Source organism: Ursus americanus, chromosome 12 (assembly GCF_024610735.1).
Source record: "Ursus americanus isolate L20-20 chromosome 12, mUrsAme1.1.p, whole genome shotgun sequence".
NCBI classification, from domain to species: Eukaryota; Metazoa; Chordata; class Mammalia; order Carnivora; family Ursidae; genus Ursus; species Ursus americanus.
In genome coordinates, this window is record NC_142138.1 from 23230 (window position 1) to 307698 (window position 284469).

General features: G+C 50.7%; 4 protein-coding genes and 1 long non-coding RNA gene across 13 annotated transcripts; 3 read left to right on the forward strand and 2 right to left on the reverse strand.

Annotated features, from left to right (window-relative positions):
- Positions 1-28043: 28043 nt before the first annotated feature.
- RIMS3 (regulating synaptic membrane exocytosis 3) lies at positions 28044-67228 on the reverse strand. Its single transcript, XM_045799867.2, has 8 exons — positions 66934-67228; positions 51308-51484; positions 46258-46505; positions 40735-40876; positions 38296-38408; positions 36095-36196; positions 35617-35756; positions 28044-34105 (listed from the first exon to the last, which is right to left on the reverse strand). Exons 3-8 carry the CDS (start codon positions 46472-46474, stop codon positions 33893-33895), a joined length of 927 nt encoding a protein of 308 aa, XP_045655823.1. The 5' UTR covers positions 46475-46505; positions 51308-51484; positions 66934-67228; the 3' UTR covers positions 28044-33892.
- Positions 67229-86243: 19015 nt separating this feature from the next.
- On the forward strand, positions 86244-150345 carry NFYC (nuclear transcription factor Y subunit gamma). 9 transcript variants are annotated; one of them, XM_045799864.2, is made up of 11 exons: positions 86244-86430; positions 98772-98830; positions 122454-122566; positions 130156-130227; positions 131656-131769; positions 135426-135521; positions 140507-140680; positions 142338-142496; positions 145640-145747; positions 148122-148181; positions 149144-150345. In XM_045799864.2, the coding sequence occupies exons 3-11, from the start codon at positions 122462-122464 to the stop codon at positions 149570-149572; spliced, it is 1317 nt and encodes a 438-aa protein (XP_045655820.1). In that variant the 5' UTR covers positions 86244-86430; positions 98772-98830; positions 122454-122461; the 3' UTR covers positions 149573-150345. The 9 variants fall into 9 exon arrangements, with proteins under 9 accessions (XP_045655820.1, XP_045655819.1, XP_087721903.1 ...); XM_045799863.2 differs by lacking the exon at positions 98772-98830 and having other exon boundaries at positions 86245-86430; XM_087865777.1 differs by lacking the exons at positions 86244-86430; positions 98772-98830 and adding an exon at positions 101202-101402.
- Positions 150346-156705: 6360 nt separating this feature from the next.
- On the forward strand, positions 156706-214669 carry KCNQ4 (potassium voltage-gated channel subfamily Q member 4). Its single transcript, XM_087866304.1, has 17 exons — positions 156706-156824; positions 156919-157035; positions 161591-162010; positions 191423-191513; positions 192133-192259; positions 192454-192629; positions 193201-193326; positions 193685-193795; positions 193995-194090; positions 196932-197020; positions 198678-198839; positions 199212-199256; positions 205690-205910; positions 206869-206968; positions 209450-209581; positions 211798-211927; positions 212487-214669. Exons 1-17 carry the CDS (start codon positions 156706-156708, stop codon positions 212697-212699), a joined length of 2475 nt encoding a protein of 824 aa, XP_087722430.1. The 3' UTR covers positions 212700-214669.
- Positions 214670-231864: 17195 nt separating this feature from the next.
- On the reverse strand, positions 231865-233259 carry CITED4 (Cbp/p300 interacting transactivator with ED-rich tail 4). Its single transcript, XM_045799477.2, has one exon. It carries the CDS (start codon positions 232968-232970, stop codon positions 232416-232418), a length of 555 nt encoding a protein of 184 aa, XP_045655433.1. The 5' UTR covers positions 232971-233259; the 3' UTR covers positions 231865-232415.
- Positions 233260-260435: 27176 nt separating this feature from the next.
- On the forward strand, positions 260436-265012 carry LOC148109123 (uncharacterized). Its single transcript, XR_015726192.1, has 4 exons — positions 260436-260973; positions 261801-261844; positions 262303-262422; positions 263398-265012. It is a non-coding gene; the product is annotated as an uncharacterized LOC148109123 (long non-coding RNA).
- The last annotated feature ends 19457 nt before the right edge of the window (positions 265013-284469 follow it).

The following is a 284469-nucleotide window of genomic DNA, read 5'->3' on the forward strand; positions in this document are numbered from 1 at the left end:
TCAGGAAGACTTGGTTCCAGAGCCATGCTCTTAATTATTCTTCTGTACTTCCTTTGCAGTATAAGAACATGAAAGAAAAATTGGTATTGTTAGTATTTCTTATATACCAATATATATTCTTATATATAGTATTTCATATATGTATATATATATACATATATCTTACATACTTATATGTCATTGTGTAATATATTTTATAATGAAAACCATTTATCAACCTCATTATATCCCTAGTCACAGAATCAGGTTGCTATTCCTGTTTCACTGAAAAAGAAAAACAAGGTACAGAGATTTCATACCATGTTCCACATTATACTGTAAAAAGTGATGGTTTCAGAATTTGAACCCAGGCCTATCTAAAAGAATCCTGTCTCCCTATTCTGAAATACTAAACTCTGGGGGATGAAGGGTTGGGAGAGCAAGGAAAGGACCTTACATGTCCCCACTGTGTCTCACAGAAGACTGGAATTAACACTGTCTAGGAAATCTTCAAATAAAGTAAGTCTAGGAAACTTTACAGATAGAGATTTCGTGTCAGCAAGTCTAGGGAAAGGTGATCATCTAAAAACTGAGAGTCACAACTACATTATGACTCTTCAAGGGGAGGATTTTAGTGACATGGAACAAAATCTTGCCCCCATAATAGATGTTAAGGAGAACTTACAGATGCAAGAACATGAAGTTAGTCTTCAAGAGGCTGATTCTAAGAACCTAGAAAACCAAGAATACCCACCTTGAGAAATAGAAATCTGCCCACTCAGAGCCTTGTGTAAAATCCTATGTGAGTGAAGACAGATTTATTCTCCAGGCAGCAAAGATTACTTTGGGACCCAGAAAAAATGTTGAAGTAAAATGGGGTAAAGAACATCTCCCATAGAACATCATTCAGAGAAGCTCCAAGGTCAACTGTTGCCTGACCTTATAGAGAAAGACTCCCCATTTCCTAACGACTACATAACCTCATTCAGCCCTATGTATGAAGAGCTAAGAACAATTATAACTGAAAATCATAATTTGTCATAAATAGGCACCAAAGAACTCACTCAGAAGAGAAGCCCTAAATTTGTAATAACCATGAGGAAATTCTTTATAATACCACAAACTTAGAAAGATATAAAATTATTCAGAGAAATCATTACATATCCATGAATTGTATGTAATTATATTAATTATAATAATATGAATGAATGGCTTGGATATAGCCAAGTCCGTTAGTACATATCTTCAAACTCAGACACTCCACAAATGAGGAAAACACTGCAAATGTTTGAGCGTGGTAAGGGCTTCAGCTGGAGCATGGATCTTTGATTACATCAGAAGATCCATACAGAGGAGATACTATATATTTGAGAAGAATGTGTTAAGTACTTCAGCAGAATTTATGTTGGAGTTCACACAGTAGAAGAGCCTTACAAATGTGACAAGTGGGTTGTAGGTGTCAGAAGCATAATAATATTTACAAATGTGAAAGTGTCCATTGGCTCACTGGGTAAAATGGCAGAATAGGAGGACCCTGATCTCCCCCTGTACCACAGACACACTTGGGCAACATCTACAGCTATGCAACTAACTCTGTAAATGACCAGATCTTCCATAGCTAGTTGTCGAGGGAAGACCACATGAAAAAGGGTAGAAGCAGCAGAGATGTGGTAGGGAACAAAGCCCCCATCCCAGATAGCTGTAAATGGGAAGGACATCACAAACACAGAAACAAGGGGATCAGACTGTACACCAGAAAGCCCTAGCCCTGGGAACCTACACCAAGATGAGTCCCCATCACGTCTGGCTTTGGAAATTAGCAGGGCTTAACTCCAGGGGCTTTGGAAATCAGTGGAGATTAACTCTGGGAGAGCAGGAGGGTAACAGGAAAAAAAGCCCCCACCTTTAAAGACCCAGCAAGATAAAGAACTCAGCCTGAGATACAGCACAGAAATGGAGGTTTGAAAAGTGCATGGGATATAGGTGAAGGAGATTTATTGACTCATCTTAGAATGTGTGCCAGAGAGTCAGGGTCTGCAGATTTCTCCAGAAACAAAAGTGCAGACAGTTACAATTTCTTCTGCCCTCCCCCAGCCTAGATAGATGGATGCTTACGTAAATCAGGTCCAACACTCTCCATCCACTGCTACATTGTTAGCACTGCACGCCCTGCCCTAGCATTCCCCTGCATACCCACCCCACCCAACCCACCCAACTGGGCAAGCATTCTTGCACACCTAGCCAGGACCAGCACCAGTGACTGCCCTGGGGAAGGGGGGAGATAACCCCATACACCAGTGTGTCTGTAGTTCCTGCCTTTCCATAAACCTTCAGGTGTGGGAGAGAAGCTAATTGCAGACAACTAGGTGAGTGCTTACACCCACCCACCAAAGGGCCCATGGTAGCAGCAGCTGGGCCTGTCAACAGCAAGGTGAGTGAACCCTGCTTGGTACACCCATAGCAGACAAAGTTGGTCATTGCCACCAGGTAGGCTGAAGACAATCATGGCTTAGCCACAACAGGAAGATACATGCAGCCCACACAGGCTACACCCCTGGAGTTCTTGGTTCTGGTGACCAGGGGATTATGTTACAGGGCACCACAGGAACTCTTCTATACAAGGGCTCTACTTTTGAAACCAAGAGCTGACCTACCTAATATGTAGAAACAAACAGTGTCAGACAAAATGAGACAGAGGAATATGTCTCAAATGAAATAACATGACAAAAATCACAGAAAAAGTGCTAAGTGAAACAGAGATCAACAATATACCTGATAAAGAGTTCAAAGTAATGGTCAAAAAGGTACTCACTGGACTTGAGAAAAGAGTAGATAGAAAATATAAAAAAGAACCAGACAGAGCTGAAGAATAAAATAACTGAAATGAAAAATACACTAGAGGGAATCAACAGCAGATTAAGGGATGCAGAAGAATGGATCAATGATCTAGAAGACAGGGTAATGGAAAGCAACAAAGCCAAACAGCAAAAATGAAAAATGAGAATAGGTGAAGGGAACTCTGACATCATCAAGCATAATAAAATTCACACTATAAGAATCCCAGGAGGAGAAGAGAAAGACAATGGTGCAGATTTGAAGAAATAATAGCTGAAGACTTCCCTTGTTTGGGGAAGGGAATAGACATCTAGATCCAGGAAACACAGAGAGACCCTAATAAGAAGCCAAGGAAGTCCACAGCAAGACACATAATGATTAAGATGGCAGAAAGTAGTGATGAAAAGAGATTCTTAAAAGCAGCAAGAAAAAGAAAACAGTTACATATAAGGGAAACCCCATAAGGCTGTCAGCTGGTTTTTCCACCAGGAACTTTGTAGGCCAGAAGGGGTTGGTAGGATATATTCAAAGTGCTTAAAAGGAAAAAATCCGCAACCAAGAATACTCTACACAACAAGGTTATCATTCAGAATTGAAGGAGAGATAAAGAGCTTCCCCACACAAAAATTAAAGGAGTTAATCATTGCCAAACTAGCCCTACAAGAAATTTTGAAGGCATGAGTTTAAGTGAAAAGAAAAAGTCATAACTAGAAAAATTATGAAAGGAAAAATGTTCATAAGTAAAAGCAAACATATTGTAAAGGTAGTAGATTCATCACTTAAAAGCCAGTGTGAAGGTCAAAACACAAAAGTACTAAATCAATTACATCTACAAAAATTGGTCAAGGGATACACAAAATAAAAAGATGTAAAATATGACATACATAAAATATGGACGGGAGTAAAATTTTGTGCTTTTAGGATGTTGTGCAAACTTAAGTGACCATCAATTTCACATAGACTGCTATGTACATGGGGAGCTATATGTGAACCCAAGGGTAACCACCAATCAAAACCTAAAACATATACACCAAAAATACACAAAAAATAAAGAGAAAGGAAATCAAGTATAATACTAAAGAAAGCTATCAAATCACAAGGGAAGAGAGCAAGAGGAGAGGAACAGAAAAGAACTACAAAAACAACCAGAAAAAAATTAACAAAGTTGAAGTACATACTTATCTATAATTACTGTAAATGTAAATGGATTACACACACACAAATAATGTTTCAAAAAATCACATTAAAAACATTTTTTAGAATGTAAGTGGACTAAATGCTCCAATCAAAAGACATAGGATAACTGAAAGAATAAAAGCACAAGACCCATAGATATGCTGCCTACAAGAGACTCACTTCAGACCTACAAACACATACAGACTGAAAGTGCAGGGAGGGTAAAAGATATCCCATACAAAAGGGCGGGGGTGGGGAGAAGCCAGGGTAGCAATACTTACATCAGACAAAATAGATTTTAAAGAGTGTAGCAAGAAACAAATAAGGGCATTACATAATAATAAAGGGAACAATTGAGCAAGAGGATACAGCAAATGAAAATATCCTAATACAGGAGCACCTAAATACATAAAGTAAATATTAACAGAGATAACAGCAGAAAATTACAGTAATACAGTAGTAGTAGGGGACTTTAACACCCCCACTTACATCAATGGATATATCATTCAGACAGAAAATCAATAAGGAAACAGTGGCTTTGAAAGACACATTAGACCAAATAAAACCTTAAAGATAAATACAGAACATTCCATTGAAAAACAGCAGCATACTCTTTTCAAGTGCACATGGAACATTCTCCACGGTAGATCACATATTAGGTCACAAAATAAGTCTCAATAAATTTAAAGAAGATTGAAATCATATCAAGCATCTTTTCTGACTACAACGATATGAAACTAAAAAACAATTACAAGAAAAAAACTGGAAAAACACAAACACATGGAGGCTAGACAGCATGCTACTAAACAACCAATGGGTCGATGAAAAAATCAAAGAGGAAATTTTTTAAAAGTACCTGGAGACACATTAAAAATGAAAATACAGTGGTCCAAAATCTTTGGAACATAGCAAGAGCAGTTCTAAGAGGGAAAGTTATAGTAATGCTGCCCTACCTAAAGAAACAAGGGAAATCTCAAATAAACAATCCAACCTTACACTTAAAGGAACTAGAAAAGAAGAAACAAAACCGAAGTTAGTAGAAAGAAGGAAATAATAAAGATTAGAGTGGAGATAAATGAAATAGAGACTAAAAAAATTAGAAAAGATCAAAGAAACCAAGAACTGGTTCTTTGAAAAGCTAATCAAAATTGATAAACCTTTAGCCAGACGCATCAAGACTAGAAGAGAGAGAACTCCAATAAAATCAGAAATGGAGAAATAACAACTGACACCACAAAAATACAAATAATGACACTATTATAAAATTATATATAAAAAATTGGACATCTTAGAAGAATGGATAAATGCCTAGAAACATATAATCTTCCAAAACTGAATCAGGAAGAAATAGAAAATTTTGAACAGATTACTAGTAACAAAATTGAACTGGTAATCAAAACACTCCCAACCAATAAAAGTCAAGGACCAAATGGCTTCACAGGTGAATTCTACTAAACATTTAAAGAACAGTTAATACCCCTTCTCAAACTATTCCAAAATATAGAAGAGAAAGGAAAGCCTCCAAATTCCTTCTATGAGGCCAGCATTACCCCGATACCAAAACCAGACAAAGACACTGCAAAAACGAAAACTACAGGCCAATATCCCTGATGAACATAGATACAAAAATCCTCAACAAAATATTAGCAAATCAAATTCAAAAATACATTAAAAGGGAGCGCCTGGGTGGCTCGGTCGTTAAGCGTCTGCCTTTGGCCCAGGGATCGAACCTCACATCGGGCTCCCTGCTCCGCTGGAAGCCTGCTTCTTCCTCTCCCACTCCCCCTGTCTGTGTTCCCTCTCTCACTGGCTGTCTCTCTCTCTGTCAAACAAATAAATAAAATCTTTTAAAAAAAATACATTAAAAGGATCATTCACCACAACCATTTAGGATTTATTCCAGGGATGAAAGGTGGTTCAATTTTTGCAAAATCAATGTGATACATCACATTAACAAGAGGAAGGGTAAAAACCACATGATTATCTCAATACATGCAGGAAAAACATTTGACAAAATATAAAATCCATTTGTGATAAAAGCTGTTAACAAAGTGGATTTAGAGGGAACATACCTCAGCATAATAAAGACCATATATGATAAACCTACAGCCAACATCATAATCAGTGGTGAAAAACTGAAAACATTTCCCCTAAGATCATGAACAAGACAAGGATGTCCACTCCCAACACTTTTATTTAACATGGTACTGGAAGCTCTAGCTGCAGCAATCAGACAAGAAAAAGAAATAAACAGCATCCAAGTTGGTAAGGAAGAAGTAAATCTGTCACTATTTGTAGATGACGTGATACTATATATAGAAAATCCTAAAAACTCCACCAAAAAAAGCTATTAGAACTGATAAATGAGGGGCGCCTGGGTGGCACAGCAGTTAAGCGTCTGCCTTTGGCTCAGGGCGTGATCCCGGTGTTATGGGATCAAGCCCCACATCAGGCTCTTCTGCTATGAGCCTGCTTCTTCCTCTCCCACTCCCCCTGCTTGTGTTCCCTCTCTCACTGGCTGTCTCTCTCTCTGTCGAATAAATAAATAAAATCTTAAAAAAAAAAAAAAAGAAAGAAATGTCAAGTCCTTTAAAAAAAAAAAGAACTGATAAATGAATTCAATAAAGTTGCAGTTTACAAATTTAATATACAGAAATCTGTTGCATTTCTATACACCAATAACAAAGTATCAGAAAGAGAAATTAAGAGAACAGTCTCATTTCCAATTGCACTAAAGAGTAAAATACATAGGAATAAGCTTAACCAAGGAAGTAAAAGACATATATTCTGAAAACTATAAGACATTGATCAGAGAAATTGAAGACAACACAAATAAATAGAAAGAGCAGGCTCATTAAGTGGGAGAACAAGTATTGCTAAAATGTTCATACTATCCAAAGCAATTTACAGATTCAGTGCAATTCCTATCAAAAGCTTCTGCACAGCCAAGGAAACAGTCAAAAAAAAATAAGAGGCAGCCCACGGAATGGGAGAATATATTTGCAAATGATACTAAAGATAAAAGACTGGTATCCAGGGGTGCCTGGGTGGCGCAGTCGTTAAGCGTCTGGGCGTGATCCCAGCATTCTGGGATCGAGTCCCACATCAGGCTCCTCCACTGGGAGCCTGCTTCTTTCTCTCCCACTCCCCCTGCTTGTGTTCCCTCTCTCGCTGGCTGTCTCTCTCTGTCACATAAATAAATAAATAATCTTAAAAAAAAAAAAGACTGGTATCCAAGATCTACAAAGAACTTCTCAAACTAAATACATAAGAAACAAATAAACAAATCATAAAATGGGCAGAAGATATGAACAGACACTTTTCCAAGGATGACATACAAATGGCTAACAGACACATGAAAAAGTGTTCCAAATCATTAACCATCAGGGAAATTCAAACCAAAACCACACTAAGACACCACCTTATGCCAGTTAGAATGGCAAAAATTGACAAGGCAAGAAACAACAATTGCTGGAGAGGATGTGGAGAAAGGGGATCCCTCCTACATTGTTGGTGGGAATGCAAGTTGGTACAGCCACTCTGGAAAACAGTGTGGGGGTCCCTTAAAAAGTTAAAAATTGAGCTACCCTATGATCCAGCCATTGCACTCCTGGGTGTTTACCCCAAAGATACAGACATAGTAAAGAGAAGAGCCATATGCACCCCAATGTTCATAGCAGCAATGTCCACAATAGCTAAATCGTGGAAGGAGCCGAGATGCCCTTCAACAGATGACTGGATTAAGAAGCTGTGGTCCATATATACAATGGAATATTACTCAGCTATCAGAAAGAACGAGTTCTCAACATTTGCTGCAACATGGACGGCACTGGAGGAGATAATGCTAAGTGAAATAAGTCAAGCAGAGAAAGACAACTATCATATGATTTCTCTCATCTATGGAACAAAAGAACTAGGATGATCAGTAGGGGAAGAAAGGAATAAAGAAAGGGGGGGTAATCAGAAGGGGGAATGAAACATGAGAGACTATGGACTATGAGAAACAAACTGAGGGCTTCAGAGGGGAGGGGGTTGGGGGAATGGGATAGGCCGGTGATGGGTAGTAAGGAGGGCACATATTGCATGGTGCACTGGGTGTTATACGCAACTAATGAATTATCGAGCCTTACATCGGAAACCGGGGATGTACTGTATGGTGACTAACATAATATAATAAAAAATCATTTTAAAAAAATTGAGATACCCTATGACCCAGCCATTGCACTACTGGGTATTTACCCCAAAGATACAGACGTAGTGAAGAGAAGGGCCATATGCACCCCAATGTTCATAGCAGCATTGTCCACAATAGCTAAATCGTGGAAGGAACCAAGATGCCCTTCAACAGATGACTGGATTAAGAAGTTGTGGTCCATATATACAGTGGAATATTACTCAGCTATCAGAAAGAACGAGTTCTCAACATTTGCTGCAACATGGACGGCACTGGAAGAGATAATGCTAAGTGAAATAAGTCAAGCAGAGAAAGACAATTATCATATGGTTTCTCTCATCTATGGAACATAAGAGCTAGGAAGATCGGTAGGGGAAGAAAGGGATAAAGAAAGGGGGTAATCAGAAGGGGGAATGAAGCATGAGAGACTATGGACTCTGAGAAACAAACTGAGGGCTTCGGAGGGGAGGGGGTGGGGGAATGGGATAGGCTGGTGATGGGTAGTAAGGAGGGCACGTATTGCATGATGCACTGGGGGTTATACACAACTAATGAGTCATCGAACTTTACATCAAAAACCAGGGATGTACTGTATGGTGACTAACATAATATAATAAAAAAAAACATTAAAAAAAACCACCAATAGCATTTTTCACAGAACTAGAACAAAGAATCCTAAAAATTCATATGGAACCACAAAATGCTGAATAGCCAAAGCAATCTTGAGAAAGAAGAATAAAGCTGGGGGTGTATCACAATCCCAGATTTCATGATATACTACAAGGCTACAGTAATCAATACAGTATGTTACTTCTTGAAATTAGACACATCGATCAATGGAACAGGATAGAGAGCCCATAAATAAACCCATGCCTATATGGTCAATTAATCTAAGACAAAGGAGACAAGACTACACAATGGGGAAAAGATGGTCTTTCCAATAATAAAATGGCATTGGGAAAACTGGACAGCTACATACAAAATAAAGAAACTTGACCACTTTCTTACACCAAGCATAAAAGTACACTCAAAATGGATTTAAGATCTATGTAGACCTATGTGAGATCTGAAACCATAAAACTCCTAAAGGAAAATATAGGCAATAATCTTAGACATCAGCCTTAGCAACAGATTTATGAATATGTTTCTGTGGGTAAGGGAAACAAAAAAAAAATGAGCTATTGGAACGATGCCAAAATAAAAAACTTTTGCTTAGGAAAACATATATAAAACTTCTACCACTCAACACCAATAAAACAAACAATCCAGTTAAAAAAATGGACAGAGGACCTGAATAGACATTTTTCCAAAGAAGATGTACAGATGGCCAACAGACACATGAAAAGATGCTCAACATCACTCATCATCAGGGAAATGCAAGTCAAAACTACAATAAGATGTCATCTCACACTAGTCAGAATGGCTAGCATCAAACAGACAAGAAATAACAAGTGTTGTTGAGGATGTGGAGAAGAAAGACTCTTCATATGCTGCTGGTGAGACTGTGTTTTGGTGCAACCACTGTGGAAAACAGTATGGAGGTTCCTCAAAAAATTAAAAATAGAAATACCATATGACCCAGCAATTCCACTACTGTGTACTTACCTAAAGAAAACAAAAACAGTAATTCAAAAAGATATATGCATCCCTATGTTTATTGCAACATTAGTTTCAATTATGATATGTTAGTCACCATACAGTACATCATCAGTTTTTGATGTATGGTTCCATGATTCATTGTTTGCTTATAACACCGAGTGCTCCATGCAATTCGTGCCCTCCTTAATACCCATCACCAGGCTAGCCCATCCCCCCACCCCCCCCTCCCCGCTAAAACCCTCAGTTTGTTTCCCGGAGTCCATAGTCTCTCGTGGTTCATTTCCCCCTCTGTTTGCCCCCCTTCACTTTTCCCTTCCTTCTTCTAATGATCTCCCTGCTATTCCTTATGTTCCACAAATGAGTGAAACCATACGATAATTGTCTTTCTCTGCTTGACTTATTTCACTTAGCATAATCTTTTCCAGTCCTGTCCATGTTGATGCAAATGTTGGGTAATCGTTCTTTCTGATGGCTGAGTAATATTCCATTGTATATATGGACTGCATCTTCTTTATCCATTCATCTGTTGAAGGGCATCTCGGCTCTTTCCACAGTTTGGCTGTTGTGGACATTGCTGCTGTGAACATTGGCAGCATTATTTACAATAGCTAAGATATGGAAGCAACCCAATTGCCCATGAATAGATGAGCAGATAAAGATGTGGTATGTATATGTGGGTGTGCACACACACACACACACACACACACATAATGGAATATTATTCAGCCATAAAATAGAATAAAATCTTATTCATATCAACATGAATGGACTTAGATGGTATTATGCTAAATGAAATACATCTGAGAAAGACAAATACCATATGATTTCACTTATCTGTGGAATCTAAAGACTAAAACAACCACCACCAACAAAACTCCCCGAAGACTCCTAATTACAGAGAACACACCGGTGGTCAGCAGAGGGGAGGTGGGCGGGAAGATGGGTAAAGTTGGTGAAGGGAATTAAAAGATTCAAACTGCCAGTTATAAAATAAATAAGCCATAAAGATGACAACTAAGGCACAGGGAATATGGTCAATAATCTTATGACAATATTATACGGTGACTACACTTGTCATGAGAGCACTGAGTAGCGTATAGACTTGTTGAATCACTATGTTGTACACTTGAAACTAATATAACTTTGTGTGCCAACTAAACTTCAAAAAAAAAAAAGATCACTATGGGATCTCCTAGACCCATGAGAAAAAAACCTCATGAAGAGTTGGGTTCAGACCACCGCCCATCCTGTGGTACAAGATTCTGCCAAGAAAGTATGTGATCATGAAGGTAGGTCCACCGTGCTACCTCTCTCAGGTAACGCGGTCCTATGCATTGCATAAAATCTTGTCTTGAGATGTATGAAATTTTCCACTTTAACATCTCTTATGTGAGTATTCTTATTTCTCAAAATGTCATTTGCAGATCACCTATATCAGAATTACTCAAGGTGAGTCCCAGAGTGTAAATACTTTATTATTCAGTGCACAAAACATCAGTATACATAATTATCCAGGAGTCTTGGAAAAATTCAGATTCCTGGGCCTCACCCCAGTATCTCTACTTAACCAGTCTGTAGGGGTGGGGACCAAGGATTCGCATCTGTAAAAGCTCCCCTTGCCCTCGAGGCTGGTTGTCATGTGCACCAAAGTTGGAGAATCACTGTGCTTTGGGACCTTTGGATAAAGTTAAGAAGCAAAATCTTAGGCAGCACTTTTGTTTGTGTGCTGAATCCACTAGCTGCAGAAATTTTTACCAGTAGATTGATTGAAGTTGGGAAGTAAAATTCAGGAGCCTGGAAAATGCACATCAGCTAGCCCAAGGAAATGTGACAGCCCCACCAACAAAAGCTAATGGGGACGATCTGTCACAACTTGTCTTTTAAATGAGGTTCTTTCTTTCTTTCTTTCTTTCTTTCTTTCTTTCTTCTTCTTCTTCTTCTTCTTCTTCTTCTTCTTCTTCTTCTTCTTCTTTTTTTAAGATTTTATTATTTGTTTGACAGAGAGAGCGAGTGAGCACAAGCAGGGGGAGGGGCAGAGGGAGAAGCAGACTCCCCGCTGAGCAGGGAGCCCAAGGTGAGAGTCGATCCCAGGACCCTGGGATCATGACTTGAGCTGAAGGCAGACAATTTACCCAACTGAGCCATTCAGGCGTCGTTTTTTGTTTTTTGTGGTTTTTTGAGAGAGAGCACGCATGGGCACAAGCGGATGTTATTTTGAAAGCCTCAAACAACATTAAACATACTTTGGGGTGGGAATGCACATCTTGATAAGGGGGATCTGGTAGGAGACTATTATATATGAGAAATAAAACACAGATGGAGAAATTCCTATAGTAGAGTGGGATAATGATGAAATCATCCTTAGCGCAGCAATGATTAAATCAGAAACATCAGCATAAATCCAATCTGTAACTGAAATAATCAGCCTAGTGACTGCAAATAGTCCTAAGGAATGGCGTCAACATGCAATCTGTACCCCTATCTGAGTCTGTATCCATGGCTCCCAGATGTGACAGGGCATTGGAATCAACTCCATAGCTTGTTAAAAATATAGTTTCTTTTAAAAAATTATATTTATATAGATATGTAGTTGATCTTGGGTCCCACAGCACTTCTGTGAGAAGGCCTCCAAAACATCTCCGTTCCAGGTTGGGGAGCCCCTGTTTAATACTCCTTTTCTAAATGGAACTGGGGCTTCCTAGAAGCTGGTCCTTCAGAATCTTGGTCATGGCAATTAAGATGGGGCCTGGGACATCCTGTTAAAGTACTGATGCTTGCAGAGTCTGCAGGGGTGGTAATTACGGGAAGTAAAGCGCTAGATGAGATGAGGGCTTCCACCTGTGAGCACAGCAGGCAACCACGAGCGGAAGTCGCTAGTGCAGTCTCCTGTCACCCAGCCACAGGGCCCGCAAATGTATTCCCCAGCACTGCTTATAAAGAGCATAAAAATAATTGTGCACTTGTCAGCAATTCCTCCCTGAAAAGGATTTCTGGTACTGGAACATTTTGCTCTCCAAGTAAGAAGCTGTTGGTCCTGGGATGAATAAGACCTGCTTTTCTTGACATAGAGCCAGAGGACGAGTGAACCAATAGATTCCAAGCGCCGCTCCAGCCCCTCTATGGAAACCTTAAGAGGGAGCTCTGATACTTTTTCAAAGACACTCAAAAGAAATAGAGAAGAAACGGGTGTCTGCTTCTGAGAACAGGCTGTGGAGAGGCAGAGAGATCACAGGGATTGAGCAGTTGTCAAGGGCAGGGCTACTGTGGTGTCTGTCCTGCTTTGATGACACTTTAAGACATTGAACACCTTGGCTTTTCTGAGACCAGCAAAGAGCGAAGGGTGAGGTCCCTTCAGGAGACCAGCCAGAGTCAGGAGACACCTCCTTATCAAGGGCACTTGTCTGAGACTAAGGGTGGGAAATTTGGGGGTGAGGTTAAAGACATTACCATTTTGGAAGGTCCATGGATCCCCGAAAATAAGCCTTTAAAAGTCTATGAAGCAACTAAATTGATCAGTCCACACAGGTAGGTTATGGAGGATAGGGACAAACGCTCCTTGGTACCAGGAGGGACAGACAAATTCTTTCCTGATTCTCCTGCTAACCTGGCCATCCAGAGCACTGAAGCGTGCTTGGCAAACTCGCCCGTGAGCAGCTGAGGCAACTTTATCAAGACGTTCTCCCAACTTAAAATTTCCTCTTCAACAGGAAAGAGTTATTTTTGTTATTTTTTAAATCTTGGTTTGTATTAAACCACAGCAAATGAATGCCTAAACCCAGGAACAGCTCTTGGGCATTAGGGAGTGACTTCTCTCCTCTGTCCCTACTTCCGGAATCCTGGAAAGGTTACCCTTCAGTGACTATGATCGTTAGCTTTACTCTTGATCTCTTTCTCACCGGCTCTTTGCCTGCATGTTGGTCTTCAGAACTGGCAAAGAGTGACAGCTCTCAGGCCAGGGCTAGCCTGTTCCTCAATGGTTTCTAAGTATGTAGCTCCTGGTAATCCTTGGTGAGATTCTGGTCCCTTCACCATCCAGAATTCTGTTTGTAAGCTCTTTCACTCGGAGGTCAAGGACAGCCATGGCTTATTTCAAACACTCTCAGTGGAGAAAATAATAAGCATTGACTACATTCATATTTTAAATGGTATTGGTGGAGGGAAATGGTGCACAGAACGCAGCTTTGGTAACGCCAGGGAGCTGGCCCTCTCTCCCAGCCTCTCCATCTCCCTCTTCACCAGTTCGGAACACAACTTTGTCACATCTCTACATTTGGGATACTGACCCAAGCTTTGCTTAATTCAGTCATCTTATTCTAGTTAAATGAATTGCAACCTTCAAAACGAATTTGTGTAATCCTGATATTCATTTAATTCCAAATATTGTTAACCTTCCAGCCATAAAGTCCTCGGAGCCACTTTACTCACTTGCTCTTAAAATTTCCAGAACCCATTCAAATTGCCTTAAATTCAACCATGAATTGTCCTTGACAATCTCCTTGGATGGATATATTTAGTAAATGCTCCTGCATTGAAAGCCATTCACTCATTTAAGAGGCATTCACTGAGCGCCCGTCCTGCGCCAGGCAATCTGATGTGTAAAGCCCAGCCTACTCATTCCTCCTTCATGAGCTCTTCTGTGTGGTCTGGAAATGCCTGTCCTCTCTGTGAGTTAGCTAAGGTTGGCCAGTATGAGGTAGGTCACTTGGAACATTCTAGAATTTCAATAAAAATTGTCATGTTTGCAGATATCAATGAGGTCACTTAAAGCAGGATTCCCTTTATTCATCTTTTATGACTGACTGGAACTCAGATCATGGAAGGCTCTCACTATATACAGCAGGATAAAGTATGGATGGCCTAGAAAATTAGGTAGAGGTCTGTGACTTTCAGCAGCGAATAAGGAACCACTTAAGGTTTGTTTGTTTGTTTTTTTTAAGATTTTTTTATTTATCTATGTGACAGAGAGACAGCCAGCGAGAGAGGGAACACAACAGGGGAGAGGGAGAGGAAGAAGCAGGCTCCCAGCCGAGGAGCCCGATGTGGGACTCAATCCCGGAACGCCAGGATCACGCCCTGAGCCGAAGGCAGACGCTTAACGACTGCGCTACCCAGGCGCCCCATCCACTTAAGGTTTTTATACCAGGTGCAGAATAAATAAAATTGGATGTTCCAGGTAAAAAATCTGGCAGAGGCGTTACAATTACTTAGAAAGTATGTGACACTCTAGCTCCATGCATGTTGCTGCACATGGCGAGAGGTCGTTCTTTTTGATGGCTAAATAATCCCAGTGTGTGTGTGTGTGTATGTGTATGTATGTGTGTGTGTGTGTGTGTGTGTGTGTGTGTGTGTGTGTGTGTGTGTGTATCTCCCATCTTCGTTATCCATTCATCAGTTGATGGACATTCGGGCTCTCTCCATAGTTTGGCTATTTGTTGATGGATGGAGTTAGAGTGTATGTTGCTGAAATAAGTCAGTCAGAGAAAGACAAATACCACAGGATCTCACGCATATGTGGAATTTGAGAAAGAAAACAGATGAACATAAGGGAAGGGGGAAAAGAAAAAAAGGAAAGAGGGAAACAAACCATAAAAGACTCTTAATGATAGAGAACAAACTGAGGGTTGATGGAGGGATGTGGGTGGGGGATGGGCCAGATTGGGGATGTGTAGGCAAGAGGGCCCTTGTTGTGGTGAGCTCTGGGTGTTGTGATGAATCCCTGAATTCTACTCCAGAAACCAATATTGCACTATAGGTTAACTAACAAAATTTAAGTTAAAAAAAAAAAAAAGGAAAGTGTGTGGCAGCAGAAAATGCTCACAAGGAATTTCATATTTCAGTCGTGGAGTGGTGGAGACCCAGCTCAGCAGTGTACAACAGGAAAGGTATTTCCTGAAGTATTTCCCTAGAAAAACTGTAGAAACAAGGAGAAAATTTGTGGTAGAAAATAGAGTATTTATTAGGGCTGACACTATGTTTTCTAGAAGAGAATGCCATGAAGATGAAAAGTTAGATTTATTCCAAGTTTTCTGAACAGCACAGAGACAATGAACTGGAGTTTGGAATGACCAGTCTGCTGTCAGTGTACCCACTCCCCCTCTTGGTGGCTCAATGACTTTACAGAAGTTACGTAACCCCACTGACCTCCACCTCCTGTCTTTCCAGTTTGGGTTCTCTGGTACCCACATTCTCATAATTCTTCAACCTCACTGGGACCTCGATGTGGTTGCCCACAGCTTTCCACTAATTATCCTTCCCCTCCTGTCTCCACTTTTCACTTTTCCTGGCATAGATTCCACTGTCCATCATTTTGGATCTTTTAAAAAGAGTTCAACCCTCTCTCCCCTCTCCACCCATTACACTAATCTAGGAAACCCCCAACCCTCAATAAACCCAACTCTGACTTCAGGCCCAGTACTAAAGCAGCTGATTGTCGCAGGAGGCGGTCCACACAACACCGACTGCCTTCACCTTAACTCCCTGACTACAGACAGATATGGTGAGGAAGTACCCCTCATGACAGAATTAAACGGCTTGGTCTCTTACCATCCCTTTAAGACTTATTTAGTGGGGGGTCATCTCCTTCCCTGGAAGAATCCAGCAGACCTGTGACTTTTCTTCTCCTAACAAACAGTCCTACACTCACTTTTGGTCCCAAACCCACTCTGGGTACAATGACCAGAATGTCCAGAGAGGACTTAGTGTTGAGGCTTCCCACCTGCCCCAGGTGGGAACTGTGTTTGGTAGGAAGCTTGCAGTGGGAAAGGGGCTTCCTCACTGTGCTCCCTCCTCTCTTCCTGCTTCCCCCCTCCCCTACTCGTTAAGCATTGTTGGGGACTCACCAGAGTGTAAGGACAGAGGAGGAGAAGGTATGATAGTACATGAAATCTGGTTTCAAGCCCTTGGGTGCACCCCATCTCGTTGGGTCTGGTAGATGAAGAAAGACAACGCTCTCATGGTGCTTTGACGGTTATTCAGAGGTTCCACATTACAGACACATCTCTCCTTGGGTGAGCTTGACTCAGGAATGCCCCTCTGTTTGAGGTGGCTGCTGAGGATTCCTTCCTCAGCCCTGGCACCAAGCACCACTTCTCAGCCTCTGTCCACCAAGGTCTCCTCAACCCTCCAGACAGCCCTGTTGGTGGGACCCTGTTGGTGGGACACCACCACCTGCTCCACTCAAGCTTCTGGCCCACAGGAAACATTTGTATCCCCTTGCCATGGCACATTCAGGCACGAGATCTGTCCCAGTAGCAAGACACCCTGACCAACACCATCAGACAGACTTCCTCCAGCCCTCCAGATTTCCATGGCCACGGCCACTGCTTCATTCCCAAGCATCATCCCTCAGCTTCTCTGCTCCTGGCTCAGGAGCACAATTCTCAGTTGTCCTGGTGGGCCACTGAAAGCCCCCTTCAGGAGGCCGAGGTTCCAGAATAGCGTCCTCCCTCCCCACCGCCAAAGTGGAGGGAGGACCCTCAGCCTGGAGTCCGCAACATTGCCCCATAGAAGGCCCTTCACTCCTCTGCTCTCTGCCCCCTTTGTCTGGCAGAAGGTTTGAGGAGTTCTGGGAGAGATCCTGAGGTCATTTTCTTTGCAGGTCCCCATGGAGTGATCAGGGCCCCCAACCCTGGGATCTCACAGGTCTGGCATCTCATCTCACATCGACTAGCTCTTGTTGCCAAGTCAAAACTTCAATGTCAACCACTTGGTTCCCTCTGCAGAGTACTCAGTACCACCCAGGAACTCTGCAGCTCCCCAGCAGCCGCAGCCGGCTCTAAGACAACTCAAGAGGTAGGACAATGGTGTCTGCAGGTGAGAGCTCTCTCTGCCCACTGAGCCCCAGGGTAACCTCAGGCAAGTTATTTAACTTCTCTGTGTCTTATTTCCGCCTCTGCAGGATGGGCTCAACCACTTCTCAGGGCTGTGATGAGGATTAAATGCGCGGATGCCAGCCAAGAGCGGAGAAGAGCACGTGAAGTCTAGTGAGCCCTAAGTTCACGTCCGCTGTTCCTACTCTCTCCCCTCCCGCCAGCCAGCAGCAGCTCATCCCCGGCACAGGGTGGCTTCCCTCATTTTACTGGAAGAACAGAGCCACCAGAAAGGGAAGCCCTCCTCTTCCTGCCGTCGAATCTACCAGCATGCCTGTGTCTGTGAGGACGGATGTCCTTTCTGGGCTCTCCCCATTAAAAATACCCTCACCAACACCCCCCAACCCCAACCTGGGCTCAAGACCCCGTCCCGTCTCCCTTCAGGGACTTGACTTCCCCGGCTGACAGCATGCAGACAACTTTTAGAAGAAGAGCAAAAAACACCCCAAGCCCTTCCTCAAACCTGCTCCCCCGGCAGCCTCTGCCGAATGGGGCGGGAAAGCCCCGGCCCCCGTGGGCACCCTGAGAGAAGGACCTCAAACCATGTCAAGGGCTAAACGCAGCACCTTGCTGACGGCAAGCACAGACACCTCAGCTGCTAGCACTCGTGCTGCTCTCCTTGCGGCAGCAATTTTCGTTTCAGAGGCTGCTGCCAGGGTGGCATCTCTTCAAAAGACATTTTAGACAACAATGACATTTTCCGATCCAAACTTGAGCTTCACGTCATGCAGCTCATTTCAATATTTCCCTCTCTTCTAGCCTATTCCCACTTGATCCATCAGCCACCACCGTCTTCTGCCTGCCAGCTGGCAAGTGTTCACTCGCTCACGCTCTTCATCTTAGTACTTTTATCATCCATGTGTCTGCCACTTTCTCTGCCCTGACAAGGAGAAAACGCTTTGGCACAAAGTAAGAGGCGCCGTGGGCCTTGGCTTGGGGACAAGTCTTCCCTCTGGGTTGGGGCTGCCCTCCCTGCCCTCCAGGCCGAGCACCGGGAGAGTCCCAGCGACCTGGGGTGCTCTGCCCTCAACCCCAACTGTGTTGGCAGAGGCATCGAGGCTCCCAAGGTGAGGGGGTTCCAGACCTCTATTTTGGGGGGCAGCCCGCAGGCTTCTGCTGCAATCCTGCCTCCAGGCCCCTAAAGCCAGCGGAGGAACAGCCCCTCCCCCACCAGCTCCAACACGGAGCTGCCATATTTTTTCAGGCCTCAGTGGAGAAACTTTACGGTGCACTTCAATTCACGTCCAAATCCATTCAAACCAGAAGAAGCTGAGAAATTCTTTCTGAAGATAAGCGTTCCGGGTGCCCTCTCCTGCCTAAGGCAAAGAGCAAATCTGTGCAGAGTGAGCATAATTCTACAAAAGGAAGCATTGGAGGAAAGGCCCTCCCTCCAGGCCAACACTCACCGCGCGCTCGCAGGGCGGTCTCCGCTGAGCGGGGGCGAGGGCTCCGAGCTGCCTCCCTTAAAATAAGCCCGCGCTCTGTGGGGCACAGCTGTCTTCCTTGCCAGCTATAGGGAGTTCCTTGATTGGATTGGGTTACCGCCCTCCTGATAATTCAATCACCTTGATTCAATTACAGGTGATGTTCCCTTAGATTACCCATGAGGGTGGTAGCTCAGTGGGCTCTTTGATCCACTGGACTGATTTTCTTTGAATGTCCAGTGCAGGGTGGGTCCGAGCAAAAGGCAGTGTGCCTTGGCCCTCTTAGTAAGGCCACGAGATGCGGGTACTCTGAGCAGTTATTAGCCATGTCACTCCTGGCCCCTGACCAGCCCCTTCCACGACCCGCTGAGGCTGCTCACCGTCCTCTGTGTAAAAGCAGAAAGTCCTTATTTTACCTCTGATTATTCCCTTCATCTGAAAACACTGTCTTGCCTGGGCTTCCAAGACACCCCACACTCCCAGGTTTCCTCCTGCCCCTTGGGCTGCTCATCTCCAGTCCAGTTTGTAGGCTCCTCAGTCTGTCTGGGGCCATAAATGCTGTTCCTGGGTCCTGGGTGCTGTCCCTTCTCCCTTTGTACACCTTTGCGGAGTGTATTTCTGCAGACGCCTCTCACGCGGCACGCCTCCCTCAGATCTCCTGAGCTGCCCGCAGAGCACGCAAAGGCCCGCGGATGTCCTCCAGCGCACTTGAATCTTAGTAGCTCAAAACCAGGACCGTAGCCTTCCCGTGCTCTCTCCCATCAGACACACCCGCTCTGCTAATACCCCAGCACCCTGTGTCCTAAATCAGAAACCTGGGCGCTGAGCTGACTTCTCCTGGTATCCCACTCCCAACGAGTCAGTGAGTCCTGCCCCTTCTTCCTCCTTCATCTGTCTCAGATTGGCCCCTCCCTCCGCCTCCCTGACCTGGGAGAGGCCACTGGCCACCGTCCGTCTCCAGATTCGGTACAATCCTCCCTAACCGCTCTCCTCGCTTCCTTCTTCGCTGGAGCCCACGCGGGATCCGAGGAGTGTTTCTAAAACATGATTCCAACCGTGTCTTTCTCCCTCTCAAAAGCTTTCAAGCCTCCCACCTTCCGTAGGCACAGTCCATTCCCTTGAAGGTGGGTCGCAAAGCCCTTCAGGAGAGAAGGCAGCCCAGCTGTTGAGGAGCGCTCTTGCAGAAACACCCCGAAACTCCCCACGCGCTGAGCTCGGCCTTGCGGGGAGACTCCTGCGCGCTCTCTCCACGCTGGGCTTCTCGGCTTCTCCGGGGTTCTTTCTTTTCCCTGGACGTTGCTGCCATAGCAACCCCACCCCTTTCGTTCTGCTAATTCTCCCCCCAACCCACCCACCTTCTTACTTTAGGGGCCTGGGTGAGGCCTCCGGACGTGCTCGTGGTGGCTCCGGGCTCCACCCCAGCCACGAGCCCCGAGCTCCCACTCCCCTTACAGTGTCCCCTGAGCAGTCTCTGTCTCTCTCCTGAGCCACCCAGCCTGGCTCAGCACCTCCTGTGAGCTTCCGCCGCACCCTGGGCCTCCCCTAGCAGCCCTTGTCACACGCTCTCTGATGACCTTTTGCTTGTGTCCCATTAGATGGCAACCGGTTTGTGCCAACAGAGGGTTCTCGTCCTATTGGTCCTGTTGCTCTGGAGAACCATGACTAATACAGGGTATGAAGAGTCCAGGGAAGGGGGGCGTCTGGGTGGCTCCCTTGGTCAAGTGTCGGACTCTTGGTTTTAGCCCAGGTCATGATCTCAGGGGTTATGGGATGGAGCCCTGCACTGGGCTCCTCACTCAGCAGGGAGTCTGCTTGAAAGCTTCTCTCCCTCCGCCTCTCCCCCCTCCCCCATCCCTCATGCTCGGCTCTCTCTCTAAAAATAAATAAATCAGTCTTTAAAAAAAAACAAAAGAGTTCATGGAAGGGGCAGGTGCACACATACACACACACACACAGTAATAGAACGGGGCTCACTGATAAAGCAGAGGTTCTGGTCCAAGGTGGGAGGCTTAGTAACCCTATGAGATCCTGCTTCTGCGCCAAATCAGAGAAATGAAAAATACATATATTTTAATAAATCCATTTTAATGCTGAGAACCAGGAAGGGATTTCCTCAGTGGACCAGAAACAATCAGGAAACCCTGAAAGCCAGAACTAGATCGGCCCATGGGGACACATCAGTGACCAGTGAGTATGTGAGAACCCCCAACATTGGAGGAATTCTACGATCAGAAAAGACAGAGCACAACAGAGACAGAAGGGGGGGTTGTGGCTGCTGTCATTACATCCATGTCCCCTTACATGCCTGTCCCCTTTCCCCATGTAGTCATTTAACGAAAAGAACACAGAACCAGGTGCCTGGTTTCTGGTTCTGCTATCATTTCAAGGCTGTGTGGCTCTGGGCAACTGTCTACCCCTACCTGGGCACACTTTCTTCTTCCTTAACACGGAGGTAACACCCGGCCTGTGACATTCTACTGGGACAGAGTGAGACAGGTGTGTGGACATCTAAGGCAATGACCAGAGGGAAGCTCTAAACTCCCTCAACTCCTGTTCCAGGGCCTTCTTCCCCTGACCTCCATACCCAGGCCTGGAGGTGAGCTCAACTGTTGCTCAGTGAGTGGTCAGTTTTGCTGTTCCCTTCCTGTTGTCTCTCTCCCGGGCATATGCAGCGGGCTTTCCCGTGGCAGGGAGATAAGGGGCTTATTGTAAATTCTGGCAATGGCTGGACAGGGATAGCAGGTGCCTTTCTAATCTCCTTACAGGATGACAGAGAGTGGCCACCTCCCTCACCTCTATCTAAGGCAGACCCGAATGGCCAGAGGGGCCCCCGCCACTCCCTGGAGAGCCCTACACTTTGACCCACTGCCAGTCAGCCTGGGATTTGTTTTGGTTGTTTGTTTCTGAGATTTATTTATTTGAGGGGGGGGCAGGGAGCAAGAATCCCAAGCAGATTGCGTGCAGAGCATGGAGTCCTCCTTCCCGCCCCCGATGCAGGGCTGGATCTCCCGACCCCGAGATCAAGACCTGAGTTGAAACCAAAAGCCAGATACCTAACCAACTGCACCACCCAGGCACCCCGGGATTGTTTTTATGAGCTCTGGATTGGGTTCTGTGCAAACTGTGTCCTTAACAGACTGTTGGGTGATTTTGAACAACCCTCTGGGCCTTTGTTTCTTAATTTACAAGATGGAGAAAGCTGAACTCGAGGCTCTCAAGAGTATCTTCCGAGTCAAAAGTTTGTAGAATCTTGGTCTCTGTGTTAACGAATCAGAGTCATAATGGAATCAAGCAAAGAAAGAATGCAGAACAGTGGACCCATCACACAGACCCTCATTTCTCCCCTGAGAGCCATGCAGAAGAGGCTGCCGGCCTCACTCGGGCTCCACGTCCTCTTCACCATACCTCTCTGGCCCCCTCCCTGCCTCCTGTCCTGCCTCGTCCCTATGACTTCCCTGTCCCTCCTCCCTGTGCCTGACTCAGTCGCCAGTTACCCAGACCCACCTGGTCTTCCCACCCCATGCCCAGACCACCTGCCTCCTCTAACCGGTTTCACCCCTTCCCACCTCCCTGCCTGGGGCCCCTCCACCCTTGCCTTCCCCCCTTCTCCTCCCACCACCACCTGCTTTCCCCCTTCCCCTCTCCCCTGCATCTGCCGCCCCTTCCGACTTGCCCCTCTCTTCTCCCACACCTCTCCCTTTACCCCAGCCCCTCCTCCTCACCCTGCTTCTTCCCCCACCTGCATGGGCCTTGGGCCCAGATAGGCCTCCCCTGCTCCTGCTAGGACATCTGCCCCAGCCAGCCCTCACCATGTCTGATGATTCCCACGTGCCATCGTGGGGGCCTCGCGTCCCTCCCAGTGGGGCCCCTGGCCCAGCCCAGAATTCCTGGGAAGGCAGTACCCAGCATCCTGGTGACCCGGTTTGATGGGGGCCTCTGAGCAGCAGGCATACAACCAGAAGGGGCCTCTCCCTCAGGTAAGGGTCTCTTTCCCAAGTTGGGGTGCTCAGCTACCCCCATGTCCTGGCGATCTGGCTGCCTGAGAATAGTTTCCATTCCTTATATCATAGATAAATGGAGATCTTTTTATTTTACATACGAGATGCCACAGGGAATACAGCTCAGGGCAAATGGCTGCATCCTGATGGTCCTTGTTCATCTCAACGCCTAAGTCAGGGTCACGGATACACACACGGACACACGCCATGTGCATCAGCAGGCCCGGGTCACCATAACCCTGCATGGAGCGCGAGGCAGCTTTGGCCTGATGAGGGTGTGAACGGAATGTTCTGAGATGCTGTTTTCCGGCCCTTTTATGCCATCCGAAAAACTTGGTTCCAAGCTCTCAGTTAGTTTCTCTATCACGTTGATCAGCTGAGGTCCATGTGGCCATAGAACACATTTCCCATGGGATGAGGACCCTTTTTTTTTTTAACATCAGGATCAGAGCATGAGTTAATCATGCTTTTATCATTGACCTGAGTGAGGCCCCTCTCTTGTTCTATTTATTCCCTTTTATGCCCATTTCTCACTTCTCCTCACCTCATGGAAACACTACTCAAAATATTTTGACATGTATGTGTATGTCTTCTCACAAAATCTGTGGTGTTATTTTGTGAGCTCTATTTTTAATTTTCATACATGAGATTACGTGCTAGGCTTTGTTCTGTTTGCTACCGTTCACCCAGCCCTCTCTTTTCAAGATGTGCCTCCGTGCGTGTGTCACCTCTGCTTCTAATTTCCACACTGTGTCCTGCCGAGCATCTCCTCCAGATTACACTCAGCCATTTCCCCAGGGACAGCCACACACCTAGACCCTCTGACTTTCCATCACAGTAGACGCTGCCAAACCAACCATCCTGCTACATCCTTATGACACTATGGGAGAGTTCCTGGGGACAGGTGCCCAGCACCGGGAGCACTGAGTTAGAGGGTCTAATCTCCCCTCATTCACATGCCAATGTTCTTGTTGGGGTGAGCAACTGTTCATTAAATATGTCCCTAAGGTGAGTTCAGCGAGCTCCCTCTGGGCCATTCTACGCCCAAGACCTAGGAAGCAATAGTTTTACGAAACCTTTTATAACCAGCCTATATCTTACAAATTTTCCTGGATCTCAGTGGTGGTTCTTTATAGTTTCTGGAGTTTTGAGGTAAGTACACATGCCTATGAATCAAGACTGTAGCCTCTCTTCCTGACAGCCTGCACCAGCCAACAGCAGCGAATGAGTCAACATCTATTGTCAGGCTTTATTTATAAAGGGGCTGCATGTTGGACATCCTCTGCAACCTCTTTGCAATTTGTGGTTATAATCATTAATTAGTATTACTAATTACTATTAGTAGTTACTATTCTATGTCAGCCCACAAAGCCTCACACTTTCAGAAGCTACTGGGATCTTTAGGAAGTTCCTTTCCCTTCAGCAGGCTTCTCTTCCTGTGTCCCTTCTCCCTGTCTTGTTGGTTGGTCAGTCTTGAAGTTCACCCCCTTTTGTAATTGTCCTCTTATACTACCTGGGCCTCTGGCTAAACCATGAAGATGCAGGACTGGTGATGGCTGAGCTGGGGAAGAATGCAGGGCCCTACCCTCAGAGAGACCATGGCTGGAGTTTCCTGGGTAACTTCCTTCCAGGTGCACCATCTCATCTGTATCCCAGCAACACCCAGAATAATTCTCTCTGACCACCAAGGCCTCCTCACTCTGAGAATGCACTTCTTGCAGGAAGAAGGAAGGTTTCCAGTGTTCTTATCAAAGCTGTGATCTTCTTAGATGGCCCTTACCCTGGAATTTACAAAGTAGCGTTGCTGAATGTGTATGCCCACGTAACCACGGCCACATCCAGATATGGACCACATTCATCATCACCCCAAATTTCTCTGTGATCCTTTGCAGTCAGTACCACGCACCCCAAATCCTCAGGAAACAGGCTTTTTGTCCCTATAGCTTATTCTTGTATGGGCTAGAATTTCATATGATGGTATTTACCCTCTCGTGTCTGATTTCTTTCATTCAGTTGCTGTTTCTGCCATCCGTCCATGTTGTTTTGTGTATCAGTAGTTCATTCTATTTAGTGTTGAGTGGGATCCCATTATATTAATATACCAAATTGTTTTTCCATTGCACTTGTTGCTAGGTATGACAGTTATCAACCTGATGTCTCTCAGCTCCAAATCGGCCCTTCATTACCTGCTCTGCAATAGGACGCTAGCCCCTTGAAGCAATATTCCTTTGCAATGAGAACAATACCGAGCCGTGTCAGTAGATGGCGCTGGAGGGACACTGCAAGAGGAAGGCTCTTCCCTCCCCTCTCCCAGGGTGCTTCTGCTTGCTTCTCCTTTGATTGAGACTGCTGCCGGAGATGCATGCATGGGGACATCCATTGCACTGCCCCAGCTATGCATCCAGAGCAAACAATGCCTGTGAGCTTACAGCCTCCGCCTAGCCCAGTGCCCACCTTGCTACAGCCCTCCCTTCATGGACCCTGCAAACCTCCAGGGTCACACGCCCTGCTTGTGAGCAGGACACTGAATCCCCTCTGTCACCAGCTCCCTGCAGGAGTGTTTCCGGTGGCCCTCCAGACACGGGCACATGCATCCCAGGCCTTCGCCACTCTGCCTGCAAGTAGGTTCCCGGCTGGGACTCTCCCAGAGCACTCCCTGCTAGCCTCTGCCACCAGCACCCCAGAGGGACATTTGCTACTGACCTGGAGACCATAGGCCAAGCATGACACATTTTTCAACAAGGTTTGAGTCCCAGCTTGAAGGAGAGGTCCCCTTCCAATTTGTTCCCTCCTTGGATACTCTCCTTCTGCCTTGGAATATACTGTGTAGAGTTCTCTTAGGGTTACTCCACTGCTGAGGTAATAATTTTAAAAATTACATTCTCCTTGTTGAAATTACTGTGTTATTTCCGTATTCGGATGGGCTGCTGAGAGGTATGTAAGACACTTGTATTGTTTCAAAGTTTTGGCTAGTATGAATAAAGCTGCCATCAACATTTTTGTCTTTGGATGGCCATGTGTTGTCATTTTTCCTGATAAACACCTAGAGCTGGAATTGCTGGGTTACATGGTAAGTGTATAAGAAATTTAAAAGAAATTGCCAAACTGTCTTCCAGAGTGGTTGTACCATTTTATATTTCCAGGAAAGATGCTGCTCCCATCCTGCCAGCACTTCACATCCTCAGTCTTTGATCTGAGCTGTTCTAGTGGGTATGCAGCTCCCTGATGAATAATGGTGATGAGTGTCTCTTCATATGCCAGTTGGCAATTTGTGTATCTTCTTTTGTACTGTATCCGGCCCGACCTTTTGCCCATTTTTCCTGTGGTTCTCTTATTTAGTTGTCATCTTATTAGGAATCTTAATGGTATCTTTCAGAGATTTTAGTTTGCATGAAATCCAATTTATCTTTTTATTTCAGGGTTAGTGCTTTGTATGTTCTAAGAAACCACTGCCTACCATAAAGTTGTGAGGATTTTTTCCCCTACATTTTCTTCTAGGAGTTTCATAATTTCAACTTTTATATTTAGATCTATGACCCACTTTGAGTTAGTTTTGTGTATAATGTGAAGTAAGGGTCAAGGTTTGTATTTTTCCATTCAAATATTCAGTTGTTGCAGCACCATTTGTTGAAAAGATTATTGAATTACTTTGGCACCTTTGCCAAAAGTCAATTGGCTGAGCATAAGTCTGTTTCTCCATACTGTTTTGTTCCACTGGTCTACAGGTCCATTCTTATACTAAGACCACTGTTACTTTATAGTTAGTCTTACAGTCAGGTGACAGAACTCTTCCAACTTGGTTCTTCTTTTTCAGAATTTCTTTAGCTATTCAAGGTCTTTGGCATTTCCAAATAAATTTTAGCATCAGCATGTCAATTTCTCCAGAAAGCCTGTTGGGATTTTTACTGAAAGTGCAATGAATCTAATGATAAATATGGGGAGAATTGACAATCTCCACAATATTGTGTCTTTCAATCCATGAACATGGTATGACTTACTCTCTGTATATTTAGTCTAATTTCTCTCACACTGCCCCTCTCTGACCAATCTTCTGCAATCATACCTCGCTTTGACGACAGCCAGGAAAAGTTTTCTACCTTTAAAGACCCAAGTCATTAGACTGGGCCCACCCAGATAACCCAGAGAGCAGAAGTGGAAAAGAAGTGAATGACAGAAACCCGGGAAGCACTGGAGCTCATAGAGTGAGCCTGGTTTCATGAGCCTTCCCTCAAGAGAGGGTGCCCCTGCATTGCAAGGCCAAGGGCCAGAGCCCAAGCACTGGAGGTCATGCTGGAGGACCCCTGAGGAAGAGGATGCCAGACTTTCCCCTGGCAAGCATGTGACATTAGGACACTTCCTTCATCTATCTTCTGTCCCCACAGACCCAGCCCTAGGAAGACAAAAGCACTGCCTAGAAGTGATTAAATGTCAACATACCTTTCTGTCCCTCCCTGAGGCAGGGAGGAGAAGGGGTGCCCTAGGGGTCAATGATTACTGTCGTCCACAACACTGGAGGTCAACTGCATGTTTACTGCTTGTATCAAGTGTGCGTGAAGTAAACAAGACCACCCCAGCCATATGCCTGAGCAGAGCTCCTAGACCCGAGAGCTCAGAAAGAAACGGGGTCAAAAGCAGTGGCTTTAGCTCCATCTTACCTTCCCCCCTACTTGACTCTGCGCATCCTTTGTGGAGTCTGTGGGAACAGAAGGCTTTGAGGGCTTGTAAGCAGGAACCGTGGGACAGCTGGGAAGCCGCCTGGCCCCATCAGATTCCATGGCCTATAGACATCAGTGTGGCAACAGAGTTCCCACACAGGAGTCGGAGGCCCTGGTCAGACCTTGGAGGCCTTTTCCCAAGATGTCCTGCCCTCTCCTGCCTCTCCACCTTGGCGTCGTCCTCCTCGTTTTGGTCACCCGGAACTCTGTTTTCTCTCTCCTAGAATTAAGAACCGTCTTCAGAAAGCAACACAAGAAACCATTTTCAAACTGACTTTAATTTTTTTTTTTTTTTTTTTTTTGCTGCCCAAATATTGTACATGCAGAAGCCATGTGAAGAATTTTCTCCTCGAGAGAATTGGCAAGAATGTTGTCGGAAACAGCCGGCGGTCCTCCCCAGCCGTCCACCTGCCACCTAGGAGCCACAGCAAGTTTGGAAAGATGCTGCACATAGAAAATGTATAGGGCACAGATATAAAAGGCTAATTGCTTCTTATCTAAACAGTGTGCTTGTCAGTCCCTATCAGCTATCTCTTTCTTTGCAGGATGCATTTGGAAATTCTAAAAAAGGGGTTCCTGCCTCCTGTGAATTTACATTCTAAAGGAGTGGATAGAATAATCAGGCCAACTTTTCCTAAGGAAGCAGCCACTCTGCTCGCTGAGGTGATGTCTGCTGAGAGATTCTGGAGAGAGAGGTGGTTTCAAGAAGCAAAATACTTTGATGGGGAATAAGGGCCCTCTCTCCTCCCATCAGAGAGCATTGCCTTTAACATTCTCAGGTGTTCGACTATCCCACGGATGTCATTCTAGAAGCAGAGATGAGGACTGACCCAGTCTCATCTGCCAGTGGGGGTACTGACCTACGCAGGATGCAGCTGAGGTGGTCACATCACATCAGCACCTTGAAAATTGTCCATTGTAGACAACCCTTGAGTATTTCCGGTCATTACACAAGAAGAAAAGAGGAAGAACAAACCACAAAGAGGTGGAAGCTGAGTCTGTTAGGATTCCCAGAGTTCTTGTCAGAAGCAACATCTGGGCGTGGACAGATGAGGACCTGCCCCCAATCAGGGTGCCAGGGGCTGGACGAAACCAGCCCGAGGACCCAGGTGCACCAGGCTGGAAACCCTCCTCAGCTCCAGATCAGACTTCTAGAACCTGGAGGGAACCATGGAGCAACTAGCAAATGCTCTGATTTTGCAGATGAGGAAGCTGAGGCCCAGACAAGTAAGGAGTCTTGCACAAGGTCACGGTTTTGGACAAAACTGTATAGAACAGCCGATTCCCTGTAGCCAGCTGTCCAGGCCATCAACCTGTGGGGCGGATACTCTGTGGCCCCTGGATTCCCAGGGCCTGTTTCTTTAGCCAAACTCTCTGAACCCAGTCCCAGGGATCCTTCCTGACATCGGTGTGAACTCCCTGGGTGGGGGGGGGTGGCCAAGGCCCCTGGCCTTACTGGCTAAGTTTCCAACTAGAGCCCTGGGAGGTTTCCCCAAAGCAGTAACGCACTTTTCTCAACAAGCACTCGCCCCAAGCTAGTCTAGGCCCCTGACAGAATTCAGCTTCTCTTCCTGGTGTGGTTTTCCTCACAGGCACAGCCATGCTGGGCCCACAAAAGCCCAAGCTTGGGGTTGAGGGAGAAGGAGTTGCTTTGCTACATGGAAAGATTCAGCCCTTTGTCAGAGAACAAGGTCCCACCGTCAGGCATGCCAACACCCGAAGCCACATTTCTGCAGCCTCACCGGCGGAGCTGGCGCCCAGGGAGACCAAGTTGCTGTCTTTGGCATCACCGACACGGCTCCGAGATGCTCAGGCACTCTCAAAATCAGCCTTTCCCAGCCAGCGCAGGCCCCGCCAGGCACCCTCAGGCCGCGCCTGACCGGGCGGGGCTCCCCTGCCTTCAGTCGTGAGTGTTCGGTTTTGCCCCATCCTCTTCTGACCTGAGTGAAAAGCAGACTTGAGGAAGAAGGCAGGGAAGAGTCTACATGCCCATCTCCTGCCTCTTCATTCGATGAAAGAGAATCCAGTACAGGAAGCAGCATTTTCACGAGCCTCTTTCCGTATCAGGAGCAGGGAGAAGAAAACGCCCCGGAGAGGAACATAAAGGGAGGAGCCGGCAGGGAGGCAGGGAGGCAGGCCTCTTCTTTTCCATCTCCTTGCAGACGCCCGCAGAAATGCAGCTGGACCACCTGGGCCTGCACGGCACCCCCTCTCCCCAGCCGGGTGGAGGGCACCTCGTCTGCATCAAGCAAAGGCAGCTGTTTCTTGCACAGAGTTTGCACAGTGCAGGAAGCAATCAGAGACACAGAAGAGCGGCCTTCCTGAAGCTCTGCTGCTTTCCGGGCCGAGGAAGAGAGGGAATCGGAGGCACCGGGAGCCCTGGGGCCCCAGCGGGGGAGGAGCTCAGAGGCCCCCTGGGCAGCACGGTGTGGAGCGAGAACCCTGCTTGCACGGCAGGGTTCCTGGTCACGCAGTCGAAGATTGTGCTACATTTCGTTTCCAGAGACGTACCTTTGGAGGTCTCTATGGTCTCTAAGGTGGGGAGGGGTCTGCTCTCCTCGAGGCTGGCAGTAAAGAAGAGCGTGGGCAAGCTTGCCCTGGTAGGCGTCGCGCCCCTGGGAGAGCCGGCGATCCCGGGGACCTCCTTCCGGAGCCCCTGGGCTCTGCCTCACCCCCACCCCTGGAACGCTGGCATGCCAGGGAGAGCCTCCTAAGCCCTCCGCTCCTTTCCTGGGAGAACTGGGAGGTGGAAGAGACGGGATGGAGAGGAGTTTCGGAGCTGGTTCTTCCCTGAAGGATCAAATCCCCCTTGTCAAACCTAGACTTGGCCCCATTTACTGGAACCTGATTCATACCAAAGGCCCTCTGACGTCCCTGGAGGGAAGGAGTCTATGAAGGAAGTGGGACACGTTGAACAGAGCAGAAACGTGAAGACAGATGCTCTGAGTCATCCGTCACGGTTCCTGCCCACAGCCCAGCACTGCCGCAGGGCCACCCCCGTCTCTGTCGCATCCTCCATGGACCTGCCCGAGCAGAGGATGGGGAAGGACAAAGAGCCCCATCCCGTCCTCAGCTCTGGGTCTCACCTGGGGGAAGCAGGCCTGCAGAGCCAGGATGCGGTACCTGGCAGTGCCATCCGGCCCCGGTTAGGGAGCCCTCTGGGGGAGAACGTGCTCCCTCCTTCCCCCACCATCCCCTCTTCAAAGGTGCTCCCCACCCCAGGGAAGGCCAGGTGGCACACTGCGACCCCTCCTCTCCCGGGACAGGCTAACTCCCAAACGGCTTCTCAGACAAGCCCCTGTATCGAGGAGGATGAGAAACAGACCCTGAAACCCAGCCATTCACCATCACACACGCGTAAGCCTCACGTGACCTCACCATCTTGGGGGGAAAATCCAGGGGGGGATTAGTAACTGATTTGGTGCAGAGGTTGAAAGAGGATAATTCCTTAAGGTCAACCTGGGGAGAATTACTTCCCATAAGAGAGGTGGGATAGGAGCAGCCCAGCTCCTGGGCGGTTTTGGCGTCTGGGGACTGGAGGCGAGTCAGCGCAAGTTACCAACAGGCCAGGCCCCAGCTCCAGCGAGACCTTTCTGCTGTTCTAACCAACCTGCCCCCAAAGGCGAGGGGACCACGGCCTACAGCCACCCAGAGGCTGGCTCTCTGCTGGCAGCCCTCGACCTTCTCTGTCTTCCCAGGTCCCTCGTGGAGTGAGAGTGAGCTCCCTCCCTGATATCCCCCATTCCCTGGGAGGTACTGCATGGTCTCAGGCTCAGTAGCAGCACTCCAGCTACATCAGCAAATGTCTACAGCATCCTAGGAATCCTTACTAATCCCACCGTTCCGAAAGCGTAGAGAATGTTCACGGCATCCGGAGGGTGACTGTTCGGGAGAGGTGAATACACCACAGACAGGACATAAAATGCCCTTTTGTGAGTGAGTTTCCTCCCTCTCCCACCCTAGGGTCAAAGAGTACAGAGCCCTTTGCCGTATTTTTAGAAACATGAGAAATGCGCGCATTACCCAATCCCGACAACGGGAGAGAATTTCTGCCGAAAGAGAAAACTCGACCCAGCTGCCTCCTCCTCCCTCCGCCCACAACAGTCCTCATCCGTGATAAGACAAGAATGGAGGCTCTGGCAGGAGCCAGGAGCCCCTTTGGTTCATTTCTTACCGCCCTTGCCCACTTTCCGTCTGTGGGCAGGACCGATGGGGTTTTCCTGGGAGGGGGGCTACCAGGCTCTGGCTTCAACCAGATGTGGTCCCTACCAGGAAAGGAGGCCCTTTGGGTGGAGAAGCCTTCACCTGAGAGCCGCCTCCTCCACCTGCCCTCAGAATCCGCCTGTATGCCCATCTGTCTGGCTTTGGTTACGAATGGAGTCCAAGCACTCAGGCCCCGAGACCTCCACTGCCCGGCTGGGTAGCTCCCCTCCACCTAGAGCCTGTGGGTCGGAGTCACCGCAGCACTTGGGGCCGACGTCTGGGGAGGAGGCAGAGGGATGGTCTTCTCCATGCCTTGACCCCTCCTGTCGCCTCTTTCCTCCCTACCAGACATGGACCCAAGGGCTACTGTGTCCACCCCCTGGGCAACCTCTCGCCTTTGGCCCTAGACCTGAGGAGGGAGAGGACAGATGTGAGCCTTCCTAGCAGACATCTCACGGGTCCAAGCCCTGGTACCCTCCCCGACACAGGGCCCAGCTGTCACGTGAAGTCAGGGTTTGAGTGGCTTTGGGAAGCTCCAACCAGACAAGGGTGGAAAGAAAACAGAGGCAGGCGAGGTGCCGAGAGCAGGCCAGGCCACTCTGCAGAGGGCAGCCGCGGAGCGCAAGGAGGCAGGGAGGCGGAGAGGGGAAAGTATTGCTTGTACAGAGCTGGTGACTGTGGCAGTCTAGCTGAGTCCAGAGCCAGGCTGTCCGTGAGGCCAGGAAGCTGGAGCCCAAGTGAGTCTGAGCTCCCAGACAGGGACCCTGGTCTGGAAATGAGCAAACAAAGAGAGACCCAAATGATCGACCTCATGCAGCTAATCCCCAAAAGTTAGACAGGGTTCTCAACAGTGGCACAGAGCAGGTCAGCCCCAGCCTTCCTCACTCCCGTAAACAGCTCCACCCTGAGCGCTTCCTCCACAAGCCAGGCCCCACCACGATGCACCCCGAGGGGGACAGGGCCACCCCCAGGGGCTGGAGAGCACACAGGAGCCTCCAGGGACCATCTGCTTTGGCAGAGAACATCCCCTCCAAGGCCAGCCTCTGGGGTGTCAAGACCCCCCAAGTCCACACCTCCTGGGGTCCACTGGGAGAGCTCCTTTGGCATGTTGGAGGCTCGGAGGAAGACAGGAGGTGGAGAACAACGCTAAGGGAGGTGCCCGCACTTCCCTCTAAGGGGCCTGGCCAGCCACCCTGGGAACTAAGTCTTCCTAGTGTTTTGCTTATAGAAAGGAGGCGGCTCCTGCCAAAGGAGGAGGCCATCTCCAAGCCCTCGGCTTCCCAGGCACGTTCTGCTCGCCCGTTCCCCAGCCAGGGCCCCCAGTGAGCATGCTCCATGCTGCAGGTGCATTCGATGGGAGGAGGGTGGCGGGTCCCCGAGGGGCCTCCGTGTGCCCAGCTGCAGTGGGTGCTACATTCCTCAAAATAGAGCAGCAGTGCTGGGAGAAGCACAGGTGGGACAAAGGACGAGACAGAAAACGAAGCTGGGACCACCAAGAGGCGGCCCCGACAGGGACACGTGAGTTCCTCCCTGGGCACAGGACCAGGCAGGGTGGATCGGTGGCCACACGTCCCCGGCTTCCGCCCCTGGACTGGGGGATCCGCGCCCATACAACACTCCTTTGGGTTTCTTTTCAACGAGACACAGAGAGATGTGGATTATAGCTCATGTAGTCACCAAGACTGACTAAACCAGACATGTGAACGGATAGAACAGGGTCACACACAGTACAGACAGACAGACACACACACACACACGCACACACGCACTACGGTCTCCACTGCCAGCTGGGATGGGCCCAGTAGCCGACAGGCATGCAGCAGGGCAAGGGGTCCAGAAAGACACAAAGACTATATACAGGGGAGGGGGGGGCCACAAGGCACCCCTTCCCACACTACATGCCGGCCTCTTCCGGAGGTCCTTAGGAGCACGAAGGGCTGGTGGCACTCTCCAGGGAGGACTGGGACAGGCGCCTGGTGAGGGATCCAAGCGTAGAGTCTGCCACTGAGGACGTGGGGAAGAGTTTGTACCAGCCAGTGACCGCGGCAGTCAGGTCCAGCTCGTCCAGCATGATCTGGGCCATGCCCATGAAGCACTTGTGGTCCATGCGGCCGTAGTCTCCCCAGACAATCACCTGCCGGTGGGGGGGGGGGGGCAGGAGACGGGGGCGCTGAGCCAACTCCCCAACTCCGGGGCTCAGTAGTGGGCCCAGGAAACTACAAATCTCGCCAGAGCCCAGATGAAACAGAGAGAGCAGGAACTAAGACTGATTTGGGGGTAAAAATTCCTCTCCATTATCTCAACCGTTACAACCGTCTAAGTAAAGGTGCTGTGTATCATCATTTCAACAAAGAGGAAATGACAGCTCAGAGAGACTAATTAACTAGCCCAAAGATGCACAGTAATTGGTGGCAGAACTGGGCTCAGAACGTGGATCTGACCTCCAGAGTTTCGCAGCATCCCAGATGACAGCCTTCCCCATTAAGGAGCAGACTGAGAGTCTGGGACCTGAGTCACAGCTCCTAGTCTGCTGCTGGCTCACGGCGGAGTTTAGGGGAGACCCCTGGCCCTCACTGGCCCTGTGTTCCCATCCAGAAAACTGGAAGAGGGGAAGAGATTAGCTTGGTGATTTTCAAACATATTTTTATCAGTGGATCCTTTTCTCAAAATGGAATCCTAATATACACATACATGAAAACAGACACCGAGAATCCCCCCCAGCCCCACAGAACCCTAGGGTTCTACAATCCTGGCCATTTGTGACCCCAAGGGCTCTTGCCACACAACCACCTCAGCCCGGAGGAACAGCCCTAGGTGAGCAATCACACAGCCCAGGCAGCCCCTGGCTCAGGCCTCTTCCTCTGCCACCCACGTGTCCTCAGGCAAGGCCATCAGCCACAACCACCACTGCTAATACTCAAGAGCAGCTGTCTGTGGGCCAGCCACTCAGTGAGGCCCTCCGTGTGCGTCTCTCTTTGACGCTTCACAATACAATCCCCACAGTCCATGATGGAGCTGGAACTTGAACCCAGGACTGAACCCAGAGACCAGCCCCCACTCAGCCTCTTGCGTACCACTCCGGTGCTTCATCTGTGAATGGGCGTGATGATCCCCCCTCCCCCCCCCCCGGGACTGTTGTGAAGGGCACTGCACTCCCTTGGAGTTGGGGTGGGGTCACCTTGGCCTGGGTCACCTTGGTTCCGCAAGTCACTAGCTGACACCTTAAGTGAGTCACTTCACCTTTCTGAGACTGCAAGATGGGGAAAATCATACCTACTTTCCAGCATCGTCTGGAGGATGAAAGGAGGTCAGGATTGGAAAGTACTTTGCCCAGAGCCTGGCACGGAGCTGATGGGCAATAAAGCATTAGCACCAGGCGGAAAGAGAAGGCAGCGGTCAGACGCTGCTTCTACCTCCAGCTGAGCAAACTGGGGAGGCAGGGGACTTAACCCCCCGAACTCTGGCTTCTTTATGAATCAGCCAGGGGCAGTAACCCCTCACTGGGCTGTGAAAACAAACGGGTCGAGTGCATTAATGCATCTGGGATGGTGCCTGGGCACAGGACACATCAAATGTGAAAGAGATTTTAAATTACAACTAGAAGTTTTTGGGAGTCGCCCTGCCCCAGGGACCCATCACACTCACCTGCAGCACCTTGCCCTGGGGCCCCTCATCAAAGAGCAGCGCCTGCTGGTACAGGGGGTCACAGGTCTTCTTGGCCACCTTTGTCTTCTTTTTGGCCAAGCAGGCCCCGTTCTCAAGCAGGTAAACCTTGATATAGGTGGCTGAGGGATGGGAGAGAGCATGCTGGGGAGGGGCCCAGGAGAGACTGCTATGGCCTGCTCCATCCCCTAACTTCCAGCTGGTCCTGGAGGTGAGCAAGGTGAGTGGGATGAGCTGACCAGTGGACAGCAGTAGAAAAGACAGACTCAAACACTGACTCGTCCTTCCCCCTCCCCCAACCCTGCCCACTGGCCTTCCAGACAAGCCATGACTCCAGGGTTGAGAATACTGATCTAGGCCAAGGGGCAGCTGAGAACACACTAAACCCGGAGCTCAGCTGCATACCCCTGCCTCGTAGGACCCCATATCCAAAACCCCTCTCCCCACTGCTCCGCCTCACCTGGGAGGGATTTGGAGCCTGGTTTTGGGGTCAGGCCCCGAGCCTCAATCACTTCCACCTCCAGCTGGCCACTCCGGTCCATGATGGCAATGTGCACGTCCCCTGCAAGGGAGAAGAGGGACAGTCCAGGCAGAGGCAGACCCAGGGGCGGGCCGGCTAGTTGCTGTGCAGAGAACAGTCTGCAGAGGGCGCTACAGGGTTGGAAAGGACAGAACATGCCAAAGACTGCTGGCGCCAGACTTGCTCTTAAGAGGCCTGTTGAAAGCAGCTGAGAAATACTTTGATAGGCCCCCCGGGGCAAGGGTGAGGGCATGACCCTCAGGGGTACGCTTGGGTAGCAAGGAATGGCTGCCAAACTCCCAGGTAAGTCTGGTTAACTTGGGGGGAGCAGAAGAGCAGCCCTCGACCACTCCCCTAAATACACATCAAACAAATATTTACAGCGTCTCAGTTTGAAGAGATGCCGAGATAGCAGCCTGAGTGGGACAGGAGGCACTGCCTGGGAACGAGGGCCAGCTCGCACCCTGGCGGAGGACGCAGGGAAGGCCAGATTTCCTGGGAACAGAGAACCGAGAACTCCTCACTGCACTCCCACAAACGATTACCTTGCTGAGGCAAGTTCTGTAGCAAGTCATGTCAGTTATTTCTAGAACTCTTAGCTTTGTTCATCGTCGGTTCGCGGAATTTGAAATTATGCATTAGTCACTGGGAGCACCCTTCAAAGGAGTGCAGAATCCTAAGCCTCATGCAGAGGAATTAAAATTGGCCAGACTTTGGGTTCAGCCACCCATTTTAGATCCTCTGAGCTATCATGCAATTGTTTTATTTGCATACTTGGGAAGATGGGGATTTATTACTTTCAGGAAACATCCTGGAAGTCCTCGCCCTCCCTCTATCTATTTCTGACCTCGCCCTGGGGGAGGGAAGGGGGAGGTCTCACTGTAACATCCCTAAGGAGAGGAGCAAAGGCAAGCCTGTCCTTCCCATGTCTCGACACCAGGAGGCACCACACACAAGTGTTCTAGGCTGGGAAGGCACAAAAGCCTTGTGGAGGTGGCTGGCTCCTCTCACTGCCTCCCAGCCTGTGGCCGGGCCTAGGGTTGGGAAAAGCAGACTCCCCAGGCCCTTAAGAGCCTGTGAGTCAGGTCTGAGAATTAGCCAAACCCGACCCCAGGGCGAGAGGAGAGCTGGTGCTCACTCTCTGAGGGTCTCTGCAGACCATGGCTCCTGTGGTTCCTGTGGCAGCCCGTCTGAGGAAAACGGAGCAGTGCCTGGGAAGAGGACTGCCCTGGGAGAGAAAGCCAGCTCCACTGCATGGCTCACAGCAGGGCACTGTCTGAGCCCCGCTTCCTCATGCGCTGTGAGGTCAAAGGTCAAACGCTGTTCCAATGAGGACTGAGTCCAGATGCCTGGGGCAGACTGCTCAGGTCAGACTGATGGGGAAGGGAGAGAGGCAAGGGGGCATCTCTGGGGAAGCGAGTTCCTGGGAGGAGCCCCCTAAAGCCAACACAGCCAGTATCTAAGACAGAGGGAGAGAGGGAGGGAGGTGGGAGGCAGCCAGAGTGCAGCTCAGAGGACCAAGTAGAGACTCCGGGAAATAGGTCCCAGCTGCAGGGAAGGGGGATGAGAAAATTATTTAAAAGGCTTTTAGGTGCCAGGCAGGTAGAAGTAACAAGTCCAATAAGACACAGTTCCTCAGGAGTAAATGAAACACTTCATTCAAAGCATCGAATAGGACTAAGGCAGGGATTCTTATTCCCATTTTACAGATGAGGAAATGGAGGCTCAAAGAAGGGGAGTGACTTGCCCAAGGTCACACAAAGCACCAGGGGTAGCACAGACTCACTGAACATCAGTGCTGTGACGACTTTGGTTCAGCATTTTACACGGAGCAGACACTCGGTGCTGCCAGGCGCGCAGCTGGCGGTGGGAGGGTGGGGGGGCGGGTGTGTGGTGAGGCAAGGGCGGAACGTGCTGTAAAGCCGCTGCGGGGGTAGCCGGCAGAGCAAAGCTGGAACCCCTGCCCTCTCTGATGAGGGAGGGACTGCGGAGGGCCCAGCTGACGCCTTCTCCCTGCTGCAAAAGCCAGACTGAGGGCTCCTCTCTGCAGCTAGCATTGCATGGGGGGGCCCCCCCGGAGCTCCCCCCTTCTGCGGCGTGGCCGCCATCACCCCACTCACTCGGCTCTCGGGAAGACTCACCCATCGGTGGCGTCGCCAATGTCTGTCGCCCCACAATCTGGGCCGGCCCCAGCCCATCCAGGAAATCACTGAACTGGCTTTCAGCCCCAAGCCGGGTAGTGGGGAAAATGAACCTGGAGGAAGACGCAGAGGGGTACATGAGGTGGTCTGGATGGTGAGATGCAGTGGCTCTGCCCCACGGACACTGGGCCATGCCCCTCTGTGCCTCAGTTTCCCCTCTCCATAGCATCAGTGCACTGCTTTAGCTGGGGACAAACAGAACTCTTCATCTGTTCACGTTAAAGAAAAATACTCTGATGTCCCTTGAGAAATAATAAACATAATAATGTTATCTAATCCTCAAGCACCAGGATTTTCTAAGGTGACCCGTAAAGGGTAGGGCTTGCTGGACACCTGTGTCCTCCCCAGGGGATAGAACCAGAAACATAGGCCAGAAATGGCAAAGCCTGGAGCAAGTTCCAAGAACTGAGGTTCAGTTGACCATATGTTTGAAATGCAAGTCAATAACGTGAGGTGGTGCCCAAAACAGCAACCGAGACCAAAATAACACAATTACAGGGTTGAGATAAAAGGCGAGGGATGGTGGGTGGTCCCTGGTTGTGGGGGCCTGGAAAGAGTAGCGAGTGACACTGACAGGGCTCGAGAGCTGGCCCGGCGCCAGCAGGGCACTAAACGCGCGGCTCGCGTCATGTTCATTTCATCCACGCGGCCATCCTGTGCGACAGCGGCTCTGCTTCAGTTTTACAGATGAGAAGACAGAGGCTCCGAGACATGAGAGACTTGCCTTGACTGCAAAACAGAGACGATGCCCAACTCCCAGGGTTATGGTGGGGATTGGGCCATGAGAGTTTCCAGACAAGCAGGAAACAATAAAATGGTAGTTATGACGTTGCTGCTGTGAACATCGAGGGAAGGGCCCCTCCTCGTGCACTCAAGGCCAGATGTTCTGGGGCTGGCCAGCAGAGAAAGGACCAGTGAGGGAGGGCTGACCTGGGTCTGCTCAGGGGCTACAATGGACCAAAGTTCTAAGAACTCCTAGAACAGCCCGAGCGTCTGGCCTGGAGATGGGACTGTCCTAGAACGACTCCCTGTTGGAAAGTTTGGCTGTGAGTCTTCCTTGGCCAGTGACAGGCAGGGAGAAAGACGGGTGGCATATGCTTGTCAAAGAGAGCCTGAATTTCCCCAACCAGGCTGGCCTCTACTTTGTGGGAAGGGGCGTCGAGGCCCACCCACTCTTACTGGCCATTAGCAATAGCCTCAGCCTGCACTCTGAGGAAAACCTGAGGTTAAATAAGGTCACCGACTCTCAAGGTCACAGAATTTTGGGAGCTTGGTCTAGAGAGTGTAGAGGTTGTGAACAAAGGTGGTGGAGTCAAATGGCCTTAATTCAAACCCTGACTCCACCACTGAACAGCTATGACCTTGGGTAGGGTACCTCACCCTCCTTCTGGGCCTCAGTCTCCCCACTCGGAACACGGAGATCATGGTAGTGCCGACATCCCTCTGTGTTAAATGAGACACTATTTTTGGTCTGATGGTGGCTGGCAGATGCCGGAGTTAGAAGCACCTGTCTGAAGTACCCAGGGACGTCCTGCATACGGTAGGACACAGTAAATGCCAATGGCCGTCTGCATTCATGGAGCTGAGCACGGTAGTGAGACGCAAGATCACAGAACCCTAAATAATACAGCCACAAGGCCCAGCAACCAATGGGCCTTGATGAAGCCAAACCAGAAAATCTTAGTCGTATAACAGGCTTCATAGATTTGGGAGGGACTGAGCGATTATCTAACCCAGTGACTTTAAAAATTTTGACTGCAACCCCCATGCAATGGAAAAAATACATGTAACATCATAGACCTCTGTGCATCCATACATTAAAAAACCAAAACAGAAATTCACAAGGTAACTCATCCTCACGCCACAGGATATGTTTGAAATTTCTATTTCTTTCCCTGATGCTGGTTTTGACCCACTAAACTGATTTTACTTCCTGCCTGAGTCACCAACCACAGTTTGAAAAACACCAATCCAGTCCAACCTCCTTCTCTAAGCTCCATGCAAGACCACTTGTGAAAACTCCATTCACCTAAGCCTTAATAATGGTTTCAGATTGAAAAGGATTTGGGGTCCACATTTTCCTCTGGAACCCTCTCATCTGGAGCAGGGCAGTGTGTAGGTGCCTGAGGGTGGGAGGCCTGAAACGTAGACGGGATGCCCTGCCCCCGGGGCCACTGGGGTATTTGGATGGGAAACAGCAGCCTGGAGCAAGAAGACTGGGGTGCAGGCAGCAGATGTGCATGGAAGGCAGGGATGCAGAGGAACCCAGACATCCAGCCCCAAAACCCAGACTGAAGATTCCCCCGCCCTGCCCCCAACTCTGGGACTAGGGGACCACGCAGGAGGGTGGGGACCACAGGGGGCGTGGGCTGCACGCACGTGCCCTCGGAGCTGTTGCTGTTGGTGCTCCCATCCGTGGACTCCCGGCTGCCCTGGCGCGTGACCCGACTCCGCATCTCCACCGCGATGCCCGTCTCTGTGCTCCGCCGGATGTTGCTACGCAGCTTCTTGGTGGCCCCTTCTGGGACCCCCGAAAACAGAGAAAGGGAACAAGGTCAGGTCACTGATGAGGCTTCTGTGCCAGTGCTGCCAAGGTCACCTCATGGGAGGGGGCAGGCCGGGCAGGGCTCGGACTGGAGGCAGGGGCACTGCTGAGCCCGTCTGCACAGTGACAGGGACAAAGACTAGAAAGATGGCTGGAGTCAGGACAGTGGGAGTCATCAGGTGGAGCCCAGCCCTGCAGCGCTCACCCTCATCCCTGCCAGGCTCCCTGATGACCACCTTCCCAACTCAATTCCAACCCTTGCCCCAAATGATGAAGTGTTCCTTTCCCTTCTGGAGAGGTTGCCTTCTCTGGCATTCCCAGATTTGCTTTCCCTCTTCCAGGTACCCTCATGAACCCTATCACACCCGGACCGCACGCTCCACCTCTGTGATACATCACTTCATAGGCCCAATAAGAAACCCCCATGGGAAGCCTGGCCACTCTCAAGCTAACCCGCATTCTCAAGTGGGTCTAAATGTAGGGGGGTGGAGAGGCCGTTAGGGAAGCAAGACTGAGAGGGACCACTGGGTGGACCTGAACTGACCTTGGCTTTGAGAGAGAGGTCTGCAGAAGAACCCAGAAGCCACATGGTGAGAGCTCACTCCGTGTCTCTGTACCTCTTGTTTGGAGGGCCCTCTACCTCACCCCAGCCTCCTGCTGGAGCCTTGCAGGGAACATGGGGCACTTTGCCTCTCCTAGCAGCTGCACCATCCTGCCTGCGTTTCCATGGCAACCTCCTCAGCATTGCAGCAAGGTCCCCCTAGACACCCTCTCCTCCTGGGGGTGGGGGGAGCAGAAGACGGGTTGAATTGAAGGTTTGTGGGGCCTTCCCCTGGTGAAGCTTCACTGACTGAAGAGCTTGATAGGGAGGGAAGTGGCATCACATAAGGACTGTGCCAAAGGAGCCACTGGTTAGAGGCCTGGGCAAATTAAGAGTGGAGTTGCCAACGGGGCTGGGGAGGCTAGGAGTGGGGTGGGCAGCGCAGCCTCCAAGAGCAGTGGGAAGGGGGGCGTTGGTTATGCTGGCAACCCCCTCTCCAGGCCACACCCGATGGTGGGTTGGGGAGTTGTTCAAATGCCAGCCTGAGAAAAGGGGGCCTTTAGTCTCCCTGCTTCGTTCTACTTATGTTTCAGGAAGTCCCACCAGGGGAGGGAAGGCTGAGAGGGCTGGTATCACCAGTGGATGGGATGGGCGGGGGGGACTGGGAGTGGGGATGGGCTGGTGGTGAGGAGGAATGTCTTCTCTGAAACCAGCCCAGCTTCTGGGGTATTAGAATAGCTGCTATCCAGTGGTCAATGAGACCAGTGATATGTCTGTCAGTCTGTTTCTCTCTGTCTCTGTCTCTCTCTCACACACACACAGTCACTTCAGCTGATACATATTTCTTTCACACAGGCATAAGCAGCTACACATGAGTGCTAACCATCACATGTATGAGTACAGTCATCCCCACACCTGCTCACGCATGTTCATATAACGAGCACATGGTCACAAAGACCTGCCAGGTCTTAGTCATACATACACATGACATGCTCTGCCACATACGTGTGACCGTCATACCATAACACCTGATTGAACCCATCCGCTTGATCACACAAACTCAGACACGGTGTGTGACCCACCACACAGAGGACTGGGCAATGACAGTGAGTGTCGGGGGCTCGTCCCGTCCCTGGCTCCTAAATGTCACCTTCCCTCAAACCAGTTAGGAGACAGATAGGCCTGTGGGAGCTACACTTTACCCTCTCCCCATACCCACCCCCCCAACAACACACACCCTGAGCTGAAGCCAGAGCCTCACCACCCCATGGCCCCAACCCTCTTCTTCTAGACACACTTGGGAACAAATTTACCTTCTTTGACCTACCCAACCCACTGCCAGCCCCTGGGTAGGGGTGTCAGAGAATCCTGAAGTATTAGAGACGCCTTGCTAGCCCCCCCACTGCCATTTCACAGATGGGGAACCTGAGGTGCACGTGCTCACACAGCTGGGGCCAGACCCCAGGCCCACACTCTTCTGATCTGTTGACGGCCTACTTTTCACTCGTCTCCATCAAGTCCACATTGGTTTGAGAGGTGATTCAGCAGAGATTAAGTTCCATATCTTCTGGGTGGGGAGAAAGTTCTTCCAGCCTCAGAGAAAATTCATCTACTAGTTTCATGCTTGTCCAGTCTGAACTCTGTCGATCTGGGAGTAACCTTATGTAGGCTCTTGCTCTCTAGAGAACTGGGCCAAGTTGCTTGCAATAATTCTGTAGTGCCTGGAGACTGAAAGACTCCACGAACCATCCCATCTGTCCCACCACATACAAGGGAGAGGCAGAGCCTTCGGCAGCACTCTCCATGGCGTCTCCGGGAATGGTCCTGAGCCCTCTCCCCAGAGCCCAGAGCCCAGAGCCCAGAGCCCAGAGCCCAGAGCTCAGGTGGGAAGAGCTGCTGTCCCTGGTACTGAAAAGAAGAGCTCCATTTGGGCAGAGGCCGGAATGGTCCACCCTAAGGCCAGGCCAGAACCCACCTACGTTCTGGGACCCCAAAGCTCTGACCCTACCCTCATCATTGCTCCCACAACTTAGAGAATGTTAGCTCTAGAAGGAAGCTGGGAGATGGTCTTTATGGCTCCATTTTACAGAAGAGGAAATTGAGACCCAGTGGGAATGTGACTTTCCCAGGGTCTCAAGGGTAGTTACAGAGCCAGAACTAAACTTTAAAGTTTCAGGGTGCATTTCTGGAAGGCCACTTGAGTTAAATGTGAGGAATAAACTGGAAGGGGCAGGCATGAGGCAGGGGAACTAGAGAGGAGGCTGGGGCAATAGTCCAGGCTGGATATCACAGGGCCTGAACTAGGACAGAGGCTTTGAAACAAAGAGGAGGAGATGGGTGGGGCTGGAGCCAATAGAGAGTATGGACAGACCAGGAGGAGGGAAGCCCCTAGAGGGGCAGAAATAGAGCTCAAAAGATTGGGTCCCGACTTCACACAGCCCAGCCCTGCAGGGATCCTAGCAGGAACAGAGCCGTTTCCCAGGCCAGTGCCCATGGTGAGTCAGCCCATACATCCCTCTGGGGCCAGGATGGGACTCCAAGCTGGGACACTGGCAACCTCAAGGCTGGGGGGGAAATGGGAGAAAGAATTATAGACGGAAGAGGAGTATGCTACAAGCACCGGGCAGAGCTGTGGGGGCTAGGGAACTCACTTCTTATTTGGTCCTACTGTGTGACCATGGCCAACAATAACACTGACAATTTACCAAGTATGTACTATGTGCCAAGCACGAGGCTGGGTGCCTTTGCATACCCTGTCTCATGTAATTCCCTGGACAACTCCGCAAGGCAAGTATCACTGTCCATATTCCACAATCAAGGAAGCAGGCTCAAAGAAGTGAAGTAACTTGCCTGAGTCACCCAAGTAACAAATGACAGTGTGTGGCTCGAGAGGCCAACTTGAAGTTGTTCTCCAGGAAAGTGCCTTCTCCTCTCCAGGCTCAGATGCCTCATCGATAAAATGAGTATATCGGACTAGATGACCCCAAGGGGCCCTCCCTGCTCTCACATTCAGAGACTGGATGATTCACAGAGACTTTCAGTTAAAAGGGCATCCGGGCTGTTCCCCTGGCTCAGGCCCCAGGCCTTCCACTGTTACCTTGCATACTACGGACACAAGTGACCCTGAAGCCCTATTGTCATTCATCTGCCCTTGAGGCTTGAGGTCTTCTTGGGGTCTACTCCAATCCCTGCCTGCTGACTGTGGCGTCTGGGTAGGTGGACAGTCCCAGGCCGACCGCCGGGATGTCTCCCTGCGACTCAGACCTCGGCCCTGGTCTTGGAAGACTGTCTGTCCAAATCTCCTGGGCATGAAGAAGCCTTTGGGTCTGAAGCTGAATCGGCTGGATTCAGCTGGAGATCAATAGGGCTGGGTCTCCTGAAGCCACACTCCTGGGGTCCAATACCTCTTCAACACAATCTTAATCCCCTAAACTTAATCCCACCCCTTGGTCCTGCACCAGCCCAACTCCTGGATCCATATCTCTTTGACTCCCTAGTGCCAGGCCTAAATTGCATACTTACGGAGGCCATGCCCATTCTGAGGCACGGATAACCTCCAGCCCCCTCCCCATCCAGCGTTACCCTGAGCCAGAAACCGCATCGCAGCTTGATTGCTGGAAAAGACCATCCCACGTGCTCCTGTGAAGGGCTTTGTAAAAATCTATTTTAAGGCCTGGAAAAGTCTCCCACCCTCAGCCCCAACTGGGAGTCTTGATGAGCATTCTCTCTGGATCCTCCGGCGCCCCCGCCCCCTCACCGCCCCCATCCAGCTGCCCTATTTGAAGGTTTCCTGGGGAAGTTGTTACTCTGAACAAAATAAGCAGGAAGAGATTTTAAAACAAAACCAGCTGGTGTCTGGGCTGATGCCACAAAGTGAGGAGGTCTTGGCGGGGTGGGGTAGGGCTGGCTCCTCTGTGATGTGGGGTCCAGTGTGACTGTGTGTGACAAAGTGGGTCACCCACCAGTCTGAGCATAACTGGCATTCCAAAACTAGGTGTCTGAGAAAATACGTTTTTCCAGATGTAGCTTTGAAGATGTGTGTGAACCTGGGTTCACGAGGTATGTGCAGAGAGGGGCGCACCGTGCTTCTGTGACCAGGGGCCGTTGTGTGTGCATGTGCGTAACTATGCTTCTGTCATCTGGGTCTGTGCGTTAGCTCTCAGAGGGCTGTGCTTGTGTGATTTGCATGGCTGCCTTTGTTGTGACCACGAACAGCGTGAATGGCTGTAATGTGCTTTCGTGGCAGTAGGGGCGGCTTACCTGAGCAACGGAGCACACTATTTATAGGACAACGCAAGGTGCGTGCGTCTCTCTTGTGACTTGTAACGTATATGCGGCACTGTCACTACATTCGTGTGGCTGTTTGCACTTGGGAAACTCAGAGAACACAGGTGAGACTGAATCCTGTGGATGTGTGTCTGTGAAGTTGTGTCACTTAGCACAGCACCAGGAAAGCGACGGTTGGTTAATGAAGAATCCATGATGAATGTATAACGTAAGTCTGTGCACGGAGGCAGCAGAGTGTAAAGCCTGGGAGCATGAACCCAGAGCCCGGCTGCTGGGGTTTGAATTCAGGTTCCGGCAACCCACTAGCTATGTAGTTTGCGGCATCTTACTCCCCCTTCTCTGTGCTTCAGTATCTGCCTCACGGACTTTGTGGGGATTCCATGAGGCAGGACGGGGACCGGACCCGGAACAGCACGTGGTATATGGTACATGCTACAGGAATATTGGTGGCTGTGAGGACATTCCCTGGGTGTCCTGTCATTGCAAGGTGCCCCAACCCAGCCCCTCCCAGTGTCCCACGCCCTCTCACCAGACTGGGGCAGCTGGAGCGTGCTCTTGCTCCACTGCGTCAGGCCCACGATGGCCACCATCTTGGCCCCAAGGCTGCTGCGCCGCTTCTTGGCTGTGGTGGTCCCGGTCCCCCCGCCAGGCTGCTGGGAGCCGCAGATTTCACCACTGATGCTGGAGCTCCGAACCACATTCCTGGAGGCCGCAGCCGAGGCCGGACCCGGCTCCCCGTTAAACATGGTCTGAGGGGCGGCAAGGCCTCAGGCAACCCTGGGGGGGAAGGCAGGAGACAAAGGGGTCCCACGTCAGGCCCTGGAGCCACTCTCCTGCAGCCTGCCACTCCCTAGCTGTGTGACCTTGGGTCGGTCACTTGGCCTCTCTGAGGCTTTGAGGATTCACTGAATAAATAAAAGTCAAGAGTGTACACAGGGTCTGGCTCAATGAATGGTACTGTTCTCATTAGCACTTGGCTGTCCCGGCAAGTGACCTGGTTTGGCAGTAAAGGCAGAGGCTGTGGAGTCTTTCAGCCCACTCTTGAACTCCAAAGGCCTCTCCGCACTGGCTGTGGGATCTTGTGACCAAGCACCTTGGGGTTTCAGTGAACACCTCAGCAAAATGAGAAAGAGAAACACTTACCTCATCGGACTGTCGTAAGGATTAAATTAGAGCACGTGGAGGCGCCCAGAGCAGTGTCAGGCACGGAGTAAGTATCAGTAGCTGTGATTACTTTCATAGCCAATAATAAGAACGAGGAGAGCAAAAGTGGCCCCAGCCTGGGGGGACGACGGAAGGGGACCTCCTGCTAATGGGCACAGCACAGAGACGTATAAAGGAGCGGGTACAAGTCTCCGTTAAGCACACTGCAGAGTGGCAGCCGCTGGAGCTGTTTTAACCTGATTCCCTCCCAGGGTCTTTCCTATGCATTTTAAAAGATAATTGAGCTCATACTGCAAATACAATTTTACATCCTGGTATTTTTTCATTTGACACCAGATCACAAGCATCTCCCAATGTCATTAGCATGTTTTAATACGTGATATACCTGTTTTAATACCACGCTAATATTCCATTGTATAGAGGTAACATAATTGACTTAGCGATTTCAATACAGTGACCTCTCAGATCAGGTCCGGCTTCTTTCCCTCTCTCCTGCCTTTTAAACATCTCTGCAATAAACATCTTTCTATACCGCTTTGATCTGCTTATTTCCTTAGGATTGATTCCCACAAACAGAGTGACTGGCCTGGGTGCAGAGACTGCTGGGAGCCTCCCCACATCCGCTCTCCCTTCCTGCTTCCTGACAGAGCGTTGCTTTGGTCAGGCACCACCCATCCCTTTAGTTCAAGCCCATCCTGGAGTGGTACTCCCCTTGGTAACTAGCACTGCTCTGAGGGCAGGCCTATGACTCCGTTGGCCTGATCTGACTTAAGGGGAAGATTTGGATTTCATGCTTATCGGAGAGGTGGGGTTCTCCCTCCCCCCTTCTTCCAAGACCCTTCCCCCTAGAGAGGGCCCGGTCCCAGGAGGAAGCCAGTGTCTCTGCCGCAGAGCAATAGGAAGGACCTCAGGCCACCCTGGAGCCTGTCTTTCTCTGGCCGATCCAGTTATGGGAGATAATGTGCTTATGCAAGTTGGAATCAGTGATCTCCATTACACCCAAAAGTATCCCACCTGATACTGAGCACAGAAACATTTCTTTGATTCTTGGAAAATATCGCCAAATTCCTTTCCAAAGCTGCATTCAACAAATAGTTAAGCACCCCAAATTCCGAGGCCTAGGCTGAGTGCCAAGGATACGGCAGTGAGCCAGGCTGACGTGGTCCTGCCCTCCTAGAGCCTCCAGCCCAGGAGGAGAGACAGACGGTAAGTCACTGACTGTGTAATTCAAAATTAAATCTGATGAGTGTGAGGGAAGACAGAGGGCACTGGGAGCCACTCTAGGGGAGTGAGGGGGGCCAGGAAGCAGGCGTCTATGGCTCGGTTTTGCACAGAGATGGGATCTCCAGCTGTCGGCCTCTACAACTTGGCTGAAAGTCCAATGCAGCAGCGGGTGTCCTGTGCTCAGAGTATAGGAAAAGCGGTGCTCCGGCAGGCTCAAGGGCCTACAGCCCTTCCTAGCTCTGTCCCCAGGTACAGAGCTCTTCCCAGGGCAGCTCCCCATCCCAGGTCTCTGATCACTCTGCTTGCCCCTCTGCCCTCAGGCCTGTCACCCTGAGGGAATCTGACTTTTCAAAAGGGCAGAGTTGAAGTATGTGGGTGGGTGGAGGAGAAAGAGGGAGAAGGGAAGGGGCCACTCTAGAGGATTTAGTCCCCAGATAGCTGCTAATGGTAGCTGCTTGGCCTCCTGGTCAGAGCGGCTCCTGCCAACCAGGCAAATTGGGGCAGACAGTGGGGATGAGTCAAAGCTGTGTTCTCCCTCCTTTGTGGTTGTCTGGGCTGTTTTTGCTCACCCTGTGACATGTGCAGAGTTCCGGATTATATTTCTCCATCCATCCCCCATTAACCTTGCAGCCAATGGAAAGTCCCCCTGGACTTGGGCCTATGATGATCTCTTCTCTTTAGTTTCCAATTCTAGTGCCAGTCTCTGTGCTGTTTTGGGTACCTGCATGGTCTTTTGGTGGCTAGTGGGAGAGGGCTTACAATGTAAATCTAATTTACTCGTTAATTTCTGTTAGGTGTGTGGTAATCTCCACGTCACCGATGAGAAACTTGAGTCTCCAAAACGTCAGGGCTTTGCCCATCCTACTCAGCTAAGAAATGGCAACATCTTGACTCGAACCCAGGTCTCCTTTTCCCACAAAGAGGCAGACATAGGGGCACCTGGGTGGCTCAGTCAGTTAAGTGTCCTACTCTGGGTTTTGCCTCAGGTTATGATCTCAGCGTTGTGGGACTGAGCCCCCTGTTCCCCGGCTCCTAGCTCGGCAGGGAGTCTGCTTGAGATTCTCTCTTTTTCTCTGCTTCTACCCCCCCCTTTCTCTCTCAAAATAAATAAAATATCAAATAAATAAAATCTTTTAAAAATCTTTTATTTATTTATTTGTCAGAGAGAGAAAGAGAGCAAGCAAGAGAGCACAAGCAGGGGGAGTGGCAGGCAGAGGCAGAGGGAGAAGCAGGCCCAATGCGGGACTTGATCCCAGGACCCTGGGATCATGACCTGAGTGGAAGGCAGATGCTTAAGCGGCTGAGCCACCCAGGCGTCCCTCAAAATAAATAAAATCTTAAAAAAAAAAAAAAAAAGATGCAGACACACTCGGCAGCTCCTGTTCCTCCAACCCAGAGCTCACCCAAAGGTGTGGGCCCATCCCTCCCATTCAGCCTTCGCCCTGGGTCTCTGGCTTTTTGAAAACCCTTCAAAAAAAAAAAAAAGATCTCTGATGAGAAAAAGCTCTCTGGGCCAGGTTTCACAGCTGGCATGAGCACGTGAGGGGCAGGAGAAACCCATCCAGACCATAGCGGGAGAAGCAAGTGCTTCCCCAGCACAGTCTCCAGGAAGCTCAAGTATCCCCTCCCAGGGGCTGAGAAGGGAGGAAGGTATGGGACAAAATTCCTGACCCCACCAACCCAGGGGCTCATGTCTCCTCATGAATAATGAATGACATTGACAAGCAGATGGTTTGACATCCAGGACTCAGCACCATCTGGAACTACTTCCTCATCTTTAACCACCCAGGGATCACCCAGGGGGCCTGGAGGGCTGATGAATGCTTCAGAGGGCCCCGCCAGACAGGCCACCCTCAAGGGGACAGGAGGAGCCAAGGTTACAGGAGCGCTGGGTTGGGCGGCCTGGGAGAAGGAAGCATCAGAAAGTGGGATTAGAACGTATACAGAGTCCTTGTGTCGCTTTCTCTGGGCCTTGGTTTCCTCATCTGTGCGTAAAACGCGGTGGCTGGACTAGGTGATCTCCAGAAGCTGTTTTAGCTAGAGAGCAGATCCTGTGAACACAGGCTGCATTGGCAGGCCCAGAACTGGGGCTCCCGGTGCTTCTCGGACAGCTGGTCTAGCTCAAGAGCAGTGAGACAAGGAGACAGAGCTGGTCACCTGGCCTCTATGAGGAGGAAGTCCTCCTCACAGTGACACCACAGGGCCCAGTTATGGCCCTGAGCCATGACACTACAGGGAAAGAGGCAGCAGGCAGAGATGGGGGTAGAATGGTGAGGGGCCGGCAAGGCACAGAACACAGCACTCCCCCATACTGGTAGTTGTGAAAGATTGCTAAATGAACTACATCCTTCCTACAAAAGTCACTTCAACAATTCCCTGCCTCTGAGCTGACTGTCCCTTTCCCAGCCCAGTTCATGGCTCCCCAAGGAAGGGAACCCTTCCCTACCAGGTCACGGGCCCTCGCCCTGGAGTTCTCTCTGCTGACTCCACAACTACCACAGCAGCACCTGCTACTAGGGCTCGGATTTCCATCCAGCGACAAGGACTACCGTTCCCACTCCTGCCAAAGCTCCATGCCAGCACAGACCTTCCAAGCCCCTCAAGGAAGGAGGCTAGTGTTTTCTTTCCAGCCGTGGCTATTTGGCTTTCGCCCTGGAGTCTCAGTACCCTAAGGGCTCTCCAAACCATCTCTTGAATCCTGACCACAGGGGTCTCAGGGCTCTGCCAGGCTACCCAGCCCCTTGGTCCCTTTGACCATGTGTCTAACCAGATCAGCCTTTTTTGAGCGTCAGTGAGGCCATCTGAAAGCCCAGGATAAACCCAGCTACCCACCCTTTCAATAGGAGAGAGCAAGGAATCTGTCACAGGGTGATGGACTGGTAGATCGACCCACAACAGATATCCCTGATCCATCTCTCTCCCATCAAGGCCAGATTTAACCTCAGAATTCCTCTCAACCAGTTGGTGGAGAACTGGCTCATGATTTAAAATAGTGTTGCCATCCCTATTCCAGCCTGAGTCTTTCATCTTGCAGAGTGGGACCTCAAGACCCAGGATGGGAAAGAGACACACCCAGGGTCACATAGAACGTTGGTGACAAAACCAGAGCTCTGACTCAAGTCTCCTAACTCTCAGGTCCCACATCACCTGGCAGGTGCTTCCTCCCCACTTTGAAGAAAACCCAAACTCACCAAACTTATGAGTCTGAGCGTGGTGTTCCACATCACAGGGGGCTGTGCCCCTCCCAACAGCACACCCCTAGGGCATTTACACGAGGCTTCAGTTAACTTCCGCCCAGACACCCGTTTTCAGGAAAGCAGGTGAAGGCAATCAGGGTAGCTCCCAGGAGGAGATGATGTGATAAGAGTCTGGAAGGAAAGAGGGGCATTTAGAGGAAGGGCATCGAAAACATCTGTCCTTAAAAGCTTCCTGTTGCTTGTGGTGTAAAAAGACAGACTTCACAGATAGCTGTGTGATGTTGAGCAGATCATTCAAACTCTCTGATTCTGTCTCCTACTTTGTAAAACCATCCCAACTCCTGGGTCTCCTAATCTGCCTTTTGGCACTTTAATGTCAAACGGCTGTTACTGAACTCCACCCACAACGTTAAAACTTTTAACACATGAGGGACACACAGAGGTGCAACTGCTAAGGAGCTCTAGACCCCATTCTTCCTTCTTCCGTCCTCCCCCTGACTGATAGGGTCCGCCTCCCTCCCCAGACTCAGTGATGTGCCCAGCAGGGTGGGGGTGGGGGGCACTCCTGGGTCCACCCCCAGCCATGGGACCCTGAGCAAGTCATTCAGCTTCTCTGAACTTCCGTCTCCTCTTCTATGTGATGAGTCCACTTGCCACCTGGACCCAGCCCCACTCTCCAGGTGGACTGGGTGTCAGGTGGGTATAACGAGGAGCAGGAAAACACTGTGATTAAAAACACAGGCTTGAGGGGCGCCTGGGTGGTTCAGTCAGTTAAGCGTCTGCCTTCGGGTCGGGTCAAGTCGTGATCTCAGGGTCCTGGAATTGAGCCCTGCCTCATCTCTTGAGTGATAATAATGCCTGACTCAGGGTTAATAGAGATGTTGCAAAACAAAGGTTGGTGACCGGCTAAATGCTCAGCTGGGCAACTACACTGTTACTACTCATAATGGTGCCTTTGCCAACAGTGAAGGACTGTATGGGTGTCCGTGTTTATTGGTCTGGATTGCACATCAGACGCAACCATGGAAGGCTCAGAGACCGCCAGGATCACCTCTCCGTCCGGCCCGGGCTGCTTCCACCCAGAGCCCAGGATAGCGTGGGATCCGGGTCCCTGTGCCTCAGTTGAGGTGGGAGCCGGCACATGAGACTGTCCTCTTCTCTGCCAGCATCTCAACTCCTGGCCCCTCACTGGATGCTGGGTCTGGCATTTGAGACCCCTGAATCAACTTAACCCAGCACCGGGGCTGCCCACCACACCTCCCATCCCAATCCGTACCCGTGTCAGAGGCCCATGTCTGCATTCAGAGAAGGGGAAAGGGGTGCTCTTTTTTCTGGCCTCTCCTTTCCCCTCTCAGGAAAAGATGGGCAGGTGACAGGGCTGGCACCTGGTGGGAGAGGTAGGCTGGGCTGAGGGCGCACACCCAGCTTGCATGGAGAGCACCATGCCAGCTCCCCTCCTGATTATGTGACCCCCAGCTAGACACACACACAACGCTACACACACAGGGAGAGACATAAGGCACTCAATCTCAAATGTGTGATCACACACCCTACAGACCCAGACAGATGACATACACGTAAAGACATAATCACACACGTACACAGCACCCCCAAGACAAAGGCACACGGAAGCCGCCACACGGACAGCCACAGGCGTTTGCAGACTCACATATGTGTACCCACCCACGCACACCCACACACACACACCCCTCCTTGGCCCTTGCCCAGCCCGGAGAGGCGGGAAGAGCCCAGCCCTTCAGTGGGCAGGGAAGCGGGAAGTGTCTTACCTGGATCTTGGGTTCTGTTGGCTGGGGCACACACACCAGGTCTGAGCAGGTGCTTGTGTGAGCTTGAGTACACACACACTCATACCCCCTCCAGCCCCCAGTACCACCCTCCCGGCCCCCATCCCTGAGGGTCAGACAAAAGAGCTCCTCGGTGAGGTTTGTGGTGAGGAGATGAGAAGGCTGGCAGGGAGCAGTGGCTGTCACCATGGCTACGGAGCTGACCCACTTCTCCTCCACCCAGCCTGGCCCACCCAGCCCAGGCAAGGGAGGACAAGCAGCCTGGGGCAGGGGGGCCCTCCCCTTCACACACAGTAAAGAGGTGGCCCTCTGAGGGTGTGGTAAGGGATGGATTGAGCACCAGGCTGGTTCCTGAATAGAAAGGCAATAGCCTGACATTCTTGGAGGGGAAGCAAGGTAGTAAGAAGATGGTCCCTGCTAAACCTAGCCCCTGGCCTCCCTCAGCATCCACACCTCTGGCCTCAGGGACCTCCATGGGTCATGTGCTTGCTCTGGACCCATTCTTGGACACAGGCCTCATGGCAGGGCACAAGGTGGGGTGGCCAGGCTCAAATCTGTGTCCCCAGCTCCAAGGACTCAGGACACCGAAGGGCAAGAGAGACCCAGAGCTGGTTGAACCCTGTGTCCTGCTCAGATCAAGGTTGCGGAGGGCAGGGCTTGTTCTCCCGACTTGGCCTGGGGGCTGCTGGAGGCATGGCCAGGCCTTCATTCCTCAGCCCGGGCTGCCATGTGTCTTCTCTCAGCCAGGGGGCTCCTGAGGACATGGCCATGTGTCTTCCCTCAGAACGGGGGATAGAGAGGAACCACACAGCTTCAGACAGCTCAGTTTCGTGAGGAGATAGCTCACAAAGCAGAATGAATCACTCCTGCATGACAGCTTCCCATAGTTCCCCACTTCCTTCAGGATAAAGTAAAAACCCCTCACACCAAGTCCCATAAGCCCAGTGACCCAGCTCATCCCATGCTCTTGCCCCTCTTCTGTATTCCAACTGGATTCGCCTTCACCCCATTCCTCAAAAGCACCCTGTGTCTCTCTTGTCTGCCTGGAGTGCTCTTCTCCAGCCTCCCCACCCTCATGTCCTGAGGCCCTGTCTTTATCTGCTGTGCCCCGTTTGCCTGGCCCATCCCTACTCATTGCTCGGCCCCAGGTGCAATGTAATTTTCTAGAAGAGTCTTCCCAGACAAAGTGAGTCCCCTGTCATGCTCTCCCAGACTCTGTACTGTCCCTGCCTATTATGTGAATTGTGCCCCCCCCCCAAAAGATATGTTGAGGTAGTAACCCCAGTACCTCAGAATATGACCTTGTTTGGAAGAGGGTCATTGCAGACGTGATTCGTTGAGGCCATGCTGGAGTAAGGTGGCCCCTAATCTAACATGACTGGTGTCCTTATAAGAATACAGCTATGTGAAGACACAGACACACAGGGAGAATGCCATGGGACGATGGAGGCAGAGTTTGGAGTGAGCGGCAACAGATTAAAGAATGCCAAGGATTGCCAGCTGTCACCAGAAGCTAGGAGAGAGCCATGGAACAGCATCTCCGTCAGAAGGAACCGAGCCTGCTCACACTTTGGTCTCCAACTTTTAGCCTCCAGAAAGTGAAAGGATAAGTTTCTGTTGTTTTCGGCAACCAGGTCTGTGGTACTTTGTTATAGCTGCCCTAGGAAACTCATATACTGCTATTCCCAATTTGGTCTCCCACACCCCAGCCCCTCGCTGTGAGCTGCCTAAACACAGACACCATGTCTTCACCCTGAACCTCCAGGGCCTGGCATAGGTCTGCCCCATAGTAGGGCTCTGTAAAAATGTGTTGAATGAATGAATGATGATCTCAAACAAATATTAAATTAACAGTATTTATAGTTGGATAGTAGACTTGTGAGTCATCTTTATTTTCTTCATGCAACATATTGTGTTTTTCTAAGTTTCCACTTTAGAAACTATATTGATGTTATCCCAAAGAAAAACTAAAATACATATTTTTCTTTTCAAAACATACGTTAAAATAACAGTCATTTCCACCAATGTGTGTTTTGTGAAGAGGAAGGAGTTCTGCTATCTGCTTGATAACTAGTTTTTCATGGATTAATTGATTCCTCCTTGTGTTGCTAGAGTGCTTTCTGGAGTCAGATTTACAGAGCTTGAGCTCTGGGGCCTTGGGGGGAATAGATTCCAGGTGGGAGGGGTCCAGACAAAGTACGCATGCTTCTCAACCATCTCAACCATTCATCCTTTCCCGTAGCTCATGGGATCTGGCCAGATGTGGCACCTGTCACCTGGTGGGGGCTGCCAGACTTGGCACTTGAGAACACCACCAGTCCTGGCTGAAGGCCATTCCCAAACAGAAGCAAAATCCTACCCTTCATGAATGCACCCTCAAACTTGAATAGTCACACCAATCACTTGGGGATCTTGTTGAAATACAGACCTCAGTGCAATGGGTCCCAGGCGGAACCTGAGATACTGCATTTCTAACAAGGTCTCAGGTGATAATCCATGTTGCTAGTCTATGGACCACCGAAGGCACTGAAAGTTAAAGATAAAATATTCTGGTTGTTCTGCAAGATTGAATGCTTCGGGATAGGGAGATCAGAAAAGACACATTGGGAAGAACATTGCAGAGTACTTCAAAAAGACAGGTGGGATTTGGAGAGGTAGAGCTGGCAGGAAAGAGGTGGGAACTACCTGGGAAGTTCTAGAGAGAAAGTGCCATGTTCGCAGGATGGTGAATAGAGCTAGAACAGGAGGTAAGTACAATTGTGGCAGGGAAGGCAGAAAGGTAGGCTGGGAACAGCCAATGAAGGGCTCTGAATGCAGGGCTAAGAAGCTTGGCTTTAATCCCATAGGGAGTGAAATCTGACATGACTTAGATGTAATGTTTTACAGAGATCAATCTGACACCGAGTGCAGACTCAGAAGAAAGTCTGACAGAAGGAAGAAGAGTCAAAAGGCAGATAAGAAGGCTGTACTGCTTCAGATAATGCAGACAGGAAAAGGAAAGGGGTGGCCGGCCAGGAGTCATGAGAAGTCTTCAGGTTGCCTAGAGTTACTGATGGAACACAGTTGGGGAGAAGAAAAAACAGAATCCAAAGTGATTTACAGGAAGGGTGGAGACTGAGAAGCACCATCAGCAAAGCTTGAGGTCCCAGAGGAAAACACTGGCTTAAGGGGAAGATGAGTCCCATCTTAGATGCGATGAGTCTGACATAATACTCCAATTCCCACATAGAGGCGTTGGGCAGGTAAGCAGATTCAGTGGAGCCCAGGAGAGCAATGTGAGTGGGCAAGATTTTTATGTGTACCCTGAAGGGAAAAATGGGGTACAGAAAGGAAAGAGAATGCCCAGAGGGGAGTACACAGTGAGCAAAGGGTGAGAAGTAATACCCACAGCTAGGGGTAGGAGGAAAATAGAATCTACTGAAGAAGGGAGAATCAGCAGAGAGGTCAGAGAAGCTACCATAAGTATACACATGGCCAACCTGGAGGCCCTACCATACTGTGACATCAAAACCAAGGAAAGGCCTGCCCAGCCAAGGCTGTAGGAGGGCAAGGGAAGCCCAGGCTTGAAAAAGAGCACTGTTTGAATGGAAAGCAGGATTTGAATTGGTGGAGAAGAGGACTGGATTCCCTGGAGTAGGTCTGGGCTTCAGCAGGATCCCAAGGGGCCTGGGGCTCCCAAACACTTATTCCAGATCAGCCTAGCACAGGAAGGACAATCCCTTATCCTGCAAACACACATACATGACGTGCACACCCCAGAACATACCAAACCCCCAGGACAGAGCAGAGAAATGGGGAGAAGAGGTCTTTGGAGCAAAACCCTATGGCTGGGAAGCGCATAATTTATCATCCAACTAGGACTCTTTTGAGAGTGAGCAGAGATACTACCAACAATCACACCACAGGTGTGCAGTAAGACTGTCCCCAACCCTATCGTTACCCTAGCCCTAGGGGATACTGGATCCCCCCAAAATGCCCGTTTGTTCCCTATTTCCCCTTTCTAGATGGGGTGGCAGAATTGAGTCACAAGCGGTAGGAACAGGTAAGCTCATACTCTGGGGCAGGGGCCCCAGCGGAGGATGTTGGTGGATGGGGAGATCTGGCTTCCCCCCTCCCCGCAGCACCATGGACAGCGACCGGCCCAGCTCGCTCCCCATCCTCTGGCCCGGGTTTCGCCAGGGCCGCCGCGAGGCTCGATCAATATTTCATGGGGGAAGGGGCTCGGGTGACCAGCCCCGCGCCTAACCGGAAGGCGCCGCCCGCCCTGGGGACCCTCCCCGGGAACCCAGCACACCCGGCGGCCCCGGCTCAGACAGACACCGCCCTCAGGCGCGCTCCTCATTCCGGGCACACCGCTCCGCCCCCGGACCCTTCCCGGGGCACAAAGACCCGCGCACACGCCACACAGCTTCCCGCCGCCACTCAGACGCACCACACAGCCAGACGCGCGCTGTACAAAGACGGCAACTGCACAGAACAACAGGCACACACCACACCCAGCAGCAGGCCACCTAGACACACAGCACACACACAATACGCCTCGCAGACACACACCGCCACAGACCCCCTGCACATCACACAGGCACTCTGCCACACGTACACAAACTCACATGCTGCACAAAAACTCCCTCCCAGAGAAGCTCAGACACATTTCCTACAGACACACACAGTGTGCCTCCGCGGAGTCCCTCAGACATACGGCCCCGGAGCGACTCTGTCACACTCACACACACACACACACACACACACACACACACACACACACAGAGTATGCCTTCACAGAGACCCTAAGACATTCACCACACTACCCAGGCCCTCCACCCTCCTGGAGCCCAGGCCTGCCCTCCTGCTGTGGACACGGGACTGGGGAAGAGACAGGCAGTACTTCTGTCCCTCCTGCCTGGCCCTGGTGTTGAATCCTGCGGATAAGTTCTCGGTGTACTCTGAGGCCTCCGGGGGGTTGCTGCCCAATCCCCCAGGGCAGACAGGCAGCAGCACAAAGAGGTGGGAAGGGGGTAAGCAGGGGAAAGGGGACCTTTGAGACCCCAAAGCCTTCCCGGCCTCCCTGTCCCCAGGCCCCAAGCTCTGGGGCATGAGGCTCCAGGGATGGCCTTGCCCTCACCTGCATCTCCCACAGCCTCTGTGCTCCCTGGGACTCCACTCTCTGGGAGGCCCTGAGGTTTGTGTTGTGCACGGGGACCAGGAGGACTATGGAGTCTGCAACTTCTGCTCCCCCAGGAGTGCCCAAGTAACGCCTCAGAGATGAGGGCACATGCTATGCCCATCCAGACACCCCAACTCCAAGAGCCTCCCCCCCCCCAGCAGGGGAGGGAAGGATGGCACAAATTCTCCTGTCTGCAGAATAATCATGGAAGGATTTTCTGAAAGAACCCCAAGACAGGGCATGAGGTGAAGAGAGGGAAGCAGGCTGGCAGAACAGAAGGAGACCCCCAAATTTTCCAGGCAGTTGGAAAGGACCTTCAAGATTATCTAGGCCAATAGGCCATGTCTCTGACGTCCCCATACCACTTCCCAATTTTGCATTATCCACACAACACTGTGTGCCCCCTCAACAATTTCTGCCAAATCTCCATACTCTTGTACTGTTCCTTATTTGTGGTCTTGAAATTGACACTTTTAACTTACGTGCATTTACTGTAAATAGAAACTTTCTGTTACTACTATAAATGCAAAGGCTATTGTTGCTTTTAAAAAATAGAAAATGATGGTAAAATAAATATAGTAAAAGCAAACTGTATTATTAAATGTTAGCTACATCGAGTTGCCTGTCAAGGCCTCTTTGTTAAAAAGGGAAGGGCAGCAGTGTGGGAACGTTGTTAAAGACACACTGACACTTTCTCCCTGGGACAACCTTGGACTTGACAGAGTTGAAAGGGAACCGGCTTTCTCACTACGTGAGCCAATGCTATGTAATGACAAGTCCACAAGCCACTGAAGGCCACCTCAGGTCTTGCTGAAGGTGCTACTCCCCACAGTGGGAAGCTCTAGGCTTGCCCGCTTCCTGTAGGGGCGTGGGCACAGTGACTAGCTGGAGCCTTGGTGCCATGGTCCATTCCGGTAATTATAATCCTTAGAAATTGCTCAGGTCTTTCCTTTTTTTTTTTTTTTTTTAAGATTTTATTTATTTATTTGACAGAGAGAGAGACAGCCAGCGAGAGAGGGAACACAAGCAGGGGGAGCGGGAGAGGAAGAAGCAGGCTCCCAGGGGAGAAGGGAGCCTGATGCAGGGCTCGATCCCTGGACCCTGGGATCATTCCCTGAGCTGAAGGCAGAGGCTAAACGACTGAGCCACCCAGGCGCCCCCAGTTCAGTTCTTTCCTATTTACAAATTGTCCCTACAGCCACCAACTAGTATGAGCTGCACAGTAGGAATTATTACTCCCATTTCTGAATGAGAAAACAGAGGCTCTGAAAGATTAAGATTTGTTCAGAGTCACATAGCTAAACAGGGTAGATCCTCACCTCCCACCCCTCTTTTCTACTCTACCTGCCTCCATCTGTCCCATCTTTGGGAGCCCTTGATCTAGGCTGACCCCTTCCCGGGCAGGAAGGAGTAGCGGGAAAATGGTAACCTTGCATCTGCCTATGAGACCCTCACAATCCCAAAGGCAAACAGGCAAGTGAGTAAGTAGAACTTTCACTCTTGGGTCAAACTGCTGTGTGTCCCTAGCTGAATAATGGCACCTCTCCAGACCTCAGATTCCTTATCTGTAAAATGGGATAATAATAGTACCTATCTTATAGGGTGTGAGGATTCAATGAAATAATGCACGCGCATAGAGTCTGGCACAAAGTGAAGACTGAAAAATATTTATTACTAGGGAAGTAAAAGGAATAATTAATTCAGGTAAAAAAAATGGCTGCTGGGGGTGGGTAGGCATGGCATGGTTCTTCACTACAGAGAGGAAATGAGTTCTGTCTTAGAGAATGAATATGATTTTGGTAGAGAGAACTATTCTGTCTGCTCATGCCCTCCTCTTCCTTCTCTGCCCACTCCAAAGAGAAGTGACAAAATTTAGGGTCTCATCTTCCTATTTTCTGCTCTGGCCTTTGAATGACAACTGACAGACTCTTCAGAGCCTGCCGGTGGCATAGCTGCCCCAGGAAAAGACTTCCCTTTAAGTCAGAATGCCTGGGCTGTTTTCTCCAGGTCCTATCCAGATGGAAGGTTGGGGGCCAGGCACACCCTGGCACTCTAAGGATTCCAGCAGATGTCTTTTAATGTACTTGCTCAGACAACAAAGACCCTCCCTACCACCCCCTTTCTCCAAGGGGGTCAAGAGCGATGACTGCCTGTGTGACTTTGAGAGCCTTCCCAGCAGGCTGCAGTTGATTGGACCTGGGTGGGCACCTGACCCACTCAGAGCCAATCAGATCCTCTCATACAAGTTCGGACTTGGATCGGCCAAACCCGGGTTCTCTGAATGAGGCTGGAAGGAAAGACACACTACAGCAATTACAGGTTGCCCAGGGTCTGGTAAAGCAGAGAAAACCCAGTCTGTGGAGAAAGAAAGGTATAAAGGCGGCCAGCAAGGTGCAGAGAACGGCTGCTTCCATTTCTCCTGGCCTACAGGTCCCGCCTCCCAGAAGCTAACGATTTTTCTGCCCCTCTGTTCTCAGGAATCCCTTGTGTCCTGGTAATAAACCCTTCTTTATTACTGAAGCTGGCTTGAGTGGGTTTCTATATACAAGCAAAGACCTAATTAAGAAAGGGGAGAAGCTGGGGAGCTAGAGGCACAAAGATGAACAATCCTGGGCCGGGGGAGAGGGATCAGTGTGTCTGCACTGGATGAGCTCAGCTTAACGGGAGACAAGGAAGTAGGGATGTAGGCTCTGTACAGATGTGGCCGAAGGAGGGTGAGTTAACACCGTCCAGGAAGGGCTGGGAGGGTCCTCGGAGGCTTCGCAGCAAAGGTGGTGGCTGAGCCGGTTTTGAAGAGTGAAGGACATTCTCCAGGGAGACAAAGCAGGGGTGCGGGAGGCCTTACAGGCAGCGAGAACAGCAAGTGCAGAGGAACAGAGGCACAAAACAGCCTGACGTGTTAGAGGAACTGCCAGAAGTTCAAAGTGTTGGGAGGGGGGAGGGGGGAAGAGCAGGGAAGATGAAGCTGGGAGGCAGTCCAGTGCTGATCACAAAGGGCTTTGAATTCCATGCTAAGAAGTTGAGGCCTTTCTTGTCAGCAATAGGAAGCTATTGAAGTATTTTAAGTAGCAGGGGGGTGACAGGGTCAGTTCTGTGCTTTAGAAAGATGGCTTTGGGGCCATGCGAAGAAAGGACTGGAGAAGGCAGGCCTGAAGGCAGGGAGGCCAGTTAGGAGGCTGCAGCGATGATGATTCATCTGTTCCTTTCATCCACTGAACAGCTCACTGTGTACCTACTGTGTGCTGGGGCTAGGCAAAACAGGATTCCTGACCCCACGGAGTTCACAGGCTAGCCAGAAAGAGAAACAAGGAAGAAGCAATTCAAGTGTGATGAGTGGCATGACGAAGTACGAGGTCCTCCTCTTGGGGGGGGGGGCAGTGTTTAATTTCTGGTTTTTAGGCTTCACCGGGGAAACAATGTTTGAGCTGGTATCTCTCTGAAAGCTAAGTAGGAGTTAACAAGGCAGCAGGAGGAGGAGTGCATTCCAGGATGGAGGACCATGTGCGAAAGTCCTGCTGCTCAGGGAGAGGGAGAATGGTACCAGATGATAGAAAAAGGTAGGCAAGGACCAGATCACACAGGGCCTTGGAGCCTGCGTCAGAGTCTGGCTTTGGTTCCAAGAAGTCTTGGAAGGGTCTTACACAGAGAGATGATACAATCAAACGTGTATCTTTCGAAGGGCACTCTGGCTGCGGTGTGAAAAATGAAACGAAGTGGGGTAAGAACAGACACAGAAGAAACCAACTCTAGGAGGCTGTCACTGTGGTCCAGGTGGGAGCTGATGGTAGTCTGGAATGGGGCGGCGGGCAGGGAGAGAGATACCAGAGAGCTAACACGACTTGCTGAGGACGGCTGTGGGATGTGGGGGTGAGGGAGAGGGAGGTGTCCAGGAGAACTTCCAGCTTTCCAGCTTGAGCAAGTGGGTGGATGGTGGCAGCAGAGATGAGCTGGTGATGCTGGAGGCAGAGCAGGTGCCAGCAGGCGGAGCTGGGGACCTGGGGACCTGGGTTTGGACCCTATGTGGATTGTGAGACATCTAAATGTGGCCCAGGAAGCAGTTAGACTTGCAAGGCCCGAGCCCAGAAGAGACCACTCAGGTCCAGAGGGTAATGAGGTTACCTGGCAGTGGAGGAGGCGTGGGCAGTACGGAGAGAGGGATGAAGGGAGGCAGCTGGGGAGGTGGAATCCTGGTGGCAGCAGGGCCTGGGGGCAGAGTGACCAGAAGCCCTGAGCTCAGCAAATCAGAACCGTGAAATCCAAAGGTTAATTCCCTCAGCCCCAGGAGGCATCAGGCTTTGGCTCCACCTCCCCTGGCCAAGCCTCAGGCCTCAGCACAGACACTTTTCCAGCTGAGACAGCCCTCCCTCCCCCACAGCACCTCTTCCTCCTCCAAGGACACAGCTCAGGGGGCCCCTCCTCCTAGGGAAGACTTCCCCCAGTCCCGGCATGCACTCTGCTGTCCAACAACCTGGGTTCGAATCCCAGTTCTGCTACTTGATAGCTATGTCTTGGGCCAAGAAATTGAACCTCACTTCCCTCATCTGTATCACGGAAATAATAATGGTACCTACCTCGCAGGGCTGTTTGAGGGTGAGTGTGTAAAGTACTTAGCAGAGAACCTAGCACACAGTAAGCACTAAATAAATATTACTATTATTAACATCCTACCCACCTTGGGACAGTTAGTCATGCCCTCCACCTTGTATCTCCTCCATGTGGGAACTTTTTCCAGGTCTGTGTCTCTCCCTGCCTCTTCTTACCCCTACCCAATTTGTGGGGCTACATAATATGCAGGGCCCAGTGCTAAATGAAAATGTGGGACCCTTGGTCAAGATGAAGAATTTCAAGATGGTGATCGCAGAACACTAAACCGAGTGTGAGGTCCTGCTAACCTAGGGCTCCGTGCAGCCATGCACTCATGAAACCAGCCCTGTCTCCACCCCCACCCAGCCCCGGGCCTGGCCTGGAGTAGGTGTCGGCCCCATGCAACAGAGTAAAAATGCCAACAGACATCAAGATAGGGTTTTGTAATTTCCATCTGGAATTTCATTTTCTCCCTCCCACAGAAATAACATCGACTCTGTGTTACAGTTGACGACGCTGAGGTTTAGAGATGCTGTGTGTCTTGCCAGAAGTCACCGCCTCATGAACTATGGAGCTGGGATGTGAACATAGGTCAGCCTGGTGCCAAAGCCCTGCCTCCTGCCCTCTGGCTCCCTGGGGAGGTGGGGAGAACGTGGCCCCAAGGGGCGAACTTTGTCAACAAGGCCGAGAGAGAGGGAGCTGGAGGGACTGGGACCGGCCCCCTCCCTCCTGGGGCAAGCCACATAAACAACCCGCTCCCTGGGCACCCGGGCTGCTACCCAGGGAAGGGGGTGTGAAAGGGCAAAAGGTCACTCCCAAGAAGGCTCTGCCTGAGGGCCACAGACCCTAGCCCATGCTCTCTGGAAATGAAACCCTGCCTTCTCGGCTTAAAGCCCTTTAGGGACTGCTGTTGGCCTCAGGAGAGCTCCTGAGCCTTTAGCATCCTACTGACCAGGAAGGTCTGGTCTGCCACCTGCACACTCTCTACCCTCTCTCCCCCACTGCTGCCCTCCCCCACCACACCAGGCCCCTCCCACCATCACCCAGGCCTGCTCCCTCTCCTTATCCCTGCTTCTTTGCCTCCTCAACTCCTTGTCACCCTACGCTCCCTGAATCGTTCCTTTCAACACACTGACACAAGTGTCATTAGCTGCCGTGGGCCACCCTAGCTGGAATGCAGGCTCTAGGGAGGCAGGGCTGTGTGGCTCACAGAGCTTGTCCGTCGGGTGTCTGAAGGCAGCCCCCTGCAACAGAGGCAGGAGGGTCCTGCACACCTTCTCCCCTTCTCTCCACTCCCCCCTCATCTTCTTCATCTTGTTCAGGTATCTAGAACTCAAAGCGGGAGAAGCCCAAGCTTGCAAAAGGAAGAGAATCGTCCTATAGTATGCACCCTGCACCTGCCAGCCCTGGGTTGGGGGCTGTACATCCAGTCACTGCATCTAATCCCCAAGCACCTTCCTGATGGGGGTGGGGCAGTATGAGTGTCAATTATTCCAATTTTCCAGAGGAGTCTGAGACCAGTTGCCTGAAGTGGTAACAGAGCCTGGAAATGGAGAATGCAGGATTTGAACCCAGGTCTGTCTGATGCTCAAATACCCGGTGTCCTCTCTGCCCCTGTGACTGTTCCCAGCCAGCTCACTTCCAACCAAGGAGCAATAGTTTCTCACCCATGCCTTCAATTCACACACACCCAAAGCAGCTCAGTTCCACTGTCAGGTCAGCAAAACCCCAGTGCAGAAGGCAGCTCCTCGGACAGTGAGAGGCCAGCGTAGAAATCACCCCTCCCCTGGGTCAACAAAATGCCAGTGTAGGAGAAATACACTCCCCCTCCATCAGCCAAACACTAATGGGGGAGACACCCCCATTGTCAGTAAAATGCTGGTACAGGAGGTATACCCTGCGCCCCAAGTCAGCAAAAAGCCCGTGCGAGAGACACTTCCCCACCCCTCTCTGCCCAGGGTCCAAGACATGAGCTGGGGGTGCACAGAGTCCTCCAAGGTAGAGCTCTTGGGTGGGGTAGGGGGAAGCAGTGGGGCTGGGGCTGCCGCTGCCTGGTGGAGGAGGCTGCAGCTGGGGAGCGGGCAGACTCGGGTGAGAGTTCTCACATGGCACTAATGAAATCAACCACCAGCCGGCCCCCCTTTCCCCAGGGACCCTCCAGGCTCCAGCTGATGCAATGCCCAGGCCAGATAATTGTTTTCTTCCCTCCTTAAAGGGCCAGCTGCTGTTGCAGCTGCAGACATCGCCCAGACCCCTGAGAGACCCCACAGAGCTTAGCACCTGGTTAGGGATAGGGGGAGCCCAGAAAGTAGCAGCTTGGCCCCAGGCTCTGCAGAGGAAAATCCAATTAATGTCCGAGACCAGAAATGTCTGTGAGCAAGGGGGGAGGGCGACATGAGAGTTAAGACAGAGACAGCGCCTGGCCCACAACCACATGCCCCGGGGGAAGGGAACCTGGTCCCTGGCTGCGACCTCAGCACCTGGCTTCTGCCTGCCTGTCCCGTCAAGCCCTTGGCACAAGGGTTGCTAGTGAGTTCATTAGTGCCAGGCACTGTGCGAAGCAGCTAAGATCCACCATTTCAATCACTTCTCCCAGCAGAACGGGAAGGTGGGTCTATTTCACCGAAGGAGGCTCCTAGAGGGGAAGTGATTCCCTCAATAGCACACAGCCAGAAAGTGGCAGAGCCCGGGTTTGAAGTCAAGTTTGCCTGACTCTGGGCTTCATTCCCTGCAGAGGGTTGAGTAGGTGTCAAACCCCAGGGCTGGAGGTCCCTAAGGCAGGCAGCCCAGACACTGAGGGCAGGAAGGGGGTCTGTGGGCCCTAAACAGGTTCAGAAGGGCATAGTGCTTGGTTTAAGCACAGATTTCATGGACCCCTTCCCCAATTCCATACCCCCACACACCCCCAACCAGAGAATGTCCCATTAGGCTACCCACATGCCCCCAGGGACAGTTGGCAGCTGCCTGATTACAGACTAATTGGTGGCTGGCAGCAACGGGGGGCGGGGTTTGCCGGCTAGTTAACCCTTGGTGACCAGGCCTAGCCCAGAAAGGCCCTCTCCCTGCCACTTCAGGCCCCAAACCCAAGGACCATAGACTTAAAAAGGCATCACAGGCAGAAGACAGGACCAAAGGGGCATCAGCCTTCCTCTCCACACCCAGACAACACCACTGGGGCTACGGGTGGACACTGACATTCACCCAGGCTCCCCAGCCCCAAAATGGCAGTGCCAGCCCAGCACCCCTTCTTCTCTGGCATCTGATATGGCATTGCCCACTCCATTCAAGACCACAGGAGCTATGGGCCCTCCCTGGGTTTCCAGGCCCAGGATACTGGGAAGGAACCTACTCCTCTGGGCTGGGTTGTCCAGAGAAGGGGATGTGAGCATGGGTCCAGGCAGCCTGGAGGCCAGCCAGTGAAGCTACCCACCCCATGAATGAAAGGGTGTCCAGGTTGCCTACCAAGAGTCCTGCCAAGCCTCCCTGAACCTTCGACTCCCCACCGTGGACTGACCAATTGCCTTCCCCAGCTTCCCAAAAGCCCCCTCTTCCTACCCTAGGGCTGGAGTGAGAACCACCCCTTTCCTTTCGTGGGCTGGGTGGGGGGTGTCCTGTGGGCACCACGATGGTGTTTCACTGGGAGGAAAGAGTGCCTGCTTCTCAACCAGGGCACAGGCAGGAGGGAGAAAGCAGGCTGCCTTCCAGCTCCCTTTCCAGGAGAGATTTTAAGCACTTTCCAAAAATGCCATGCGAGGCAATGCTGTTGAAGACCAGGGCCCCAGGTGCTCTGAGAATCAGGAAAGAACTCAAGACTCTGGGGTCCCCTACCCCATTTTCCAGGCTTCCTCAAACACCCCACGTTCCCCTCTCATACCTTAGCCCCCACCCCCGAGCCATCACATACACTCTGCTCATCCTCTGAGCCGCCGCCCCCCCTCCCGACCCTGCACACTCACATCCCTACATGGCGCCTCACGGCCAGAACCCCCTCCCCCCCGGTGGTCCCGCAGACCTCGGCAGCCCCCTCCCCACGTCCACTCCCAGGCGAGCAAGGCCTACTGACTTACCCGGAGGTGGGGCCAGGGTCCAGACAGGGAGGGGTCTCCGCTGGGCGAGGCTGCTCCACAAGGCGGGGCAGGTGCTGCCCCGGGACCCCGCCCCGCGGACCCGGCGGCGGGCGCGGCCCGGTCCCAGGCGGGCGGCGGACTCCGAGGGGGTAGGGGCGCGGGGCGGGGAGGGGCGGCGAAAGAGGCTCACGGGGGCATCGCCCGCCACCGGGCCGGGCAGCTCCGCTCCGCCCGCCTGCGCTGCTGGCTCCGCAGCCGCCACGGTTCTCAGCCGCCGCCGGGTGCAAACCCCAAGCCCCGGCCGGCGGGAGGCGAAGAGGGAGGCGGGGCCTGATGGGGGCGGGGCCTCTGCCAGGCGGGTGGGGCCATTGGGGGCGGGGCCACTGGGGGCAGGGCCTTTGGTGGTGGGCGGACCTAGGGGAATGGGGAGAGTCTGGGTTTGCCTGGTTGCAGGCGACCCAGGCTAACAAGACCTCGAAGGGTTGGGGTCTAGAAGACGCCTCAAGCTTCTCCACGTCTCTAGGACACTCCTGCTCATGACTGCTTCCCCCTCCACCACCATTTCTGTCTGTACTTTTTCATCCTTCCTCTTCTTTGGGGCACCTCGCAGGACATCTCTGACACCATGGTACCCCTACTCCATCCTGGACCAGATCCAGGAAAGTCAGATGGTGGGAAATAGGGGAAATGACTTACAAACTCAAATTCAACTTAGGGGTGGAAAAATTGACGCCGAGAGAGGAGAAAAGACTTGCCCAAGTTCCTGCTGTGAAGAAAAAGACTTTATGAGACCCTAAAATGTGGAGAGCCTGAAGCTGGGTCTCACAGCTGGCCAGACGTGGAGCCGGGACTCAATTTTATTCAACTATTAATTAAACTTTTGTTATCACCTAATCTACATCAGGCCTAGAACTAGGCCTGTGTCATAGAATGATTATTCTGGAGCAGCAAGGGGGATTAGATTAGAGGGACAAGATGGAGGGCAGGGAAATAGCTGCAACAATGGAGGTGAGGGATGGGGAGAGCAGAACCTGTAAGGGTGTGGGAAAGGGGGAAGGAATCAAGAGTCCCTTGTGCTCTTCCCATGCACCCTATCACAGAGACATGGAATTCGGGGGCTCCCTTTGGAATCATGGTCCCTTTGCACATTTGGTGAAAACTTGGGCCTTCTCTCTGGACAAATGTGCAAATATACACTTTGCATATAATTTCAGGGACTCCAGGAAAAAAGGATTGGGTGGAGGGTTGATTCTTAAGTGGATATAAGAAGAATAAACACGCAGGAATAAAAAAAAAATCTAGAGAAAAAGGAACGGAAAGAGATTCTGCCTTACCTGACATGAAAACATAAAGTCAATGTATTTAAAGCAACATGGTATTGAAGCAGGACTACACGAATCAGTGGAACAGATTGGAAAAGAGAAATGGTTCCAACCACACAAAGGAATTCGGTGTATGATAAAGATGGCACTTCAGGTAAATGGGTGAAATAACTGGCAAGTCATTTGAAGAAATGAGAGAAAACTGTGTCCTTACACCAAAATAAACTCCAGGTGACGAGCACATTTATATATTTTATGTGCCAGCAGAAAGCATAAGTGAATGTTTTAATAATCCTGGAGATGGCAAAGACTTTCCTAGGCATGATGAAACCTAGAAGCCAAAGGAAAAACATCGATAAATTGGACTATAAAAACTTCTATAGAGAAGAAATTATCATACTCGAGTTTGAAAGACATACGACAAACTGGAGAGGATGGATCCCAGCAGTCCCCTACTCTAGCCGCCCGTCCCTCCCCCAAGGCGTGAAAGGGGCGAGCAGGAGGGACGGCCGTGGTTGTGAGAGGGCAGAGCACACCGTGGAGACTCCTCCCACAGCGCCCCGGCCAGCGCCCACCTGTTCAGGGGCCGGGAAGCCCCGGGAATCCCAGCCCAGCCATCTGGGTCCTCAGCAGGTGCCTCGGCACGGCAGAGCCAGTCTGCCCTGAGGCTGCTCACCACTCCCCTCCTATGGCCATCCTGGGAACTGAAATCCTCCGTTCCAATTCGTGCCGCTTCTGGATCTGAAGGCGGCAATTTTTTTTTTTTTTAAGATTTTATTTTTATTTTTTTTAAGATTTTATTTATTTATTTGACAGAGATAGAGACAGCCAGCGAGAGAGGGAACACAAGCAGGGGGAGTGGGAGAGGAAGATGCAGGGTCATAGCGGAGGAGCCTGATGTGGGGCTCGATCCCAGAATGCCGGGATCATGCCCTGAGCCGAAGGCAGACGCTCAACGACTGAGCCACCCAGGCGCCCCTAAGATTTTATTTTTAAGTAATCTCTACATCTAGCGTGGGGCTGGAAACGACAACCCGGAGATCAAGAGTCTCCCGCTCCAACCGACTGAGGCAGCCAGGCGCCCCATGGGAATGTTTTTCTTAAAATAAATAACATCTAAATTTTTGAGGGCGCTAACAATGTTCCAGGCATTGTACTGAACACTTAAACATACGGCATTTCATTTAATGCCCAAAGCCGCTCTTCTGGGTAGGTCTACGTTATGATCGGCTCCATTTGACAGATGAGGAAGTAGGGTTAGAGAGAAGTGACCTGGCCAGATTGTGCGTGGCCGCATTAGGATTCAGCGTCTGACTCCTGGCCCCGCTCTTGATATAAGAAAGCCAAAGTCTGGGAAGAATTCAGTAAAACAAAGTTTTTTGAAGTTAACCTTGATCCGGGCTTTGTCCCAGGTGCTGGGGATTCGAAATTGAGAAAAACAGTCATTAGGGGAGACAGAAGAGAAACATTTCTGGCACAGCGAATCCTGGAAACAGCCAAGGACATGTTAGCCACAAGAAGAGGTATGGGGAGAGAGGAAGGGTGTGGGAGAAGATGTCTTTGAAATGAGTCTTGCGGAGTTGAAGGGAGGGGTGAAGGAGTAGGGCAACATTTACAAGTCTGGGTGAGGAAGAACGGAGCTTGGGGGAGGAGAAGTGGTCTACATGCCCTGAGTCTAGGGTTGGTTAGAGATAATGCTGGACAAGTATACCAGGGCCAAGCTAGAGTTTGGGCACAGAGGAGTTTGGGCACAAAGATTTTGAGAACTTTTCCCTGGTTCAGTTGACTTGGTCTAAGGGGCACCTGCTCTGCCAGCCCAACCTGCCTCTTTCTTCCCAAAAGGTCCCCACCTGAGTTCAAGCTACCGGTTGCTTAAGCCAGAAACCTAAGAGTCACCTTTGACTCCTCCCTTGTCCTCGCCTCCAACCAGTTAATTGTCAAGGCCTGCCCAATCTACCTCTTAAACATTCCCCAGGTTCATTTACTGCTATCCATTCCCATGGCCACTCCCCTCATCCACACTGCCTTCCTCTCACTCTTGAATCCAGCTGGGGGCAGTGACTTGATTTGGACATCTCCAAACTTTCACCCAAGAGAAATCCTTCTAAAACGAATCTGCCCACACCTACTCTCCTACTGAAATTCCTTTTCATTGATTCATTCAACAAATATGGAGCAAGTGTTTGTTACCTGTTAAATACTGAGGAGACAACAACGAGCAAAACAGAATTTAAAGTCTGTTGGAGGGGGTGCCTGGGTGGCTCAGTCAGTTAAGCATCCGACTCTTGATTTCGGCTCAGGTCATGATCTCAGGGCTGTGAGATTGAGCCCCACGTTGGGCTCAGTGCTGAGCGGGAGCCTGCTTAAGTTTCTCTCTCTCTCTCTCTCTCCCTCTGCCCCTCCCCCCACTCCCTCTAAAGAAATAAATAGAGTCTATTGGGATGGCAGACATCAATCAAATGACCACCACACCAAAATAATACATAATTACAAACTAGAATATGTGCCATATGAGGTCGTGCTGGAACGTTCTTCAAGGTCAGCCAGATCAGAGTCAATGGGAGGGTAAAAGCCTATGCAAAAAAGCCCAAAAGGTGCTTCTGAGTCTCAGTTTTCTCATCTGTATCATGGGAATATTCATAGTTGTGAGGATTAAATGAATTAATATATATAAAGTCCTTAGAATGGGTTTTAGGACATAATAAATTTTCCATAAGTGTTAGCTATAATAACAATAACTATTATCTAATTTTCTTTAAAGTAGAGAGCCTTTGAAGGTTTATCGGCAAAGTTGTTAAATCATAAAGAAGCACTTTTTTTTTTTAAAGTATGGAGTCCAAGGCAGGGCCTGAACTCATGGCTCTGAGATCAAGATCCTAAGATCAAGACCTGAGCTGAGGTCAAGTGTTGGATGCTCAAACGACGGAGCCACCCACATGCCCCACAAAGAAGCATTTTTTAAAGGTCACTCGCACTGCAGTGAGGAGCGTGGTTTGGAACAAGGAAAGAGCAGATTCGGGGAATTAATGAGGGTACTTTGCGGGGGCTCATTGAGTAACTGTGGGGCATTTAAACCAAGGAACAGGAGAGATTTGGAGACATTTTGTGATTTGGGTGGGGGAAACGACTGGCCTTGGTGTTTGGTTGGTGGTGGGAGGCTGTGGGAGGTGGCAGGAGGCTCCCAACATCTTGGCCCCAGCAGCAGGGTAGATGGTGATGTTCTTGACCAGGTTGGGGAAGCCTGGGGGAGGACCGGGCCTGGGGGTGGTGCTCAGGCCAGTTGTGGACGGGTTCAGGCACTGTGGGGAGTCCTGGATGCAGGGATGCAGAAGCAGCTGCTTGGTTCTGGAGTTCAGGGGGGAAATTGTGGCCGAAGACATAAAATTGAGATTGAAGGCAAATACCTGAAAATGGGACCTCAATCATCCCATCTGTAAAATGGTAGGAGGAAGGAGATAGCTAGATGATTTTTAAGGTTTCTCCTACATGTGTAAGATGCCAGTTGTTGAGGTTGGTAGGCCCACAGAGACAGGAAGAAAAAAATCCATGTGGCCTGAAAGATTGGGCCGAGGCCCCTTGGAGGCTACTTGTTATTCTTTAATCTGTCTTTTACTGAGCAGCTACTATGAGCCAAAGGCTCTACCAGGGATGGAAGGGTGAGTAGGACCCAGCCCTTGCCCTCAGGGAATTCAGTCTGGTGCAGAGACAGGCAAAGCGGAGGACAATTATTAAAAAAGTAACCCAAGTGCCTAAAGGCAAGCTTGGGAGACCAAGGAAGCCTTTAGAGGAGCTGACATCCAGGAGGAGACCTGAAAGTCAGGCAGAAGAAGAAAGCTGTGTGGGGAATCTGGGCTGGAGAAGATTGGGTTTATTGTTCTTGTTTTGTTTTTTTCAGGGGGGGAGGGGCAGAGGGCTAGAGGAAGGGGGAGAGAGAATCCCAAGTAGGCTCCATGCCCATCACAGAGCCTGCAGCAGGGCTCGATCTCACAACCCCAAGATCATGACCTGAGCAAAAATCAAGCGTCAGACGCTCAACTGACTGAGCCACCCAGGCGCCCCTGCAGAAGATTGTTTATGTGGTTAAAGATTTTCATCCCTCTTGAATTTTTTGCTTCAGATTCAACCCATGTGCCCTGAGAGTCTATTTCAGGTACAAAGGCCCCAATACTGGTAGTTGCATTTCATAGCCTGTGTTGAATTTGTCTTCTTCTTCTTCTCAATGCTCCACGTGGCCTCAACTCCCCATGCTTTCCCAGTGCTTGGATGAAGGCAGGGCAAGAGAGGCACCTAGGACACAAATTTAGGGAGGCACTCACTCTCAGGGATATGCAACGTGCTCCTGGCCCGGCTCCCTGCTTACACCCCCACTCCAGCCCTTCTGGTGCTCACATCTTGTTGTCTACACACATGGCCCACCCCCACTGGCCTGGTGAAAGCTCACTCCTGCTCCAAGGCTCAGCTCCTTCTGGAAGTCTACTGCTCTCCCCACCCATCCCTGCCTCCTCCCATGGCCAAGGTGGTCCTCTGCGCTCTAACAGCACAGTTAAGGCTGCATCGCACTGACAGACTTTGGCATCAGAGCCCTGCTGTGCTATTTATCATCTGTGAACCGCTTTCTGAGACGGTTTCCACTTGTGTAAAATGTGGGGCTGACTTCACAGGGGAGTTGTAAAGATTAAATAAGAAAATGTATGTAAAGTGATCAGCAGCGATTGGTACAGGGTACTCAGTAAGTGGTAGATATTATTAGTCTGTTTACACTCCTTCTAAAGCACTCATGTATTCTAATGAGTCTCCTGCCTTTATCTTCACTATACCATAAGTTCCTTGAGTCAGGGAAGAGGAGGAGAGGAAGGAGGAGGGAGAGCTTTATGAATGACATTGAACAGGCACTAAGACATGCCTGCTGCATAAATAAGGGAAAGAAATGACAAATTCTATGGAAAAAGGTCTGGGCAGGAAACCTGGAGCCTTGGGCTCTAGTCACATGGTCCCAGTGACGGCACAGTGCCTGCCCAACTTACATTCAGTTGGAAGAAGAGCTGCCCAGACCACAAACCCTTTTGGGCTCCTGCTTTAGACCACTTGGCCCTTTCAGCTTCTAGACTTGAACAAATGGGGCCAGCACAACAGCCAAGGGTTACCATTTCATATATTAGCTGGTGACCTTTAACTAATGGCCTACCACAACAATCCAAGACAGGCCAATTAGAGGCTGTCTTGAACCACGGAACAGAAAGAAACTGTCAGGTAGCAGAGAGGGTAGCAGTAGGGAGGTCAGAGAAAGTGAGCCTTGGCCAGTAGAGCCATGTGTGAGCCAAGATAAAAGGGAGCAGAGACCAAGAAGCAGTAGAAGCTGGTTGGTATGTGGAGGCGAAAGGAGCAGCCCTGTGCAGAGATGGGGGAGGGTGTCAGGAGAGGGAGAATGAATAGAACAGTGAGTCCTAGAGCTGCCTTGTTCATGCTGGCATTTCAGTTCCAGTCTTTACAAGAAAATCCTTTATATTTGACCTAGATTGGGTAGATTTCTCTACCTTGCAGCAAAATGAGCCTGATTCTACTTGTTATCTTGGTCAGTCTCTGCCCCTTTCTGCGTCTCAGTTTGACTAGACCATCTCTATGGTCTTCTCCAAATCAATGTTTGCTTTGAACACCATGTAGAGAGAATGGATTTTAGGTTGTTGGCAACAGAGTTCAGTATTAGTTACAGACTGCCATGACATCCTGGCTCCCAAAATAGCTTGGAAACTGGTTAAGGAGCCTGTGGAAGGATTCAACATACATCTGACTTTGAACCTGAGTCCAGCTGATACAGTCCACCTCCAGTGCCCCTGCGCCCCCCCCCCCAATTCACTGCATCCTTTGTTGGATCATAAAGGAACGGAGAAACCAGGGATGGTGTTTCTCCAGTGTCTTTGGCTGCTAAATGCCCTACCTACCCCCTCAACACTTTCCTGGACCCACTTCAGCATTTCAGAGGAGTCCACTGCCAGGTCTGCTCCAAAGAAAGTGCCACTCCAGGAAGATTTTGAACAAAGAAAGTTTCCTTCTTTGGTGTTAAGATTTCCTGCCTTCCAGCTGTTTGGCTCTCAGCCTGGGCCCTGTCTCCATCTTTCTAAGCCAACAGCTCTGTTGGTAATAATATTTCCTTGCTTCTGTGTGGTGCTTTGTACTTTTCAGAGCATTTTCATGCATGCCTTATTTGATACTCATGGACATCCAGGGAGGATGGGCAAGAAGGAGAGTGTAGAGGATAATACCTCTCTCCCATCCCATCCAACCCCTTAAAATTATTTATTTTAAAAGAACTTAACATAGATGAAAATACTGAGACTGAGCTTGATTAAGTGACTTGCCCAAGATCACAGAGCAGGTAAATGGCTGAGCTGGATCTAGAAAGTTCCTAATCGTAGATCACACTGAAGCAGGACTTGCCTAACACTGCCCTGCAGAACACTGCTGGCCATGTCAAGGGACCCCTGAGAGAAGTGGTGTTCTTGGCGCTGCTGCCCTTCCATGAATCATTCACAATCTTATCCCCCCAGTCTCTACGGAGACTTGCCTACCCCACGGTGGTTTGGGTAGCACCAGGAGCCCACAGAGGGTTAGATGTAAGCATTTAGTAGCAGTGCCCTATGTACTGGCAAAAGTGAATGCTAATGGAAGTCAGTTTTCTTGGTTTGATTACAGAGCGCTTCATGGAAGGTAAGACAGGAAAGGTTGAGAACCATGGGTCCACCCTTCTACCATCACCTCTGAAAAAGAGGAAGCAGAGGTAATCATTCCTGCCCACCCCCCCCCTTCCTAAACTCTTGTCTGCAGCAAGGACACCCTGTCCTGGCCCCTCTGTTTTGGGCCCCTTGCCAACTGCATTCATTGCTGCACTCCCACCTAATCAAGATGGGCCCATCCCTCCCAATCACAACATGAACTCAAGTTGTCCTGGGAGACAGCAGTAAGTTCTAATAGTTAGGGGCAGGTGAGGAAGCAATGGGAGTAGGAAGCTTCATCTGGGCTTTCTCCAGGGTCTGCCCTTGCTCCTTCCCTAGTGCCCCCTGGAGAGCATAGTGTGCTTTAGTTGTGGCAACCACCCAGCCCGGCAACTCCAAACAGCACAACTGGGAAATTAGTCAAGGAAGTGGGCCTATCCAATGGCCCGGACAACAATATGTCCGCTGAGGTGAGGACAAGAAACCAGGAAGTGTGCTTGGAATTTCAAACAGAGGGAATTTATTCCAGAGAACTGGTTAGAAACCTGTTGGCTTGAAGGAGCAGAAGGGTAAGGTGAGGCAGAGTAGAGATCACTACCTGCAGGAAGCTTCTACCACCCCTAGGCTTGGAAGATCAAGTGGAAGGGTGTTACTGGGTCCGGAAGTGCATTTGCTGCTGACACTGTGGGAGCTTAGGTTTTCTTCTTTTAAAGATTTATTGATTTATTTGAGAGAGAGAGAGACAGACAGAATGAACCAAGCAGGGGGAAGAAACAGAGGGAGAGGGAGAAGCAGACTCTCCACTGAGCAGGGAGCCCGATGTGGGGTTCGATCCCAGGACCCCGAGATCATGACCTGAGCCAAAGACAGACACTTAACCCAGTGAGCCACCCAGGCGCCCCAGGAGCTTAGTTTTTGAAATGATGCTGCTGGCAGAACTGCCAGAGGTCACTGGGGCCCGCAGGCACCCACTGCTGTCCTTCCAGTACCACTGACACTGCTGGAGCCTGAGGCAGTAACCCACCACTGCTGGAAACGCTGAGTGCAGCCCGTCACCACCAGCTGCTGCCAGAGTCTCCAGTGGATGCAGAGAGAAAATGATTTGCCTGTGCTGCTGCCGGGCCATCTCCAGCTTGCGATTTCTCACCTGTACTTCCCATTCACTGAATCTGACAGGAAGCCAGCTGGCAAAGGGAGTCTGGGAAATGTAGTTTTCAGGGCCCAGCACTCTCCAGTACAAAGCAGAGCCTGGAAAGGCTGGAGCAACAGGCAAATGACCAGCATAAATGCTACTGAAACTTACAGCTCATTTCAGCACGTTAGGGCCATATGTATTGGACATTAGTTGATTACCTCATTACTTTCCAGGATTCATGTGTTTCTAGGAAGCCAACTCCATGGGAGTAGAGCAGGGCTGAGCCAGTCAATGGTGAGAATGGTTGGTTCAGAGTGGTCATATGAATCAGCCAATCCAATCACAGGGAATCTCAGGATTTTTGCTGAGAAGGCTGGTATGCGGACTGTCTCTTCCTTGCTAACCATGAATGAGGAAGCAGGCAGGCCTTGGCAGTCATCTTGGGGCAATAGGGGAGCAGAAACCAGGAAGAAAGAGTAGCCCTGATGACTAGGAGATCAATTTTGGGGGGGGTACATATGCAACCTACATGTGTGTCCACTACTTAGGAAGCTCTGGCATAGTTGATCAGTCTCTTGCCCTTTACGTTGTCTATTATCAGCCACAAAGCAAGGCCAATTTATGAGTATCATGGAAAAATCTGGAAGAGAAAGAAAGTTCTAGGAATCAGCCACTACTCCCACGGTCACATCGTGAACCAGTGGCTTTTAAACATTTTTTATTGTACCCTCAATAAGAAATCAATCGTACAGTGTGACCAGTACACATGTAGCTGTATAAATAACTGAAATAAAGTTTCACAACAGTTTCCATGGTATTTACCCTGCAAAGTGCAATTAATTCAAATTTACAATTCTATTCCATTTTAAAAAAATAGTTTACTTATTTATTTGAGAGAGAGAGGGAGAGAGGGCACAAGCAGACAGAGGGGCAGAGGGAGAGGGAGAAACAGACTCACTGCTGGGCGGGGAGCCCGACTTGGGGCTTAATCCCAGGACCCTGGGATCATGACCTGAGCCGAAAGCAGATGCTTAACCGACTGAGCCACCCAGGTGCCCCTCTATTCCATTTCTAAATATAGCTGGTCACAAACTTTTAAATGATTTCATGACCTATTAATGGATTATGACCTGCAATTTGAAAAACATTGCCCTATACCATGCCACCATCAATTGCTGTAAAACTTAACTCTTGATTTTTAAGCATCCTAACCTTTACTAACTTTCCTGCTTTTGTACACATATTCCCTGTCTTCCTTTGCTATGAAGGAATGTCAAGGTGTCCCAGGTCTTAGAGGCCAACCTCTCCCCAACCTGATGTAAGGACACCAAGAACTTATCTCTGTAGATATTCTCTTTTGCATTGCCGATTTCTGCCTGTCTACTGGAATGTTTAGTTTATAAAATGGCTCGAGTCTCTCTTCTTAAAATCAAAACCAAACCAAAAAATAAAAAGCCCCCTTTGACTTCATTTCAACTGCCACTTCCTTAGGTCAACCCAGAGTAGATATGGTTGAATGGGATAGGAATTGGAAGGATGGCTTAGAGGTAAACTCAGAAGGGATGAGGACCCTGTCAAGAAGGCAAGTAGTGGGTGTGGAAGGGAGAAGAACGCATCATAACTTATGTGAACAGATAGAAATCAGAAGTGAATTTTGACCCAAGAACCGCCTTCCTTAAACTCCTCTTTTGAGAATCCTGCTCCCTGGCTCCCTTGTTGGTGGAGCCTGGAGTATGGAGTCATATAAACTCAGGTTCAATACCAGCTCTGCCATTTCTGAGCTAGCTAACTTTGGATAAATTACATCTCTAAGTTTTCTCGTCTGTAAAATTAGTCTAATAAAACCTACCTTATCAAGTCGGCTTAAGGATTAAATGAGATCAATACATTTTAGCTCTTATTAAGGCCTTCTCCCATCCTTTATCAAAACCTTACCTCCCCCCAACAATTCTCATTAGCATAGTGACACTTGTTGAGCAACTCCTCTATGCTAGGCAATATGCTAAGGACCTTACCACTAGTTTCCAAGCCAAGAAGGATTCCCTGGCACCTTCTTACTGCAGTTTTTTCTCTCTGATGATGTAATTAATATTTCTAGAGTGTCCACAATGCATCAGTGAACTGGCTTACTTGCATCCATTCATTTTATAGAAGTTAGTTAAGTACCATCTATGGTGCCAGGAACTTACTAGGTGTTGGAGATACCAAGGTGAACAAGACCCCGAACCTTGAAGGACTCACAATCTAGTCACACAGTAAGTGTTATGTAACGAGGAGATGTATATGACATGTTCATTCCCTGTGGCTTCCTTGGTCTAGGCAACTCCATCTTTGGGTCCAGACCTAATGACTGATAATGTTTGATCCTGTTTTTCTGGCTTGACTGTGGAGCCCTACTTTTAGAACATGCCTTTCAGTTCTCAGCTCCCTACAAGCCACCAGGATTAAGAAAAATGTTTGTGCTCCTTATCTCTCGCTGCCTGGGATCCCCCTCCAGGGGAAAGAAAAATAGCAGATGTGCAAAAGACAGGTACATTGCTGGTCTGGCTTTCACCCCATCACACTTTTAACACTTTTCTGTCTTAATCCACGCAGTCTCCTAATGGCTAAATTCAACTGACTCTTTGTGCCTTTGCAGATCTTTTGCCCCTTTCTCTTTTTCTAGTACCACATATCATTTTCTGTTCTTTGTACCTTACACCTCTACACCTCAGAGGGGTTAAGTAACCTGTTCAATTTATACCGCTAAGAAGTAGAGTTGGGACTTGAACCCAGAGTAGGCTGACTCCAAAGCACATGCTTTAGCCAACATTCCATACTGTCTTCCCAAGCAGACCAGTAGTCTAGATCTGTGCTGTCCAATATGGAGTTATTAAATGCATATAGCTATTTAAATTGAAATTAAAATAAAGTAAAATAAAAATTCAGCTTCTTAGTTGCACTACCTGTCTTCAAGTGCTAAACAGCTACATGTGACTGGTGCCCACTATACTGAACAGCATAAATATAAAACATTTCTAGGTTGCCTGGGTGGCTCAGTCAGTTAAGTGTCCGACTCAGGATTTCGGCTCAGGTCATGATCTCAGGGTTGTGAGATCAAACCCCACGCTGGGCTCTGTGCTTAGCAAGGAGTCTGCTTGAGAGTCTCTCTCTCCCTCTGTGCCTCCCCCCACTCTCACGCTCTCTCTCTAAAATAAATAAACAAATCTTAAAAAAAACACACACATTTCCATCACTGCATAAAGTTATATGGAATAGTGTTGGTTTAGAAAAAGTGTAGGGTAGTATTGGGTTAGACTGCATTCTGCCCTCCGACTTCTCTTTACCTTCTGTCCCCTTATTTATTCTCAGGGAGTGGGCAGCCATTCTTTTGTCTTCCCAACTCTCTCTTCCCACTTTTCTGGGACGCGTTATTCTGTCCTGCACCTTGCTACCACACCATTATCCACAGAGTCACAGTGAATACAGCCATGTTTATACATGACCCTGCACCCCTCTCCACAATGTTGATAGCTTCAGGGGTGGACACCTGGCCAAAGGTAGCCTATGCAGTAGCTCTTCTCCCAGAAATTTGAAATGGAACCTAAAAGTTTAGTCGCCTGGCTGATCTCTAGAATGGAGGTGACTTGGGATCCACTGGTGACCATGTTTTGATCTGGACTGGGAAAACTGGTCTTCAGAGAGATCAAGAAATGACAAAACAGCTACACCTATTGGGGAGAGTTGGATCTAGGAGCTCAAAGGATGTTAGAGCTCTTCTCTCTGAGCTCTGCCTTCCTCTGTGATGCCTTCATGCTCAGGCAGGCTCTCTTTATGAAGCAGAAATGGTGGCCACCCCCAGATTCATATGGCTCAAGACCTCCAGAAGAAACGTCCTGTCTTTCCTGGATCTATATGTCACATCTTCCAGAGGGCTTTGCTTAGCTTAGGTTGGGTCACGTGCTCATCTGTTAAAAAACTGTGACCTGTCTCAGCAAGGGTTCCTAGAAAACGAAGTCTGAAGAAGGGATTGAGTGCTGAAGTGCTGAAGGTTTTTGTGGGATGTACATTTCTAGGGTAATGAGAATGAAAGAAGGGATAGGGGAAGCAGGGAAAGATGGGAAGCAATGCAAGGAAATGTTTGCTACTTCACAATGAGCTGTGAAGAGACACAGCTGGTCTCTTGAGAGGTCCACCCACTTGGCCATGTGGAATGTCTCTAGATAGGTTGTATAGAGAAATTATACCTTGAAACAGTCCATCAGAGAAAGGAAAAGAGACTGGATTGTTCTATCCTGCTGCTTCCTGTCTCCTGTCTCCCATTGACTACTTCGCCCTATGGGTAGTTAAACCTCCTGTACTTCTAGGTTGCTTCATTGGCCCCTTCAGCGGCTCGCTCAGGAAGCCGGAGCTCATGCTCTGTGAGGAGGTGTGTCATCAGGGTCTGGAAGTTTCAGGAGCCTTAGAATCCACGTTTTCAATTAGTTGGCCTCAGGCAGAACTGCCAGGCCTCACTTGAGTTGGTCACCCATGCCTATGGGTGAGGTGGACCAAATAACTAATGGTCTGAGAGTGAAATGACGTTGAGAGACTGTGAGGAGGCACTGGGCCAAGATGCGGGGATCATTATGATCAGTAAGACTAGGTCATATGCCTACCCCTACAGCTGATGGGATATGGAAGATCTGCTGTGGAAGGAAATATCCCATCTTCCTTCCCTCATGCCAGTTCAGATCCTCAGAAAATGAGATACCAAGACAGGATTAAATGCAAGGAATTTATGATGAAAAACACCGGTGAGAGAAAATGGGGCAGGAGCTGAGAGACTGAGGACCATCAGACAATGAGGCAGATCTGACCCTAAGCGAAGGAGAGAGAAGGAAGGAGTTCTAGGTGGAAGGGTCTTAGACTGCAGTGTAGTTCTAAGGAAAGTTTGGCAAGGCCATTGAGGGTTGAGCCAAAGTGGTCCATCAGAAGTGTATCATTTATCCTGGAAAAAAGCCTGTCCTAAAATTCCTGCAGGGCTATCGGTGGCTAGGACCAGCCCGGGGGAGGGGAGGCCTGGGAGTGAGGGGTGATGGATTTCAGAGCTCAGCACCTGGGCTGCTGATAAATCACACTTCTCCCAGCTGGAGATCTGAAAAGCGCAGTCTCATGGCCACATATGTTCTCAGCCCAGCACTACATGCTGATGAAAGAGGAGGGTTCTACAATACAAAAGGAAGAAAAAAAAATTAGGGTGCCACTACCAGTTGAAGGGGCAAAGGTGTTGAGCAGGCAAGACAACAATGTCCACATCACGGCTTACAATGTCTCATTTATAATTCAAACTCTACATGTTCCAATCTGAACTCGTGACTTCTCTATGCTCTGGAAAAGTCCAGAAGTCTTCATCTGGAGACTACCATCCTCTGTGAAATATGAAAGTCATATTAAACACCTCTTGATTCCCTCTCCCCTTGCCCCCAAAATAGCCAGCCAATAGTCAAGTCCTTCCAATCCTACCTTGGCAATATCACTTCTGCATTTGTTTTTTTGTTTTTTTTAAAGATTTTCATTTATTTATTTGATGGCGAGAGAGCTAGCCAGCGAGAGAGGGAACACAAGCAGGAGGAGTGGGAGAGGAAGAAGCAGGCTTCCAGTGGAGGAGCCTGATGTGGGGCTCGATCCCAGGACTCCGGGATCACTCCCTGAGCTGAAGGCAGATGCTTAACGACTGAGCCACGCAGGCGCCCCACACTTCTGCATTTGTACCTCTTCCCTCCATTCTCATTGCTGATGTGTTCAGGAGCTCACTGCGTCCTGCCTGAACTACTGTGGAAGTCTCCAGTGGACCTTTTGCAATCCAATTCCATCTTATCATCTCTGCCAGATTGTCTTTAACTACAGTTTTCACCATGTCAATCCCTTTGTAAAAACTTCTGTCACTGGGAATGTAAAATGGTATAGCCACGGCGGGAAGCAGTACAGCGGTTCCTCAAAAATTTATTATTATTTTTTAAAGATTTTATTTATTTATTCGACAGAGATAGAGACAGCCAGCGAGAGAGGGAACACAAGCAGGGGGAGTGGGAGAGGAAGCAGCAGGCTCATAGCGGAGGAGCCTGATGTGGGGCTCGATCCCATAACGCCGGGATCACGCCCTGAGCCGAAGGCAGACGCTTAACCGCTGTGCCACCCAGGCGCCCCTCCTCAAAAAATTAAACACAGAATCACCATATGATCCAGCAATTTCACTTCTAGGTATATACCCCAAGAATTGAAAGCAAGGACTCAGATATTTGTACACCAATATTCATAGCCAGCATTATTCACAGTACCCAAAGGATGGAAAAAAAACCCAAATGTCCATTGATGGATAAATGGATAAACAAAATATGTTATATACACGTAACAAAATACTAATATTCAGCCATAAAAAGAAATGAAATTCTGGCATGACATGGATGAACCTTGAATATATGATGCTAAGTGAAATAAGCCAGACACAAAAGGACAAATATTGAATGATTCCACTTACGTGAGATACCTCAATAGTCAAATTTCAAACAGACAGAAAACAGAACAGTTGTTATCAGGAGCTGGGGGAGGGGAGGATTGCGTATTATTGTTTAATGGGTACAGTTTCTGTAGGGGACCATGAAACAATTCTGGAGATGGAGAGTGCCGATAGACACACAACAACGTGAATGTACTTAATGCCAACAAACTACATACTTAAAAATGGCTAAAGTGGTAAAACAAGCAAAACCAAAAAAACTTCCATACTAACTCTCCTTAGCAGAAAATAAAACCTAAGAGCCTTAGCCTGATCATATGTAACTTTCCAGATGATTCTTCTTTCTTTTCCTGTTACTCCATATTTCCTTAGTTGATCTTCTGCTTCTTATATTTGCTCCATTGGCTACCTACACATGGCATGCTCTTTCCCTAGTTCTACTCATTTTTTTCAAGATCCAAAGGTCACATGCTTGCCAATCTTTCTCCTCCCACTATTCCATACTAAGTGGAAGTAATTGCTCCCCTTTTTGAACTCCCAGAGCTTGTGAATTATGTCTGTCTTTAACACTTACAGCTTTTCTTTTAGATCAAAGAAGGTCCACAAAGAGATAGAGAGGTATAGCTGAGGGTAGTCTAGTCAGCCCTCTAGACTGGTCCCTCTACTACAGTGCTATAACCTTAGGGAATTTACCAACATCCTGGAGCTGGTCTTTAGCCTTGTAATTTCAGAAGCCTGATTTTAATAGTAAGCAGAGTGGAACCATCTCTAGTATCCATTAAGTTCACAGAAACTGATGGTTATATAAGCCAGAATCCAATAGGCTGATTTACAATGAAAAATGTAATTATCAAAAGAATCGGGACCCTCTAGGTGGCAGATCACTAATTCCGTCCCCAAAGGTAAGTCATTTGCTGGATGAGTGTAGAATCACACCAGGGAAGCACGTTGATCTTGAGAAGCATTTCTTAGCTGAGGCAGCCTGAGATAGTCTCACCCACTGTAGGGATGACGTGGACAAGGAAATACTAACGCTCAGGTCAGTTTGACTAAGGCAGGACTTAGAAGGGCGATGCTAATGCTTGCCTCTGTGACTGCCCTGTTTTCGGCTGTCATGTCTGATTAAGCCCTTTGGTTCACAGAATCTCTCTCCAAATAAGATACAGAATGACTGGTTGATAAGACTGATTAGACATCTGTTTATTAATTACAATCACATCTGCCTTCTTGAGATTTCTCTTGTATGCCTGAATCAGAGGGTTTTTTTCTTTTTTTAATCATGTTTGTAGATAAACTCTAGGCTTACCACCACAGGTAGCTAATTTTAAGGTTGTATTAGTCAGGTTAGCTAGGTTATGTGGCAGTAACAAACAACTAAATCAATTTCAGTGGCTTACAATAACAAAGGTTTATTTCTTACTCACCTTACATTACATGTCATGTACATCAGCTGTGGCTCTGCACATCTTCATTCTGGGACCAATGCTGGAGAAGCAGTTCTATTTGGGACATGTGGCTTTCACGGCAGATGAAAAATAATATGGTGGAATCATTAGATTGCCCATACATTTCTGCTCAGAACTGGCTCATGCCATTTTTACTTACATTTCATTGACCAAAACAATGCCTAGCTTGATGACATTAGGGTGAGAATTATAATCTCCAAGGGACAGACTAGATAGGCTGTGTTTTAGAAAAGCAGGGCCAGAGAGTATTGGTAATAGTCTACAACAAGGATTAATAGTCTGTGTGTACTGGAATAGTTTCATACCAGCTGATAAATACCTGCTTTCCCCCGTCTCCTGACAACTCCCCTCCTCTGGGAGCCCTTGGGACCTACTCTTCACACGTTAGCTAGTAAAGGGTTAATACCTAGCACAGAAAGGTATCTCCACAACTTTAGGGACTTCAAATCTGCTACATAAATGCTTGAGCACTACTTGTTAAATATGTTTATGATCACCTTTGGCTGATTTTCTCCATGTAAATTCTTACTAGTTTAATTCTGAAGGCAATCTGATTCCAGGCTCTTAGAGGGAAACTGACTGCAGCCCCTATGTGCTGTCGATACTTAATCATAACAGTAATATCTAATAATATTAATTTATGCTGATTCCTACACATTTTTACATCTTTTGTAACAAAATATATGCAATAATTAACGCAATATTTTAGAGAGACTCACTTAGCTTATTCCCATTAGCTAAGCTCATCTTTCTACTATATTAACATACTATTTGAGTCTGTTTTGAATTTTTTATGCCATTTTTCATGTCTGAAAATGTCATCATTTTCATTAACTTATTTGACACTTTTGCAATTTCCAAAGCACTCTCCTTTACACTATTTCAATCTCCCCAGTACTCCCAGGAGGTAGGAATTAGATCATTTTACAGATGAAGAAATTGAGACTCAGTGAAGTCAGGTGTCTTATAGCTAGTTAGGTTTTGTTCATTCATTCATCAAATATTTAGTGAGTGCCTGGGGGTGCCTGGGTAGCGCAGTCATTAAGCGTCTGCCTTCGGCTCAGGGGTCATCCCGGCATTGCGGGATTGAGTCCCACATCGGGCTCCTTCGCTGGGAGCCTGCTTCTTCCTCTCCCTCTCCCCAGCTGTGCTCCCTCTCTCGCTGGCTGTCTCTCTGTCACATAGATAAATAAAAAAAATCTTAAAAAAAAAATTTATTGAGTGCCTGAAGTGAGATTTATTCAGGTTGGATTCGGAAACAATTTTCCTGAATTCATGTCAAGGGCTATTCCAGTATTCTTAACACCTTTATCACCAGAGTCATACATTCAAAGGAAAGAAAGAATAATAATGTTGATTATATTGTTGAAGACTCCTGCAACCCAAGTGCAACCCAAGTCTCAAAAAGGCTCCAAGGTCATTTATAAAATTCAAGGTAACCGCAAGAGCAGTTTCATTTCTCTCCGTGCTTACACTTAACTCATTGGCTCATTGTAGACAATTCATCTACAGGTTTTGGAGCTACTCAAATTGAGTTTGGACACTTGCTAGCTGTGGGACTTTGATCGAGTTACTTAACCCTTCTGAGCATCAGTTTTATCTGTAAAACAGAAAATATTAATGCCTCGGGACCAGCTGGTTGTGGAGATTAAAGAGATAAGGTATCAAAAAGATGTAATCCTCATGGAGTTTTCAATTGTCTTGATGGCAGTTTTAAACTGCATTCAAATGAGAAAAGCAGTGTCTATGTACGACGTAGGGTTACACGCTAATAATTCTTGGGAGGTGCTGTTCTTTACTCTGGAGTATATCATTTTACAGTTTTGGTCGTAAGTCCCCTTTTATGGTACTGGTAGCTATCTTCTTTAGCGGCGCACGTAATCGAGCATCCCCATGTCGTCCTTCGTCCCCCAGCTCTCCTTCCTCCCAAATTTAAAAAAAAAACCCAAACCCAAAAACCGTATTTCTTAATATTCAAGTGTGCGCGCCACATCAAAGGCCCACAAGCGAAGAACGCCCTGTGGAGGTCACCAGGCAACGCCTCCGGATCCCCTAGAAGTGGGTGGGGTCAGAAGGCTCTCTGACCTCATTCCGCCTCCCCGGGACGTCGCCTCTTCCTAATTCTCGCGAGACTTCAAACAACTCAGCTTCTGCGCATTACAAGATACAGGGAGTCCAGGCGCCAAGGGAGGGGGAGGGGAAGGGAGCAGACGGTGCAAACGGCGTGGCCGCCATCTTGTTTGTGCCCCCGCTTCGCGCGCGCGCTCCGTTCTCCGTGACGCACGCTTCCCCCTCCCCTCCGCCGTGCCCAGGCCTCTGCATTGCCCGACTCCGCAGGAGCGCGGGGGCGGCTCCTGCTCTTCCCTGGACTCCTGAGCAGAGGCGTGTGAGTGTGCGGGAGCGTCTGTGGGAGGGAGGGTGAGAGACGAGCGGCGGCGGCGGGGGGAGGGGCAGCGCTTCCCGCCTTCGGCGGAGACCTCACTTCCCTCTCGTGGCCGCTGCTGTAGTTCGGTCCGGCCTGCCCGCCGCCATGTTGTGTTCTCGCCGGACCCGCCGCTGCCGCCGCCGTCGCGCTCCTGGGGTCCGTGCGCCTCGTCGGCCCGGCCCGCGGGCTTTCTCCCATTGGCGGAAGGCGACTGCGGGGGGGCTCGCTCGTGATTGGTCGGTGGCGGGGAGGCCGCGGACCTGGCACCTTATTGGTCGCGCTGGCTCCGGCCTGGGGGGTGATGGAGTCGGCGGCTGCAGGGGTGCGCGCGTCTCGGGCTTGGGCAGCAGGGTGGTGACCCCCTTCGGTGCAGGCATGGGATGGAGGCTGGGGGCGAACTTAGAGACCTTAAGGGGGAAGACAGGGTGATGGTCTGGCAGGTACTTCGGGGATAGCCTGTGCACGGCCCGGAGTGGGTGGCGCTCCTAACTCCAGAGGTACCCTCCATGGAACATGCGTGGCCCAGTATAAGGGCGTATAAGCCCCAAGGGTGCCAAACTTGGAAACCCTGAAACCTGACTTAGGGGCTGAGAGGGTCTTCGAGAGCCGAGAGAGCTAGACTTGGAGGGTTTTTGTTTGTTTTGTTTTGCTTTTTTTTCCTTTTTGTGCAACATACAGTGTTACTTTAGTTTCAGGTGTACAATGTAGTGACTCAACAATTCCATACATCGCCTAGTGCTCATCGCGACAAGTGTATTCCTTCATCCCCATCACCTACTTCACCCATCCCCTGACCTGCCTCCTCTCTGATAACCATCAGTTTGTTTTCTATAGTTAAGATAGACGGGAGTGTAACACAGTTTGTGAGTGACCTCGATGTCCACGGATGCCACGTCTGAGGGCATGGTATAGGAAGAAGGGCCATGAGGGCGTTAGGGACCTATCTAAGCGATAGGATCAGATCGGGATTTTGCTGGAGAGTGCCAGCATTGAAACCGAGGTTCCAGTTACCAGATCTGGGATGTGATATCAGGAGAAAGTAAACAACAAGCCTGAGAGGGATCCTATTGGATCTGTGTACCGGGTCTTAAGAACTGAATGCCAAGCCTAAGAGGCACAGCATTAAGCAGTGACCTGTCTGTAGGAATGAGGAAGTGTGAAGCATTGTGTGGAACATTTTCAGACTTGGGAATTATAGTAAGGGAGCAGTTATAGACTATTGGGTCTCAGGACCATGCAGCTAACTTTGAGACGTTATGTATGAAATTTTCCTGCATTAGGAAGGATACAGTATCGTTGGGGCTGAGTTTCTAAAGCTACATTTGCTAGCAGATATTAGATGCTTGGCATTTATTTGTTGAATGGATATTGTTAGGTTCCTCGTTAGTGGAAAAGAGCTTAACAGAGATTCTGGACCTGGCTTATTTGTTTTCTTTTATATATGCCTAAAAAGTACACCCACCCTCATGTGCACTTAAATTATTATTATTTTTTTAAATAAGAAGCTTGGAAGGAGAATAAACTAGTGCATAGTTTCTTGCATCTTGTCAATAGTTACAGAACTTGTCAACACTTTCTGGTTTTATTTCAAAAACCTTTTGTTCTAGTCAAGAGTTGTTAAGAGTCAGCTTGGGATATTTTATCACTTTCCATTTTATTTTAATGAATTGTTCTACATTTGCTCTTCCCAAGGTTTGGGGATCATAGAAACATATTTGTGTTAAACCTCTGTGTTTCCTAATTTGTTTTTCATTTTCTATATTAGGTGGTCCTTTCTAGCTTTAGATAGGTGTTATACATCTGTTTTCATACCAGTTTCCAGAAACTTCTCCAGTTTTCAAATTTGGTCAGTTTTACGTGAATGCAACAAAATTTTCAAGAGCGAAAAGGAAAGTAGTAGAGGAAGGGAATTGATATTTTGAGGTACATTTACTACCCCATTCTTGTTAGGTAGGCATTATCATTCCCATATTGGAGATGAGAAAATTGAGGATCACAGAGGTTGTAACTTGTCCAGTGTCACTCAGTGGTTGAACTGGGATTCAAATCCAAGTTGTCTGATGCCACAGCCTGTAGTTTTAACTGCTATGTCATGCTATCAGTATAAACCTGACTACTCAAACTTCCAGCTAGTGTTATAGTACAAAGTGGGTCATCTTTCTTTTGATTGCTGGGTGTCAGGAGTGTATTGAGTGGGGTGAATATAATTTAAAAGAATTTGTTGTACTGTTTCAAAAATTCAGATCACAGGATAGAATATAGGTTCTTCAACGAGGTATTTAAATCATATCTCTTGTTTCCTATTGTGTACTGAAAGATTTACAAAGTAAACTGTTGGAGTTTTTCTGAAGCCAGGTAGATAATAGGGAAAAAATATGTTCAGAAAGTTTAAGAATCTCATTCTTTAAAATCAGACTTAAGAAAATTGATGACATAGTCTCTCTCTCTATGGCAGTGATTAATGCCAAGGAGCGAGGGGCTACCAAATGTATAAAAACTCATTTGGGAGCTTTTTCATATATCATTACTTATTTAAGATGTTTTTCTCCAAACACTGGGACCTATGCAGAAGCCTAATGCTTTCTTCAAACCATGGGATATTGAGTCTAGTATATGCTTATCCTAAATGATGTGTAAAATTAACACTGGATACAAAAAATTATTTGCAGTTCTAGTATTTGCTTGGAAATCTTTAAATAACTCTGGTTTCAAGGGGAGACCAGTGAATTAGAAGTCTGAGTTGCTTTATGACTTGATACAATTAGGTGAGGGTCTCCTCCCTTTTATTTGCAGTTACATTGCAGTGTGGAAGATAGAGTCAAAAGAACAAGGGGAAATAGGGCTTGCCATGCATTTTGTACATTGGTCATCTAACCTTTGTTTGACTCAATCATTAAGTTAGCCGAATATGAGGAATGTTATGGCATCCATAACTTAGTTTCTTTTTAGTAAATCTAGACAAGGTTGCAAAAACAAGCTGCACATATTTGCGACTATCTGTTCTTCCACACCGGTGATCACCTTCATTCCCATTAGCTCCTTACACCCATGGCCGGTTGCTGGGCCTTGTTACCATCTGGAATTGACCACCCTAGAAATCTTGAACTCCCAGGAGGTCTGCGTTTATGTTAAAAACTTGAGAACATCAACTTGGCCTTCTAAGGAGACTCATACTAATGTTTAATACTTAACAGACTGTGTCCATGTTTTGTTATCTAAATCCTTACAACAATTCTGTTATCTCATTTATACGTACATATTTTCCATTTGGTCAAAATTGATTCATTGTACTAGAAAAGATACAGGGTTTCTTATCCCCACTTACAGAGAAGTAGAGGCAAAGTGAAATGAAGAGCCGGTGCTAGTTCAGTTTTGAGGCAATTTTGAAATTCACATCTGTTTTAGTTCAGAGATACCGAACCACTAAAAATCTATGACTCAAACTCAGGAATGATATTATAGTTACTACCTTTGATTGAGTGATTTCCTTGTACCGGCTAGGTTTTAAATGTATTATGCATATTATCCGCACAGGCCACATGGTAGATCCTATTACCACCTTCATTTTTAGGTGTGAAGAAACTAAGGAGTTAACTAATTTGTTCCAGGTCACATAAGGTGGCAGAGCCCAGATTCAAGCATTGGACTATAACTCTTAATTCGTACAAAATTTGTGGAACCCTTACTCTTAATTACTGGGTTCTTTTCTTTCTTGAGAGTGAGTGAGAATGCATGAGGGAGGATGGGGGACGGAAGAGGGAGAGAGACTTTTTTTTTAAGATTTTATTTATTTAGCGACAGAGCTTGTTGGGGGGGGGGCAGAAGGAGAAGGAGAGAGAGACTCTCAAGCAGATTCCACGCTGAGTGCGTAGCTGACATGAGGCTCAGTTCCAGGACCCTGAGACCACAACTGGAGCCAGCATCAAGAGTTGGACGCTCAAAGAGAGAGATAGAATCTTCTCCACCTCACCACCCTGAGATCATGACCTGAGCTGAAATCAAGAGTTGAACACTTAACTGACTGAGCCACCCAGGTGCCCCAAACACTGTGTTCTCTCGACACCAAAAAATATTAGAAAAGAAAAATTCTTGCATCTTAGATCAGGAAGTGGCTTTTGATTTCTTTCAGGTAAGTGCTTTGTGCTGAGACCCTAAAGAGTGGGATGACCTTGACAAGGTCACTTGGCTATGCAAGGGGAGAACAAGGCCTAATCCAGATTACTGGATTCCCAGTCCAGTGCTCATTCCACTGGGCAGCATTGCATCTTCCGTGGAAACATTGACTTGATGATGGAGATGACTCTACAGCATCTTTTGTATTTTTTTTAATTATATATCAGGAAGCCTGACTTTTTATTTTAATTTTTTTTTATTTTTAAAGATTTTATTTATTTATTTGACAGAGAGCCAGCCAGCGAGAGAGGGAACATAAGCAGGGGGAGTGGGAGAGGAAGAAGCAGGCTCCCAGGGGAGGAACCTGACCTGGGGCTCCATCCCAGGACCCGGGGATCATGCCCTGAGCCGAAGGCAGACAGACGCTCAATGACTGAGCCACCCAGGCACCCCACATCTTTTGTATTTTGGCAAGTTTGCCTCATTCGTAGGAGAATGGCAGAGCCACCCAGGCACCCCACATCTTTTGTATTTTGGCAAGTTTGCCTCATTGTAGGAGAATGGCAGAGGACATTATTAAAGTCACAGATGACCTTCTTGAGGTTCATTCCAGCCTCAGGCATACAACCTAGGAGGAACATTCCTTAGCCAGCAAGTTGTTCTTTTCCATTCAGTTTCTTGTGCTCAAAGCAAACTGATTGTGAGTTATCTGATGTCTTCCAGTCTCTCTTTTCATTTTGTTTATTCAGTTTTTCATGCATGTGCTGTGACTAGTTAGGAAGGCTACAAGGTCATTTTCGTATTTTCCCAGAGACTGAAAGCACTTAACATAATTTAAGTAGATTAATTGTTGGAGGAAATGGATTTAAAATACTTTGGCCAAAAAGTGCTATTGGGAGGGGGTAGTGTAGTTGCTGACGCTGGAGTCAGACCTGGGAAAGAATTCTTCTGTGATGCATTTACTCTCTGTGTGAGCTGGAGGTCAGTTTCTTAACCTGTCTGAGCCTTAGCTTCTTCCTATGTAAAGTAGTGGTAATGACACCTGTCTTACAGAGTAGTTACGAAAAATGAATACAGTAGCAGACGGTAGGTGCCAGTCACCAAGTGGACCTTAATAAGTGGTAGGGCACATCATTTTCTTTTTAGAACAGCATAAAATCTATCCTTTCAGCCTGTTAGAGCTTCCCTAATGAGGAGGCCTTTTATAATTATCTACTCTTTTACGTATGGTAAGATTTCTGCATGGGGGAGCAACCACTTGGCATGAAAGAAATAACCTAATTTAGTTATATTGTGGTTTAGGAGCTGATTTACAGTGGACCTATATTATTATTAGTCTATATTTATGAATGTACGAAGTAGTAGGACCATTTATTTCAGGGTTAGGTTGTCTCCCGATGGCTCTGTTAATCCTCAGATGCTGAGTGGTAATGATTTTGATGAGATGAGAACTCTTCCTTATTTGCCAAATAGCAGTAATTATTGAAATCAGAACAACCAGTTTTATCCTTCAGTCCAGAAAGAGATTTGCATTATAGTCATTTAAAAATTTTTCTAATTGTAGAAATTGTCCGTTGAAGTAGGACTGTCAGTTTGGTTTCTAGTCACCTGGGTAACATTTTCTTTGAAGTAAGCAGGAAGGCAACATTGTAGAATGGTTCAGGAAAAAATCCCTGCCTGCAGAAATTTTTGCCAGGTTGCAAAATTTGCTCCACCTTTCCCACACTTCTCCATGTTTTGGCAGTGATGTACCTGATAGCAGTGAAGCAACATCTGTGCTCATTTTCAGCACAGGAGTTGTATTTCCTATTTTGGTTTAAGTCTTTATTCGTTGGGGGGTACCTGCCCGACTCAGTCAGTGGAGTGTGTGACTTTTGATCTTGGGGTTGTGGGTTCGAGCCCCATGTTGAGTGTGGAGATTGCTTAAAAAGAAAATCTTAAAAAAAAAAAAAAGTCCTTACTTGTCTGCAGACAGATTACTTCTAAATTCAGTGTACTTTTATACAACGAGAGCCTTCTAATGGATAAACTTCAGGTGCAGTTTAGAGAGAGGGACTAAGCTAACCTTTGCATTTGAATGTTTCCAGTAGAATAGGTTTAACTCAAAGGTTCAAATCTTCATGTCCAAGGTATATAAAGTGTCTTATTTAGATGAATACTCTCCATTTAAAATCAACAGTATATTGTTAGATCAGATTCAATAATTAATCTTAAATACATTCAAAGGTAGGAGCTATAAATAGTGATCTTGAGCAGTGCTTCAATAAATGGTTCAGTGACTCATAGGAAATGATATTGGAGTATAGAATATTTTGTATGATGTCATTGGCTTAAATCTATTAGAGTTACAGCAGTCCACCCATTCTTCGCAGTTTTGCTTTTTGCAGTTTCAGTTACCTCAGTCATCCGAGGTCCAGAAGCAGATGATCCTTCTGATTATCGTCAGATCAGTAGTGGCCTAACGCTGCATCGCAATGCCTGTCATTCCTCTCACTTCATCTCATCACACAGGCCTTTTATCATCTCACATCATCACAAGAAGGGTGAGTGCAGACCAGAAAGAGATTTCGAGAGAGAGAAAGACCACATTCACATAACAGTATATTGTTACAATTGTTCTCTTTTATTATTAGTTATTGTTGCTGATCTATTTACTGTGCCTAACTTACGAGTTAAACTTACATCATAGATATGTACGTATAGGAAGAAACATAGTGTATATGGGGTTCGGTACTATCCGCAGTTTCAGGCATCCACTGGGTGGGGGGGTTGGAATGTATCTCCTATATATAAGGGGGGACTACTGTACTGAAGGTTTTCACAATTTCTACTCTTGTTAACCCTGCCCTCCGAAGCTGCACATTGTCCGCTGATCTATGTGAAGTGAGTTTCTTTGCCCAGTGTTAAGAAAACATATCCCCTCACTAGTGGCATGATCGTTCAGATAAAAGTAGAAAGTGAAAGTACATGCAATCTGCACAGTTGAACATCTTTGTCATTTTTAACTGTCTTAAAAATTATTACTGTACCCTGAAGGGTAAGTAGCTTAGAATTTGCTCATTATCAGCTGACAAAGTTGTGGCCTTTTAAAAAAGCAAAGCACACTTGGTTGGCGATAATTTGGAAGGCAGAGGATTGCTATTTATGGTGATATTTAATGTCATTTTCAGTAGGACTAAATTAAAAGGGAAATGCCATAATGTGTGTAAAACCAACCATTTTAGAAGGTGGTCAGAATAGAGTTGCCTATAATCTTTTCGTTCCACTAAAATCTGTAAGGCAGCTTAAGGCGGCATTTCCTAAGCTGTTTCATTGAACATTAGTTCTCATACAATGTAATAAATGTCCTCTGGAGTTGGAAAAAGGATCCTTGACTGAAAGATGGCTAAAGTGAAATGCATTTCCTTACTGCAGAATTAGTATTCAGAGCATGTGTGTTGGTGTGCCATATGACCCTTCAAGAGAGAGGATACATAATGCAGTGTTTCTTGAACTTATTTGGCCATGGAACCCTGTTTGTGAGAACATCTAAAAGGCATTTCATGTTATGACTAGTGTGTAGTGGAGCCCAGTTGAACAGTTCTGGTGTGGAGAGTTTATGAGTAAAAAAGTGAATCTTTTTTGTATAGGACAGCTTGGCCAATAGTGGAAAAGGATTTGTCTGGGAGCATACAACATATGTCTCCAAAATCACTTAGACTCTTAGGGATAAATGTGATTTCAAAAGGTCATTCTAGGGGTCCCTGGGTGGCTCAGCCGTTAAGCATCTGCCTTTGGCTCAGGTCATGATCCCAGGGTCCTGGGATCGAGCCCTGCATTGGGCTCCCTGCTTGGCGGGAAGCCTGTTTCTCCCTCTCCCACTTCCCATGCTGGTGTTCCCTCTCTCGCTGTCTCTCTCTGTTAAATAAATAAATAAATAAAATCTTAAAAAAAAAAAAAGCTCATCTAACCCAGTTGCCTATATCAACGATAATACTAGCAGCTACCATTTTTTAGAGTACTTGCTGTTTATCCGTCACAGTGCTGTTATTCCACAGGCATTGTTAACCACTGGTCTTCATGATTTTTTATCTTCTTAATATTTCCCATTCATCTTTTCAACATCTGCACTACCACATTTTCCATTAGCTAGATGACGCAGGGTCTCGTTTGCCCTGCTGTCTGTCCACTTCTCCATACTATAGCCCAAATGTGATCTTTTCAAAGGGTAATTCTGATTGTGCCAGTCCCATGCTTAAAGCTCTTCAGTGGCTCCCTATTGTCCTCAGAATAAAGTTCTAGTATCTTAGTCTTGTCCAGCCCTGTTCACTTTTCTGGGTTAACTTCTAGTCTCTTGTCTCTGGGCTGCTGCCATATCAAACCATAGCCATTCCAGGAATGTAATGCTTTCTGTCAGCTCGAGGACTTCGCACATGCAGTTTGCTTGTCTGTCTCAGTAGGTTCCTATTCTTACAATTTAAAATCTCCCAAGAAGCCTTTGACCAGCCTGAATTGAGTTAGGCCCTGGGTTAGGGCTCTGCTTGTGTCTTATACTATGCATGGTCCTGTTGGAACTCTTGACACACAGCACTATGACTGCCTATTTTAATTTAATAGACTTTAGTCTCCTTGAGGACAGGACTGTGTATTGTTTAGGATCCCCAGATCTTAGCACAATACCAGCACATAAGTATCGATTGAATGAATGAAAGTATCCCTAATCCTTATAGCCTTGCAAGATGGTTTATAGTTTAGGAGATTGGCCTCAGTGGGGTTAAGTAACTAGTTTGAGGTTACTCAGCTAAAAAGAGGTGAGGAGGGATTAGAATCTAAATCTGTCTAACTGCAAAGACTGGGCTTTTTTTCCTTTGCTTCTCCACATGGCTGCTCTTTTTCATCTTGTCTTTACATATTCCTGTCAAGTGTTCAAACAGCCTGTGCTAACAACCCCATCCATAGCTTCTGAAGCAGCTTGTGCCATCTTTGGACAGCTATGAGAGAATAGAATAGTTTTCTAGAATAGTTTTCCATCCATTGGTTTTAATTTATGCTTTGGAGAATATAATTTATTTTTAAAAAAACAAATAATTCAGAATTTATGATCCACTTAAGGTCTCATTTATTGGTTTACTTCATTAATTTATTGGGCAGCGATTTACTGGGCACCAGCAAGCCCTGTGTTCCTTATTGTAGTGATATTGTCATTGCTCAGAATGTTTCTGGGACTTCTTTGGGGATGATCTTCAGAACTTCTGTCAGATTCTTTTGAAAATGTGTTGACATATTCTTTTAAACCTTGAAGGTGGATTTGGGAAAGAACTAATAGTTGCTCACAACCAAGTCAGGTGAAAGATATGGGTCAGAAGCAACAATCTGGCAGCCCTTAATTTTCTCTGATCTGCTTATAATTAAAAAATTCAAACCAAAATTGAAAATGGGAAGATTTAACATTAAAACAATCTGGTTTTGATGGGTTTTTGTTTTGTTTTTTATTTTTTGTTTTTTAACCAGACAAAATGATACTATTTATGAAACCATTGCTGTGGTTCTGGAAGGGATAATGAGGGTACAAGGAATGGGCATAATGGATGTTCTCTGTGATGCTATTTATAATATTTTAAAATTGAAGACATTGAGGGATTAATATCTAAAATATATGAAGACCTTATACATTTCAGTACCCCCCCAAAAAAAATCCAGTTTAAAAAATGGGCAAAGGACCTGAAAAGACATTTTTCCAAAGAAGACATACAGATGGCTGACAAACACATGAAAAGGTGCTCAACATCACTAATCATCAGGAAAATGGAAATCAAAAACACAGTGATACATCACCTTACACCTGTCAGAAAGGCTAAAATTAAAAAGACAAGAAATAAGTGTTGGCAAGGGTGTGGAGAAAAAGGAACCTTTGTATGCTGTTGGTGGAAATGTAAATTGGTACAGCCACTGTGGAAAACAGTATGGAGATTCCTCAAAAAATTAAAAATAGAAATACCATTATGATCCAGTAAATCCACTACTAGCTTTCTACCCAAAGAAAATGAAAACACTAATTCAAAAAGATATATGTACCCCTGTGTTCATTGTAGCCTTGGCATTATTTATAATAGCCAAGATGTGGAAGCAACCTCAGTGTCCATCAGTAGACTAGTGGATAGGAGGATGCGGTGTGTGTGTGTACACACACACACACACCACACACACACACACTGGAATATTACACAGCCATATAAAAGGATGAGATTATGCCATTTGTGACAACATGGATGGACCTAGAGGATATTGCGCTAACTGAAATAAGTCAGACTGAGAAAGACAGGTACTATATGATTTTACTCATATGTGGAATCTAAAAAACAAAACAAATGAACAATGAAAAAGCATAAACCTATAAATACAGAAAACATACTGATGGTTGCCCGGGGGGGGCATGGAATGGCTGAAATGGTGTGGGAGATACAGGTTTCCAGTTATGGAATGAATAAACCACAGGAATGACAGGCACAGCATAGGGAATATAGTCAGTGATACTGTAATTGTGTTGTATGGTGACAGATGGTAGCTACAGTTGTGGTGAGCATAACAACATAGAAAAGTTGAATCACTATGCTATGCACCTGAAACTAGTGTAACATGTCAGCTATACTCAAAAATTTCAAAAGGTAGGGGCGCCTGGGTGGCTCAGTCGATAAGCGTCTACCTTCGGCTCAGGGCGTGACCCCGGTGTTCTGGGATCGAGCCCCGACTCAGGCTCCTCCGCTGGGAGCCTGCTTCTTCCTCTCCCACTCCCCCTGCTTGTGTTCCCTCTCTCGCTTGCTGTCTCTCTCTCTCTGTCAAATAAATAAATCTTTAAAAAAAAAATTTCAAAAGTAAAAAAAACAATTGAAGACACTGAAGTTATTAATATAAAACAGATTGAAAATTATAGTATACCCATTCAATCAAATGTAACCCAATTATAAGTGATATAGATATATATTTGATGTGGAAAGTTCACATTTTTTAAGTGAGAAAGATTACAAAACAGTTTGCATAGTATTATCTAAGAGTGGGAGACTAACTCAGCCTTGTTTCTCATTTACATAAGCAAAATGCAGTGTTTGACTCTGAGTGGTTGCATTAAAGGGATTCTTTAAAAAAAAAAATACCCCATTCCCTTAACCTATCACGATATCAGTACAAAACTGCTATATACATCTTAATATATAATAAGTCATACAATGTATTTAATATTCAAATGAATATGACTTTTTGTTTACATCACAACATATGAAAAGTTCATTTTTCTTAAGAGGTTCTCTGATATTTCTTGGGGCTTCCGGGTTTACTTACTGTACTAAGTCCAAAGGAATCAGTTCGGGTATCATCAATAAAATGTTTGTTCAGGGCACTGAAGAGCCCAGTATCTTTGCTGCTAGTTATGCTTCTGATGTGATACAATATAGCCTCCAAGATTAGGTTATCTGGGGGACTGAGCAAGACCCTGTCCTTGACAAGAGCTGTCATGGTGGTTAAGGCCAACTTCTGCCATAACTGTTGTCCTTCAGTCATTCCTCAGGATGCCAGGTCAAGAGCTGTTCTAGCATCAACTTTTGGGGTTCAGGATCTGGCTTTTGCTTTTATTGATTCTGAAGCTTTTGCTGCAGTGGACTAGTATTTCTTCATGGCCTTTGTCAGTTGGAGCTGAACAGTGGCTGCCCCTTTAGGTGGGACATGCACTGTCCAGTTTTCCTCAATCCCCACTACTCCTTGTTACTTTGTTGACACTATGGCTAAGGTTGTGTTTGATATACACCTCTGTACTGAGTACTGGGGATATATGTAGATATAAATAAAACACAGCCACTGTCTGCAGGAAGCCCTCCTCTGGCAATAGAGACATGGTTGAAAGTAATTATAATGTGCGATAAGTGCTACAGTCAAGTATATATTTAGATATTAATTGAGTACCTACCACTTGCTAGGTATTAATGCTGAGTGCTTTACCCTGTCATTTAAGACTCAACATTCCCATGGGTTGGTGTTATTTTTTTCCATTTTATACATGAAGAAGTGAGCTCAGAGATGGTTAAGTAACTTGGCCAGGATCATAGAATTTTCTGACCAAGAGCATCAGTTCCCACCATACCTACTTTGAGAGCATTTAAGCTTGAACCACTTAATCAGAGGCCTTCATTTTGCCTCATAGTGATCTGGTTGTTTTTTAGGGCAAGACGACACAGTTGTCTCGTTGGAGGGCTGCTGAGATCCAGGACCAGGGAAGAATGTGAGTTGGAATCCCAGCGATCCCATGAGGCTTTTATCTACAGTAACAGGCTAGAGAGGGGAGAGCAATAGTAAATGAATGGGCCAGGCTGCCACATGGAAATTCTAGGATAATTTCAGTTCTTTTCCCACTAGTAGCTTGAATTATAGCAAGGTGGCTGTTGATGAGAAATAGGGGTTGAGGGGCACCTGGGTGGTGCAGTTGGTTATGTGTCTGATTCTTGGTTTCAGCTCAGGTCATGACCTCAGGGGTGTGAGATAGAGCCCCAAGTAGGGTTCCACGCTCAGTGCAGAGTTCCTGCTTAAGCTTGCTTAAGTTTCTTTCAAATAAATAAATAAAATCTTTTTTTAAAAAAAAGATTTTATTTATTTATTTAACAGAGAGAGACAGTGAGAGAGGGAACACAAGCAAGGGGAGTGTGAGAGGGAGAAGCAGGCTTCCTGCCGAGCAGGGAGTCCGATGCAGGGCTCGATCCCAGAACCCTGGGATCATGACCTTAGCCGAAGGCAGATGCTTAACGGCTGAGCCACCCAGGCGCCCCTAAATAAATAAATCTTTAAAAAAGAAAAAAATAGGGGTTGAAGTGTTTTTCTTGCAAACTTTCCAAGAACTAGTAAAAACTATGCCAGAGACCTTCACAGAGTATTAAGGGACATGTTTGGTTTAATCGGGTACATCAAACACAGAGTCAAGGATGGGGATTTGGAACAAGAACCAAATTTCAGCCTGGATTGGTGGTGAAAGGCATGGGGAAGATTTTTTGTAGCAGCTGGTAGTCCTCCCACACTGCCCTTTATGGCTCAGGAGTTGCTTTCTGCAGGGTTGCAGAGTATGCTGGAGATAGAAGAGAAGACAGTCCCTTCTAGTAGCTTTGGGGCCCTAAGGAGAGGGTGATATTTTGTCACATACTTAGCTAGGTCTCTAACCAAGAGATCAAGCTCAACATCAGTCAGATTTCTGATTTTTAAATTAATGAAGTTGGGTGTAATAGTTTATGCTGCCTCTACGTACGTGTGACCCCTAAGAATTTCCTTGGCTGTGCCCTGAGGTGCCCTGTGTCTTGGTGTCAGAATTGTGGTACAATAAAAAGAATAGCACCCTGTATGGGACCTGAGTTTGCATCCTCAATGTATGGTTAGGAGCCAGTTGTCAGACTTCTCCTTCACTCTTTCTCACATACAAAAGAGGATAGTGAGGATTAGAGGGGGATGTCTGTAACATACCTAAGCATAGAACCTGGCACTAATTGGTGGTGTTCAGAAATTATTATTTCAATGTGAGAAATGAGTGGAATATGTGTAGAAGTTAATATGGCAAAGCAATTGGGAGGACCACCTTGCTTCTGTTTCAGGGCGCTGCCAGATCTCTGCATATGCCCATGATGATCTCACATGTAAGGTCAGCCGAGGTATTTCTAGAGGTCTCCTTCTGCTAGCAAAACAGTTGTGTTGTTTAGTCCTGGGATACTTAGCTTTCAAGGGAGGAAGCAGATCTAAGGAGACTGTTAAAGGCCTTTGGTAATAGTGCAATGTTTCTATTTGAATATTTTGTAAAAAGAAAAGAAAAAAGACTGTTAATTCATTTTCACCATATTAGGAGGCTCCTCTTAACACCTCAGTAGTTGGGCCCAAAATCCATAAGCAAATCTTTGACCACCATGGTGTAAACCCCAGAATGTCTTCAGTAACTGCAGTACTCACAGTATCTCTCCTGAGATCATCCCTGCTACTTATTCTTGAAAATGTGGCAGAAAAGTTTATTCTCTATGATATCAAAACTGTAATATTAAAAGCTAATCAACATTTTTTTATGACCAACCTAAATTAATTAATCCATCAAACTGTAATGAGCTTTAAACTATAGTCACTGGTGTTCTATCTCTGCCAGTTCCTCCCCATCCCCCTTTATCATTGTATTTCCCTCTCGGGTTCCTGGTAGACCTTTTGGAAATGCTACCATCTCTGTCACTGCCTTCTTATCATATTCAGAATTTTCCTATTTAGTTTGTGTTTCAAAATAAGGTGATTTATCCTAGTACTGATATGGGTTTTTAAAATTACCAGGGACGTAATGACAGATGCCTTTTTAGAAAGACTACAAGCTGTTGTATGGCCATTGGTATCACTATTTGTTACTGTTAAAGAGGTCACATTTTCTTTGAAGCTGTTGGATGAGCCCACCCTGTTTTCTTTTTCTTCTTCTGTTAATGCTCAACAGAAAACTGTAGATAGTTAAGTCACAACTTTCCGATCTTGTGCACATTGCTTCTCTGGTTTACTGCCATAGGATACTGTAGCAATATCTTACAGACATCTTTGATGGCCAATCAGAAGCAGTTAAATTACCTTAAATTTTTTAAATGGAACTCTGACAGCCAATAAGAAATCCTTTGGGTGGGAACTGTAACAACCCTTTCGTGGGATTTTAAGAACAATTGTAAATTTGCAGTTTCCTCTGTTTTGGAAACACAGGAGGCCCTAGTGCATCTGCTGTGTGCATTTGCCAGGCATTTCCAAGCCTTAAGTTCCCCATAGTTTGAAGTCTGGATCTGACCCCTGTTCTGCGTCTCAAGGTAACTTTAAAACAGGAAGTGTACAAAGGAGGTAACTGATGACGTGAACAGCCAATCGTGGCTTTGTGTTCTTAGCTGATAAAGCAGCTCAGCCAATGGGACCACTCTGGAGGCAAGGTTTGGTGTCAAATAGCATGCTAGATTGAATGCCTTTGACTGTTAAAGTGGAAGGAGGCTGCAGGGCTTCATTGGAGCCTCGGAGTTTTTCACTGAGGCAGGGGTCAGCTGAAAGACAAAGAAAAATGGCGAATAGTTTGCTGGGGGGTGGGGGGACAGCTGTTCGGGCTTTCACTGGAGTGGACATTCCAGACTCAGGTTTCTGCATCTCCTGCTGCCTTTTGTTTCCTCCGTCCTTTGGGGGGGAGGGCTAGGAGTGACTTAAATTCTCCCTGTCCGAGGAGATATAAATAACTACATGTAAAATTAATGCAGTTCCCGGTAAGTTTAATTCTTTGTTTTGTGTTAAAATGGTAGAAACTGTTTAGCTTCAGAGAGTGTAGACAAGTTGCACTGTTTCAGAAAATGGCCACTTTACATTCCATGCATACCTTTTGGTGCACCTAGAATACCTTGGCTCTGTTTAGATTTTGCATGCCCTTCACCAAGGATTTCTTTTCCTAGTTGAGTATTGACAAGATCAGGTACATGAAGAAAGGCTAATCATTTTTCAGGGGCACACAGAAGCAAAGCACTTTCTCTTTGCATTGGGTAAACTTAACTGTTTTCCAAATAATTTTCCTTTGTTCAAGTGCACTGAAGCTTTCCTACAGAATAAGCTGAGTTGTTGTAAGACTTTTTCTGTTTCCATGCACTCTGTTGACATCTGTGTTTTCAGTGGTGGAAGCAGCACTACTGCTTTTCTAAATTTGTGTGAAAATGTGGTTTGCACGGACGCAGGTTCTAACGGTGAAGGCCCACATGCCAATGTGGAATTCTCCCGTAACTTTCCTGATTTACCTGTCTGCTTCTATTCTAATACGTACCAGTAATTAAGCAACAATCTTTGTTTTAAAATACACATTCTAGCTTAGAATGTTGGTGAGAGACATACTTTTCCACTATATTGGCAGTGACAGGAGCAAATCTTTTTCTACCAGTTTCACACATTTTGTCAGACATTGGTTTGGTTTTTTAAAAATGGTGTGAGCAAAGTGTTTTTCATGTTCTGTATGAAATATTTTGAATCCTAATTTATCTGCAGTTTGTGAATAGGAAAGTTAAGAATACGGGTACCCTATCTTTTGCCCTTGATAATTTTCCCCCCTCTTTTAGGGATACGGAGCTAATGCTGGTTGCTTGCAGCCAGTTTTTGTGAATAGTGAACTCTTCTGTCCCATGTACTAACATCTATAATACACTTGATTTTCAAAAGCAATTCTTTGTTTTCTTCTTCTTTGCAAATACGGAATGAAGGTCATTGGAACATTTCTGCAGCAGACTCAGCGTGGAGCAGTGAGCCAGCAGTACTCAGTCTCTGGGTAGGGAAAAGGAGCAGGCCCTTGTAGAGAAGTTTGGAGGGTGTTTGATTTGCCTTCCCCTGGCTTCCCCTCGTGTAAAGGATTTACCTGAGAGGATAGGTAGAGGTTTAGATTTGGGGCTCTTCGATTTGGAGTGGTGTAGCAGTCAAAGTTGCTCGATGCAGGCCTCTGTCGTTGCTCGCAAAAGTGACCTTGAAAAACTGCCGAGGAGTTGAAAGATTGAAGGACAAAGTTTGTTTATACAGATTTAGACTGAAAAGCTCTATTTAAGATGAAAAGAGGCTGCACTTCTGATGTTCAAGTCGAGTGGTTGGTAGGAATATGTTACAGATTTAGATTAGGAGTTTTCAAGCAGTAAGACAATAGGGCTGCATTCATTCTCTCTCCCACTCTTCTCCGTTCCTTCCCCCAGCAAAAAAATTCTAAATCCTTTTGGTATGATAGTTGAGTGAACTGCCTAACAGATTCAGAATTCCTTGCACGCTACCTTGTCTTCTCTGTAATCTAGAGGGTTCTTAGTGAAGAATGGCATTTCAGGAGTTCAAAGCAGTTATGTTTGTAAAACTTCTTTGAGGGAATTGGAATGGTTATGGTAAGAAAACTGTCATTCTGGGAAGTTAAATCATAAGAGAAAGGAGTGTGTGTTAAGGATTACATTTTAACAGATAACTTAAATTTATATTTTATAAGTCATTGATTTATATGTTATCAGTTGCTCCAGGTTTATGTATGATTTAAAAAACTGATGTAGATACCGAATGACTCTTTTAGCCTGGGAAGAGGCCTGGAGCAGGGAAGGCAGAAGGTAAGTGGGGCACAGTATGAGGCCTTGATTAAAACTCTTTATTCTGAGAACTTTGTGGATTTCGCTGCTTGGAAAGATACCTAGCCATTGCCTCTAGCGTGGGTTCTTATCCTTTTCAGAGTCATGGACTCTTGAGAATCTGACCCACTACCTGGAAAAATGCACATAGGCACGCCTATGCAGAACCCCTGGTGACTAAGGTATCTTCCAGTATATGCCGGATGGTGTTTATATGATCTCCTTATTTAACACATTAGCCAGATAAATGTTTTTCCAGAAAAATGAAGAAAACTCTACTTCCATAAGGAGCATAGACCTTCCACAGCTAACTAGAACTTAGACTAGCAGTGGGTGTGTGGGGGTGGGGGCGATTTAGAAGGGGTCTTAGATTTGGGCATTTATTTATACTCTGATTACAGTATTGGAGGCAGCATGGCGCGGTAGCAAAAGCAGGCCACTTCAAGTCAGGAGACCTGTGTTCAGGTTCCATGTAGCTGTCACCAGCTTTGTGAGCTTGGGCAAGTCAGCCATTTAGTGTCAGCTTCGTCACATGTAAAAATGGGACCTAAAAATAGCACCTTCCTATTTAGTGGTGAGTCTCAAATGAGAGCATGTATGTCAAAGTGGTTTGCAAATTATGAATTGCTACATAAATACTAGTTGCTATTAATCCACACTATTGGGGGCGGGGGTTAAGTACTTGGGAGGATAGGTGAGGCGTCAAAGAAAAGAAATGCCAATATTTTAATGTTTACAAAAGAGTTTGCTTAAACCCGACACATCTCTTTTTAAACATGGTTCCACATGCCTTCACATGCATATTCCCATTTGTGCTGACATGACCCTAAGTAATTCATTTGTTGAGACCATCAGACCTTCCCTTACCAGGATTCCTGTGAAAGAATTTTAACCCCTTTGTCAAAAGTTGAGAGTGTCTCAGAATAAGATGAAATGGGAATGCTGGTTTTTTAAAAATCCTTACTAGATGTGGGAGTCTCTCAGAATAAAAACTGGGAACCTGTTCTGATTGGATACTGAGGTTTGTGTTATAATGCAGGTAAGTTCTAATAGTTGCAGATGTTTACTAAGCAGAGGTTACATTTTTAGTTTGTGCAACAAATATTTATAAAGAAACTGGAGCCATTTTTTTGTGTTTGTTTGCTTTGTGGTCATATTTTTTGGGTCAGTTTTCAAACTTGGGAGGTAGGTAGAGGTTGCCAAGTAGTAGCAAGCAAGTAAATGTTGGGATAAAGACTTGAAAAAAAATAATTGGGGTCTCATCAAAATATAAACACTGGCAGGAATTCCACATAGCTGATACATATTGTGAGATACATTTCCAAGATAAATGGTGGAAACCCATGGGGATTTCTTTCTCACCCATTTTACATGCCTGGTGTCATCTATTTTTAGGACTCTTTTTCTTCCCCTGGGGGGGGGGGTGGATATTTTGTGATCTGTTTGATTTCCTGTCCTACTAAGTCACTTCCTATCAGGCGTGGTCAGTCAGCATTGATGTCTGCCTCCTTTCTATGCATTGAGAGAATCATTCACACAGAATAGGGTTTGGCACAATTGGAATTGGCCTCAAATAAAAGTCCACTTCCTGGGATGTGTATGTTTGAAAGCAGCAGTCATGGTCACTGTGGGCTTTTTGTTCCTAAAACAAGATGAGGTCTCCTTTTAGAGAAGCTGTATACTTTCATGGAGGCTTCAGTAACCCTAAAAGTATTCTTAAAGCTAATCATTTATACATGGTCTTCTTCACGAATGGAGTTATTTTTGCATGTTCCTGGCCCCAATAATATATGCATACATAGCTTTTATAGTCTTAAGTTCGGCTGATGGAAATCATTTAGGGATCTAGTCTTTTCCCTTCTTGTAAAGTGGGGAAATTGAGGCCCAGAGAGGTTAGGTGCCCCAATCTTTCAGCTTTTTACTGATTGGCCTGTGCAGATTCAGACATTCAACTCCTGCTTAGTTCCTTCCAGGTTTCTTTTCTTCCTCCAGGTTGTTTTTAATTTTTCATATTTCTCTTCCTTTTAGTACATCCATACAGGTTTGCTATTTGAACACAGAAGGAGCAGAGAAAATGGGCCATGGAAGTGGTTCAAAAGTCTCCATGTGGAGTCTGTTGGTTAGAAAATCTGCTGTGCAGACTTACAGTCCCTTTTGGGATCTGAAGATTTCTTGCCTCAGCCAACTGGCTTATTCAGAAAGCAGAGAATCAGCTGGGAAGCTAATGGTGCCCACCTGGCTGAGGTGTCCCAGAGAGCTGGGCTACTTTTATATATTACAAGGAAGTAAACTAAGGTATACAGATACAACACCTGCATGCCAGTTGGGGTTTGGTTTTGTTTTGTGTTTTGGTGGTGGTGGTGGTTACTACACCTCAAGAACAAGTTAACTCCCAAACAAGTTCGGGCCTGGTTCTTCAAGTGAGTCCTTAAGCCAACTGGTATTTCATAAACAAAGATCCCAGGGTCATTTTAAGCATTTGACAAGACTGAAATAGAAATCATTGTCTATATACTCCCCAAATAATATTTTAACTATGTTAACTTTAATCTTTACCACCAACAAAGTAGTAGTATTGTGTATCTGCACGTGTGTGTTTGGGTAGTTGTGGGTTTGGTTTTGTTCTCATTTGCATATTCTCTGATAGACCATAATCTGCTTGAACCTTTTAAAGTTTTTTCTTATGTAGTTGGATTTCTTTTCACCACCTTCATATAGTTGAACTAAAGTTACAATTTACTGAAAGAGTGAGAGCTTGAATGATATGCATCTTAAGTGATGTGTAAGTGCTGAGGGTTACCGCGTCTGAAAAGTAGAGTAGACACAGCTGGATAGTATCGTCCTTGTGTTTGCATCTCCCAGAAACTTTGTTTTCTTTTTAACCTCTTCTCTCTGCTGCCTCAGTATTGCGCGCAGACCTTTAAAACTTGGTCAGATTCTGTCTGTATTGTCACCCTTATCTTCCCGTCTCTCCCCTGAGCATCCTGGAGCCACATCCCACTGTTCAGTACATGACCAAAAGTTTTCCTCTGTTTAGAGCATTTACTATAAATTAAGTTACAGCACTGCACTCTGTAGTGAAAAAGGGCAGTTGAAAGATAAGAAATGAAGGTAAATTCCAGTGTAAAGGCAGAACTAAGGAAAAAAAAGCCACGTAGTAAATGTTTAACTTTAAAGTGGCATAACATAGCTGGTGACCTGTGTTGCTTAGTTCAAAGGAAGAAAGGAGACAAACCACAGCAAACAGCTGTGCTGATTCACTTGGTTACTTTTTTTCTTGGAAGTACTATCATTTGGTCTGTCCTCATCATTTCATTTACATAGAAAACTAAAGCAAGACCTACTTGATTGGAAATACCCAGATAAAATGAATTTTCCTTTATCTCCCTAAGCTGTATAGTTCTTACCTCTGAGAAAATACTGAAAGTGGATGCTTTACATTTCCTTTCACTAATTCACCAGACATGCACGTCTTATATGTGGAGACTTTAAAAATGTGTGCAAATAAAATTTTACTCCAGGATCTAAGGTAGGGGAGACAGAGGATGTATATCAAGTATGTGAAACTGATATGGAAGGTACAACCAAAGGACACAGAATTCAGAGGAAGGGAGACCTTTACTTCTGACTTAGGAATGAAGGAAGGCAGTTGAACCGGGCGTTGGACTCAGGGAGGTAGGGACAAGGGCACTCCAGGCACAGGGAAAGGAGGAGCAAGGTCATGATTTAAAAAATACAGCATGTGCTGAAGAGAGCAATAAATGGCCCAGTCTGCTTAGAGCATATAAAGAGGTGAGTTAGGAACCAGAGGGAGTGGAAAAACAAGGAAATCTGGAGAAGTAAGTTGGGGTCAGCTGTGACTGCCAGGTTAAGAAATTTGAACTGTCTCTGTTGACATTGATGAACTGTTGAAGATTTTGGGTAGTAGGTTGATGTGGCATTATCAGAGGTGTGCTTTTATAAGATTTAGTAAGCATCATTATGTAGAGATAAGCAGAATTTGAGTAGAAGACACCAGAAACAGTGAACAATGCAGTGCGTTCACATACTAGGTTCACAACCCTCACAGGATTGTTTTGAGGGTGAAAAAAAGCAATGCAGAAGGCTTAGAACTGTACCTGGCACTCAGCCTTAAATGCATTAGCTGTTATCATCATTTTCGTTATTATATGGAGATGATAAGGACCTCTGAACAAAGAGTGTGACCATAAGAAGAAAAGTCAGGGGATGGACACTGTTGGACACTGTTACTACAGATTCTAGAAGTTGATTAGAATTGAGCAGCGTCCAGGATGACTCTGAGGTTTTAAGCCTCGGTGACTGGAGGATAGAAATTGAAAAGTTAGAAGGAGCAGGTTTGGGAGAAGAAGATTTTGGACACATGGAGCTTGAGTTTGAGTTCCAGGTGGCTTTCCGGTTGGAGATCCAGGTTGCAGGACTGGAGAAATAGTAGAATTGGTAATGTATATTTGGAATTTAAGCTATAGAGATTATAGCTGACCCTGGGGAATAGATGGGAGGGCATCAAGGGAGAGAGAATGGACTGAAGGACCAGAAGAATAAAGCTTCGTGTCAAAGTTGGAAACACAAGAAAGGCTGGACCCTCAAGTTGAGACATGTAGAAATGAACATGGTAGAGTCTTCTAGGTCAGTGTTCTTTTTTTTTTTTTTCCTTTTAAAGATTTTATTTATTTACTTGACAGCACAAGCGGGGGGTGGGGGTGGCAGGCAGAGGCAAAGGGAGAGGCAGGCCTCCTGTCAAACGGGGAGGCTGATGTGGGGCTTGATCCTTGGACCCCGGGATCATGACCTGAGCCGAAGACAGATGCTTAACCTCTGAGCCACCCGGGCACCCCTAGGTCAGTGTTCTGTAAGCTTTTTTGATTGTGCACCCCTATTTATTTTTTTTACCCTAAAGCTTTACTCTAAAGCTACTTATTTATTTTTTGAATGTTAGTTTAGTTAAAACTGCAGAATATCTATAACTTCCCTAATTCAGACCTGCATAACAAAGTACAGTATCACTGTTAGCCCACATTTTTTCAGCATACTTAGAGCACCATGCGTGATATATGATCTTGTGACAAGTTAAATGGAATGAGGGCATCGCTATCAGCCCATAGGTTAAGTATTCAGAAAACTAATATTAACATTTTCAATGTGTGCCTTGGTATGTAGATTAGAAATACTGCCCTAAAATCCGGTGGCCTTCACTTATGCTGAAAATGTACAAATGTTTCTGTGAAATGTTACCTGGTAGTTCCTTGAGATCAGTTATATATATATATATATATATAATATGTTTCTGTATATGTGTGTATGTACAGCCTTAAGCTTTCGTATTTAAGTATACACACACACCTCCATCCAGTGCAAAATCTAGGGTTTTTTTTCCTGAGTCGCATTGGGCTTAATCTTCACTGCGTTAGCTTTATGAAGTCTCAGACGGCAGCCTCTGCATGAAACATAAATACACATGGAGGAATGAATTTGGCAGCACTTGCTTAGCAAGTAATATATAGCCGCATGATCATGATAACACCGGTGAGCAGCATACAATATAAATTACCATGAGTAGGATAGCCTCATCTGTAGGATTTAGCAGAACTTTTAATATAAGGCATGTGTATTTAGTTACTAGCCTAGGTATGTTGTAATTATCCTCAGTCTAAAATAAAGATAATAAACTTTTCACTAGAGAAAGAGTGGTAAATTTCCAGCCACTCTACCTGATTATTTATTTATATCCTGAATTCCATGGTTATTTCTCTCCTGGTAATTGGCCAAATACCCATGAAGCTACCCTTGAAGGTAGTTAAGCAATGTAATAATGAAATAGTACTTTACAGTTAATGGAGTGATTTTATATTTATTCTCTCACTTCATATTTACGTAAGGTAGGTGGGTAGGACAGAAGATTATTATCCCCATTTTGTGGGTGAGAAAATCAGAGGCAGAGCCTAGTGACATAAGCCCTGTGTTCTTTGCACTGCACCTTGTTACTGCCTATGAAAGGCAAGCTGTAGCTATGTCTGTCTAATAGCACTAATTCTTCCTTCCGCCTCCCCTTTCCCTGTGTGTGCTGCTCTTCCCCCAAAAGGAGACACATTTTTTTCTCCCAGAATTCATACATAATCTTACATGCAGCGAGTAAACAGGTTGGTCATAAAAGGAGCAAATACATAGTCAAACTGAATTATATTTTAAGTTTTTTGTCAAACACAGCCATCTTTCTTTTCAGAACAAAGCATAGTGGAATAGATAGGTGCTAAATGAGTACCACCAATGAGTGTGGTGGGAAATTGTCTTTCCTGAACCCTAAATTCACTGAGAAAGGGTAAGTAGTTGAAGAACTTTTTCCACACAGATATGAGGTTAGATTTGTGTTAGGTGTCCTGTGGTGTTCCTTAGTTGTGCAGATACACACATTATGGTATGTATTGGGCACCCCATACATTTGTGTTCTTATCTGGAGCTGCAGAGATTGGTATTTTTAGATGAGTCATGGTATTCTTAAATAATCATTTGCTTTATATTTCCTGTCTGAGATTTATAATACTTGCCTTAGCCCTAGTGATGAGGTAGTTGGAACAAAGGAATGCTGATTTCTTGGAGTGATGACTGCATAATTAAAATAACATTGTCCCCATGTTCACAGTGTGGCAATAGCTATAATTTTGAATCACTGCATAGTATTGAGCCAGATGATTCCTCCTGTGAGTGTGCACCTATGGAAGCATCTCCAGCAAGGGGCCTAGGCTAAGGCTATTCCTCTGAACTGAGGGGAAAAGATAGAGCGACTTCTTATCACTAGGCCCCCAAGGAGTGAACTTCATCTATCAAACCTTTTCATTCTCACTTTTGGTGACCACATGGCTCCGACTCCCAGTCCTTTGGGCAGCTACAGCTTTAACAAGCTTGGAAACCTTAAGCTTTCCACTTTGACATGTGTAAGAATCTGGTACCTTGGCCTTTTGGAGCACTTTTGCCAGGAGAATGATCGGGAAAACTGAAGGTAAAATGGACTTAATGTTGTAGGTTTCGAGGAGTTATACATTCTTAAGTTTTGGGTCCCCTGTTGAGTTATTAATTCTACTGAGGGAGGAGAACATGTGGTGGAAGAGTGCAGAACGGAGACTCAGGGCATGTGGGGTTTCATTCCTGTGACCTACGGCAAGTCCTTCAGTCCACCTGGATGAAGTGTCTTTGTCAGATGGGAGTATTAGTAACTGTGCTGGGTTTGTAGTGAAGAACAAGTGAGATGGTGGAAAGAGTGCTGCTGAACGAAGTGTAAAGCACGTACAGGTGTAAAAGATGGTCGGGGCACCTGGGGAGCACAGTCGTTGGGCGTCTGCCTTCGGCTCAGGGCCTGATCCCGCGTTCCAGGATCGAGCCCCACATCGGGCTCCTCTGCTGGGAGCCTGCTTCTTCCTCTCCCGCTCCCCCTGCTTGTGTTCCCTCTCTCGCTGGCTGTCTCTTTCTCTGTCAAGTAAATAAATAAAATCTTGAAAAAAAGGTGAGCATAACCATCTCAGCCCCTGACAGCTGTATACATGCAGGTAGGTGGTGTAGTGCTTGTTTGGCTTGGAGGGTTTGTTTCTTCTCATGCTCTTCTCATTTCCTTCCTTCCTTCCAACATCTGAGGCAACCATAAAAGACAGTACACAGAGGGCAGAATTCAGTGTCTGAACCAACGGAATCCACACAGGCAAATCAGTACAACCAAGCTCCTCCTGTCGTTCTTACAACACCTACAGGTTTTTAATTGAGAACTCTTTGCCCACCCCCCTCCCAAAGTTTTTAGATGGATTAACTCAGCACAATCTCCCATTTTCCAGTGGAGTCTGGGATTAGATAATTATCTATGCTCGTGGTGCATTTTCTGAAGAAGAACAGGTTTCTCTCCTTCCCTACTCTTTTTGACTTTTCTGTTAGATAACTGCACAAAGGGTATTGCACAGCTGGGTATAGGTACTTCAGAAGGGATTTCCCCATATGAACATTTCAAAGAAAAGCCAGAGTGAGGCCAGGATACTTGGGGTCTTAAAATAGTTCTTGAGGAGCCTGTATTTGTTCTGTAGAATTGTGTTGAATTCCCACTATGAGCAAGGCGTGTTTCCCTTGAGGATGTGCCAGAAACAAAGACAATTACATAAGAACTAGGGAGAACATAAGAGCAGGGAAATTTTAGGCTTAAGAAATAACATGCCAGGGGCGCCTGGGTGGCTCACTTCGTTAAGCGTCTGCCTTCGGCTCAGGGCGTGATCCCGGCGTTCTGGGATCGAGCCCCACATCAGGCTTCTCCGCTGGGAGCCTGCTGCTTCCTCTCCCACTCCCCCTGCTTGTGTTCCCTCTCTCACTGGCTGTCTCTCTCTCTGTCAAATAAATAAATAAAATCTTTAAAAAAAAAGAAAAAAAGAAATAACATGACAAATAATAATATGTCACACAAGTCTGAAGAAAGTGAATATGTTAATTGTAGGAATAGATTTTATTGGGTGCTGAGAATGGTTTTTTGGGGAGGAAGAAAAGTTTAGTGAACACTAATTAGTGAATGTGTGTATTTAGTTTGTTACAGTTGTACTGTAAAAAGCAAGCTTCTTAACTGTGCTATTCCGAAAAAACCTTAACAAGGTTGGTTTCATTCCATGAAATAGTCTCCTGCTTTCAGAACATGTTCGCTGTACTCCAGGATTTTGGGAGAGCTCAAAACAGAATCTTTTTCTTGGGTGGTGGGGCCAGGTAAGGTGGATGCTGCCCAGACTCCGGGTCTCTTCTGTCCCCTAATGTAACAAACAAGGTTTTCTTTTGAAGGACAAAGCAGCCACACACACTCCTAGCTTACAGAAGTCTGATGTGTCCAAGGAGACATGTTCTAGGAATTTAAATGTTTTTGGATTAGTCTGGAGGGAAAACCTGCATAGCTATTGTTACTGACATTCCTGGGGATTAAAATTTGGAGCATTCCTAGTCATATCCATTTGAATTCTTTGCTTCTTGGGAAGAGTACACTCATTCTAAATTTAACAGTATAAAGGGCTTTACAATTTATTTCATGTCTATAAGAGAGATGGGAAAGGGTTTCTATGTATTTGTTTCCATTCATTGGAAGCTGGACTCTTAGAAATTACGTTAACAACAAAGTCTAAATTAGAGGAAGAAACAAGTTGGTACTCAAGGGAGATTGGTCTTTGGGCTCGGTGCTCTGCTTGAGACCATTCAGGCCAGGTTTAGATGTCTTGCCTTGCTCTCAGCAGTGAAGATGATATACCATCTGGCACTTGTATGATGCTTGGTATTTTTCGAGACTTTCTAGCATGTATCTTCCCATTCGTGTGCTGCAGCTACCCTGTGAGGTGCTTCTACAGGTGAACAGAGGCCCCAAGAAGTTAAGTGATTTGCCCAAGATCATGAACATAGCAAGTTAGTAGCCAGAGAGCCAGAACCTCCATGTCTAGTCCATTTTCTTTATGTATTTCCTGGTACTTTACTGCCCCCCACTGTTCACAGCTGAGTATTCATGGGTGCTGCTTACTGACCTGGAGACAGGCAAAGGGGAAGGATAAAATAGGAAAGAAAAAAGCGACAGAGCTTGGAAAGAAACAACAGAAACGAGAAAAGGATGTTTATATGATAGTAGATAGGAGTGCCACTAGCATTTTCTATTATTGTCACAGAGATGATGGGAGCAAGTGGATAAAAATGATCTTTTGGGTTAAGGATTTGAGTCATTGGTCCCAGCAAGACTGTTGGTCTCTCTGAACAATTTGAATATAACAACCCTTAAAACAGGGCGAAAAGGGAGAACGGACAAGCTGTAATAAGGCAAGAACAGACTTGCCCCCACCATTTACTATGTTGTGCCCTTGAGCAAATGACTTAACTAATCCTTAGCTTTCGTTTTTGTAAAATTGGAATAATATTGATATCTCTATCACTGAGCCGAGTGAAGATCAGTTGAGAGTAATGTATGTGACAAGTAGTTTGTGAACTCTACAGCTCTTCAGTTGGCATTGCAACATTCTTCAGAATCACACTTCTCACCTCTGCTGGGCACACACAAATACAGGATCCTGCCAGAAGCAGGAAGAGGTTGTTCTCAGGATTTCTAAATCTGAGAAGGGATCTAGTAAGCAAAATGCCTCTTTGTTTTAGGATACAGTTTAACTCAGGCTACTGGCATTATTTCTGTCTCCAGCTCCATGTCAGAATTCTCTTTCAGGTTCAGAGCCTGAAAAACAAGTAACTCACCATTCTTCCTGCAAGTATTTACTCTGGTGAGGTTGGAGAGTCAGAGATTAACAAATATTCCTTTGGGCGGAGGGGGCTGGCCCAGCTCACTCCCAATGGAGGCTGAACAGGTGAGGGAGCCGTGTGCTGTAGGGCAACTTCTCAACCTCCACTGCTCAGTTGCCCCGTCAGTAAATGAGGGATGACACTACTTCTGTCGTGGAAGGATTCAGTGAAAGAAAGCAGTTACGGTTTAGAACTGGGTTCTGAATGTTATCTGATCCTTTTTTTTGTAAAGGGCCAGATAATATTTTTGGCTTGCAAGTCCTACAGTTTATGTTGTAACTCTTCAACCCTACTGTTGTGGTGTGAGAGCAGCCTTCAACAGTGTCAATGAATGAGGATGCAGTCTTCCAATAAAACTTAATCTACAAGAACAGGGTGCAGGCCCAGTTTCGGCCTGTGGGCTCTCGTTCCCAGACTCATGCTTTAGAGTACTCCACTGAAATACTTGATTTTTTTTCCTCTGTCATACAAAATAGTGTTTTATTGCTGTCATATATGCAAAGATGGTTTAAGTTGAACATTAATAAACAAATGAGGAAGAAAGTATGCGAAGTAAGATGTTTACATACCATTTTCTCTTCCACAGAAACAGATCTTACACTGTTCTGTTCATGCCTTCCTATCAGTTTCATTATGCTTATACCAGTTGCTATGCCTTCATTTTTTTCCAGTTATAACTGTATTATGATCTGGCCCTTGTTTAAAAGATTATGTTGTAGTAGATAGGAAACAGAAACATGTTTTTGTTTCTGAAGGAAAAGTGTTTCTGCTGCCAATTTAAAAATGTGTCCTTGTGAACAGATCTTTAGGGAGAATAATGTGCAGCTAGTTCCAACCCTTAGTCTTTTGGGAAGCATGGTTCTCCCAGTAGGCAGTTTGAGAAACAGCTTCATACTTAGTTTCTCGGAGCTAGAATCAGGCGTACCCTCAAACATTGAACTTGGCATTAATCAGGGTTGGGGAAAGAGGTCTGCAGTCAGGCTTCGATATTCATACTTACAGTGGTGGGTGCTGTGTAATAACCTGCCAGTAAGTTTGACTAGCTGGTATCCAGTTATGTAAGGGTTTAGAATTTAAGTAGTAAGGTTTTTGGCACTAAGCTTAGTGCTTTCTCGCGTGATTAAGTAGAAACCTTAGATGAGCTTAAAGATTGCTGACCCCTCTTTTCTCTCTAATCACCCTGTCGTCTTTTGTATTCATTCATTTATTGCACCCTCAATTGGTCAAGTGAAGGTCTTCCATACCAGACCACCCCTGTATGTTCAGTATACATGCTCCTGGAGTGGGTTAGTGGAATGACTGGCCCAAGGCTACCAGTTAGTAGGCAGCAGGCCAGTTAACAAACACAGGTCTTTCAGTTTCCAGAGTAGTGCTGTTTTCTTCCTGAAATTGTTGGTTTGAGATTCGCTTTATTGTAGAGAAAGTATGCCTCCTTAAGGCTTGATATGCTCTTAGCCATGATCGAAAATGGCGTATATCCTCAAGTCCATCTGTACAAACATTAGAACTGAATCGTCTGTTGGTAGAATTGTTTTGTTTAAAAAGTCTTTGTTCTCAAATTTCATTTACACTTTTCTTTGTAGCGTGGAAGAATTTCTAACATGGCAAGCACAAATAAGCTTAAATCCTACGCCTTTCTTATCCATCTAGTTATTCATGTTAATATTCTTTCTTTCTCTGCATTGCTCACTCACCATTTGAAATATAACATCCCAGCAGTTGGCTAATTCAAATAAACCTGGAACTAACTTCAGTAAATACTTGAACAGTACTGGAACATAATAAAATGCATGTGAAAGTGCTGCCAGTTGGGCAAAATAAAAAGTATGTCATCTAATGACAGGAAGACGTGATCAAAACGCAGGTCACGAAGGGAGTGAAGAAGACAGGTGCTCTGAACATAGGGAGATACAGGAATGCAGGTCACGAAGGGAGTGAAGAAGACAGGTGCTCTGAACATAGGAAGGTACACAGCAATGCAGGTCACGAAGGGAGTGAAGAAGACAGGTGCTCTGAACATAGGGAGATACACAGCAATGCAGGTCACGAAGGGAGTGAAGAAGACAGGTGCTCTGAACATAGGTACACAGCAATGCAGGTCACAAAGGGAATGAAGAAGACAGGTGCTCTGAACATAGGGAGGTACACAGCAATGTTTGGGGTTGCCTACGGCCTAAAGGCTGTAAGCTGGATTTGGGGGGGTCGTTAAGGGAAACATGGTACCAATGTTTAGATTTTTCAGTTAAAACTGGGGTGGGATATATTAGCTTGCATTTGACAATGAGAGTGTTATTTTTGGGTAACCCTGACCGCCTGGAGTGGCTCAGCTCTACTACTTTAATAGGAAGCAGTGTTGGTCAAGGGTTGGGTTTCATTTCAGGGGAGCTTTCTTTGACCTTTTTTCCTTGAACAGTTATGTGAGGGTTTTAGGTATTATCTCCCAACAACATCTATTTGATTTTAGTTATTTCAAAGACTGTATAGTGGGTTTGGGCATGTTATAAAGGACTCTCAGAGAGAGAATGAGGTATATGCCAAGGAAAGAGAGCTAGAGTCTAAAGGTACAGAATTTTAGAAACCAGGGAATATTGCAATAAAACCTTATAGTTTTTTGTATTTCATGAGGTTGATCACTTTGGTAAATCCTGTTTTATTCTGATTGTATCACTGAGGGAGGATTTGGTGAGCCATGGTACCTGGTCAAGAGCAAGAGCTTGAAAGATTTCCAAGATCTTAAAACGAGGAGCACTCTGCTTCTGAGATGTTTTGAAAACTGTTAGGTCTTTTTCTTTCTTCATCAGTGGTAAAGAGTAACTGGATATTAGCGTGACAGCTAGATTTTTCCATCCTTGAATGATCAGATTGAATCATCTTATCTCCTCTATGATTTTCTCTTTATCTTCCTGCTAAAGAATGGCCAAACAGAGGCATTTGCCCTCCTTCTACTTACCTGTTGTCATTAATTTTTTCGAACTTTACTAATCTGTCCTGGTCACTTTTCTGAAAAGTTCTGTCTTTCAAAAGATTTATACTCAGGAGTGGTATGCACCCGTGTTTCCAGGCTTCCAGTCCGCCTTGCAGCTTCAGGGTGTTGGTGAGGGGGACATTGTGGCCTTCCTACCCTGTCCTTTTATCTTAAATTCACTTCAGTAAGTCAGTTTCAGGTGGATTTCTGATTGTTGTCCTTCTTGTTTTAAAGGCCCAGAGAGAACCTCATTTATGCTGAGCTTCACAGGATAGCTTGTATAACCACTTCCTTTGGTTGTTCAGGCAATCCCATTAAGTCTATTTCAGGGCCAGCCCTTCCGAGAGACCTCTTTTTCTCAGAAAGGCCATACCCAGGAACTCTCTTGCCCCTTCATTCAGGAGTAATCTGTCAGACTGTGTGCTAGATGCTGTGAGAGATCCAGAGATGAATCATATTCAGGTCCTACCCACAAGGCGCTTGTAAACCATAAGGGGAAATATGATAAGACATACACATAAATAATGATCATAAAAGATAACATGGTGAGGGCAGAAAGAGGTGTAGATCAAGGGCTCTGAAGGTTCACAGGAAGGAGTGGTCATGTCCGGTTGGGGATGTTTAGAGAAGACTTGTGGACAGATGGCAGTTGAGTTGAGCATTGGAGAAACAGCCTTTTTGTGATGGACTTTGAGTGTCCCCTTTCTAGCTTTGGAAAGCAAACTGTTTTTAAAAGCAGATAAATTAATAGATACTGGGAGTTGAGATTATTTCTGGCAACAACCATTAGATACTTCATCTGATCCTTACATCTTTATTATAAACAGTTAAACAGACATCTTATTCAAGTATTATGAAGTAATTAATGAACATGAATGATAAATCTAAGATTAATAATGAATTAAATCTGGGAAATTCTATGCTGCATGTTGCTTTTTTTTTTTTTTTTAAGATTTATTTATTTATTTTAGAGCGAGAGCACGAGCCCCAGAGGTAGGAGGGAGAATCTTAAGCAGACTCCCTGCTGAGGTCGGAGCCTGATACAGGGCTCTATCTCATGACCCTGAAATCAGGGCCTGAGCTGAAACCAAGTGTCAGATGCTTAACTGACTGCGCCACCCAGGCGCCCCAAAAGTGACCTGTATTTGTTGTCTTTGTTGTGTTTCTTTGTTTGTTTAAGGTAGGCTCCATGCCCAGTGTGGAGCCCAGTGTGGGGCTTGAACTCACAACCCAGAGATCAAGACCTGAGCTGAGATCAAGAGTTGGATGCTTAACTGACTGAGCCGCCCAGGTGCCCCTAATGCTGCATGTTTCATGAGTGATCTAAAGCAATGCACTTGGTCTTAAGGCAGTTTTGTTGTCAACTGTATGTAACTAGCTTTATCCTGTGATAGAGATAGCAATTTAACATGGAATAAAACGGATCCTGGGGGTGCCTGGCTGGTTCATTCGGTTGAGCATCTGACTTTGGCTCAGGTCATGATCTCAGGGGTCCTGGGACTGAGCCCTAACATTGGGCTCTGGGCTCATCCTGGCGTCTGCTTTTTCCTCTCCCCCTCTCCCTCCCCCTGCTCATGTGTGCATGCATGCGCTCTTCCCTCCCTCCCTCTCTCTCTCAAAGAAAAAAAAAAAGGATCCTGAAATATTAGTCTTTCTTACTTTTAAATACATACCTTCTCATTACCCTAGAAATTGGATCTGGCACATATTCCTTGGGCTGTATATGTTATGAATAGGCTGTTTCTGTAGCAAAATCAACTTAGTTGCAATCAGTGTATTTATTTACTAAAGGGAGAAGTGATAAGATTAACTAAGGTTAGTATGTATTTTTTTAGCTTGTTGGGGTGTTTAGTGAACAAAATTTGTTACTGATTAGGTTTCGTTATTTTAATCCTGTGCCACAGTCAGAAACTATTGAGAACAGCAATTTATTTTTATAAAATCTTTTGCTTGAGATTTGGTCTAGTTTTTAAAGCCCCATTAATGACTGAATCTGCTTTGAGGAAAAAAAATTTTTTTAAGGTTTTTTAATTTATTTTAGAGAGAGAGAGAGCTGGGCAAGGAACAGAGGGAGAGAGAGAATCCACAAGCAGACTTCCTGCTGAGCGTAGAGCCCAAAGTGGGGCTCGATTCCACAACCATGAGATCATGACCTGAGCCACCCAGGCACCCCAAGGAAAACCTTTTGAACAAAAGTAGTCACCTTTTCTAGGAATTTATAGTAACAATTTACATTCTTTTAAGAGGTATTAAAAGAATTACCTACTAATCATCTCTGCAAAGACGCTAGAAATCATGTTCCTCATGAGAAGATCTTCTGTTTCTGATGAGAATAGCTTTGTTTTTGAAGTCAAGAATTTATAAAAAGAGGTTTCTGGATGGAAAAATCGTAAGGGCTGAAACTCTAAATCCAGAGCTCAAATGGAACTTTGCAAATATAACTTAATATAAAGAACAGTCAGAGCTGTCCAAAGATGGAAAATCGTACCTTACCAGTAAGCCAGTTTCCTAGAACCAGGGACGGACATGCTCATATTGAAGCTGAATACCACTTGTGATGGGTTGTGGGGGTTGGCAGAGGTTGGAATAGAGCTGTGGGTGTGTTCTTAGAGGGGTGAGCCTTGGTGGCTCTTGATGTCTTTTTTTTAAGTCCTAAACATTTATGATGCAATAAAATAAAAGGACATTATTACTGACTTGTGTATTTTGCCATTATCCATTTGTGATTTTCTAATGTAGATGGGCCTCTGAAGTTAGAAATTTAACCTTTAACACATTTCTCAGTTCCAGAAAGACTTGTTAACTTCTGTTTTATACCTCACCCTCATTCCCAACAGTGTGTGGCTCTGAGCCAGCGAGATTCATTCATGATCTGTTGACTGCACTGATGTTTGGGAACTGATCACACCAGCACATCCTTAGTTGGGATAGCTCAAAATTTAAAAGCAGACTGTCCACAGATAAAGTTTAAAGGTGCTTCTTGAATTGTGTGCCTTTGTAATGTTTGTGGGAACAGATCAGAGGACAACCAAACCTTGTTACCAGCTTTCTAAATCTCACTCAAACTGAACCTACCCATCACTAGCAGGTATACAAAGATACCACACCGGCAGTGGTGTGGTGTGCATCTTCATCCTTTGACTGTAGCAGTTTGTGTGGCCAGTTTTGCTAAGATCAGGCCTGTCCATGGATCCATACAATGAAAGGTTAGATTCTTTAAGTTTTTGATGTTTATTTTTATTTCTAGAAAGATTTTTTGTTTGCTACATTTTAAAAGGTTAAAGTCAAGGGGCGCCTGGGTTGCTCAGTCGGTTAAACGTCTGCTTTCAGCTCAGGTCATGATCCCTGAGTCCTGAGATCGAGTCCCACATGGGCTCCCTGCTCAGCGGGGAGCCTGCTTCTCCCTCTGCCCCTCACCCAGCTTGTGCTCTCTCTCTCTCTCTCAAATAAATATAAAATCTTTTAAAAAATAAAAATATTTATTTTGTTAAAAATAAAAGGTTAGAGTCTCTCTTCATTGTCATCAGTACCTTGTAAGTATCTATTAAAAATAAACTTCTTTAGATTACTTTGATTTCAGATTTCAAAGATTATTTGTTCTTAGTGTATCTAGGAGAATAGTGTATAGGCCCTGTGCATACGGTGATGAATGAAAATGTCATGGGAGTTCAGTTGAGAGGTCCATACTTGGTTATTGAGGACTGAAGATTTTATCTAGTCATTTCAACTATGATTCAACACTCTTCATTTTAATTCCCTCCAGAAACTCCAAGATCATATTGCTTCCTATTACTTAAGAGTTCCTGTTGATGTATAGGGCTGCTTGTTGGCCTCTAGCACCAGAAGTTGGCTCCAAATCTTTTCCCATTACATCATCACCCACTAATGTCATTACACCAGAGTGAAATCTGCTTTGAAGATTTTACTCTTGTTTTCTTTCCATCTCTTTCCTCTCATTATTTCCTTTAGAAGGAAAAAGAAAAATAAAAAATTAGAGACCTCTTGGACAATCCCAGGCAAACATTTAAGAGGGAATCAAACATCCTAAGTCTAAACCTAGATATATCGGTCTTCATTCCACTCTGCTGACGGAAAGGATCTGCCCAGCATGTGTCCTCATGGGGTCTGGAAAGGAACACGTTTGGTCACGCAACACCTGACTTTGGTGCTTTTCTCTCAGCCTTTCAGAATTAGTTCTTAATGATTTCCATAGCTCTCTGCCAGCATCTTGTCACTGGCGTGTTAAACCTTTTTTTTTTTTTTTTAAAGATTTTATTTATTTATTCAACAGAGATAGAGACAGCCAGCGAGAGAGGGAACACAAGCAGGGGGAGTGGGAGAGGAAGAAGCAGGCTCATAGCAGAGGAGCCTGATGTGGGGCTTGATCCCAGAACGCCAGGATCACGCCCTGAGCCGAAGGCAGACGCTTAACCGCTGTGCCACCCAGGCGCCCCCGTGTTAAACCTTTTTAAATAATTTCCCAGAATAGAAATTCTTAGGACATCACTAAGTTTCTTATTCTTTGTGTTTAATTAAACTGTTTCTTGCATTTAAGTATTTTCCACATAAGCATTTAAGCCATCTGGAGTTTTATACTTTCCCCCTGTAAATCTTACAAAACTTTACAATATTATCTACAGTTAAAACTGATTCAGGGATCCTTATTTATCTTCCTTCCCCCATCACAAAAGCAGTTGACTGCATGCGGGTTCTTACCCTTTTTTCTCTATCCTAAATTTCATTCCCTATTGTTTTTCAAATGCCTTTAAATCTTCCAATTAATGGTATGTATGCTTTGGCTTTGTTCCTAACAGAAAGGTTCAGGTAAGGAAAGAATTGGGAAGTAGTTTCAGTTCAGAGACTTGGTGCTACCCACTCAATTACTGGCCAAAACTATAGTGCTTCTGTGCCCTCTGAGACAGATTAGCTTGAGATGAGAACAAATAGTAATTAAGAGTAGCCTCAAAGAAATGGGACCACAGTGTCTAAAACAAAAGAATAAAATGGGCTCTTACTTTTAAGACTTGGGTTTACATTTCTATACAGTATCAGTCATTGGGACTGATATATATCTGCTGCAGGCTGTAGTGTGGAGTGTGGGAAACCATGGTGAACTTGAGAGGGAATGGCGTTGAAAATTATGGACCAGACTAGGGTATCAACCAAGTGCCCTTTTTGTCTCCTCCTAAGACAAGACCTTGATTCACATTAAGATTTCAGTTTGACTTTGTGGTGATTTTAGGTTTTCTAGTTAGAGCTCCTTCATAGTCTCTGTGGTATAAGTTGGATAGAAGGGGAAACTCTTTCCATATGTTTTTGCTAACATTCAAGTCTCTGTTAAGAAACCTCTTCAGCACAATTATATACCTTCTCAGATTGAAAAATTGAATGAATTAGTGAAAACAGCCATAAGGAAAGATATAAATAACCTGGACAGAAAGTCTGTCTTTATTAATTCTAATGTATCTCATGTGTGTGTTTGTTTTCAGTTGTCAAAATGTCCACAGAAGGAGGATTTGGTGGTACTAGCAGCAGTGATGCCCAGCAGAGCCTACAGTCCTTCTGGCCTCGTGTCATGGAAGAAATCCGGAATTTAACAGTGGTAAGAAAGAACGAGAAACTTGCAGAGTGTAAAGAGCTATGAGATGAATAAGCCAGTACTTAGAGTAAAACATTTTAAATCTCAAGCACATAGGCATAGTTCATTCCTGACCTCTGAGTGGGAACATGAAAATATAATTTACCTTAGGTGAGGTGACTACAAGGATTTTTTTTTTAATATCTTAGTGGCTTTCCTTGGGCATGTGGGTGGATAGTGGATGCTTTGACTCAGAGGTAGTAGCTTAATGTGAGGCATATCTTTTAGAGATGCAGAAAAGCAGAGCTCTCACCTTCCTTCAGTAGCTGCAGCTCATTTCTTCGTCCTGATTCAGTGGCCCTGCCAAATTTCTAGAATCTGGTGAATGCTCTTAGGCAATTTATTCAACAACAGATCTCTTGTACGCAGGCACTCTTTCTGGGTGTTGAAAGATACACCTAGATCAGGGTTTCTCTACAGCAGCTTTATTGGCATTTTAGGCTGGATAATTCTTTGTTGTGAGGGGCTGTCCTGTGCATCGTAGGGTGTGTAGCAGCCTCTCTGGCCTCTACTCGTTAGATGCCAGTAGCAATCCTCCTTCACTTATGACAGCCAAAAATGTCTCTGGACATTGGCAGATGTCTCCCGGGGGCTAAAATCATCTCATTGAGAACCACTGGCTTAGAAGACTCAAATATTACCCTGGCCCTTGCAGAGCTTATAGTCTAGTAATTACAGTCAGAGTCATTTATTCAGTGACCGTTTATTAAATACTTACTGAGTCAGGCACAGTGATGAGTCTGAAGCAGTAAAAAGTCAAAGTGCTCTGGGATTACAGAGGACATAGTGCTTATTCCTCCCTGGTTGAGTTAGGGAGGCTTTAAGTAAAGGGGACATGTTTTTTTGGATTTTGAAATATGAGAAGCATTCACCAGATGGAAAGGGTAGGCAAGTGTATCTTAGGCAGAGAGTATGACATTCATAAAGGCCTGGAGGCCCAGAGGGGAGGGCCTTATGTTTTGAGGACCAGCAAGAAGTTCAGCGTGGCTGGGGGTTACTATGTGGGTAGTGAGATGGGGGTAGGAGTAGAGTGGTATGGCAGTGGTAGCAGGAAGTGATACATTAGAATTAGAATATTTTCAGAGTGTAGTGTTAATTCCTTAATGAAGAATGTTCCATTTGGTGTCATTTTAGCAAATATGGAAGGATCTCTGTGTTTTAGATGTGTCATTCCTGCCTTGAAGGCATTAAGCATCCTGCCAGAGCAGACACTGGACTCCTTCCTAATGTAGAACTGATGTTGCACTTCCTTAGAGCTAGGCCTTTAAACCTCAGACATACGAGGTCAGTTTATTTGTTTACTCAACAATACTTCTTATACACCTGCTGTGGCTGTGCTGGTTACTGTGGATCCCGTAGTGAGCCCCACAGACAAGATCATTGTACTCACACAACATGCATTCCGGTGGGGGGGAGATAAACTAGAAACAGGTAATGAGTAAATAAAATAACTTCTCATTATGATAAATGCCCCCACTGACTTCAGGGATTTAAAAAAAAATCGTATTTTGATGTACTTGTGGGTCGTGTTTGTTTATCTAGGGCATTTTTAGCAACTGGACTTGCCTTGGCCTCTCTCAGAGTGGTTTGTGTTCACAGATGAATTTCCATTGAAAAGTCATTTTCTTTTCGGTGGTATAAAGGTGGTAGTTACCTACACTGTCTCAGATGTAAGAGAGAGGAGGAAAAGAAATGATTAAATAGAAAGTAGGGTATTTTGTTCATATTTTGGGTGGGTAATCTCACAGTTAAGCTTATGAGGTTTGTGTGCAGGAGTCGGCCTGGTGTAAAGCTAGTGCCCTCCCGGGCTGCCGTGGGATTAGGCCCGTGCCGCAAGTCTGCACTCCAACTTGAGCGTAGAAGCAAAAATCCAGGATCAGGCAAGTGGCCAGATAAACTCCACGGTTCCAGCTCAGCACTTAACTTTTCTGTATTTTAAGTTTTGATTTTTTAAAAATTGTGATAAAAAACATCACAAAATGTACCATCTTAACAATTTTAATTAAAATGTACAGTTCAGTAGTGTCAAGTATATTCACATTTTTGTGAAACCGATCTCCAGGACTTTTTCATCTTGCAGAACTGAAACTGTACCTCCGAAACAACAAGTATCCTTTGTCCATCTCCCCAGCCCTTGGTAGCTACCGTCTACTTTCTGTTTCTGAATTTGGCCACTCCGAGTACCTCACATAAGTGGAATCATACAATATTTGTCTTTTTGTGACGGACTTATTTCACTTAGCATAATGTCATCAAGATTCATCCGTGTTGTAGCGTGTGACAGGATTTCCTTCCCTTCTGAAGCTGACTGGTATTCCATGTATATATGTGTGCCACATGTTGTTTAGCCATTCATCTGTCAGTGGGCATTTGGGTTGCTTCCCCCTCTTGACTGTAGTGAATGATGCTGTTGTGCATATGGGTATTCAGGTATCTCTTTGAGACTCTGGGCTTTGATTTTTATTCGACTTGGTTTAATGTTGAAGTTTGATTGCCCAAAAGAGCAGATTGTGGTGTTAACCAGCTTTTATTATTTAGACAGCTAGCTAGTCCACCAGAGGTTCAAAGTGGGTTATTTTGAGGGATTCAATTTTAGTTCATGTTTTATGAATGAAGAGAAAGACCAGCAAGGAGGACAGTTGTCTTTAATGATTCTTCTATTGATGACTGCAGTTTTCTCCCCTTGACAAAGACTTCTAGACCGCTACCATGGGATCTCTTACATCAGATGCTTAGAACAAAGTTTGGCATTTAATAGGTGCACAGTAAATCTTTGAATGAATCAGACTCCTCCATCTCAGATTTCGTGTGAAGCAACATCAGTGCCAGATTTGAGTGAGAATGCAGTCTAGGAAAGTTGGGGTGCTCTTTCCCTTTTTAAGACTCTTCTTTTCCCCTCTGCCTATGGCACGTAAAGACATCTGCTTCTCTGACTGCGCCTCGGCCTGTGTAACGTGGCCAGGTATTTTAGCATTTGGTCTGTGCCTTTCCAGAACTCAACAGCACTTACAACCAGACTTCCTGAGATATGTCAGAGCCTAACAGATATGTTAGGTTGACATCTCAAAATGTCTCACAGATTTTTTAAAAATTCATATGTTCGGACTATCCAAACATAAATAAAACTTTTGAGAATATTCATAAGGTGGTGTGGTCTCTCTAAGACTGGGACAGAGATTGTTCCGAAAACAAATTGAAGTTTGCTAGATGATCTATCTCATGATGTATTGGGAACTCTGGCCTCAATCATTTTGGTCTGAGCTTTGCAAAAGCAATTCATCTTTCATCTCCGCTTTGCCAGTATGTTCTTTTCACTCTTAAAAGACGCTGTAATTGTCCATAAATCCAGGTGACGTGCAGCTGGGATTGAAGTTGGTTAAAAATCATACCAAATGATTGCGCACTAGGATGATTTTGCAAAATACTGTATTCCTGCTCTGGGAACACTAATTAACAGACTTCTTGGCATTGAGTTTTACTCCTCTGAAGACCTCTTTGAAGGTGGGGAAGAAAAAGCTAACTTTGTATTTTTGGGCACGGGTGGGGGGGCGACAATGCTGAATCTTGAAAAAAATCTCTTCCACCCCTTATTCCCTCTGTTCCTTTCAGCCTTCACTTAGCTGTAATTTGATGGCTAGATCACTTTCTTTTAATTGCCAGGTACATCTTGTCCTTCTTTGGTACCTTCAGATTGGGCAACGACATTTCTAACATTACAGACAAACCAGTTAACCATTTAAACAAGAGCTTGGGGATGAAAGTTGGTGGACTTTTAGAAAATACGTCTTGTGCTCTTTGAGCCCTTCCTGTAGAGCAGTGCTGCTTAAAGTTTATTGTCTGTATAAACCACTTGGAGATCTTGTTAGAATACAGATTCTTATTTAGTACATTTGGAGTGGAAGCTGAGATTCTGCATTTCTTTTGAGTTTCCAGGTGATGCCATTTCTGGTCTGAGGACCTCGCTTTGAGTAGCAAGGGTTTAACCCTCACTTTGGGTTGTAGTCATCAGGAGAGTTTTCAAAACATGATGCCTGAACTCCACCCCCTAGAATTCCTGGTTCAGTTACTCTGGGGTAGAGCCCAGTCCTTTTGTTTTTTAAAAGCTCCCCAGGTGTCTCTAACAGGCAGCCAAGCTTGAGAAGCACTGCTTTGGAGAGGGTTAGAATCTTGACTTTGCTAGAGTGCCTGACTGGGTAGGCCTGGAAAAGATCTCTCATCATTATTTGAAACTCCGGATATTCTTTGGTGCAGCCTGAGACCCATTGACTTTTCCTTGGCTCCAAGTTCTCATTGAGTGAATTCAGACTTCTTGAAACTCGGCAGTTTCAGATGGCAGCATTTTAAATGTAGTTCTTTGGTTGTGGTCAGGAGCACAAGAATTTTCTGAGAGAATCTCTTCTTCCACCTTGCTGATATCACTCCCAAGGGTAGGGGGAAAAAAGTATGTCACTGGGGCGCCTGGGTGGCACAGCGGTTAAGCGTCTGCCTTCGGCTCAGGGCGTGATCCCGGTGTTATGGGATCGAGCCCCACATCAGGCTCTTCTGCTATGAGCCTGCTTCTTCCTCTCCCACTCCCCCTGCTTGTGTTCCCTCTCTCACTGGCTGTCTCTCTCTCTGTCAAATAAATAAATAAAATCTTAAAAAAAAAAAAAAAGTATGTCACTTCTTCCACTTGGATCAGCGTCAGGAGAAGTTAAATGGGATTCACATCAGTTGCATGGTTGCCAATGACAAGGGGTCACTGAATTAAAAGGCAAGTAAGTGGACCTCAGCCTATGGCTGGTTGAGCGCTGCCCTCTCCAGTAAGCTTGTTGTCAGCCCTTACATGTGACTGGAAAGCTAGGATGAGATCACAGAAGACTGGGCTGTTCTCAGCGGTAATGAAGCACACATGCGTATCTGAAGATCCACTTTTCACACACTGCCTCTTGAGATCTCCAGGGTTGGGGGTCATGAGAAAGTTTCCTGAAAGAAAAGGTTTTCGAGGAGGAGACTTAGAGCAGGGTTTTTTTGGTAAATTTCTGCCTCATTTTAGACCTCTCCAAGGTGGAAACTTTTGTTGTTGCGTTTGACTGAAGAATAGTCTCATAGAAATTCTGAAAGTAATATTCTTCTCTTTTCACCTTGGGGAAGGAGGTCTTCTTATTGGCTTTGGTTAAGAAACTTTAGGGCAGGGGTGCTCGGGTGGCTCAGTCGGTTAAGTGTCTGCCTTTGGCTCAGGTTATGATTCCAGGGTCCTGGGATCGAGCCCCGCATTAGGCTCCCCCCTCAGTGGGGAGTCTGCTTCTCCCTCTGACCGGCTTCCCTCTTGTGTTCTCTCTAAAATAAATAAATAAAATCTTAAAAATATTAAAATTTTTTGTTAAAAAAATTCTACATATGAGTGAAATCATATAGTATTTGTCTTTCTGTGAGTTATTAAAAAAAAAAAGAAAGAAACTTTAGAGCAGTCGTGTGGAAATATATTAAATAACCAAGCTCAGTGAGAGTGCATGTGCAAGTGAGTTAGACCTTGTGGCCATAATCTCGTGCTGTGTGGATCGTCCTGGGAGGCCTTCCAAAGGAGTTATCCCCAGCATTCTCCTTGGCATTTCTGTTTAGCATCATCGTTTTGTGTGATCTGCCATACCAGTGATTGATTTCTGTGGTTAAACGTTTTTTTTTAATCCCTTTAGGGTCTGGCCCCAATCCAGCATTCTCTTTCCTGCTGCCTCTCTCTGTACTAAGATCATACATCTAAAACTTAAATAGGCCATGTTTTTTGTGTTGCTTCTGTCTGAATGACGTTCTCATCCTTTTCCAACAAGCAAATTTTGTAACATCCCTTAGACACAGTTCAGATGTCAGCCCTTCCATGGAGCGTTTGCCAGTTCTCTCATTCATTCCAGCCCCTCCCCCGGCCCCATCAGCAGGTTATTTCCTTTCTTGTCCCTGTGGGATTTTACACCCCCACCCTCCTATAGCATAGGGCGTTATAATATTTTTCTCTGGCAGTCTCTGACAATTAAACTGTAATCTGTTCAAAGGGAAGAATAGATTTGCATCTTTTACACAGTAGCCGGTACCATACACTCACTCTTAGTTGAGTTGCACAAATGAGTCAGTGGAAGAGGAGAAAAAAATGAGAACAAAAAGAATATATCCTGCTGTCTCTTTTGGGCGAGATTTTAGTAATTTGGACTTGTAAAGCCCTGCCACTCCAGGATTAGCTTCAGTAGAGGCTTCTTGGAAAATGTTTTACCTAAGCTGGAAAGGGAAAAGATAAAAAAATTGGTGTTGGAGGTTTATCGAGATGAGTGGTCCCAAGCTGCTTGTTGGGTTTGTGAGGAGAAATCCAGTTTTTCAGTGTGCATTTTATCATAAGACTCTTCCTTCTGTAGTCATAAAAGTGGATTCTGGGGAGGCTGGTGACCTTTTTCCAAAAAGCTCCACTGCCTTCTTTGACATATAGTTGAGGGTTTCTGCTGGTCTTGGAAAAAGAAAGTTCACTTATGCACGTTCATTATACCAAATCTCAAATAATAGCTGGTCCTTCCATAATGTGATGGTGCACATTCCCAGGTGAGCACCTTGGGCTTGTGAGTCACGTTTCGGACCACTTATAGAATCTGGCACTTGACACCAGGGCCCAGTAGGGGTTTCGCTGATTTTAGCCAATCTCTGCCTCTGCACCTTTCTCTTCGCGGCAGCTTTGAAACCCAGAATTGATTTTTATTTCTAGAATTGCGTCCATCACTGGGCATGTGTTTGAGTATCAGTAGTATCAGAATAAAAAAGGGCTTAAATCACAAATAATTGGAGTAGTGCTGGTCAAAAAGCCCTTTCCTAAGTCCTATCCACAGTAAAGTCGTGTGCTTTTCTCCCAGCCCAGTCTTGTTTGTTAAAAGAAAAAAGTGCCAGGGCTGTTCCTAAAAGGCAGCTGATAAATTCACCCTTTTTCCCCCTACTCTTCTGCTCCCATCCCCCACCCTCAAGCAAACTTTGGAGACAAGGCCTTTGCTGCTGCGATGGCCCTCCTCCCTGATTCCTGGTGTCAGGTTAGTGCAAAGGTCAGAAGTAGCCAGTGTCAGCCAGTACTGGCTGAAGACAGCTCTGGGTCCCCGTGGTCAGGTGCTGCCAGCACCTTGCCCTTGTAGTCTCAGAATAGAAGAAAGACCTGGCAACTTAAAGGAATGCCCCTGAGGCAGAAGTCTCATTTCAACCTGCATATTGCAGACTGGTAAGCTTTGGGGGAGGGGGGTTGCGGAAGAGACGCTTCTAACGCACCTCTGAATTGTGCCAGCAAAGAATCTGATACTCTTTGGGTCTGCTTTTCACGAGGGCACTGTTAGATGGCATCGTAAATTTATCCTGAAACCCTTTAATTGTTTGAATCTCTGCATGGGTTAAGAAGAATTTTGCTCCGGGACTTGGATTCTCTTCATTTAATTTGTACCTCCTCTCCTGACGTATTTTCGGAAAGGAGGGACTAGGCCAATCACAGTGTTTCATGGTGCCTGTCATACCCTGCTGATTGTCCCCACCATTTATGTCCCTCTTGTTACTCATTTCAGAAAGATTTCCGAGTACAGGAACTCCCACTGGCTCGTATTAAGAAGATTATGAAACTGGATGAAGATGTGAAGGTGAATTCATAATTCGTTTTTATTGTTCGTATTGAAGCTATAACGATGGGTAGGTTGTTGCTCATTTCTGTAGCGCTCAAAGTTTGGTTAAACAGAATGAAAATATCGTTATTGTCTCTTGCTTGTTTTATTTGGTTCCTGCCTAAAATTGTTAAGTGAGCTTAAATTGGACAGTTTTAATTATTACATGGTGCTTCTCTGGAAATTAGGGATATCCTGTTTTTCAGATGTTGATAATATGCTGAGGGTTTGCTTTTTGAATCAGCCGTCCTTTTCATTGCGCAGGGTAAACACAAATCATCAAATCAGCAGGACAGCGCCATCTCCTCAGTTAACATCTTACTGCAGTCTCTGTTGTTGCTATGAGCTCTACGCTCTAAGAAATGTTTGATAACGATATTTCTCCTGTTATGACTTTCTGTGAGTTGTTTTATGTGACCCATCGCCTGTGAGAAGGTTTCCTTGCAGGCGGCTATTTCTGATTCCTAGGAGCCCACTTCCCATTTCAACTCTCGGAGAGAGAACAACGCACTCTCCTTATCACCCAAAACTAATAGTCCCTTGTGTTTGTATAGAAAGCTAATAGTTCACAATAATTTGCCCTTTTATTAACTCTCACTTCCTTCTCATGGTGACCCTGTGAGATTCGATAGGATAGGAATTATTAGTGCCTTCATAAAGATATGGAAATAGACACAAAGAGGTTAAAAGTAACTTACCCAGAGTAGAAGATCCAAGATCCCTGTTCTTACCTCCTGCTTCCTTAACTCCGTGGCTGTGTCCTGCATGGCTATATATCCTGCACAGACCACCTCACCAAGGGCTCAGAGCCTTGTTTGACCAAGAGCTTGAACTTTGAAGTCAGACATGGCAAGGCAGTTTACATTAGTTGAGCACTTACTAAATGCCGGGCCGTGTGCTGGGTGCTTTTACATGGAGCACCTAATTTGATTCCCACAGCAACACGGGAAGGTTGTCTTCTTTTCAGTATGTGAAAAATAAAGCCCAGAAGGATGGGAAGCCTGAAATTTTACCTAAATCCATCGACTCTCAAACTCATTATCTTTCCCCCCATTGTCTCTCCTTGGATTAGAACCTAAACCCTGCCACTTACTGGCTCTGTGGCCATGGACAAGTCACATCTCCTCTCCTAAACCTTAGTTTCTTTGAAAGTCTATTATGAAAGTAAGAAAGTGCATGGTATGTCCTAGAAAAGTAAGTATTTTTCTTCCCTCTTCCTTTCTTCTACCCGCTACCTGCTTTGTCCCTGCTTGTGAATTTATTTTACCTTGGAATCTCTTGAGGCTTTCACCTTCTCATTTTCCAAACCTTGCCCCCTTGTCCATGTCAGGACATGAGGCAAGGGACAAATGGACTGGTTTGAATGACGTGCTGGTGATTGACAGGAAGGGCCTACGTCTGTTGCAGATGATCAGTGCAGAAGCCCCTGTGCTCTTTGCCAAGGCAGCCCAGATTTTTATCACAGAGTTGACTCTTCGAGCCTGGATCCACACAGAGGATAACAAGCGCCGGACTCTGCAGGTAACATTGTAGATGCATGTGGGAAAACTGGACAGGCAGCTGCCTTTGCCTTCACCTGCTTCTCTTGCGTGGTTGTTCTTCCTTAGATTTCTGTCAAGCTGATGTGTGAAATTGGCATCTTCCTCCACTGTTGTGAGGCAGACCTACCCTATAGCCATGACAGTAGTTCCCCACCAAGAATCTTCATTGCCAGTTCTTGTGGTTTTCACAGCTCAGTGACTGAATTCCTCACTTGGTGAGCCCCCACTATAAACAGGCTAATGTGATACTGATCTATTTCTAGATGTAAACAGCTTCTGGTTGGAAGCCTTGAGAGACTCCAGGAAAGGATAGTCCCAGGAAGAATCCATCTCACCTACCTCATTTGCCCTTTTTGTTTCTTGTCTGCCTTCCTGGGAATCCTTTCTTCCTCCTTTTTCATTTTCTTTTTATTTTAATCCAGAAAAATCAACATTCATATTGTGTGAAGACCCTTGGTCATTGGCTCTAGAGGCCTTTCTCTTAACAGCCAGGTCCTAGTTCTTGGAGGAAAGGTTTCCCAGACATGGAGGAAGGGTGTGACAGATAGAAGATACTGGCAGTCTTTCAGTAAAAAACCCAAGAAAATGTTTTCTCCTTTGTTTCCTTTTACTTACAAATCGAATGCATATTTATTCTGCAAATATTTATTGAACACCCACAGTGTGCCAAGCGCTGTTCTGGGCTCCGGGGATTAACACGGCATTAATACACAAAACAGACCAAAATCCCCACCCTTGGGAAACTTATATTCTAGTGCAGCTAAATATGGCGAACTACCTTATGCTGCTTTGAAGGCAGCCTGTGGCTCTAGAGAGATCCAGTTAAAGCTACCTTCAAGGTCAATTCAGATTAAAAAATAAAATGAGAAAAACACTTGGACAGGTCCTTCAAAGAAGAACATATCCTGGGACACTCAGTCAGTTAAGCATCTGACATTGACTCAGGTCATGATCTCAGGGTCCTGGGCTCAAGCTCCATGTTGGGCTCCCTGCTCAGAGGGGAGTCAGCTTGAGATTTTCTCTCCCTCTCCCTCTGCTCCTCCCCCTACACACACACTCTCTCTCTCTCAAATAAATAAATAAATAATCTTAAAAAAAAAAAAAAGATATCCAAATGACCAATATATATGTGAATAGGTGTGTGCCATCATTGTCCCCTGGGAAATAGAAATTAAAACGATGAGATATTTGTTTATACCCACTGGAATGGGACTGACAGTACCAAGTGTTGATGAGGAAGTGGAGGGACTGGAACTCCTGCAGTACCGCTGGGCAGAGTTCAAAGTGGTACAATCACTTTGGGAAACTATTTGGCACTTCCTAATAAGCTTAAACACATCCCTACTGTATGACACAGCCATCCCACTCCTAGGTATATACCCCAAAGGGTGGACTTCCTTGTATGAGAATGTTCATAACAGCCTTATTTATAATAGCCAAAGACTGGAAACAACTCAAGTGTCCACCAACATGGGGATATATAAACAAAAGGGATATGTTCACAAAATGGATTACTGCTCAACAGTAACAACAACAAAAAATGATTGATCCGTGCAACATGGGTGAATCTGAAAAATTATGTTAAGCAAAAGAAACCAGAGGAAAAAATTATATAGCCTACGATACCATATACTGTCACCATCTGTGGTGATAGAAATCAGAGTAGTGGTTGCCTCAGATTCGGGGGGAGGGCAATTGGTTGGAAAGGGATAGAAGGACACTTTTTATAATCTAATCTAGGTGATAGCTACCTGGCTGCATACATTTATTAAAATTCATCAAGCTGTGTCCTTAAGATTTCTGTGTTTTACTGAAGACGAGTATTCAGCAAAATATCACTAGCATTAAGAAAGGCAAAATAAAATGTTAAAAAGACCAACTGAAGTATATTTGTGTTTCCAAAATACTGTAGAACACTTTGGGGTATGTTTGGAGGTGCTTATTACTTTGTTCCCCACCCCTGCCTCTCCCCCAGTTTCATCCATAGACGAGCTGTTTAGATAGCTTTGAGTAGGTGACATCATCAGGAATGTGATACTATATCGTACTGATCTTAAATGAGACCTGGCAGCCTTAAGATGCTCCCTGCTTCGGTTGGAGGGTTTATTATCAAGCGGGTGGTTGGCAAGAAGGGTGGATTGGAGTTTTGCGTTTCAGTGGCTTGGGGCCGTCACAGAGACAAGGGAAGGAAAAAACAGAAAATTTCCATCCCCTTTTATCTGGTGAGTCACCTCTTTTAAGATGTGATATATAGAGATTGCTAGGGATTCCTGTTACCATGTTGACTTTCTTCCCCAACATTTTATTACAAAAACATTCAAACGTAAGCAAAATTAATAGTGAGCACCTGTATACTCACCGCCTAGATCCTGCTGTTAACAGTTTACCTGCTTCATCCTCCTGTCTGTCCCTCTGTCCATCAAGTTACCTATTTTTTTTTTAAGCGGCTCCACGCTGGGCTCCAGTGCAGGGCCCAAACTCATGACCCCGAGATCCAGACCTGAGCTGAGATCAAGGATGCTTAACTGACTGAACCACCTAGGTGCCCCCATCTATTTTTAAATGCATTTCAAAGTTTACTTTCCCCTAAAGACTTCAACACGCATATCATTCACTAGAGTTCACTACTTTTTCCTGTTTTATTTTTTTTTTTGCTTTAAAATTTTCATACAGTGAAGTAAATCTTAAGGATACGTAGTGTGTTAGTTGTTAATTTTTTTTTTTTACTTTTTAATTTTTTAAAAAATTTTAATTTTATTTAGAGAAAGGGAGTATCACTCTTAGAATTCCATTGGAACAGGGCTTGGTTTCAGAATCATTCAGTCAATTCTAGTAACTTCAGACTTCTGGTATTCATATCACATTAAACAAGATTTAAACCATGGATTTAACATTATGACTTTATTTTTTATTTGTATATTTGTTTATTTTTGAAGATTTTATTTATTTATTTGAGAGACAGCGAGAGAGAGAACACAAGTGGGGGGAGAGGGAGAAGCATGCTTCCTGCCGAGCAGGGAGCCCAATGTGGGGCTCGATCCCAGGACCCTGGGACCATGATCTGAGTCAAAGTCAGACGCTTAACAGTTGAGCCACCCAGGCGCCCCTAACATTGTGATTTTAAATTCCAAAATACAAATCATAGCCGTGTGGGAACTAACATTCTATAGATCCGGTAACTAGAAAATATTGTAATAATTTTTTAATTAGGATTTCAATAGAGATCCCAAAAGGTTATAAGATTGAGTAATAGCCTAACTTTGTAACCACCCAAAGAACAGAAACCTGCCAGTTGAGATTGCTAGATTTGTACAAACTAGCCAGAGGATGATAATTTAATAGCTGTGGGGAGGACTTGGGGTAGGATCCAGCAGAGGTGGAAGTCGTAATTGGAGGCTCAAACACCCGGTTTGTAGAGCCTGAACTACATCTGTATCTTTGTCAGTGTCTGTCCATCAAGTCTGACGTGAAGTTTTAGGAGTTCGGCTGTGTGGATTTCAGCTCTAGGCTTGGCCGTGGTTCTTGAGTTTGGTTTAGAAGTCATCGTCTTCTCTTACTTGTGATGTGGAGGGTATAAAGCCAGGTGAACTAGTTTCTCCCCAGGCTAATTTTTCACCCTGCTTTTCTTTGTTACAGAGAAATGATATCGCCATGGCAATTACAAAATTTGATCAGTTTGACTTTCTCATCGATATTGTTCCAAGAGATGAACTGAAACCTCCGAAGCGTCAGGTGAGCTGGGAAGGCCGGAGAGCGCCGCGCACGCTGGTGTCAGACACGCTCCTTTCCTCTCTCAGCTCAAGTCAGTTGCTGTTCCTTTTGCCTTTCTTTCTCTAGACCAGATCCATCCTTAACATCTCCCTCTGTTACTCATTTATGGATACTTTTAACTCAGTGCCTCGGAGGTGGTATTTCAGTGAAAGTAGACAAAATGAGAATTAAAGACAAGTTACAAACAGTAAAGTGAAGCTCTTTTCAAGGTGCCCTAGGGAGTCTCTCAGAGTTCTTAACCTGGGATGGGAGAACATGCCCAGCTAGGTACAGATTTTAGATTTCTAGGGTTTCAAGAAACCGCGTCTCTATGTGCACAGTGGTGTTTGGAGTGAATGGACTTGGGTTTTCTCTTACTCTGGATTGCGGTTCTCTGTGTAGTGCTCGGGCTATACATTAGATCACCTGCTAGGGCTTAAAAAATACTAGCGTCCAGGCTTCACCCCACACCAGCTGAATCAGAATCTGTGAGGGGGAGGCCCAGGCTGCAGTACTTCCTAAAGCTTTTCAGATGTGTTTAATGTGCAGCCAGATTTGAGAACCACCACTTAAACCGTTTTCTAAGCAATCACGGGAAAGAATGTGAATATCTGTCTTTGCCTCTCTTTTGCCTGCCCCTCTCCAAAGGTCACACTGACTTTTTTTCAGCACCTTGGGTGCATCAAGCTCTTAATTGCAATTGTAATAGACCCCTTTCCTGTATAGCTCATTGTTTGAGGCACGCAGATTGCATGACTCAGTAGGTGTGGTTAGAGACACTCGGGGAATAGTGGCAGTGTCTGGCAGGAGCAAAGCTGTGCTTTGTTCTGCTTGCTTTATCTTGTTAATAAAATTTTAAGTGTTTATAATGAATTATTTCATGATACATTATCCGTAGAACAGAGTCATTCAGTGACAACCATTCTCCTATGCTGTCTCGCACTAAGAACCAGTCAGGAAGTGTAGAAGTGGGCATCTTAAAGAACATCTGTAATCCTGACCCTGCCTGGGGGCCTTTGGATAGGCAGGCCCTCTGTCCCCTCCTTCCTAGAGCAGGGCGCCTCACTGCGGCTCCGTTCTTTCTGGGCAGTCTTTGCTACTGTAAACATCCTTGACTGGAAGCTGTAAGGTGTTCAGAGGAGCTTTCAGTCGGATGTTTACAGCGGCAGGCTGCCACGGTCGTCCCCGGCTGCGCATCACCTTTGAAACCATTGCAGGTTTGTGCCCAGGGGCTCAGTTCCTCCTCTTGGGGTGTTTCCCTCCTCTCTGAGAAGTCCCTACAACAAGAACTCAGACCACTTCCTCCAAAACAAATGCTACCACACCCCTGCTCTCCTTGTTGGAATTTGTATCAGAAGCCCCCTTTAAAAACACGGTGGTGAGCTCTGTGACAAAATCAGGCCTTGTGCTAACTCCTGCTCGCTCTCTGTGGGCTGTCTGCTAAACCAACCAGCTGGAGGGAAGGATCATGTCTTGTCCCTTCCTCAGGTTCTCAGTGCCTGGCTCTCTCCGGGTGTCCAACAGCTCCTAGTTCCATCCTAGCCTGACTCAGAATGCTGTGATCCATCTCCTTTTAAAGTGTGTCGCTGAAACAGCTCCTTGCTGCCTGGATTCAGGTCTTTGTAGGTGTTCAAGCCATTGATTGGCATCCTATTGGGGACAGCTGCTGCCTGGCCTTTGAAAGGTTGAGATTGCTGAAAGCTGGCCTGAAATTCTAAGCACTTTTAATCCTCTGTAGACGTGAAGTTTTCCCCAGTTCCAAATTGGCTGGCACCTCCTTAAGTCCTTTAAAAGCGCCTACTCTCCAAAACTCACCCTTTCTGAAGGAGGCAGCAGTTCATTTCTGGCTACTGAAGCGAATGTACTTTTTTCAGTCTGGGGCTGGCTGCACAACTCTGTAGTGATGGCCCGAGGATGGGACGCTGCTCATTTCTGACATTTGTCAGTCTCCACTTCTGAAAAGATTCCAAGAGCAAGCCCTCTGGTTGGGGAGGCCACCGTGAAAGCTGGGCAAGTGCCCCATTCTGGATTGATCCAGTCATTCCGAGATTGTTCTAGCATGGGGTAGTTTCCCACTGTTGGGGAAAGAAACTAGCCAGAAATACTGAATTGTAGATCTAAGGTCCTTGACTTCTCAGAGATGCTTGGATATTTCTCTTGTTCTTCGGGGAAGCAAGTAAAGACTATTCAGAAGCAGAGGAGAGTTGAGGCTGACTTCTACCCTACTAAAGCTGTGAGTTGAAAGTTCCTGCCCATTGAAATGTCATTTTCTCTTCACCCGTTTCTTTAAACCAAGCATAATCATTCCCTTGCTAGCTTGCCCTCCATTGGCCAGATGAGTCTTCATGATGCAGAAGAACCTTAGATGTGCCTCCTTCCATTCCAGTGATTCAAGAGCAGTCATGCCTGGTCCTCACACCACCAACCTAAGCGCTTCTACTTGGTACTTGCAGAGTGTCCTAGACACTGCCTAGTTCATAAACAACTTAAGAGGGTGTGGTAGGCAGTATAGGAGAAGCTCTTTACCTGCTGTCACAGTTTTTGGCAAGGAGTATTTTGGCTTCTGAAAGGGGTGCTTCAAGGATTTGCTTTTTGTCTGGTAGGAAGACTACTCACCTGCAGGTCGGTTGCAGGGAGAGATAACTAGAGACAGAACAATCGCAGGTCAGGGCTGGGAAATGCCAGTTCCTCCCTCCTCCCTCCTCCCTGACTCCTTCAGGTTGGTTCTGGGGGAGTCTGAATCCTCTCTACCCTCTCATTTACCCAAGAGCTTTTGTAAGTTAGGTCTAGAGTATAGTGATTGATGTTTTTTATAAAATGGGAAGGTCATTCTCAGTGGAAAATAAATACACTGAACCTATTTCAAGAGCTTTAAAAAGAGCAGTTGGCCTCTGTTTCTTGGTTAAGGGAGGGTTTGAGTATTTATCCCTGCCACAGCCGAGAGCTAGTTGACAGGCTGACCTTTATGTATAATGGTGACAAGTTGAGTTGAAATGGAGGTGCTGTTGTCACAGTTACATTGTTCTGGAAAGTGAGACCTAGATGAAAAGTAAGGGGACCTCCTTTTTCTTCTGCCTCAGCATGGTTACGTTCAGGGTTCAAACTGTTTGGGTCTGAAGCACAGAACACATTAACCTAGAAAATTCGTTCATGTTTGAGGACTAGCTTAGAAACCCAGAATGTTAAAAGGGTCTGCTGAGGCTGGGTGGGTGGCCATTAGGGAATCTTGTGATGCCAAGACCCCAGTTCCTGAAAGGCTAGATGTCAGCAGTCCTAATTCTAGTATCTGGGGCCCCCAGTCACCAGGCAAGCCTTGTTCTGCAGGGGACACAAGCTTCTCCCCACACCATGGCCACAGATTCCTAGATGTAGCAAAAGAGAGTTTAGGTACTCTTTTCTGTTGGTAACAGCTGTTGGGTTCAAGAGACTATGTCCTACCAACTTCACTTTTAAAAAAGCACTTTCTGGAGCACCTGGCTGGCTCAGTTGGGAGAACGTGCGACTCTTGATCTTGGGTTTGTGAGTTCAAGCCCCACGTTGGGTATAGAGCTTACTTTAAAAAAACAAAAAAATACTTTCCTACCTGCAGCTCTCTGCCTAACTCTCTAAATCTATCCATCATTCAGCAACCTCTTATTGAGTGCCTGCCTTACAAGGGAATGAATGGTTGGAACATCAGAGGGCAAGAGAGAGTTGGTCCTCATAGCACTTTCACTCGAGCAGGGAAGGCAGTGGATCTGACAAGCAAGTACAACAAAGTGTGGTGAGGAAGGGACCATGCAGCATAGATTGGGGCACCTAACCTAGTGAGGGTATGCGGTCAGTACCCACTGTGTCACTGTCACTTTGGGGAGCTTTCAGGCAGTCTACAGCATCTCTGTACTTTGGAGAAGTGTCTTTTCTTCTTTTCTTGAACCTGGCAAACTTAGCCCAGAACAAGGAAGTGAGTAAATTAAGCTAATTTTCTGCTCAGTCAGCCCAAGTGGTTGTATGTTTCTGTTGTTTTTGTTGTCCCAGGCAGGGGCACCGTGTGTCGCAGGGCCCTCCGGAGCAGACGCCGATCTCTGTGTCAGTGGTCAGGGGCCTATCAACCCCGGACCCTCAGGCTCTAACCATGCCGTAGTGTGTGTAAACATCCTACACTCTCAGCTGTGAGCTCAAGGTGGCTGGGAGAGGGTTGTTTACTCCTTCTGCCATGGAAAACGTCAGCTGAAGAAGGAACGGTCTCTTCACCCAGCAGATCGGACAGAATGCGACCTCCCTAGTCAGCCAAGGCAGCCCCCCCCCAGCGGACAGCTGTCCCTCAGGCCCCCTGGGTTGCGCTTCTGTGGCTAAGTACAACCAGAACCAGACATGACACTGGATAGACGTGGCCCTCAGTGACTACAGAGCTCTTGATGTACTGTGAAAAGCTGGGCACTTGCCTACTGGTGCTCTCAATCCTGACATTCAATTCCAAAGCTCTCCAGCCCAGGAAAAGCCCTGTTTCCCTTTCCCCTGCCTTGTCCCTCCAGAGCTGGCGGGCACCAGATAAGGAGAGTGCTGCTATTGGTAGATTGGGGGCCAGCCTGAGAGCTTGATGTTTGGGTAGCATCTTCCCAGTGCTCGCAATTAGCACCGTCTGCAGATCACAGGCCTTGACAGCGTTTACTGACAAGCACTGCTGGTGCGTGGTTTTTAGTTACGGTAATTATTTGCCCATTTGCAACTCATCACGCAATGGGTGATTACTCTGTGCTTCAGAAAATTGGCTGTATGTTTTGTGAAGCCTATGGAATCTGTTATTTTTAGTTTGATTTAGCACAACTGGTCTCTTCGAATTCCACTTTCCCTTGGCTTCAAATGTGGAGAGCTCAGCATTCAGCCAGCAACTGCACAGAGTCCGTTTGGGGAAAGAATGGAAATTCACTGTGGCGGCTGCTGAGTCGGTTCTTTTCCTCTTACCTGCCTCTCCTTCTACCCCACAGGAGGAGGTGCGCCAGTCCGTGACTCCTGCCGAGCCCGTCCAATACTACTTCACGCTGGCTCAGCAGCCCGCCGCCGTCCAAGTCCAGGGGCAGCAGCAGGGCCAGCAGACCAGCAGCTCCACAACCACCATCCAGCCCGGGCAGATCATCATCGCGCAGCCTCAGCAGGGCCAGGTCCGTGAGCTGCACGGGGTGCCCACCAGCAAGACCGCGCCGCTTAGGTTTGGGATGGGCAAGGCCCGGCCTGGGTGGAAAGGCAGGCCACTCATCATAGAGCACTGGAGTTGAAGTCTGGAAACTTGGGTTTCTCCCAGATTCAGCCACCCAGGTGTTGAGTCACCCTAAGCTCTGTGGGCCCTGGTTTCCTCAGGGTCAGATGAGGGGAGTGCAATGAATAAGACACCCTCCAGGACCCCACAAGCTAAGGGAAAAGGTCTGTATCGTGCCCCCATGAAGAGTAGTGACACCCCCGCAGGAGCTATTGTAAGTGGACCCCGTGTCTGCTGTCCGTGCCTACGCTGGGACTGGACTGTGTCCTACCTCTAAGGAGGCGGTGAGGCATCAGTTCCAGCTTGTGTGCCTCTCCTCCTGTTGTCCCCGTCATTTCTCTGTTGCACCACAATTGTGTCAAGTGACCTTCCCTTTTTACAGTAGCAGTCAGGATATTCTCTGTCCCCAGTGGTGGTGTTGTAAAAGCAGTAACCTCCATGTCTGTTGGGGATCATGAGAGGCTGTAGAGAACTCTCCTCGAGGTCTAAATCCAAGTTCCCTATCAAGCATTAATGTACTCACCAAGCCCTGAGTCCTATCCTATGTGCTAGAGACAAAAGCATGAATAAAACAGTCCCTGTATTTAAGAATTTTCACAATCTAGTAGGGTACAAATACTTAAAGATTATAATACCACCACATGGGAAATGCAAGAAACTCGTAGGGCTGTGTAAAGGGTTTTATGGGATCACATCAAAAGGGATATCAAACAAAAGTGAGGGAAGTGGTAGAAGCGAATGTCAGAAAAGATTCCCTGAAGGGAATAATACAAGTCTTAGGGGAACAACGGCAACGAACCAGATAAAGGGGGAAGGAAGGCTTTCCAGGAGAGAGCACAGCACAGGCAAAGGCTTGGTGGTGGGAAACTGCACGGGGAGTGGTGGGAGGTTGCAGTCAGCATGGGGGACATCTGGGCAAGTCTGAAAAGAGAGGCAGAGGACACATCCCTCATTTAGCATCCAGGTCTTAGTGGTGTTTGCCTGTCCCGTGGGAAGCCGCGCCCGATCCAGAGCGGCCAGCTGGCCAGTGTGCGCTGGAGTCATTCTGCTGCTTGGTGAAGCCAGCGTGCACTTCATTTCCTTCCCGTGTCTGGCATGCCTAGAAAGGAGTCCAAGGTCCTGAACTTAGTAAATTCATCCTGACCCCCCTCCCTTTACTTGGCTCTCCAAATTCATCTGCTCCAGACTTGACTTTGGCCATGTCTCAAGTGAACTATCACGGTTGCTTTGGATTCTTCTGTACTACATGTGCCTGTCTGTCACTGAAGAGGCTTTGGGAAGCTGCAGCGTTTGAACCATAGAGATGTTTGGGGCCTGGGAAGATATTCTGTACTATGAGCCTAAAAATCTGTGTGGCTTTTTCCCATCTTTTATTTTGGAGAGTTAACTTTAGCAGTGCTCTGGGCCCAGAGGACTCTGAGTATTGTTAATTAATGTCAAGGTGAGTTTAGGTGTCCGTGGAAGGGGTTTGTGCCTAATTAACTGCTTGTCGTTAACTCCTTGGTCAGCCTAATGACTCTGAGCTGGGCTTGAATCAGCTTTCTCATCACTGTTCTTTCTAGACCACACCCGTGACTATGCAGGTGGGAGAAGGTCAGCAGGTGCAGATTGTTCAGGCTCAGCCCCAGGGTCAAGCCCAGCAGGCCCAGAGCGGCACCGGACAGACCATGCAGGTGATGCAGCAGATCATCACGAACACAGGGGAGATCCAGCAGATCCCGGTAAGCCCTGCTCTGCCCACACGTGCAGGGCACTGTGCTCCTGTGGTAACGGGTGTGCTTACAGGTCTCACGTGCACACACAGCATGTTGCGTCTCCCCGCGTGTGTGCATGTATGCGTGCGTGTGTGTGTACATACATTGCTCTAAACCAATACCCGTTACCCCAGGCCATGACTTGCTTCGCTGTATGCTCCCCGTTTCCCTTTGGTCCAGCTCCGGTTCACCACTGGAGGGCTGCCGCTCTTGATTTCCCTGCGCTCCACCTACGCAGAGTGCTCGTAACCACTATTCCATGCCAAGACCCAAAGGCCCTGTGAGGCAGTCCTGTCTTTTGACTAGCAGAGACTAAGAGGGAGGTGTACAGGGAGGGCCATAAATACACTTGTTGCATATTCATGAGTCAGTTCCCAGTGGAGCCTGCAGCAAAGTGTATTTTCGGCTTTCATTTAACTTACCCGTCCCGTCACTGTGGACTGCCGCTTCCTGTGTGCCTTGAGGGATTTCATTTCTTGGATTTGTTGGCTTTTTTACTTGTACTTGCTCTTTTGTAAAAAAAAAAAAAAATGTCCTATCTTAACACTTGCCATCTATACATTGGTCATTTTGCCACCCAAATTTGTGGAAAGTGAGTGACATGGAGCAGTCCTTCTGTTTCCTGCCCTTTGCCCTTCCTATTATAAATGACATGTAGGCAGAGAAACTCACTTGGACTTGGTTAACCGCTTCCTCTTTGAAAAAAGCCCCATTTTTGGAACTGTTCTTATTAAGTTAACAGAGTAATAGACCAAGAGAAACCTGAAGGAAAGTGGAGTGTGTGTGTCTCTGTGTATCTTTCTGTCTCCCCTCCCACCTTCCCCCCCGTTTCTCGTAGTTTGGTGCACTCTCCCTCTGCTGGAGCTGGCTCTCTCTCTCTCATACACACATAGACACACACACACCCATCAGTTCCAGGTGCCTTGCCTCACTGTCTCAGCCACTAACCCCAAGACCTCTCTTGAATGGTTCTGTTTTACATGTGAAGGCGCCAGAACAAGTTCACTTAAGCCAGAGAAGAGTTCCCACTTTGCAGTAACTAACTCAAGTCTTTTTAAGCCTCCGGGGCACAGGCTTTAGCACACATTTGTTGCAGAATTCGCTATACTCAGATACCTTCTGCAGGAGTCTGCATTTCTAAATTTCTCAGTGCTCACCCCAATAGAGAGGACCTTCAGGAAGGAAACTTTGCTTCTCCTTTGAAAGCCCAAAGGGGAGGCTTTTTTGTCTTGTAGTTAACACCAAAAAGCTGCCAGGCTCCCCAGACCTATCCCTGTGGTAGAGGACTGAGGGCAGAGCATCACCAGATGTCTAAACCTAAGTCTAAAAGAGGAGCTTCTTGTTCTGAGAACTGCTTGGAACTATCTGGCTCATAGCTTTTCAGTCACGTCTGAGTTTCTGCAAAGAGCTCTTCCCAGCTGGGAAATGTAAAATCCCTGTGGCTGTCAGTGCACCTTCCCTGTTCTTGGGATAAGGCTTTAGGATTTCATCCTGTGTTCCTTGGCTGGAGTTCTGGTGACTCCTGGGACCAGGCACCGTGAGTCCCAGCAGATGAGGCTTCCCAAGCCTCCACCCAGCTGCCTTCATCCCCAAAAACGACTTAGTGTTGTTGCCTGGAAGCCACATTATGGGACTTAAGGGGGGCAGTCTGGGCCTGGCATCACAACTTCCCAGCAGCTCTTCTTGGCATGTTCTCAGAAAGAAGTGACCGCCCGTCACAATATCTTGCCCTGTCTCCTGTGAACCAGATTCTTAACCGGTTTAGATTTTATGTCCCTTCATTTTGCTATAAGTGGAAAGTTCTGGAATCTGGTCTACCAAGAAGTTCCAAGAACTACACTAACTACCAAGTGTTAGTCTTCTGGTGGCTCACATCCTCTTTGAGGCTGAAGTTGCAGAGAAGTGGTGTGATTTAACACTGCCTGCAGTACTACAGCTTCATTGATCCGCACTTCCCTCATGGAAGTAAACTTCCCTGCAAGGGAATTCGCTCTTGAAGGCGAGGGGAGAACTCTGCTCCAGGACAAAGAGGCATGACTTGCGTGTTCGCCTCGAGAAGCTTACCCTAGCAACAATGGCAGGCTGGGCAGCCAGGGAGGGTGGTATCTGGGCCCCCAGGTAGAGACCAGTCTGTCCTCCTGGCACCTCTTTCATCCCCCAAATCCCGAATGTGAATGTCTGCAGTGCTCTGCTGACTCTCCTCTGCTGAGCCACGTTCCTCTCCTGCAACCAGCCGCCTTGGTCTCTCCATTCCCGCCCGAGGCACTGAGACTTTATGGTACACTGGAGCGTTAAGAGCCTGAGTTAAGGCTTTTAGTGCACAATTAAATGTAGCATGTGGTATTATTGTATTATCTGAGACTTAATCTTAAGCATGAGGGACTCTAAGGGCATTTTTGTAGCTTTGGTTTCCCATGATGGGGTTTTCTGTGAAAGGTTTATTGATTCAGCTTCCCCTCGGGAGGAGTTTGGCCAGAAGCTAGTGCTGAACACCAAGGATCCTAAAAGTCCCACAGACCCCCATTGGTCCTGGCTCTTGGGGACCGAGATAGTGGAGCAGGCCAGCTTTTTCTTCCAAGATGTGCAGTATGAGGTTGGGCAGGACTAGGGCTGGGGTGCGGAGTGACAACCATCTGCTTTGGGCTCCTGGCAGATGCTGGAGGTCTTCTCAGTATTACATCAGCCATCCGAGGAGCTGGGGTGGCGGAGTTTGGAGATAGAGGGGAGAGTGGCCCACATTTAAGGTACAAAGCATTCCGATCATCTCTGACAGTCTTTGGGATAAAATCCTAAGATAAACTGAGCAGACGCCTAAGAGCCAGTGAATGTTAAGGGTGTGGCCATGCTATTCCTCACGTATGTGACCAGATCCTCTGGGAGTTTTCTCCAAAGTCCTTTAAGGGAACATACCCTCTTCTGTGTTTTGTGACTTGCCAGGTGGGGATGTTACGGTTTTGCTTGTGTTGACCTCTGTTGAAGAGAAACTTTTCAGAGGAGGCTTCTTTGGAGGGCTCAGGGGGGTAGGGGGGCCAGTCAGCACCTCTGGTCGTGGGAAGTTTGCCTGTTGAGGTCGAACTCGGTCTCCTGTACCTGCTTGTGTCCTGCTCCAGGTGCAGCTGAACGCCGGCCAGCTGCAGTACATTCGCTTAGCACAGCCTGTATCAGGCACCCAGGTCGTGCAGGGACAGATCCAGACACTTGCCACCAATGCTCAACAGGTACGTGCCCCAGAGATGCAGGGCTTGGGTAGGGGACCGGCCGAGCTGGCTTCTGGCTGGAAAGGAGGGCTCGGCAATCGCTCTCTTGCCGCCTCACCCTTCGGCAAGAGCCGCCGCCACACCCTGCACATCTGCTTACCCCAAAGGACAGACGGGGCTTATTGGAGGTTGGATTCACAGTGTGTCTCTTACTAGCTTGTTTTTGAGGAACAAAGACACGCGAAGGAGGGGAAGTCTCAAGGACTCTTGAAGAAAGCCGCATGTATGTGTGTGCATGTCTGACCAGAGGAGGCGTTCTGACAGCCTGCCTCTTCGTCAGGCTGAGTTTCCGTCTTCAGAGCCAAATAGCAGTTGTGTCCTGGCACTCCCGCGCGCTTTGGAAAGCTTGCATGGATTTTCCCTCCTTGTGCACACCTAGCCAGAGACTGCCCCCGTCATCTCCTCTCGTGCCCTAAGGGACGGAGGACTGTGAGCCACAGGTGCTGAGGGGGCAGCCCCCCGGGCTCGGGGCTTGGGGGCCATGGGCATCATCTACAGGGAATGGGGAATGCTGGTCCAGGGGAGGCATTGTTAATGGAGTCTTCTGCCTCAGACCCAAAAAAAGCAGCAATCGTTTAAGAGCTGGACCCGTCTGGCCCAGTTGCATTTCTGGTGATGTATCTATTGACAGTGGTGACAGAGCTGAATTGTAGAGCAGGTCTCCAAAGATCTCATTTGGAAAAATAGGAGGAATGAGCCAAAAGCAAGGCTTTGGAGTTCCATATAGTCTCTGGGATCATTAAAGGACCCACTCCAGACTCAGTCCTTGGTTCACATAAGGGCTTGGGCTTTTCCCTAACTTCCTTGGGGCTCACTGGCATGGAGTCACATCTCCAGACTGGTCACACCTTTACATACCCCTCTTTTTTTAAAAAATGAAAGCAAAAACAAAAACCTTATAAGATTCTAACCTGGGATCCAAAAACTTTTCATGGCATGGGGGTGGAAGGAAATGAGAAGGAAGCGTTTTTGGTTCCTCAGAGGTCAGTTCGGGGACCAGAAACTAAAGCCAGAAAGTGGGGAGAGTCAAGTTTTCAGACAGGGGCGGGGGGAAGCAAGAAGGGGACACCTGAGGGCAGTTGGAGTCTGCATTACAGCAGATCTTAATTGTGACAGCCTGGCACATAGTAGGTATTTGTATGTGTTTGTTGAATGAATAATATGTAAATGGAATTTAAAGGTAAATGCAACTTTCTTCTCAGCTCATGTGAAGGGCAGTCCTGCTGGCCACGGGGCACAGTTGACCGCATCTATGAAGAATATTTTCCATTTGTCTCAGGGTCATTCATTTATTCCGCAGACATTTTCTTGCATACTTACTGTGCACTGGGGGTTGTAAAGACAAAACGTAGAGCTTCTACCCTCCAGACTGGTAGGAGGGGAAGGACCCCAAACAAGGCACAACAGTAAGAAACCCTCCTGAAGCCCTTGCATGGGTAAGCCTGACGGGTTGTTTTTGGCTGTCGGGAGGACACTCGAGAGGACAGTCCTTGCCTGGCAGGTTGGCTGTGATGGTTCCAGGAGGTGGTACACAGAGGACGTTACTAGGCCGACGTTCCGTAGGTACACATATGCACACGAGCACGCTTCCGTCCTCCTGGTCTCCCGGGCTGTGTCGAGCAGCTGGCACGCTGTGGTGCAGTTCTGCATGTCAGCACAGTTCTCGCGCGTACTTACAATCCCCACGTGAGGTTGTAAGTACATGTGGTGAACGTTTGCTGCGCTCCACCCGCCTCCATCCCCCCCCCCCCCACCCACCCAGAGGGCTGCGCGCGGCCTGTCTCGGAAAAAGTACTTCATGGTGTGCCACAGGGGCCTCCGGGGCCAAGGCCACCTCCTTGCCAGGGTGTTTCCTATTCCAGTCAGATAATCTCGGTGATACGGGTTTGGTTTGAAGCCCACCTTCCAAGAATGAAAGGGACGACTCACCACTCTGCCCCACGTTTTGCAGTCTGCATTCACTGGCTGAGGGACTCTCGGGTTTTCTGCCTAAGCCGTGAATGTGAGGCCTTGCCATGTTAGCAACTAGGAGCTTGCAGTGAGGGGCAGGCGGGGGACAGGTGGACGTTAAGAGAGATGGTTTGGAAGTTGTATCTGTTTCACGCTCCGGGGTCGTCTGTGGTCCTGTGTGCAGTGCCAGCTCTGAGTAGCCATCAGTAGTAGGGGCTGCTTTCCTGCTACTCCTTAAGCACCTGTTCTATGCCAGGCCTATTCTGGGCACTTTATATGCGTTGTCTCGTGTGGTCTTCACCACCTACTCCTGGTTGTGGGCTGTGGGAGGGGTATACCGGACCCTGCAGCTGACCTGCCTCCTCTGCCGTCTTGATTCCTGCAGATCACGCAGACAGAGGTGCAGCAAGGACAGCAGCAGTTCAGCCAGTTCACGGATGGACAGGTAGGACACCCGGTCTGGGCAGGGGCCGAGGGTGGGGGGTTGTCAGGGGTAGCAGGTGAGATCCGTGGGTTTGGATGGTTAGGGCAATGGTCCCATTTTCTGCTAACGAGTGGGCAGAAATTGTTAAAGCAAGCACAGTCTTTAATTCGGAGTGCCAGTCCTTTAGATTTAGACTTGTGGGAGCTGAAAATAATCTTAGACATTATATAGCCGCAATCCCCATTTTACAGATGAGTAAACTGAGGCCCAGAGATGAGACGTGTCTTGTCTGTGCTCACTCAGCTCTTCATTGCAGAACCAGAATGCAGGTCTTCTGATTCCCTTTCTAGGACTTGTTTTTTTTCCAAGCTAGGCTGCTTTTTAATAGCATGGATTAGTTGAAATGCAGGGAACGTGTAACCTCTCGAGCTCTCTCGGTGCCTGGAATTCAGTAATTCTAAACTGTGAGGAAGAAATCTTTCCCTTTCCCTCCGCCTTTCCCCTCACACTAGTGGTCCCAGAGACCCCTGAGTACATGACAGGCGACGCACCCAAGCCTATGTTCTCTGCTGCCCAGAAGGGAGAGGAGCTGGCATCAGGACCCACCTCCGGCCTCTGCCCGCACCACGTTCTAGGCTCACATGCCAGGGCCCCTGTGACGGGGTCTTTTCCTGTGGGGTTTTTGGGGGGACACCTGACAAGTCAAGTGTCCATTTGGCTCTGTCCTTCCATAGCGGCTATGTGAGCTGCTTCTCAGTGCCTCACGGGCCTTGGCTTATACGTGTTAAACCCCAGGCCCCTCCTCAGCAGGGCCCAGGTAGGAAATGCAGGCTCAGTTGTAGCCTCAGCCTGAGCCAGATATTCTGAGGAGAGGAGGAGGGGGTAGCCCTCCTGCCCCTGCTAGTGAGGGTTACCAAGAGTTGGGGATCTGCGGGCTTCCAAGCTGCTGGTACAGTGGTTCGAATTGCTTGTGTTTGTCACAGAGGAACAGCGTGCAGCAAGCTCGAGGCTCTGAGCTAACGGGAGAGGCAGAGCCCAGAGAAGTGAAAGCCACAGGAAATGCAACTCCCTGCACCTCTTCCCCGCCCACCACACACACCCCCTCCCACCGGGCCGGAGCCTCCTGTGTCTGCTGCTCCCAGCCCCCGCAGAGCTCATCCCTTCCTCCCTCTGACGCCTTACAGTGGGTGGTGGTTGAGGTATCTGGGGCCCCCGACCAACTTGAGGCCCATAGGGAGCTGCATGCCCCTCTCCCAGGGGTGACCTCACTCTCTCCTCTCCACCCCTCGCAGCAGCTCTACCAGATCCAGCAAGTCACCATGCCTGCCGGCCAGGACCTCGCCCAGCCCATGTTCATCCAGTCCGCCAACCAGCCCTCGGACGGGCAGGCCCCCCAGGTGACCGGCGACTGAGGGCCTGAGCTGGCAAGGCCAAGGACACCCAACACAATTTTTGCCATACAGCCCCGGGCGATGGGCACAGCCTCCCTCCCCAGAGGACCCGGCCGACCTCCGCGCCTCCTGCAGGCTAGGACACTGGTGCACTACGCCCCACGCCTGGGGGCCGAGATTCTCCAACAGAACGATGCAATATTTTTTATTTCCTTTTTTTCCATTTTTTCTCCAAGGAATCAATATTTCAATATGTTGATCTGTGTGTCCAATGCTATGAAATGAAAATATTAAATAACATATTTATGGCATTTTCTTGAAGAGTGTGGTTGAAGAAATATTTCTTTTGTTTTCCTTTTTTTGGATTCTTACCGCCACTTCTTTTCAGGAGCAAATCTCAGGGGGCACGCTATCTCCTGACCCTTGGAACAGCTCCTGCCCCCAGGATTTGCCACCTTGTTCTGCCCTCAGATTGAGTTAGGTGACCGCATAGCTTCCTCTTCACTAGTGGTCCTGTCCCACGACCCTGCACTTGTCCCAGAGCTCTGTGTGTTTGCACCCAGAGGCCATGGAAACATTCCTTGCATTTAAGAGATGAACTCATTCGCCATGGAGAGTGGATGGGTTCATTTCCAAATCCTTCTCTCCCAGGGACCCAAGGAGACTAGAACTCTGTGCATTTGCCCACCTCTACCCCCATTTTTTATTTTTAAAATGCATCAAAAATTGTGCTAGTCTCCTTTGCTGCATGGACTTCAGACTGCATGAAATGCAATAAATCTCATTTTAGATAATTTAGAGTCTGGGTTTCTGTGTCGGGGGGCATTCACGGGGCCACTTTGCTTGGGAAGCCTTGGAAATTGGAAAGGTTTGCCCTCAGGTTGGGTGTCTGTGAGGGAGGGGGACCCTTGTGAGGAGGGACTTCCACAACTAAGGGAACTTAGGCTGCATATCTGACTCAAACGGAGGTCTTCAGCTGACTTTGAAGATGAACCGCATCAGACTCTATTTGCCGCTCGGACGTGCCTGCCTGTCTGCCTTAGACTACCACAGGTGGGCCGGATTCAGCCGTGTCCTGCTGGTTTGAGGGTCAAGAGAGCATCTCTCATGGAAGAAACTGTCTCTGTCCATCAAACAAGTCCCTTCACTTCTGCCCTGGCACCGGCCTGCGTCCTGAGCTGCCGTGGTGGGAGACCAAGCTCCTCGTCAGCCAGCAGCAGGCCAGAAGGCTTCCACAGCCAGGGCCCACTTCCTAGTAATCGAAGCAGGAAGAACAGACCATTCTACTTCTTCATTGGCTTTCACTGGCCATGGAAGCCAGCAGTGAGCCACCTTCCTAACCTTCGCCATGCCATCCTTACAACCAGAATGAGGCCTGTTGTCATGGGAAGAGCAGGGAACTGAGTGCCAGGAAAAGTAGGTATTAATTTCCTCTCTGACGGTAATATGCCATAAAATCGTGGAAAACTCCCTTTGCTTTGGATTGTCTTAGGGGTGAGATGGGGATAGGGAAGGGGCTTTGGTATTAGGCGATATTGCAAGTCTGACCCTGTTACCATGGTAATTCTCCCTCCAAATACCCACCACTGTCTGCCCTGGTCAGTCCTTGGCCATCCGTCGTCTCCTCATTTTCAGTCATTTACCTAAGTGTACCTTACTTCATTCCACAAGAAAAATTAAGATGGCTTGCATTGAAAACATACACAGTAAAATAATAAAACATGACAAATAAGAATTAGGAAAAATATAATTGAGTAGGAAATCAGGATCATAAAGCAAGAACAGAAATATTCTGGCCATAAAGACCTATATAGTTGTTAGAATTCAGTTTCACATTTGACCCTGAGCTTCCTGGCCGCCAAAGCAAAGCGAGAGATGAGACCAGGTAGGAAGGGAAGAAAAATAACATTCTCTTGCAAACGCAAAGATTTTCTTAGTTTTGAGGTTTTGGATACGTGGTGCCCTTCCAGTGACATCTTGGGAGAAGAAGCAGGTGATAACGATCACAAGAAGTCGGTGGGTCTGCCCCACAGGCTTCTTCCTGACTCCCAAGTCTAGTGCCCACCCCCGTCCTGTATCAAGTTCTCTTCATTCTCGCTTCGGACTTTTCTCTGGCCTTTGCCACTGTTGTGTACCAAGTCTCAGTGAGACGTGCACATACTCCTGAAAGCCCAGCCACACGGGAGAGACGCAAGCTTGGGGGAACCTGGCCGCAGAGGAAGGGCAGCAGCTCAGCTCTTTCATTTCCTGGCTGAGCCCCCACATTGAGGCCGCGGCACTGCCCCACCTTGCTGCTCTTCAACTCGTTCCTGAAAACCCAAGTAGTTGGATTTGCACACCTGAATCAGTGGGTCCCTGTTTCCCACAGACGTTCGTTATTTTGGAGATGTTTCGATCAGTTGTGATTGGCAAGCAGCTTTCTTACTGAGCACGTTCCCTTTAAATTTCCCCGCCAGCAGGCCCCATCTGGGTGTAAACAAACACTTTAGTGCGGCCCAAGAGAGCCCCTATCTAATCCCCAGCACGATCCCCTTACATCCGGAGCATGCTTTCAACATTTTCCCCAGCACTTGCAGCATCCGTCCCCCGATGATCTTCAGGTGACCCTGTAGGGAAGACAGGAAGAGGGATTGAGATCCTGTGTTACAGATGGAGACATGGGAGGCCCAGCAAAGTGCAGTGACTTGTCCAAGGTCACTCCATGAATTGGGGTGAAGCTGAAGCCAAAATACCGGTCTCCTGACCCCCTGTGCATACATAGTGGCTTTCTGGCTGAAGGTGGTGGGGGGTGTTTAAGAACAAGGCTTTACTAGATGTGAACCGTCCCCTTTTATTCTACCTCCCCCAGACCACTGGTCCAGGCTTGGGTATATGTGGAATAAATAAAGCAGTTGGATCTGGTGTGTGGACAGCTGGTGGTTGGGATAACTCTCGGAGGCTGATGCCGGAGACTGGAGACCCCTGGGTTTAGGAACAGACCACCTGGCCAGCCTCCTTGCTACTCGGTTCTGCTGAGGCCACAAGGGGGCAGCATGCAGCACTTCCCCAAGACTCAGGGAAGTGCCTGGTCCAAGACTTACCCAACTTGAGACAATTCTATGACCTACAGGGGGTATGACTGTCCCCTTTCTCAATGGGTCCTAGGCCCTTAGCACCCTCCCCCATAAGACCCTTAACTTTTGAAGGCAGGGGCATCCTTGGGGCAACTGAGGGCTGGAAGCACTATCCGAGTATTACATCAGGGTAGGTTCTCAGATTTTATTTTTTAAGTTACCTTTATACCCAACATGGGGCTCGAACTCATGACCCTGAGATCAAGAGTCACATGCTCCACTGACTGAGTCAGCCAGGCGCCCTGGTTCTCAGATTTTATAGGGACTTTCTGGCAGCCCAGATTCATTCAAGGCCCTTCTTTTGTTATTATTATATTATGTTAGTCACCATACAGTACATCCCTGGTTTTTGATGTAAGGCTCGATGATTCATTAGTTGCGTATAACCCCCAGTGCACCATGCAATACGTGCCCTCCTTACTACCCATCACCAGTCTATCCCATTCCCCCACCCCCCTCCCCTCTGAGGCCCTCAGTTTGTTTCTCAGAGTCCATAGTCTCTCATGCTTCATTCCCCCTTCTGATTACCCCCCTCTCCATTCAAGGCCCTTCTCATCCCCCCAGCTTTGTGTCTTTCCACTCCTCTCTCTCCTGCACTCCCTGCACACTCCGTTACTCACTGGTCCCTGAGCTCACCTCCCTATTTTCAGAATGTACTGGCCCCAATGCCTGGAATGTCCTTTTATTTCTTTTCCACTTACTGATCTATACATCCATCAAGGCCCCATTTAAATGGCCCTTGCTGAGAAACTTCTAACTCCTGGGGCAGAGTCTGCAAAGACCTCTTCCATGCTCCCATGGCAACGTCTACAGCCTCGATTATTCGTGCTCATATCCACAGTCATTCAGCAAATACTTCTTTGGCACTTCCTGTGTGTCAGAAATTGTTTTGAGCATTGAAAAAACAGCTGAAAATGAGCCAGATGAGGTTTGGGCTATCGTGGAGCTTATATTGGGTTGGGGGCTGGGGGAGAGGGCTGATGGGAATGGGAGAGAGAGAGACAATAAACACAAGACGAGTTAGGCTCTGAAGAAACCCCCTATCACTCTGTTAGAATGTTCTGGGTTTGGCTATCTTCCTCACAGATGGTCCTCCTCCAGTCCAGAGTCCTCTCTGCACCCCCAGAGCCCAGCACGGGGCCCGGCACCAGGAGGATGGCAGTGACTGATGAAGAGTGAATGCACAGAAACCCTTCTCCGAAGACAGGGCCTCCAAACCCGTGCGCATGCCCACCACTACTCCTTTGCTCTTGTGATTGTTTTTTATTCTTAACTATCTTTTAATTGAGCACTGATAATATGCTATGCAGGGGTATCAGATGGAGATTATTCTTTCAAGGAATTTCTGTGTAGGAGGGGAGCCTGGGTGGCACAGTTGGTTAAGCATCTGGCTCTTGGTTTTGGCTCAGGTCGTGATCTCGGGGTCGTGAGATGGAGCCCCACGTCGGGCTCCACGCTCAGCACGGAGTCTGCTGGAGATTCTCTCTCCTTCTCCCTCTGCTCTTCCTGCTCATGCTCCCTTGCTCTAAAATAAATAAATCTTTAAAAAAATTCTGTGCAGGAAAATATATTTAAGCTTGCTCCCTGATGGGTGACATCATTCCAGCTTCACACCCTCATAAGGTAGGTAGTTTCATTTTCTAAGTGAGAAACTGAGGCTCAGAGAGGCACCAGCTGGGTGAGTGGAGCCAGGAGCTTCAAGAATCTTCCTGTTCCAGCCAGCTCAGCCCCACTTGTCTCTTCCCCCATGTCCGTGATTCTTTTCCTAGAGAGAATGAGAGCCCCTGCACTCCCCTCCCCAGGTAGGGACCTAGCTTTCGTCCCACTGCTCCAGCTGTCCATACAGGCCTTGGGGAGGTGGCATCTGACCTCCCAGGAGGAGGGGACCCTAGAGCAGAGGTCGCACTAGCAACTTGGGTGTGGCCTCTCCGAGGCCCCTGAGCTGGGCTGGCAGTGTTACGCCCCGGCTTGGGTGCTGGGCCACTCTCATGGCCCAGGAAGTAGGGATGGGAGGACAGCAAGGCTGGCACCCAGGAGGGGAGAACCTAAGCTGGGTCCCAGCTGGGCCAGGCTGGCCTGGGTTCCTCTGGCTGCCGGGTGCTGAGGAGCCGTCCCAAACAGCCTGGCCACCCCACTGCAGCCTGGAGCCCCATCACCTCTCCAGCTCCCCAAACCTCCCCCAAGCCCCAGTGCCTCTCTTTCAAGTGAAGTTCTGAGACAGAAGCTTTCTAAGATCTTGTATGTGTCAAAATGTCTTTATTTTGCCCTTTATTTAAATGATGGTTTGGCAATGTATGGAATTCTAGGTTCAGAATTACTTGCCCTCAGCACTCTGAAGATTCTATTCCATTGTCTTTTGGCATCTGTTGTTGCTGATGAGATGCTTACAGTCAATTCAATTATTGGACCTTTGTAGATAAGCTATCTTTTTCTCTCCGGTGCCTTTTAGAATTTCCTTTTTATTCTTGATATTCTACACTTTGGCTAAAAGGTGTCTAGACGTAGTTTTGTTTTGTTTTTAAAGATATCTTACTTGGCAGACTGGGCCTTTTCAATCTAGAAATTCACATCCTATTTCTGAAAAGATCTTGGTCACTCTTTCCAGTATCTTTTTCTGGAACTAATATATGCAGGGGTTTCTCACTCAATCTTCGATGTCTCTTTTCTTTCATATGTTTAATCTCTTCATTGTTATTCTGTGTTTTGTTCTGGAGGATTTCCTTAGTTCTAGTTTCTAATTCACTAATTCTCTCTTCAGCTGCATTTACTCTACTAACCCATCTATTGATTTCTTTCTTTTTTTTTTTTAGATTTCATTTATTTATTTGACAGAGAGATAGAGAGAGCCAGAGAGCACAAGCAGGGGTTATGGCAGAGGAAAAAGGAGAAGCAGGCTCCCCGCTGAGCAGGGAGCCTGATGTGGGGCTCGATCCCAGGACCTGGGGATCATGACCTGAGTCGAAGGCGGACACTTAACCGACTGAGCCACCCAGGCGCCCCTATTGATTTCTTTTTTAATGTCAGTGATTTTAATTTTCATTTCTAGATAGTTCTGTTGATATCTGCAACATGGTTTGATATCTTTCTGTTCTTGTTTTATAGATGCTATTCCTTCCTTTATCTTTTTGAAGATTTTAACCATATTAAACTTCCTTTCAGACTGCTCCATTATCTCTAGGTCCTTAGGTATGAATTCTCCCATGAGAGAGGTGTCTCTCAAGATATTGCACTTACTGTTTCTTATATGTTGTGAAGTTCATCCTTGAGATAGTTATTTTCAGCACATTTTCCTGACTGTACCTCGAGTGCAGAGGCCACCCTAAGGGATGATTTCTCGGTTGAATCTGCCTAAGCCATGTGGATGTGCACCAGCCACAAACCCATTCTTATATTAGTGTCTTGGCTTGGGATTTTTCTACCCAAAGCCAAGACCCCGAGGCTAGCAGGCAGAGATATTTTAGTCCTGCTTATGCCAGGCAGCACTTTCCCAGACCCAACACTAGGCAGGGAGCCTGCTGTAGCCCTTGCCACTGGTGTGGTTTGCGATTATCCCTTCCATCCTGCTGGATGCCTTCTCAGAGGGACAGCTTCCACTCCTACTCACCACCAGAATTCCTTCTCATTTCTGGCCCTTAGCGATTTCTCATTCTCGCTTTTGAGTTTGGATATGTATTTTTAAGTTATCCAGCGTTTATCTTGTATATAGCTAATATTTCAGGGAAGAGAGGGACTTCAGTATGTGTTCAATCAAGTTCAACCTGGAAGTCCCACTCTCTGGGCCTCCCACCCATCATTGAGCCCCCAGTCTTCCTTATGAGCCCCCATTCTCCTCCCTGGACCCCTATCTCCCTTATCAGGTCTTACCCCTTTTCTGAAGCCCATTCTCTGCAACTCGATCTGCAGTCCCTCCCGCTAACATCATCTCCTTCTCTGAGCCCTTGTCCAAGCTTCCCCCACCAGTGGAGCAGGGATCAGGGAGACTTTCTTCCACTGCACTCTCAGCAACTCAGAAATGTCCTTCCTCCTCATCTTCCAACCAACATGGCTGTCCCAGCTGCTCTCACTGAGAACGTGGAGCCTACCAGCACACCTGCAAGTAGTCGTGGCACCTTCTGCATGGTCTTCCAGGAGTTGGGGGTCAAGGAGGAAGAATCCCAAAGGCAGAGGAGGAGCCACAAGAGAAGGGATGGTTTTGACTTTCAATTCCACACCCCCTTCTCCCTCAGTGTCTCCTCTTTGTGGGCCCCCCTCCAGCCCTGAGGATCAATGGGGGTTCACTTTCGCTGAGCTCAGTGACACCGGTCCCTCCCCACTTCCTGTGGCTCTGAGCTCACCGGCCCAGAAGGCCTGTGTGGTCTGGGCTGGGGACAGGTCAGTGGCACCTGGAGATCTGGGGGGAGAGAAACTCCTTTGGCCCCTCCAGGACCTCCCACCTGCTGGGTTGGCCTACGTCCCTTGTTCTCTCTGGCCTCACTGGGACCGGAGGCAGGCCGGATCCTTCTCTTATACTTCCTCCTCCTGCTTACAGTGGAGTGGAGCCCTAGAGGTAAATAATGCATGTGACACCACCACCCCAGGAGCACCCTGCACTCCGAACCCCTGCTCCAAGGAAGCCTTTCCAGATTGAGAAGAGCTGCTAGGACTAGGGACTTCCCACAGCACTCCCCTGTCCACCCACACCGCCCACCTATCGAAGAGCAGTAGGATGACCGGTTCACATGTGTACAGCTCCCTGCACGATCATGACTTGTTCATGCATTCAGTCTTCCTGATAGCTGGGGAAGGTGGGGCAAATGTGGAATGACTTGCCCAAGGTCACCAGCTAGTCCAGAGGAGGAGACAGGAAGCCCAAGCATGACTTGTGGTTCAGTGCTCTTTCTGCCCCTGGTACTGCCAGCCTCCCTGAATTATGACGCTTTAACTCCCCCACTCCTGAGTCCTGTCCTGCAGAGCCCCAGCCTCCGCAGCATGCCCAGGCTAAGGCCTTGGCCACACTGTTTCCTATCAGGCCAAATGGGACCCTGCGGCTTAGCATTCAAGATCCCTGGTGTCCCCCTTGCCAAGCTTACCCTTCCTCCCCCTTGCTCTATAACTTCTTCCCCATCCCCACATCCCACCTACACACACACACACACACACACACACACACACACACTACAGCACAGGGGTAGAGAGCTAGATTAGGCAAGTCTCTTCCCTAGCCTCAGTCTTCTTGTCTGGAAAATGGGGGCGTAAGCAGCAGTACATCACAGGGTTGTTAGGGTGCTGAAATAAGACAGTGCAGATAAAGCACCCTGCCCAAGGCTCAGCATTTAGCCCGGACCTCAGCCCAGGGGCTGCAGGCGTTACTGACTATACTTCTTTGCACCTCCCCGAGCCCTCCACCCCTCTGTTCCCTTCTTGGGACCTTGCCAATGGAGACTCTTCCCTCATCTGAACTCTCACAGCCCGGAGAGCTGTAAGAAAAACCCAGGGGGGTTCTGGGATGTGGAGAGGGAAAAGTAGGAGGTCTGGTGGGTGGAAACTTGACCCCTCTCCTCAACCCCAATTCAAGCAGAGCACGTCTGTTTTAATGGTTTTTACACGTTGGGCGCTACCTCACCACTCCACTGCTAAAGAAGCCTGAGAACCACTGACTTAAAACCCCCTTCCCGCTTCAAGAAAGGGATCTGCACCTTTGGTTGACTGAGGTCACCCTGGTGGCTGTTACAGTCAATGACAGGCTTGAGTCTGGCCCTGGGACCCAGGTCCCAGCCACTTCTAGGCCCGAACGCTTACAGACCTGGCAGGAGAGAGTCCTAGAGAACAAGATCGGGCCATCTGCAGTCCCCTCAGCCCCCAGCATTGATCCCAGGATCCCAGGGCACAGTAGGCAGGTGCCAGCCAGCAGGGAGGATAGGTCACAGACAGTTCTGGGGTTACCACAGGCTCTGTACCCTTCAGTGATTCCCTGTACCTCTCTGAGCCTCCGCTTCCACACATGCAAGTGGCTTCTCTCTGTCCCAGATGAGGCAGGGCCTGGCAACCAGTTGGTGCCCCGCAAATGGGAGCCCCCCCTCCCCACCCTTCTTCTCAATCAATACTTGCTCCATTGATGGATGGTGGTGACAGTGCTGAACTACAGGAGATCCTGGAGCCCTGCCCCTGCCTCTTGTACATATGGGCAAACTGAAGCCCAGAGTGGGGAAGGGCTCTGCCCGGGTGGCACAGTGAGTCTGGGCAGAGTGGAACCATTCTGGCAGGGTCACCAGGGACAGATTCAGGGGCTGGAGGGTGGGAAAGAAGCTGCTGAGGGTGGGGTGCGGGAAACAGGTGGGAGAGAGGGAGTGAGGGAGGAGGGTGGGAAACCACAACTCCCCACCCCCCACACACCCCTGCAGCAGGGAGGCAGACTGAGAGAGCCTGAGACAGCTGTTTGCTCAGAAAAGTGTCTTAGTCACTAAAGGCTGCAGTGGGGAAAGTCCGTCCTCCCAGTCATGTCCTGGGAATCCGGATGGGGCAGGAAGGCCACCGGGTGACCCTCCGAAGGGCCACCTGTCCTCTCTGAACTGGACTTTCTCCTCTGCTTCCTCCAGTCCCCGTGTGTGTGCATGCACCCCCCCCCCCATAAACTGCTTATGGGCTTCAAGGACCGTCTTCTCCATTCCCCTCACCCCTTACGAAGAGTCTCGTGTCTTTCCACTTTAAAAAGCAGTGGGCCTGTCCCTCCGCTCGTCACACACACACCTGCAGGAGAAACAGGCCTCTGGGTCCTGTGAAAGTCCTTCCTGAGATCTGACTTCCATCCCTCCAGCTGCAACCATGGTCTCCTCCCTTTTCCTGCTACCTATGAGGGGGGTAATGATGAGGGGCCCTCTCCTCATAAAGAAAGGAAGAGACTTTTTCAGTCCCCCAAATGGGAAGAGATACTAAGCGTAAGGTTCACATTTCCAAGAACAGACCCAATTTCAGATATTCTGGGTGCTGGTAAGGGAAAAGCCTCAAAAAGCCCCCAAATCCCTTACAACTGCTTTTCTTTCCCCCTACCATTCAAGTTCCCAGACCTCAATCCCACCCTCCAGGACCCCCGATTGATGAAGCCTAGACACAGTCCCACAGAGTCCGGAGGGCGGTACCCCGTCTGGGGGCTGCTGGCTTTAGCCCACAGGGAGCGGATGGGTTAACCCAGCCCAGGCACTGCATCTGTAGCTGGGCCCTGGGGTCCGGAAACCTTCCCCAGCTACCAGTGAGGTCGGGGCATAACCTGCCCAGAGGTATCAGGCTCTGGCCCTGGGCATGCCTGGAGCCTAGAGCAGCAGGAAAGATTCAGGTCTGACCCCAGAAGGCACCCCTTGTTATGCAGAGGGAAAAGGGTCGCCATCCGGGTCAGCGGGTCCCTTGGGGACCCCCCCAGGTCCCTGCACCCCCTCCCCGCCGCCCGCAGATCTGCCTCCCTCCCTCCCCCACGGGCGCTCAGCAGATCAATGCTGCCTTTGCTGACAGCTGAGAATCGAGCTCGCCTTCCCGCCCCCTGCCCCGCCCCTCCCGCTCGGCTCCGTCCCCCGAGAGACTCCCGGAGGAACGAGAAGAGTTTGCAGCGGAAGCCTTCCCCCTGGGGCAGGGCCTGCGGAGGGAGCGGCTGGTGTGGCCGAAGCTTCCCTCAGGGGAAGAGGGAAGGAGGATCGGGAAACCCAAATTACCGCTCTGTGCAGGGCCGAGAGGGCTAAAGGGAACGAAAGGGCCGCCTCCTACTGCTAGAGAGAGGAGGTCAGGCGCCAGGAACTTTCCAGCTGGAGAGGCAGTGCGTGGGAAAGAGTCTCCCGGTTTTGGGTGGGATTCTGCGGGCCTCTGGGGAGAAAGTCGTCCAGCCCGCCGCGCTGGTTCAGAGCTCACCTCCCAACACCCACGTGCCCTGACCCTGACCCTGACCCTGACCCTGACCCCGGAGGCTAGGGAGCGGTTCAGACTGAGGTGGCGCGGAGCAGGCCCCTCATTCGAAGGAGACTCTGGGGCGAGGTGGCCGGCCTGGGGGGCTCTTCCCCCAACCCGAAGAAGGCCAGCTCAGACGTGGGGGTGGGTGGGAGCAAAGAGAAAACACACCCGGGTCCACCGTGCAGCACACCGGCACAGCTCGGCGGCGCGTGGACAGCAGGCCTTGCAGGTAGCCACACGGAGCCCCGGCACGCTTACACACGCCGCCCAGCGCACTAAGGGCACGACCCGGCGTCGCGGCACACCTCCTCGCTTCCACCGCCACCACCCAGCGGGGCCTGGACCGTGCACACTCTTCACACCTATCCACACAGTGTCCACGCCACGCACCTGCACGGACTCAGTCCCGTCACCGCGCGCCCACAGCCACCCGCTCTGCACGCGCGGAGCACGCACTTCTGCAGCCACTCACACCTAAACTCCACGGGACGCGGAGTCCCGTCCACGGCCGCGGCCACAACTCCCCACCCCACTCTCCACTTTCCGCAACCCCACACGAGGCGTCCCACCCCAGCCCGGCCTTCGGGTCCCGGCAGCCCCTCGCCGCAGAGTGCGCGCCACTTGCACGCGGCCAGCCCCCGGGGGCCGCCGCCACGCGGTCGGGTCCCGGCACCGACTCGGCGGCCCGCGCGGCCGGTGCGCCCAGCCCCGCCGCCTGCTCCGCGCGCCCCCTCCGCCTCGCCGCGCCCGCCTGCTCGCTCCCTCCCGATTTGGGAAGGCGGCCGCGGGGCGGGCGGGGGCGGCGGGGGAGGGGCGGGGCGGGGGAGGATGACATGTGAGCGGCGCGCCTGAGGCAGGTGGAAAGGCGAGCGGCATGGAGCGCGTAATAAGAGAGTTGGAGTCGGAAAGAGCCGCCCCAGTCGCCGGGGAAGCGGGCGGTCAGTGCGGGCTCCGGCGGCCCCCAGGCTCCGCGCGCCCGCCCCCGGCCCCCGCGCCGCCCCGGCCCGGCCCCTAGCCCCCGCCGCCCGCGCCCGCCCCGGGCCGCCCCCGCCAGGCCCGGGTCCGAGCCATGCGCCGCTGAGCGCCCCGGCGCCCCCCCACCCCTCGCCCGGCGCCGCCCATGGCCGAGGCCCCCCCCGCGCCGTCTCGGCCTGGCCCCCCCGCCCGGGGACGCCCCCCGCGCGGAGCTGGTGGCGCTCACGGCCGTGCAGAGCGAGCGGGGCGAGGCGGGCGGGGGCGGCTCCCCGCGCCGCCTCGGCCTCCTGGGCAGCCCCCTACCGCCGGGCGCGCCCCTCCCTGGGCCGGGCTCGGGCTCGGGCTCCGCCTGCGGCCAGCGCTCCTCGGCCGCGCACAAGCGCTACCGCCGCCTGCAGAACTGGGTCTACAACGTGCTGGAGCGACCGCGCGGCTGGGCCTTCGTCTACCACGTCTTCATGTGAGTTTGCGACCCCGCGCCCCTTGCCGCGCCCCCGCGCTCGGGCCCCGGCGCCGCCCCTGCCAGAGCCTGGGCTCCCCCGCGGCCACCGGGCCGCCTTGGCTCCGCCCCCTGCCCCCCATTCCCACGGCCGACCCTCCTCTCGCCCACCCCCGGGCCTGAGCCCGATTTCTGATCCCCAGCCTGACCTTAACCCTGATCCCCGGGTCCTGACCCCTGCTTGACCTCGCTCCTAACCTCCCCACCTCAACTATTTTCATCCTGATTGCCAACCCCTACTTCTCTGTCCCAGGTACTCTCCACAGCCAGTTTCTTGTCCCCCATCCCCTCTGAAGTCCGGAGCCACTACAGTGGGGTCCCCCTTCCTCTTCCCTGCCTCCGTCTCCTTGTGCCCCAGACACAAAGGGGACCCACTGGCCCCCACACACTTTCTGTCAACATCTCCCCAACTTTGTTGCTACAGTGGGCTCCCACCTGGGCTCGCCTTGGAGATGGCCCTCTACAGGGATGGCCTCCACCCCAGTCTGGGTTGACCCCCCATTGTAGGGGTTTGGGGGTCCCCATGAGCCACCTGAGCCCTGACACTCGTGTGTGCTGTGTGACTGTCTGTCTTCACCCAGCCTCTCCTCCACCCTCTACTCGCCAGTGGCAGCAGCAGCGGGCTGCCCTGCCTGCCCTGCCTGCCCCATGGCTGGGCCCGCTAGCCTGCCCAGCTCACTGGCTGCTGCACCAGGCCTGGCTCTGGGCACCCTGGGGAAAAAGAAAGAGGAGAGCAGGTCGGTTTGGAAACACTGATGCTGCGGGCCCCCTCCTCCCCCTTACTAGGCTCCTACAACTTTCAAAAACACTGACCCCTCTTGGATGTAAAGAGTGAATTTTGGCAGCCTAGAGCTCAGTCTTGGGGGACGGCCTGGCCCAGCCAGGAACATGAGAGGCCCCGCGGATATCAGTTGAAGGGCTGGGCCTGGCTCTGGGACGCCCGGAAGGTGCCCGAGAAAGACCTCCTGTCCCTGGAAAATGTACCAATATTAATCCCTTCTTGCTGCCTTCAGAGAGGGCCCTCTGGTCTTGGGGTCTCCTGGGTGGCCCCCTTGCCTGTCCACCTGACTGTCGGAAAGTTTTTCTGCCTTGTCTGGCTGTCCCCCTGCTGGAATTTCCACCTGTGTGCGAGTTGGCCTGTCTGTTCGTCTCCCCCTCTCACTGTTCAGCGGTCCTTCTGCTTGTCTGTTTCCATTCCTCCCTGGCACAGGCATCCCTAGGTGTGCCTGTCTGTCCGTCTGTCCATCTGCCTGTCCATCTGACTGTCTTAATCTTCTACTTGTCTGTCTACCTGTCTTTTGGTCTGTCTTTCTGCCTGCCTCTGCCCCATCCTAACGGGGCCTGCAGAATTTCAGAGCTGAAGGGGAGGAAAATGCTGGCCAAAGAGCCCCCTGGCCGCAGGGAGGGTGGAGGAAGAGAACGCTCTCAGCCAGTAGGCTCCCGGGAGTGGCAGCGTTGACTCGGTGTAGAGACTCCCGCCGGGCTAGGCCGGGAGCAGAGGGGAGTTTGTCAGGACACCGGGTCAGACTTAGGGTCAGGATCAACTGTTAGGAGTAGCCCCACCCCCAGTGCCAATCGGGAGGGTCCAGGATGAATATTTTTCGCCACAGAGAGGATTGTTGGAGAGATGACAGTACAAGGGACAGCGGAGTCAGGTGAGAGCAGCAGAGGACTGATAATTAAGGGTGGCCGAGGTGCCCACATGTGGCCCCGGGTGCCCAAGGAGGCTGAGACACTTCGTGGAGAGCGGCTGTGACTTCCATGGGCTCCTCTTGGGAGATGACTCTTCCAAGGCAAGACTGGGCCCCGGGGAAAGCAGTAGGCCTCTGAGGAGGGGGTCTGTCATCCTGAGGCCTGGCTTCTCAGCCCCCACGGGGGTCACCGGAGGTGAAGGACCCGCCTTGTGTCGCCCAGCCAGCTGCTGTCTTCGCCTGCTCTGGAAGGGCCTCTCCTTCCTCTCCAGGAGCTAAATCTGCTGGTACCTTTGCCCCACATCCTGCCCTTTCCGGATGCCAGGAATGCCCTGGCCAGGGGCATGCTTGCTCTGACCACTTGTCCCCGGGAGCCCAGCGATGAGGCTTCTCAGGAGCTCTGGGGGAGGAAAAGCGGTGGGAAAACGTCCAGAGGGTTAGGATCTCGGGGAATCGATCCTCTGGCTTAGAGATCAAATGGAGTGAGGGGTCGGAAGTTCCACCTCTTGGGTGCTGTGTGATCCTGGATTGATCTCTGGGCCTCTCTGAGCTTTTAGATGTCTCGGCTGTAAAAGTGCGTGGAAACCCCAACCTTGTGGGCCTCCCTCTCAGATGAGGTAATGGGTGGGAAAGAGCTGGGTGCGCTGCAAGGGCCTGTCTGAGTGTGAAAGATGGGTGTTATTCCTGGGGCTGGCGGAGGGGGCCAGACAGGAGGCTTCTGCTGTTCTCGAGGCGCTCCAGATGTGGGGCTTCTCAGTCACTTCTGTAGGGTCTTGGCTGTTCTTGCCAGGAAGTGCTTCCTGCTGGCGGACTCCTAGCCCTCCTGCTGCACTTTGGGTCCAATCCTCTCCCACCTCCACGGCAGGTGATCAGAGGTGGCCCAGGTGCAGGGGTCCCAGGGCACACAGTTAGCCAGCACCCCCTCCCCAGAGACTCAGGCCCTAGCAGGAGAGATCCGGCAGGAAAGCCTGGAAGAGTAGGGCTCAGGAAGGAGGGAACTGGGGCGAGCTGGGTCTCTTCACCCCAGGGGACGCCAGCCTCACACCTGCCAGTGAGGTCCCTGCACAACCTGTACCTTTTCTGGTACCGACGTTTGGGGGATTGCCCAGAGGACCAGCCTGGATTCTGTCTCTCCTTCCCCGCGCAGCTGTGGGCTCTGGGAAGGGGGCACCGCCGACTCCCGTCTTCTCCTTATTGAGGTCCAGAAGGCGGGATCGCCGGCCCCTCTCTGAGCCCTCTCACCTCTCTGTGGGCCCCTGGTCATGTCACCAAACCCCAATCCCTCCTCAGCATCCCAGTCTTTGATCAAGCCCTCAACCCTTCATAGGCCCAGCTCTCTGAATTTTGAGAAATACCACACCACAGCCCATCCTGCTTCGTGAGCCCTCGGTGAGGGGGGTGGGGTGGGGGAGAAGGCTCACTTCCTGCTGCACCCTCTCAAAGCCCCCCTGCCCCCCAGCGTCCCTTTTGAAGTCCAAGGGCTGAAAGGGGCTGATACAGGGCAAGGTCATTACCCGCCATTTTCCGTGAGCCACTGTGAGACTCTGGCTGCTTCCAGCCCCCAGCTGCCCAGCACTTTCTCTGTGTGAAGGTCTACACTCTGTAAACATCCTCCTCAGCCTTGTCCCTGGGGTCAGAAGCTGTGGGAATGGGGAGGGGAGGACGTGGCGGCAGCTCCTGGGGCCTCCAGACTCCCAACCCGGGAGGCTTCCAAGCTCCCACCCTGCCCAGAGTCTGAGAAAGATGGCTCGCTGGGTTGGAAATCAACCCCGCAAAGGAGGCCCGGAGCCCTCAGGCGTCCCCACGAGGTGGGTCCTCAACATTTGGACAGCCCATTTTGCGTATAAGAAAACGAAGGCTCTGGGGACCCAAGTCACACAGTGAATCAGAAGCAGATGCGGAACCAGACCCCAAGACTCCTGACTCCCTATCTGGGACGTCCCCTCCCCCCCCCCACCCCCCACCCCGGCTCCCCGCAGCTGCCTGGGGGGCTCCTGCCCTTGGAACAGAAATCTCTGGAGCAGCAGCTGTGCACCGTGCGCGGCGCTCTCCGCAAACCACCTCCCCCAGGCAGGTGCCGCTATCCTCCTCGTTTGACAGATGGGGAGACTGAGGCTCAGGAGAGGTCCCTGAGGAGCCTCCTGAGAGCTAGGTGTGACTCAGCGCTTGGCCTCAGCCGGCGCCCCAGCCGCAGGCCCGGCAGGAGCAGCGCTCCTGTGTCATTTGTTTCTCTGTCCCCAGCACCCAGCACGCAGCACCCAGCACGCAGCACCCAGCACCCAGCACCCAGGCAGCAGGGGGTGGGCAGGGAGAAGAGTTGGTGAGATTGGACGGCAATTGCCCAGTCTCGCCCAAAGCGGTCATACTTGTGCTGTACTCGGCTTCGCACACATACACACACGTCCCTGCTGCACACTCAGCTGTCCGTCTCATGCACACACTCACTACAGCCCTGACACACGTGGCCATGGGTGTCACAGAAGCACCAGCGGCATTCATCCAGTGAAAGGAAATGTAATGCAGAGCTGCCCCCACCTTTCCACTGACTTCAGAGACTCACCCCTGGGCCTGCAGCCCCAGCCCAGACCCCTAGGACAGAAGAGAGTTGACCCCCTTCCCTGAGTTTCTTGCCTCCACCTGTCCACACCAGCAGGGCTGCCCTTAATAGGCCTATGTTGACCTGCATGTCCACCTGGAGGGCTGCCTCAGGGCCACGTGGGAGCAGGGTAGCTGGCCTCCTAGAATTCGGCTGGCCTTTGCTTTCCCTGAAGGATCCCCCTGGGACCCTTCTGCCCAGGGCTGCAGTGTGCTGCTGGGTCCACTGAGGCACGGAGAGGGGCAGATACCTGTCCCAGCTCACATCTGGCAGATCGGTGGTCCACGGTGCCAGGACCCCAGTCCTTCGGACTCCCAGGTCAGGACTTTAGGTCTGTTCTCAGCTGATGGTGAAGGCTAACACCCCAGGAACTTGGCCTTACGATGGGGAAAGTCTTGGAGTGTGACCCAGATTTTTGGTGCTTCTGTTTTCAGTGTTCATTCTTTTGTTTGGTCTGTATTGTGAGGAGGGGGCGAATGGAAAGACCATTCTGCTATGGTCGGCTATGGTCTGCTAAGAAAGCTTTCTATGCTTTCTTCTGTCCCTCTCCCTGCCCCTTAGGCCTCTTTGCGCCCTCCTGCCCGAGTTTTCCTTTGGGGTCACTGGAGCAGGTTAGACTTCTCGTTGCTACCCCCACCCCAGCTCCATAGTACATTCATTCCTTCCATTGAGGAAGCCCTGCTGAATGTCTGACTTTAGTCCCTATTGCTGCGGAAACCCATATTCTCGGAATGTTGGAGCCAGGCGTGTTTGAAGAGGTGATTACGCTTGGGCTGATGGCAGCACTTTGAGTGGGGGATTAATTTAAGGTCTCGGAGCCAGTCGCGGAGCTGAAACCTGCTGGGGAGCAGGAGAAAGGAAGGCTCTGCAGAGCGGGCAAGGCCCTGCCCCTGCCCCCCAAGGAGGCCACGCAGTGAGCTTCCCCGGACTCGGACTCTGAGCGGCTCATCGCCCTTCCTCCCCGGCACCACACCCATGGGGGTCCCAGCAGGGAATTCAGGGGCAGCCCCTCCCTAACACCCCGAGTGTGGGAGTTGTGGGGCTGGGGTGGAGAAAGAGGGGGGCACTTGTCATCCCCCCAGAGGCTGCCCCACAGCCGGTTAAGAGCATGAGATCTGAGTCTGACAGATTTGGGTTCACTTCTGGTCCCACCCTGAGCAGTTATGTGTCCTTGGGCAAGTGACTAAACCTCTCTGAGCTTCGACTTTGTTACCTGAAAGCGGGCATAGTTGGGGCGAGGGGGTTAAAGCGGGGGCGCTGTGCCGGGCACGGGCGGCAGCCACCGGCGCTGGCATGGGGTGGTTCTGTCGCTGTCACTTTCACTGTCCTCCTGCCTGGGGAGGGTCTGACCGTGTCCTGGCCGAGCGCAGAGCCCAGCGTGACTGCGGGTGGGGGGGAGCTCTCTGCGGGTCCGGCCTTGCAGTCCCTCATCTAACCCACAGCCAGTGCGGAGGGCAGGCCCCGTGTGATCCTCAGTGCACATTTGAGGAAGGTGAGGAAGGGGATGCCACCCACGTGTGCGAGGCCACACAGCTAGTGATCAGTGGTGCCAGGACTCCAATCTGGGTCCCTAGGCTGCTCTGTACCAGACCTGGGGGGCACAGGGAGACAGACCAGGCCTGCACCCCACCTGGGACTCCTTCCCGGCCCCTGGTCTCTCCTGCGTCCTCTCCCAGCCCCTGGCAGAGAGCCCTTGGGGGTGGGGGTGAGCGTGTCTATGTGGGGGGGGAGGGTGTATGTGGCAGCGTCACGGCACGGCCGGGGTGTGGGCCTCGTGGTCAAACCTGCAGCAAGCCTGGCCCCACGGTGCTCAGGGGGACAGCTGGGGACCCCTGAGAGAGGAGGGCGATACCCCACTTTCTCCCGAGCATATCATCCTGGGGAACGGGGACAGGGAATCCCAAAGGAGATGCAGAGATCTCAACACGTGCTGGGAAGGTACCCACCCACATTCCACCCCAATCCCCGAGCCTCACTCTCCCGCTCTGTAAGATGGGGCTAAATAGGAGCGTGGACCATTCAGGCTGCTGGGCACAGAGTGACTGTGAAGGAGCATAGGGAGCCCCTGTGCAGACCTTGAGTTTTGCAGGAAGGCAGTGGCGGGGTGGGCAAGGGAGTCTCCAGCACCTTCTCCCTGGGCCCTTCAGAGGACTGGGAGCACTTGGAAGGGCCCTCGGGAGGCTGCCTGCCCCCAGCTGGGGCTCTGACGGGCTAGGGAGAGGGTGCTGGTCAGACCTCTGGGACCCCCATTAAGTGCCCCTAGGACTCCAGGCTTTCTGGGCAACTCTGTCCCTAGGGCAGGATCTGTGTGCCCTGGGGGTTGGCACCTGGGGGGGAGGTGAGGAAGGAACGGGAGGGGCAGCCCCAGGCAGCAGACTAATTGGGCTGGGAATCTGTGGGCAGCGCCTGAGGGAGGGAGGCCAAGGGAGCAGGAGCTCAGCAATTCCTTCCCTCTTCCTTCCTTCTTGGAGATTGGGGAACAGTGGGTGGAGTGGGATCTCTGACCTAGGGGCCCTCCCCAATCTCTGCAGCAAAATCTGGAGGTGGGGGGGGGGAGTACTTTCTCCTGAGACTCCTCGGACATCCAGGCCAGGGAGGTGGGAAAGGGGGAAAGCTTGCTGGAGATAAATGGAGCATGATTCCCACTGAAGCATAAGGGATGAAGGTCAGACAGCAGGAAGGACTGCCCACTAAGCAGGAGGTAGAGTGAAATTCCCTGGGGTACTCTTCCCAAAACTTGGGGACCCATGTCTAGCTGAGCTGGACAAGATTTACTCTGCTCATTATCCCTGTCAAGCAACTGGCACCCCTCCTTCACAGGGGTGAGGATGGAGAGTAGATAGAGCTTGTTCCCTCTGAGCTGAGCCTGGGGGGTGGGGGAGAGGGATCAGACCAGGTACCCTTTGGCTTTAGGGGGGTGGTCACAGGCTGCCTCGCTGCCACCCTTCCTTCCCTGCCACTCCTCTCTGAGAGCCTCAGGCCTCCCCAGGTCACCGTCTTTGGGTTTATTTTTTGCTGGGCTTGGCTGTCCCCTGGGAGGGGAGGGGGCAGGGAGCAAAGGAGGGGAGAAGGAACAGCTTCGTCAGCACAATCCCGGGCGCCTCTGCTCCTGCCCTCCTTGGCCCGGCTGCCATCCTCTTCCGGAGGGACCAATCCCTGGGCATAATGGGGACCCGGACCCCTGTGCGATTTCCTCTCCTGGGGCAGAAATAGGCCTTTCTACCCTCCCTGCTGCAGAGCCTCAGAGCCAGAAAGGCCTCGGAGCTCAAGCAGAGCCGTGGTTTCTTTGCACACATGGGGAAACTGAGGCCAGAAGAAAGGACCTGATTGCCCAAGGACACAGCACACACGGGCCCCCTCAGTAGACAGGGGTTGTGTTGGAGTCGCCCGGGACCGAGGAATGCCTCCCTTGGCATTCCACCCCTGACTTCCTCACTCGTCTAATTTTCCACCTTCTGGGGATTGCTGGCAGTCTGGTGGGGGAGACAGAGGAGGGGAGGAAAGTGTGGCCCGGGGCCCAGCAGCGGGAGGGAGGTGCAGCCTGGGGGTGCGCTGGAGGCCCCCCCAGGATGTCGGCCCCCTCCCCTCTGCCCTTTATTTTCCTTGCTGTAGAAAATAAATCAGCCCTGTTTTACAGATAGGGGAATGAAGGCCCCAGGTCAACATAGCTGGTAAGGTGTAGAGGGAGGATTCAAACCCAGGACGGGGTTCCCGAGGATGCTGCCATGCTGCCCCTGAGGGTCTAAGCCCATTGGGCCTTGCCTTGACTCTCCTCAGTCGGCCTCTCTGGCTCTCTCTCTTTCTGCCCATTGACTGTTGGGGTTCCTTGGGGCTCTGTCCTGTGTCCTCCTCACTGTACAGAGTTTTTGTGTGTGTATGGGGGGGCAGGCTCATGCGCTCCTGTGACCCTGGAGGTCCCCTCTGGGATGACAGCCTGCCCTCTGCAGTTTCATCCCTGAGCTTCCTGTGAACACCTTGCCCCCTCATCCCGTGAGCACCTCAAACTCAGCCTCTCCCTCCAACCTCTGCTTCCCCAGTGCCCCGGCAGTGACTCCCATACCCCTCACTGGCCAAGTCAGGAACCCCCTCCCTCAAGCATCCTTTGTTGGTGTTTTTTAAAGGTTTTGTTTATTTATTTGAGAGAGAGAGAGACAGAGACAGAGACAGAGATAGCGAGAGAGAGCATAAGCAGGGAGGAAAGGGAGAAGCAGGCTCCTGGCTGAGCAGACAGCCTAACGTGGGGCTCGATTCCAGGACCCTGGGATCGTGACCTGAGCTGAAAGCAGCCGCTTAACCGACTGCGCCACCCAGGCACCCCTCAAGCATCTTTTGTTACCTAAGAAGCAACTTGTAGTGTCCCCAAAATGTGCTGTTTAAAGCTCTCTGTGCGTTTCCTGCGGCCTGACACTCCCTCGCCTGGCCTATCCATCATCTAGTGAACTCCTATCCATCCTTCCCTTCTCACCGGGAGCACCACCTCTTCTTGGACTCACTCCCCGCCCAACCCCACCCCAGGCCCCACTGGGGGCCCTTCCCCAGAGCCCGGCTCTCCCCGCCCTGTGCGTTCTTCTGTGCTCTCCTGCATTGGACTGTGAGGTCTGGGAGGTGGGGGTTGGGCACAGTGCTTGGCATGTGGTTGGTAATCTGTAAATGTTTGCTGAGCCAGGGAATGACGGTGGCGTTGAGGCCGGGTATAAGGATGAGAAGGGTTTTGCCAACTAGAGGGAAATTGGAGAAAGGACCCCCGGTTCTCTGTGGGCGGGCACTGAGCTGCAGGCTCTCATGATTTTTATCCCGAGCGCGCTCCACTTGGAGGCAACAGCGAGAGCAAAGGCTTTGAGCTGGAACTCTCTTCCTCTACCTACCCTGTCCTGGATCATCAAGTTATGGAGGTGGGCTTGGCCCTGTGGGCAATGGGGAGCCAGAGGCAGGGACAGGACAGGGAGGTGCCCCTGGCTGGGAGCCAGGGCCTGCCTGAGTTCTCCGCAGGAGCTAGCATTTTGCAAACACTATTATTGTTCCCATTATGCAGACCGGAAAGTGAAGCTCAGGGAGGGGAAATAACGTGCACCCAAGTACACCGCTTGTCCATGCTGGAGGCAGGATTCGGACCCATGTCTGTGTGTCTCCCAAGCCCGAGCTCTGACTGGTTCTCAGAAATGTCAGCAGACCCATGTGGTTTTCAGTGGCCTAAGGCAAAATCGAGGGAAATAAGCACAATGTGGTGACTTTTTCCTAAAGCTAAATTTATTCCATTTAAAGGACTTTTAGTCTGAGATTACGTCCTTTCTTTTATGAAATGATGGGGCTGGGAATTTTTTTTTTCCAAATGTCCTTACTTGGCAAAATAAAAAGTTGACAACCAGTCCCCAAGTATTTTTTGGAAATTTTACCGGTGCGTGAAATCCTTGAGTCTGGGCACCTCCCTGCCTCCTCCCTGGAGCTGGAGCTGCCAGAAGGGTCCAGGTGCGGATGGAAGGATTAGGGGCATGGAAAGAGCACTCAGTCTCTTTATCTACTCCTCCTGGGTCTCAGGCCCTGTCAGTCCCAGAGAGCAGTGAAGACCAGCCCATGGCTCTAGCCAAGACCGGCCCCGGGGTGGGTGGGGATAGGGTCAGCCAGAATCAGGGCTCACCCCTCAGTTAGAGGAGCACTGGAGCAGGAGTCAGCGGCTGGGGTTCAGCTCCCGCCTCTGCTCCCTAAAGGCTGTGTGACCCCAGGCAGGTGGCTCAGTCTCTCTGAGGCCCCGGCTTCGTTCTGTGTGGAATGACACTTCCTGCTACAAACTGCGAAGAACAGAGGGCTTACTGCACTCTTCGTGTTCTTACCGCCCTCTCTTGCGGGGTCCTGGGCCCCTCACCACGCTCGGGCCTGTACTGGTTTGAGCCCTGAGGGAGGGACACTGCCGAGCAAGGGGGCGGCGTACAAGCCACGCAAGAGCGCACGGACCAGAGGGCAGTTCCTCTCCTCAGCCCCCCCCCCCCACCACAGTGCACTTACCGGGAGCCAGGATCCGAGTTCTAACCGAGTTTGTCATGCGCTGAGAACATTCACGGTCTGGTCTACACCGGGGATGGTGCCAGATGTTTTCCGTATACTACTTCATTCCGTCCTTCCGAGAGCCCTGGGAGCTGGGTACTGTTATCACCGCGTGGCACAGAGGAGGACACTGACACACGTGCCTCTGTCACACAGCCCGGAGGTGCTGAGCGCCCAGGAGGGTGGCAGTTTCAGGCTGAACGTGCGAGGACTCTCGTGGGAGCAGGTCTCCAGGGCCGCAGTCAGTGTGGGGAGGGGGGGCTGCTGGGGCGAACATTTTTATGTGGGGATGTGGGTTGGGGTGGGAAGGCCGCCTTCCTGCTGTGTGGCCTCCCGTGGCCACCACCCCCAACATGCCTCAGTCTCCCTCTCCTGCTGGGGCTGTCAATGATAAGAGGGATACTAATAGCAAATGTTTCAGGAGGGCTGACCTGGCACCGGCAGCTGCTCTGAGAACTCACCGTGGCGCCTCGTACTTTTTCCCCTCAACACCCGGATGAGGGGGCTACTGCTATGCCCATTTCCCGGCTAAGGACGCTGAGGCACAGAGAGGTTGAGAAACTTGCCTGGGTGTAGGTAAAGCGCCAGGATTCAAAGCCCGGAAGTCCGGTTCTAGGGGCTATGTCCTTGCCCACCGTATTACGTGTAACTGGCCCTCACGGGCCCGCAGCCCATATGAGGACCAGTTGAGCTTTGACGTTCATGGTCCTGTCCTCCACCCTCTCTCATTCGGGAAGCCTTCACGGGAAGTGCCTTGGGGCTAGCCACTATCCCAGATGCTGGGGACAGAGCAGTGAATCAGACCCTCCCTCGGTCTCTAGGGAGATGGGCCAGGGGCTGGCAGCGGTCTGGGCAGGTGCAGAGTCCCATAGGAGCCCAGCACAGAGGCCAAACCCAGCCCCAAACTGGGCATGGCTAGGAAGGCTTCGCAGAGGAAGAGGTTTAAATGGAGACCTGCAACATGAGTAGGAGTAGGAGTCAACCAGGCAAAAAGGAGCATGGAACAGCATTCAAGGCAGAGGGACTAGCATGGGCAAAGCCCAGAGGTGAGGCTGAACATGGCATGTTGCAAAGACCTCCAAGAGGTCAGGAGAGTGGGAGCCTGGAGGGGGCAGGAGGTGTGCAGGGAACAGGCTGGGACATGAACCGAGGATGCCAGGCTAAGGAGCAGTGACTTCTTGGAGGAGACTGAGCCCAGGAAGAAACTGAAGACAGGAATACCTTGGGCAGATTGGTATTTTAGAAACACCTTTCTGGATCTCACAAGGAGAATGGTAAGGGGGAAAACTCTGGCAGGAAGCCACCGGGATGCCATCCACTTGGCCTCCTTTTCCCTCTACCTTCCCCTTCCTGGCCCAGCCCCCTGAGCGGCTCCTCTGGAGCTGCCCACTAACCCTGCCAAGGCCTGGCTGGACCTGGCCTGAAGCCCTAGGACTTTGCCTGTAGGGAAAGTTGAGCGGCTTATGCAAAGGCTGGCCTGGGGGAAGGTGTGTGTGGCTGAGCTGAGGGGGCCCTTGGAAGCAGAGGGAATGGGTGCAGGCCCTGAGGCTGTGGGCAAGGAGGTCTGGGGATACGGGCTTGGCTCTGTAGGGGTCCCCAGAATAGCAGCCTTAGAACAGGCTCGTGAGAGCGCCCAAGGATTTGGCCCAGCTAGTGGTGCGGTGCCCTGGAGAAAGGGGCTGAGCCCAGGCGGTTTGGCCTGCCCCACCTCCCTGCCCTCTCCCTGTCTTGCAGCTCAATAGAGTGTGGAAATCACTGGTCTCACCCTCTCCCGTCATGCTACTGATGGGGAACTTGAGGCCCAGAACAGGGCATGGACTAAACTTAGGTCAGTGGCAGAGCCCAGACTGGAGCGCGGCTTAGCTCAAGAATTTCAGTTGGTCCCCAGGACCGATAAATAACTGAAGAAGTTTTCTCAGAGCTGACCTGGGCTCAGGTCCCCTCTGGGTGGTCTTGGGCAGGGCCCATCACATCCCTGAGCCTCTGATCCAAACTGCTACCCTGTCACGGGAAGGATGCCCCCGCTCCCACTGGATGGTCCACAAAGCACTTGGAGCCATGCCTGGCCCACAGTGGGGCTTCATTAATGTTCGCTCACTGCATTCCACTGAGCTCTCCTAGACAACCCTAGAGGAAGATATTGTTACGCTATTTTGCACTGAGGCGCAGAAAGGAGAAGTGACTTGCCCAAGGTCATTCAGCTGGGAAGTGGCTGCCATGGGCCTAGAGCTCCGGTGTCCAGGCACCTGTCTAAGACCCCTGATAGACACAGCCCCGACCTTGAGCCTCTGCTCTCAGTGAATATCAGCTTAGTATCTCAAGCAAGACCCATCAGTCAGTTGGGCAGAGTGAGTGTGTGTCTGGTGGATTGGGCTGCCCCACAGGCTGGAACTCAGCTCATATCAACCCCTGTAACTCCATGCTCAAGCAGATCACAGCTGCTGCCCCCCCACAGGGAAGGGGACCCCCTTTCCCTCCTGCATGAGGGTTTTTTCCTGGGGAAAGGAGCTGGCCGCAGTGTGACCAACAGGGCACCTGCCTGCCCCACCCATGCTGGGGTCTGGCCATCTAATGCCCTGCACATGACAGGCATGGGATGGGCACTGGGCTGGGAAGAGGGATTTGCACTCCCCTAATCCGGGGGCTGCAGCCCTCCTCTGTCTTGGCCAGGGCCATGGGAGAGGGTTGTCTCTGCCCCCCCAACCCAGCGGCCACAGTTCAGACTCCTGGCACATACCCAGCTCTTCTGCTTGGGGCCTTCCCCTGCCATATTCACGCTCCTCACCCTCCCACGATTTGAGCAGAGTTGAGACTTCTGGGGGCAAATGCTGGGGCATTTGGGGCTAACGGAGACTCCGTGTTGTGCAGCATTTGGGGCTGAAGGGTGGGGGCAATGTCGGGGGGGATTTAGGGCCCATGTTGGGCAAAGTTAGGGGGAGGACCTCATGGGGGTGCAGAGCTGGAGTGTTTGGGGCTAATCCTGGGCCACCCCTTCCTGGGGAAATTTGGCTACAAGTCAGGGAGGCAAATGTGTGGGCTATGCCCCCCCTCGCTGGGCAGTAAACACAGCCGTAGCCCAGGAGACGGGCCCAAACATCCCGGCCCCCCACGGTTATTTATACCAGGACTCCCTTTCCTTCTCAGGCCTGGTCTGGCCTCTCAATCCACTCCTGAGCTGGGCAACCTGAGTGGAGGGTCCAGACCGCTGTCAAGGCAGGGGGCCTCAGCAGCAGGCCTGCTCAAACCCCACCAAGGGACTGGGCACTCATCACCTCCCAACAGCCTGTCCGTTGCAGGCAGTGGGTCTTGCAGGTCAGAAATGTGCTCATGGAGGCCAACGCCTGGGCAGGAGACGGGAGCCTTGGATTTGCTCTAATCCGCTACCTGACTGTGGTCACTGGCACCCCAGTGGGTTCCAGTAGGAGGGAAGGGGCTAGATTAGTGCTTTGCAAACGGTTTTAAACATTAGATCTGGCTCCTTAGATGAAATGTGACACAGGAGCACAATATATAAAACATATCAAAGCAACATCGCTCTGGGTGGACTCAAGGGTAGGGGCCCAGAATCCCGCCCACTCAGCCTGTGGCTCTGCATACCACCAACCCAGAGCCTTACACAGCCCTGCTGATTGTAGAACACATTCCAGGTAACCCTGCAGCTCCCGGCCCCCAGATCCCTGTGCTGCCTTCAGGGCTTCTACAGGCCTCTTTTCCGGCTCATCATCCCAAGGGCCAAGTATATGAGCACTTCTAGGACCAAGGGCAGCTGTTTGCAGCCAGTTGAGATGGCACCTAGAAGAGCAGGTGAGGGCAGCCACAGGAGTGTACCCCACGCCCCTCCTGCTGAGGGATGAGCCCAGTGCGGGAAGAGAAGAGGGCACACCCTGGGCTGGGGACTGGAAGGTAGCACCCCCTCCCTGCTGGATTCCAGCATGCAGCTCCAAAGAGTCCAAGATCTTAGATTCAAACCTGGCCTTCCAGATCGTTACGAAGGTGTAGGTGTCAGGAAGGGTGGAACATATTTTATCGAACAGCTTGTTAGCTTGATTTAAAACTTTTCAATATTTAGACTAATAGTCTGTGGGTCCCCATCTGTACCCTTTCCCCAGCCCTGCCAGTGTTTGGGGTGGGCTTGCAATGGCCCTCACTCCACCTACCCACCTCTGCAGCCATCCCAAGATGCCCTTACCCAGAGCCCGAAGCTTCATAGAATAGTGGCAAAATCCTGACTCACTGATGCTCAAGGCCCTGGTGACCTGGGTCTTCCTGTTCCCTCCCAGATACTGTCTGAGCATCTAATCAGCCAGCCTGGGGGATGTGGGGGAGTCACAACTGGCCTTGCCCTTGGTGGATGGATCCTAATGAGGTGGTGGTGGGTGGGGGATGGACAGAGGCAGAAACAGACTCAGCACAAGGGAGTCCAGGGCTACCCAGAAGGGCCAGGAATCCCAAGGGGCTGGGGGAGCACGGCTTCCTGTAGTAGAGCAGGGATTCTTGGGGAGGAAGGGGGTCCATCCCAAGGAGGGGAGAGAGCACAAAGTCACCAAGGTAGAAATGTACAGGGTATGGGGGTGGAGTGTGGCTGATGCTTGTGTGTTTACAGCCTCACGCTCTGGGGTGAGGAGCTTGGAGTTTAGGTGGTACACAGTAAGGAGCCACTGTAGGATTGTAAATGGGGAGAGAGCACTCAGACAGCCAGAGGGAAGTGGACTGGAGCTAGAATCATGGCAGTCAGTGAAGAAGTGGTTGGAGGGAGGGGGAAGGGGCTTAGTTCCCGGACAGACAGGAGTGGGAACTGGGAGGCTAGGAAGAAAGAGCTGATCTCCACTCTGCTCTCTGGAATCTCTTCCTGTATCTTCTCCTCCTGCTTTCTGCAACCCCCCCCCCCCGGCTTCTATGGCCCTGTGTCTCCACACTGGGGAGAAGGCCGCCTTATCCCAAACCCACCTCCCTAAGGAAGACCACCTCACACTGGTGGCGAGTGGGAGGCCACGGCTGTATAGGAGGGGACATGCTCGTTCATTCATTCACTTATTCACTCAACACATATTTATTGATGACGTAGGATGCACCAAGCCCTGTTGTAGGTGTGGGAGAGACAGTGGTGAACAGGATAGATCAAGTCACAGGGTTCATGGAGCTGACATTATGGGGGCATCAGACACCAGAAACTGTACCTTTCCCAGGCGTCCACCCTCTGGCTCAATGGTCCATGCTCCTGCATGCCTGGGAGAGGGGACTTTCTCCATTACTCACTCATTTGTTCCAGCTGCCCTAGGATCAGAACCCCGGTCTCACGACACTGACGAGGGGGGTCCAATGCCCAGGGCCCTGACCCCAGGGACCATTCATCTAAGAGGAGTCCAGGCCTGAGTGTCAGGTCTGGGCTCAGGCCCTGGTTCTTTTCACTCACGAATGACTTGGAGCCCCTTATGAGGACCTTCCTGGCCTCGGTTTCTTTATCTGTTAAGTGGGGCTTTGGGGGAGGCCCTGAGGAAATGAGGGGAGGAAAAGACCAGTCAATTCCAGTATTCCCCACTGGTGGATAGGGAGGTGAAAGGATGACAATGGCTCAAAATCATCATCATTATCCATGCAAGATGATAATGGCTGCCATCTACTGTGTTCGCTGTGGGCCAACGTCATGCATCTTCTCATTTCATTTATTCCTCACAACCAGCTCTTTATCTTCCCTCCCCATTTTCCAGATGAGGAAACTGAGTCTCTGTAAGGTGAAATGACTTGCTGGAGGCCATAGCAAACCTAGCTGACTCTGGGAGCCCTTAAGAACGGTGCTATGAGGGTGCTGCCTGGCACCTGCCCTCCTGGGCACTCAGCCTCGAGAGTAGTAACCCAGCCCTGGTGCCCCCCCCCCCTCCGCCAGCGCCTTCGGGGGCTGGCACCATCTGGACGGAGCCCGGGCACTGGGTCCTGAGACACTGGGCCAGGACAGTAGGAGGGGCTGGATCAGGCCAGGACCCGACTTAGGGGCCTTGGCATCTCTGTGCCCTGGGGCGCTCAGTGCCCACATCCGGCTTTGGTAGGTGGGCGAGCCCCGGGGCAGTCAGGGTGTCGCGCCCCCCTCTCCGCCCCCGTCCTCGGGACGCGGCGGCACCTTCACACTTTCCGCTTGGCCCGCTGCTCGCCTTTCAGGCCGCCGTGTTTTCAATTGTTAATTTGGAAACGGAAAAAGAAGCCGGCGGGGCGGGGGAGGCCGCAAGGAGGTAACCGGAGCCGCAGCACCGCCCCCGCCCCTCCTGCGCGCGGCGCCTGGTGTCGGCGAAGCTCCGCCCCTCCCGGGGACGACCCCAGGGCCCCGCCCCCTTCCGGTAAGCCCCTCCCCGCGCCGAGGAGGCGGGGCCGACCCTGCGGACCCCCGAGCGCCGAACGGCCGTGCGTCGGCCGCAAACGAAGGGGCCCCTGCGGGGGAAGCGGGTAGAGGGCCGTGCAGAGGGAGGAGACCCCCCGGAGCCCTCCTCCCAGGAGCCCCTCCCTCTCCAGAGGAGTCCCGCCTGAAGTCAGCCTCCCCTGTGTCCCTAAGTGAACCCAAGCCTTTCTGCAACCCCTCAGCGCGGGGTTCATTGGGCCGGACCCCTGCCTCCAGACTGCTGCACCAGGGATCCCTGGCGCCGTTAGACAGACGAAGAAACTGAGTCCCCGAGAGGGACAGCTCACTTGCTCAGGGTCCAGCAAGACAAGGCCGAATTCTTGAGCCTGGCAGAGGTCAGGGTCAGGGCTGAATTCAAGCCTTGCTCCTTTGGCTCTGATACTTAAAGGGTTCTGTCTTCCTCCTTTTCTCTGTGCTAGAAGAGGAGGGGGCGTCAGGACCAGAGAGTTGCAGTACGGCCCCTTCGCTGACCTCCAGCGCCCTTTGTGTGGTGAATAAGCTGTTGGAAGTTTCTCTTTGGTCTACCGTGACTCCTCCTTGCTATTATTATTCAATTATAGAGGAGTTCTGGAGATAGGCTTTCCATGCAAATGACATGTAAAAGATCCTCTCCTCCGACTCTACAAGCTCCTCAGGACTGGCAGCGGTCAGGAGCTGCTAGGGCCTCACTCGCCACTGGGGAAGCTGAAATCACCGTGGAGCGGAAAACAGGGTCCTCAGATACCCTTCCTCAGGAGTCAAGCCAGACTCAGAGACAGCTTCCCACAGCCTCCGCTGAGTGGTGGCAGAGTCAGGATGGAGAGCCCACTGACCTAGGTTCCTAGCTCTGTCCACACCCCTATACCTTGCTTTCTGCAGCCCCTAGCCCCGGCAAAGGGCAGAGAGCCACCAAGCAGGCTCCTGGCTCTTAGAGAACTCTGGATCAGCCGAAACTAGGGGCCGGGCGGCCTCTTCCATTGAAGGCAGACCTGAAGGGATGTCTGCATCCTACTTCTGGCTTCCAGCCTAGGTGAGACCCTCCGAACCACCCTTCCACCTCGGCTGTGGAACAGGCCCAGAGAAGTTGTGCTCCTGGCCCAAGGTCATACAGCAAACCTTTTCTAGCTGTCAGGGCCCACTGGCGTCGGTCTTGCTGGATTCAGTCTGGCTGGACCTGGCTTTGGGCTTCCCATGGGGAGCGAGGCTCTCAGGGCAGCTGTAACCAACTGCCCCAGGTGTGGCCCATGAGTTTGCATACTGCTTTGCTTACTGGTAGCAAAGGCATTGAAACAGCTCTCCCCACCATGCCCCCTAAGCCTCGCACTGGGTGGGATTCTCAGAGGCTGAGTCTGCAGCACTCCCAGGCTGGGCTCAACCTTGGGGCCTGTACTTCCCAGGGGGCCCGACCTTCCCTGAATCTCCTGTTCCACCCTGTCAGCTCTTGGTGCCCTCTCTGCTCCGGGAGTGCTGACAACCAAGTGTTGGGGACAAAGCTCTGCCCTGGTTTGGATTCTTCCCTCCCTCCCTCCCCCTCCCCCCTTTGCAAAGGTCTGCTGATTCAGAGGACAGAAGGCTTCTTAGGGGTGACCCTGACCCCGTCCAGGCTCAAGTAGCTGGAGGCCTGGGCCATCCTTGAACCCAGTGCCACCCTGTCACATACAGCAGGAAGGGCAGGGATAAGGCCCCAGCCCGATGCTTAGATGAGGGAATTTCTGAGGTGGGAGTGAGGGACAGGTGCCTGGGTCGTCCTACAGGAAGAGGAGAAACCAAAAGAATATTACCCGAGGAATCAGGAAATCTGGGTGCCAGGCCCAGCTCTTCCTCTCTGATCTAGGGTATCATCACAGGGTAGGTCTCTGGGACTCAGTTTCCCTGTATAAATGAGACTGATTCACTCTAAGAGATCTTTCTGCGCTAACATAGAGTCAGTATCTGCTCACCTCCTGCCACGTCCGTCCCCCTAGTACAAGTCACCCGCATCTTTTGCTTGGATCATACAGCCGGGGGGACAAATGCCATTACCCCGTCCCCATCCCCGCTCCGCACCACTGCCTGTTCTCTATTCAATAGCCCTTGCTGTTGCAGGTGCAAGTCAGACCGCATTACTCCCTGCCCAGAACTCTGCATCTCACTTGGAGTGAAAGCCAAAACCCTCACAGGAGCTGGCAGCTGATCTACTTCCCACCTCCACTGCCTCTCTGCCCTCACTGCCCACCGCTCGCCCCCTCCCTTACTCCGCCCTGGGGACACTTTCTTTCTTTTTCTTTCCTTCTCTTTCTTTCTCTCTTTCTTTCTGTCTGTCTGTCTGTCTTTCTTTCTTTCTTTAAGATTTTATTTAATTACTTGACACAGAGAGTATAAACAGGGGCAGCAGCAGTGGGAGGGGGAGAAGCAGGCTCCCTGCTGAACAGGGAGCCATTTGCGGAACTCGATCCCAGGACCCTGGGATCATGACCTGAGCCCAAGGCAGATGCTTAACCAGCTAAGCCACCCAGGTGCCCTTGGGGCACTCCTTTCTCGATGGTCTAGAACATACGAGGCACCCTCTGGCTCAGGTTTTTACACTTGCTTTTTCTCTCTGCTCAGAACCCTACTTTCCCAGACACCCGTATGGCTCACTCGCTCCTCCCCTTGGGATCTCTGCTGGAAAGTCACCATGCTGCTTTCCCCAACCGCTCTCTGTACAACAGTCTCCAGCTCCCATACCAATGTTCCCTCTCTCCTTTACCCACGTAATGTTTCTCCATCATCATCTCACAGTTTTTTTAGGTCAGCTCAACACACAATGTGGGGCTCGAACTCACCACCCTAAGATCGAGAGTTGCATGCTCCACCGACTGAGCCAGCCAGGCGCCCCAAGTAAACTTCGGGCCCAACGTGGGGCGCAGATCACATTTTGAACTTTACTTGCTTATTATCCATCTCCCCCGTGAGCGTGCACACCCCGCGAATCCCCGAGGGCCTGAGGGAAGGCCCTGGTGCTGGCCTAGGAGCCGCTGCCTGCCCTGATTCACTCTCACCCCACCTGCTGCAGGGAGGGTGGAGATGCCGGGCCAGGAGCGGCCAGCAGGGCGGCGGCGGTGGCACACTGGGGGGTGGGTGATGCCTGAGGTCCCGTGCCTAGGGGGTGCGCTCTTTCTGGGAGCTTCCGCCCGGCACCCACTCTGAGCTGGACATAGGGCATTCAAGGTGAAAAGGACAAGAACCAGCTCTTGGTCTGTGGGAGGAGGTAGTTCCGCCAACAGCTTTGCTCCAGTTGAAGTGAACGCTGCGATAATGGAGGTGGGCATGGGGAGGGGTGGGGAATGCAGGGAGCCTGAGGTGGGCTCCCCCCTGACTCAGCCACGCTGGAGGATGGGCAGACAGGGCATGAGCAAAGACTGGGAGGGAAAAGCTGCTGGCTTTTGTGGGGGAATAGAGCTGGGACAATGCAGTGTCCAGTGCGGGGTGGGGCTCTGCGAGGTGGGGAGTGAGGTGGTGGGGCGGTGAGGGCCGTCCTTGCAACCGTGCTTGGGAGCTTGGGCCTGAGCCTGTAAGTCGGTGGATTTCACACTTTTTAAAAAAGCAGCAAAGCTCTTCGTTCAAAGGAAATCTTATGCCAAGCCCAGAATGTAGAACTGAGTCACCGAATCCGCATGGAGCTGCTCAGGTGGAGGGGGGGAGGCTCCCATCGGCTCTCTTGTTGGAGCTTTCAGCAGCCAGGCTGCCTGTGTCCCACTCCTTACTTCACTTGCATCTCGCTGGCCTGCTGGGGAGCCCACGCTCCCTGTTTATTTGAGGAGTCAGCGCTGCCCGGCCAGCCCCAAACAGAGGGATGGCCCCTGCTTCCTCCTTGTGCCCACCCCTGACATGTCGCTCAGCCCCCTCACCTGGTATCCGCGCCAGGTAGTCTGGCTGGCATGGCGGGGGGAAGCAGCGTGAAGGAGTGGGAGGGTTTGGAGCTGGTCCAGGTGGGAGAGGACCAGGCTATGACTCATTAAACACCTGGTCCAGAAGACGCTGCCTTCCACATCCTAGTGGGCCTGAGACCACTCACACTAGCTCAAGACAAGCAGGCATGTGGAGGCGAAGGACCCCCTCCTGCCAGGAAAGGGAAGAACTTCGCGGCATCACCGAGGGAGGCCCGTCGGGGCTTCACGGAACGGAGGAGGGGAGATGAGATTCTGGAACGGCGGCCTCATGTCCATTTTTCTTTGCACCCTTGCCAGCTTTCCTCTGTGGTTCTTTGTTCCATTCCTGAGAAAGGCAACCTGACTGGCTGGGCCCGACCTAGAGGGGGACCTTTCTTGGGTCAGTGTCCAGCTCTAGATGAGTCAGTGGTGGCCAGGAGAGCAGCGCAGAGCCGCGTGGTACCATGTAGGGTTGGTCTTTCCGGGCTGCGGTGGCTGTCAGAGCTGTCCCCAGCGCTGCCCACGCCCTTGTACACCTCGTGCATTGTCAAGGGGCCTGGCCGAGAAGACGTCGGTGGCACTGAAATCCAGCCCTGCTTAGGGCTCGGTCAGCGCAGAACAAGGGATGCCTGTTTCTGGTGGGTCCTTCCACAGGGGTCAACTTCTTATAATTTTTCAGGCTAAAGGGAACGCCTTTTTCTAATTGGTCTTCCAAGAGAGGGCATTTTTTTCATATTTTGTACTATGTGCTGGCGACCGCTGTCCCTCCAGGGACGTCCTCAAAGAATCTGGAACTAAGCTGAAGGCTCAGCCCTCTCCCCTCCCCCCTACTCTGGAGAGTAGTGAGACTGAAGGGACTTGAGCCTTCACTGAGTGTGCCCCACCTTCCTGTTGTGGACAGGGAAACTGAGGCTCCACTGAGACCTCATCCCTAACCCTGAGCCCCCAGTATAGGCCTCTGGCCCAGAGAAGCAGCGGCCGCAGCAGCAGCCCTGGTGTGGGGCCCTGGGTCACGTGCTTTTGCTCCCTTTGCCATATTTAGAATCGCTGGATCAGGGGAAACTTCTCGTCCCAGCCCCTGAGGATTCTTGGAAAGAGCTTCACTCTGAGGCCTGGCCGACTGCCCCTCCCCTCTATCCCCCTGCAAGAGAAAGTAAGAGCCTGCTCTCCCCAGAGAAGCCTGGGGCCCTCCAGGCCACGCCGCACCCCCCTGTCAGGGGGAGCCCCTGAGGCCTAGCTGAGGTCCCTTCTTCAGTATCAACTCTGGTTTGGGGTTTCAGAAGCCCTTTTCTGCTGGAAGGTGGTGAGGTTATGGCCTCTGTCCGCCAGGAACCTTGGCTGAATGGGGACAGACTGGCCCTCGCTGTCCCCAGGGGGAAGACAGAAACTTGGCTTTGGGGTCCTGGTCTGGGTGGGGTCACACAGTCCCAAGGCCAGTTGTAGAAATGAGGGAGCCAGCTGGTGGCCAAGAAGGCGGCAGACACTGGCAGGCTGTCTGGGAGGAGGGACACTGGAGAGAAGGAGTCCCAGGAGGAAGAAGGGGCATGGCCCGGTTCTGCATTTACTGTGGCCGGGTGGGGGGCAGGGGTATCCCCTCATCCCACATGGCTGCTTTCCTCCCTCAAGGTCATCAAGCCTTAAAAACAAAACCAAAAAAGTCCCAAACCAAACCAAATAAAAAATGCATGTGTGGTGCACCTGTGATGTTCTGGATCTTTCCTCCCATCCTTACAGTAGGGTATAAAGGTCCTGTGTTCCCCAGGGCCCCTTCTAGGGCCTGGTCTGTTCCCTCCACACTGACTGTTCAAACCTCCCTTACCTCTGCTCCCGGCCTCCTCGGAGAAGGAGGCGTGACTCCTCCATCCCAGAGGAAGTCGCCGCCCCCAGGGAGCGCTCTGGCCTCCCGGTCCCCCAACTTCCTGTCCCACCTAGCCCCTCCCCCTGGCTGCCTGTCCCAAGCTGGCAGGGTCCTTTCTGCTTAGCACCAGCCCTGCCCTGCTCTGGATCCCAGCCTCCCCACTGCCCTGGGGACTTCATTCCATTGATCACTCCCTCACTCTCCCCCATCTTCAACTTCTCCCTCTCTCCTGGCTTCTTCCACTCTGGCTCTCACATCTTAAAATAAAAAACCAAAGCCCGGTCCCTGTGCTCAGCACCCTTCTCCAGCCATGGTCTGCCTCTACTCAGTGCCGGTGCGGGCAGAATTCTTCAGCTATCTGTATGCCCGCTGTTCCCTCTTTCTCACGCCCCTCCACCTCTCCATCCCCCCCCCCCCCCGGGCCTGAGCCGTCCCCCCCCCCCCCCCCGCCATGTGCTGCCCCTTGCCAAGGTGCCCAGTGACCAACCCGTCACCAAATCCAGTGGACGTTTTTCAGGTCTTATCTTGTTTGGTCTCTTGGCAGCATTTGACGCTGTCGTTCACTCCCTCCTTGAAACCCTCTTGCTTGGCGTCTCCGCCACCTCTTTGTCCTGGTTTCCCTGCCGGCTCGCGGGCAGCTCCTTCCTCGTCTGGGTGGATCATGTCTCCTCCCTCTGCGCCCCTGGGGTCCCACTGGGTCCTCCTTGAAATGCGCTGCATGTTCTCTGAACTGTCTTGGCCACCACCATGGCCTCTACCCTCCATGTGCCCCAAATCCGCATTTCTGGCTCGGTCTCCCTCTTCACACCCTTGAGTGTTTGCCTATGTGCCGTGGCCCGAAAGGAGCTCCTCACCCCCACCTGCCCCTCCAGCAGGGTCTCCCGTCTCTGCTCACTCACGGCACCTTCATCCACCCGGTGCCCACACCAGAACTGGGAGGGCCATTCTCCCTCCTTGTCCCCATTTCCAGATCATCACCAAATCCTACTCCCTGAACCCTCCATCTGTCCACTTCTCTTTGGTGCTGTCACCCTTGTCTCTCATCTGAATTATTGTGGAACTTTCTACCTGCTTTTCCCTGGTCAGTCTCACCCCCTCCCGTCCATGCTCCACACTACCCCTGAGTGGTAATCCTGAAACACCTATCACACAAGTCGTTCCTCTCCCGACACTCTTCAATGGCTCCCGGTGGCCTCAAGGATACCGTTCGTAATGCCTGGGTCCGGCCCTCTGGATTCTCCACAGAACCTTCGCTTTGGGCCCGCATCATCCAGAACTGCTGTAGACAGGCCCTCACAACCCTGGTGCCCTCCCCTGCTGGGGGCACTGGCTGTCACCTTTCCCAAGTCCTCACGGATCCCTCCGCTTTGGCTCTGTGGAAGCTGTCTTAGGGCTTCTCCCAACCCCTTGGCATCCTGTTATCCCCTCGTCCATCACATCATCGCTTTGCAGTACTTGTTCATTTCTCAGGGGGTCTGGGTTATTCATTTCTGTCTTTACAGTCAACCCGGCTGAGTGCAGATGGCAGATAACGTTTATTACATGAACGTAGCTCAGAGGTTGGGAGATAACCCCTTTCCCACTGTGCGACCCTGACTCTCATCCCTACCTCTTCAGGCGCCAAGCGTCTGTCTCTTCGGGGACATCCCCAGAGAATCTGGAACCAAGCTCGTGGCTGACGCTCTCCCTTCCACCCCTCTGCTGGAGAGTCGTAAAACTGATGTCCCCCACCTCATGTTGCAGACAGGGAAACAGAGGCCCAGAGGGGTAGTATGGCTTGCTGGTCCAGGCGGGCTTGGGTTTAGGTACCGGCCTTACGACTTCGGACGATCTAGTATACTTTTCTTTTTTTCCTTTTAAATAACAGCTTTATTGAGCTCTCAGTCACATACCATAAAATCCCCGCTTACCATTCTGTGTGTTTTAGTGTATTCACAGGGTTGTGCAGCCATCAGAGCCTGCCTCTCTGAGCCTGTGCTTTCTCATTGATAAGCCTTGGGTGATTATGGTACTGCTCACAGGGCGGTTGTGGGAAGTAATTTTAAAAAAATGCAGAGGGCTTGGCACAGTGTCTGGCCAATAGGAAGCCCTCAGCCAGCAGGAGCAGTTTGAGGGGGTCACACGGTGAATCGGGGGTGAAGCTGATGTTGGCATGAGGCCCACGTTCCCAGCAGGGCCGTCCTCGCTCCCCCTGCCCTGTGGCTGTGTCTGCAGTGATTTCGGGAAGGTGGTGGGGGCGGGGGGAGGCAATAATTGCTGTTGTTTAAAAAGCTGTGAGCTGGCTAATGATTGAATCAGCCGCAACCTCTCTTAGCAGCTGAGCCAGTGATTCTCAAAGTGTGGTTCCTGGAGGGGCACCATCCGTGTCACCAGGACCTTTGTAGACATCCCGATTCTCCGGTCCCACCTTGTACTTACATTCTAGGGGTGAGGCCCAGAAGTCAGTGGGTTAACAAGTCCTCCGGGTGGTTCTGACACCAGCGTAGTTCGAGAACCATGGAACTAAGCAAACTGTCTACCTAATCTCCTTGCCTCCTTCCTGAAGGAGCGGGGTAGTCACAGCGTGGGGGTGGGGGTGCGGAAGGGTTGTAATGAGTCTCAAGATAGGCCCAGCCGGGGAGAGTCAGCCAGGCAGCACCCACGTGTCCCAGCTCTGCCTCCTGGGTCTGGCAAGGAAGAGCGTGGGCCCCAAATTGCATCCAGACATAATGGGTAAAGATGATCGGAAAAGTGCACGTCAGTCTGACCTCTTTGTTGGGGCAATTCTGGAGAGCCCCAGCCAGCTGGCTCCTGTGTGCTCTAATTGTTGAGACAGAGACATTGAGGCTCCAGAGGGGACTAGAGACAATCCTTCGTCCTTACTTGTTGCATGAATGAAGCCATAGGCTGGTTCTGACAGACATGGCAACACCTCGGCTTCGGACTCCTCTCTGCCTCCTCTCTGCCTAAGCTCCAGACATTGCTCTCCCTTCTGCTGTCCCAAGAGTGGGTGTCTGTGTCAGGACCCCTCAGGACGACCAAGGTAGGCCAAGAGATCACACCGATTCACTGTGTGATTTGGGGCAAGTCTGTCCCTCCCTGAGCGCCATTTCTTCCTCTGGAAGATGGTGACAATTATTTAGGTGCCTGGGACACAAGATGTTCTCTATCAGAGTCAGTGTATCTGTTCCCCTGTATTGAGCATTGAGGGTGGAGAAACTCTCACCCAGCGTATGAAGGGTTAGGGGAGGTAAAGCTCGGGGGCTTGTGAAACAGCGTCTACCACATGGAGCTGGTCAAGGTCAGAGACCGGCCTTCTCTTCCCTTCTCGGAAGGATGATGGGGAGTCCAACAGGTCAGGGAGGGATGTGCTTAGAGCTTTGGGAGCCTTCTCAGTGGAGACAAACTGGGAGCTTTGGTGCCGTGGTGTTTCAACGTTTGTTTCATGTGAATTCCTGCTCTTGTTTACTCAGTCTATGACAAAATAAGTAAAGCTGAGCAAGGAAAGAGAGAGTGGGGATGGGGCCATTGTTTTGGAGAGGGGGTGGCTGGGGAAGACCTCTCCAAGGAAGTGATGTTTGAACAGAGACTTGGATGAGTAAGGGAGCAATAAATAGGCAGAGGAAGCAGCAAAACCGATGCAAAGCCTGGAGGTGGAAATAAGTCGGTGCTCCAGGAATGGCATGAAGGTCAGGATGGCTGGAGCGCACTGATGGAGGGGCGGGAGGGAGGGGATCAAGTCTGCGAGGTGGGGTGGGGGCCAGAGCTCACACGCTGAGTTTAGCTTTCGCTCTCCAGATGGGATGGGAAGTCAGGGCAGAGTTTTGAGGAGACTGATGAGTTCCAGCTTTGTAGGGAGATCACCCCAGCTGCTGAGAAGACAGTGGGTCCCCGTTGGGCCAGAGTGGAGGCGGGGAGGCCAGTCGGAGGTGAGATGGTGACGGCGTAGGCAGGGTGGTGAGCTGCGGTCCCTCCAGGGATTTATTCTGAAGGTAGAGCCGACAGAAAATGCTAAAGGACAGGAGGTGGAGGGTTAGCGAGAGGAACAGCAAAGGCACTCTTAGCTGTTTGGCCCAAGCCCCTGGGTGGCAGGTGGTGCTACTGATGGGGATGGGGACACAGGAGGGGAAGAAGATTTGAGGGCAAGTCGAGTTTGGTTTTGACATGTTCGGTTTGAGAGGCCACCAGACATCTGAGAAAGACATGCTGAGTGGCCAGTTGGACATGCGAGCTGGACTCGGGCGGGGAGAGGCCGCCACACCCAGACACCTGCGAAATGGCAAAGGCTGTTGTGGTAAAGGGGTGGGGACAGGACTAAAGGTGGCTCTGTCTCTGTATATTTAAGGAAATGCATTTTAAAATTCCTATTAGTTTGTTATTACTCCTGTTTATTTATTTTTAAAGATTTTATTTTTTTATTTGAGAAAGAGCGTGTGCAGGGAGGGGCAGAGGGAGAGAGAGAGAATCTCGAGCAGGCTCCACGTCCAGCTTGGAGCCCTGTTGCGCTGCATCCCAGGACCCTGAGATTATGACCTTAGCTGAAACCAAGAGTGGGGCGCTCAATGAACTGAGCCGAGCAGGCGCCCTACCCCAGTTTATTCTAAAAGGGAAGAGGAGGTGCAGATAAGCACAAGAGCAAAACAAGCTAAATCTCTCTTAATTTTGCCACCCAGAGATAAGCCCTGCTGATTCTTGGTATGAGTATAAAAAAAAAATCTATATTTTAGGGGCGCCTGGGAGACTCAGTCGGTTAAGCACCTGCCTTCAGCTCAAGTCGTGATCTGAGTCCTAGGATCGAGCCCTGCATGGGGCTCTCTGCTCAGCAGGGAGTCTGCTTCTCTCTCTCTCTCTCAAATAAATAAATAAAATATTTTAAAAAATTCTATATTTTAAAAATTAGGATCACCTTGCCCTTCAGATTTGATTATTTGCTTTTTTCATTTAACCCATAGTGATGTGTCCATTTTATAGATATGTAACTATTGACATGGAAAGAACAGTGTTGAGAAAAATAAATTTCTGAAAGCCCCAGCAGGAAGCCCCTCGTGTGGCCCACTTACCTGGGGGTCAGCGAGCAGTGGGGACGGCAGGATTCCTGTTCAGGGCTGGGGTGAAGGCCCATCAAGAGTTGGCTGCACCTCTTCCCAGGGGAGGGGGCTGGATGAGATGACCTCAGCGGGGGGCCCTCTGTCCCTGAGTCAGTGGCAGTCCCCCTCCCTGGGGGATGTGGCTGCTGAGTTTTTCTGTGGTTAATTATTGAACACGAGGAGCTGGTGCGCTCCGTCTTTGCTGACTCAGCTCTTGCCTGGAACTGGCCAAGGAGGCCTCCTCCTCGTTCATTCATTCAAAACCCTTTGCTGACATCTGCCACCCGCCTCCTCTCTCCAGGGGCATGTGCTGGCTTGCAGCGCTAAGCTTGCCCTCCAAGCAGGCTGGGAGCCCCTGTCCAAGGAGGGCTGTAAGTCCTTTCCATGTCTGTCCTCCCATCAGTTCCCACTGGACAGATGTGGAGGCTGGCTCAGAGAAGATAGGTGACCGTACAAGCTGGATCAGGATTTGAAGCTAAGTCTCTCTGACCCTGAGCCCATGCCTTTGCCACCGTGAAACAAGAACACAAATAAAGCCATGTGGAAAGTGACTTGGGCCACATACATGCAGGCAAGCCCTGGCAAGTGGCGTTCTGCGGAGGGACCAGGGGGGCGGAGGGCGTGCCCACGGGCTCCCCAGAGCAGAGGGTGAGCAGAGTCTCAGCAGGCCCCGAAGGCGGGGTGTTTCAGGCAGAATGCCGTGTGAGCAGTCCCAGGTGGGGAGACTCTGGGAACATCTGGGGAAGGCTGTGGGCTGGCTCACAACGGCTGTGTTTCCAGAGCAGCCCGTTCCCTCTGGAGTCTCTTCCAAGGGCACATGCATGTCCAGGACATCCCCCTCCCAAAGAGGAGCGCTTCCGGGAGTCCGACTCGGTTTCTTTCCCCGCATCTGCAGCCTGTGGCCCTCAGCCTGGCCTGCCTTGCGTATTCACAAGCTGTCTGAGGCCCCAAGGCCAGCACCTTCTCTCCTCATGCCCTTTACCCCTCTTCCCACCCCTGGGAAGTGGGGAATGCGCACTCTAATCTCACCTCTGTCCTGGACATACTGAGTGACCTTGGGTGAGTCCCTTTCCTTGTCTGGGCCTCAGTTTCCTCATGTGTGCAACTGGGGTTGAGGGAAGTGTTGGATGAGCTGGGTTATAAAGTTCTTTCCATTTCTAAACATCTCTTTCTGGCTTCCCACTGCCCTCAGAGGAGTCGCAGGCCCTGAGGCCTTAACCCCCTCCACATACCCCATCCCCCTCTGCATCCTTCCCTTCTTCCCTGTCCTCCCTAGTCTCCCTTCCTTTCATAGCTGTCTCCTTCTTTAGTTCCGTAAGAGCCCACAGAGGCAGATGTCCCCATTCTGCGAACGAAGCAATGCTCCTGCCACCTTGGCGTGTGCAGGGAGCAGGGACGCCTCCCTCGGCCGCTGGCCTTCCCTGGCCCCTCAGCTGGCCTCTGGGTTACTTTTCTTAAGACCATCTTAAAACTGAGCCAGGGACTGAGGACACCACCTGCGAGTGGCTGAGCCCGCAGGTGCTTCCTGACCGTGGGACCGTGAGCCGGTCCGTTTCCACCGCCAGCCCGGACAGACCTGCCCCCCACAGTGGCGTGGCCCCTTCTCTGAGCGGCAGGCTGCAGTGAGAGGGCAACGGAGAGGGTGGCAGGTGTCTGTGAGCTCCGCAGCCCGGAGCATGGGGGCTTCTCCCTTTGGTGTCCAGTACAGAACCACAACTCCAGGGGATTCTGACTCTGATTCTGCTTTCCAGAAAATTCTTCCCAAATCATGCCTCCCTCCTCCTGCAACTCCACAGGCCCCCGCCAGAGTCTCCTTGGCTGTCCTGTCCATGCAGCAGTCTAACCCTCTCCCTGCTGCTGTTGCAGATTTTTGCTGGTCTTCAGCTGCCTGGTGCTGTCTGTGCTGTCCACTATTCAGGAGCACCAGGAACTTGCCAACGAATGTCTCCTCATCTTGGTGAGTGCCAGAGTCTAGGTTCTGGGAGAGGCTGTGTAAGGCAGCCCCTCAGGGCTCAGGGTGGGGGGAGAGAGAGGCTTCTCCTACTGCGGCTCAGAGAGTGGCTTGTGGCGCTGTGCTGTGTTGATGGCTGCCCCTGTCTGGACTTCCTGTCCTTCCTTCTAGCCGATGTTGAGGGACCTCGTGCCGCTAAGCCAGGGCTGATGTTGGGCCCAGAGAAGAGGTGAATAAGTCCCACTCGTTCTCAGGACCCAAACTGCTAACTCAACCCCTGGTGTGATTTCTTTTTTCCTCTCAATGAAGCACCTTGGAAGTGGACAGCTGACAGAGAGCCACCCCTCATGTCACCCAGTCAGGGTGTCTGGGATAGCTGGCAGGGGGAGGGCTGGGCCAAGAGCAGAAAACCCCACACGGCTGGTGGACAGGAAGTGGAAGACAGACTTGGGCCTTCTGTCTGTGGAAGGGGCCACGTGCCTTCTGGAATCTTCCTTGGGTCCAGCCAGGTGGTCTGAGGAAATCCTGGTACCCCTAACCCAAGGACTCCGGGCTGGGCCAGTACTGTGTGACCTGGGCCCTTGCTCCTGGAGAGAGACCAGAACTCAGGCCCCTGGCCCCGCAGGAATTCGTGATGATCGTGGTGTTTGGCCTGGAGTACATCATCCGCGTCTGGTCGGCCGGATGCTGCTGCCGCTACCGAGGATGGCAGGGCCGCTTCCGCTTTGCCAGAAAACCCTTCTGTGTCATCGGTGATAAGCCCTGCCCGCCCGCGCCTGACCCCTGACCCCAAGCCCCAGGGTTGACACCCCCACCCAGACCCTGGCTGCTGACAGAGATTCTGCGGACCCTCCCGATCCTCCCACCCCCCCCCCCACGGCCCCAGGACCCCCCGCCCCCACTTCGGAGCCTGATGCAGGGCGTGACCTCGCCTCCCCGCCTGCAGACTTCATCGTGTTCGTGGCCTCGGTGGCCGTCATCGCCGCGGGCACGCAGGGCAACATCTTCGCCACGTCGGCGCTGCGCAGCATGCGCTTCCTGCAGATTCTGCGTATGGTGCGCATGGACCGCCGCGGCGGCACCTGGAAGCTGCTGGGCTCGGTGGTCTACGCGCACAGCAAGGTGCGCCCTGCGCGCCGGCGGGGGCGAGGGCAGGCGAGACCTGGACCCGCGGGGCCCCGACACAGGACCCCATCTCTGAGGCCGAGCAGGGGCTGGGTCGGGGGGCAGGTGTAGGCCAGGAGGCGGGGCCTGCGGGGTAAGGCTGGAGGGGCCCACTTGGAAGCTTCTGGGTTTCGGGGGTCTATGCGCACAGCCAAGCGGGGAGCTGGGGCGGTGTGTGTGGGGCGGCGTGGGGCGCTGGGGGCAGCGGGCCTGGGGCCTGAGGTCTGAGTGTGGAATCTGGAGGGTCAAGGGCGGGGTCGGGGGTGTACCCTTGTTTTTGTGAGGGCCTGGCCCCCTCCTGGAAGGCGGGAAGGCCAAGCAGGTGAGGAGCTGGGAAAGGAAAGAGGCAGAGCCGCTGTCCGGCAACTCCGAGAGGTGGGGAACTTTTGTCCCCCCTCCAGAACACCTCTCTCAGGTCATTGTGGGAACCTCCCCCGCCCACCTCTGGCAGGTGGGCACAGCGTACCTCCCTTCCCCATGCCCCTCCCCCTCGGCCCTCCTCATGTTCTCACCCTTGCTGCCCTCGCAGGAGCTGATCACCGCCTGGTACATCGGGTTCCTGGTGCTCATCTTCGCCTCCTTCCTGGTCTATCTGGCTGAGAAGGACGCCAACTCGGACTTCTCCTCCTACGCCGACTCGCTCTGGTGGGGGACGGTGCGTGAGGGTCTGTGCGGGTCTGGCCTTCTTCCTGAGACCCTCCCCTGGGGGACCACTGTGACTCTGACTCAGGGTTGAGCGAGCCTGTCCTCTCAGCTAGGGCCAGGACCCCCTGTGACCAGCCCCTGTGTTAGCCCCCAGCTTGCCCCAGGAGATCGGCTTGTGCTCCACAGTTCCCACACCAAGCCCCTGCGACCTTACCCCTGACCAGCACCGGGCAGGGAAGGGGAGCGGTCCATCTACGCCCCTACCCAGCTCTTGTGGACGACCATAGGGCACCCCCCCTCTTGATCAGGCTCCCACCTGCCACCCAACAAGCTCTTTAGCCCTGAGGGTAAACTCTTTGTGTCCCCAGATCACACTGACGACCATTGGCTATGGTGACAAGACACCGCACACATGGCTGGGCAGGGTCCTGGCGGCCGGCTTCGCCTTACTGGGCATCTCCTTCTTTGCCTTGCCTGCCGTGAGTTCCCCTGCACTTAGGATCTCCCAGACTGGGGGAGAGGGCCCCCGGGGGGCAGAGCCAGCTAAGCCCTTCTCCTGGATTTGCATGGATGGGGGAGGAGAGAGCTCAGAGGGGCCCAGATGAGGCCCAAAAGGGCCTTTTCCACCTTTTGTTGTCCCCCTCCACCCCTTTCTCCCAACCACGCCTCTGCCCCTAGGGCATCCTGGGCTCTGGCTTTGCCCTGAAGGTGCAGGAGCAGCACCGTCAGAAGCACTTCGAGAAGAGGAGGATGCCTGCAGCCAACCTCATCCAGGTACAAGACGCCCAGGAAGCCCCTGAGATGAACTGGTGTGTCAGCTTCTCTGTGCTGACCCAGGTGTCCCAGTTTCACAATTGTGACTCCACTTTGAAGCTCCGAGAGCAGATGTGACTTCTCTGGGGTCACATGCCAAGTCAGGGCTAGAGCTGGGGTGCTAAGTGGGACTGTCAGAAACTTCCTTTGCGTCACATGCCCAGTTCAGGCCTCATCAGAGCTGCCCCACTGTTCCGCTCCAGCCCCAGCTCTACGTGGCCGGCAGTGGAGTGGGGCCTAGGGCCTTTTGTCCTGCCACCCGAAGGCTGTGCAGTCATCAGTAAGCCCACACTGCTCCCAACACCCGTTCATTCCATAAGCACTCACAGAAATGAATGTTGTAACTATAAACTGAGACAAACACTTTGAAAGAAAGAATAGTTCTCTGAAGAGCATTTAACAAGGTCCTGGCCTGATCCGACCTGGAAGGGGAACTCTGGGATGACGACCCTGGGAAACTGATGCTTGAATTGGGAGCTGGAGGTCTGGTAGGAGTCAACTAGGTGAAGAGGTGAAGGAGGGGAGCATTCAAAGTAAGGGAACAGCACGTGCAAAGGCCCTGTGGTGGAAGGGAGCGTGGTGTGTTTGTGAACTGGAAGGCAGCTAGCGAGGCTGGGACAGAAAGCTCAAAGAGGAGTATATAGTGGAAGGGGTTGGGTAAGTGGCCGAGGCCCAGACCTGAGGGCCACAGGGAGGAGTTTAACACTATCCTAAGAGCAATGAGGAATCACTGACAGGTATGAAATAGGAGGAATGGGTGACATGATCAGATTTCAGATTTGTGTTTTGAAAAGAGGTGAATGGCTTGCAGAGTGCCCCAGGTGTGTGTGGGAGATGACAAGAGGCTCTGGCAACTGTCGGGGCAAGGCAGGGTGCTGGACTAGCATCGCAACAGTTGAGATGGGAAGAAGTGGGCCAATTCTGTATATTTAGGGGGGAAATTCGTGGCCTCAGGAGTGAGGGAGAGGGCGAGGGAGGTGCCTGGCGGGTGACTTCCAGGTTTCTGGCTTGCCCAGCTGGTGATTGATGGCCCTCCCCACTGGAGGGGGACCAGATTCGGGGCCTGAGGAATGTGAGTTTGGCTGGAGCACGGAGAGCGTGCGGGGCCTCCGTCCCGAGCGCTGAAGAGGCAGCTGCACATACGGTCTGGAGGGGAGAGGGATGTGCTGAAGCCCAGGGCACGGATGAGCTGGCCCAGGGTGGAGCAGACACCGAGACGAGGAGCGTTTAGGAACCTCAGCATTCGGCGACTGGGCGAGCAGAGTGCACCAGTCAAGGAGACAGAAAAGGAGCAACCATAGGGGTGGGAAGAAAAGCAGGAGTGTGTGGTCCCCGTTTCCTCCACTGTGCTGAGGCATTCTGATAGGGCATGGGGGGAGGGAGGCAAGGGCTCTGATTTTTGGGGGGACTCTTTGACTCGGCCCTGGCTTCTCTATAGTCAGGGTGAGCGCGAGAGCAGCCCCTGCGGGAAGTAGTTCAGGGAATACTGGCACATCCCCCTTGGCCTGGTCCCAGCATGCCACCCTCGGACTCCCCGATCCAAGTCTGACTCAGCCCCCCCCCTTATCTCTCCTCCCCAGGGTGGAGCCCCCTCCCCATCCCTGCTATCTCCAGCCACCAGCCCAGTCTTTCCTTCTCAGCGTCCCTTGGGGCACAATGGCCGTCGTCCCCTGGGAGCTGGACTTCCAAGGGGCATTGGAGGGGCAGGCGGCTGGCACTGTCCATGCCACGAGACAGCTGGTATTGTGGTGCCCGTAATTAATGAGACAGCCCTGGCAGCTGCTCCCCAGCTCAAGCCAGGGGCCTAGGCAAGCAGGAAGCAAAAATATTCCTGTCCTCGGAGGGTGCCTGGCCAGTGAGGTCAGCGGTGGGCCGTCCCTTAAGGACAAGAGACACCCAAAGAAGGGGGGCCTCCAGGGCTCAGCTAGCCTTGGTCCGTGCCGCCTGCCCTCCCTAATCACCGCACTCACAGTCCCTCCTTGGCTCTTCTTCTTACCTGGAGGGAGAGAGACAGTCCTTCCTCTTGTCCACCCCGCATCCCTCCTGCTGCAGAGAAAACCCTGCAAGTCCCTGGAGGCTGAGGGCTTGGTGAGTGATGCTCCCGCCTTCCCTCCTCAACCCCGTGGGCAGTGACAGGCAGCTGGCACAGATGAAGTGGATGTATTCGTAGCAGTAAGAATTCACTCAGTCAGTATTTATTCCCCACACCGTTGCCGAGCACCTACCATATGCCGAAGGGTACAGTGGTGACCAAGACCCAGCTTAGGGTCTAGGGAGGGAGAAGGACGACGTTCATCAAATACACGAGGCCTAGATACTTTCCAGCCGTGGTAACAGGAGGGACAAGAGTCGTGAACAGGGAAGCCTGGTATTAAGGGCCTTTGTGCCAGGCGCTGTGCTTGGCATCTAACAGACATCTGCCCTTTTTTCTTCCTGTCAGGCTGTTAGGTGAGTCGTATTTTATCCAGTTCACAGGTGAGGCAGGCGGGGCTCTGCAGCCTTACCTCATCTGCCCACGCTAATAAAGGGCAAAGCCGGGCCTAGAAACCCACGTCTGCCTGATGACAGAGCCCAGCTCTTACCTTAGACCCCTGGCTCTGATGCCGACCCGCGGGCCGCCTTGGGGAAGTCCTTTCTCTCTGGGTCCCCGTGTCTGGCCCTGCCTGGAGCTGGAACTGGCCTCTGGCTCTGGGTCTCCTTCAGCTGACCCAAGGACCGGTTCCTCTGAGGGCAGAGGGCTGGTGAGCGGTGGAGTGGCTTCGCTGATGCCTTGTCCTCCCTTCCCCTTCCCTCCTACGACAGGCTGCCTGGCGCCTGTACTCCACCGACACGAGCCGGGCCTACCTGACGGCCACCTGGTACTACTACGACAGTATCCTCCCATCCTTCAGGTAGGCCCTGCTGCAGGGGGGCATGGGCGGAGGGGGGCGGTGGTGATGTACCCTGGAGGACAAGTGACTGGGACCCGGCCCTGGAGGGTGGGAAAGGGGTGACGGCTCCCAAAGGAGTGTCTGGGGCGGGCTCTGCATATCCCGTGTAATGCAGAGCCCCGAGTGTCTTCTCTCCCAGTCCGCTCTGCCCCGTGGTGGATGCTGGGCCCGGGCCCGGGGTGGAGCCCCGCCCCCCTGCTGCACCCCGGGCTCTGGAGCGCTGGCTGTCCGCATGCTAGCCCCTAGTGCCGCCATTCAGGGCAGAGGCGCTGCCAGCTCATCTCCCCTCTGTCAGAGTCACGGGTCGGGTTAGCCCTTGCCAGCCTGCCGTACACACACATGCAAGAACGCGTGTGCCAGAGCTGGGTTCAGGGGCCCACCCCAGCACCCCTGTGTGTGAATAGGCCCCTACTTTTCCAGGCCCTAGTGCCCAGAAGTGAGTTCATCCCACTGCACCTGGGGGTGGCTGCCCACAGAAGATTATTAATAGCGATCACCAGGGTCTGTGTGGCCAGGTGGCTGGCCAGGCCCTCGGGCAGGAATGAAGACCACGGAGTGTGGCTCAGTCCTGCGGGCAGGCAGGGAATCAAGCGCGAGGCTGGGTGAGGCTGGGCGAGGCAGCTGTGCTCAGCGCTTCTGCGGGTGCCGGGTGCCTCATTCCTCATTAGTTCTCACTCACCCCTACACCTGGCTCCCTCTCCCTGCTCCCTCCCAGCTCCAGGGGCTTCCTAGGGGAAGAGGCAGGAGAGAACGGGTTGGGGGGGGCTCCCAGAATCACACGGGGTCCCCCCCATCTCCTCTTGGCAGAGGCAAGCTCCCACCTCAGAGACAGGGCGGTGGTTGGTTTGGAAGGGTCCTCCCTTTCTGGAGTGGCTCTAAGGACGCAAGGCCAGGCCTTGGGGAGTGGGGCAGGGTCTGGTTTGTTAGAAATAGGGTGTATGTGAGGGGGAGGGAAGATTTGGGGGTAGTACTGGGCCCTCTGATAAGAGGGACAGAGCTTGGATTAGAGATTCTAGGTCCACGGGCCTTCTGCTCCTCGGAGCTCAGTTTCCTTGTCCATATAATGGGAAGGCAGAGGGGAGATATCGTCCTTTGGTCATGGAAATAGAAGTGGCATGGAGAGTTAGAAAGAAGCTGAGCCCCAAAGCTAGTCTCCAAGAACCCAGTGGCAGGAGTGGATGCTGGAGGAGTGGGTAGCTGAGCTAGCTACCCAATCAAGTCTCTCTCCCGCGCCTCAGTTTCCCCCGACAATCCAGTCAGATCTGGAGGGTGAGGGTTTCAGGGCAGCCGCTGGCCTCCAGGAGGGCATAGCTCCATGTCTAGGCACTCCGCTTGACAAGCAGAGAGTAGGTTAGATTCAAGCTGCCACTTACCGCCTTCTGAGGGGGCCCTCGAGTTGTGCCCAACCTGCACAACCGTCCTCGGCAGCCCTGAGGATTTCCTAGGAGCTGAGTGCAGAAAGGGAGGGAGGAGGATTGGTCTCTCCCACCCCCCACCCTGCCGGTTCCGGCTTGGGGTGTGTGCTGAGCACCTCTGGAGGCAGAGCCTGGGGGGATCTGAGCTCTGGAGCTCGGTGCCCAGCAGCCCTGCCTGCCGCTGATGGTGCCCTCTCCTGCAGAGAGCTGGCCCTCTTGTTTGAGCACGTGCAACGGGCCCGCAACGGGGGCCTACGGCCCCTGGAGGTGCGGCGGGCGCCGGTACCTGACGGAGCGCCCTCCCGTTACCCGCCCGTTGCCACCTGCCACCGGCCGGGCAGCGCCTCCTTCTGCCCTGGGGAAAGGTAGGGGCCCCCCGGGGCCGCCACCTCCTCTCGCTTCTCCTCCTCCTCTTCCATTCTTTGTCTCACCCTCTCTCAGACTTGTGTGCAGCCACCGTGTGGGTGTCTGGGCCTGTTCTGGGGACTCCCAAGCCTTGTCACAAGGCCTGGGCAGGTGTCGTCGGACGGCCTGCCAGGTACAGACTGAGAGCCTCTCTGGAGAGGCCAGGCTGGACTCACCTGCTTGTCACCTGGGGCTCTAAGGGTCTGAGTGGGGGAGATATCCGCACCGTCCTTTCCCGGCACCTCCTCCATTCATTCCATTTGTCCTCTTTCTTTCTCTGTTTCCACGTCCCCTCACTCTTCCATCCCTGCACCCCCATCCCTCCCGGGCAGCTGGAGAGAGGAGGAGGCCGCTGGCCACAGGTGCTTACGGCTCAGGTAATCGTGGGCACCATCCTGGGACGTGAGGGCAGGGCACCCCCTCCCACAGCATGTCCCTCTAGAAGGGGCCACTGAGCTTGCTCCTCGGGGTCGAGGTACCAGCTGGAGAGAGAGCCCTGTGACTAAGAACCGCTGTCGGACCTCCGTAAACTCAGCCGATGACTAATGCTCTTGTCTTGCGCAACCCCGGTCCACAGCTTGGCTAATCCCAGAGGGTCCTCTGGGGATTCTCCCACAATGCCTTTCTTCCTTACTGAGGGACATTTTGCTTATCCTCACAGTCTCTTTCCTCTTGACCTGTCTCTCTGGGAGCTTTTGCATTTTGGAAGAAGAACAAAGAAAGAACCATGCTTACCCCACATAAATGTTCAAAGTTGTGGAATTCCAGGCATTTTTGGAGAAGGGAAGCTCACGGACTCACAGAATGAGAAAGGGGCTGCCCCCTGTAGAGGGACAGCTCTGAGGTCAAGAATTCAATCCCTCCTCATTCCTCCCCTGCCTCCTCCCCATCTCTGTTTTGTCTCATCTTCACACATCACCCCTCATCAGCCAGGTAGACATCTGGGCCTTAAGCCTCGGGTGTGATTCTGAGCCCTGGGCCCAGAACGAGGGAGTGGAGAAGAGGCCAGCCACTCGGAGATCCGAAGGAGGCGGTGTGGTGAAAGCTGGCCTCTACCACCTGACGCTGTGTGTCCTTGAGAAAGTCATCGAGTCACTCTGGGCCTCTGGGTCCTGAGCGGAACACCAGCAATGTTTAGGCTGACCGGGGCCCTGGGTTCTCTCGGCTGAAAAGGCCAGGGGAAACGGGGTGGTGGGGGGGAGTTGGTGCAGAGGATTTTGGGAGCAGCATTTCTTCCCAGTGAAGGCAGATCAGTGAGGGCATCTGTGGCCAGGGGCTGAACAGAAGCAGGGAGATGGAGGGTCGCTCCAGGTCAGGGGCTGGAGGGAGGGGACGCACGACTGGCCAGACCAGGCTGGGAGCTCCCTGGAAGAGAGTCCACGGTGTGGCTCCGGGTCGGATTCTCTGCCCCTGGCCGAAGGCCCTTCAGTGTTATCCCCACCCCCATCCAGCCGCAGCTCATAGGTAAAACTCAGAAGTTTGGGTATTTGAGCAACTCTGCCCAGGGCCTGGGCTAGTGCTTTCTGGAGCTTCCAGTTTGCGCTGGTCTCACCTGGCCTGGATAGGAAGGTTCTGGAGATGGAGACACACCTGGAGCCCAGCACCTCTCCCACCCACAACTGCTCTGGGGCTCTGGGTCCCCCAAAGCCTAGGACCAGATGACTGCCGAGGGCTTGGCATTCACTAATTCCCAGCCTTGTGTCCGTCTGTCCTGGAGTGTCTGTGTGGCCGGGGCTCGTGGTGATGGTGGTGGAGTGTCCCCTCTCCCCAGGCACCCCAGGAGGTTGAGCTGTGACTTCTAGGGCGTCAGCCACTAGGCTCAGGCCCGTATCCTTACTTTTGGCTGACTGGGCCCTATGGGGTGGGTGCTCCAGACAGGACCCCTCTTCCCCACCACCACGTACACGTACACACTTCTCCTGGTTGGCCACACCCTGAGTGGTGCTTGTGGGTAGGCCCAGGCGGAGTGCGTTCCCAGGACTACCAGAAGCAGGACTTCCTGGGGGGTGGCATTGCTGAGGCCAGCGCCTCCTCTCTTGGAGGTTTTTCAATGAGGCGCTAAGATGATGTTTCTCAAGGCATGGTCCCCTGACTTCCTGCAGCAGCGGCTGTGGGGTGTTCGCTAAAAAATGCAGATACTGGACCTCTCCCCAAGCCCACAGAATGAGAATCTCTGGAGGAGGGGCACAGAACTCTATTTCACGTGCTGCGCAGACCCTTATGCAAATGTTGAGAATCTGCATTCTGGGGATGCGGGTGGAGGGTGGCTTGGGAGGGGTTCTTCTCTCCCACCAGCCGCAGGAAGCCAGCCCCATCCTGGCCGCTCCCCACGCTCGGCCCACCTGCCCCCTTCCCACTAACCTCTGTTTGTGTCTTGTTCTCAACTTCCAGCCAGATGTTTAGTAATAAGCGGAGTTTCTTTCGGATCCACGCCAGCTGGAGACCGAGGTACCCCCTCGCCTGCTCCTCCTGCCCCCACTCCTCCTTGCCCCACCCAGTTCAGGGGCTGGAGAGGGGGACAGGATAGGCCAAGGACAAGGTGCATGTGCCTGCTGCCTGCTGTCTGCCTTGGGACCCTGACGAGCCTCTTACCTTCCTGCGGATGCCTCTGCCAGGTCGGGGGGCATGGGCCTGGTGCCCACTCTGCCAGGAGGGACATCTGTAGGGAGACTTGGAATGAGTTCTGGCTCTGCCGCTGACCCCCTGTGTGACCTGGGTCATATTGCTTCCTTTCTCTGGACCTCGGTTTCCCATCTGTAGAATGGGCAGATTGAACTAGAGGCTCTCTGAGGGTCCTTCCCACTCTGACTTTTGCTGGGCTTTGGGTTTAGCTTCCTGGCTTCCCACTGCCCCCCCTCCCCCCAGGGACCTAGCTGATGCCTGAAAGAGCTGGGGTTGGCACCTCTTTGGCTAACTCTAGAGCCGGGCTCGGATAGCCGCATCACCACCACGTTCCAGGCCCCGCACTGGGGACACAGCGGTGACTAACAGATGGCGCCCAGAGACTTGCAAAGGGCGAGTGCTGTTCAGTGTGATGAATGCAATGAAAGGAGGAAGCAGAGGGGCTCTGGAGCCAGGGTCAGGCCCTTCACCTAGAGGCCGCCCACAAAGGAGTGGACGTGAGGGAGGGCATCCCGGGCCAAAGAAACGGCATCAGTGAGGAGGCTTGAGCAGGCACAGCCGTGGGGAAGGAGCAGGCAGCCCAGCATGGCCAGATCGGAGAGTGTGGGGTCACGAGTGAGGTTGGGGCAGAGCTGGATTGCAAAGAATCCCAGAGCCCTGCATGAGCGCCATCCTGTAGGCCCTGCCTGGCAGCCTGGGCTCCTTGACCCTTGGGTTGCCCAAAAGTGCTTCTGGAGCCTTGTGGGTTGAGGAGCCCATAAGTGCCTGGGGGACCGAGCTTCTGCCTGCCCATCCAAGAGGCAGCGCTTCTTAGGAACTAGTATTCTGGATCCAACCCTGGCCACCACTCCCTAGCGAGGGGACTGTCCCCTTAAGCCCTGGGTGCCTCAGTTTCTTCAGACGTAACCTGCGGATCGTAACCGCATCTGCTCCCGTTCACAACGTGCTCGGGTCATAGGAAGTGCTATATAAATGGTCGGCCGTGCTCCATGTGGCCTGCGGAGCAGTTAGGGCTCATTTCTAAAAGTAGCTTGGAAACCATGGCTGAAGGAAATAGAGACACGCTGCAAGGGTTAAGCCAAGGAGTCTCTGGGTTAGACCTGCCCCTTTGCAAGATGACTTTAGCTGTGTGGGCAGGAAGGGCAGGAAGGGCAGGAAGGGCAATGCTGGGGCAGAGGGGCCAGCGATGGGGCTGCATCCACCGTCCTGAAGAGAGGGGATGTCCGCAGCATCAGGAGGGGTTGGCTGCCTCTTCCCCCATGCGCTCGGCCTTTGGTAGCAGATGGAACCCTTAAAGTCATTCCTTGGGAAAGCGGACACAGGGGTTGACCCAGCAGGGCAGTAGAGGGCAGCTTGTGTCCGGAGCTTGCCCTCCGCCACTGGATAGCCTCAGGCAAGCCTAGCCCATCTGTGCGCCAGGACACCAACAGACCCCTTAGACCCGTTTCTCAACCTCGGCGCCATGGAAGTCAGGTTCGGAGAATGCTTCATGGGTGGGGGCTGTCACAGGCGTTATTTAGCATTGTTAGGCAACCTTCTGGCCTCGACCCACTAGCTGCTAGGACCACCCTCCAATGGGACAACGAGAAACATCTCCAGACATTGCCACATGTCCCCTAGTGAGCAAGATTGCCCCCATTAGAGAAGCGCTGCCCTAGACGCTCTCCTGATCATTAGTTCCAGAGAAAGAACAGTGTCTGAAGTCAGAAAAAACTGGGTTCTGATCCTTGCTGCATCCACAGGGGCTCTAGGCCTTTGCGCAGGTCACTTTCCCTCCTTCCCAGTCTGCAAACTAGGGATGGTAAATGTGGAGCCCACCCCATGAAGCAGCCCAGAGAGAGCTGGAAGGGCCAAGGCGTTCAGACAGAACCGTGCGTGTGCTGAGGAGCCGGGATGGGAAGGAGCTCTTCCGATGTCCACCGTGTGCCAGGTTTCTTTCCATTTTGTTTGAGCTTTTAGGCTCCAGAGAGGCTGACATGAGCCATTTTCTGGGCCTCGCCCAAGGAGCTGGAATCCAGGGCCACCCCTGGGAAAACAGTGCCTTCTTACATTGAAGAGGAGCCCAGGGCCTCTGGCTGGCTGGAAAGTTACAGAACCCCACAAACCAGGCTAGAAGCTCCTTCAACCATCACAGAATCAGAGCTGGAAAGGGACCTTTCAAGGCCTCTAGTGCAAGCCTCCAGACCCCTTCCTCCCTAAGTCCTGCTGAGAGCAAGCTCGGTCTTGCTTGTACACTTCTCGTGACAGGGAGGTCACCCCCTTCCCCCACAATGTCATTGGAGTGATGTGCTGGGTGCAGAGATCTGGAGTTCCAGGCCCTTGGCTATGTGTCAAGGCCTTCTCCACCCCCCCCCCACACCCCTTGGAGGAGTGGAGGACAGAGGGAGGGGTTGCACGGGCCAGGAGGGTGGGGGTTGCTTGCCAGCATGAGGAGAGCCTGAAGGAATGGCTCTGCAGAGGAAAGTTTGGGAGACCCAGCCTCAAACTTTGGTTGGAATCCTTGGGATGTGTTGAGGGGATCCTGGGCCAGCAAACAGCGTGCTGGATTGTGGGGTTGCCTCGTCCTTCCCTTCTGATATCCTCAGGGCTCCAACCCATGACCTATAACCTCTCCCTTCTAGAAGAGCAGAGGCCCTACTCATAAGGATGGCCTTTCATCCTGGCTGCCTTCCTGAAGGTGCCCCTGGTTTCAAGATCTTCCTCACCTCAGCACTTTGGCTCTGTACCCTGTACCCCATGCCTAGGGCATGGGGGATCCTCACTCCCACCTAGCCCTGAAACCAGAATCTATCCTCTGGTCAACTCTTGACCTGAAAGTCCCTGATAGTAGGTGACACAGTCTCCTCCCCCAATCTGTGCCCCACCTTAGGCCTCCTCCAAGACTGGCTGGTGCTCTCCTGAGCCAGGGCCCCGGACATTTGGGGTGGAAGGGTCCCCAACCTGTCTTTAAGCCACAGCAGGGAGGCAGTGGTGACACCCCAGGACGTGGGGTGGGGGACGTTTGCATAGGTCCTACTCAGACAGTGAGAACATGGTCCTTGAAATTCTTGGGCACAGATTACTCTACCAGGTATTGGCTGACCAGGGCTTGCCTGGGTCGACCTGGGGCCTCCCTGCACCCGTCTTCCTCCAAGGTTTGGGGATGTGGTGGGGAGTCGGGGTGTGGGAAGGGAAGTCTGAGCACACGCACAGACACGCACATGTGTGTTCCCCTACACACAGACGTGTGTGGGTGTTGCTGAAATGGGGGTTCGTTAGGCAGTGGGGGTTGCAGGGCTGGGAGGGTGAACATCCATCCAGGTCGGCAGAACTCAGGCAGGGGAGACCACAGAAGAACAGGTTAAGACCTTCGCCAGGAGGGTGGGCACCAGACATGTCCGGAGTGTATATGTGGGCCCAGCAGCTAGACCCACAAGGCCAAGGCCCTCTGCAGCCAGCACATTGCACCCCTGGGTGGCCCCGTTTATGCTGAAGCCTGTGTGATGCCGACCTTTGGAGTTTTGCAATGTTCCACCTGCAAAGCTGGACCAGGTCCTAAACCCTGACCTGACCGATCAGTGTGGGATCAAGAGCTCCAGCAGGAAAAGAAGAAAATAGAAATTGACACATGTAGACACACTGGTACCTGGGTACCCACACTGTCACATGGTGTGCACACACGTGTGTGCGCACATACACACACACACACACACACACCATCGACTCCACACAGCCTGCCTCTGTGTACAGTGAGGACCTGGAGGCCTTTCTCAGTGTGTATGGCCAGGTGAGCTTCTCCATCCCCCAGCAGCCTATCTGTGCCCAAAGGGGTGGCCACTCCACCTTCACCCACCCACCTGAGCCAGGCCCAGCTCTCCCATCCTCCTGTCTGTCACTGACTCCCTTCTTGGGTCTCTCTCACTGCTTCCGCTCTGACATCTGTCTCCTGTGCACCCCCTATCTGTGTGCAATGAGGGGTGGGAGATGGGGGTAGGGAGGGGATCTGCTCAGACTGACCCTGCATCGGCTTCCTGTAGGGGTCAGGGTTCCCCTCGCCACACCCTTGTTCCATCCCAGGAAGTCTCCACTTGGTGGAGAAGCAAAACCCAGTAGCCACCCCCAAGTCCTAAGTCAGCTGCATCCCCACGCACACCCGCCCCCCAGCTCCGGCTAACTTGGCTCTCTCCCCCACCCGACCTGCCCTGCCAGCAGCCGGATGGGCATCAAGGACCGCATCCGCATGGGCGGCTCTCAGCGACGGACAGGCCCCTCCAAGCAGCACCTGGCCCCCCCGCCGATACCGACCTCCCCCAGCAGCGAGCAGGTGGGCGAGGCCGCCAGCCCCACCAAGGTGCAGAAGAGCTGGAGCTTCAACGATCGCACCCGCTTCCGGGCCTCCCTGAGACTCAAACCCCGCACCTCTGCTGAGGGTGAGCCCCCAGGACCTACCTGCTGTGGAGGGTGGGGCAGGGACAGAGTCTGGGCTGGGGGTGGAAAGATGGTTCTAGTCCCTGCTCTCTGACCATCTTTGGGCACTGGTCTTCTGGTCTGTGAACTGGGCGTCATAACACCTGCTTTGCTGGGCTCCAGACTGTTCAAGAATCAAATGAGAATGCGGAGGGTGGCACTTGGTGGTGGTTAAGAGCGCAGCCTTTGGGAGTCAGGCTGCCGGGGTTTTGAATCCTGGCTTTGCCACTTACTGGAAAGTTACAGAATCCCACGCACCAGTCTTTGGGAGGTGCTGACCTCTGGGAGTCTGGGCATGGCTGGTGCCCAGGGCCTCCTCTCCCCTGCCCAAGAAGCTGCCTGACCTTCCACCCTCTCCTGCCCCCATGGAGCAAGGATAGCATCCTGTCCTCGTGCAGGGCACCAGCCGGGGAGAAGCATTTCTCTCTCCCGGAGGCAGAAGGACTTGCTTTCAGGGCCTTCCCCCGCAGCAGAGCCGGGCATGGGAGCCAGGCCCTGGAGCGTCCTTCCCTCTTGGCTGAAGGATAAGACTGTGTGTGATTATGCGCAGAGGCCTCAGGTCCCTTGTCTCTGAGGCTCACTGTCCTGGTGGGACCAGTGGGGCTTCCTTCACGGCTGTGTGCAATTTGCCTTAGGCCAAACCAGATGTGCCCTAAAAGAACTCCCACTTACGTGGCCACCAGGCACATTCTTCCTCTGACTGGTCAGAGGGCAGACAGGCGTGCAGTAAGCCAGGATTTTCCACCCTGGCTAAGGCAGCCAGGGAAGAAGCCTGGTCTGCCTTGTGCCCCCAGGAAGGTTCTGGACCCTTTCTGAGCCTCTATCTCCTTATCGGTATCTCTAAGGCTGGTTCGGCAGGTGGTGGTAGGGGTTGGGAGTGGCCCCTTCTGCTGCCACCACCTGGACCCCCTGACTTTCCAGAGGGCCCCTCGGAGGAAGTGGCAGAAGAGAAGAGCTACCGGTGTGAGCTCACAGTGGATGACGTCATGCCTGCTGTGAAGACGGTCATCCGCTCTGTCAGGTGAGTCTAAGGCCTGAGGTGCCCCCACCCTCCACAATTCGTCTGCCACCCATTGCTGCTCCCCATCTGGGGCCTGCCCTCATGGCCAGGCCTGGCCTAGCTCCCAGGCACGCCAGCTGCTGCCCGCCTGGCACCCTCGGTGGAGCTGGCTGGCGGGGACCCTGGAGTGTGGGTGGGGTGGGAGGTGGCATATGGCTCCCAGCAGGGTTTGCTCATCCTCTTCACGTCTGGAGGGCTGGCTGGCTGGGGCGGTAAGCTTGGCCGCCCACCATAGTCCCCTCCTCCACCCGCAGTGTCCTCTCTGCGTCTCTGCCCTCCTCCCCCCTAGCTGTGCACCAGCCACTGCCTCTCCCTGCGTCTGTCCTGTATGCTTTTTCCCTCCAACTCTGTGTCTCAGTTTCATCCTCCTTTTGCTTCTGTGTCTCAAAGTTTCTCTCTCTCCTTGGGTATCTTGACCTCAGCTTGTCTGTCTCCCTCAGGGCTTCCTCTAGAGCGGTGCTTTTCAAACCACAGGTCACAATGGTTTGAAATCAACTTAGTGAAATCAATTCAGTGGGCCATGGTCAGCATAAAAAAAAAAAAGGAATAGAATAGAAAATAGCAGAGTGCATTCCCCCATAGGAAGGGCAAATAATGTTGATGAAACCTACATTTCAGTTACGTGTGTGTGTGTGTGTGTGTACTAGTTTCTGATGTAAAATGTATATATTTTTTAAGATTTATGTATTTGATAGAGAGAGAGCACAAGCAGGAGGAGGGGCAGAGGGAGAGAGAGAATCCCAAGCAGACTTCCCACTGAGTGTGGAGCCCAGAGACTGTGGGGCTGGATCCCCCAACCCTGAGATCACGACATGAGCCAAAATCAAGAGTCAGATGCTTAACCAACTGAGCCACCCCGGTGCCCCGTAAAATGTATTTCTTATGGTGGGTCTTGGTCAAACAAGTTTGAAAGCCCCTGTCCTTCTGGCTCTACTGGCTCTCTCCCTGCCTTGACAAGAGTGGGCCAGAGTCTCCTGAGCCCTTTAGCCATGGCTCTGGCCCCCAAGCTTCTTGGTGTGGAGTCCTGGCCTAGACTCCGTCTCCACCCAAACGCCCTTTACCCCCAGGCCTTCCAGGCTCACCTCCTCTCCTCTCTGGCTGATGCATCTACCCACAAGCCTCTTTGTTTTGTGTTCCTGGTAAAATCACAGTCAGCTGGGCCCCCTTCCACTCCCCGGAGAGTTTGAGGCTTCTCCCCACCCCCCCTTACACATGCTGTCTCTCCCCTCCAAGTGACCAGCTTGTGGAACACATCGCCTGAGCCACCACCTGGCCCAGGTCAGGTCTCCTTGGCCACCCCACAGACCCCTCATAGCCAGCATGCCCCAAACCTGCCCTTCCTCCCCTGTTCCCATTTCAGGCAGTGGCACCACCGTCCTGCCCGTTGTCTAAGCCATGGGAGTTATTCTGGACTCAGACTCAGAACCCTTGAAGTCCCTTTTAGTCCTGAATTGCTCCAAGCTGCCCACTCCCAGCTCAGGCCCAGCCCCGGGGTCTGGTCTTCCTGCCCAAGACTCTGCCCCTCTGGAGCATTCCCCACACAGGTGGGCAGAACCATCATGCTAAGGCAGGGGAAACCCTTCCCCACCACCCCAGCCGCCCATCAGCCAATGTCTGCCAGGGATTCAGGGCTCTTCAGAGTACGTCCTCCCCCTGCCCACCAGCCTCCTCTTCAAGGCCAGCTTCTTTCTCTGTCGTCTTATATGTCACCCCACCTCCCCAGGTGGATTGACCCCTTAGCTTCACATTCTGTCCCAGCTACTTTGAATGGACTCTCACTTACATGCCTCCATGTCTGTCTATGTCCAGAAAGCCTCTTTTCATCCCCCTCTTGCCCTTGGGAATGGAAGGTATCATTCTCAAACTTGTCCTCTGCCCTCCCCAGCTGAGACTCCCCCTTCTCATCATCCTAGACCACTGTCTCCATTCCTTGACATGGCCCTTGTCACCCCATAATTGTGTGTCCTGTCTCCCACTCCAGAACAGGGCTCCTGAAACCAGGGACTGGGTCTGATGTTTCTTTGGGTGCTCAGGGTCCAGCACAGTGGCGCTAACAAGCATCTGTGGAGTGAACGCAAAAATGTCTTGTCCCAAGCTGTCTTGATCACCAGTGGTCACAGATGCCTGCCCTGTGTCCCAGCTCGCAAGGAGAAACCAGGCCCAGTCCCTGTCCTCCCAGGCTAAGGCTACTGCAGATACAGGCACGTTAACACACACACACACACACACACACACACACACACACACACACACACACACACAAAGAGACGTCCAGGGGGTGGGGGTGGAACATGCTGGGGAGGGAGGGAGGCTGGGAGACCCAGCAGAGGCTGTTTGCAGTGACCCAAGCAGAAGGTGCCCTCGCTGGGCAAAAAGTTAGCAAAGGGATGGAGAGGGGGCTGGAGAAGAATCCCCTCCCGCTGAGACCCCCTCTCCCGACAGGATCCTGAAATTCCTGGTGGCCAAAAGGAAATTCAAGGAGACACTGCGACCATACGACGTGAAGGACGTCATCGAGCAGTACTCGGCGGGGCACCTGGACATGCTGGGCCGGATCAAGAGCCTGCAGGCTCGGTGGGTGTGCAGGCAGGCAGTGAGGCGGGGGCCCCAGCTCCAAAGCCAGGACTGCGGGCTCAAGACCCCCGCCCCCGGGCCCGGGCCCGCGCCCGCGCGAGCGCCCCCTACGGGCCTCGGCGGGAGCTGCAGTTTCTGGCCTGGGCAAGGCTTCCGGCTTGCGGCGCGCCACTGAGGCCTGACCCCGCACCTGCCTTGAGTCTGAAGAAGGACCCAGCTGCAAGTCCTCTCTGCGAACCCTACCGACCTGCACTCCCCGGGGGACGTCTTTAGAGGACTGTTTCCTAGTCCTAAAAGAATAGGATTAAAATAATTAGTGATCTCCCATCTCCCAAGGGGACTGGCAAATTGTCCTCAATGCTGCCCACCTCTTGCCTCTGGAACCCTCCTGCACCTCTTCTCTCCACCCAGCACATAGGAAGAATTCTTGCACCAAGACCCTAATCACCTACACCTTGCCTTTCTCCTCTTGCGGCCTGCATTCTCACTGCCCATCCACTCACTTGTTCTCTTAAGAAATAGTCGTCGGGCTTTTGTTACTTGCCAGGCAGTGGGGCTCTGGTGGAAAGGAAGAGTCCCTGCCCTCACAGAGCTTGTATTCTAGTGGGAGAGAACAGATGGTAAATAAGTGAGACTAGACGATGTCAGATGATGATCAAGGCTAAGGAGAAACGTAAGGGTTAGGGCATTGGGATTTGTGATTTTAAATAGGTAAGAAGATGACATTTGAGAAAAAAATAAAAGAAAGGTGGGGCAACCAGCCCGGTGGCTGTTTAAGTAAAGAGGTTTCAGAGGCAACAGCAAGAGCATAGACTTGGGCAGGTGTCTGGGGTGTTGTTTTAGGACCAGCAAGGAGCTCGGCGTGTCTGTTCTGGCCTGGCGCTTGGACTGTATAAAGTCCCGTGGGCCACTGCACACACGCTGGCATTCATCCAGGGGGAGATGCAAGCCTTGGAGAGCTTGGAGCAAAGGACTGACAAGATCTGAGCTGTATTTTAAAGGTGCACCCTAGGTGCTGTGCTGAGGGTGACCTATAAGGGATCCAGGGTGGAAGCCCGGTGACCAGTCAGGAGGCTGCTTCAGACTTGCAGGCAAGAGATGATGGGGACTTGGACCGCAGTGGCAGCAGTGAGGGTGGGGAGAAGTGTGCAGACTCCAGATAGATTTTAAAGCTGACAGGGTTTTCTGATGGGGTATAAGAGGAAAACAAAGAGAGTCAAGGCTGAAGCCCAGGGTTGTGGCTCAAGCAACAGGAGAAAGCCGCCATTTGCTGACACAGAGACGGCAACTAGAGAGAGCAGCAGATTTGGCTCAGGTGAGTCGGGGGGTGTTGGGTTATGAGGCCCATCGGACATCTTCGGGGAGTGTTGCTCTGGCAGTTAGACTGGGCAGTGTGGACTCCAGAGGAGAGGTGTGGACTGTGAGATACTGATTTGAGGTCAACAGCTTACAGAGGAATTGCAACTCTGCAGCTGAAGACGTCACCTAGTGAGCGTGCATAGAGAAAAGAGGTCCCAGGAGTTAGCCTTGGGTCCTGCAGTTTCGTGGGGGTAAAGGAGGAGGAACCAGCAAGGGAGAGTGAGAAGGAGAGGTCAGTGAGGTAGGCAGGAGGAGAACTGGGAGGTGGTGTTTGCCACCCCACATGACGGAAGCGCCAGACGAAGGGTGGCCAGATGTACCGAGTGCTACTGAAAGGTCAAGTATAACAAGGCCTGAGAGTTGATCATCAAATTTAGCAGCATGGATCTTGACAACAGTAGTTCTGGGGAGATGGTGGGAATGAAAGCCTGACTGGAGTAGATTTGAGAGAGGGAGGGAGGAGAGAAATTGGAGACGGCGCAGAGATAAGGCTTTCAAGAATCATGCTGTGAAGGAGAGCAGAAAAATAAGGTGCGACCAGCTCCAGCCTTGTCCACCTTATACCTCACATTCCCGCTCGGCTCTCTTTTGCCAGTCCACATTTCCCACCTGTCTTCCCAGGAGGCAGTTGCTTTACCTGTCATGCTTGTGTGTGTGGTCCCTCTGCTCGCTAGTTGGCAAACCCGCAAAGCAGAGGTCCGGCCCCTCTATCCAGCTCAGTCTCCATTTGTCAGGGCCAAAGGGCCCCCTCCTACCAGTGCAGGCTGTGTCTCCCCGTTCAGCAGGTAACCTAGAGCTCTTGAGGGAGGGGCGGGTGGCATGTGTCTGGGCCCTTTGACGGTTACTTTCTTCCACAGGGTGGACCAGATTGTGGGCCGGGGGCCCGGGGACCGGAAGGCCCGAGAGAAGGGAGACAAGGGGCCCTCCGACACAGAGGCGGTGGATGAGATCAGTATGATGGGACGCGTGGTCAAGGTGGAGAAGCAGGTGAGTATGGGATGGAGTTTCACTTGTATGGCGGAGCTGGTCGTCGACCAAGAGGCTCCGGAAGGCCGCGGGGACCAGCACAAGGGGAGGGTGCGCTTCTCGGAGCCGCAGCCCAGGACACCGGCCAGGGAGGCCTGAGCAGAGCCCACGCGTCCGGGGCCCCACAGACCAGCCCCGCCTCCCAGGAAGCCCGCCCACTCCTGCTAGACGACCCCCGAGAAACCCACCCTCTCCTGCCAACCCCCGCCTGCACGTGGCTGTGGTCTCCGACAAACCCGTCTAAATTTCATCTCCTGCCGTGTAACCCCGCCTCAGTTGTCTTTCTCTAGCTCCCGGACTATTCCAACCAATCACAACTAAATTTCCCTCCGGGAATGAACCCCGGCTTCCCACCTTCCCGCCCTCTTGCCAAGCTCCGCCTTTCCTGCCGCACCTCCCCCGGGAGGAGACGCGTCTCCCAGAAGCGCCCTTCCCCGGCCAAGCCCCGCCTCCTGGCCGCGCTCCTCCCCAAGCCCCGCCCCAGCCCCAAGCCCCGCCTCCAGCCCCGCCCCGCCCCCAGGTGCAGTCCATCGAGCACAAGCTGGACCTGCTGCTGGGCTTCTACTCGCGCTGCCTGCGCTCCGGCACCTCGGCCAGCCTGGGCACCGTGCAAGTGCCGCTCTTCGACCCCAACATCACCTCCGACTACCACAGTCCTGTGGACCACGAGGACATCTCCGTCTCTGCACAGACGCTCAGCATCTCCCGCTCGGTCAGCACCAACATGGACTGAGGGGCTTCTCAGGGGCGGGGCAGCACCGGCAGGCCCCTGGGCCTGGCGCTCGGACCCGCCCTCTGAGGCCTCCGGACTCCTCTCTTACTTGAACTTGCCCCCTTGCGGGGAGAGAGGCCACACGCAGTATTTGGCGGCCTGGGTAGGCGAGATACCCACCGTGGGGGTGCCAGCGACCCGCCCCACCTCAGGAGCGTGAGATGCCAGGCCGCACGGAGGGCAGCAGCAGCGGCTGCCCCGTCGCCTCTGGGCCCCCCAGTGCCCTGCCCGTTCCATCAAGGCCCGACATGGCTGGTCTATCTGGCAGGGGCACTGTCCCGGGAGTGGGAGTGGGGCGCTGGGGTCCTGAGCCCTGACCCATCTTCCAGCTATGCAAGGTGAGGTCTCTGGCCCGCCCTTCGGACAGAGCAGAGAAACCCTCCCGCCAAGTCCCCGCCCCACTTGGGGGTGGGCCCAAGGTGCCCAAAGGTACCCATAAGCATAGGACCCTGTCACAAGGCAGCTGGGCACCATATATGCAAACTATGTTAAATATGCAACTTTGGGGACCCCCATGGGGTCCCTCTGCCCCTCCCTCGTCGGGAGATGGGCCCCCAGCAATAGCTGGTCTCAGGCTGCTTGGCCATGACCCCCATCCCTGTTCTTTGGCTTATCACCTGCTCCTCACCCAGCATGGGGCCTGTTTCTCCCTTGCCTCCCCAAGGGCAGTGCTTGGGCCTTTCTTCCCATTTGCAGGTATCCCCTCCCAGGGGTGCCTTCTTCCTGCTGGATGTCCACTCCCCTCCTTGGTCCCTTAGACACCTTACAGCACAAGTTTCTGTCTTTGCCTCCAAATCTCCCATGGACAGTGCTCCCATGGTCATATGAAGTTTCCCCGAACGTGCAGAAAGTCTCTCACACTCCCTGACACACACAATCACACACACCTGGAGACGTGAGCACACAGCTGTTCAGCCTTCCTTGGGCCTCTGCAGCTGATGCCAGTGGACTGGCCTTGCAGGGTGACATCCAGTAAGAGGAAGCCTGCCACTCCGTCCGAGTAGGAGAGGGAGCTCTGAAGTGACTCCAGGCCTCTCTAGGCCTCATCTCAGAGTTTTACCAGCTCCCCTTTCTCAAGAACGTCTACTTCTCACTGGTCCAGGAGCCCTAACTGCTGCTTCTGCTGCCCGCATGGACCCTCCTCGGTGTCCCTACAGCACAACTCAGGCCTAGACCCCTGGGGCCTAGACAGCACTGGAAAGACCCCAGGCCCTCCCCAGGGTGGTTATCAGACCTGCTTCCGCTTCCTAGTCACTCTCCCTCCGTGAGAGAATAATAATGCATCTCACCTCTCCTGTTTGTCGGGCCCCAGCTGTGCACCTGGCGCTCACGGGCACCATTTCCCCTCCTTCCGCACCTCACTCTTCACTTCAGTTGGCAGCCCCCCCCCCCATACTGGCATAAGTCTCCCCCCTCCGCTCAGGCCCCCAGCACCTCTTTGGTATCCCTACCCTTCTGTCTCTCTTTTGGAAGCCAATGCAGGGAACAGGAGGATGTGTGCAGTGGACTGGTGGTGACCCTCTGGGGGTGCCAGGGAGCCAGGGGCTCAGGCCCAGTGGCCTGCATCTCATGACTGGGGAGCTGCATGCACCAGCGTCAGGGCTGGGGCTGGATCTCGCTCAGCCCCCCGGTGCCCAGCCTCTGCCCCAACATACCCTCTGCATGTGACCATCATGCCCTGGATGGAGCCTGTCCTGGCTCACCTCACCCGCACTGCACTGTCCCCAGAGAGCCACCTTCTATCCCCTCAGAGACAGAGCTGTGGAGAGGGGCAGGAGAATGAGATTACCCTGTGACCAAAGGAGATTTGGGATGAAGCCTTCCCTCCTTCCACGATTAAGGTCCCCCCCACCAACCCAGTTCTCGGATATGCAAGTACCTCACTTTGTTAACTTATTAACTTATTGGTTTCATTAAAGTTTTCAGTAGGAGGTGGTTGCTTTTGGCTGTTCAGTGGCTGGGGGGTGGGGTACCTGGTCTGGGGGTGGGGACGAAGAGATTTGGATTTGTCTGGTTGTAAACAACAAAAACCTAACCCATTATAGCTTAAGGGGAAAAAAAAGAAAAGAAAAGAAAATGGAACCTATTAGCCCGGATAACTAAACTGTCGGGAGGATAGAATGGTTTTCGGCACAGCTCGAGCTAGGTACATAACATGTCAGGGATCTGCCTTCTGTCTCAGCCTCCCTCTCAGGCAGGCTGACCTCTCATGATGACCCCTGGCACTTACACATTTACTTTCTCTTGGCTTACGGCCCCAGCGAAAAGTGAGTACCAGTTTCCTAATAGTTTGTGTCACTCAGGGTCCACTTAGGAAAACAGAAACTAGGCTAGGTTTTCAACAAAGAGAATTTACAAAAGGGGCTGGATTACACTGCTGGAGGGGGGCTCAAAGAGCAAACACACACTAAGATAACTGAGAGGAGATCTCTGCAGGAAACAGCTGCCTCTCTTAAGGCTGCAGGAATGTAGGGGAGAAGTTGGGGTTAGCAGAACCCACAGGCTTGATTGTGGGAGTCCTATAGTGCTAGGGCTCGGGAGCCTGAAGAGGGGGGCTGTCTGGCTGCTGCTAGTGCCTCCTATGGGGGATACAGGGAAGCTTGTCTGGGAGTGCAGGAGAACAGCTGAAGGCTGGTGTCAGCTGTTGGTATCAGGCAGTTGCTGATCAGGTTATAAGAAAGGAAGAAGGAAGTCTCCATTCCTCCTGAATTCCAGACTTTCCCCATGCCCCTTATTGTCAAGGCCAACCAACAAAGGTACTGTGGTTTGCAGAGTCCCAGCCCCAGGGTCACAGAGCAGAGTATGTAAGGCTGCGTTTGGAACTCCAAGACAGTAGCTTCATAACCGGCACAGTCCACCCCTTCGGGCACTCAGTAGCCACACACACCATTCCACACACAGTTGAACCCCCACAGAACAACAGTAGCTTCCACCTAGTAAGATGAAGCTACCCTGCATACGAATGAAGACACGAACCCTCTCCCCCACAAATTGGAAAAGCACAGAGTCCCACCGTCCAATAGATGCATCCGTCTCCAGGAGTTCGTCATTGAATCCATATTGGGATGATGTTAATTACTCCTCTAATTCAGTCCCAAGCCCACCTACAACTAAAGTGTAAACTGGAAAGTTAGCAATCGCTTACAATCTTTTTATGAAATAATAGGGGAGAAGGAGGAGGGAGGAGAAAACGAATTGCCTAATATATGATGTACACACACACACCAAGCAAGGAGGAAAGCACGCCTAAGTGCAGGACACCCTCTGGTAACTGGTCCCAGTGCCAGAGTTGATAGGTGTATATTTGTTAGTTAGTATATTTTGCTAATTGGGTAAATGTGTGTGTATGTATTCGTAATTCTTTTATATGTAATTGCCCTTTGCCAGGACATCAGCTAGTTGGGGTTCTTTACGTGCTAGAATGACCCATAATCAGTCCTGGAGGGTCTGAATCTTGTGTGGTCCTGCACGGTTTGGGGTGCCAAAGCATTTCGCTAATGTTTACTCTTGTCCATGGAAGTACTACGAGGGGCGCCGAAGGATCCCTGGGTTCTAGACACAGCCCTCCCCACCCTTACTGTGCCGCACTTCCCTTTGGTGAAGAGGACCGTCGGGCAGCCAGTACAGTAGCTCTTTCTTTGCCTGCTGGTTTAGTGGCGTGGGAAGTCCAAAACGGCCGGTTAGAAGTTTCAACTTCCAATACAATGAAAACTGTTTCCTCCCTTCCTTTGAGAACTAAGACCTCCAAACTAGTGGAGCCCAACACTGTGGGGACAAGAAACAAAAGTTTTGTGAGGGGGCACAGTGGGCTGGATAATCGCCACCCAAGGGCATCAGATCCTAATCTCTCGAACCTGTAAATGTTCCCTTATAAAGAAAAAGGATCTTTGCAGATGTGATTAAGTTAATGATCTTGACATGGGGAGATAATCCCGGATTATCCAGTGGGCCCTAAATGCGATCAGAGAGAGAGGCAGAGGGAAATCTCACACACCCCGAAGAGGGGGAGGCAATGTGGAGACAGAAGCAGAGATTGGAGGGTTGTGGCCACAGCAAACGTATGCCCACAACTATCGGAAGCTGGAAAGGTCAGGGAACAAGTCTCTCCTAGCGTCCGGAGGGAGCACGGCCCTCCTGACGCCTTGGCTTAGGCCCAGGGAAGCTGATGGTGAATTTCTGGCCTCCACAACTGTGAGGCAATACATTCCCCCAGTTTATGGTAATTTGTATGGCAACTACAAGAACCTCATCCTGGGGTTATTTGGTGTAACGGAGAGAGAAGCTGTTGATTCCTAGAACTGTCTAGTTCACTGTGTTCATGAGGATAAGTCGCTGTGCCCTCTGTGATGGGAAGGACCCAGGGAATCAACCTGGCACCGGGTGGTGAGATGAATCCCTGCGAAATGGCCATATGCTGGCTATTCAACGTTCGTCCCCACTGCTGGCAGATTGGACGTACGGCAGTGGCATTAACCAGGTCAGCTTTGGTGGGGCAAATCCTTATTGTCAGACCTGTAAACGGTCCCCATTCTTGTCACCATGACCACACTGTGCAGGAGCATGTTGGGCAAACACGGGAGGAGTGCAGAAAGAGGCCAACTGGCGTCCCTGGGATGTGCCATCTTAGCCATCTGGTTATCAAGAGCGTCCGCTGCCACGGATGCTGTTTGGGGAGATTTCACTTGGGACAGAAGTACCTTTACACTCTGTGGCCATTTCTGAAAGTCCATCTAAATACCTCATCCCAAGTCCTCTGGTTCTGCGCTAAATTGTTGACCATGCAGCCAAACCATTAGCCACTGCCCGGAAACCAGAGTTGATCCAGCACCAAACGTGCTGAAGGGTGAGCAGGATTCAGCCAGGCTTGGAAACCGGGAGGTGGTGGTGAATGTTCCAGCCAGAGAGTGTGGTACAAAGGAACAGAAAGAAGTCCCCGTGGAGGGTCCAGAGAGCAAAGGAGAAAGTGATGCAAGATGGGGCTTAGGAATTAGACAGATGTCAAGGCCTGCAGGTTTATGATTTCATAAATCATTCCAAAGAGATAGGACTTAACCGTGAGGACATTTGGGAGCCGACGAAAGATGTTGACCAAGGGTAAAGCCAGGACAGATTTCCATTTTAGAAAGTTTTCTTCCTCGGATGGAAGATGGTTTGAGGGAGCAAGCCTGGGTGCCCCCCGTTGGAGACTGCTGCAGTAATCCGAGCAGGAGAGGTGGTTAAGCTAGACAAGTCCCACAGCATGTCGCCAATTGAGCGCATGTCTACGGAGCACCTGCTGTATGTCAGGTCCTGGCTCAGCACAGTACACAGGATGAACAGACGCAGGAGGCCCAGTTCTGGCCCTGAGGTCGTCCGGCCCCCGGGGGAAACAGATGCACAATTACCCAACGCACACGCTGCTCCTTGTCTTCTACGTTTGTCTGGCTCAGCAAGGAGGGTTTGCAGGTGGCTACGGGAGTCCCCAAACAGTCATCAAATATGGCCTCGGGAGCAGATATGATTTGCTTGGTGTGTCATTTATCTATTGCTATGTAACAACTCACCTTACACCTTAATAGCTTAAAACAGCAACCATTTTATCTGCTCTTGATTCCGTGGGTCGGCAATGTGAGCTGGACTCAGTGGAGCGGTTCTGCCGGTCTCACCTGGGGTCACCGAGGTGGGTGCATCTTGACTGCGGCTGGATGGTCGAAGATGACCTCACTCACGGGCTGTCAGCACCCTGGTTGGTCCATGGACAGGATGGCTTGTCTTTGCTCCATGTGGCTTATATCCTCCAGTAGATGGGGCCGGGCTTCTTCTCGGGCCGAGAGGGCAGAAACAGAAGCGGAGGGCCTCTTAAAGGCTCTGGCCCAGGGGCACCTGGGTGGCTCGGTCGTTAAGTGTCTGCCTTCGGCTCAGGACATGATCCCGGCGTTCTGGGATCGAGCCCCACATCAGGATCCTCCGCTATGAGCCTACTTCTTCCTCTCCCACTCCCACTGCTTGTGTTCCCTCTCTCGCTGGCTGTCTCTCTCTATCAAATAATAAATAAAATCTTAAAAAATACAATACAATACAATACAATACAATACAATACAATACAATACAATAAAATAAAATAAAATAAAAAAGGCTCCGGCCCAGAAGCCGAACCTAGCAGCCTGGGACTGCTCAGCTCACGTGCGGTGTTCTGAATCTGTTGAAATTTTTACCCTCTTGCAGATCAAAAAAACCCCATGCTGCGTATTTCCCAATTTAGACACCTTATCTGATGTGCTCTGGACAGTCCCAGTTGCTGAAACAACTTTGTTTTCCCTCTGAGAAGTTGAGGGGCACATTCCCCCCCTTCCACCCAGCTCCTCTGTGCACCAGGACCGTGAAAGCGGCTCTCCTGGTGTATTGGTTTTCTGGGGCTGCTATAACAAGTTCAACGGACTGGGTGCTTTTTTTTTTTTTTTAGTCCCAGAACCTTTGCTACAACATAAGCTACTTGGAAGCCCAGGATAAAGGGTAAAATCAGTGCACACACACTGAGCATGTGCCCAGCATTTGGTTGCAACCAAAATATATCAGATCTGTCTCTATGATGCATTCTTCAGCAATGGTAGTAGATTGTGTCATTTGTCTGGAAACCTTTCTTCATCGTTGCCATGACTACCTTTGGGCGGAATATACTTCCCTACCTGCCTTACAATGGGTTTCCTACAACGGATTCTGAGACTCAGTGGTGTGCCGCGAATTCACACGGGGGAGTGCTCAGAGCCTGTGTGAGGATGTCAGGAAGGCAGGACCGAGCAGAGGGAGAAATTGATCGGTAATGCAATTTCAACGGAGGCACGTGCTGACCTTCAGGAGCTCTGGAGCTCAGGTAGCCCTTCAGCGTTGTGCCAAATTAAGGGAAGGAGGCAGGCCTTTGTTTCCATGCTTCGGGGAGGGCATGGCTTCGGGTGAGGCAGCTCCCTATGGCCAAGGGCCATTCTCAGCCAGTGATAATTGTGAGCCAGCCGCTGGAGAATGGGTGCACAGGCCCTGAAGGGATCTGAGCACCACAGCATCCACTGCACCACCCCAGGGACTTTGGGCTTGGCCATGGGATTTACTCTGGCCAGTGGAATGTCGGGGGGGGAAAGATAGTGTGCTGGTTCCAAGGTAAGGCCGTAAGAAGCATGGCAGTTTCTGTCCAGCCTCTTGGTGCCTCCTTCCTCCACCAGGAGAAGACTCAGATAGCTCTTGCTCCTTCATCTGGAGTCCGGAGGGCAAACAGGTAGGGCAGACCCGAACCAGACTCTAAGTCAGGAGTCTAGCTTGACCCAGCCAATAGCAGCTGGGCTGCCTGCGACCTACAGACTCGGAGTGTGAAGTGATACTTGATGCTGGCGGCCCTGAGCTTCTGGGTTTGCTTGTTCCACGGCATTCTCACAGCAAGACCCGACCAAAGCAGTTAGTAAGGTGGGTTTTACAGGACGCAGTGAGGTCAAAGGGTTCCAATGCATATCACAAAGCAGAACGTTCTTTAAACTCTTCTTACATACCTTTATTTTTGCCCCAGTGGCTTCTGTGGACATCAGACTCCCCTCCTCCTCCTTCTCTTCCTTCTTCTCCTTCTTTCTCCTCTCCTTCTTCATCTTCCTCTTCCTCTTCCCCCCTCCTCCTTCTTCACCCCCTGCTGCTGCTGCTTTTTCTTCTTCTTCTTTCCCTCCTCCTCCTCCTCCTCCTCCTCCTCCTCCTCCTCCTCCTCCTCCTCCTTCTTCTTTCTTCTTCCTTTAATTGCCCACACAGTCTCTAAAGTGGGTGGGAGACCTGGAGGACTTCCTGGAAGAAAGGAGGAAGTTTGCTAGAAAACAGATACCCTGGGAGGAGGATCCTGAGGCCCAAGACCCAGGCTGCCCTGCCTGCTCAGAACCTGCGTGGGTTGTGCCCTTACCTCTTGCCCTCCCTCCCGCTAGACTCTCCCCGAGCTCCTCTCCTGAACCTTATGACCCATTCCCTACCTCCCCTGCCCCAGGTGTCACTTCAGCTCCAGGCAGACAAGAAGCACATCTGCTTCTTGGCTGCAGTCATCCCCATCCCCAACACCAGGTGGGAAACACAGGTGATGGATCAGTGAATGCTGCTTTGCAGGCAGGGAGGGAAGCAGGGCCGCCTGGCTTGACCATCTCCCACCTGGGACTCCTCCCAGTTCCTGTTATATGTCTCCATGGCCACAAGGCGTCAGTAAAGACCTTGGCTTGGTGGTGTAGCTCCAGCCTGGAGCCGGGAAGGAGACTGGACTCTGGGGGCAGGACACCCCACCATGAAGGCCCATTAGTTAGGACCAGCATGCCTGGAAGCGAGAGAGGTATGGCAGGGCTGAGCAGTTCACGGGGCTGAGAAATAGAGACTCCAGGACTCGCCTCGGAGAGTAAGGGGCTGTGTTCTCTGCCCTTCATTCATTTATTCCCCAACTGTTTGTTCATCTCAGCTACATGCCAAGCGCTCTGTTAGGTGCCAAGGTCACTGCAGCTCTCCCAAACTCACAAAGTCCCTGCTCACATGGAGTAGGCAGCAGATTACTGTCTAGACAGAAAATAAACTAAACAAAAGCCAAACAAGATAATTTCAGAGAGTGGTAAGTGCTCTGAAGGCGAGACAATGGAAATAGGAAAGTGGCAGCGTTGAGGGGAGGCAATTATAGGAGGAGTGGTCAGGGAAGCTCAAGGAGGAGCAAAAGCCTTCATAAAAGGTCAGAGCTGCCAAGGCTCCCAGGGCTGGCTGGTCCAACAGTCGTATTTTTCAGATGGGGAAACTGAGGCCCTGTAATGCAGGGAGGAGCCCCAGAGCCGAGCCCAAGTTTCGTAACCCGCAGGTTTGTCCTTGGGTGGTCTTCCTCTTCTCAGGTCCTGAACGTGCCCTGTGTCAACCCTGGGAGGGAAGAGTAGACGCGGGGCCTCTCCCAGAATGTGTGGGTTAAACAGGGACCAGAGGAGAGGGACATCTTCAGAAGTCGTAAGTGTGGAAAACACAAACCTGGAGATGGCAAGGAAATCCCACAGAGTCTTGATTTTCCCGCGGTACAGATCAATGCTTTAAAAATATTTTAAAAATAAAATTCATTTCCAAATGTTGGTTTTGACTCCTTTGCCTGTTTGAGGGGTGTGAACGTGGAAAAGCCATTCCTCCTCTCTGTGAGCCTCAGTTCCCTCATCTGCAGAGTCTGAGCCCAGCTTTTCCGATTCCCAAACCACTGCTTCAACCGGTCCTTGTATGACCACACACGTCCCCCTGGCCACATCTGGTTGGGGTCCCCGTCCCCTCCCTCCACTTCTGAGCCCGTGCCCACTGCCCGCCGCTGCCCCGAATCTGTCTACAGGGCCATCAGACACAACCACACTCGTTTGGAGATGCCCAGTGACCCGTGATGCTGGTTTCGGGCTTGTTATCATCCCTGGTTTGTCAACCAGGAAGCAGGATTTACTCAAGGTCACACAGCCAGTAAGTGACAGCCAGGATTTGAACCCAAAGTTCCATTCAGTTTCTTCTGCTCAAGGCTCTCATCCAAGATGGCAAAACCCCCAAAGCTTTGCTGCTCTGGGAACTAAGCTTCATTTCCCTGAAAATACATTTCTGTGCGGTGTGTCTGTCCTGGGGTGTCGCTTGGTGTGGTGCTGCCACCTCCTGAGCACAGTGGGGTGTTGCAGCTCATCTCCAGTTGGCCCTCTCTGGGTCAAGCCCCAGGGAAACCCCAATGGAGAAGCCCCAGGCATGGGTCCCTTGACCAGTGAAAGAAATGACCTAAGCAAGCCACCTACCTTTGCCGACCCTTCCTCTTTTCTCACCTCCTGCTGACCTGCAGACTAATGCCCCTCTACTCCCCTGAAACTGCTTTGGGAAAGTCCGTTTTCTCTTCTTGGTTGCCAAGCTCATCGGCCTCTTTTCAGCCCTCATTTTGTCTGGGTTTTTTGACAGCATTTGACGCTGTTGACCACACCTCCTTTGGTGACTTTCACGACATCTCTGCTGCTTCTCCCCCTACCTCCCCAGCTGCTTCTCAGTCTGTCCCTCCCTTCTCTTGCGTTCCCCACGCTTCTGTCCCTGGCCACTTTCTTTCATTACTCTGCATGGCCATTCCGATGGCGATCGCTGATATGCTAAGAACACCAAAACACGTTTATTCTCAGTCCAGACTCACTCCTGAGCACTTGGCCCATTTGTCCAGCCTGCCTCCAGCTGGCCATCAACTCTGGATGTCTCGGTGCGACCATGCTGGTCTCATCCTAGTCTCCCAACCCGTTCGTTCTCTGGCTCCCACCGCGGGGAAGAGCTACCTTGTCCTGCAAGCCACACTCCTGGGAATCATTGTAGCTCCTCTCTTCCCCGTAGCCTCCACTCCGGTAGCCCATTTTTGAGACTGCATCTCACCCCAATATCCATTTCCACTTTCTTCATAGTAGTAGTATTAGTACCCCCAAATTCTACTTAGACACATGGCCATTCAGAATAAAGACAACAGTTCTGAGCCTCTTTTGTGGTTAGGTGCAGGCCATTTCCAGAAAGTGCTCTCCGCCTCTTCCCTCCTCTCTGGCTGGAATGTTTATACAATGGCCGGAGCAGCCCTTTGGGACCATGAGGTCTAAGCCACGAGTAATGAAGCAATAAGGTAGAGAAGCCTAGATATTGACACTGTGGTAACCACACCAGTCCTGGACCACCTACCTGGTCTATTTTATTCAAGCTGTTGTTATTTTATCACTTAAAGCCACTTACCTAATCTTAACAATCCTCGATCTATAATTCATTCGGCAGGAGTATCTATTTATGCCAGATGTTGTGTGCCGTGCCTTTTCAATCCAAATCTCTCTCAAGGCTCATTCCTTCTGTCTTTACCATCTCCCTGTACCCCACCTTGCCACCACTTGTCCTGGTGCCCTCCTGTCTCCCTGAGTCAGTGTGACCAGCTTCTCTGCGGCCTCCATTTCTCCACAGTGTCCCTCTTGAATTCGTTCTACTCACAGCAGTCAGAGAGGTCGTTCCAAGATACACACCTAACCCTTCTTCCATACTGCACAGAGACTCCACGGCCCTCCCCCATTGCCAGCAGGAGCAGTTCAGGCTCCTCAGCCTGCCACTCGAGGGCCATCCCTCTTTGGCCCTTGCCTCCTTCAAGTACGTCGCGCTCTCGTCTGACCACCACCCTACATGCTAACACACCGGCGTGTTGCCTCTCCCAATCAAGCCTTATTTGTTCATGCCACCTGCTCTTTGGACACACTGTCACCTCCCCGAGGATTTTCTTCTTTTATGTGCTCATGTCCAGTTCTACTCCATCCATTCCACATGTGGGCACGTAGTATGTGTCACTTACTTCGCGTAAGTGCCTTCACGGCCTTCACGGCAGCAACCCGTGGTAAGTACCAGCATCATCCCCATTTCGCAGATAAGGAAACCGAGACTCAAAGAAAGGAAGTGGAATACCCAAAGTGCACATTCACAGTGGTGACCGACTAACTCTCCCCAGTTCCAACAGTTCTTTTCATACACGTCCTCTGACGTCTTCCCAGCCCCCACCAAGTATCTTGGGGCACGAGAGACCTGAGTTCTAACCTCACTTGAACCACTTATTACTCTACCACCGACTGTGATAGGACAGTGGTTGTCCGTTAAAATCCACCCTTCCCATCTTCTGTACTAATAGAAAGTATATTCCTCAGCTTCCCTTGCAGCTAGGCATGGTCTGTGAATAAATTCTGGTCAAGGGAGTCTGGGTAGAAGTAAAGGGTCCATTTGGGCCTTAAAACATTGATTGTGCTTAACCTCCTTGTGGTCTTCCTCCTGAGAGCCGGACATGGAGGTGTCTGTGACCCAGCTTCCACCTGACAAAGGCAAAAGACTCCCCAAAACCCCACCCAACCCCAAAAACCCAACCCCCAAAACAGAAGAGCCAACTTGGACTTTGAGCAGGCATCCTGGCTCATGAGGTTGGGGTCATGAATGGCAGAGCAACCAGAAGGAAGCAATCTGGCTCTGGATGAGTAAAACTAGAAAGAAATATTTTCTACTCTTTAAACCACTTAAAAATTGTTCTGGTTCCCTTTGTACAGCAGCTGGGTTAACACTTAAATAGTTTTTATATGCACTCTCCTAAGTACATTAAATTCAATAAATTACTATCTGTGTGGTGGCAGGCAAGTCACTTCACCTCCATGAGCCTCAGTTTCCCTGCCTCTATGTAGCCTGGAATAATAATGTATTAAGTCAGATCACTGGGCAAATTAGGTGAGACACTATGAGTCAGTACTTGATGACCTCACAAGCAGACAGCTCATGTATTTAGGGCATGTCTTTAGCTGGAAATTTGAAAGACTTTGATGTGAAGAAGAAGAGGAGGAGGAAGAGGAGGAGATAAAACATAGCTATTTCAAAATAGCCATGGAAAACTGAAGAACTTTTTGGGATTTCTACACTCATTTTACAGTAAAATATTATTTTGAATCACCTATAGAAAAACAGACAACTTACCCAAATTAAATGAAGGAGAGTTGGTTCCCCAAAGAGAATTTGGGGAAACCTTTTATTAGGAGGAGGAGGACTGGATTCTGGAAGACATAAACAGCAAATGTCCACTTTTGCTTCTGGGTCTTCCTCTGCATGTAGAAGAGCCCCATCCTTCTAGCATTTACGTGGGATGTGGTTTGAAGTCACTGTCCCCATGCTGCCCTCCTGTTCTGGATACTCTTACCAGCTCCTGCTTCCTCAGCACCTGCTGGACTCACGTTGGCCACAGCGATGACATACTGGGAACCTCCCACTGTCCAGGCACTGTGCTGAGCACGCACACGTCAGCCTTCAGCTCATTTACTCTGACCAGTCGGGTGTGTATGTATTTATACATATTTTAGATTAGAAAGGAAAACAAACACAGAGGCTCAGAGTGGCAAAGTGGCTTTGCCAGATGTCATATATGTCGTTTGAGGCCAGAATTGCAATCCAGGTCTGTATGACTCTGAGACCTGGGCTCGTCTCTCAGCCCCTGTGGCCAGAGGGTTGACCTTGCTCTCTGTGTGCAGAGCCCCGGCAGAAACACAACTCGGCCTGTGTCTCCAACTATCTCTGAGGAGGACCAGAGCGTTCCTGTCCGTAATTTAAATCCAGAAGCTCTTGTGGGAAAAAAATGGAGAGATTTAATGATATAAAAATTAACAACTTCAAAAGGCAAAAGATTCCTTAAACGGAGTCAGAAGGCCAGCAATGGATCAGGAGGGAATATTTGCAACATTTACAAAAGACAAAGGTTTACTATTCATAATACATAATGAACTCTTCTAATTCAGTAACAAAAAGACAAAAAGCCCAGCAGAAACACGGGCGAGAGCATAAACAAGTAATTCTTAGGAGAAGAAACACAAATAAACAATATCATTATTGATAATCAAAGAAATAGAAATTAAATAACCTTTTTTCTTCTTTCAATTCAGGGAGGTAACAGTTACAGACGTGGCTTGTCTTCGGTGGTGGTCAGGGGTGAGCCCCAGGCACTCGGTCAGCGCTGGCAGGCAGGTGAGTGGGCACAGCTGCTTCCAGAACCATTTGGCAATAGCTCTCACAGTTTTATTTGCCCATATCTCCCGATGCCCCTTCTAGGAATCTATTTTACAGAGATATTCCCACAAGGGCTCCAGGGTAAACACACAAGGATGCTCCTTGTAGCATTATTGAGTAACAACGAAATTCAGCAAAGCTCCATTTCCATCAACAGGAGACCAGTTTAAGTCGATTATGCATGAGGCAGTCATTACAAAGAGTAAGGTGGAGCCATATTTACCGACAAGGGAAGATTTCTAAAATACATTAAGTGAAAAAAAAATCCAATTCTACAAAATTGTATAACCCTATCTGTGGAAAAGGGACGCACGTGTATATGACGCTCGTAAATGTATATATGTGTATACACACATGTACACCTGCACTGTACGTGTGCGTGTGGAAAACCCGGAGGGTCTTTGTATTTTCACTTTATACCTTCTAAATTCTTTTAAATTGTTTTGCCTCACGTGCATATTACTTTTGACTAAAAACAGTTTTTGTTTTAAAAACAAACAATCGTTGACTCATATTCCCTGCCGGACAGGGGTAGGCTGGGTGCCGAGGGGGTCCTGCTGCCTGGATGTGCCAGTGTTGCGGCACGGCCCATAGCTGGGACTGTTCACCAGGAAGGGGCAAAGGAGCAAATCTGTCTGGAGACCACGCTCTGACGAGCAGAGTAGGACTCCCTGCCCCGTCCCTGCCTCACCCCTGCTCTGTGGGGCGTACCTGGACTTCATGCTTATTGCTGTCCAACAGCCCTCATCCTACAAATGAGAGCAACCTCTTCCCAAGAGTCCTGTGTAGTGGTGAGGAGGTGGCTTGACCCCTTGGCTCCTCAGCGGCCGAGAAGGAGGCCAACGGACTAGAACGAGGCCAGTAAGGCCAGCCACCTCCTGGAGCTGCGGAGGCCCGAGGAGGACATGCGTGCTGCGGGGCCACCACATGCCGGGGAAGCGTTGCCTTTTCCTGCCCTCCTCCCCCCACCTCCGGCCTCACTGCCTCCCGGTGCCTGCAAGCTAGGGAGGGTGGGGATGTGGTCCTCCAGCTACGGAGTGGAGAGCCCTCTAGGAACGAGCCTCGGGTCACAAGTTCACGGTTGAGCTGGCGCTAGTGCTTCCAACTCCATCCTGGACTCTGGCCTAGACCCTCTTTCCCAAGCCCGGGGCCGGGAAGCACAGTGCGTCCTAATCCCCGGCTCGGCCCCATGTGGGGCGGAGGCGGGCCGGCGATGAATCAGGTTCTGTCTTCAGAACCTCACAGTCCGGGAGAAAGAGTCCTCATTAACCCTGGTACGTGGTGAAATAGGCCCTTCGCAGGTGGAAAAGGCCCCGGAGGGGGGCTTTCAGGCCAAGGAAACAGCACAGGCAAAGTATTGAGCATAAGGAGCCTGAGGCGGCTGGAATGGAGGGTGGGAAGGTGCCTGGAAGTGGGCTGGGGCGAGGCTCTCTCCTTGTTGCTGTGGTCATGCTTCCCGACATCCGAGCGACTCCCAGGGGCCCGAGCTTGATGTCACCTTCATTCATCCTCGAAAGAAGCCTGTGGTGTCTCCATTTGACCAATGAGAACACTGAGTTCAGAGTAGCTTTAATTCCTCTATCTGGCCCAGTGCACTCTGGGCCTTGGGCTTACCTGGATGTCCCCCCACCCTCCCCCCGCTCCTCCCCCTCCAGGTAGACCCTTTCATCACCACCAGCTCTCAGGACTTCCCAGGCCCTGAGCTGCTTAGCAGCCCCTGCCTGGAACCCCTGGCATGTGACTCTATGTTGTGCCCTCCGGGCTGGCCCGCAGCTCAAGTGCCGGCGTGTGCCGGCGGGTCTCTCTCCAGAGCAGCTGCCTGGGGTAGAATGTGTGGCTGTTCACCCCCAGCTCACCCCAACCAAGCAGCACTGCACTATTTGCAATGTGCTCGCAGAAACCCAGTCCCTTCCCAAGGGGATTATCCTCCCCATTGTACAGAAACTGAGGCTCGAAGAGGCTCAGTGACTTCCGTATCCCACGGCCACAAAGTGGCAGAACCGGGTCTCTGGGATTCTGCTCTTGCTCCACGCAGGCTCAGGTCCTTGGCCAGCTCCAGACTGGGGGAGGGGGAGAATACCAGAGTGGGCATGCTCGCCCCGGCACTTACTGGGGTGTGACCTGGAGGAGCAATTCACTGTCTGAGCCCCAATTCCCTGACCTCTGAAATGGGGGTAAAAGTACCCAGGAGTGCTACTTACGGGGTTGGGTGACAGTTAACGGAGAGGCTGGAAAAGAAAGAGCACCTACTGGGTGCCATTAGGTCCCATCATGCCTGCACACAGTAGGCACTCAGCAAGCTGGGACTCGGTAATCCTGACCCAGCACGGCCAACAGCGGGATGGCTTAAAGAGTTAGGCAAGGATGGATGAAGGAATTCAAGAGGATTATTTTGTAATCAGCTGAACGCCTAAGCTGCCTGGGAAAAACTAGGATCAGACTGTTCATTTAATTTATTCAACAAATGACTGTGGAACACTTAGGTGAGCTGGCATGGTGATGACGATGGTGACAATGGCTCTCATTTATTTCTACCACGTACCAGGTACTGACGCAGAGTCTCATCACATCAACCCTGTAAGGTTGATGTTCTCTATGAAGATTTTTTTCCCCCTCTAATAGGGAAGGTACTCATCAGGACTGGGACGACGGAGAGGCCAACGAGACACCCAGAGCACAAATTTAAGGGGGCTCTTGCTCTTATGACTCTTACGATGCTGGGCTCACCTCATCCCTCCCTGTGGTTGTGGTGGACGCTGTGCCCCCCAGACCCCCTTCCATGAATTGTCCTGGCTGGTGCGGGTGCTGCCGGCAGACAGCTGTCCCCTAGCAGCTCCCTGACGGATTGCTCGGGGGCTGAGAGCTGCCTTGCCCACTGGCTGCCGCTGCCGAGCCCCCACGGGGCTGCCCAAGGCTCTTGTTGGGTGTGTTTTGTAGCTTTTGCTACTCCCATCTGCTCCAGCCCTTCCGGTCCACAGCTGCTGACCCTTACGGCACCCCCTAATCAACTCCTTGCAAGCTGAACAGCATCAGATTCTGCTTCCTGGGGGGGCCCCACCTGCAACAGGGTTACTGCTGGAGTAACCCCTCTCTAGCTGGTTAAAACAGTCTTTCTAAAGACTTGAATATAAAGGTCTCCCTGAAAAGCCTGGGCTCGGGGAGGGTAAGCTAGAAACTACACTGTTGTAAACAACTCATGTGAATTGACTTATTTCATCTCCACGGCAGCTCTGTAAGGAGGTACTGTTAGCATTTCCATGTTGTACATGATTCAAGAGAAGTCTTGGGGAAGAAAACCAAAATCCAGTCATCATTGAAAAGATCATTCAAAATCATGGATTTCAGCCTGGGGAAACTTCGACCTGAAAAGAAAGGAAAAAAGATGGAAAAATGTCTTGTCTGTGCCACAACTTGAGGGAGCCTGACTCTCAACCCCAAAGACCCAGGCCCAGTATGGGAGTGAAGTCCACGGGCCCGAGGGCAGCAGGTTGCTTTGGGAAGTAGCCCCGGGGAAGAGGTGAGAGGTACACACGGGTTGCACAGGAAGGTGCTGTGATCCCTGTAGGAGAACCAAGACTCCGAACGTAAGGTGACTTGCGTGAGGTCAGGCAGCTAGGAAGAGCTGCTTCGGGAACTGGATCCCGAGGCTGTCAGAGCACAGGCCTCTACGTGCTGCCAAGAAGGACACTCCATCCTCCAAAGAATCCTCCAAAGGGTATCAGGGATTCGGGGATCCGGGTAACGGACTGCCCCAGCCTTACCGTCTATTCGGTCCACCTGTCTGCTGTCCCAGCTTGTCAGGAGCTCCGCTGGGAAGGATTGGGGGCAGGAGATAGCTCAGCAGCTGGACTCCTCCTACACCCCTCCCTCCACCCTGCCTTAACGCTACAGAGAAGCAGGTGTTGGGTGTTCATTGTAACCCCTCCCGCATGGAGAGCACGTTGGCGCTAACCAGCTGCTAGTTAACCCGTTCCTGAGTTTGCTCCTCACTTATTGTGCGAGGCTCACTGCCTCAGCAGGGCAGGGATATTAGCTCCATTTTACTCGTGGGAAAACTGAGGCTCACAGAGAAGGGAATCTGGACAGTGTCCAGACGAGGGCCAGACCCTCCCATCCCACTCCAGCCCCCTGGTTTTTATCTCTGGGTTTTGGGCAAAGCTGGGGCAAACCTTGGCTGTTCTGAGACCATAGCTCAGGGCAGTCCCTTTTCAGAAGCCTATCTGTCCTTCCTCCCCATCCTGTCCTAGAAAGCCCCATTATCTCAGGGGAGACCTTTATTCATTTGCCAAACACGTCCTGTCACCCACTCCATGCCTGTCTTGGTGGCTCCAGAGCTGACGCTGACACAGTGTACCGTGAGTGATCTCACAGGCTGGAGGGAAGGGTCCTGTTAACAAGCTTGGCATTAGCGTGCAGTCCAGCCAGTGTTCCTCTCTAGAGTTTCTGGAATTCATTCTCTCCTCTCCAGCCCCACTGCCCTGATCTAGCTGGTCCTCAGCACCTCTGACCTGGCCTCCTCTCTGCCTTCAGAACTTCCATCCTGGCCTCCCACACCCCTGAAACACCTAGGGATCTTTCCAGAGTCTTTCCGGAGAGTCAGCACCAGAGGGTGGGCCAGGAGCTCACACTGGTGATCATGACTGCGGACAAGTCCTGCCAGGCCAGGAAAAGCTCTACATCTCTCCTCTGCAGAATGGGGACCCCGTGCCCTTGCGCATGCCCTGTAGTTGTAGGCTTCCTGCCTTTGAACGGGCTCTTCACTTCTATGCCACCTTCTCCAAGTCCTAAAGATGGACTCATCCTTCTAGACTCTGTTCACGTCAAATGTCGCTGCCTCCCGGAAGCCTGAACGGACACACCTCCAAGCAGCTGAAACAACGCCTTCCTCTCAGGTCATGTACCTGGCCGTCCTGTTTTCTAGTCCTCGTCACTCTGTATTGTACCAAGGGGAGCTGATTGCCGGGTCACCCCCTTACTTCCACCTGGCGTGTGACTCCAGGAGGGCACTGACCAGGCTGGTACAAGGCCTGGAATAAAGCCAGCACCAGTCTGTGGATAAGCATCGCTACCATTTACTGAGGCTGCCTAGGGTGTCTGAGGTGCTAAAGGCCTCACGTAAGACCTGAGATGGGGACCATATCTCTTCAGGAAATAGTCTCAGAAATCTGAATGGATGGTGTCTTGGCCACGGAGGAGAGCCACGATTCAACGCCAGAAGTGTCTGAATCCTCAGGTACCACCCAGTTTCCCTCTGGCCTCCGTGCTGGCCCGAGCAAACAGGTGAGGACAGCACCACCAAGCTCTCCCACCCCTCCCAGGAGCTGAGAAGTCCAACATAGGTGCCTTTTAGGTTACACTCCACCGCCAGGCAGCCTCTGCCTTCCAGATTATGTTGTAACAGTTGCACAACTCAGGATATTTTTTTGAAAGAAACTGTCAGTTTCCTCTCCTGGGCACTGCTAGGGGCTGTGGCTTCCATCCCACCAGGGTCCCCAACGGCCTGGGGACTCTAGAAACCAAATATAGGGCAGGGTTGTTGGAGTGGTAAAGAAATGAAAACGCAAGACTGTAAAGTGACCCAGTTTTATTTTGGTTTTGGAGGCCAGATGGGGCATTGCTCCACTGTACAGGGACTAGGGCTGTATCATCTTCCCCTCCCCAAGGCGGGCGCCCAGTCACCTCAGGGCCCAGGCAGCGGGGTGGAGACCTGGTGGATGGGAGGCTCCATGGACCCAGTGACCACAGCGGGTTGCACAAGGAGAGAAGCGGTATCAGGCAGCAGCCTGCAATGGCTCAGATTGGGGGGCGGGGTAGGGGGGAATCCGAGAGGACAGAGAATCCAAGAACCGGGAGTCCGAAAGGGGGGTCCAGTCCCCTTCCCTTTACCGCTGAGGCTCCGGGTCAGAGAGGTGGAGCTAAACTGTCATCCTGCAGGAGGCAGGGCCTGGAGGGAGGCCAGGCGTCCCAGCCGGCGGGCGTCGGGCTCGCGCTCGGAGTACTAACCCGCTGCCTCCACCCTCACGGAGGGTGCGCGCGGGGCCCGGGCGCTTGGTGCGGACTCCGGCGGGCAGTCAGACCCCCTTCTCCTCTCGGGCACGCCAGGCAGGCGCCCGGCCGCACTCAGCAGCTCACCGAGCCGGCGGGCGGCGCCGACCCCAAGTCCGAGAAGCAGTCGAACTCGCTCTGGCCCAGGAAGAGCTCGGGCAGCTCGCGCACGCGGTGCAGCCCGAGCTCGAGCTCCAGCGACGTCAGCGCCTCCTCGTCGATGAGTTCGGCGTCCATGCAGCCCAGGGCGTGCGCGGCCGGCGGCGGGGCCGGAGCGCCGGGCGCCGGCTGCAGGCACGGGGGCCCTCCCGGGACGCCGGGGGGCGCGGTCGCGCGGCCCGGGTACAGCGTCGCCACCGGCTGCAAGTGCGCGCCGCCGGCGGCCGGCGGTGGCACGGCCGGAAAGGGCTGGAAGGCGGGCGGCGGCCCGAAGGCCCCGTACGCCAGGGCCCCGGGTGGGGGCGGCGGCGGCGGGCCCAGCGGAGTCCCCCGCGGCCGCAAGCCGCTGTCCAGGCCCGGGCCCGCGTACGGCTGCAGCGTCCGGAGCGCGTGGGGGCCGTGGGAGGGCGCGGCGGGCGGCGGCCTCTGCACCAGGCGGTAGCCCTCGGCGAGCATCAGGTGGTCGGCCATGACGGCGGGCCGGATGCCTGCGGGCGCGGCGGGCGGGGGGTCAGCGCGGGCGTCCCCGGGTCCGGGCCAGCTCCTTCCTCCGCGGCGAGGGATCCGCGTCCCGTGCCCTCCCCACAGCCCAGTCAGGCAAAGGAAAACGGAACCCGACTCGTGCTACTGCCCAGCCCAGGGCGCCCCGAACTCCGAGCTCCCGAGCGCCCCGTGGTCGCAGCTCCCTGCAGCCGGCACACCGCTTCAGGCTCCGAGACCTCCGCGCCGCGCCCCCGGCTTCAGCGCCCTCTTATAGGGGAGGCGGGGCTTCCCCGCCCCCGGGCGCTCATTGGCTGGGTGGGACGCTCCTGGGCGGGCCTTGCCGCTCCTCCAGGTTTCCGCCCCGCCCCTCCCGGAGCTCCGCCCTTTGGACCCCAGGCCGCGCCGCGGGCTAAGAGAGCTGCCCTGGGGTGTTTGGCACTTTTCAAGGGATTTGGGCTGACTGTCCCTGACTCAGCCTGGGACTGGCTGGAGCCAAGCTCGAACTGACCGGAAAGTGGGTTGGGAGGGGCCAGAGGTTTAGGTCCCCAGAGCTGCAGGATCACAAACCCAACCTCTTAATTTTCCGGATAGAAACCGAAGCTCAGTGGTGGAAGGGGTTTCCTGGAAATACACACCAAAGCTGTAACAGAAGCGAGACTGGAACATAGGCTTTGCGATTGCCACCTCTACACAGGGCAAGGGCACCCACGGCACAAGGTCCCACGGAAAGTCAGCTGCTCGGCGGCCCCATAACCCCAGGGGAACCAGTTGCTCCTCCACCCGCTCCCACTTACTTGTCGGCGGAAGCATGTACTGAGTTGTTATTAAAGTAATTTATGGGCATGTCTCCTGAAGGACTTGTTCATCTTCATGTCCTCAGCACTTGGCTCAGAGCCTGGCCCAGAATAGGCTGTTACCGGAGGTTTGGTGAATGAAGAAATGATCAAATGAACTGAAACTCCTTCACCTGAGTGAGCTTCAGTTCCTTCATCTGTAGAATGGGGGCAAAAGCAGCACTGACCCTGCTGGGTTCTTGTGAGGGTTAAATGAAACAAGACGTGTTCAGTTGATGTGGGGAAAAAGGCAGAAGGAAATATAGATAAAATTAAATCTCCTTATAACCCCTGCCCATTGACAACTACTTGAGATAGGCAGATTAGAATATCCAGGATCCTGTGAGTCTTCTTTAGCGTAGGCAAGTCCTTTGGAACTTCCCTTATTTTTGCTTCTCCCAACCCCAAGGTATAAAATCGCTGCCCCTCACACTCCAGGAGCAGCAGGGAGCAGCAGGACCGGCGGCAGCTCTTTCTGTCCACGGGTCCTGTCCCTGGGCTTTAATAAAACCACCATTTTGCACCCTAAACATCTCAAGAATTCTTTCTTGGCCTTTGGCTATGGACCTACCAACCTCGCCAGCACACCAACATTCAAAGAACTACATCACAGTGCCTGGCACACAGTAGGTGCTCAAAAATGTACCTCGGATGAATGAAAGGCTGGATTTAGTTCTGTCTGAGATCTGAGTTGGGAGGTGGCCCCCTCCCTTGGTAACAGTAGCAACTTGGATGTTTAGAGCGTTTCACATTCCACAAACGTCCTCACGGGGTGGGGGGGGCGGGGCGTGGATTAGCAGCCCCATTCTGCAGATGAGGAGACTGAGGCACACAAAGCCAGAGTGGCCTTCCCAGGTCCTGCACAGCCAGAGCTAGTGTGTGAATGCGTGGGTCCTTAAAGCCGCTGGAGTCTCTCCAGGTGGCTAGGAGACAGCCACCCGAACCTTGCCCTCCACTTGTTTGCTGCTCTGCCCCTCCCTTCTCTGGCTTCTCTCCCCTGGTAGTGTCCTTGGGACTTCCTGGAACTTGGGTTTATCCAGCTGGTGCAGAGGGGAGAGACTCAGAAGCCCAAGTTCTAATCGTATCCCCACCACCAGCAGGCACTGTGACCCCTGGGTGTTGGGACAAGGTGTTGTCACTTTCCAGGGCCTCAGTTTCTTGCTCAGTGAAAGGGCGATTGTAATCCATGCTCGGTCACCCTGAGGGCTTGTGGCAAGGTCACAAGTGACCATGGAGGGGATCGTATTTTATGCAAAGTGTGAAAGCTGCGTGGTGCAATTGATTCTCCTGAAACTCTCTCCATGTAAGGCTTCGCATGGAAATTCCTAAGTCTGGCTGCACCTCAGACTCATGTGGGGAAGGTGGGGGGGGGGCTTTGAAAAATACGAAGTCTCTGACCCCACGCAAATCTGACTCAGACTCTGTGAGGGTATTTTTGAATCGTAAGAATTTGCATTTTTAAAAAACAATCCTGCCATTCTGACAGAGTTGGTCTGAGGACACTGACATTTGGGAGCCATTGTGCCACTAAACAGTTTTATTAAAAAAAAAAAAGTGTGTGAGTGTGAATAATGTTTAAAAAGTTCTTTAATTTAGTGAACAAATATCTATTGGGCACCTACTCTATGCCAGACATTGATCGACTAGTGGTTTTGGAACGCTGGGGATCGAGCAATTCCTTGAGAATCTAATGAAAGCTGCAGACATCAAGGTCACAAAGTCTAGTATGTAAATGCACAGGCTAGCAGATCTCGGGGGTCCGTGGGGTCCTCAGGGGTTCATGGAGTTTGGGTTAAGAACCCCTGTTAGTCCTTGGGGACATACAGTAAAGAAAAAGCCAACGAGGGGCGCCTGGGTGGCACAGCGGTTAAGCGTCTGCCTTCGGCTCAGGGCGTGATCCCGGCGATCTGGGATCGAGACCCACATCAGGCTCTTCTGCTATGAGCCTGCTTCTTCCTCTCCCACTCCCCCTGCTTGTGTTCCCTCTCTCGCTGGCTGTCTCTATCTCTGTCAAATAAATAAATAAAATCTTTAAAAAAAAAAAAAAAAGAACAAGCCAACGAAAATAATTATCTGCATGTTAGAAAGTGGTAGTACTATGGGAAAAAAAAATAGAATCAGGAAGAGATTTGGGGGTATGGGTGGGGGGCAGTTTGTGGTATTGCACAGGACGGTCGGGGTAGGCCTCCCTGAGACTGAGATTTGGGCAAAGACTTGAAGGAGGAGAGGGCAGTAGCCATGTGGGACCTGGGGCAAGAGCCTTACCGACAGAGGGGGCAAACGGAGCGTGTAGTGCCGGGGACCAGGGCAGCACCACCACCAAGGACCTGCCCCAGACCGGGAATCAGTCTCTGAATCAGGTAGTGCTGAGCCCCTTAGTTAGGGTAAAGCCTTGTGCTAGGAGCGAGCAACCGCCAGGAGGATCTGTGGCTGCAGCAGAGGGAGCTGGGGGTTGGAGGAGGTCAGGGAGGGAGGAGGGAGGAAGATCACATGCGGCTTGTAAGGGCCTTGCTGGGCCTCCTAAGGACTTTGGCAGAAGAGTGGCATGATGTCACTTAGGCCTCTGAAGCACGGCCCTGGGCGGACCTTGTTTGCTCCCAGCATGCCCAGGAACTGCTTCCTTGCTCTACCCTGGACTCCCTCAGCACGTTCATTTCTCGGGCTCTTGCTGTTCCTTTTGCCTGGAATGCTTTTCCCCGAGTCACTCCTTCACTGTGTTCAGATCTCCATCTCAAAGTCAGCCCCTCCCAGAGACCTTCCCTGGTCACCTCCTGTCCCTCTCTATCCCCTCACTCTGTTCTGCTTTGCTTCTTAGCTCTTACCACCACTTGGTTTTATTAGAAAGAATGTCTCCCCACTAGCAGGTCGGCTCCCTGAGAGCAGAGCCCTTGATTCTCTTGGTCTTCACAGTATTTCTGAGGCATCAGTACTTGGCCCATAGAAAGGACTGAAATAGTTGTCGAGTGAATAAATTAGGCAGAGTAGAAGTTATTGTCCTTTCTGACCAAGAAGGAAACTGAGGCCGAGAAAATAATTTAGGAGGTTGGCTGAGGTCACAAGGTGTATGTCGCGGAGACGGAGTTGGAAGCGAGAAACCTAGTTCATTGTCGTCGTGGTTTCCCCAAACGTCCCCAATTTTTTGATATACCTCCTTAAATTTCCCTCTCCTTGAATGTGGGCTGGACACAGTGACTCACTTCTGACAAAGAAAATATAGCAGAATTGACGGTGTCATTTCCAAGATTAGATCCTAGAAGATGCTGCAGGTTTCTCCTTGCTCTCTCTCTTGAATCACTTGCTCTGGGGAAGTCAGTTGACATGTCCTGAGGACATCAAGCAGCCCTATGGAGAGGCCCACACGGCTGGAAACTGAGGCTTCCTGCCAGCACCCTGTGAGGAACTGAGGCCTTATGCCAACAGCCATACGTGTGAGCTCTCTCCGAAGCACACGACAAGCTCTTAGATGTCCACGGCCCCAGCTGACACCTGGTTTGCAACCTCACCAGACACCTTGAGCCAGAATGACCTAGCCACGCCGTTCTTGGCTTCCTGAACCAAGAGAAACTGAGATAATAAATGTTTGTTGTTTAAAGCTGCTCAGTTTGGGTAGATAATTAATACATGAATATAGTAATCTGTCCTTGGTCCATCCCCCGAAAGGGCCTTACTTTGCTCTACTTTGTATTTTTTCTAAGCATTCATCATCTTTTTAAAAAAAGATTTATTTATTTACTTACTTACTTATTTATCAGAGGGAGAGAGAGAGAGTGGCGGGCAGAGGGAGAAGCAGGCTCCCCGTTGAGCAGGAAGTCTGATGCGGGATTCAATTCCAGGACCCTAGGATCAGACTTGAGCCCAAGGCAGACGCTTAACCGACTGAGCCCCCCAGGTGCTCTGCATTCATCCTCTTTCGACACATTAAATAATTCATTTATGTATGTTCAGTTGTTTATGTCCCTACCGCTACATGTCAGCGCTATGCCCCTGGAACGTTCTCTGCTCTAGTTACTGATTTAGCCCCAGCACCTAAGCAGCGCCCGACACATGCTAGACTTCATTAAAAATGAGACATTATCAATATGAGACAATTCTTATTTTGGACAAATGGAAATGGAAAAAGAATTGATGGGTGTGAGGATCAACACAATATGGATGTAGGCGCTCCAGAAGTATCAGAAAGCGGAATGACCACACGCTGGTTTTGGGGAGGGCAGCCGCATGCCCCGCCCCACTCACATTCCGAACCAATGACGTGAGCAGAAGAGGTTGGGGGGGCTTCCGGGAAAGCTCTTCAGACAGATGGAAGTGTGCAGAAGAGGTGAGTCCAGAGAGACAAGACGAAGATTGGGGGTTGCCAGGGGCTGGGAGGAAGGGAGAATGGAAGCAACTGCTTAATGATTCCTTTTGGGGTGATAAAAATGCTTCAGAATTAGATAGTTCGTGATCACACAACATGGTGACTATATTAAATGCCACTGAATTGTTCACTTTAAAATAGTTAATTTTAGAGTGCCTGGAGGCTCAGTCAGTGAAGAGTCTGCCTTTGGCTCAGGTCATGATCTCAGGGTCCTGGGATCGAGTCCAGTGTTGGGCTCGCTGCTCAGCAGGGAGTCTGCTTCTCCTTCTGCCCCTCCTCCCACTCGTTCTCTCAATCTCTCTCTCAAATAAATTAATAAAATCTTTCTAAAAATTAAAAAAATCATTATAAAATAAAATAGTTAATTTTAGGGGCTCCTGGGTGGCTCAGTAGGCTCAGGTCAGACTCTTGATTTCAGCTCAGATCATGATCTCAGGGTCATGAGACTGAGCTCTGCCTTGGGCTTTGTGTTCAGCTTAGAGGCTGCTTGTCCCTCTCCCCCTGCCGCTCCCCTACACTCTCTCTCTCATGAAATGGTTAATTTTATGTCATATGGATTTCATCTCAATTTTAGAAAAATGGATTCAGCCATCATTCACTTTAGGTGCTTTGCCTTCCCTCCCTTCCTTCCAGGGATAAGGATGTGATGCCCAGAGGGGCAGTAGCCATTTTTTTCAGCATGAGAACAGGGGAGGAGGAGGAGTCATAACAACACTTAGAGAGTGCTTAATATGCGCCAGATACTGTCCTAAGCTCTTTATACATATTAACTCACTTAATAACTACAACAACCCTATAAGGAAGGTACTATTCCCATTTTATAGATGGAAAAACTGGTGCAGAGAAGACAAATGATGGCACATGCTGAAGATGGCCGAGTGGATGGCAGAGGGGAGTCTCCATGTACCATGGAGCCTCTGTAGCCAGCCCTGGAAGACCTACTTTGACCTTCTTACTATTTGAAAAAAAAAATTAGTTAAGCCATTGTAGCTAGGTTTCTATCTCAAGCATCCTGAGGCTCAAAGCCAGGTGTGTCTGACTTGGTGCAAATACACCTAACCGTTGTGCCCTCCTGGCCTGCAAATCAGTAATCAAGGGCTTTTTGGTACCTCAGATGCCACCAGATGGTGGTCCGGTTTAGGGTAGAGATGGGGTCTCTCTCCTCTCCAAAGCCCCATTGGCTGGCACAGAGCCTCGTCTGTACCAGAGTGTGGTGTGAGGTTGAGATTAGCCATCTGGATCCAGGAAAGGAGCTTGGAGTGCAGGGAGGGAGATATTCCCAGCACAGCACAGACGTCAAAGATGCAGTGAGTCCTGGGGATGTGGGGGTGGAGGGTGGGTGGTGGGCAAAGATATTATTCAATATTACTCTTAAATGCATAAAACACAGATATAAAGGCAAGAGTCAACTAGAGCCTGTGTGTGTTTCCAAGAGGCTCCCCATGATGGATTTGGTTGGTGCCCCGCCTGGAGCCCCTTTCCTGGCTGGTGCACCACCTCCCAGCTGTCCAGATGTTGTCTCCTATCACAGCTGCCCCCTTCTCTTGCAGATTGCCCTCAGCCAAATGGAAGCCTCCTCTTCGCCCACCCCAGCCCTGCCAGTCCTGGGGACGGATGGTGAGGGGCACAAAAGACTTGTCCCCTTGCCTCAATGTGAGACTGACTCTGTGAGTGACTGGTGCTCCAGAGCTCCCCGAGGGCCAGGCTGGGACCGAATGCTTTCCTGGCTTTCTCTTTCTTGTCCCGCTCTCCTGATCTGTGCTTCTAGGGAACCTGACCGAAGAACCCCCCCCCCCCCGCCCCCCGGCTTGAAGTGCATGCCTATTAGGTGCCAAAGGTTGACGTTCATTTTCTTATTTAATCCTCACAATAACTCAGGGAGAGCTGCTCAGCTCGCGGTGACTCTCCTTCTCTGAGAAGTGCTCTCTCCTCACTTACCTATGGGAATCCCCAGTAATGCTCTGTGACCCACATTTCCTGGATATTGGCCCCAGCACCCCAAACCACAGTGGACCTTAGCCCAAGCTGGGCTGGATTCTTTCTCCCAGGGGTTTGGAACTGGGACTGAAAGACAGAAGCCAGACTGAGCGACGCTGGCACTGTTGCGCACGAACCTGAGTGTGAGCTCTGGGAGCAGCCAGCTTTGGCCACAGGCACTGACCACCAGTCAGTGGAGAGAGCCCGTCTGCAGACGGAGAAGGATGAAGCCAGCATGGAGGGAAAGGAGACAAGAGGGGAGATGGAGAGGGAGTCCTGCATTCCCGACGGCTCTGCAGGTGTAGTGCCAGGCTCCTGTGGCCCTCTGCCCTGGAGTTCCAGGACTGCCCTGGTGTCCTCCTGACACAGACCTGATGTTGCTTAAGCTAGCCAGGGAGACAAGAAAGTGTTGACTAAGATGAGGCATTTCATCCCCATTTTACAGGTGATGAGAAGAGTGTCAGGAAGTTTGCATCACCAGCTGTTGGGAAGAGAGCCAGAAACTGATGCGGCTAAGATTCACGGCAGGGGCTGGCTCAGTCCCAGGTCAGGCTCATCCCACCGCTCGCCCTGCCTTCCCACTGCTCACGCCTGCCCGCTGGGGTCAGGGCTGTCTCTGGGCCTGTGAATGCTGCATCTCTGAGCATCCTGGCTCATCCCATCTCAGGCAGAAATCGCTTCCTTGGGCTCAGGAATTCCTGAGCTGCCCGGCAACATGACCAGGGTGTCACGTCATGTTGGAAGCTGCTACTTCTGACTTGGTGGCTACAGGTGTCCCGTGGACAAGCAGCCTGTGCCTAGCTTAAGAGCCAGGCTCAAAGGATGGCCTGAGAGCCCTTCACCTTCCTCCTTCCCCCCTGAGGATGACCTTGACTTCTGATTGCTGTGGAACTGGGACTCTGAGACCCTGCACATCTGTGGGAAGGGGGGTTTGCCCAAACTGCATTTTCTCCCCAGCATCACCCATCCCTTAAAATTCAGGAGATAAACGAGTCAACGCTGAGCCCAAACCAGGCGTGATTCATCATTTCCTTCTCCACGCTGCTGCTCCTGCATCCTGTGTGTGAGTCATTTCCGTAGCCCCACACCTCGCTTGGTGCCCAGCACGAAATGGGTACGGGGGCACATCTGCGGAATGAACGGCGTTGGATCGTGCACTGTGGCGTGTTGCGTCCACTCAGTCCCCTTGGCGACACTTCCAGCAGCATGAGGGTAGCACCAAGTTTTAGTCTTTGCTGTGGGAAGGGCCAGGAGAGTGCAGTGCAAAAGTGTGGGCTCCGCAGACACTCAGGAGTCCCTGGCTTGAATTCGTTCCCGCTCTGCCTCTCTGGATCTTGAAATCCTATGCAAGCTATTCCTTCTCCCTGAGCCTCAGTTTCCCAATCTGTAAAATGAGAGTGATAACAACTTTCTGACTGTGTAATCAGGAGGATTAAATGAGGTAATAAACCTAAAATTTACATCACTGGCCTAACACAAAGTAGGAGTTCAGTAACAGTAATTTTCCCCACTCTGGTATTTCCCACAGTGCCGGGCATATGGCAGGCATTTGGTAAGGCTAGGTCACCTTCAGGCCATCCTGTCAACATGCTGCAAGCACATGAATGGGCCCAGGAGATACCAGTCACAGAAGCAGATATCAGCTGAGCCCAGCCAAAGTATAGAACTAGAACCAGAAGCTGCTAAACGATTGTTGTGTTAAGCCCCATGTTTTGTGGTAGTTGTTATACAGCAGAAACTGACTGAGACAAACAGTGAAGCTATAGGAAGGGTCGGGATGGAGCAGGTCCTTAGGAGCCACTGGAATCAGAACCCCTCTCTGTGTCTTTTGTCTTTGCTTTTTTCTGAACATTGTCTTTTTTCTCTTTCACAGCACACTGATTTTCTTCATGGTAGAGAAAACATGGCTGAGTTTTATACCTAGCACTATCAACTAATGGAGAAAAACCGACTCCTTTCTCTGCATCTCGGGTCTAAAAATTCCTGAGAAAAGACTCATTGGGCCAGCTTGGGTCAAGTGCCCCCTGGGACCAGTCACCTGGTGATGGGGGATGGGGAAGAGGGCGGGATCACCAAACACACCCTTGCTGACCCATACTGAACACAAGATGTGCCAAGCACCGTTCTGAGGCTTAACGTGTGTTTACTGACTTTATCCTCATCACACAACAATCCTACTGGAGTGGTGACGATCTCTGCTTTGAAGTGAGGAGACTGAAAACTGAGGCACAGAGAGCTGATGTAACTTGTCCAAGGTCACACAGCCAGAAAGAAGTGTGGCCAGAAATCATAGCAAGACTGACTCCAGAGCAGCTGGCTGCAACGCCCTACCTCTTGTGTTGAGCTCCTGGGGGATCCCATGTATAGAGGGGTGGGCAGGGTGGAGGCCCTCCAAGGAAGGAACTGGAGCACTTAGCTCAGAGAAGGGAAGCATCTAGGATCCCTTCATCACACGACCTTCACATCACTGAAAGGCTGTCAAGAACTAGTGAGTGTAGAAGGTTCTGAGTGACCTTTGAAAATGAATCTAGGGCCAGTGAGTAGACATCAACAGCAAGTAGGTTTCAGTTCAATGGAAGGAGTTTCTTCAGAGTTATGGTGTCTGGGCATGGGAGGGTAGCCCCTAGAAACATGAGAGCCTTGTGGCCAAAAGTTGGAGGAGCCCCCCTGCCAGGGTATGGTTGCGAGGTTCCCTGTAGTGCGTCTCTGAAGGTACAGCTGAGTGTACCCACTGGACTGGATCAGTGGGGCCCAGATCTTCAGATCCGTAAACCATCCCCTTCCAAATTTTAGGAACTGAGATAAGGTGACCAATTTGTTTTTTTCCACCGAGTTAGGACATATAAAATAGGCTAAGGAGCTGGCCAAACAAACCAAAAGCAACTCCCAGCTGTTTCACTGCTGCAGGAGAGGAAACCCATTTCAACACCAAAATAGCCAAATGGCAATTATCTCAGAATTAGCCATTGTTTCCCCTTAAGGAAGAGCAGCTGACAAAGGTACATAAACATAGCAAAAAAAGGATGTATTAAAAACCAATCCGAAGGCAGAAAAATTAGGGCACAACACTTTGTCTTACACGATTACATGCTAATGTGACCATTTTCTTGATATGAGTTTGTCCATTTGAGGATCTGGAATTTCTGGGACTTTAAAAAATGCCACTTGTTAAAAATCCAGTTTTCAGTGGGAATATTCAAGGAAATGGGAGCAATACTCCTCCAGTTCTTTTATTTTACAGGCAAACAGCGGAGGATTAAAAAACAACAACAACAGCTTCTGGGTTCTCCAGCCACTTTTCCTGGAACTTCACGCCCCTTCTGGCCCTGCTGTCTGGTGTGCGTGGGAGGGGAGCATAAGAAGGGGCTGCCTGGTGAGCGGGTCCTCCTCGCCCCTGCTGCCTTCCACCTGCCCCCTCCCCGCCCATCTATGCTGTTCAAGGACCTGACCAGCCAACCCTCGCCAGAGGGGACCGACACAGACTGTCACCGAGAGGTGTGACGGCTCTTTATGAACTGCTAGACCAGACACCCTGCAAAACCCCTTTCCAGTCAAATTACATTCCAATGACTGGTTGTCAGTCCCAGAGAAGGCCCCGTGACAGCCTTGGCTTGGCTGATTTAAGTCACGAAACGAAGTAGGGGAGTCTGGGTGGCTCAGTTGGTTAAGCGTCTGCCTTTGGCTCAGTTCATGAACCCAGAGTTCTGGGATCGAGCCCCAAATCAGGCTCCCTGCTCATGGGGGAGTCTGCTTCTCCCTCTCCCTCTGCCACTCCCCATGCTTGTGTTCTCTCTCCCCTCCCCCCCCTCAAATGAATAAATAAAATCTTAAAAAAAAAAAGAAGTATGTGAATGAAGACGGATTCTGTTATTATTAATAATAGCAACAATAATGACCTGGGGTGAGCCCGTCGTCTGTCAGGCCATGTGCGTGCATCCCCTCCCTGAATTCTTACAATAACCCCATAGAAGAGGGGATCGAGGACCCAGGGAGGTTAATGCTCGAGGTCACGCAGCAAGCGGCTGGCCAAACTGGGGTCTAAACTTATGTCTGAAGTTGTGCTAAGGTTTCACTATGGACTACTGTCAATAGTGTCCTAGTTTTTATTTCCTTCTCGAAATGTAGAGAGGAAGAGTGGTGGGGTTGGGGTGTGGAGAAACCTGGCTCATATCTGCCCCTATCTCGCTTGAGATCTGCTGTTTCCTAGCAGATGGGACTGCTGTGTGATCATCTCCAGTTGCTATGGGTGTGACCTGTCTCCTTGACTCAGGGGCACAAATTCCCTGGCGGGGGGTGAGGGTGGGGAGCCATATGTCCCTTCTATGCCCAGCCTGGTGCTGTCCTGGCTGGGGACTATGGCATCGGGGTGCCCCTGAGCCTGGTTCAGACTTAGGGGGCAGGGTTGGGTCAGCCAGGAAAGGGTAGCTAGGGGTTTCCTCTGGGTGGGCCAGCCTGGCTCCTGCTGGGCTGGAAGCCAGCCCGGAAAGGAATTTCCCAGACGTGTCTTAATTCTGTCTTTATTGTGGAGGGAGAGCAGCACTGGAGGATGGGCTCTGCTCTCCAATTCCCCAGAAACCAGCTGCTCAAGGGGAAAGGAGATTTGGGGTGGGGTGCCTTCATTCTGGGGGAGGAAGCAACATTTTCCCATAAGGTTATCATTCAGGGTCTGGGTTTTCCCTCCTGGGAAGAGACCGCACCACCCTCTGAGCTGACTGGTGCTGAGGGAAGAAGTCTCGGCGTAGCTGGAAAACCACCAGCTCTTCAGCCAGGGCTGCGTAATAGCACCAGTGTGAGTCACATGAAATTGTATATGTTCTCCTAGTCACTTAAAAAAAAAAAGTAAAAAGAAACAAGTGAAATTAATTTTAATAACAAATTTTATTTAACCCAATAGATCCAAAATTATGTCATTGCATCATATAATCAATATAAAAATTAATGAGCTATTTCCCGTTTTCATATTAAATCTTTGAAATCGGGTATGTATTTTATATTTACGGCATTTGGAGCAGTCACAGACCGAGTGCTCAGTCGCCACGTGTGGCTAGCTTTACCCCATGGATTCTAGGAAGATCAGAAAGTCTCAGAATTTCTGCATCCTAAGATTGCCTTTGGAAGGACTTCAAGGTCGTCTGGTCCAGCCCGTCACACACAAGGTAAAGACTTTCCTCAAGGAGACCCACTGCCCCACTACTCTCAGCAGAGGTGACGGTGTGTCTGTGTCCCGCTCTATCCCAGCAGCCCCCTGCCAGTGGAGCTGCGTTGCTGATGGCCACCTTTCAGGTGTAACACAGGACAGGTGAGGCAGGAAGACACTGGAAGGAGAAAGGGTATCCCCCCCCCCCCCAGTAGGCATCCTCGTCTTTGCTACCTTCTCCCTTTCTGGAGGGAACATCACAGTCTGGGCACAGAGTGGGCAGGAGTTCCTTTGATGAATCCCTAACCCTCAGGCCCAACCCCCTTCCTTCTGATCCTCCTTTCTTTCCATGTTTATTGCTGTCTACAATGAGCTAGACCCTGTGCTTGGTTGCAGATAAAAGACAGGCCAGACTTCCTGGGGAAAGGAGCAATGAACTCTGCCTGGGGGCTTCCCCGCTGGACAGAAAGGAGCAGTGGAACGGGTGTGTGTTGGGGGTTGGGGGGATGGTAGAGGGTAGGAAATGAAGAGAACCTTTAGGCAGAAGGTGACACAGAGAGAGGGGAGGTGTGAAGGGATAGGGGTCCTATTTTCCCAGGGGTGATGGCTTTCTTCTCCTCCAACCCTGGAGTCTCAGTAGCCACCGTGGCTTCCCATAAAAGAAGAAAGATTCCATTTTTTCCTATGTCTGCCCCACCTGAGGTCCCAAGAAGACCAGCACATGATGGGTAATCAGTGAATGGAAGGGAGAGAGGGAAGCAGATGAAGAGGACGTTAGGGTGAGATCAAGTGAGCTGGGCAGGGGGACATGGGGACCAGTAGAGGGGCAGGAAGGTGTGTCCCGAGCACACACCTTGTCCCCTCCTCTCCAGAGTCTCGCTCACTACCCAACTAGTTGGAGTGGTATTGCCCCCATTCTACAGGTGAGGAAAATGAGGCTTGGAGAGGTCCAATAAGGAGTTAAGGCCCATTCTGTCTGATTTCAAGGGCTGATCTTTCTAGGTTCTTCCTGGCATGGCCTCACCTGGCTACTGCCAAGAACTTAGCAGTGACCAAGCACTTGGCAGGCACCCCCGCCTTTGGAGAGGACGGCTTCACTGGGAATTCCTGGTGAAATGGAGGGTTCCTGGAAAGGCCTCCTGTAACAGGCAGTCACTACCTCACTGGACTTGGGGCTCACCCACTCCCCCCTCTTCCACCGTCCCCAGGTAAGGATGGAAGGTAAGGTGGCTTGCTCAAGGTCATATAGTGAGGGGTGGGACAGGTGGGATTGACCACCCCTGCCCCTGGGCACTGACTCATGGCAGCTGCTGTGGGAAAAAGCCACTGCGAGTCTTTCAGCCTTGGCTTTCCCACTCAGGCAATGGGTAGGATTGCTCCGGCCTATCTGGCTGGGCCTGGAGCCAGGGGACTGGGAAAAAGCTGAGCACAGCGCATCCCTGAGGCGCCTCGCCCTCTTCCAGTGCCAGCAGTTTCCATGGGGTATCCCTGCCCGTGGGCACCAGCCTCTCCAGTTCTCAGAGGGACCAGGCCAGCCTCCGAGGTGGCTCAAATCTCCAGCATCCACACAGGCAGGGTGACCAACTGCTCCGTTTGCCCAGGACTATCTCCATTTTAGCAGTCCACATCCTGCATCCTGGGAACCCCTTGGTCCTGGGCAAACTGGGACAGTCGATCACCCTAGCCCTGACACCACGTTCAAGTTCATAGCATTCAAAAGTGCTCTGAGTGACTCCAATCAATGAAGTAAAGCGCAAATGAGCAACAGTGCCGGGAAGGCGGTGGGGTGGAGGCAGAATGGTGACGGCTGTCCTCATTGTATTGGCCCAGAGAGTTTAGCTTTCAGGTTGCTTATCTTTCATGTTTTTTCCCCTGGCACCAAATTTCCTCTAAACCGTCCCCTGAGTATTTTGAGCCGGTCTCTGGGGTGGGAGGCAGCTGGGCCAAGAAAAAGCGTTCAGTGACTTTTGCCCCTCCTCAGCTTGCGGCTGGAAAGGACGCTGTGAGAGGGGGGCCGGGGGAGCGCGAGGGGAGGCTGTGCCTGCCGGGCCTGGCGGCGTCAAACCTTGCGGCCGCCACCCCAGCCCGGAGGTCTCGGTCTTCAGTTTCCTCGTCTGTGAAGTGGGGCTGCAACACGGCCTCCGCTCCCCAGCTGGCTAACGCACAGAAAGCACTCGCACAGTGCCTGGCGGGGAGTACGCCTCCAGAACTGTCAGCTGCTGCTGTGTTTCCTGTGCGGTGTCACGGGCACGAATGGCCTGTTCCTGCGTGGTGGCGCGGCGGGAGCGGCCGTGCAGGACAGAAGACTGGCCGAGGCTCCTGTTGCTGTGCGACCCCCGCAAGTCCCATCGCTTCTCTGTGCCCCCGTCTCCACGTCGGTAAAATGGGCTTTTACCCGCTGTCGGGGCTGGTGAGAATCGAGGGAGCTAGCGAGTATTGGGGGTGGGGCTGGCCCGGACTGAGCCGTCCCCCCCCCCCCCCAAGCCCACCTTAACCCTGAGAAGGGTCCTGTAAACTGCCGGTTTCCGGAGGAGACCGTGGCAGGTGCTCCGCAAACGTCGGTTTCGTGCACGGGCGAAGGGATGCGTGCGGGCAGAGGGTGCGCGCACCGCGCCGAACGAAGGGTTGGCTCGTGGGCCCCTCCCCGGGAGCGGAGGCCCCCGGCTTCCTGCGGCCAAGGTGGCTCCGGGCCCCGCGCTCCCCCAGCCCGCGGGTGGGGTGTGGGCCGAGGGGCGCGGGGCGCAGGCAGGTGGCAGATGAAAGGGGCCGCGAGCGCCGCCCAGAAATTCGCCCCGGGCCGCGTGGCCGGGCTGGCTTATCGGCGACCGCGGGCTCTGCCGGGCGGGCGGGCTCCCGACGCCACCGCCGCCGCCGCCCCCGCCCCGGGCGGAGGGCCCGGCCGTTCCCACGCTCGGCCTGGGCCGGGGGCGTTCTCGGGCCGGCGTGGCCGCGCGCGCCTCCGCCGCGGAGGCCGGGCTGTAATTAGGGTAATTGCGCGGCTCCCCGCGGGCGGCAGCTCCGGACCCCGCTGTGCCGCGCTGGCCCCGGGGGCGGGCGGGGGCCGGGGATTCCCCCCCAACCCGCGGCGCGGCAGGTTCCTGCGCCCCTAGCCCAGAAGGGGCTCCGGCGGGCGCTCGGCGGGGGTCGGCGGGCAGACGCGGGAAGTGGAGACGGCTAGCCTGGACGGAGCACTTCTGCGCGCCGGCTGGTCCACCAAACTGTCGCCTTCCTGCTTCACCGAGCGGGGGGGGAACTTCGGGTGCCCGCCCCGAGAAGGGGCTCAGAGCCCGGCACAATATCCTGATGCGCCCAGCAGTTTAACAGGTGGGCATTCAGAGGCCCAGACGGAGGCGTGAAGCGACTGTACCCAAGGTGACACAGTCGTGCTTCAGAGTGCAGGAGAATGAAGACTCCATGCGCAGCGAAGGCTGGTTTTGCTTCCTCGAGTACTTCGATTTTACTGCACCTGGCCTTGCAACCCTAAAGCCCATCCCTGATCCTTCGGGTCTTGGCAGCCCTACTCATAACCCCAGATCCTTACCACTGGTACAAACCGCACGGAATCCTCCTGGAAAAGGCAGGTTAAAAAACAATAATCGGATTGCTAGCTCTAATCTCTAATCCTAAACCCAACCCAAACTTTATCCTAGCTCCACACCTACCTCCCAAATGAATCTTGACCTTGGCCCCCTGCCCAAGTCACCAACCTTCTCTCCCAAAGATCCCCGGCCACTGTTCCCATCCCCACCTCCAGGTACCCTCCTTCCTGAAGGTCTGCTAAGGTCTCCTGAGGCTTGTTTCAAAGCCTCTGGACCTTTGTACATGCTGTGGCCTCCGGCTGGAACATCCTTTTCCTGGGGCCACTTGGTAATCTCTCACCTTTCAAAATCAATGGTAAACCCTTTGGGTTCCACTCCCCACCTGTGCCACCTTGTCCCCTGGCCAGGCTCTCCATAGACTCTGAGCTCTTAGGGGATAGGGTTCAAGTCTGCTGGAAGTGGAAACTGGGAATAGGAACAATTAATTGCGACTGAGGAAGTGAATGAATGAGGAATGAGTGAGTGAATGAATTATTGAATAAACAAGTGAAGAGCTCTTCTGAGCCTAAATCCGTAACTATCTCCCTAGCCCTGGATCCCTTTCTGAGTAGGGAACGACTGCAGGACCAAGGGAGTCCCCCTCATCCCCCAAGTGCCTTGAGATTGTTAATTCTGTGTATGTGTGCACACGTGTGCCTATTTTTTCGAGCCCAGGACTTTGAGTCAGGTAAGCCTGGGGTCCACTCCGGGCTGGAGCGTTTACCAGATGAGTGACCTGGGCAAGCGACTTCACCTCTCTGAGCCTCCATTTGCGGATCTAGAAATACAATAACAATAATAAAACCCTTCACGGAGAATTGCCCCTGCCCCCCCACCGCCAGCCCTTTGCCTGTGGCAGGGTCAGTGTTTGGTGCCACAAGAACAGTCTTTCTTGAGGGCAAGGAACACCAGTGAGGGTAGAAGGCAGGGCTGCAAGGAAGGCAGACAGCCCCCTGGGTGGGGAGGGAGGCTTCACAGGGGATGTGAGAATCAGTTTGCTGCTGGGCAAGTCCTGGCAGAGGCAGCAGCGTGTTCAAAGACACCAAGCTGGGAACAAAGGTTGCTCTATTATTGCTGGAGGACAAAGTGGGAGGTGGGGGGTGGTGGCAGAAATTGGGGCTAGTGAGGGTGGTGGTGTCTGGATCAAGAAAAGCCTTGAGGGGCTTTTGGCTGTTGAACTATATCTTGTGGGCAATAGGGAGTCATTGAAGATGTGAGCAGGGAGGGATGGTCAGATCTGGGCTTTAGCAAGATCACCCCGACCAGCAGCATGGAGGACAGCATGGAGGTGACCATGGTGGGAAGCAGGGAGGCATTGAGTGCCTACTACGTGCCAGGCACTGTTCTAAATGGTTATCTGTTTAAATTCATTTAATCCTCTCGATTCCCGTCCATAGTAGGGGCTCTCGGAATCTTCTAGAAATACCACCGGGAGACTAGAGTCTCCCACATTTCCATTTCCACCCTGTTCCTCCCCACTCTTGGACCTGTATGCCTAACAGCCCCCAGATTTCTCGGCTGGACCTCTAACTGAAATCCTCACCTTCCCGTGTCTGAAAACTGTCTTCCCAAAGCTGCCCTTCTCCGCCTTCCCCATCTCAGTAAATGGCAATTTCGTCCTTGAAGTTGCTCAGGCTAAAAACTTGGGAGTCATCCTTGTCCACCCTCTCCCCACCTTTCCCCCAGTCCTTATATCCGATCCCTCTGCGGATCTTGTCCATTCTGACTTCAGCACACGTCTTCAGTCTGACCACTTCCCTACTGCGGCCAGCTGGGCTGAGCCCCGTTTCTTGCCTGGATTACTGCTGTGGCCCCATTTCTGACTGGTCTCCCTGCCTCCACCCTTGCCCTGGACCCTCCAGTCGATTCTTCACACAGCAACCAGTTTGACCTTCAAATATAAAGTCTGATCAGGTTCCTGCTCTGCTCAGATCTGCCCCCATCTCCCTACTGTCAAAGTCAAGTTCATGACAATAGCAGGTAGACCCTTCCATGATCTAGTTCCTCTCTCCCCAGCTTCTTATCAAACTTCTTCCACACTCTACCCCTGTCATTCTACTCCAGCCACACTGGCTTCTTTGCCAGTCCTCCAACACTCCAAGTTCCTGTTAGCCTCAGAATTCTGTACTTGCTTTTCCCTCCAGATGGAATGCCATCTCCCCCATTATCCATGTAGTTTGCTCTTTCAGATTTCTGCTCAAGTATGACCTTCTCAGTGGGACCTATCAGTGGGACATTATCCACCCTATTTAAAGTAACAACCCTCCCCCACCCCCAGGTGCTCTCTATCCCTTCCCTATGTGTTCATAGCACATATCACCATTTGAAACATTTTATATTTTATTTTTTTATTGCCTTCCTCTCCCCCTGCCCCCCCCCCCCATCACACTAGAATATAAGCTCCACGAGGAAAGGGAATTTTGTTCATTTGCTTCACTGCCATATCCCCAGTGCCTAGAATATGATAAGTGCCCAAGTAAATTGCTTGGAACAGCATATGTGGAATCTCCACTTTACAGATGAGGAAACTGAGGCACAAAGGGGTTAAGCAGTTTGCCCGAGATCACACACTAGTAAGTGGTTGTGTTGGGATGATGAGCCCAGAATCCGGGCAGTGACAGCAGCGAGAGGGGACAGGAGGGGTGGGTGACAATGGGGGCTCTCCAGACGGGCTCAGGTGACTGGGTCCCAAGCCTGAGAACTGCCTGCTGCAGCAGCAGGGGAACCTGATATTGTGGGACCTCTCAGGGCGCACATGAAGGTTAAGTTAGTCTGGAATTGAAAACACACTGTATATGTAGCAAAAAAAGATTTTTTTTGCAAAGCTATCCCATGAATTTTTAATTCCCGGCAATCTTCCTGTCCTTCCTCACCCTTGACACTGAGGCAGGTTTGGCAGCCGACAAGAACCTCGTCCTCGGCCTTGACTTTCTAAGTGGATATTTTGAAAGAGTAGAACAGACATACAGTTTCGAAATCCAGAATTTCAGAATTTAAAGACCTACTACACCCTTAGGAGGGATAAAGAGTTTTTCTGAACGCCTCCCCTCCCCCCAGCTTCCTTTTACCTGATAAGACCTGGAGTCTGGCCAGATGGAGCAGGGACTTCTCACTCCGAGCCCCGAGCCCCGGAGGAAGGGAAGGTATGAGGTATGGCAGTGATTCTCAAATTTGAGTGTGCCTCAGAATCCCCTGGTGGGCTTAGTCCAACGTGGATGGGTGGTCCCAACCCCAGAGTTTCTGATTTAGTAACTCCCACATTGGTCAGGCCTGAGAATTTGCATTTCTAACAAGTTCCCAGGTGATGTTGTCCACAACTTTTTTTAAGGTTTTAGTTATTTATTGAAGAGAGAGAGAGAGAACGAACATGGGATTAAGGGGCAGGGGCAGAGGGAGGAGCAGACCCCCGCTGAGCAAGGAGCCTGATGCTGGACTCGATCCCAGGACCCCGGGATCATGACCTGAGCAGAAGGCAGACGCTTCACGGACTGAGCCACCCAGGTGCGCCGACCACACTTTGAATAGCCTTGATGTCAGGGCTGCTCTTTGTCCCCACACACAGCAGCCTTGTGGGGCCCACCCCTTCCAGGATGGAGGTATGGAGAGAGGAGGGCAACGTAGGGTCTCCAGGACCCCAGGAGATAGGGGTGTAGAAATGCTCAGGAGGACTGTGGGCCAGAGAGAGCTGGGGTCAGAGGGGAGGGTGTGGGAGCTGTAGCCAGAAGCAGTCACGGGGCAATGGATGTCTGGGGACCTGCCCCGAGGACAGGTGGAAGGTATATATCAGCACAGCTATAGCGGGGGTGGGGGCACCCAAGGGAAGAGATGAGTCTGGAGGCAACACTGGGACCACAGACCCCCTTCCCCATCCTGAGGCTACCCAGATTCTCCCCTCCATCTCCCCCCTCTGACGTTACCCAAGGGAAGGAAAAAAGGGGGTGAAAAATTCTGAAAGATGGAGCATTTTACCCTGAAGAACCCAAGTGAGCCCAGAATAGCACAGTTTAGGATTTCTTGCCAAAACTCTATTGATGAATCCTTCTGCTCCTATGAGAGCACGGGGACGTGGCCCCACAGTGGCACGTGGTGGTTAAGAACACAGGCTGTGGAGTCCTTTACTGGCAATGCAACCCTGGGTGGGAGACCCTCTCCAGATGCAAACTGAAGATGAAACTATCCTCACTTCGTGGGATGGAGAGGTTTCAGAGCAATCACGCATGCGGTTAGCGTGCACAGAGCCCGTGCCCGGCACCGAGGAAACATGCAATGAATGGTTCTTATTGTTATTATGGGTTTAAGCGATTCTTTCCCTCCGAGTTTTCCTTTTCTCCTCCTCCTTCCTCAAACACTTACTGGCACCTACTCTGCTCTGAGCTAGATCTTGCCCTACAAGGAGCAGTCAGACAGCTCAGGCAGTCACTGACCGTGGGCTGGTGCTGTGTGGGGGTATGCCCAGGGGACGGGGGGTGGGGTGGGACCGGAGAAGCCTTCCTGGAGGCTGGGATGGATTGCTAATTTAGCTGGCGTTGTGGAAGCTGGTGACAAAAGATGTTTTAAAGAAGAATAATACTTGGGAAGGAAGAGTGAAAACGATATAATTCCTCCCTTAGTCAGGGTTCAGAACTATCATTCTAATGTACAACGGTTTCTAATGGGAGGCAGGAGAGCACGGTCACCTTCGGAATCAGATAGAAATGACTTAGAATCCAGATTCTGAGGTTTAACAAACTGTGTGACCTTGGGCCAGTTACTTAACCTCTCTGATCCTCAGTTTTCCTTATCTATAAAGTGAGACTAAAGATAGCTACTCGATGTATGGGTCTGCTGTAAGACTTACGGGAAGCGGCCTAGGCAAGGCACCTGGGATGTATTTATTCGCTCATTAACGCCAAGGTCCGGGCAGGAAGGTGGATCAGGGCTGTCCCCTCTCTACCCTGTGCCCAAAGCAAGGCTGTCACTTGGTTTTCTGGATCTCGATGAACAATCATCTGTCTGTCTTCCCCACCAGCCTGGGTGCTGCTGGGGGATAGGGTCTGATTCCGCTGTTTGGTGTATCCACTTCGGAAAACAGTTGAGCATCCTAAGTAGAGCTGAAGACCACCTGTCTTATAACACAGGTGTCCCCTTCCTTGATATCTAGAGAAAGCCTCACGTTGGGAGTCATGTATGGAAATGTTCATAGCGGCGTATTCAGAGCAAGAAACTGGAGGGTCCCAGATATCCACCAAGAGCGGAATGTATAGACGATTGTGGTGTGTTCTGCAGTGGAACGGTGCCCAGTGATGACAAGAAATGACTGGCAGCTCGTGACGTCCAGGAGCCTCAGGGCGATAATGTTGAACGCACAGAGCAAGTCACGGCGGATACAGTCACTGTGATTCCTATACGCGTTGCACAAATACGCAACACTAAGTGGTGTTTTTTATAGGGCCAGAAACACATACGGGAAAATAATTTTTAGAATAAGGGAATGATGGACACACAATTCAGAAGGGTGGTCTCCTCTGTCCTGTTGGAGGGGAGGCCCCAGGGCAGGAAGGACGCGTGGGTGGCATGAAGGTGACGAGGCGGGAAGAGGGTACAGGAGTCACCTCCGCTCCCTCACCTTCATAACCTACGTGTGTATTATAAAGAGTTTGTCTGTACTTACCCAGTATTTAATGTGACGGCAAAATCTCAACTAAGAAGCTTTGAGGAAGGGGTTGTGGGGGCAGGGAGGATACAAATGGCTCAGAAGAGAAGGAGCCCCTGGGGCTGCAGGGCTGTGGGTCTAAAGCACCTGCCTCATGAGGAAGAGTGGGGTGTCTCTCCCTCACGATGACCCTTCCCATGATCCATTATCACCACAGGACTCTCAGATGTCCCTTGCCCAGTTCCTCCACCCAGGAAAAGAAGGGCCCCGGGTTAGAGACAGAAGAAAACAGGTGTTCACCCTGACCAAGTGGCTTCCGAGTTTTACAGAAGGGTCCCGTGGATTTTCCTGCTTTCTGGGCATCACGGGACCATTGGGAAAAGCTAAAGAGAGGAGGCCTGGAGAGCCCCACGTGGAGCTCTGTTGCACAGTGAGCGCTCAATCAATTTCAGTTCAGAAAAAGGAAATGTGCCTCAGCACGATTCCCTGCTCCCAGCCGCAGGACCTCAGAGGTGGGGTCAGAAGAAGCCTCGTGGCTTCTGCCTCCTCTCTTGGAATGCTGGCTCCTCTGGATATAAAACCCGAGTTCAAGTCCCCAGATTTTATTTGCAAAGCTTTTCAAGAGCTCGGTAGCTTGGCAACCTTACCATAGGGGTGTGTTCTATAGGGCAGTGCCCTCGTGGTTGGGAGCTTCTCTGGCAGGAGCTCTGCAGTGGCAGCCAGCCCTGCTGTTTCCGTGACAGCTCCCGTCTGCGAACCACAGCCTTTCTGAAGCCAGGATCCTGGTTCCGGATTCCGGAGGGGTGTGCTGGGAGGGCGGAATCAGGCAGCAGCTGGAAGCACTCAGGGCTGTCACAGAGGAAACCCCGACTCTCCCCAGCCGTGGGACCCAGGCAGATCTCCTTCTTCCAGGAGCCTCAGATTCCTCAGTGGTAAAATGGGAGAGCCATCTCTGCTCCTCACAGGGCAGCTGTGAGGGATGACAATGTCCACAAAATGCTGAGGACAGGGGGCCCCAATCCCTGGGCTGGAGGGGAGGGAGCCCGGAGGTTTCTTGATCAGAGCCAATAAGGGGGCTCAAACACTGGCCCTTGAACCTCCCTCTGTGCCCCTCCTCCATTATCTGTCCTTCCTCCCACCGGCCCCGCCCCCAGCCCTTAGCTTCTGTCTCTCCTTCCCTCGTTCTACTACCTGTCTCTCTCTGCCCTCCATCTTCTCCAGTTTGGTGACCTTCAGGGACATACCTTTCTCGTCCCAGGGGCCCCACCCTGCCCCTGGGAGGTTTGGGACTGAATGTTCCCGGGGCTGCGTGCACTGAGATGAGCTTCTCTACCACTGGCTTGATGCCCACGCCCTGCCCATGCCACTCCTGGTCAAGGTTACCTTCACTCCACCTAACAGCGGCCTGGCCAAGGCCTGTACCTGGGCTGACTTTGAAGCATATCGACGTGTGCTGTGGGTGCCAGCCGATTCTACTCCGCGAATTGCTTCTGCTGCGGTCCAGCCCATGCCTCTCTGTGCCAGTCCATTCCATTTCCTCGTCCCTAGGAAAACATCAGGATATAAGCACTCCTGCATCGAGTTATGTGAGGCCCAAACAGACTAATGCATGTGAAGGGCTTAGAACACGGCGGGTGCCATGTACGTGACAGCTGGTAAGCCGATTCTGCCATGTTGATTAGCAAGCTGTATGTAATTCTGAGTCACCTTAATAAGAATCAAAGCTCCTCACTCAATTTCGAGAATTAAATCAATCACAGATGGAGAATTCCTTGGATTCAAGGGAGACCAGATACAGAGATTGGACCCTGTAAGCACATCACAAACACCAACTATGTGTCTTTTCCACCCTAGGAAACTGTGACAACTTGCCAGGGTGAACATACTCGGGGGAGAGGGAAAAATCCAGATCTTTGGGATATCTGAGCCCTGAGTTTAATATAGTCCGTGGAGACGCAGTACCACTGCGGTCCGTGACTCAGTGTGAGGGAGCCTGGTCTTGTCACCACCCCACCACCATGCTGGTCCATTACCTTGATGAGACTTGGTGAGCAGGAAGTAGCAGACTCCCTAAGTCCCCAGGTGAGGTATATTCATGCCTAGGTAGGAGATCCAGACCATAGACCGCAGACATTCAGGGACTGGTACCTTGTGATGTCTCTGGAGGTCTAGAGGTCTGGGCATGTCATGTTTGCTCCTCCAAAGTGAAAGACAAGTTGCCGCATTGTGACTGCCCCGCCTCCCCTGTCAAAAAAGGAACATTGCGTTTGGTGGGCCTATACAACGTGGAGGCATGGTGTTCCATATTTGGGTAAATTATTCCTACCCCTTTGCCAAGTTCCCCACAAAGCTTCCCCTTGGAATAGATCCCAGAGGAAGAGACGTTTCCAGGTGGTGTGGGCTGCGGTGCAGGCAGCTGAGACAGATGGGCCCATTGACTCATCACACACAGTGGTGCTCAGTGATGTTGGAAGCATCTGTGGCAAGCCCTGGATAGAAGAATCACGGGAAAGCCCTCGTGTGTTGTGTTGTTGCTGTGAACAGTGTTACTGAGATATTACACCCACACCGACTAAACTGCGTGTATTTGATGGGTAGAATTATGTGAGTCTTGATCCATGTATACACTATGACACCATCACCATAATCAAGGCAACGAACAAATTCGTTACCCTGCAAAGATCCCTCGAGCCCTTCTATAATTCCTCCCTCCAGCCTTTTGTCCCCAGGCAACCACCAATCTGTTTTCTAAGTTTGAGACTTTTATAAAAATGGGATCACCCAGTAAGTACTCTTTCTTTATGTCTGGCTTTTTTTACTCAGCATAATTATGTGTAGATTTCTCCGTCTTATTGGACCCATCACTAGTTCATTCTTTTTTTACTGCTGCCTAGTATCTTTGTACAGACATACCGCTGTTTATCCATTCATCTGTGGATGGACAGTTGGGTTTCCCGTTTTGGGCTGTTGCATATAAAGCTGCTTGTGAACATTCATGTATGAGTTTTGTACGGACATATTCCTTAGAACTGGAATGACCAGGTCATATGGTAGGTATATATTTACGTTTTTAAGAAACTGCCAAACGGTTTTCCAAAGCGGTTGTACCGTTTTATACCCCCACCAGCAGTGTAGGAGAGTTCCAGGCCCTCCTCGCCCTTACCGACGCTTGCTACAGGTCAGTCCTCCTAGCTTTCCCCACTCTGATCGACATGTCCTGACATCTCACTGTGGCTGTAATTTGCATTTCCCTAATGACTAATAATGTTCGGTATCTTTTATGTCTTTGTGATCCATATATCTTATTTGGTGAAGCGTCTGCTCAAATAGTTTGCCCATTTTTTTTTTTTAAAGTAGGCTCTACACCCAGTGTGAGGCTCAACGTGGGGCTCAAACTCACGACCCTGAGATCAAGACCTGAGCTGCGGTCAAGAGTCGGATGCTTAACCGGCTGAGCCGCCCAGGTGCCCCAGTTTAAACTGAGTTACGTGCTTTCTAATAATTAAGTTTTGAATCCTTTATGTATGTTGAATACGTGTTCCTTATTGGCTGTTATCATTTGCAAATATTTTCTCCCAGGCTGTAGACTGTCTTTTTCGTTCTCCTAACAGTGTATTTCAAAGAGCAGACAATTTTATGGTTTATGAAGTCCAATTGATTGATTTTTTCTTTTATGGATTATGCTTTTGGTGTTGTAGCCAAGAAATCCTTGCCTAAGCCAGGACCACAAACATCTTCTCTATGTTTCCATACATTTAGACATTTCTGTACTTCTATACATTTAGGTGTATGAATCTACTCTGAGTTAGGTTTTACTTACGATGCAAATAGTAGGCTGGAGGGTGTGTGTGTGTGTTTTAACATATGGACGAAGGCTTGTTCCAGCACCATTTGTGGAAATGACTATCTTTTCTCCCTGGATATGCTTGTGTACCTTTCTCAAAAATCAGTTGTACTTATATGGGTATTTTTGGACTCTAAGTTCTGCTCTAATAGTGTATTTCTCTGGCTTTACACCAATACCACACTGTCTTGATTACTGTGGCTTACTCCAAAACAAAGACAAAACTGACAAGGGGAAAAAAGGGGAAATCTGTGTGTGCATGTGTGTCTGTGTGTGTATATATATAAACATACATATACATATATATGTACATATATATATTTTTAATTCATTTTTTCAAGTAGGCATACTTGCCAAGAAAGAACTTTTATTTTCCTTGGAAAGTGAGAGCTTACATGGTGCTTTCCCAGGCCCCACCCCCTTCCCATCTCTAGGTACTGTCTGATCAGGGCGAGGAAGGTAGAACTAACCCCTCCCATCTTCTAGAGACAGTATATACTTGTTAGAATATGACTCAACATCACATTTAGCTTTGTACTGAGATTACTGTTTTTTTTTTTAAGATTTTATTTATTTATTTGACAGAGATAGAGACAGCCAGCGAGAGAGGGAACACAAGCAGGGGGAGTGGGAGAGGAAGAAGCAGGCTCATAGCAGAGAAGCCTGATGCGGGGCTCGATCCCACAACGCCGGGATCACGCCCTGAGCCGAAGGCAGACGCCCAACGACTGCGCCACCCAGGCGCCCCTGTAGTGAGATTACTGCTGATTCACTTAAAGCTTGCCATCAGCTAAGACTTCTTTTTCTGTTAAAAGTGACCCTGCTGAGCCAGGTCAAGTCACACCCTCTGTGCTGAGCATTTGGACTCTATAATACCTGAGTTTTGATTCATAATTTTGTGTCAAGCCTCGTGCTAGGTACTTGACATAATAAATTATTATTATGACTACCACATACTGAACATTTTTAGTATATGCCAGATATTGTGCCACATATTCGTTTTCAATGCTATGGGAATTTATTGGCTAAAGTAACTCAAGGGTCTGGGGATTGTGAGTCTTCAGGCACGGTTTGATCAGGCTTATGCACTGAACATTGCGTAAATCATTCAAGCCTTACAACCACCACTTTATTAGTCCCACTTTTTTCTTGAACACACTGAGACTTTTAGAAATGACATCACTGGGGCCCCTGGGTGGCTCAGTCGGTTGAGCATCTGACTCTTGATTTCAGCTCAGGTCATGATCCCAGGGTCGTGAAATCGAGCTGCACTGATATCAGGCTCCACACTCAGTGTGGCGTCTGCCTATCCCTCTCCCTCTGCTCCTCCCCACCTCTGTCTGTCTCTCTCCGTCTTCTCCCTCTCTCTCAAATAAATAAATAAAATCTTAAAAAAAAAAAAAAAAAGAAATGACATCACTGTCCCAAGAAAATCAGCCGGTAGATGGCAGAGCCAGGAGGAGGTGACTCCCGGGTCCACACTGTTCTGCTTTCGAGTTTGTAGAAATGAGGAAGTGAGGCTCAGAGAGGTTCAATAGGTGGTAAGTGGTCAGATAGGTGGTCAGTGGACAGATTAAGTGAGGATTGGGACCTAGGTCTGCCTGGCTCCAAAGCTGGGCTATTCTGAACCCTGTGCCCTTGGGAGAAAAGTCTTGTGCATGAGGACCCTGGAGCCAGTCCTCCCAGGATGAAGTGATGAACCCTATGTTAGGGACTTTTTTTTTTTTTTTTTAAGATTTTATTTGTTCATTTGGGAGAAAGAGCAACAAGTGGAGGCAGAGGCAGAGGGAGAAGCAGACCCCCCACTGAGCAGGGAGTGCGCCCCGCAGGGCTCAACGTGGGGCTGGGGTCATGACCTGAGCCAAAGGCAGACTCTTAGCCGACTAAGCCACCCAGGCGCCCGGGACTTTTAAAGTTATAATGCACCAATCAGATCTAAGGGTGGGGGTCATTAGGGTCATGGTTGCTAGTGCCTGGCTTGCCAAGTCTAATTCGGGAGGCTGAAAGACCGGCTTCACTGTATCCGTGATTGATTTGGTTACATGAGACAGAAGCCCACTCCAGCTCGTTTAAGCACAAAGTGTATTCAGTACGAGGAGTCAGGGCTATCTCACAGATCTCAAGGGCAGGCGAGTCCCAGAAGGACCTCGCTCCTGGGACTGGCAAGCCGTCAGGACGGAAGGCTCTCTGGGAGCGCCCGGCTTCCCCCCACCCCGTGCTTCTCTCAGAGCACTGGTTTCCTTCCTTTCTCTCAGATGAGTGTTCTAAGCAGGTCTCCTCTGCGAGGGTATGTTACCTCACCCGACTTGTACCTGCACCCAACTCTCTGGGCTCTCCTCATCGTACTTCTAACGTTTGGGAGCCTGACTGGCCAGCCTGGCCTCTGGAGAGGTTCCCTCTGAGGCAGCTGCCCACCTCTGGCCAGTCAGCTGGATGAAGAAGGGCTGGATGCGTTGAACAAAGATGGGCCTCGTTCTCCTTCCCTGCCCACGTTGGGGTCCAATAGACACTTAGGGACCAAGCAGGTACCCAAGAAGACATCTACTTCCCTTTGGCCTGTCCCGGGGAGCAGGAGGAGGCCAGCTGGCTCGTTTTTCTGCCTAGTCGTTTCTCACTGCCAAGCGTCTTCAGGGGTAAGTTTTCTCTATCAGGGATCCCAGCGCCTCCGGAAACTCCAGAAGATTCTGGGAGAGTCTAGTGAAGTGTGTGTAGCTTGTGTTTTGGGGCTGTTTAAGGCTCCCGAGGACTTGACTACTTGTTTTTCTTAGTCCCCGAAGGGCAGTTTACAGAACAATCCCAAGGGATTTCCTGTCTCGCCTCCTGAGCCACTGCTCAGAAACATGACAGATAAACCTGCGGCTTCTGACCAGTTTCTTCTCCCACTGATTCCATGGGGTCTCTGCGTTTTTCTTTACTGGGTGTGACTCTTTGAACCGTAGACTTCTAGAAGGTCAGGACTGGAAGATCATTGCATCCAAATGCCATCCACCTCTCCAGTGGGGAAACTGAGACACAGAGAGGAGAGATGGGTGGATGCAGAGACACCGAGGTGGTCCGGGAGGGGACTTTGGGTAGTATGTGGACAAACATGATGCCGTTCTCAGTTGTGCTTAAATAAACTGCACTATTGCCCAGACTGGGGCTAAATTCACTGAAGTAAATAATGCTGGAGAAGGCAGAGTGATGATAGTAACATGGCATGAGTGAAGTTTAGGAAATACTTCATTGATGAATAAGTGAGTGAATGAACAGATGAATGAATGAATGGATGGATGGATAGATAATGGGCAACAGTAGAATCTTTGGGTCTCGTTTCCTTATAGACTCAGAATTACTTCCCGGTTCTTGTCTTTCAAGTCAGAGGGTCACCATGGCCCACAAGACACCAGCCCAGCCTCACAGGCACGGAGCCTCTTACTCTGTGAAACAAAAGCTTCACCATGTTGTTCTCCTTTTTCAGGTCAGCAAATTCCAGCCTCAGGGCAACTGAGTCTACCTTCCAAGGTGGGTGTCTTAGGGTCTGGTTGCCCAGCTCCCTTTGGGGACTTGTCCGTAATCTCACAGCAGGGAGGGTCTTGAGGAACAAGATGAGGGTCTTTGGCTTTCCCTGGGTATCTCTAAATGCCAGCTCTCTTTCTTGGCAAAACCCTGGGCCTGAGCCAGGACTGAGTAACAGAGGGGAAACCACCCTGGATAGAAGTGGGACAGGCCTGAGTGACCTTGGGCAAGTCCCTGCCCTCCTGCACTGGCCTCAGATGCTTCCTCTGATAAACAGAGTTTAACTCCACCTCTGTTCACCCAATAAACATCTACTGAATTCCTACTTCATTCCTGGCATTTGCTTGGCACACGGGCAGATAAATGGAGGAATTAGACTCAGCACCTGGAATAACCCAGTCAGGTGGGGGGTGGGGAGAAGGCACATCTGACATATAATTACAGATACTTTTGGTCCGTGCTAGGTGACGTGGACAGTCCTCACCAGGTCTGGGATTCCCAGAGTGTGTCGGTCCAGGGAAGGAATATGTGATTGACTTGGCAAGATTACAGGGCTGCACCCAGAAAGGTGTTGGCCCTTGAAGGTAAGGGCAGCCCTGGCCCAGGTCCAGATAGCAAACCTGGGGAGCATGGGCTTTGGAATCAAGCAGATCCAGCTTTCAATCCCGAGCAGAGCTGGAAGTTTCATTCTCTAGGCCTCAAGTCTCTCCTGTTATCAAAGGAGGACGATGCCCCCAAGCTCCTTAGGACTTAGGAGGTTCCGCAAGATGACAGAGTATAATGTCAGGAGGCTGGCGTGTTGTGTGTGGTTCCACCGTCCAGCCGGGGTGGGGGGGGTGGAGGAGCTGGACACCTGCGCCTTCTGTGGGACAGGACACACCCACCCCTTGCCTCGCTTAGCTGGCCTCCCCAGCAGAGGACATGCAGACCCAGCACAGAAGGGACTTGCCCAGCTCTTTCTGGATCCCATAAATGCTGCGATGGGCTTTCCTCCTCCCAGGCTAGAGTCCTTTCCCCCATGCCTCTCTGCTTTCCTGATCTGACTGTGAACTTGCTACATGCCTGAGCCAGGGAGGAGACCGGCAGGGCTGGGGCCATGGGTGGAACTCCTCTAGGGAAAGCCTGGCAGGCTGCAGATTCCTTCCTCTCTCCCCAGCAGCGCAGGGCAGCACTGGAGCTGTCTCCTCTTGCCCCACAACTTGCCGAGGACAGGGTGACATCCTTCCTCCCTTCTCAGAGGCAGGACTGGCTGGCTTCCTAGAAGCAGGCTCCAGGTCAGGCCCAGCGTCAGACGCACCCAGGGGAGGCAGGAGGAACCTGCTGGTGGGGGGAGCACAGGGTGGCCTGGAGCCCCAGCACAGCAGTGGAAGGACAGGTTTGCCCACATTCTTGGCAGGCCCCAGGATTGCAAAGCACTTTCTGTTTTTGTCACCATCTGCCAGTCACTTACTCTGCCAAGGCCACAGTGCATCAGGCTTTTCAGAGCACGAAGCCCCTTCCAACTGCAACTTTCATTCCTCACAGCGTCAGAGATGGGTATCACTGGCTCTCTTTTACAGATGAGGAAATTGAGGCCCCCAGAGGAAGAATCGCATGTCCAAACTCAGATGGACTGATGGAAACGGATGAACGTTTCACCGAGAACCTACCACGAGCCTGACCCGTTCCCGACAAGAACCATGCCTCCACGTTTGCCCCACTTGACAGAGGGACAGACCAAAACCCAAGCCGGTGAAGGCACATGCCCGGGGTCCCAGAACTAGTAAGCCCAGAGCCAGGATGTGAGCGTGGGTCTGCCGGGCTCCGGGTCCTGCTGTGCCAGGGTCATGCCTATAGCACGTGGCAAAGCTTGCTTGCCACCGGGTCTCACTCCAGAACTCTTGCCTTTCCCGTGAAACTGCATTGCCTCAATAACTTTTTTCGTGAGTAACTGGCTGATACCAAATGACCACAATGTGACTCGAAGACATGCAGACCCAGGACAGAAGGGACGTCGACCTCATTGCTGTCTTCATGGCGAACGGAGCCCGGCCAGCATCGACATTGTACGGCTCAGACAAGCAGAAGTAAGACTTGATTTCTTCTACAACTGAGCCCGACGCGATCACAGCTCCCTTCCCTCCAGTTTTATTTCTGGGTGAACGTTTGTTCTCTGCACAACAGTACAATGCATGATCCTGCATTTTCTTTTGTTATAAAGGACATTTGGGGGCAATCAGTAAAATCCGAAGGATGTCGACAGCTTAGAGAGTAGTACCGGATAATGGTGATTCCCTAATTTTAATAATTGTTCTGTGGGTATGTAGGAGGCTGTCCTTGTTTTTAAGAAATACGTGTTGAAGTAGTTAGGGGTAAAGAGGTACCCTTTCTGTAACTTTTCAGAAAAACTATACACACACTGCAGAAAGCACACGGTTACGTGGAGTAAAGCAAATGTGATAAAATGTTAACATTTGGGGAATTGGGGTGAAGGGTATCTTGGAATTCTTTGCACTATTCTTGTAACTTTTCTATAAATCTGAAACGATGTCAAAAGCAAAACATTTAAATTAAAAAATGTATCCTGTTGGGGGGGGGTCAAATTGATGAGGGAACGGAAGGCAGGCTGAGGACAAAGCAGAAGCTGACACCCTGCAACCCCCCCCCCCCATGGGATGTATGCGACATCCCTCAGGCACTCCTGGCTGCCCTAAAGGACAAAGAAACAGTCCTTACTACCTACAGCCCATTGACAAGTCCTTGAAACAGGCATGGTGACATTCCTCTAGGAACTCAGCTGCCTTGATGTTAATACTTTGCTAAGGGCAAAAGGCAGTCCTGGCCTGACCCCCTCCCCTCCACCAAGATCCTGTGAGTCTACTGTAACGTATAAAAACTCCTTTGGAAACTTCCTTTATCTCTAACCCCCCAAGATACGTGTTGACAATCATCCCCCAAGCCTATGGCCCACCGATATACATCTGAAGGGACTCATGACTCAGGTTTTATTAGACGGTAATAAATGACCTTTTCCCACAAGGTCCTGGAAACCTTGCTTCCAAAATTCCTTAGAGACTTACGCTATCCCTAACCCCCTCCCAACTTGAGGGTATATAATGGGCCATTTCTCACAACCCCGGGGCAGCAGCTCTTTCTGCCCACAGGTCCTGTCCCTGTGCCATAATAAACCACCATTTTGCACCAAAGACGCCTCAAGAATTCTTTCGTGGTCGTCGGCTCCGCACTCCACCCCACTGAACCTCACCTATAGTCCCCAGCCTCATCAAAATCAGGATCCAAATTCTATTAGAATTGCTCCATGTCTTGGTGGTGCTCAGTCCCCAGTCTCCAGGATGACATCTGGTCGCAGAACCTTCTGTGACACCGGGGCCCTTGGGCCTGGGCTTCTGGGCTTGCTGGCCCTGCTGGCTGCCTTGTCCCATTGGGTCGCTGGTATCAGCTTCACTCCCCATCACTTCTCTGCTGGCATCGCTGGTCCAGCCTGGCTCTGGGCCCCGAGCATGACTCTGCCGTCATGGCCTGTGGTGTCAGGGCTGTGCCCTCTGAGCCCTTCTCATCCTGACCCCAAGCCTTTCACAATCAATGTCTTATCTGTGCTTGGATACGCCCCACTGGAAACTTCTGATGCTTACCAGCACCCACAAAGGCCTTCGGGGGAGTCAGGCCCTCTGTGAGTCAGTCCCATCAGGAAAACGGAAATCACACTGGCTGTTTTCAGAGAGAAATCTTAATATAAGGAATTGGCGAAACAGTCCTGGACAAGTGGAAAAGCAAACAGTGAGATACTGGAGGTGTGGCTGCAGGAAACAGATACCGCCCCTCGGGATGGGAGGACAGAGGGAGAAGCTGAGATTATTAGATCCTAGAAACTGGAGCCCCGACCCCTGACGAGGGCGCCAAGTGGGGCTGGTTCTGGGAATGTGTAAACCAGTGGTTACTGGAAGCAGTTGCCACCGCCAGGGTGAAGGGCTGCTGGGAGGTGAGGCTGCCCCAAAGGACGGGCAAGAAGAAAGCCTCCAGTCTTCTGCCGGGATTCCCGTCCTGCGCTCTCTAGTGCCCCCTACGGACACAGCCTGCCGTGGAAACAAACGTCTCTGGACAGAAGAGAGAGGTGGGTTTGGGGTTAAGAGCTCACAGCTTAATAATTGGCACCGACTGGGAAGGGGCGGGACGTGGCGTGGAGCTGGGCAGAGTGAATGTGAGGTCTTCTCCCTAAAGAAGCCTCGCTGCCTTTGCACAAGCACGGCTTCCATGTGGGCCCCGGGGCCCTCTGTGAGGCCATGTCCTCTCCTGCACCAGGGGAAGCCTCTTGGCTCTGGGCTCTTCTATCTGCTTCCACTGGGTGTTCAGCGGGGCAGAAGATTCGAGGGGCCGGCTCCAGGCTCGAAACCCATGCTCTTGCTCTCCTGCCTCTCAGGTTTTCAGCCCAGATAGGAAGAGCTCCCTGTCTGACTCGAGAAACTGCCTGCTCTCTGACTTCAGCAAAACTTTTATTCTCTGGGTCGTCCAAGTTTTACTGAAAGTTTTCTATGAACGTTTATTTCAAGAGAAGAGTCTAGAATCCTGGAAAAAAAATTTTTCCCTCTCCTATTTATGTTGACTCTTGCAGTTGAATGCCTGGCTCTTCAAAGCAATTCTGCTTCAGACTCTTTCAAGAGTCCAATTTGACATTCAGCGGCGAACAATGACTTCTTTCTCCAAGGCTGTTCTCCTCCGCCCCCTCAGACAATGAGTGAAGGGCCGTTAAACGGCAAGAAACATTTGGGCGAAGAAAAAAAAAAAACCTCAATTTAAAAATTCCCAATATTATCCTGCTCCAATAACACAGACTGAGCACCAACTATGTGCCTGGCCCGCGCTGAGTGCCGCCGGCGGCCTCCCGCTAGTCCTCTCAACAGCCCCGGGAGCAAAGTACAAAGGTTTCTCTGACTGCAGAGCCTGAGCCTTTCCCCTCACCGCGCTCACCGCCCTCTGGGGCCAGTGCTACCCTCTCACCTCAGGGAAAACGGTGACTGGAGGGGGGGGTGGCTGAGCAGACCGGGAATGAACACAGGTCTGGAACAGTCTAGCCCTGGGCAGGTCGCGTAACCTCTCTGCATGTAAAGTGGGGATGTTGTCAGGATTTAAGGTAATACCTGGGAAGTTCTGGGCCCAGGGCTTACAAAACAACAAGTATTTGATGAATGGTAATGGCATTACGACTGCTACTAATAAAAACAATAATAAACAGTGTTTCCTGACACAGGGCCGGGCGCTTAACATGTGGTAATTATTTCAATGCCCGCCATCTCCCTCCATTCACGCTGGCAGACGCTCCCTCCTTCCCACCCAGCCCCACTGGGAAACCTCACAGTTTCCGCGCTCGTGCCGGGCTCCACCCCGAGGTCACAGCTCGGAGGGGGACTGAGGCCAGCCGCAGGAGGACACCAACCGTTGCGCTGGCCTGTGCATCCGTTGGGATGGTTGGAAACATGGACGCAGCCCATGGTGTTTCGTGAGTGGTTTTTCTTTCATTCAGCTCTCTGAGTGCTGTGTAAACTACAGCTCCCAGTCTTCGTGAGGGGGCACTTCTGTTGTGTCACTGAGCAATTGGAAGGCTTTGTGAGTTTTGTTATTCTGTACACCAGTATTTTAGACCTACCCACGAGTTACAGAAATGGTACAGAGTTCACCAGCTTCCCTTACGTGACGTCGTGTTTCATAACCACGGCTCGTTCATCAAAACTGAGAAATTCACATTGGACAGCACTATTAATTACAGCTTTTATTCGGGTTTCACCAGTTTTCCCACTCATGTCCCCTCTCGGTTTCAGGATGCCATCGAGGGTCCCACACTGCATTTGGTCATCATGTCTCCTTAGGCTCTTTCAGTCGGTGACTGTTTCTCAGTCTTTCCTTGTTTGTTTCTCATGATGTTGGCTTTTGAAGAGCACGGGTCAGGTCTGCCGTGGGATGTCCCAGAGGCTTTGTTCCAGGTTTCTCATGATTAGACCGGGGTTGTGGACTGGAAGGGGAAGAATGTCACGGAGGTGCGGTGGCCTTCACCTTGTGTACTAGCTGGGGCTCTATGATAGCAAGGTGTCTTATTACCGGGGATGTTAACCTTAATCACTTGGCTAGTGTCACGTCTGCCAGGTTTCTCCCCTGTAAAATTGCTATTTTTTTTCTTTTCCATACTTTAGAGGTGAGTCATTAAGTCCGGTCCTGGGGGAGAGAATTTAGCTCTGCTTCCCAGAAGGAGAAGTATCATCAGAGCATCTGTGCACATCTTTTAAAGCCACTACGGTAATTAATATTTTGAAGAAGATACTTTGAGGCTTAGCAGATATTTCATTTCTCCTTAAACTTGCCCCTACTGTTGTGCCTGCACCCGTGACCTTGCCTGCAACAGTTAGTAACATGCTATAGAGGAATACTTTCAACATAAAAAAAAATACCGTGGTATCCATTGTTTGTGAAAATTTTTTAATGTCAATAAGCTATTGTGAAATCAGTTTTTATATTGTATAAACCACAAGAAAATCTACACGATCTAGCTGGATTTAAAACATATTGTATTCAGGGCTGACTCAGAGCTGGGACCCACCAGTGAGGGCACATTGGTTTGGGATTATTGAAATACTTCTGCCCTCATTGGTAAATAATGACTGCCTCCACCCTACTCCACGTCCCACCCTCCCCCAGCCTTTGGAAATTTCTCCTCATGTCTCTGCAGTTAAAAAAGAAAAGAAAAGAAAAGAAAAGAAAAGAAAAGAAAAGAAAAGAAAAGAAAGAAAAGAAAAGAAAAGAAAAGAAAAGAGAAAAAGAGAAAAAAAGCCAAACAAACTCTCCAGACATTTCAGTTATGAGTACATATGGAAGTTTGTTATCATCTCGCTGCAAGGGGAAAAGTCTCTGGCAGGGCGATTCACAGATTCACCCTTGGGAGAGACATTTTATGGGAAAAGAGAGGACTAGCATAATTTTTGTTAGATTAGCAAGAAATAAGAAAATAGTGTCTGATTGTCAGTAAGGAGGGAGCATGGGTTAATTGCAATGGGTTTCGGGAGGATTTTGCAGATTTGACACCATTCAGCACCTAAAGCCCTCATTTTTGCCACAGGCCTGGAGCCGTCCTCCTCCTTCATCCATAGCTCAGGGCTAGGGACCTTCCACTCCGTCCTGGGCTGGCTGCAAATACTCAGAAGAGAACGCAGGTTTTGCATATATGCACAAGCCATGTTAGATAATCAGCCTGAAGTTCGCTCCAGGTACAGTTTGATACGACTTCAAAGAAATGAACCTCAGTCTTCATAAATTAGGGGTGTTTTGAGGCTTCGAGATAATGGAGGGGAAGTTTTTAGCACCGTGCCTGGAAAATAATTTGATAAATGGGAAGGCTATTCCTAACAAAGATAAACAATTATTTATTTTTTATTTTTTATTTTTTAAGATTTTATTATTTATTCGACAGAGATAGAGACAGCCAGCGAGAGAGGGAACACAAGCAGGGGGAGTGGGAGAGGAAGAAGCAGGCTCACAGCAGAGGAGCCTGATGTGGGGCTCGATCCCATAACGCCGGGATCACGCCCTGAGCCGAAGGCAGACGCTTAACGACTGTGCCACCCAGGCGCCCCCAATAAACATTTATTGACCAGCTACTACGTCAGGCACAGGGCTCAACACTTTACATGTATTATTTATTTTAATCCCCATAATAAGTCTATGAGTTAGGTGCTTTTAGGATCACCCCCACTTCACAGATGATGAAATCCAGTCTCGGAGAATTCAAGTGACACATCTTACGTTCACACAGAACGTTGACGGAGCCGATTCAAGCCCAGGCAGCCTGACATCAATGCCTCTATGATAAACACACAGCACGCATGGATGCTCGCTAATCCCTGGCAGTAACTCGAAAGCCTTCCAGAATGCTATAGCCCTCAGGTTGGGAACTCCTGCTACAGGCCAGACAGAGACCTTTGGCTTCTTATGAAATATTTCTGACATCAGCGGGCTTTGGTACTTATTTTTATAACTTTATAGCAAGAGGAAGACAGTTTAAAAAGGCACAGAGATTCACGCAGTTACCCAGAAACAAACATGAAATAAGACACTTGGCTGGCAGAGTGTAATTGTCCAGAAACAGTCATTGGGCAATACTTCCCCCCGAAACATGGTCTTGGGGTGTCCATCGGAGAATGACTGTCCAGTCATCCATTTCTTAGATCTCACGAAACTTCCCAAAAGTCTGAAGGTAAGAACCCATGTGCAAAAAATCCCCCCAAAAGCCACCACCACCACCACCATCCACAAGAAACAACAACAAACACAGGCTTCTCTTTAATAAAAGTAAAAGTGGGAGTGAGCTGCTGAAAACTTTTTTCTGCTTTAGCATAAAAGATGCCCCAAATTTCTTCTCTCTCCTCCAAAGAGGAGGAGGGATGGAAGGGGTTTCCTCCACAGGTGAACTGTTTTGAGTTTCTAAGTTTGGGCCCCGCTTAGGGGCAATTCAAAATCTCTTTTAAAATGACTTCCCCGAATATTTGGGGCCTGGGACTGAGAATAAAGTGACGGGTCCGACAGCAGATGACCTGGGACACTAACAGGAGAGCCCAACAGGTGTCCTGGGCCCTGCCTGCTGCAGCGGTGTGGTGCCCACAGTATCTGCCTGGAGAAGGGACAGGAGAGCCGCCGTGGGGAGGGAGCACGGCTGGAGTGCAACATCCCTCGGGCAGGGTCAGGGCCCTCACGTGACTGCCCCTGGACCTCGAAACTTGTGTCCCCATCTTGAGAGTGAAAGTGAGGTAGGTTCACTTCTCTTGGACTTTAGAAGCCTTGGCTATTCTTTTTTTTTTTTTTTTTTTTTTTAAGATTTTACTTATTTGACAAAGAGAGAGCACAAGCAGGGGGAAGGGCAGCCATCCCAGGACCCTGAGCTGAAAGCAGACACTTAACCGACTGAGCCACCCAGGCACCCCAAAGCCTTTGCTATTTATTCTTCAATGACCCAAAGTGGTCAGAGTGGCAGGGGAGGAAAGGCGCTGCCCATAAAAGGTGATCCTGGACTTGCTGCTAATCCGACAGCAGGTGCTCAAGACCGTTGAAATTCAATTTGGATAGAAAATGGTAACACCCTGCGAGTTCTTTCCCAGTTACAGAAGTATAACAACGACCTTCTGCCACATCCCCTCCAGGGGAGGACGACTGCTGGAAGGGGGGCTTGGCAAGACTCAGCACTCCTGGTCACCAACTTCATCTCGTCCCCATCACCCATCCGTGCTTAATTCACGGGAACCCACAAAGCCCCTTTGTGTGTGGCCAGCGGGAGCCTGGGCAGCTGGAAGGGCCTGGGCTGGCGCTGTCCTCAGAGTTAGCAGAGAGAGGTACCTCGACTGATGAGGCTGAAGCCAGGAAAAACAGGTCTAGGAGGAAAAACAACCTGCCACCAAAAAGCTCCAGTCTTATGGAAGAGGGGTATCACGTTTGACGATCACTCAGGCAACACAACGGGACTTTCATTATTCATCGTGTTTCAAGACAAAAGATCTTTCTGTTCTGCTTCATACGGAACCATTTTTAAATTACCTGGAGATGGAAAGCAGTTTTGAGAGCCCTAGGAACAGCCTCTGTTGGCAGCTTGCACCCACCCGTAACGAGGGCCTAGCTCATTAGCCAAGACCCCCAAAGCGAATCCAAGTACTTCGTAAAGGCCTAGCGAGTAAAGCCGATTCACCGAAGATCTCATCAGAACATGGACGACAGGATGATGCTGCGTACCCCAGAGCCCAGCTTACACAAATGTGGCTCAGACTCCTCCATTCTCTCTTCCCACCCCAGAAATCTTCTTGCCTGCTGGCTTCCCGGCTCCTGTTGCCCCCTCGCCCCTGCCTGCACCCAGCTCCCTGGTCCTCGTCTTCCCACCGCCCCCTCTCCGGGGCAGAGCCCTGTGGAGCGGCCTGGCCCTTCCACTGTGCCGACATCACCCCTCCCAGCACACAGAGGCCCCTCTTTTGGGGCTTGAGCGTCTGCTGTCCTTGGTTTTGGTTGTGGGGGATGTAGAGAAATAATTTTCCCCTCTCGTGGAGATTTTTTTCTATTCCCTTTGACATCAGTAAACACAAATGCTATTTTTCCCTCCCCCAAATCCTTGAATGTGAACCCAGTCTCTAGAATTCCAAGGCGGAAGACAACAGTGAGAGAGGCCAGGCTGGAGAATTAAGCAACAATCCGCTTCTGTGGGGCCGGCCCCCGGCTTTGGTCTGGTGGCCTGGCTTCAGCCTCGGGCTGGGCCTCATTCAGCTGTGTCCCAGGACTGCCACCCGGTCAGGTATCAACGAATGTTTGCTGGACAAATGCTCCCGGGCAGGCCACCTCACTTCTGGGCCTCGGTTTCGTCATTTGGAAAAGGAGGGCACTGATCCCTTTCCTGTCGACCTCTCAAGGTGGTGGTGAGAGCAGACAGGAATTAAAGCGGGGCGTGTCCGCATGGGTGAATCAAGCCTCGCGTGCTTCTGTCCCCTTTTTGGCTTCCTCAGGAGGGCCCCATCCTCTGGTGAGGCAGAATTGGAAACCACGTGGACAAGTAGAGGTCTGGGTAAGGTCACCTTGGCCACCTTCAGCTTGCCCTCCCAGCACCTTCCGTGGGCCCTGCTGGCCTTCGCCACAGACCTCCCCCTTCTTCCTGTCGCCTCATCCACCCCCTCGTGTCACACCCTTAGTCTGAGCCAAGTCTACTCTCCAGGGCTGGATTTGGGTGCCCCGACAGTGAAACAGGCTGCTGTCCCCCTCCCTGGAAGTGGCAGCTGGGAGGGGGCAGATTTTGGACTGGGGAGGAGCTGCATTAGTTGGCCTTGGAGTCTGAAGATGGGTGTTTCGCTCCAGGTTTGCACGCGCTCCAGCTGCACATCAGCAAGTTTGTTCAGGACTCCGAGCCTCAGTTTCTTCCTCTGTAAAATGGGGATGGCGACCAGATCTAGCTCATGAGGCTGCCATGGGGATTCCGGGAGCTCAGCGCTTACAGGGAAGCTCTGCAGGTGGTAGCTGTGGCCTTTCTCTCCAAGCCCGTGAATTTCAGTCTGGAGTAAACGGCCGGTGTAAAAGAGAAGGGATACTTAGGAGGGATGGGATGCGTGCCGGTGGTGCAAGGAGAGAAGAAGACAGGGCCAGAGAGGTGGGCCGTCTGCTGCTGCCTTTCCCCGAAGCAGCGAGCCTTCAGCAGGGCAGGGCCGCGTGGACCCCGCTCTGCCACTCGGCCGCGGCTCCCACCCTCCCTGCCGAGTCCTGCACTGACCGCCCTCCCGGCGTCCGCACGCCGCAGGCAGACACCCTGCAGTTTTCGAAGCACTTTGAACACACGGTCCCCTTGGACCCACCCAGTAACGCCTACCTGTGATGAGGGCATCATGAGTCCCATCTTCCGGATTAGGAAACTGAGGCTGGGAGAGATCCCAGAGCTGGGACTTAGGCTCTGGGCCTTCAGCTTCATGAAGTACAGTTGCGGCTGCGCTGGGTAAAGGAGGCCCTTGGGCAAATTCGACCCACCACCCTGGGAAAGTCACCATCTCTGAGCCTAAGGGCTCCCCCTGCAGGTGAAGATGGGCCTGGGTGTTTTCTGGAAGCACCCTCCCCCACTCCCCCACTGGTTGTTTTTTTTTTTTTTTTGAAGCTGCTGGAAGACAAGGGTGTGGCTAGTCTGGGGCCAGAACAATGCTCCAGGCTGGCGCAGCCCAGAACTCGCCGTTCCCACCCTGCTGTCCAGGTCCCCTCGCCAGCATGCCTGGCTACTCCCCTCGCCAGCAGGGCAAACAAGCCTCCATTGATTCTGGGTCGTGGCTAGAAGAATGCCCCTTTGTTGAGCACTTCCCCCTCCTCCTCTGCATCCTTGCCCGCAGGAGAGGCATTCAGGTAGGAAGCAGCCCGGCCACTGCTCCTCCTGCAGGGACCCCAGAGGGAAGTTAGGGACAGAATACCACCCCAGCCCCCCAGGGGGCCTCCAGGTCCTGCCATCTCTCCTCTCCCCTCTCTGTCATTTCCGGGGCTCTCTCCACCCTTCCCCCCTGTCATGGGTCTGCGCTGGGGGTGGGAGTGAGGGTAGGGGTGGGGGGGTGGGGGTCCAGTCCCAGATCTCCCAGGGCTCAAATCCTCCCTACCTTTCAAGGGCCTGCTCGGATGCCTGCTGCTCTGTGAATCTCTGCTAGAATGGAAGCTCGTTGGGAGGAGGAAGCATGGCTTGTTCCTATCCGTACCCCTGTGCCTAACCCGGAGCTGGGTCCAGAAAAGACACATCAGAGTCTTGAGGAACACACGAACTGATTTCTGTTGGTGGCACCAGCCGCCTCCCGGTCACCCAGACCGGAAACCTGACCAGCCCAATACCTGGTTGGTCACAAGCTCTGCTGATGCTCCTTGAAGAATCACCCTGACTTCTTAGCCTGGGCATCACAGCCCTCCCCAGGTTGGCATCAACCTACCCACCTGTGTCCTGCCGCCCCTCCCCCCCACCGCCCAGTCCTTGTGCTGGCCTGGACCTCCACTGGTCGTCCATCGCCCGACCTCAGCACAATTTCCGGAACCTATCCTGCACGCAGCAGTGGCTCTAAGGGCTGGGGGTGCTCCAGGGAACAGGAGGACTGAGTCCTCTCCCTCGAAACTCCTACAGTCTCTTTGGGGAGGACAGACAGTGCACATTATGCCAGTATTCCGCGTGGGAGAGTGGGGTCCGTGCTCTGAGGAAGAGCACGCTGGGTCAGGGGGTGGGGAGTGAGGACAGAGTGTGTGCAGCCAGGAGGCCGCCTCTGGGGTGGGGACCGAGGAATGGTGGCCACAGGGAAGAGTTTAAATCTTCCTCAGAGTGCCATGGGGAGCTGCTGTTCTGCCACCAGGTCCTGTCCATTCCTATCTCCGGGCTTTGTCCCACTGGTCTTCTGCCTGACATGCCCTCCCCAAGCGTCCCGATCTGCCTCAGTCCTGCTTGGATTCCAGGACCCAGTGCCGGTCTCACCATCATTCGAAGCCTTCCTTGTTTCCTCCAGAGTGCAATCATTTCTCCTTCCAAAATCCTAGGATGGTACTCTGGTCTTGGGGCTTAATTACCTAGACTTGTCAAGTTCAGATTCTCGAACATGTGGGTGACTCATCCAATTCTTGCCACCTCCCCATCCCCGTGAGGTTCCTACAACGCCCAAGTTTTACAGATGGGTAAAATGAGGCTCAGAGACGTTCAGCAACTTATCCGTGGCCTCACATTTAAGGGGGGGCAGGATTTGAAGGGACAGCATCTGACCCCACAGTTCAGCTGCATTCTTACAGCCGCTTCTCCCCTGAGGTCACTTGGTTAGGTATTGGGGCCCTCCAGGCTTGCCCCTGAGCTCCTTCCCCAGCTTCTCTGCCACAGGGACCCTGTCCTCCCAGGGACCACTGGGGCACACACCCTGCCCTTCTCTGCATTCCTTGCTGAGTAATGAGCACACCTACAGGTGACTGCCTGGGATGGGGGCATCCGAGGAGGGGCCCCGCCACCGCTTCTCTCTCCTCTCCTTCAGTGTGTTTCTGCCATGAGAGTCAGGAAGAGGCCTCACTCTAACCAACACCCTCACCCCAGGGCCACTCAGTCATCCGGAGAGCCAGGGCCCAAGGCTTTGGAAAAGTCGCCATATCCTAAGATTGTATTATTGGAAAGACAACTGTTTCTCCCAGGCACGAGGCATGATGGTCCTTCGCTATAGTACCACTTCACTGGCACTAACCAATCTTTTTTGGTTAAATTCAAGATGTCAAGGGTGATCGAAAGTAACAAGAAGAGGTACTTTATCGAGGCCATGCAGAATGCAAGGAGTCCTCTGGGTCCTTTACACAGACTATCCCACTGAATCCTTCTGACAACCCCAGCAGGCGTGATTCTTGTTCCCATCTTACCGATTGAGAAGCTGAGACTCAGAGAAGTCAAGCGACTTGCCTGAGGTCACAGAGCTGAGAAATGCTGAAATGCCACCCCGGCTCCACCCCTGGTTTGAGGGCCTCAGAGTCTTTGGTCTCAACCGCGGTAGCCCACCCCGCCACAGGTGTTTGGGAGACCCGTTCCAGGTGACCGCCGGAGTGCGGGCAGGTGTAGTTACTGGGGCTCGTAATTACTGCAACCAGAGATGCTCAGAAGACTGTGAGAAGCCTGGTCTTGGTGTCAGGCAGATCCCGCTCTGCCTCCTGCCAGCTGTGTCCTTGCTCATGCTGTTACCTTCTCTGTGTCTTCCTTTCCTCCCCTGCGAAATGGGAGGATGCTAAGTCCTCCGTCTCTGTCTGCTATGGGAAGGAAGCACGATGAGGCTGTGAACATGTGTTGAGGCACAAAGCATCGTGCCCTGTGTATTATGACACACTCCCCAGACTTCCAGGACGAGTGAACAGGGGGAGAGGCCGGAGCAGCCCTGGGGGGAGAGGACAGGGAAGTGCCGGATCGGGCCTTCTCTGTGTCGAGAGACACAGGTGAATGTCTTGCTCATCCAGCCTCACACGACTAGAGGAACCCGCTAACTAGGTCACCTTGCAGTAGGAAAGAGCTATTCTGGGAGCTTCCTGCCGCCTCCCAGAGCAGGAGCTGCAGAGCTGGGCTATTTCGGGGGCGGCACAGAAAGCTCATGCAACAGCTCTGTCTTGGATCCTGTCCCTGCCTTTGTGCCTTGGGCCGTGAGAGGCCAGGGCAGCCTGGCGGACACTGTGCTGGTGCCCTCTGCACGGCTGCTCCGAGGTAAGCAGTGGCCACATGGGACCATCGCACCTTCCCCAGCCCATGGAAACCACCATCCCAGGCGAGGCCGGTGGGTGAGGACAGAGGATGCCAGGCTCGCATTGCTCCGCCTGGCTGCGACACTCGGCTCTTTGGCTGTGACACCAGGCAATTTGCTTTACCAGCCTGAGCCTGTATTTCCCCACCTGTCAAGTAGGGGTAATGGTGCCCATGTCCTAGGATTGTTTTGAGGGTGAAATGAGATAATGGCATAAGGCACCACGCATAGGGGCTGGCCAGAGGCAGGGCTCGAGAAACAGTTACAGCTCCTAACTGGACTTCTGGGGCATTCTGTGCTTCAATGGCAAACGTGGGAAGGACGGTGGATGGCTCAGCAGGTCTGAAAAGAAGGCTGCGTGTTGTGGGAAGGGGTGAGGGTCAGGTGAAGGGAGAGACTCTGCTGCAGAAGCTGGGCTTTGGGGGGCTCTGGCTCTGGCCCCATGTGCACAGGAGAGAGAAGAATCCTTTCGGAAGGAACTTGGGGCTTTGAGGCCGATGACTGACCTGTGAGAGTCGCTCAGCTCCGTGTAGCGTGTCTGTGCTCATCGGCAAAATGGGGGTGGAGACATGGATGTCCTAGGTTCTGGCGAGGAACGGATGAGGTCATCACCGCAAAGCCGTTAGCACCGCGTGTGACACCTTGGAAGCACTCAAGAAATGCCCTGAGTTACTGTTCTCTCACTTGACAGCCACAGCAACCCCCGGCAGAGAGTGTCGCTGTCCCCATTTCATAGATGAGGAGATGAAGGCACACAGAGGTTAGGTGGTTTCCCTGAGGTCTCCCAGGAAGCGGTGTTGCCGAGATTTGAATGCAGTCTAACTCTGGGATTTGTGCTTTTTTGCCACCTTGTCTGGCAGATGGCAAGTATGAGGTAAAGTCTATACAGGCAATGTGGATATAGACACAGGACCAGTGGCCAGCATGGCTCAGGGGTCAGCAGTGCACCTGTTGCTATTACAATTATTAACCTCATGGTGACCATTGTTCAGAAGCGAACTGGAAATTATAAAGCTTGAGAGTGGCCGGTGAGGGTCGAGGGTGTCCTAGGATATTAGAAAAGGCAACAAGAAATCTGTCAAAAATAAGGGGCAAAAAACGAGAGTCATAAGCAACTTCCTTGCAGCATTATCAGTAATTACAAAAAAATAGAAAAAAAATGTATGTATCATTTAGTAAATGAGTGATTTAGTGAATTATGGTTGATCACTTTAAAATGACGATTATCTGACTTAACATGGGCAATGTTTATGATGCAGTTACTGTTGAAGGGAAAAGGCTGGGTATAAAATTCTGTTTCTGCTCAAGTTTACCTCTATTAAAACCATCACCTGTGTGTAGAGGAGTTGAGAGGGAACATGCAAACAGTTGATATGTTAAATGCTGGAATCGAGGGTTTCTTATCTTTTGCAATGGATTTAATGATTCAACCGAAATTTACTGAGCACTTACTAAATGTCAGCTGCTGTGTTAAGTATGGCTATGCGGATGATATTAGGTTTATATTAGCAGGAAGACTCAAAGAGAAAAGAGGTTTTATTGCCTTTCAGAATATTCTGGGGGCAAGCAGTTGAAAGCTGATATGACCCCCCATCTCTGCGGCTCTCTGTCTGAGAACACTGCCATTCTAGGAAGCTGTCCCTTTCCAGGTGGTCCCATAGGACACAGCACCCTGTTCAGCTGCCAGCCAGCAGGATGGGGATGGGAAGAAGAGGGCAGGAAAGGTATGACCTTTCCTTACACCACCTCCGTCCTTATGCATCGGTCAAAACTTTGTCACGTGGCCACTCTAAGCTGCAGAGTAGACTGGACATGGCATTACTTTGGGAGGCCATGAGCCTAGCTAAAAATTCAAGCTAAGGTAGAAACAGGGAGGATGGCAAGGGAGGACCTCTGTTGCAGCATGCCAAGCTAAGTAAGTTGAGGCCGTGTTCTTGAAGAGCTCACTGTCCAGTGAAAGGGAGACACATGTCAGGAAATGATGGAAAGAGGGTCAGAGAAGTGCTGTGATTCAGTTATGGGATTCCTGGGGACAGATTTTGCCTTCCCGGGTAGCCACCCTGCTCATACCATGGGGCACCGTGCTCCCTCCCCAGGATCTGAGATCTGAGCAGGGGTGAGTGCACTCCTGACCCAAGCTGGGCACATCCAGTGCCTTCTAGGTTCAGGAGTGTGGTGGAGAGACACAGGATCTGGTCACCGTAGCCCTGTCCCCGGAAGGCAGCAGGCTTCTGCCAGACCCTGGACCTGTCCTTTCGCTTGATTGTTTCTTCAAATCCTCTTCATTTGATCTGTGATGTGTCTCTATAGCCTCCCGAGAAATCCATCAAACCCCCTACCTCCACTTTTTCTTTTTCTTTCTTTCTTTCTTTCTTTCTTTCTTTCTTTCTTTCTTTCTTTCTTTCTTTCTTTTTGGACGTAAGGTAGCTACTTGAGGCCAAAATAAGCTGAAGTAATTCAGGGGTCAGGATAAGTTAATAAGCAGTTTTGCTGAGATCCAATTCCAAGTGGGTATTTTCCCCCAGGTGCAGTGAGAAGCCAGGAGGGTTTTAAGGAGGGGAAAGGGGAAGGTTTTCCAGACAGGGACTCAGCAGTGTATAAACCTGGAAGCCTTTTACTACTGTTAGTGGTTTATCGATTATGTAACAAAACGACCACCGGAGAAGAGGAAATACTTAACAAAGGCCCTAGAGGGATGGGGAGCTGGCAGCCGATGGCAGGGCTCTGGAGGAAGAGGCTGGAGGGCTGCCATCCAAGGGAGACCTGCTTTCTGTGGGATCCTAAGCCCACCAGGAGACCTCTGTACCTGCTTCTTCAGTTCTAAGAGAAAAATCCTTACTTATGTAAATAAGAACCCCACAGCAGTATATACGAGAACTTTACACTACTATTCTCTCGGAGCCTGTCTAACCCTGTGATGGAACCGTCAGCTTTTTCTCCCCCGACCTCCCTCTGCAGCCAGTTTATGGGCAGATCTGACAGCCCAGGACAGGTGGTGAGGCCGTCCACTTCTCCCCACCAGCCCGGCCACCTTCCCCTCCTGACCAGCTGACTTGCTGTTATCTTGTCCCCTTCCAATCTGTTCTCTACAGACCAGTCAATGTGACCTTTTAAAAAGTCAGACCAAAGGGCACCTGGGTGGCTCAGTCAGTTAAGTGTCTGGCTCTTAATTTTAGCTCAGGTCGTGATCTCAGGGTTGTGAGATCAAGCCCCACATGGGGCACTGCACTGGGCATGGAGCCTGCTTAAGATTCTCTCTCTCCCTCCACCCCACCCCCACCCCCACCCCCACCCCCCGCTCGGGTGTAAATGCTCTTTCTCTCTCTCTCTCTCTCTCTCTCAAAACTTTTTTAGAAAGTCAGGTCAAGTGAAAGAAACTAGTCTGAAGAGACTGCGTACTGTACAACTCCCACTACATGACATTCGCAGAACTATGGAGACAGTAAAAAGATCAGTGGTTTCCAGGGATTTCACAGGAGAGAAGGAGGAACGTGTAGAACCCAGGAGACTTTTCGGCAGTGAAATTATTCTACACGATACTGTAATGGTGGATACACGTCATTCATCACACATTTGTGCCGCATGGAGTGGTCCTTCACGTAAACTGTGAGCGTATGGTTTAATATTGGCTCATTAATTGCGTCAAATGTATCACACTAATACATATGTGAATAATAGGGGGAAGTGTGTGTGTGTGTGGTGTTGGGGGTGAGAGGGCATATGGGAATTCTCTGTACTGTCTCCTTAATTTTTCTTAAACTACTCTAAACCTAAAACCTAGAACTACTTTAAAAAGCCTATTGGGGCACCTGGGTGGCTCAGTTGGTTAAGCATCTGCGTTCGGCTCAGGTCATGATCCCGGGGTCCTGGGATCCAGAGTCCCATATTGGGCTCCCTGCTCAGTGGGGAGTCTGCTTCTCCCTCTCCCTCTGCTGCTCCCCCTGCTTGTGCTCTCTCTCTGTCAAATAAATAAATAAATAAACAAACAAGTAAATAAAATCTTAAAAAAAATAAAGCCTATTAATTTAAAATGGTCAGATCATGTCATTTCCCTGTTTAAAACTCTCCAACAAGTTCTATCGCATTTTGAAAACAATAATAAATTATAAAAAATAATAAAACCCCTCCCTCCAGCTGATGAAGCTTCCACGATGTGGCCCCTGCCTCGCTGTCTCCCTTCACGGACTCCAGCAGCACTGGGCTCCCCTCTGTTCCCAAACACGCCCCAGTTTGTTCCCGCATCAGGGCCTTTGCACGTGCTGTTTTTGCCCTGATGTTCAGATAGCTGGTTTCCTCTTATGATTCCGGTCTTCGACACAGGTCAACTCCTTACAGAGGCCTTGCCTGACCACCCAGCAAAGCAGTCACTGGTCGCTTGCTGGGTGCCATGTAACCCAAATCACCGGCTGATAGTCTTCTTGTGTGTGCATTTCTTTCTCTGTTTAGTGCCTGGATCCCCACTGGGATGTAGTTGCCATGGGAGCAGGGGGCTTCTCTACCTTCTTCATTGCTTTATCCCCAGCTCCTAGAACCGTGCCTGGGCAATCAAAGGTGCTCAATAGATACTTGTTGAATGAATGAATGAATTAGTGAATGAATGAATGAATTTATTGAAACTCATGGGCTGGGCCTGAGCTGGCTCCTGGCTCCTGCAGAAGCCATGGTTCGTGACCCCCCTGGAGGCTCACAGTCTAATCCACAAAGATTTATGTTGAACAAAATACGGAGTGGTTAGCCTGGCCGTGGAGTCAGATAGTCTGGGTTCAAGTCCTGGCTCTGGTCCATTATAGCTGAGGTCTATAAACCCCTCAGAAAGGTTCCTAGAGCGTATGATATACTTAACAAATGCTGGTCATTGCCATTATCACGCAGGCCCTATAAAGACACACGAAACAGCACATGTCTAACACCAGAGTTCAAGGACTGTAGGAAATCACTTCATTCCTTGTGTCTGGATTGGGAGTGAGCACGAGAAGGGCCGGGGTTTTGGGGGGAATGTTCATGCTCCCAGCGGCTCCATGGGGTGAGTGTTATTAGGGCTGTTTTACGGGTGATGGGGCTGAGACTCAGCATGGTGTAACATGGCCAGCGAGGGGCAGAACCAGGAATGCCACCAGCTCTAGTGGAGGTCATGGTGCCCCCCATCTCCCCCTCACCGCACCCACTCTGGGGCACCGGCCCCAGCCCCGAGCCCATGGGCTTACACGGGCGGCAGCAAAACCAGAGTGGGCAGGCACTGGGCTGGTGGTGGAGACGGACCTTCACCTCCCACCCAGGGCGGGACCTGGGGCAAGCTCCCACCTGGAAACGCGGGGCCACGGTGGATTCTGCCTCGCAGAGAGCGCTGGCGACTCGAAGAACGGCGCTCGGCAGAGGAGGGGGGGGGGAGGTGGTAACAGCGTGGAGCTGTTGTGTGGCGGGTCTGTCAGCTACGTGGTAATCGGTTCCCAAATTCCAGGCCAGAGGGCCAGAGCCGGGGTCCTGCAAGGCAGCACCCCGCGAGGGCATCCAGGGCCGAGGGGAAGGGCAGCAATCATCCTGTCGACGCCTGAGGTAAGCGAGGCCCGGAGAGGGGGTGTGAGCTGGCCCGGCCCCTCGGGCTGGATAGCTCTGGTGCGGGTCCTGGGAGAGGCCGCAGTGCTGGAGGCCTCAGCTTGGGCTCCCCTTTGTGCTCCCTGGCTCACTCGGTGTGGGCGTGTGGTCGATGACCTCTCTGAGACTCAGTTTCCTCAATTTCAAAGTAGGGCAAACAGCACGTAGCTTCGCAGAGTTGGACACGTGTATGTGGCAAGCGTGAGCACAGCGGCTGGAATGTGGTGAGTGGACAAGGAATGTTCGTTTCCCTCTCTGCTCAGATCCGTTCCCCACGCGGGCATCGGAGACAGCCTCTTACCCCACAGCCGTGGGTAGGACACTGCCCTATACACGATCGCTCACTCTCCCCCGTGGCTTCTCACTTAAGGTCAAAATTCCTCAGCTGGGCATCCGGGACGCCCCAGGCTATTCTACCTGCCTCTTTTCTGCCATCTCTTTATTTTATTTATTTTTTTACGAATTTTATTTTATTTAAATTCATTAATTAACATACAGTGTGTTATTAGTTTCAGAGGTAGAGGTCAGTGATTCATCAGTTGCATGTTATGCCCAGTGCCCGTTCCATCACGTGCCCTCCGTCATGCCCATCCCCTGGTTACCCCATCCCCCCCATCTCTTTATAACGAAGGTGGTGTCAAGTTAATAAGCAGCACTATGGCCGTTTTCGGAGCGGTGGCATGTGCCTCCCTGTCTGGTAGACCCCATGCACTTTAATGTGTTAAGGGTTCCGAGGAAGCCTTCAGGAAAGAAATCTGTTGAACCTTGCTCAATCCAGAATTTTCCAAGTGAGTTTGACTGTGAAGCCCTATTAATATCCCAGAGAACATGCTCGTGTTTCCTGAACACCCTTTGCGATTTCCTGCTGGCGCGCTCTGCGTAGCTGGGTCCCGCTTCCCACAAAGGCTTCCTCCCTAGCACACAGTTACTAATCCCTGGAGGCCCACATTGGAGACCTCTCCTCGGTCTGGGAGGCTGAGCCCCTCCTCGGGGCCCCTCAGCTCTGTGCACAGGCCCGTTCCCTTGGCTTCGCACCCCAGCACGTGGGTGCCCTGCCAGGCTGCCGGCTCCCAGCCCACCTCCCCAGCGTCTGCCTCCCTGCTGCCCCTTCCCCTGCGCACCAGCCTGCTTATGTCTTGCTACCTGTCCTCTGTTCTCCGAAGAACATCAGACACATCTCCCCTAAGAACCTCTTCTATTTATTCCAGTCGAGAAAAATCTCTTTTCCTCATGCTTTTGGAGCTAACGCTGAGTGAGGCTAGGGTCTGTATGTTTAATTTCTCCATCGTGTTTTGTGCTTAGTAGGTATTTGGCGAATGCCTGCTTATTCATACATCTGGCCGATATTTACGGAACACCTGTTACGTGTCCGTGCTGAGTGCTGGGGATAGAATGGGGAACAAAACGGACGTGGAGGGCAGCAAGGGAAATGGGAAAAAGCAGACAGCTTGGGTTCAAATCCTGATTCCACCATTTACTAACTGTGCCTCTCTGGGCAGGTTACTAGACCTCTCTGTGCTCCAGTTTCCTCATTCCTAAAACAGGGAAAGATATCGATCTTAAGGGGTTCTGTGAGGGTTAAATGAGATGATAAAGCGGAGTGCTTAGAACATTACACAGAGTGAGGCCCGTATATGCGGTGGCTATTATTATTGTAATTCGTGTTTTTTGCCTCACAGAGCTTGCCGACTTTAGGGAAGACAGACATTGAAAACCTAATTATACAAACAACTGTTTTTGAGATGTATCAAGGAGGAAAAGAACAGTGCACAATGGGGGTATAAAACAGACCGCCCGGACATGTCCAGCGGGTCAAGGAGGGCTTCTCAGAGGACATGACATTTAAGCCAAGACTGAGGATGAACAGGAGATGCCAGGCCGAGTGGGAACTGAAGGGCGTTCCATGCAGAGGGAACAGCACGTGCAGAGACGCAGAATCAGGAGGGAGCTTGGGATTTTGGAGGGACTCCAAGGTGGCCAGGGTAATGGAATCACAGAGAACAGGGGGCGGAGGTAGACATGAGTGAGCAGAGTGTGGGGGGGTCACGTCCAGTGCTGGGGCTTCATCCCAGGAGCTTTGGGAAGCCTTTGGGGGTTTTGATGAGGGCAGTGATGGTACCTGCATCTCAACAGGCCATTCCAGAGAGTGGTGGAGGACCTCAGCGGGAGACTGGTCTCTGGCACTTGGACTGGGGTGCAGGCTGTGGGGGAGGAGAGGTGCATGGGTCAGGGAGCGGCTCGGAGATCAAAGAGGGGGCAGGAAGGGGCGTCTAGGAGGGA

Excerpts from the sequence above, each read along its gene's own strand:
- RIMS3 (XM_045799867.2), bottom strand. The coding sequence starts at position 46,474 with ATGTTTAACGGGGAGCCGGGTCCGGCCTCGGCTGCGGCCTCCAGGAAT. Across the intron at positions 40,877-46,257 it reads GCTCCAGCTGCCCCAGTCTG|AAGGGGCCACCAAGAAGCTG; the intron begins GTGAGAGGGCGT and ends CGGGGGTCCCAG. Across the intron at positions 38,409-40,734 it reads AGCAACAGCTCCGAGGGCAC|GTTCATTTTCCCCACTACCC; the intron begins GTGCGTGCAGCC and ends GTCTTCCTCCAG.
- NFYC (XM_045799859.2), top strand. The coding sequence starts at position 101,549 with ATGCCTTTGACTGTTAAAGTGGAAGGAGGCTGCAGGGCTTCATTGGAG. Across the intron at positions 135,522-140,506 it reads TGAAACCTCCGAAGCGTCAG|GAGGAGGTGCGCCAGTCCGT; the intron begins GTGAGCTGGGAA and ends TCTACCCCACAG. Across the intron at positions 145,748-148,121 it reads TTGCCACCAATGCTCAACAG|ATCACGCAGACAGAGGTGCA; the intron begins GTACGTGCCCCA and ends TGATTCCTGCAG.
- KCNQ4 (XM_087866304.1), top strand. The coding sequence starts at position 156,706 with ATGGCTGTCCCAGCTGCTCTCACTGAGAACGTGGAGCCTACCAGCACA. Across the intron at positions 197,021-198,677 it reads AGTATCCTCCCATCCTTCAG|AGAGCTGGCCCTCTTGTTTG; the intron begins GTAGGCCCTGCT and ends CCTCTCCTGCAG. Across the intron at positions 206,969-209,449 it reads ACGGTCATCCGCTCTGTCAG|GATCCTGAAATTCCTGGTGG; the intron begins GTGAGTCTAAGG and ends CTCTCCCGACAG.
- CITED4 (XM_045799477.2), bottom strand. The coding sequence starts at position 232,970 with ATGGCCGACCACCTGATGCTCGCCGAGGGCTACCGCCTGGTGCAGAGG.